This window comes from Anas platyrhynchos, chromosome 3 (assembly GCF_047663525.1).
Source record: "Anas platyrhynchos isolate ZD024472 breed Pekin duck chromosome 3, IASCAAS_PekinDuck_T2T, whole genome shotgun sequence".
In the NCBI taxonomy this organism is placed as follows: Eukaryota; Metazoa; Chordata; class Aves; order Anseriformes; family Anatidae; genus Anas; species Anas platyrhynchos.
In genome coordinates this window covers 50,122,859-50,387,825 of record NC_092589.1, presented here as the reverse complement: position 1 = coordinate 50,387,825, position 264,967 = coordinate 50,122,859, and the positions used below count along the sequence as shown (strand labels likewise).

Below are 264,967 nucleotides of genomic sequence, written 5' to 3'. Positions count from 1 at the left end.
AAAATAGCAAGCCTATCCATGACCTTTTTGCACCTACTTTAAGTCTAAACCACATTGTAGTGAGAGTCTGGGATAAGGTTAGGGATGAAGGAGTAAATGTATATGAGAGCAGAACTGTAGTGTGGGTACCAGATTAGCTGCTATTTTACAAATGGGTACCAGATTAGCCTCTATTTTACACATTCTATGAAAAATCCAGAGCTGGTCCTGCTTGTAGTTTTGTGTATCGTGCTGTAATACTGTGTTATCTATTTTTCTATGTTTGATGTTATTTTAATGTGACTTGTGAAATACAGCAAAGCATAGGCCATCTGTAGAATCTTGGGAGACCAGCAGGGAACCAAAGCAGATGGGCCCAAGAGAGTAGCTGATGGGAGCTGGACTAGCTGAGGAAAACCCTTGGAGAGTGATAGAGAGGAATTATATGCTTTGCAATTATGTGGGATTGGGGTTACCAGTTTTAGGAACAATTAATCATTGGGAAAGAAGGATGAAATGAAGGAGCATATCACAAAGTAAGCTTTGTGGCAAACAGGCTTTGGAGAGCTACTGAAGGCTCATTTAGTCCCACATGATATTCATAATCTTAACCCCATTTTCTGTTTTCACTCCAGATCCTGGTTTCCTCTCACCCATTCCATACCTCTGGTGCCCCTTCTACCATCTTGGCCCAGCCCAGCCAGTGTGTGCTCACCTATCCTCATGTCTTGTTAGCTTGCCTATGACCTTCCTGAATTTGCACTGCCACACACAGAGGGGGCAGCTGACACTTTTGGTGGACACAGTGCTGCCCCACAGCCTTAGTGCAGTCTGGTTTGGCCACTTGGAGCTGCTGCATGGGCCCAATGCCTTGGTGGGATATGGCTGCTCTCTGGCTGCACTTTTCTCCTTCCTCCTCAGAACAGCCCTGCCCTCTCCAGTGCCTCTGCCTTCTTCCCCACTCCTCTGCATTCTGCATTTCCAGAGGTATTCTCTGGGTTGCCACATTACGGCACCCATCTGGTGGTTAAAGTGTAAGAACAGAGCTATATATTTGGCTTAGATGCGGCTGTTTCTCCTATGCACACTGGAGTTGATCCCCTCCTTTCCGGCCCTCCCAGCAGGGCCTTGGGACCATCCTCAGTCCCCATTTTCCTGCCAGGGGCCGATTCAGTGTCAGGTTGTTCAGCTGCCTCTGTGCGCAGGCAGAGTTTGGGAGGCTGGGGTAGGGAGTTGCAAGTGCCTGTGGGATGAGTGCTGTACCTGACACACCATGTTATATATCGTCTGAGCCTGACGTGAGGCTGCAGGTGGAGGACAACCCCTCCAAGTATCCAAGTCTGCCCTTTGCTGGTGGTGACACTGGTGGTTCTTATGAGCAAGCTGTTTATACTGTCCATGGCTCAGTTTGCTTGAGTTACAAACAAAAAAACAACAACAACAATTTATTTGGGAGAAGGGGGAGGATTTGAAAATCTTTTAAACTGAGTTTGTAGAACATTGATAAACATGATGTTTTAGGAATTGTAGTCAGAAAAGCTTTTTCTAAAAGTTTTCAAAAACGAAAGAACTACTCCATGTAGCCAAAGATGTGTTGCTCCATCCATCACTCCATCCAGGAGTCCATATGTTTGGGAACGTTTGCAGGCACCACGCAAGCAAGCACTCTTTTTTAAGCCTTCTTCATGTTAAAGGCCCACATATTGTCCTACGGGTTTGTAGCAGTTTCCTCTTTTAGGCTTGGTTCTTGTCTCAGTTAGGCTTAGTTCTTGTCTCAATTTCATTGCATTAAACCTGGTTAAAATGTGTCTACTTCGGTGCATCTGAGAAAAGAAAATCTGGATTTGATAATCCAGATTTGGAGAAAAATAATCTCTCTGTGTGTTAATGAATCTGGTACTAGAAAACTGGATATGGGAGTATAGTCAGAAATCTATTTTGGTATAAGAATGCTTATTCTGTAAGTTCTCAATGTGAAAATGTCAAAATCCAAGAAGTGTTTCATCAGCCAGGCTGATGATCCTCACTACTGTCTTGTGACAAGGAAGTGACCTCTCATGGCATCATGTTTAAAATGAGCTGCTTAAAACTGTTGAGTTATCTGTCTACTTCTGTCTTTCCTCCTTTCCTCTTTTTTGTCATAAGATCCATATATTGTCTTAATCTTTCCCCAGTGTTGATCCTTTAGTGTTTGTTCTCGTTTATTTGACCACTGTGAGGCCTACCATAGGTGGAAGTTTATCAGATCTTGTTTCAGAGTCAGGGTACTTTAGTTAGCACAGTGGTTAAAATATAAACAACAGTAGAAGGCTTTTTAAATAGAAGTTGACCCTTGAAATTGGGTTTACTGTAAGCTCAGAAAAATCCCCTGCAAAGGAAATTGCAAACAGTGTCAGAACATGGGTCATACCTTATTAAATAAATTCATATAGGCATAATTTGCTTATATTTCAGAATCAGAAAAAGACAAAATCAACAAGAATCACTTGCCCTGAGTCACAGAGCCAAAGCGTACTTCGGGCAGCAAACTCAGAAGATACCAAGTAAGAGGGCAAAACCATTCTCCATTTCTGAGACAGAGCACTTCAGAGAATCTATAGCTAGGTTAAAGAGTGGCGTACAGCACAGAGACCTAGTGGGCAGCTTTGAGTCCTGCCCGAGTGTCCCAGCATGTGATGCCCAGCAGTAGCACTGCTTTGGTGATCTGCTGTAGCCTACTGCACATTTCTGTGACTGGGAGCATGTCTGCCTGCAACCTTTTTTTTTTTTTTTTTTAGTTTGTAATTTTATAAGAATACTGTGCTACCTGCAAGTGCTAGACACTCCATAAGGTAGGGATGCACAACAGAAACAGAGAAGCATCATATAATAGGGCCTGAAATTCTACTCACATGCCTATATTTATTTTTAATTCTGTTTTCTTCTTGGAAAAGTCTATGAAGAAGAGAGAAACTGTTTGCACTTGGGCTCCTCAAAGACCAGTGCCCAGAGGGTCATGGCTACACTGTTTGGGGTTTAGCTGGAAAGTATTTCCTGTCTCTGCTGCCCCAAATCACAGGACCCAGCTGTGACTGCTGTTCTGGAGCTTGTGTGGAGGTAGGGTTGTTGAACTCTTATCAGTCCTTCCGTAGGGGTAGGGCTGTTTGAAAGTGGAATGTGGAAGAGAAAATGAAGGGGGGAGGGAAGAAAAAAAGCATAACCACTCTTCCAATTCTGGAAAGAAAAGCAGAAGAGAGAAAGTGTGGGAAAAAATTGGTAATGTGGTCAAGAAAGAGATTTTGCATTTTCCCCAACAATTGCAAAATGCTTTCCAAGACCCAAGCAAATGTCTGTGATTTGTAAAGTGTGGTTTTGGTATTTTTCTACTCACACAACAATACTGAGTTGCTACATTACACAATTATCCCTGTAGCAGTGTATAATTTAACAATGATTTCAGCATCTGAGTACTAATTATGAAATCAGCTGTCTAGAAATGGCACTGAAATAGGATGAATGTAGAAATTATAGAAAAATGAACAGATTTTATGTGTGTGTCTGTGCACATATGAGTATGAGCATGTGTGTTTATGTATGTGTGAATGTTTAAGAAAGAAATTGATTTTTGTCTGAGGTATTTGCACTGACACTTCTACGTTCCTAGTCCAAGGTTGTGTTCCATGTGGATTTCACAGAGTCACAGAATTATTCAGATTAGCGGGGACCCTGGGTGCTCTCTAATCCAACCTACTTTTCAAAGGAAGGTCGACAATGGAATTAGATTAGATTTATCCCAATAGCTAATTATTTGGTCCTTGTTATTTAAGAAAATGAACAAAGTCATTCATTAGAGTCCTGTACTCTGTGTACCTGTGATAGTCTGAAGTTATTTACAGAAGTCTGGAGGTTTAGGTTGGCAATGAGGAGACATTTCTTCTCAGAAAGAGCAGTCAGGCATTGGGACGGGTTGCCCAGTGTGGTGCTGGCATCACTGTCACTGGGAGTGTTCAAGGAAACGTTGGACATGATGCTTAGGGACAAGGTTTAGTGGGTGACATTGGTGGTAGGGGGATGGTTGGACCAGATAATCTTGGAGGTCTTGTCCAACCTTAACGATTCTATGATTCTATGATGCACCAATTAATGCCTCAAATTTACCTGGTGTTTGCTAAACCATCAATGCAGAGGTACCTCCCAGTGCTAACACAAGCAGTAACATCTGTGTTTTTAAGCAGTTTAAAAAAAAATTTATGATGGCTCCAGCTTAATACATGTTATATAAAAATCTTTTAGCCTTTGAGCACTACAAAAAGAATGCCAAAATAATTAAAAATAATAATAATTAAAAAAAAATCCATAATATATATTTGCAGGAGGCAGCACAGGAAATGTTTTTTTTTTTTTTTTTTTTTTAATTCCCTCACCCCTACCCCCCCAAACTTTCATGTGTAAAATTCTCAGCTAAGCTCAAGGAGCTTTGCTTTAGAAATCATAGAAAAATTGCTGATCAGCTTCATCATTTCCTTCTATTATATTGTAATGTAAATTAAATTTCAGAAATATATGCCATTAACATATGCCATGTGTCCAAACGACTGTAACATATTATATTCTATTTTTGCCAGAGAAAGGGCAAAATTATAAGATTCATCACAAACAATGAGATGGGAGGATGAAAATGGGGTGAAAACTTTAGTAGGTGATACTCTGGGCAACTGAATTATCTTCATAATTTTTTTTTCAAAACTTGCTTTCAAAGTCTGCAACACCTTCCCTAGTTAGCAACTGTCCATTAGTCATAACATTTTGTATACAATAACTTCTTCAAGAAAATATACTCCTAGCAGTCAGGAAGGTTCGAAGTGCTGCTGTTGTCTACAAGCTTAGGATACAGGAGAAAACAAGACCCAGTGGTACGTTTACAGGTATGACATAGTAAACATACAGAGCAACAAAGCAGTCACAAGAAGCATGAATTAAATAAAAAAACGGTGTTACTTGTGTGCCACGGATGTACTGTGCCATCTCATGACAGTGCTGGTGTTATTATCAGTTCTAGGGTCCGTGTTCCTAACTTCTGTGACAATGTGTTGATCCTGTCTTAGTACTAATGTGTTGCACTGTAAATATAAAGTCATTTTCTTATCTGGAGAAAATAAGGCAGGATTTCCAAATTGTATCCTCATAAAAGCTAAACAACAACAAAAACAACCCCAACCAACCAACCAACCAACCATACAAACAACAGCAAAAAAGCAACCAGCACCTCAGAAAATTTGATGTATGCAGTTGTCAAGAATAAAAGACATCCAGAAAGGACTCAGCTGCAGAATGAAGATAAAGCATATTCAGAGAATATTGTAAAGTGAAGGCTAGGCAGAGGTTTCTGTCCCTGAAAGCATAGTGTAGAGGTAGGATGGATTGCTAATGAATCTCATGGATTTCTGGGAAAGAAACCCAATTTCCAAATGTGATGAATAGTCACATGAAAACCATCATATTTATTAGGGTGTTTAGGGAGAGCTACATCAACCCAAGTCACCCCAAATCTAACTAATTACTATTGGGAGGTACTCCAATATGAGCTTCCACGCAGAATGGCCTTTCTTAAATGTTGAAATCAAAGGTAGCCTTTGGTTTATATGAAACAGCAGCAACATTTCAGTAACAAATAGACAGTGTTGTTGGGTTCCAAGTGGAGTATGCACAGGTCTGTGCTGTGTGATCTGCAAATTACCATCAGACTGTACAAAGCCTCTGCAAGCAATGCTATTGCTTAGGCAGGCAGACTACCAGCAGGTAGAGCTCAGCATAGGCCAGCAAAAGATAACAAATACTCAAAAATTCCATTAGGCAATACCTACAGGCACTGAGGAATAGCTTACAGGCACCAGGAGAAACAGGAACAATTTCTAGGTCTGGCCAGTTATTGTAGAGAATTTGTGCCAATGTTTTTTGAAGGAATAGCACTACTGGCAGAACTTACCAAAACACCAGTACATGGGGAATAGACAGCAAGTGCCAGATGGCAGGAAGCCTTTCACGTGCTCAGGGAAGGACTGCACTCAACAGATTCTGAAAGCATCCAAGTTTACTGAGCATATTTTGAACATATACCTCAAGAAATGCCTTGGCTATATTCTCCTCTGGCTATATTACTAGAGGAGAACTATGTAGGGAAACACTGAGAATTATACTTAAGAAGAAAACTTTTACCACTGGAGAGTGTGCTATATTGGTGACAGAGCAAAACATACTGTTCCTGTGGGACACACTTCAAGTGCTGGTCCAACCACGTCTCGCAGGTTGTTACGTGAGGTGAATGGTAATGACAGGCTGCAGAAGTGGTCGTAGCCTGAAGTATGTTATCCTGTAACAGCTTGTCACATGCTCAGTTGATCACACAGAAGAAAAGTGAAAGAGGCCCACGACCATCTCCAGCTCCTCTTGGTCAGAGCACAGAGATCTGTGGCAGTGTGAGAAACTGAGTGCTAGGGCCATGTCCTTTAAAAAAGATGGCCAGTTCCTTTGGCCATGGTGGGAATACATAAACACGGGCAGACTGGATGAAGGGAGAGCAGGAACTGGGAGATGGAGACAATATTAAGAATCTGGAAGGAACCCAAGAAGATACTGTCAAGAAAGACTGGGTTAGAGAACAGTTACTCAAACAGTATCACAATGACCAATGGAAATTGCTGAGTTGGTCTTAATAGAAACCATGAGGAATTGTTAGAAAACACCAAGGCATGAGTAGAGAATCTGCAAATGTTTTCTTTTTTTTAAACTTTTTTTTTAATCCTAAAATGAGTTTATAAAGCCTCATCTCCAAAGAGTTCCTTAGAGCAATAATAAAGTACCTCAGTACTGAATATAGACTTGTAGTATACTTCAAATCAGACACAAAATGGGAAGACTAAAACATACAGAAATACATGTTCAGACTACAGATCCACCAACAGGCGTACACTTCTGCTATTAGGACAATACATATTCTGCTTGGAAGTGGTGTGTTTTAAACTGATACACAGAAAAATGGAACAACATATGCAAATGCTGGAACTAGCTTCAGTAACTGACTTGGAGTCAATGGGACAGGTGGGTTTCTGTTGCTCCTGGAACACATCTCTGTGGTTTCCTTTGGTCACTGCTTGAAGAGACATTTTCCAACTCACCCTTTCTTGGCAGCTTCGTTAGCAGCCTTTTCCCATAACTCTGAGTGGCAACCAGGCCACATCTCTTGGCTCTGGGAGGCTTGACTAATCTGGTGGTTCCCTTGCTTTCTTTACCTCCCTGCTGTGGAGCACACAAGAGCACAGGCTGCCAAGCCTAATGAGTCAAGCAGCAGTGCCCTGGTGCAAAGCTTCCCTTGCCCAGCTTCCCTGCCCTCTTAGACATCCTTGCCTCTTCTGGAAATAAACTGAGAAAGAACAGTTAATTTTAATTCCCAAAGTCAATGTCAGGGATGAACTGTTGGTGTTGCAAGTGAAAACAGGGTTTCTGTGCAAGCACCACACAAACATGTTATATGCCATCCAGCTCACCACTCTGCCCACTGGAATAGACAGTCATTTTTTCCATACGAATGTAAACCCAGGACATTGAGGTGATTGTACTGCACAATTCAAAGCTTGTCTAGGGTGGTGAGACTGGGGGTATTAGCCCCAGGGAGAAGCAAAGCCACCAGCTCCTGGCAGCATGGTCACAGTGTCCTGTCTTTACCCAAGGTGGTGTCTGGGTTTGGTTGTTACCTTCCCAGTCCTGGAGAAGCAGCAGAAGGGGGGACAGATGGCAGTGGTGGGTACAGGAACATGCTTGTTTGGGAGAAAGTTTCTTGCACAGGTTTTTAGGAAGACCTAGTGCCTAGAAATAGGCCAGTTGCTTGCATGTACAAAGGAGAACGGTGGGTGTCTGAACAGAAAGGAAGTCATTTTCATGAGCTGGAGCATTTCTCAGAGGAGAGGTTTGAAGCAGGAACCTGACAGCCACTACCACATGCAGCATGGCTGACTTACCTGTGCACAACACCAACATACTGACAGACGGTAATAATTGGTCAACATAGCTATTGCTTTCTGATGACTACTTATTCTCAGCCAGTAACAATTTTTTATTTAAGATTCTTATGAATTATTTTGATTTTTAAATTATACTAGGAATGTCATTTCTGACACAGAAAAGCTAGCCTGCATCCAGATTCAGTGGGCAGCCATTACATTCTTGATCCAAGAAAGAAAGCTAGGAATTTGGACAAAACCAGTAGGCTTTGATGGCTGGCTACAGTCTAGTCCCCAAGAGGTGACTCCATATTGGACAAATCTGTCTTTATTTTGGCAGACCAGAGGTCCTCCAACTTCAGCCTAGGGACAAGAAGAGAGAATAAGGTAAGTCCCCTAGTGATGACAGTAGACATGCAAACAACAAAACATTGGCAGGAATAACATTGTGGTAACTCTGAAGGCCTTAGAATATAGTTAAGGTGAGGGCTGTAGAGAGAGGGAGAGTGTTTTCTTCTACTGATTGTAACAAAAATTGGGGGGATTTTTTTTTTTTTCCCAAGGACACAGGCCATGCCTTTGGTCTGAAGAAGAAAGACCCAAATACCAGTCATGGGTATAGGAGCATCCCCAGATCTCTGTGAGGCCAATTACACAGCAAAAAGAAGTCTCTTAATTTTCCACATCCTCTGACCTAATTGGTTCCAGACAAAATTAATATAAACCTTATAATGCTATTTCTTAAAATCCAGGCATGGTAGGATATGAATACCTTGTGCAGTAATTTATGTGCCTATCAGTGAATGTACCATCCATACTCTCAAAGATGGCATTTGTACTAGCACTGAATACCTGCTCAGACAGACTAGCATTTACTTTCTGACTGTCACCAAGTAGTCAACAGCTTTTTATTGAAAAAGTATCCAACATGATATCCTCTATTAAGAAAATCACATTTTAAGTCTTTTCATATGCTTGTGAAAATTAGAAAACTGGAAGCACTTTGAGCATTAGCAATCAGGGGACTAAATAAAAATGTGGTACAATACCAGGTGGACACCTGAAGCATTCACCAGTTGTCTCTGTCTAGGAACAAAGGAAAGTGCAGGTTTATCACAGGCTTTATTTGTGCTGGGATGGGATATTCACAGTCCTGGGCTACTACCAGTAGGATATGTCAGGATGCCTTTTGGGGAAGGAGAAATTACCCTACGCAATTTCCCAGCTACTCTGGTTGACAGTGTGAAGGAAGAAAAAACGCTCTGTATACCTCAGGACTTATGCCTCATGCAGAGGCCTTGAAACACTGAAGCTATTTCTGAGCCTTGAAAACAAAAACTGATGTTTGATGTGCTCACACTCAAAGCTAGATTATTCTTACCTCGCAGTAATGTACGCTTCGAAAAGTAAATCCACCGCAAAATTCATGATTATTGATACTCCCATGTAAAAAGCCAGGGCGATGGCACATTCTGTTTTCAAGCACAGGGAATTCAATGTCTTTTAATGTCTTGCCTGCATTAGTACCTTTGTGAAGAACAAGAAAATGCACCTGTAAATGGTAGCCGAGGCACTGTGATGTAGGGAGGCCTGAGTAACGAAAGGACTGGGATCTGTCACCAGCTCTACTATAGATGCTGGAGTACTGAAGTACCTTGATAAATCTTTTAAATTTTCTGTAATTGGATCATGCCTGCTCTCAATAAGCAGTGATTATTATTCTTTGCACAGAGTTTCAAAATACATAAAAACAGATGCTTAGTATGCAGAAACATTGTGCCTATTTTAGGCTTTCATTATTTCATGCTCATTTCAAAAGGGAAAGGCCTGGATTTACTTTGCATTATTTTGAATTCTTTCAAGCCTAAAGATAGTGTTTTACAGATAAGCAAATTTTTTTGAAACTAAGGTTGAATTTTCCCAAAGCAGAGTGTATTTAGATGTGGGTCTCTAGCTCTGCTCCCCCTTTCAGAAAGTAGTTGCATGACATGGCAGGACCCTCTCCTACTGCTTAAGAGCAACAACGGTCTGTTGATATTCCCACCCTAATGCACTACCAGAAAAAATCTAGCCTGCACCATTTTCTTGTGGCTGTGATCACAAGAACATGGCAAGCAGCTGCCACCGTGTGGCAAGCTAAACAAAAGCAACAACAACAAAAAGCACACCAGAGAAAAGTGTTTCTTGATAATGCTGATGATAATGCTGCTTGATAATGCTGCAGCAAAAGCGAGTGGAAAATGGCTGGGTATTCTCAACCCTTGAGCACAGGTAGAGTGAGAGATGGGCAGCAGGAGTCCACATAAGTCATTTTTTAACTCTAGACTCTGAAACAAATTCAGCTGGAGATTTTACTGACATTAAAAACCTTCAGCTTGAGTTCCTTTGCCTGTGTCCCAAAGGTAGCTGGGTCTGAGTAAGCTCTAACTGAATGGAGCCACAGTTCCAGGGACGCTCTCTTGTTTCAGGAATAAGGCCTTAAGGCTTGTGCTTGCTTGTATATCCTACCTGTCTGGAGTGAACATACAGAAGACTCTGCAGACAGTAGTGTTTAAACCAAAAGAAGGCAAGCACAAACTTCATTCATATGTTTAAAAAACTTATATCTGAATATCAAAGTTAAAGTCAAGGATATTACTTGACTATTGTCCTTATTTGTGCAAATACAGCATATGTGTAAGCTGAAGAAAGACCAAAAAAAAAAAAAAAAAAAGAGAGAGAAAAAGTAGTAAAGTCTTATGTCTCATTTACCTCTGTTTTCTCTTGTTTAATGAATACAGTTAATGAGTTAATATGAGTGATTGGGGGGAGAAGGGGGATGAGGTGAATCCGAGGTCTGAGAGAAAGAAATAGGACAAATAATGTTGCCCAGTGACTTCTGACTTAGTTAAATCTTAAATAAAATTCATTTTTCCAGGCCCCCAAAGTACATATATTTTGGAATTTGGATTTGAAAACCCTCCTAAGTTCTCAGCCTCACTGAATATGCTTTACCTCTTGTTTTTCCAAAGGCAGTTAGAAAACATACTGAGTTTCTTTCCACCATAAGACTTGTTTCAGGCAAACAAACTGGTTTTACATGGTCACCAATTCTTACAGGACTGGAAAACAAACAAAGAAAAAAGAAAGATACTTATAAAAATGATTATCTACTTGTTCAGTCTTCTCATTCAGTATAGCGTTGGAATAACAGCACAGATTTGAGCAGACTGTTCAGATACCTAAGCGAGACACAAAAGAGGGCTTCAGGAAATTACAATTATGCACAGGGATTTTCACTGTATCACAAGTTGGGTCTGGTTTTACAGAGTTTTTGGCCACATCTGGTGCTCATGAAACATGCGTATGACCTGGCCTGCAGCACTGTCAAGGAAACTGGACCTTTCCACTTGCTCCATGAAGAAGCTGTGGTGCTTCTTAGCCAAAACTTCAGCTGGTGCTCACAGTCCTCATGGCTGAGCAGAAAAAGCCTCCAAGCAGAAGATCCTCCAGCCACAACTTCGCTTTGGTTTACCTCCACACTCCCTGTTTCAGTGGAGACACCACTTAGCAGGTGGTGAGTGGAATTCCCCATGGCAATCCCTCCCATCCTAACTGGGGTTGTCTTTCCTAAACTGTGTGTGTAGCTCACACAGGGTCTGACAGGGGGGTCTTTCAGGAGGACAGATGCTCAGTATTTGTCCTTGAACAGGTGTGTAAGCTAATGCTCAAAGGGACTCTCAAACTCACACAAATCTAGGCTAATGTAACTCATGACTTCAGAATAAAGATGTAGAAAAGAGAGGAAAACTTGGATTGAAATGGCACCTGTGCAGCTTTAGCAGGGCAATGTCAGCTCCGCCTGGTTCCTTTAATAATTTCTGAACACTTCGTATTTGAAGGGATGGTGCTGCTGCATTTAGATTCTGTATCCCAAGAAAGACCATATAGGAAGAGGGATCTGTTGACCTGGAAGAAATGACAGTAGCAATGTTATAGACCCATGCATAGAATCAGGAATGTCACTCATAAAATTTGCTCATTTCCCAAGAGAACTGCAATAAACAAGATGGCTAGGCTGCTGTTTGTAACCATGGATGTCCACATTTACTCTCGGGGAGGAGAAAAATGAGATTTTTTTGACAGTTTGATTATTATAGTAATGAAAAATCCCATGAGCTGTAAACAATGTGGCACCTTCTTGCAGTGTTCTTAACTGCTGAAGCCCTGAGGGTCAGCTGCTAGCCACAATTTTTCTAAGTGCAATTAGCACCATCACAGCTGCCGTTCAGTATGCTTTGGGGTGAGGGATATAGCAGATGGAGGAGGTAACCACTGTTGTGCTCTGCATCTATTTGACTGAGACAGAAGCAGCAGACAAATCTACCTGCTGGCAAGAAAAGACAGGAAGTAAGGCATAGGTTGGGAGGTTGTAGCAAGCAGCTGGAAATTTCTTGACACAAGCCCCGGTTCTGCTCTAACCAGCCTCAAAGGGAAACACTTATTTCTTTTTGCATCACCAAAAGAATGATGGGAGCAGTTAAACTACAGCTTTTAAAAGTAGTGAAAAGAAAAAGAAACAAAACAAGGACCCTGCATATTGTAGGGCGAAAACCAAAATGACCATACTACAGTGCTTGCAATGACATTAACTGTGCTATCAGGTAACTTACTACTTTGCATATGGCTTTGCTATTCTGTAAACTTCTCATGAATCAGTAGAGTGTATTGCCTTTATCAGTCATCAGTGTTATTAAGGCTTTAACTTATTAAGTGATTCCCCAAGACACACAGTTGCTCACTTCAGACATTAGAGATGCTCCTTGCTTGCTTTAACATGCAGAGACTGTGCAGATGTTGCACAGGCCAAGGAACCGCCCTCCAAGGTCAGTAAATTGCCTTTGTAGGTACATCTTGCACCTCTGTTGATTTTCTCATCCAGCTGTAAGGAATGCTTGTCACTCATTCTAGTGGATACTCACTCTTGCAAGCACTGAGCTGCAGTAAGGACCCACTGCGGATGTATCAGAGTGCCAGAACAATGGTGTGTGTTGGTGCTAGAAAAGAGAAGATAATAATCACATTAATCTAAGACTGCACGGTCAATTCTCTACCACCTGTGCTGTGCCCAATGGGAAACACTAGCTACTAGCAAACAAGCAATAATCCTCATACTGGAATCTTTTAACACTCAGACATTGTCACCTGCCAATCGCAAGAGAAATCAAATGCAGATTTTCAAAGGACAAACTTTATCTGCTTCAAAACATGAGAGATATGAACAGAAATTTGATACCCAAGTGACATTTTTGCTACAATGTTCCAGTTTAAAGGTGTACTATTGCTTTCAGGAATTTAATAAAAGTTTCCTAAGAATTTCACTTGTGATATAATGGGTTTGTCCTGATAAGCAATTAAAAAAAGGCTACATCCTGCTTATCTGTGGGGATGTCTTGGACTAGTTATTTACGTAAGTCTTACTATGGACTTTCAACTTTTCTTGGGCTATTATTTTTTTATGGTGATTGTCAACAATTCTATCAATTCTATACAAATTTTCATTAGCCTTCTTCATATCCTGTTCAGCCACTCTGCAGCTATGGAAATGCTATGTATAAATGCACAAATCTTTTTTTTTTTTTTTTCTTTTTTAATACAGAGAGACAGTGATCTTCGCATGACTTCTAGCACAACTAGCGTAGTCACAACAGCAATTTACATTTGAACATTCGTGGGCCCATTGCAGAATGCAAATAACTGTCATTATCCTCTGTGGGAATTATTACTTCCCCATTTCAGTAAATCAAACCATATTCAAGGTCTGCGGTTCAAATTTGCTCTCTAGAGAAAGTGGAGAGTTTTGGACTAATGACTTAATAGTAACTACCTGTCAACATTATGACACACACACACACACACACAAAGTTAATTTTAAATGTAAAGTTATTTTATGTAGAAACCAAGTCCAGTCTCCAGAAACATATGCATTTTTTCATACCAGTCCCTTCCTGATACCTGTTTCTTGTGAAACCCTGGTGCTTACTAATGGTGATACAGTCTGTAATATCAATACCTTGACCTGAGACTGACATGCCAAGGCCAAGACCCTGGAGATGCATCACACATGTCATATTGCTCACAGATTCGCCCACTTCTCATTGGAAATTTTCCACAGTCATGATCAGAAGAAGCTACAGCATTGAGGAAAAAAAAAAAAAAAAAAGCTACAATGAAAGGTTTTAATGCACATATGTAATGCAATTCACAGTGCAATCTGATGAAAGAGAAAGAGATAAAGCATTTTTATATCTTCTTTAGGCTTTCACTGTTTATGTTCTTTAACAGGAACTAAGAATAAAGAAACAACCAGACCCTTGGACGACATTATATTATCATTACCTGGAGCATTTTAACCTGGAGCTAATATATCACCATTGACATAAGACATTAATTTACCTGGCAAAAATTGTCAGCTAAGTACTTGGATGTCATCAGATAACATAGGTAAAACTACAATGAGCCCTCCCCCAAAATGAAAATTTGGGGTGGAAATTGAAGGGAAAGGGAGTTAAAGAAAGTAAGTTTATTGCCCAGATCAATTCAATATAATAAGAATTTCTAAAATATTCAAAGCATTACAGGCTACACCTTGATCAAAGAGCAAAGCAAGTGAGATGCCTCTAGCAGGTGCACCACATAGCACTCCCAGTACATTACAGTTGTTATTGGCATCCATTGCCAGGACACCAGAGAAGTTAAAACATCTTTTTCTGCTGAATTTTCAACAAGCAGTACATCCACTCAGTATAATAATTACTATCCCAGAAGAGAATGAATGAAGGAAACCTGCATAAATATCCAGGACCAAATTCACTAACTTCCCAAAAGAAAGGTGACATGTCAAGGGACAAATAATTTAACATCCAGATCAGAATAATAATGATGCCAGTAAATGATAAAAAATTAATCTCTGGTACTCCCAGCTAACAGATAATTAATTCGTTTTAGCAGGTTCTCAAGGCATTAGTCCTGCCACAAAGTGCTTGGAAAGACTAACATGCATGTCAAGAAAATCCTCTCCTGTGTTTGATCACTCCAGGGAAGGAGTGCCTCTTTCCACAGCTCCACTGGATATCTCAAATTCATCTAGCAACTCTGAGTGCTTAGCCTCACTGATAATAAAGGGCATATGAATTGTTATCTATGAAATCTTATTGATGATTTTTAGCACCATGCTATCTAAACTGGCTTAATATTACAGGCATCTGGTTTTGTCAAAATGCCATACAGATCTAAATTCAAATCTAAAGCTACTGCCTACTAGAGTTGTTTGTTGCTGTACTGAAAACTTTTTGTAACTATCATGATAGGTTGTAGAAAGGGAAAACAGAGAAGTCTTTAAGGATAATTACAGCAGCGCGGGATTTCACAGTACTCCCATTTTTTTTCTGGGTCTGTTGTGAAGCACCAAAGACCATTTACATCTCCATCAGGATTCCTGCAATACTGTAATGATCACAAAAACAAAGAATGAAGACTCCAAATATTAGCCACAGAATAAAGAAGTTTATGGATGCATGCTTTCTAAAAAGTGTTAATCAAAATTTTTAAATTATTTCCCCCAACCATTTCTTCATTAGGTGTTATGTGCTTTCTGTTGCCACTAAACACAAAATTCTAACTTTCTTTATCTCAAAACCAATAGTAAAATTATATAAATATGACAAAGCTACTATAATTTTCTTCATCCACCAAGAGTTCAGCCTAGCTTTTTAAGGTCTTCTGAGAAGTAAAGTTCGACATGGGATGATTAAGCACTTTGCACTAAAACACCTATTGTTGGCTTAATCCTTCTACTGAAGTCGGTGACAGCAAATTAGGTCAGCCCTGAGAGTATGCCAGAAACCTGCCCAGCTGGTGACAAACAACAAAATGCATTGCTCTAGTGCTTGCAGAAATAAGAAAAGCCCTGCATGATTTTTTTTCTGCATTGCTTGCATGTCATCATCAACCTTATGCTGTGCTTGAAATAACAACATCCTAGGTAATGTTAAATGCATCATTCCCTCTCCAGCACTGCTGTAGGTCCAGGATATCAACATGATGACTTCCAGGTACACTTAGCTTGGTCTATAGAGACTCAATATGAAGTGTTTACTGAGGGGTCATGGAGAAAGGAGACAACGTTCAATGACATCAGGTGAATTAGCAACTGTTTACATTTTTATCCAGGCCTGCTCTTGGATGAGTCAGAGGAGTGAAGTATTTGTGGCTATGAGGGCTCTGAGAACTCCACTCTTGACAAGTCCTGCCATTTCCAGTTTTTGCGACTGTGCCGCGATAGTCTTTACCATTGCCATTAATGCAGTCTGTGGAAAAAAAATAAAAATAAAAATAAATGATTGTTACCTGTTGAATCTGTATTTGGTGGTGGTAAGCAGAACTAAGTCAGATTAAGTACTTTCAGGATTTACACGCTCTTTACTGTCTATAGTGGAAAGACAAAAATGTACCCTGGGATGTGATCTCTTAGTTTGTCAAGATGGATGTCTTCCTGGACATACAGAGTAATTGAACTGCAAAAAAAAAATCAAGGAACTTCAGGCTAAATATTTTCTGTAACATACTGCAAATATCTGAAAAGACTCCAAAATCCTTGCTAACCTAGGATCAGTAAACACCTTTCAAGAGAAAAGCGTGTTAAAGGGTCATCAGCCCATTATACTGAGACAGCAGTTGTTGTTTCCAAGGGCATCACTTCAACTGCTTTCTCCTGTTGCATGTGAGTAAGAGTACATTGCCATTTAGGAGTGAATTTTTTATCTAACCCCGCCAAATTCCCTTGCAAAATAAATATTTAATGGAAAGCTCTACCGAACATTCTGAAAAGTCACACTGCTTTGACCAAGAGGGGCTATTAATTAAGGAAGTATTAATGAAAGACAGGGCAAAAGCCTTCCTCTGTTGGTGTACACATTTTCAATAACATGGTTGCCTATGAACAATATAGCAAGATAAGGACAACATCCTAAAAACATAAAGCACAGCACAAGTAAAATTCTCTTAACATTTACTGTTATTTTATTTCAATAGCACACAACAACAGAAATTGTTGTCTATTTTCTTCTCAGTCCCCTAAATGAAAAAGATATCCCACAGAAAGTACTGTAAAATGATACAGGATATAATCTGACAGAAGTATGGTTCTGAAATCTGAAGGAGGGATATAACTCCTATGTTCTAGTACTACTCAAGAATAACTCTGAAAAATATTGCTATTTGTGGTGACAGGAGATGACAGCTATAGCCATCTGTTACCAGACGTGGTAGGTGTAGTCAGGACAACACTTTGTTCCTTCTGGTCATTTGGTGTGGCCTCTTCTGTATGATCATCACATCTCCTGAGATTGCAGTACTCCCAGATCCTGTTGGGGTCTGTGGTGAAACACCACGGGCGGTCATCACCGTCTGGGTTCCTACAATAGTTCTCCCTCAAATCCCTGTGAATATAGGTACAAATATTCATTCTGCATAAGACAGAAAGTAATCATGGGAATCTCTTGCCAAAAAGAATATGTACTATGCAGAGATATATACACATACATTTATTAATTCTTTTACTATTGCCAGGTACCGTATTACCATCAAAAACATTAATGGCTGTGATACAGCCGGAGAATTATATGTACATCAGAGTCATGAATATATTTATACATAAAGAAATGTAATTCAACCACAAGTTTAAATTCTGGCTGCAATATGTCAATGTGCTTAGTAGTTAAATAAATGCTTGATATGACAATAAATTTATTTCAAAGCAATATGTATGAGCATACACAATTGTGTGAATGTGCAAATTAGCAATAAATATGCTGGAAGGTTATATATATATGTATTTTAATGCCAGAGGGTTCTTTATTATATGAAGAAGAATAGAAATTAAATACTCATGCAAATTATTATTAACTTTTTTATTTCTTTCAAAACAAACAAACAAACTAAAAACCAAAAAACCAAACCCCACAACACTTAATTCAGCGAGAACACTTCCATGACTGAACTTGCTGGGGCAGGGGGAATTAGAGTATTTTTCTCCAACAATTTGCAGAGTTGTGGTATTTCCCCATCTTGAAAAAAGCTGAAATACTTTTTTTGTTTGTTTTCAGATATGCCAGAATACACAAGTTCCACATTTTCACAGATAAATTTCATTTTTTAAAAATGTCTGTGAAAAAATGTGCCTCCTCTGAGTATATTTCAATATGTTGTTATTTTTATGACAAAAAAGACTGAAAATTTCCAAATAAAACTATTTAGGGTGACATTATTTAAAAAAAAAAAAAAAAGGAAAAAAAAATTAAAAGTACTAAAAGATCCTGCCCATACTTGTAATCCACCAAGCAGTGATGGATGTCGTAGCAATTGTCTTGTTGCTTTTGTATGCTTATTAACAACTGGCACATTAGTAATTATGGTTAGATCTCTAAGTTGTTACTTAATCCAGTATTTTTACTTTGAGTAAGAAAGTAAATAAATCAAGGGCAAAAATTCTCTAAATGAAATTCTGGATGCCCAGTTACAACCACAAAGAACATCTAAAATGATGGTTCTAATCATAATGCACTTGTCTGTGTAGTTTGCAACACAAATGTTGTGTTTTCCCCAGATGAAACAAGTAGAAAGGTCCCCATGAACATCTCAAATTCTTAACAAAATGCATTCAGTAGATGCCAAACTCTGATTACAGGCCTCCCAGATTTGGTTACACCAGCTCAGGTTTATGAATAAAGTGTTACAGTGGTATTTTACTAAGAATTTAAATTACAGGTAAACACAGCTTTTAAAAATGAGACTAACAGAAAATGTTTCTGTATCTTGGTAAAATGATAGTGAAAGAAATTCTCTTTTATATGTACATTCCCTATTAGTTTTTTAAAACATAAATGTGCAAAGATAGCAAAATTTTCAGCAATGGTCACTGTCAGAGAAAAAAAAAAAAAAAGTTAAAAAAAGTGAGATACATACGCGTTTGGGAATTTTTTCAGGATCTTTTCAAGATTGTGTGGGGACTTGGAGTTCCAGGCTTGGCATTTCCTTCCTGATTCAGTGATGGAAGTTGTGCCACGATAACTTAGGCCTTTGTCTCGATAGCACTCCTCCACCTGGGGAATCTGTGCTGGCACATCTGCAGCAAACAGCAGAAACCGGTCCCTTGCATCATGGCTTTATCTTCATATTGAACAGGCACAAGAAAAATCAAACAGACAAGAAAACAGAAGGGATTGACTCATTCATACAGAGGGCTTCCAGTGAGAACATCTTGGCCAGTGTGAAAAACAGAAGGGCATTTCCAAAGTTATTTAGAGATTTCACAGATTAGCCTTATATGTCAGATGCTGGCTGGTGGAAAGTGCATTCCTCAGTTTCATTTTGGCATTTGTGGAAATGTTTGAGTTGAAAATGAAAAATCCTCAAAGGTTAGAGATATTAGCTATTTTGTCTCTGAAATAATTCAAAAATATAGATGATGTTAAACTCCTATTCTTCTATTACTCTTTTGATCGCACTAACACTTTCTTGTTATTTTCTGTGCTTGAATGGATGGATGTTTCAGATGAGATTTTTTAATATTTTTGGACTTTGGAAGCTACTGTCCTCTCTTCCATGGTTACTTTCCAAAGATAGGACTTCCCTTTATTTAGCACTTTTAAAAATCTCTTTAAAGCTCTTTTTCATTCTTCAGTGAACTTCCTAGAAATGTCCTGCCTTTGGGGGAAAAAATAAAAGGAATAAAAAAATATATTTATATTTTTCGATACTGTGATTCTTCTGCTGGGTCAGCTGATGTCTTACAGCCTTCTCTGCACTTCCTAACCATTGAAAGTCCAAAATCTGACAGGTTTTCCAACATGCCGAGCAAAGCAACTGCATAAACAACAGTGAAAAAGTGACTGAAAAAGATTTGCCAGGAGAAACAAGAACTGAAATTACAATGAGAAATAAGAAGTGTCTCACAGCTCTGAAGTCTTTATCTCAAGTACACTTCAGTTACTCATACCAGCACTCCCTTGCTCTGTCCTATCACAACGGGGAATTGAACAGTATTCCCACCGAACACTGCTGTTGCTAGTGTAGCACCAAGGCCTCTTCTCTCCATCAGGGTTTCTGCAGTAGTTTTCCTCTAAGCCCCTGAAACAGAAACACTGGCTTTAAATTACTGATGGAAATCAAGAAGGGTTATGTGCAAGACTTAACAATTACTGCATGCAGAACTCAACTCAGAGGTTATATTTATTCTTACAGATTTGTTGCCTCATATACCATTATTCTGGGCTAGCCAATAGCCTTTGAATTTCCTGTTTAAATGTTGATGTTATATGAAGAACTTTTACAATGGTTACACTTTCTGCTCTTGTTTTTTAGCCAATATAGGGCAGTAAAAGCTGACATTGAAGTCATTGGTGTACCTGACCCTTACTACAAAAACCAGGCAAGTCTGGATGTCAAATGGTGCGTGTTTCTGCTCTCAGCAGCTTTCTGCAGTGATGATGGACAGGATTTCACATGCCCAGGGAAACTTACAGAATCCATTTCACAACCCACCGGATCCAAATACAGAGCTAAAAGCTAAAAGCCTGGTCATTCCCAGCCACCCCTGCCTATTGACAATGCTCTATAGACCCAGCTCCTCTGACCTAGGAGCATTTTGGGCCTTGGTGCAATGTTCCTCAGAAGAGTAATACACTGAAAATGTGTTAAAGCACAAAGTCAATATAAAAGCACACTGTTAATATAAAAGCAGTAAATACCTATACCTGTGCAATGGGATGAGGAGAAGTGCAAGTACAGGTGAGACAAGTATATGAGATCAAAGCTGTTGGTTAAAAATAAGAAAGGAATATAGGACAAAAAAAAAAAAAAAAAAAAAAAAAAAAAAAAAAAGTAAGACCTGAAAAGCAATATGAAAGGTGACAAAAGGAGAGAAACTATCATCATAATTCAGAAAACCTGTACTCCTGATGCCTCTGCATCTGGTTCACTAAGGGCTAACTATGTTCTTGGGTATTCATTAAAATGAGGAGTCTCAGCATACTTGCAGGGGTATCTGTCAGGAATCCAGCCATGTTTGTGAGGAAACTGCATGTTCCAGTGCTGGCAAATGTTTCCCGATTCTGTGATAGCTATCCTGCCTCGATAGTCTTCTCCATGCCCTGAAATACACTGGGAACTCAGGCCAGAAACTCGTGGGCGTGTAGCTGTAACAGGATTAAAAAAAGAAAAGAAAAAAAAAAAAGAAAAAAAACATAGCTAATGAATGCCTTCAAATATATCAAAACACCTTTGATGTCTGTAATGGTGAATGTGTATTTTTTTATTTTAGCAGAGATGACATTGGTGAAAAGCCATGGCAAAGCCGAAGTGTATGTTATCAGAAGAACTCAGGCTGCCAAATGGGTGTCCTGTGTCTGCCCCTTCACATCAGCCAGTAAATAAGTTTGCTGAGACAAGCCAGATGCTGTGCCTGCAGTCCCTTGAGAGCAGATCTAGAAAGGCAATAAGCAGTCCTTTATGGTCTTGTAAAAACAAGTGGGATGAAGGGAGCACATTAGTATAATAGGTATAGGTAGGGTAGAAGGGCAGAAAGGGTAAAGATAAAGGCTAAGAAGAAATGCTGAGAGAAAGCACAACAGTCTTCAGAGGTAAGGCTCCAGTATCAGTGGATTGGGAAAGTGAGGCAGAAGAAAGTGTGAAAGAAAATGAATTTGTCTGGTATGTGGGGAACATTGAAGTAAGACTAATGATCAGAGCCACAGAACCTGCAGAAGCCAAAGAGAAAATGAATTTACAATGCATGCCTATTGCATATACATTGTATATGTAATTTCCAGAGCAGACAAATAGGCCTCTAATAGGTCCTATTTAAACTTTATGTTTTAGGCACAAAATGGAGATGCTATAGTATCTTTCACAATCTACTTCATCATGCAGAATTCTGTATACTTATTCTTCCATTTATAATTGTTTATGCTGAAGTAAACTAGATCTAGTAAACACATGCTGCTGCTTAGAGAACTGTCAAGAGCAGATGTTAAGAAAGCAAGCTCTAGAGATAGAAATGCAAATTTTTTTTTGTTCTTTTTTTTTCTTTTCTTTTCTTTTCTCAAAGTGCAGTACAGCTCTACTAATGGTAGTGCTAATCTCATTATTCAGTCCTTGGAAAAGTCCAGATCTAGTGTGCTCAACTTAATGCATTAAGCTAGCTCAGTGATAAATCAGATTTTCTCCTGAGGTCTGAACTTTTTTCTCAGGATTTATCTCTCACTAAGGAAAAGGCAGTGTTGGCTGTGCTGGCCAAATCCAGGTAAAATATCACAATATGGCCATGGTGGCTTATGTATTTTCCATGAGACAGCAATTCAACTGAAAACTACCACCTGAGATTTAAACTGAAAGCTCTGCCTTCTCAGATAAATTGAAAAGTAAGGTGATTGAAGACAAATTCTGTTTTCCATAACACCTCTGGCATTGTTGCACTTTGTGACACCTGCACTCTCAGTGACCTTACATGATTTTATGCAACAGAAACACAGTGAGTGGTTCTGCTCATTAATGCATAATTTGCCTGATTCACAGGGATTTCCTCAGGATACTCACAGCTGTCATTTCTTGTCTTTCCCCTCCCTGCATAATTTTAATTAGAAGAGCTACCCTGTGGAGTGATCTCAAGAAGTCAGACTCACTGCAACGAGGAATGTTACAATACTCCCAGCGTTTAGTGGGGCTGGTGGTGAAACACCAAGGCCGAAGTTCACCATCAGGATTACGGCAATAATTCATCTTCAGATCCTTCCCTGGAAAGCTGCACATCGAAAATGGAAGACAGGTTCGTGAGTCAGCCTAGCTGTAGCAACTAGCCTGTCTGCAGGCAGGGTTTCCCAGGCACTGTGGAAATGAGTGGGGGCAGCTCAGCACTGGGTATGACTCACTGTTTCAGTGTATATCCATGCATATGAGGTTCTTGGGCATCCCAGCGCTGGCACTCCAGCCCGGACTCTGTTCTGGAAACATTTCCATGGTAGTCTTCACCATTACACATCATGCAGTCCACTGTGGGACCTATGCAGAATGAAAACAAAGCAAGGTTTGCACTAGCTCTTGAACTCTGATCCTGATCCACTCATGAAAGAGTGCATTGAAAGGAAAGCAGAAATTATAAATATTTGCTGTTCTTTTAGAGGGTTTTGCTCCAGGTAATGATGAAAGGAATCCAAAAGACCATGAGTTACACCCTATCCAAGTGAATTAAACTTTAGGGACATGTATATCCCTAAAAGCTTTAGGGATATCTCTATATATCAGGGCGAAGCTTTGCCATGTATCTCTGTGTACTGGTAGCAGCAGGGGTTCAATATGTAACACAGCACTTGGGTCAATCTTTACAGTTGTTAAAATTAAAAAAAATATTAGGGTTAAGAGCAAAACAAAACCAGCAAATTATTATAATTGTTGATTTATTCTATATTTACAAATGTTGTTGAAACTGGAGACAGTTATGAAAACAACCTTTGTGTTGATAAATTTTTACATTCCAGCTTGATCTAAATTCACATTTGAAACCAATTGGCAAGAATAAAGTAGGAGTAAATTGCAGGAATAATATTACCTACTTGAAAGCCCCTTCCTAGAAAAATAAACATACCTTCTGTAGCTTCTGTAGTCTGCATGACCTGTCCCTCACACTCTGGGATGTTGCAGTAATCAAACCTGATTGCAGGGTTTGTTGTATAACACCAGGGTCCATTTACATCGTCATCAGGATTTCTACAGTAGTTTTCCTCCAACCCTGCACTGGGGTATTTTTCAGGTGTAATACTGCAACAGTATTAAAATTACATTTTAATTCAATCCAGTCAGAAGAACAGAAGGGAAATGCCCAGCTTTCTCAGCTATCTTTGGGCTCTATTGATTTGTAGCAAAAATGAGAGAAACAGATTCCCTGTTCTAACACATAAATAAGATCTGAATACCATGCTGTAATTATCGTTACTAGTAGCCTCTTCCTAGACCCCAGCTGCACCTAATGAATGATCTTGTAAGAACTATGTCAATCTCAAAGGTAAATTATTGTCTTTAATACTTGCATCCAGCTGATCAGTCAGCTAATTGCATCCTGAGGCTTTCTGATGTATTTTACCTAAGGCTACTGCTTTAAAAGTGGAATATTTCTAGAGTCTATTGACCAAATGCAAGTGGACTCAAACTTTCAGAGACTTTGAAGCAAGTGACCCTGTGGTTTTACCTATAGCAGTCCTCCAAGAGAAGACTAAAAGGTTTTAAACAACAGACCTAGGTAAGTGCTTCCAAGTTTCATTAGAATGAAGGCTAGCAGGGGAGTCATAAAGCTGGACAGACACCACTGCTCATTTTACCACTGCTCATTTTTTTTTTCACACCTCATACAAAAGAGAGAAATTCTAGCCCCACAATCACAAAATTTTCATCATGAATTGGTGGAAGCAGCATTTCACCTCCTTAGGAGCCCCAGCACATAGACACAACTCCTCTAGCTGACAATGCAGCCTTTCATTATCCAGACCATTGCAGTTCTCTGACAGTAGAATGAAAAGTAACAAGAGAGATGAAGACAAAATTGTGCCTTAAAAAATCACATGACATTTGGCTTTAGTAACATGCTATAAAGTCATTTATACACATGAAGAAACTTGGAAAAGATTCAGAACAACATGAAGACAAATATAAATAAGGCCATACTTTGGATTGTGGGGTGTTTTTTCCGCCCACTTCTGGCATGGAATACCTCTCCAAGTTTTGGCTTCTGTTCCTCTGTAGTCCTTCCCAATTCCTCTTTTACATTGTAGAAGGTAAACTGAAATGGAATTGGCTTTGTTAATTCAGTGGTGTTACAACATTGCATCTCTTGAATCTGAGAGTTTGCAGATTTAACTCTGAAGTTAATCAGATTAGATTTACCCATGTTTTGAACAGTTTAGATTTACCCATGTTTTGAATCTCTTGTTCATGCAAACACAGAGATGTGATTCCATAAGATATTTTAAAATTAATAGTTAGAAATGACTGAGCAACTAGAGAGGAAAATTCTTGAAGAATGTTATGAAGCTAATAAAATCACATTAGGAAAGCAGATATAACAAGTTACAATATATATATATATATATATATATACAATATATATATATATTGTATATATATATATATATACAATATATTGTATATATATATATATATATACAATATATATATATATATATATATATATATTGTGTATGAAATACATATTTATATTGTCATATTACTGAGATAAGAAAGAAGGTCTTTCACCATCACCTGGGATTAATAGAAATGTATTTTTCATAAGGCCATTCACAGTATGGGTATCATGCAACCATCCCTTCAGGACAGATCATTTTTTAGTTATCTGAATATGTTTGTCACATAAGTGACACCTTTGATTCCTCTTAGACTCAGACCCCAGATGCTTTCTGGTGGGATTCCTTGAAAGGGAGAATGCAAAGACCATTGGTGATGCTTTTATTAACAGATACTGAAATATCTCCAGTCATTGGGAGTGACCCTCATTTCCCCTTTCCTGTAATTTGTTTGCACATGGAGGATGCCATAAATCCCCAAATAAAAAATAAAGATGATAGAGCAATAATACAAGACCAACCTAATAGGATAAGCTGAGCCTTGCTCAGGCACCTTGCTATGGTTATTGCCATCACAGTGTGTGGTTGGGTGTGCAAATGATGGAATCATAGAAGATTCCAAGGTGGAAGGGACCCACAATAATCATTCAGTCCAGCTCCTGGTTCCACGCAGGACCACCTAAAAATCAAACTATGTCTGACAGTGTTGTCCAAATGCTTCTCAAACTCCAGCAGGCTTGGTTCTATGACTGCTCTGGGGTGCCTGACCATCCCCTCAGTGGAGAGCCTTTTCCTAATATTTAATATGAACTTCCCCTGATGCAACTTCACGACATTCCTGTGGGTCCATGAGAGATCTTTTCTTCTCCCTGGAAGGGAGAAGAGATCAGTGCCTTCCCCTTCACTCCCCTTCCTGAGGAATCTGTCAGCTGTAGTGAAATCATCCCTCAACCTTCTAAGTTGAACAAACCAAATGACCTCAGCTGCTCCTCACACATCTTGCATCATTTGTGCTGCATGTTTTATCAACAGTGCCTCTTGTGAGAACTGCTGCCTGGTTGTCTGGTTACCTCTGGATTGCCCAGGGGTCTTGTCACTGCCACTTCAACTCTGATATTCCAGTAGCAGGTCCCAGCATGACTATCTCCGGTCAATAGTCTTGCCCATGGGCTTTCTGATGTTGCCAGGTACCTCCTACATTATGTTAACCTATCTAAATAAAAAGCCTGGACACATCCAGATGACACCTGAAGAGAGGAAGTGGAGGTTCTGCATAGCTGTATCAGGAATGAAGAACAAGCAAGTAACTTCCTGGCTCATATGGCACATGGAGACTACCACACATTGAGGCTTTGGTATACGAACCCTCTGAAACAAAACGTTCAGAAATAAGTCTTCTTTCTGCTTAACCCGCAATATCTCTCCTACTTTCCTGTCCCATATAGGAGATTGCTCTGATGGTCTATAACTGCTGAAAGTCCACTTTCCTGAAAAGAATGATGGGACCAAGAGCCAAACTATATGTCGAGACAAAATTAAGGTTCCAGTGGGGAAGCTGCTCCATAAAGAGAGAGAAATCCCTAACCAGGTTGTTAAGGAATATTTCAGTGCCTAATTAATCTAATAAAAGAGTCATGTTCTAAATTGATAAAAAAGTCAGTTCTTAAACTCTGAGATGAAAATTAGGATCAAAGAAAAGACTCTCAGAGGCATGCATGGGAAGAAATCTGACAATATAATGTAGTAAGCGTAGTCCACAAAAGCCTATTTTGTGTATTGTGTATTATTGCTGCTCTTAACAAGGAGGTTGTAATCAGAAGAGGATTCCTCATACAGACAGAGTTTTGCTATTAACAACGAGAAGAAAAACTGGAACTATGAGACACATGTTCATGGAGTTTCTTTTGTGACTATGGACAATCCAGAATATGGTTTACATACAGAATGAAATTTTCTGTGGCGGAGTAAAATGTGACTGCATAATATTGTGTGGCCTAGCACAGCCAGACAAGCTGTTGGGCTCACAGAGGGATGAATCTTTTGGCTTTAAGGTAGCTGTTTTATGAAAATCTTTTGCATCCAATCTCAAGGAAAATAAACTCTGTCAAGAAGGACTCCAGAGCAGCTGTTACAAATTTTGAGGTCTGAATTAAGCACAGGTGTGATTGTAAAGTCAACATGAGCCTAAGGGAGTGGCAGTCACAAAAAGTGCTGGAGATTGCTTCCTTCAAGCAGAAGAAATTCCATCTTATTTTAGCTGAAAGGAGTTTTACAGAGGCAGTTACCCAGTGCTGAGGAGTCATGATGGATACAGAAAATATTTCTGAGACTTCAGAACAGACTTACTGTCTTTATTTGCGAATTCAAGTTCAGCCTGGGTGATGTCAGCTATGATAATTAGGTTGCTTCTGAAAGCTGAATCTCACTTTTACAATACTCATAATCAGTCTTACGAGAAATATCACTATTTTGAGGTGGATCAGGACCATTACAGGTAGAATATCATGCCATTTGGATTATCCAGATACTTCACAAAGATGGTGGCAGTGATTTTCAGAAGACTACAGAAGTCAGCATATGAAGATAAGCGTATGAATCAGAGCTACTTGGGTTTATCTTCAAAGATAAGGAGGCAGAAAAGATAAATATATCAGGCTATTCTATGGTGACATCACCTGATAAGGTGTTTTTTAATTTTTATTCCGTTATGACGATATCAGATGTGCACAGACACACTGGACTCATAAGGAAATTCAAGAGATATGCACACAAGCCAAGAGCGACATCTCAAATCTTTCACTGCCTTCTGTGTCTCCTTTGTGGTTCTTCATGACTGAGACCAGGATGTTTGAAGGGAACTGCAGCTGAGACAGAGCTGCCTACAGTATCTGCTGCACTGGGTGCCAACAGAAAATAGGATCTACCTGATAGATAAAGTATTTCAGTCAAACAATTCTCAACTGAATTATTATACAAAAATTAGGCAGGTGGGTACACAGATAATCCCATAGCCTTGAAATTTTGTATTACTAAAGACTCAGTTAGCTTAATAAAGCAGAGGACTTTAAATACTTAGTGGGAAGAAAAAGGCATTATTTTTGCTTTGGGATGTTTATTCTGCAGGGTCTCAGTAACATATGATTAAAGGAGATTGGACTGAGTCCAGTCCAAGTCAAATGCAAGAATCCTTGATGCTGTATGGGAAATTTTCTGGCAGATTCAACCCAGTTCATAAGGGGTGCAAGGTGAGTGCAAGCCCACCTCACTGAAACTATCACTGCCTGCAACTGCTTGCTCCAGCACTGAATCAGAGAATGCAAGGATGCAGTTAAAACAGGCTTAATATGTAAATGTACAGTGTTATATAACATACTTACTTCTCTTCTCATAGAGAACTGAATCTGTGCTGCTGAATATCAGTGTTGTTTTGCTATTTTCAGCCAGTGTTAAACACTGTAGCTTTTTCCTGGTGTATAGGAAGGCCCTGTTGAAATTGAGAACACAGAACATAGGAAGCAATATTTTTAATTTGTTTCCAATTGTGCAATTGCTAATTCATTTTCTAGAAATTATTATTTTAACAGCACGTTATTATATCCACTTATGTCTTTCAGAGACTGTATTCAGTACTTGAGACACTAAGGGACAGTGACATTTTCTGCTGCTCTGAAGGTCTGACTTTTTCGGGATGCAAGGCTATGTGAATAAGTTACTGTGTGGGAAGCTAGCTACTGGGTTGGCAAAACATTACCAATGGCATTCTAGCTGCGCAGGTTAGTTAGTGCCTTTCCCTGCAACAAACTGAAAACATCTCACTGATCTTTTGTGAAACAAGGCAGCATTCAGCTACAGAGGCATAAACAGCTCTCCAGTTAGCATTGAATAGGAGAGGGAAATTGGGCATTTACTACAGAAAGACTGATGCAATGTAAATGCACCCTTTATTTGATCTTGTAATTTATGGGTGGAGAAAAGCCACAAGCCAAAGGCACAGGCATGGGCAATGCTGCTGTAGGCAGAGCTGCAGCACCTGGCTCCTAACTTTGTCCTGGGTCACCAAGGGGTGCAGATGGTGCCATCGGCTCTTCAGGCAGCTCCTGTTGCCTGGACAGTCACCTGCCCTGACCTATGGAGGAAAAAATGTGGCTTTCCTGGAGCGGCTTCCCATGACCTGACACCCGTGTGACAGCACCGTGTGTTCCCCAGGCACTCTGGACTTGTTTTACACAAATGTGTTCATGTGAATCCCATGCTGAAGTTCTCATCCTGGTTTCTGAGTAGCGTGTTATTGAGTTGGATGTGTAGAGCAAAAAGGCTGAAGAAGACTCAGTATTATTGTATTACAATGTTTCTTGGCAAAAATATGCCCCACTTCACTATAAGTGTTGAAATTAAAAACGAAATGAAATGAAATAAAATAAAATAAATACTCATTTGCCTCTTCCAAATCATCTCTTTCCAACTGCATGTCCCAGTAATTCACCTTCTTAGCTTTTGTGTGTGTGTGTTTGTTGTTGTTGGCTTTTTTTTTTTTTTTGGTTTTGTTTTGTTTTGTATTGCTTTCCATCCAAATTTGAGTGTGAATGCTTACTTCTGAACAACAGGAGGAACATATCATTGATCAATTAGTCATCCACAAAGACATAGCTTTAAGATTCAACAGAAATTACCTGCAAGTAAAATTTCTTTCAGCTTCACATTTCTCTGCACATTCTATTTCATTATTTGTCTCGTAAAACTGCTTATTTCTTGTAAGGATCCAAACACCATCCATTCTTAAATAGTCATCCAGTACATCTCCTTTCACTACAAGGGATGAAAAGGAACCAGGCATTAAAAATGAGAATGCTGCAGTTAAGATCTGTGACTTCAAGTCTCCTCTTCCACGTAGCATTGACAGGTGAGGTCCTTATTTATTTTGCATGATTCTGGGTGAAAGGCCATAAACTCTGAGGAAATTTCTGTTCCTGTTCTATTCTGTTCCTGTGTTCCAGTCACAAACACAGCTGCATGGAACACATCATAGGAAAACAAACAAAAAAAACATACCAAAACAAAACAAACAAACAAACAAACAAAAAAAAAAACACAGCAGAAGGAAGACACAGAAATGAAGCTCTGAATGGAGTTACGTATGGGTTTGAAACTAAGAAAAAGAAATGTGAAAAACCAGAGTAACGAGGAGCAGAGAGAGGGACCACTCAGAGAACGTTGGGAAGAGGTAGCAATATTAAAGTTTTGGAGAAGCATGAATTGGGATGATGTGAGCTTATGTCCTCCTATATGGAACCCACAATCACTACAGTTGAACTGATCACCAAGTAGATGCTTGTCCTCAGCTGTCTTGCCCTGGAGCAAGAAATCTCAATCATAAGATGACTGCATGGCCTTTTACAATGGCTACCAAGTTTTTTGTTGCAATGGCTCAACTAGTCTTAATAATGAATCTGTAAGGATGCATCTGTGTTGCAACAAAGTAATCCAAGGCTGTAAATTAGTAAATCAATTAGTATGATTATATTGGAAAGCCACATATGCATAAGATGTGTAGAAATACATGCTTATAGATTTAATAATTAAGTCTAAAAGGTTTATGCTCATAAAGAAGTTTGCCACGTAATTTTTTTTTATTTTTTTTTAAATATCTGTAAAGATTCTATGTTTCTGTTCCTAATCTTAACAGCAGTTTATTTCCATATCCAGCATTAGGCTACAGAGTTATATCAGAGATGTGATTTAATTATTTCATTTTTCAAGATCAGTTATAGACACGGGAAATTCATAAGTGTTTCCTATAGGGAACCCGAGCCCCTGCATCAGCAAAGGGGCTTTTCCCTGCTTACATACATTTTCTCCTTACATTGATACTTAGTACAGCATTTTCACAGGCCATTTGTTCCCATGCACACACCAAGGCTGTTGCTCTTCTCATGTCTCTAACAAACACACCAGAGCAACCGCAGCTCTTGCTTTGTTCAACAACAATTCTTGCTGGCCAGCAAGCCCCAAACCCACCCTCATCCAGGTAAGTGGTGATACATGGGTTTTGGGACCCATCTTCACAACATGGAGCTTGAAAGCATTTGGCCCCCATCTCTCCCTTGCAAGTGGAAGGCAAAGGACTCTTACCTGAGCTGAGCACAAGAAGAAAGAGCAAGGCAGCTTTGCTAATTCCCATTTTGGCCCAGCTGGAAGGTGCTGGAAGTTGTGTGTGTCAGTGCACAAAGTTTTATTGACTTGCACTGGAGTGAGGCGGCATCAAACAAACAGGGCAGGCAGATTAAGTTAATCATTCTCCCATACTGTGACCCCCTTTGCTGTGGAGTGGATGTTCAAACAACCTTGAATTGGATATGTTACCAAATCAGGCTCAGACATTTGTATTATTGGATGCTGGGAAATGTGAAGGCACTTTCTTGTTTTGTGAGACATGTTTTTGTTCTCAAATTGTTTGGTCTCACTTTGCTAAAACAGAGATGGAGGTGATGGTGGTGGAAAGTATGGAAACTATCTCCAGGCACACTTCAATTCTGCACAGTCCTGTGTATTCTGCCCCAGGTTGCAACGCCATTTTCAGTCATAAACTTGCACAGTTCAGGTTGGAACTGCTTCTGATTTACACTGCTTCATAAGCCACATCCTAAAACCAGACACAGATAACGTTTACTCTGTCTCAGAATTTATTTCAACAACCTTCATTTTCCTTCCTGAAGGGAAGAAGTTTCTTTCCCTCAGTTGTATCATAGGTATGGGTTGTTTTTGTTGTGGATTGCTCTTGACTTCGGAGGCAGGGTTTGCTTTGGTGCGGTGTATCATGTACCTTTGTTCCCCAGGTAAAGCTCCTGAAATCTTAAGACTTCTTAGACCTCAAGGTGCATGCAGGATTTCCCACGCAATTCAGCAACACATCCACCCCACGGGGCTCAGCCAAGTCAAGCCAGACAATCCCATCCTGAGTGCCCTTGGGAGTTTCAACTGGTTTGCCAGGTGGATAAAGCCTGCAGCTGAGGCTGGCAGGGCAGGGGCAGAACAAAGCAAAATTAGGAGCAAGGCAGGAATCCTACATAATTCCCCTCTGTGCTGGAAGAATGACATTTTTGGAAATGGCACATGCAGCAGCCACATCCCTGTGAGCACTGCTGACTAGACTGGCCACCTGGGGTAAAAGCAGTGAGCACAGGTAGGAAGGGCGTGGGAAGGTGGCATTTTTTTCTCAGTTCTGAGACAGTGGAAGGGGCTCTCAGTAGTGAGCCTCTGTGTAGCCTTCAGCCAGGATGGGCAGAAAAGACATCAGTAGGAAAACAGTTGTTGGTTAGCTGTTTTATGGACAGTTGTGTCCATGTACCAGCATGCCTATGGTTCACCCACATCAGAAGAAGGATTAAGGGACCATTTGTAGGTGAGGAAGGCATGGAGGACCTAAAGGTTTTTCAGGTTTGGTATAGGAGAGATCTGGGCTTACCAAGAGATAGGGGGGAGACAAAGAGCAGGGATATGAACGATGCAGAGCCAAACGTCATTTATTCTTCCACCAACAGCATTATTTGCTGTTCTCTCAAATAACAATTGCTACAGACTGTAAATGAGGGAGTCTGAAGCCACTCTAGATCTACTAGCAAATATAATGGAAAAGCCTTTTCTCTTGGATTTAATTTAAACCTTGGGTCAATCAGAAACAGAGAGAGATTTTGCCCAGAGAGGTTGTGGGACACCCTTGGAAGCATTCAAGGCCAGGTTGGATGGGGCTTTGAGCAACCTGGTCTGGTGGGAGGTGTCCCTGCCCATGGCAAGGGGGGGCTGGAAATAGATGGTCTTTAAGGTGCCTTCCCATCCAAGCCATTCTGTGATTTTGTGCATATTTTCTGTTAGAAGCAATGGAAGCCACATAACCGCTCATGAAAGCTATGATGTAATCTTACCTGATTTTGTTTGGGATTTTTTGAGGAATGTGCTGTCCTGGTAATGTCCAGAAGGGTGCAGCAGATGATATTGTTTTGGAAAAGAGGGTGACACTAAATGCCCAGCATAGGCAAAGGTGTCAGATGTTTGTCCACACAACTGAAAAAATCCCAAGGGATTTATTATTTCCTTTTTTATCTCACAGCACTCATAAGGAAATCTGTCCTATACAAATATGCTCTTATTTGCTTTTTCAGCTCTTTCCCCCTCCCTTGCCACCACAATATCAGTAGAAGACCAAGACAATGAAAAGGAATGATAAGGAAAAGAGGAAAAGATGATTCAAGACTGAAAGTTCAGTTGCTGCTAGAAGGAGAGCATGGAAGTTTGTCAGAAGATTTAACTGTGCACCCAGGAAGCAACTTGCAAACATGTCTGCCTTCAACCCCACCATATCACAGAAACTCTGCAGGCAAATTTGTCCTTTTCCACCACCTCCACAGCTGTGTCCCTCCAAGGAGACTGAGGGTCTCATGCTGGCTTTTACAAACCTTCAGCACTAGTCTGGATGCCAACAAAAGGAAGATAACAGTATTGATAAGATGTTTGCTTTTTCCTGCAGACTACAAAACACGCAATAATTTCATTATTGCATTTTCTGTGTTTCTGAAAAAGATATTGATTGTTGAAATAAAAGAGACTTAAAGCTGGTTGGTTTGAATATTTCATATTAGTAGGCTCAAAAGCTTCATTTTCTCAAAACTGTATTCCCTCTATCAAAGACGGCATACAGGCGTGAAAAACAGAAAAAAAATGAGTGAGAAAGAACAGTAGAGAAAAAAAAAACACACACACAAAACAAACAACAAATGAAACATTATCATTCTAAGATACTGAAAAACATAAAGACGTGGTGAAAAATAAAGGCACCTATTTGGAACAAGAACAACAAAAAATGAGACAGTGTAGCAGATTTCACCTGAATTTGAAAAATTAGAAGGTGAAGGAAGATTCCCTTGAAAAGGAAAATAAATATGGATAAAATGAACAAGTGGCTTGTGAGCTGAGACTAATGTTTTTAGATTCATTTGGAAAAACAGCACAATAAAGCTAAGTACTAAAAACAGAAAATAAAAACAGAAAAATAATAAAAACAGAAAAAAATAATAAAAACAGAAAAAAAATAAAAGCAAAAAAAATTGCCTAATGTCAAATTGTAAAATATTTTTATCAGGCTTTCAGCTTGAAGAAGAAGAGAGATTTGCACATGCTTGTTCATTTTATACCTTCACATGAAACATCATGCAGCTCTGCTGCACTGGCTTCCAGTTTACATTTTCTTAAGTGATGCACAGCAGACTTGTCCATTAACCAAAGACATAATTCCAGGCACTGATTCAGTAAACTCTGTCAGTGGCATAAAAATATTTCTGTTAACTTCAGAGGGCTTTTAGACAGGCCCTGTGGGATTTGTAAATGTTAAAATTGAATTAAAGACTCTCAGGAAAACAAATCCAGGAACAGAAAAGAGAAAGAATGCATCTCCCAACAAGTGAGTAAGAAATCAAGCATCCATCTTCAAGGACAGTTCCTTCTACAAGGACATAATAACAGAATAATTTCTCTGAAACCCATCTCTTTATACTTTCCTGAACCAAATGATGTGTGTCACGACCTCCACAAAATATGGATAAGTTACAGTTTTCCCATCAGATGCAAATATGTTCTGAAGAACCGGTTTCTAAACTACTTCGTACTTTCTCTAATCTCTAGTTGTTCTTTCCTGGTGAAAAATGCATTAATTGGAGTAGCAAGTGAAAAAACAGCTACAAGAAGTCATTGAGTGGATATTGAGTGGTGGGTACAGCTTTTGTATTTATTGGCCGTTTTTTGTTGTTGTTGTTTTTCAGTTTTACATGTATATTCAGCTGTCTAGTCATAGCATCAGCATTCTCGACCTGGTTTCCAAGGGGAGTGAATGCAGCGTCCTCTAACTTTCGTTAGTGTTTTCCTGCTTGACAGCAGTGTTTTCCATTGACACAAAACTGAATCAAGAGGACTATTAGGGCACTGTTCAGATACACTAAACACAAAGCAGGACCTTGCTCCATTCATCAGCTACACATGAAAGACATTTTTATAATTTTGGTATCTTATTGGAGAGGTCTATTACTAATCATTTGTTTGTTCTAGTAGATACCTAACATTTTTGCTAGAGGATACTAGGAATGATGGTGATTTTTGTTAATATCAGAGCCTCCACCTGAAATCAGAGCTAAAACACTAAGTACTACAGATAGATATGAGAGTGTCTCAAGCCTGGAGAGTTTATTCCATAAGCAGGCAAGGGGTGAATAAATGTAATGTCATGGACAAGGCCAGAAAATGGCCTTGTCCATGGTCAGAAATCCACATGGACACTGCCTGCCCCAGTAACTGGTGAGTGTGAGCTCTTAGCTCCACTCACAACAGCCTGTTGCTTGCCTTTCTAACCAAAGGAGGGAGTGGCTGTGAGAAAGGAGATGAGAAGAAGGCAAGAAGCTAGTTTTCCCCGCCAGGGGAAATGGTTCTGCTTAATGTGTACCAGGAGCTCAAGAATGTTTCTGAGGCACCTGCATGTTAATGCCTGTCCCATCGATGATGTCTCCTGGACAACGCACTGCAGCAAGTTTCCTATTTATAAAACAGAGACATGCTTCACTGCCTCTCTGTTGTGAGGACAGGTAAATCCAGGCTTATTTTGGAGACAAAAGGAAAAAATTGTATTACTGTTAAGCATAATCCTTTTACCAGGCTAGAAGGTAGGTAAGGTTCAAAATCTGCAGATTGTATAAATATTTAGATTGTGTAAATAATGCTGACATGAGGCCTGATCTATACACCTGAAAAATCAAACGAGTCTGTCTGTCACAGCAACACCTTCCTCCTCCCAACTTAAACAACTCTTCAAATTAAACAGAACTTGCTGGGAAGCTGTGTGGGGTAGATTGGAGAAAGGGAGAAATGATAAAAAAGAATCAGTTGTTTTGGCCAGAGATTATATTACAAGAGGAATACAGAATAACCTTCAAATACAGATGTATAAATATATAAATATGTATATATATATGTAAATATGTATATATATATGTTATATATATAATGAATACTGCAAAGAAGTGTAGTTAGTCAGTTCATCATAAATGTGGAGAATAAGTCCAGCAGTATGGATTTAAATATACAAAAGAAATTTAAGATCAAGATTAGAAAAAAAAAAAAAAAGTCTCTTTGAAGATTATTGAGAGTAAAGCACTAACATTTTGCCTGGGGAGGTTGTGATATATTTGTCACTGGAAGTTTCAAGAACAGGTCTGATGAACAGTTGACAGACATTTCAAATCTCCCTATGTTCCTACCCCGCTACGGTTGAACTAGGTAATCCTTTTTGTTGTCCTTTTCCTCTAATTCCTCTAATTCTGTGAACCCAATTTAGCCCCCGCAAAAATCCTCAAAACAGCAATGATACCACTCTCCACAAGCCACTGGAAGTAATCCTTCTCTTTTTTTCTGCAGGATGTCTTTGCATTTGCTCACTGCCTTTCTTCTCCACTGGTCTCCTGTTACAGCTTGAAGACATGAAAAGAAGAAATTAAATTCCAGGACTCCACAAAAAATTCCTAGATCTACATACTCGAGTTCCTGCTGCCACTGTGCCTGTTATCCCCCCCTGTTATTTCCACATGCCTTGCTCCGTTCATGGGCTGCAGTTCAGTGCTGCAGCTCACCTGTTAGAGCATTTTAGTTTCCTTCAGAAAGTACAACACACAGAATCCCTGCTTGAGGAAGACTTCCTGAGCAGAATAACTCTCTTTAATGAAAGATCTCTTCTTTTCCAAACTGCCCAGGGAACGTCCAGAAATCTCATTTCTCAAACTGTCTTCATCATAAAACTTTGAGCATCTTTCCATACAAGCTCCCCCTGCCCCAGGGCACACAGAGCACAGTCGGTTTGCCCCTGCTTTTCACAACATAATTTTGACTGCTGGTTTTGCCTCACCTTGATAGTTCAATTGTTTTTAGCAGGAGTGCCCCACAGCTATGATGAGAAACACATGCAAATCAGACTTGTTGAGGCCTGATCTCCTGGCCTCTGCCAGTTCTCCTGCAGCTGGTGAGGGAGAGTTTCTTTCCTCCCAGCACCCACCAAACTGGGGCTCTGGCTCCCACCCAGCCACTGCTGTCCTGCCTCAGGCTCCCGTGCAGCCAGCCTCTCTCAGCATCAGCACCACAGGTGTTACTTGCACGCTCACAGTGCCGCTCAGAGTGCTCAGAGCTCTTCACCTGGAATAGCCAGATAATGAACTAGCAGATAATAAAAGACTTCAGAAAAATATCTTGACAAAAATGGCCTCGCTAAATAAGAGACTGACACTCACTTTAGCCTGCATGAGCTGCAATCATTTTAGGAGACGATTGAGACCCAACTGAAAGACAGAGCACTCTGATGGAGCATAGTCAGCAGGATGATGGCCCTGTTAATAGTCAGAAACAATTGGTTATCTAGGTCTAACTCCTTCCAAAATAGAATGTCTTTGTAGCTTGCTGCCTTTGAGGCACAGATCTAGAGTTCATTTCCTCCTGCAGTTGTTTGGTACCATCTTCCCTTCTACTGTATGTGGATATAAACAACCGAACGTCTAATTTGAAATGCACTGCATACACCCAAAATGTGAATTCGTGCTCTTTACTGTAATAATACAAGGGCTGGAAATGGGTCCCCAGGAGCCACCTAGTCCATCCACCCTCCTTCAAATGGGATCAACTGTACCATGTCCTTCCTGGCTGATGGCTGAACTTAAAAACCTCCCAGGTTTTTAACCACTTAAAAAGCTCCCAGGATGGCAACTCCATACCCTTCTCAGGAAAGCTCCTGCGGGGGCTCTCCATGGGCCGCAGCCTCCTCCAGGCCACATCCACCTGCTCCACCAGGGTCTCCTCCATGGGCTGCAGCGTGGAGATCTGCTCCGTGTGGGACCCATGGGCTGCAGGGGGACAGCCTGCTCCACCAGGGGCCTCTCCACAGGCTGCAGGGGAACTGCTGCTGCGTGTCTGGAGCACCTCCTGCCCTCCTGTTACACTGACCTTGGGAGCTGCAGGACTGGTTTTCACTCCTCTCTCCCAGTTGCTGTTGTGCAGCTTTTTTTTTTTTTTTGCTTTTTTTTTTTTTTTTTTTTCCCTTTCTTAAATCTGCTCTCCCAGAGGCTCAACCATTGTTGCTGATGGGCTCAGCTCTGGCCAGCAGTTTTGGAGCTGGCTGGAGCTGGCTCTGATCTGCCATGGGGCAGCTGCTGAGCTCTGCTCACAGGCCACCCTTGCAGCTCCGCATTACCAAAACCTTGCCATATAAACCCGATACACAAATACAATGGTGGGCTTTTTGAAATGGAATTAAACAACTTGATGCAATGTTAGATTTGAACTACATACAAAATACCTCAAGCAGAAACACATATAACTATGCATACTACATATTACATATTCATAAGATGTTCATGACAAATTTCAGCATTGCTAAAGCAAGTAGGCCTATAACAATTACGTCTTAAACTGCTGTTTGAGAGCAAATATCTGAGCTGACCTTTTTGAGATTACCATGTCTCATAGCGCTCTGCCGAGTCACAGCCTTATTGCCACCCTTATGCCATGTGTCCCCATACTCCACTCATTTGTGGTCCAGTTGAGCCAGTCAGGCTGCTCGTTGTCTGAGCAAAGCTTGCACACAGGCAATGCCAGAAGGGCTACATCTCTGTTGTTTCCCATGTTGTTCATGTTTCATGTTTATTCTTCTGTAAGCAGTCCTAGGGGGGCTCGATCGTAACTGCAGCCAAAGCTATACCTGCTGGTACTCTGCACCTGCTCTAACACCTCAGGTGATAAATACCCTCCTGACAGACGGGAAGCCTTGGGCTAAGGGCAGACTTCCAGATCTTTGTTTCAGATAAAAACTTGGCTCAGGACAACTTCACATGAGGGGTTCTAACCTGCTCCTGCTGTGAAACAAGCTCAGACAGGGCTGGAGACAGCATAAATACTACTGGGGTGAATGTGGAGAGATGGCTCTTGAAGTCTGTGAGGCAGCTCTGTGCAGCCAGCTTGGAGGGTGCTTTGCAGAAGACCTGAGCCGACCGTGCTATCTGTCCTTGCACAGACAACCACTTCTTGTACATCCTCTCCTGTATTGGCTTGGACTCAAACCTTACCCATGGAGGGAATCACTGTATGGAGACAGGCACAAACACTTTCCTTATGGCAAAGACGATGGAGAAAACCATTCTGCTCCCTGAGAAACTGGGGCTGGGATCAGCAGTGGCTGCCCATGTGTCTGTAAGGGCAGGGCCTGGCAGCCTACCCTGTCCCCCACCGCACCAGGAGCAGGGCACTGGGGGTACCAGGGCAATCCCAGCCCCAGCTCCAGGCAGACCCTCGGGGCTGGGATTTGGGCCTGTGGTGGATCAGGGCTGTGGGGAACTGGAGCCTGGCGTTGCTGTGGCCTCACTGGGGCTGGGGCAGGGCTGGCAGTGTCCCCAGGGTGCTGACAACCACAGTCTAAGGAAATGAATAATAGCTTTTTTCTCTGTCTTGCACCTGTGTCACACCTAAAAGTCCCACTTCTCCACACATTAGTTTCTTTTGTTATAAATGCCTTCTGTGTAGAAGAAGCCCATCTAATTTCACATCTTTTAAATGCCTTTCTGTTCTTCCCAGACCAAGCTAGCTTTCAGCATTGACAGCAGAGAATGATCCAAGAATTGAGGCATTTCTGGAGAGAAAAAGTCTGTGAAAACAGTTTCTTTCAATGGAGAAGTTGAATGTTTAGGACACTTGACTGCCTGCTATCTCTGTACCTGCAGATATACGAATGTAGCATAAGTAAGGACCTTTCCCATGATTTTTTCCATGTTTCTGTCCACCGTGTTCTTTCCTATATGTCTCTGGCCTGGGAACTGGGCTAGCACAGGGCAGCTTGTCACAATCACCTCGTGAAACTTTTGGACAAACTTGCTTATTCCTCTTGGACATTTCATTAACCGTGGAGATAATAATCTGCTATGACATTTATTAGTACGTTTTATTGGGTTTAAAGTAAATGTCAAAACTATGCATTAGACCACAGCAAGCTACAGTGCTGACCAATATCTTACATCTACAATGGCCAGACTATTTAGCCCTACATTTGTTTTGTTTCCCCCTACCTGCTTTTTCATGTATTGCATTGAAATTCAGTTTTCTGTCCTAAGAAGGGCATCCCTTTAAAAAGAATCTCGTTCCTTCTCATCTGAGAGAAACGTTTCCTACCAATACCTCTCCTTTTTCTCTGTTAGAAGTGACAGTGATCAGCTGCATATCTAGTCAGAGGCCATTCATCCATCACTGAAATTCACTAGCATAAAATAAATGCCAAACAACTGTGATGACTACATACATTAAATTTAAATGTTTAAATGAATTTTCAACAGTCAGCTCAGAACACAGGTAGGAGCTAACTTTGTTCATTAAAATGAAAGCAATATATTGTTTTTTTTTTTGTTTTTTTTTTTTTTTTTTTTTTTTTTCAGTTGTAACATAAAGCCTGAAATGATCTCAGACAACCTCAGCTCCTTCTCTCCAGAAATTCAAAACTTAGTGTTATTGGCAACTGGGTTATCTAGAGAAAAGAAAAAAAAAAAGAGAGAGAGAGTAGGAGAAAGAGAGAAGAGAAGAGAAGAGAAGAGAAGAGAAGAGAAGAGAAGAGAAGAGAAGAGAAGAGAAGAGAAGAGAAGAGAAGAGAAGAGAAGAGAAGAGAAGAGAAGAGAAGAGAAGAGAAGAGAAGAGAAGAGAAGAGAAGAGAAGAGAAGAGAAGAGAAGAGAAGAGAAGAGAAGAGAAGAGAAGAGAAGAGAAGAGAAGAGAAGAGAAGAAAAAAACTAATTACTCTTCTTTTCTGTAAAGGACCTGCTTTTAGGAGATCAAAAGAGCTGTAACTCTTCCATCTCTAAAACCACTTTAGACTATGTGCTTTTGGATGAAGTCCTTTTAATCACAGTTTTATTTTCCTTGGAAAGAACTTGACACTAAATTCCTACAGGCAGAAGCTACTTGCGTTTGTATTAGGACATGCTGGCCAACATACGCTGTAATGAGCTATTTTTATTTTCCTTTCTTTTCTGATGTGAGGTCATGCCACGTTTTTCCCTGGTGAGTTAGCAAGCAGCTTCCCAGCATCATGATTTTCTACCCTCTGTGCAGTCATCATTCAGGTTCTCCTCTGGCCTATCCCATGGTTATAGAGTCTCAGACTGTCAAATTCTGCAGATTTCCATGGAGAGATTATGTTTTGTTTTGTTTTGCTTTGCTTTGCTTTTCCTGGAGGAGACTGAAACAATAGAATCACTGGCTTTGCTGCTTCTTGACAGAGGCATTAGATGTACTTGTGTAAAGAAGGATCTAATTTGTCTGCTTGAAGTGAAAGGGAGGTGGCTCTCTAAAGGTAGGATAGTTGCAGAAAATGTCCCTCTGCTCATATCCTGCACTCTCACCTCCAGGTGTGAGAGCAAAGCTGGAGACAAGAGCACTCAGGCAGAAGTGCAGAAGAATGCAGAAGCTTTACAATGTCATCCCTTAATCACCTGCAAATGGGCAGATATTTGACCATGATTGAACTTGCAGATTTGTGGGCCTGAAAATGCTTTTTTTTTTTTTTTAACGTTTAGCCCTACATTTGCAAATTAATGCAGACTTAGGTACCCTGGGAAAGAGGCCTTGATGTTCAGAGATGTTGCACAAGTGCAATTCCTACTCTGAACCTGGCCCACACATTAACAATGCAAAACAAGCCCACTTGATGTATTAGGATAGCAATGGTTTTAGCTGTCCATCTCATGAATTCTTCCAGAAAGCATATTAGGTTTTATCACCCTTCACACAGAGAGATGAACTATTATTTATGTTCAAAAAATGACTTTTCTTTCAATCAACTTAACTACTACTAAAAAGAGAAGGAAGGAAGGAAGGAAGGAAGGAAGGAAGGAAGGAAGGAAGGAAGGAAGGAAGGAAGGAAGGAAGGAAGGAAGGAAGGAAGGAAGGAAGGAAGGAAGGAAGGAAGGAAGGAAGGAAGGAAGGATTACGACTAAAGCAGCAACCAGGCTTTTGTTCACAGTATTGGGTATTGCTGTCATAATATTCTTGGCAAATAGAGCATACAGCTGGATTGAAAAACTATTCAAAATTCAACAACTCACCTGTGTGACTTCTTCAACAAATTGTTCCTCGTACTGGGCAAAGACTTGGAGTTTTCATCCACTTTTAATGGATCTATTTTTAGTGGTCAGAATAGTGATTTACCTATGTACATCTTAAGCTAAAAGTCACAGGTGAGCTATGACTAGGTCTCGTTTAGAAAGCTTATGTATACATACATATATATATATATATATATGAGTTAATGGAGTTAATGGAATTAACATGACCAAACCACAGGCAGCAAAATTCACGTCTCAGACAGCCTGAAGTCCTTAAAAACTGATTCCTTTCTATTCTCTGCTCTCCAAGGAGAAGAGCAGGATGATGAAAGTCTTGTGCAATTTGAATATTTGAATCTAGTCCAGGATGCTTGTTATTTAAGAACAGGGTGAAAATTATTCCTCAGGCTATGAATGGCAGATGATTTTTTGAGTGTATTGACATTTCTAGATAGCTTGACAGTCTTTTTCTTAAAGATTGCACTTCATTATATTGTCAGAAAGAAAACTAATGCTATGACACACACAGGAAGAAATAGTATTGTCTGGATGTAGGGATGACCATGATAGAATGAGCTACTGAATAATGAACTACTACCAGTGCAAAATGAAACATTAAAATAGCCATGCTGAGATCTGATAGTTCACCACTTTAATATTATAAAGCATGGCAAAGAGAAGGTTGTTCTACAATACATTACATATTATTTGTTTTCTTCTGTTGTACAGCTTAAATTATGAGCAAGCAGTAAACATATTTATGTATCTTAACAGGTAATGGGGAAAAAAATAAAACAACAACTCATTAGCCTCTTTATTATATAAATCCTACCCAAGTAAGACAGAAGATTTACAGCTCAATTGAGACTCATTTAAGCAAACCATCTAATGCAAATTTAGACTTCTTAAGGAATCCTGCCTGGACTATAGTTGCCGCTTCAGAAAGGTCTGGTTCCCCCTGTAATTTTTCTGACAGCCCATCCATAAATCTCAATAGGTTTTTGAATGTCCATAGGCATCTATTTTTAGGCAGTTAAATCCCACCTCTGATATTTACGCAGTAAAGGAAGGTGGGTACTAAGGATCTGAAGTCGTTTTTGCTTTTTACTGTAATGGGTTGTCAGCAACAGTGCTGAAGTGCTCTGAAGACTAGCATCAACCTGCCCTATGGAAAAGTTTTTGAGCCAAGTATTTTATTGTATCATGTGTACTTTAGTGTTGAGACTCATTAACAGTTCTGAACACACACAGACACACACACACATGCATGCACACACAAAGTCTCTTTCCTTTGCACCAAACCATACCCTGAGAAAATCCTGCCTACTGCCAACCATCAGGAATGAGGAACTTCTCAAACAGGAGGGTTCTTTGCTGACTCTTTTCCTCTGCCTGCACAGCATCTGGAGGAGACAATAATCCTCATACTGATAGGCAGCTGCCTAGCAATCCCCGTGATGGCTGTTAGGTAAATTCCAAGGCATGTAGACTACCAGAGCCACGTACTGCTGCCTGAAAGAGGCATTCAAAAGTCCCAAGCCCACCTATGAAGAAACTCTGCCTCCCACAATTCAGCCTGATGCCTTCATGACCTATGGAGGCCCTGAGAGAAAATGTGAAAATGCAGGAGGTCAGTGAAAACATTGAGAATGCAAAGACCCAGAACAATGCAACCTTTCTATAGGTTTCCATGAGAACAAGTAATGTGCGAGGTTCAGCTATACACAGAACAGCATGTTCTGAATGTGTGCTTCACATGCATTTATTGTAAAATACACTGAAATAGAACATACAGAGAAAAGGTAACAAGCCATGAGATTGATTACTACTCATCAGAGTGTTCATTTACAGTAATTTTTAATGGATGGCATTTGTTTGTGACTCTTAAATTTTATTATAATTGTGATGTAGTACTTGGAGTCTCATATTACTAATATGCATATGGCTTTCCAGGAGAGGGCAGTCCATTCCCAGGATCAGTTGGCTCCCATTATGTTCTTAATCCAGGAAGAGTAACTAGAAAATCTGTCAAAAACAGAAATTTTCTTAGGCAGGGCACAACCAAGACCCTAAAACGTGATTCCATATTGGACAAAACTGTTGTGGAGAAGAAAAACTAACAGTCCTCCACTGTCTCTTTGAAGAAGAAAGAATGTAAATATGTTAGTGACAGCATATTGGTAATCAGTAATGTGCAAGAAGGAGGCACAGAAGTGAAGTGAATATGTCACCGCAGCTGCACAAGGGCAAGTAAATAGCATAACCTGAACTTTGGCTAGGGAAGACTTCTTCCTATCTATTACGTAACTATCATAAATATGTATGCTATGGAGAGCTCTAGAGGCAGCAAAGAGCAAAGATTGAACTTTCATTTTATGCTATTTCATTTTTCTATTTATTTAATATCATTACATTTCAATTGTTTTGCTTTATCTTTTTATGGAACAACATGAGGGGCTGTTTCTGCAAAATGCAATGAGCCAGTCTGCTTTTCTTTACTTATGATCATCCCTGTCCTCTCCCTACCTGTCTCTGCCAGGTATGTGACTCACCTAAGGGAGCCTTGAACTCTGCTCTGGAATAAAAGCAGAGAAGCCACATCAACAAGATACAGCAGCTGATGTACTTTACCTTAACAGCACCTGGCACAGACACTCCTGAACTCGTCTAAGATACTATGCTCATGCTAAACTTCCATCCCATCACTGGAAGCTCTCTGTACTTCATGCCTTGGTAAATCACACTTCACAGTTTCTAAGATGGAATACTCTAAGAATATACCATTATCAGCAGCCAGTTTTCAAGCTTTCTGAGATCAGAATAAAGGAATTAATGAAGAATGCTGGCAGGGAAATGTTACCTGCTCAGCTTCTGGGACATCACCTGCTCCATAGGTTCCCTGGAATATAGTCAAACCCTGGGATTTGCACAGATGGCTCTAAAGCCTTTCCCACGCGTAGTCTAAACAAGACCTGGAGGAAGAAGGCTTTCATGGCCTATAAGATATAATCACACACAAATGGTGGCACACTTAACTATGCAAATCTTGTTGTTATACATGCCCAAAGCTTTGTGTCTGTTAAATGTGAAGATTTCTCTGAAGAAGGATGCTGAACAGGTATAAGGGTACTGGTAACGTCACTTCTGATGCAAAAGTTTGTGGCTAAGATATTACTTTCCACATAGCAATATCCCACAAATTACTTCAAATTAAGTTGGTATCATTTGGATATCAGTGATCAGGAAGTAAAAGTATGAGTGACAATGAATAGCTCCTTCAGAAAGCACAGCAGCAGCAGAATAGGATTTGTGATTCCACTTCATACTTCCTCCTGTGGATTTGGTTAGGGCTCTTAAAATGACAATGTATTGCACACTGACTGCACAAACAAACTAGAAGGGCAGAGAAAAAAATGTTGTATTGATTCTCTGAGACAGATAATGCTTCTTTAGTGGGCTCTTGACATTAGTATAAGTAGCCAGGTATTTATCATAGGCAAATACTTTTGCCAGCTGCATATGGACATAATTCAAATCTACAGCTGTCCTTAGACTGCTTTTGTGTTTGGATTGAAAAGTGAAGCTACCTTTCACAACTGTAATAAAAGACTGCCAAAACAAAAGCAAAATCTCAGCCTCAGGAGCTGTGTTCTGGACTGTTAGGTGAGTTTATAACTACGTGTGGTTCAAAGCACAGGGATCCGTGACTCAGTGTCTGCCTGAGCAACAATGAGCAGCGATCTTCAGGGGACAAAACTGGGATCCATATGGTCCATATCTTCATTAGTGGCTGAAATGATGGCACTGACTGTTATATCATCAACTTTGAGGATTACATTAATGTAGGAGGGTGGCTGAGACAGACCCCTAGGTCTGCACCAGGGGTACAAAAAGCCCTTGTGCTGGGAAGCAGCTGGTTGAGGAGGATGTCACAAAATTTGCACGGGTTGCAAAGAGTGCAGGAAGAATATGAGTGAGCAGTGCACTCTTGATAGGAATAAGGCACTTTGTGTATTTCAGTGCCTTAAAAAGAACATGGGAAGCAGAACAAGGGAGGTTTTGTCTCTCTTTATCCAGTGCCGATGATGCTGCATCTGAAATCCTGTTGTCTGGTTGTGAGTCATCAGTTCAGGAAGGAGTTTGATATTCTGAGGAGAATCCAGATGAGCCTATCAAGAGGGTCAGAAGCATACAGCACATGGCCTTAGAGGAGAGACTGAGAGAGCTGGGCTTGTTTAGCCTGGCAAAGAGGAGGGTAATAGAAGATCCTACAGCTACCTACAACTACCTGAAGGGGAGCAGCAAAGACAACAGAGACAAACTCTTCTTGGTAGTGCCAGATAAGATAACAAGGGGCAACGGTTACACACTGGCTTTGAGAGTTTGTTTTTCAGACCAGGAATAAAATTAATGAGAATGATGCTGCAGCACCGCAGCGAGGTCCCAGGGGAGCTGTGGAATACACATGCTTGGAGGTTTTCAAGCCTTGGTGAAGCAAAGCCACACCTGATCTGACCTGTTTTTAGTGATCTTCCTATCAAGATTTATAAGAATCTATGAAATAATCATTACCATACTTGAGGATTTCGTAGTATTCCCAAGTTTTCTGGGGGTCTGTTGGATAGCACCAAGGTCTTTTGGGTAGCACCACCTCCATCAGAATTTCTGCAATAGTCTAACAAGGAATGAAATAAAGAACATAAAGCCTCAACTTCAAGATATAAATACTTCCTGATTTCCTAATTTATATCTATCACTAATACAAAATCTAAATTTTGAACAGGGTTTTGATATTCTTTTTTGTTCTTGACAGATTTGTCTTTCCTATGCACATAATGTTTCATTTATTTTTCTCAAAGCCATTAGAAATAAAATGGCTTTGATATATAGGAGGAAGGTTGGTTAGCAGAGGAAGGCAGAAGATGCAGGTTTCTAAAAACTCTTGAGATGAAGAGATAGACAGAGAATGGGATTTTGCTCTGTGCACCAGTTGTTGGCTTAGCCTTAATGCCACTTAGTTCAACAGCAAACAGTTAGCTAAACACTTGAGAATCCTTAGACCCCTCTTCAGTTTTCATATTACTGGGCAAGCAGCAAAGGGCATTGCTCTGACAAGCACAATGTAACTCATATTTTGAAGGGCCAAGGACCATGTAATTTTCATTTGCATGGTTTGCCAACCCATGTCATATCCCACATCAGTGCTTTGAGTAGTAGGCGCTAGGCATTGTGCTTGTCTCCTCTGCTAGCTGTGAAAAGTGTAAGAAGATTTCTAGAATTCTGTTTTAAATTATTTTGTGGGCTTTTGTGGATAAACACAGTCAGTGGATTAGGATAAAGAATTTCATACTATGCTGTTGAAAGTCAGGTCCTTCGGGAGGAAAGTGTAGCAGTTGTTTATTAGGAAATATTAGGTTAGACCTATTTATGAAACTGAGTTTCATTTCACTTCACTATATCAGCTGGAAATTGGACCAAGATCTTTCTGAAATTGATGTTAGTTCACTGGCTGTCTTACTGTCTACCCATATTACAGTCAAATCCACATTTTCCAGTTCCTTTAGAGTCTGAGACAAGAGCCAAAGATAAATGCATTTGATAGGCAGGAAGATGCATCATCCAAAGGGCAAGAATGATCATAGAACAGTCTGTGTTCCCTGTGTTCCCTTCTGCTTGTCAATAGTCCAACGAGTTGTCCAAATGGACAGTCAGAAATAATTATGCACATAAATACATGTGCATAACATACAACAAGTGTGAGAACTTTTTTTTTTTTTTTTTTTTTCTGGCAACAATCAAAGGGAATGTTTTTTTAGCAACATTGCCCCTTTTCAGAGAAGTCTACTTTCTTTTTTTCTGTTTATTTTCCACCTTCATTGGGAGTTTTGCTCCTGTGAACTTGTGGAAGGCCAAGAATATCTGTTTCTGAATTTGCTTCCATTTTAGCAAGCTGTGGTTGTGCCTTGTGATATCTCCCTTGCCCTGATGCACTCCCCAGTCCTAAATCATCTGCCACTCTTGCCAGGCTTTTACTGCCAGCTGACATGGTGCCAGGATCACATCTTCTCTTGCTGACTCAGCAGTACACACAAAATACTGTCTTCACTTCAGCATCTACATCTATGACCCATCTCAGAAGCTGATCTCTGTCTATGTCCAGAGGCAGAGGTGCTGCTAACTCCCTGAGTAAATACATGCAGTCTTTTCATTGTTCCAAACTCATCCCAAAGCTGGAATGCTCTTATAGTGATCCTACTCCTTTCTGTCTGACTGGCAGTGATTTTTGTACCAGGATGTCCTTTGTCTGGTGAAGAAAGGACAAAGACTATGTCTATACTAGAAAATAAATTATGGCCAAAGCTTGGGCTTGCACCCTATGTTGTGATCATGCAAGCTGTTCAACTGTTAAACACGTTCCCTGACTTTGGCCCATGATGATTAGCATCGTCTCAGACAGTGCCAAAACATAATTTTGGGGCTGACACAGCCTAGGGACTTTCCCAGCAAGCAGTGTAGATGAGACATGGTTGCTCTGTAGGCACAAGGTAAGATATAGCTCTTGGTCTGGTCTTGTTTAATTTACTGGCACTGTCAAAGCCACGAGGAGACTGCCAGTGCTTTCAGATCTGCTCTCTGAGAACATCCCTTTGTCATCACACTTCTCCTCAGAGATCAGTTAGCTTCAATGATGATGCCCAGTCCCAAATTATGAGATTTAAAATCAATATTAGGATGCATATCTGTCCTGTGTGTATGTACACACTGTACATACATGCACATCAATTACATTATTGTTAGCTCTCAGAAATGTAGAAGACAGAATTTGTCTCTTCTACTGACTGGTTCCTGGTACAGAGCTTCCAGTTTCTTCTCTGTCATTGGCATTCTCATTTGCTCTCTGCCAACCCAGCACTAAGTTCTCTGTGCTCCTTCAACCTCATAATTTTTTTCACTGTCTCTCCTTCTCAGGGCAGGGTGGTCTAAGGACAAATAAAAAGCAGGGGAAGGACTGAAGAGCAGGTTGAGCTGCTTTCATGTGAAAGAAGGGACAAATGAGAGAATAACATGTGAATCATTTTTCAAAGTTGATAGACTTTCTGTTCTTTCCTCTGTCCATCCCCTTTCTCTCTAGTAAGAATGACACTTGCTGTTCCTTCTGCTCTTCCCTTGTCTAAGATATCTTCATAATTATCAGGAGGGAGAAAGAAAGCAATGACTGGATGTCTGCTTTTGTTTAGGAAACAGTAGCATAAGAGGACATCCTCCCAGACTACACTGAAATTTGATGAAGAGCCAAGAATCTCACATCACAAGGAGAATGGTCAGCAAGCTGCAAAATTGTGTGGTTGTAGAGGAAATGATTCATACCACAGCACAAGACAAGCAGTAAATAGAGTATGAAACACCAGAACAAGTGAAGACACTGCCTGGAATGAGGCATGTTAAAGTGAGTTGGAAGAAGAGAAAAGATTGCTGGGGAGCTAGAATGGGATTTTTGTGTCTCTGTGTCCTAGTGCAGCGAACTATGTTTGCTAAATTGGAGAAGTATTTGGTACTGAACATCGTAGTAAAAAGGTAGCTAAACAAGCCTGAAATAGATTTTCACTCCCTATCTCTTTCGCTGCTGTAGGGCAGTTCTTCCAACCTGTTCCTCCTAGTGGGGTGACAGGGGCTTTGGCTGGAGAGCAGGCTTTGTGGTCCCCAGGTGGCCAGGAAGCCTTGTCATTTGACAGGTCCTCTCTAAAAGTGATACCCATCATTTTTGGCAGAGCCAGAGAGAAAATATACCACTGGGCTGAATGTGACAGGACTCCTGCACCCACCTCATTAAAAGAACACTGACCACTTATACCAGTAAAATTTAATGAGATTAGATGCTTAGTTCAAGTCCAAGAACATGGGGTTAATTTCCCAGGCAATTGGTGTTGACTGGGAATGTCTGAGTGGAGGGAGGCAACACCAGATGAAGATACTGCATTAACAGCTGCTTACATTTTTATCCAGGCTGGATCTTGGATCAGTGTCTGGAGTGAGCAAGCTGGCAGTGAGGCTTTTCAGAACACCAATCTTGACAAGTCCTGCCACTTCTAGTTTTTGTGACTGCGTCATGATAATCTTTACTATTTCCAGTAATACATAATGTAAAGGGAGGGGAAAAATAATTATATTTTTACTGTGAATCATTGGGATAAATTCCAAGTTAAATGGAAATAAACAGATGGGAGAATTTTCTTCCCTCCTGCTTACATAACGAAGATTTTTTGATGGCTGATACTCTGAGAAAAATTGCACTGAAGCATTTGTCTGTTAAAAATACCAGTTCAAAGAATATGTTGATTTGTAGACACTGCTATCAGCTATCACAAACACTACAAAAACATTGAGAAGCCTCCATCATACTGTTTTTGATATAGTAGAGTTAGACCCATTTCAGAGTTAAAATGTTGCCACAGATATTGTTTCAGGTTCTTTGCCATCTCCTGCAGATACCAATATGTTGTTTATAATCTCTTCATTTCCAGCTTTTCATTTGCAAGCTTTTTGCTTCAGCCAGAAGAATTAGACAACATTTTTAAAAGCAAAGTTGAGCTTAAGTGGTTCTCAGTATTGTCAGAGGCAAGGATCTGGATGTGTGTGTATTTGCAAGTATGTTAAAAAATTGCTCCTTGCAAGGCATTGCACAGAGTACTCAGTACCTTGCAGCACCATGTATTTAATGTTTTCCTACTTTTTTTTTTTTTTTCTTCTTTTCCCAAAACTGCCAATTATGATGCTTTACTGCATGGAAAATACAGTTTCAGTCAGCAAGGATTTTAATTAGAGAAATAAGCAAAATAAAAAGCATATAAAATATTAGCAGAGATACTAATAATTTGATATAGGTAAAAGTAGAATGTTAGTTGCACTTGGACAAAGAACAGAAGCTATAGAAGACCACATACAGGAATGGCTCAGATGAGGTCAGGAGCTTAAAAGTACACACGCTCCTGGGGTGCAGCTGCTGGTACTGTGCCTGCCCCATGCAGCCCTTGACTTCTGCACACCCGTGCACACTCACCCCAAGTTGGTTACTTGTTTAGTTTATACCTGTCATATCACTGTCTGCTTCTCCTGGTGCATGAGGTGGTTCAGGTGAAACAAGGTGTCCTTCATTGCCACACTTGTGTGGGTTACAGTACTCCCATCTCACAATAGGAGCAGTAGTGTAACACCATGGGACCCATGGGGCTATATCATTATCCAGGTTTCAGAAATAAATCTTTCCTAGATCCCCAGAAATACGTATATTGCACCTTGGCTCATGTACAGAGCCCTGCAAAAATGTGTGGGAACATTTCACAGAACAGATGACATGTAAAGTACAGATATGGTACAAATTTGTTGTTTTACTCAATATCACAGAAATCATATCTTTACCAAGTACAAACAAAGAAAAAGTTATCAATATGACATAAATAGCAGGATATATTTTGTCCATAAAACTGTCCATTTCATTCTTGATAAACTTAACTATGCATGTGGAGTCTTAACCATTGGCTGTACAAATATACTGACTAGCTGAGTAATGCCTGACGATGTAGTTTTCCTCTTTATTGACATTCATTAGAATACATATGCAAATATGCAACTTCAGAAAATATCCGTTTATTTTTTTTTTAATTCACTTTTGACCTCAGCGATATCTTTCATGAACAGTAGCTCACCATAAAATTAAAAAGATCTTTTTTTTCACTGTCAGAAATTGAATAACAATTCATCAGTCCCTTCTAATTTTTAGGCTTAAGGACTCATGAATGCATATGCATATGAGTTTGAGTAGGGATTCCTATCCAGGAATAGTTCTGCTGGATACACAGAGCATTTCCTACCATAAGTGTTTGTACAGGGGAAGTTGGATGGGACAGTGAGGGGAATAGTCATCCTCTCCCCAAGAACTTTAAAGAACTCAATTAATTTTTCATTCTTGAATCAGAATAGTGACAAACTATCCAACAGTTTAACAGACAAAAACCTTTTACTACAGAAAGATAAATAAAATAAAATAAAATAAAATAAAATAAAATAAAATAAAATAAAATAAAATAAAATAAAATAAAATAAAATAAAATAAAATAAAATAAAAAACCAGTTCAGTTCATTATAGAATTGTGATTTGAGACAGAACAGAAGATAGGATATGAGCTGTTGCCAGGTTTGAACAGAGATTTATGTGGGAAGCAGTGATGATACACTCAAAGGATTTGGAGAAAAAATGAGAGATGAGAGGACTGAAGAGGGAAGGAGTCACATTAGTTGTATTGCTCTTATCATTTCAATTGCAGTTTAAAACTAAGGGTGAGCCATTATGATTGCTTTGCCATATAAAACACATTCCTGGCCACTAGTAAATATTTCAGCTGTTTAATTCTTCCATGTATTATTCTCTGAAGCACTTTAAGGGTTATTAGAACTCTCAAATATTTATAAAGAGACAGTTCTGGAAAGCAGACAGCTATTTTGCCGTATGCCTGAATGACTGTCCTTGAGTACGTTCTTGAAGAGTAATGACAGCTCTTAATATTTTAAGGGCAATTTAAAGGGACCCTCTTAATTTATATTTAAATTTTGTGGGAAAAAAAAAAAAAAGACTTAATGGGTGATTTTTTTAATTTGGACATTATTATTTTTTTATTAAGCATGTTCCCTTCTACTTTCAAGTGCTGTAAGGCAACTATGTGGAAAGGGAGAACAACTGGCTAGCATAACACAAAAATGCAAAATACATAATTCGGGAAATTACGTATTTGGGAAATCTCATGTTGTTCCATAGTGATGGTAAGGCATCAGAGATCTCCACATTTGTCATGTCTTTTCCATAGCAATAAAAGGAGATGTTCCACGGTAATCCAAGCATCTCAATCACACTTGAAGACTACATTGGCATATGCACATCTGTAATGAACAAGAGAAATCTAATTTTATTTACAAGTTTAAATTTAAAAAATATATATATAATAAAAAACACCTTCAGGAAACAGGTAAAGTTGAGCTAGAAAATTCAGACAGACTAGTAAGCAATTGCAGGAATGTTTGAGAATAAAGACCAGAAGGCATTTGTAAGTGTCTGGAAAGATTTCATGCACCAGATGGTATTTGGTAGGAGCACTTGCATTTAAATTTCACTTCTGCACACTGCATATGTTTTTATTAGTAAAGTAAACTTTCACATACAGATCTAAAATTTAATCAAATGCAATTTTTATGAGTTAGATTTAGGAGATTAATGCTCAAGATTAAAAAAAAAAAAGAAGAAGAATTGAAAAAAAAAAGTTTTTCTTTTGTTTTCTTTTCCTTCTTTCATCCTAATTTTTACTTTCCCCCCAGCAAATGCAATAAGACATGTGGTGCCAAGTATTCTGTTTTTTACCAGAGATCTTTAGTTGTGTGTTTTTTTGTTGTTGTTGTTTGTTTGTTTTTGTTTTCTGACATGTTCTTGATTTTACTTACATTATAAATAGAAAACTAGAACTAATTTGTCAATAAGCAGACTTAAATGCTTCACTGTCTGTCCCCCTATGATCAAAAGGCCCTGCTTTCTACCCATGACTGGAAAAGTTTTGCAGTATAACCAAAACATCAATGAACAATGAATGCCACTTAGCAGAGCTTTAGTAGAAATTTTTGCAACTCAAATGATCACATTTCATTGTATTTTCTGCTTTTCCAGCACAGCTGTATCCCAGCCTTCTTACCAGGGGTATTTGATGCTGTCTGTGGATACTGAAGAATGCTGCAGTATTGCCATCGTGTCAAGTTGTTGATGGTATAGCACCAGGTCCTCTCCTTGCCATTAGGGTTCCTGCAACAAGTTGTGTCTAAGCCCCTGCAATAGAAATATGGACTGAAAATATGCTACTGAGTAAAGGTGTGAAGTGTTATCCTGAGCAGTTTAATGATTTAATTTATTTTTTTTTTTTTTTTTAATGCAGAGACACTGCTACAGATAAAGTATCATCCCATGTTGCTGTTCACTCATGCTAGAGACACATTACTTCAATAAACTGCAGTTTTGGAAGTGGTCAACAAACCCAGTAATAAACATTCTTTTGCTATCCATTATATTATGAGCTATTCATGGTTCAGGTTGTCTCCTTCATGCTTTCAGACCAGGGTAGTGCAGTAAAATATGCCTGCTATAAAGTGTGTGTACTGGCAGCTGACCAGTCCTCTAAGGCTGACTCATATTCAAAATGCTGGCCAACCTCAGGTGGCTTTTACACTGGACCAGGTATGAGGGGACATACTCTGATTTGAGTTCTCAGCACACAGCAAGAAAAGACACAGAGCTTTCCTGTTCCATGAATTAAAGAGAAATTTTTCCTCCCCTACCACCTCTTATGCCTCAATATCATCCTAGTATTGTCTGAAGGAAGTAGACAGTACTGCAAGAAGAGGGAAATGGTGATATGGAAGACAGAGAAACACCAGTTCGTCAAAGAAGGCTGGAACAACAGTTGGTGTATGCTCTGTTCTGGTACCAAAATAGGATACTAGGCTAGATGGACATTAGGTGGTGTGCCATGTATGGTGTGGTATTCTTCTGCTGATAGCTCATTTTAGAAACAACACTTTACTTCCAGGTTCATATGTCAAAAAATCATGAATGGATTTTCACAGAAATATTTTTCACTGTCCAATATGATTTATCAAAACATAATGTTGATATTAAAAACAGGTTTTATTATCTGCTCTTCTGTATATTCTCTCCTAATCTGCAACTCTCATATAGTCACTTGTGGTGTCCAGTGCATTCCTTAGAAAATTTTAAGAAGCTGCATCAAATATTAAAACAGAATATCCAGGCACAACACATCTAAGTTAGCTGCAAGTAAAACTTTTTTTCAACTTCACTTTGTTCTGCACATTCTTCTTCAGTATTTGCCATACAAAATTGTTAACGTACATTTCTCCAAGCTCCGTTATATATATATATATATATATATATATATATATATATACACACAGAGGAGTCACAAACATAAATATATGGAAATTTTTGAATTAGTCAAATGTGGTAGCAAGGAGGACCTTGGAAGGCAGAATTAAAGCATTAAAACAATAACACACACACATATATATAATGTGGCTTAAGCTGTCTGACAAGGACTTCAAAACAAAAATTGTAAACAGATTTCAAAACTTATGTAACACGCATCATCCTGGTTTGAAGCCCATTCTATTACAAGCCCAGGAATAGTGTTGGAAAACTGAACAGGACAGTCATACAAATTAACTAGTCTAATTGTCTTATTCCTTTTAGAAATGAACTTGGATTTATGCAAAAATATTTGAGATGCAGCTTCTCTGAGGCACCGTATCACATTACCTGGAAGTAATAAGGGTGATCAGATAAACCAACTTTTTTTAATAACCCAATGTACACAAGGCACATTCCTGCTATATTTGTATCATTTTTCTATATATTTATGTTACATGGTATTTCTGAATTACTATGAAATTGTACAAAATATATTGACATGCTTGTTACTTTATATTAAAAATGTAGCTACAGATGTAAAATTGATATATCTAATGTCTAAATGAAAACACATCTTCTTTTATGTTGCACAAACTCTGATCATGTACTGTGTTCACTGAAATGTTTATTCCAAGTGCCCAAAGCTTTTACAGATCTTCTAAAAAGTAACATATGTTAAAAAAAAAATCACCATATTGCTTCACTTTTTTTAAATCCACTTGTATTTCATAGAATCATAGAATATCCTGAGTTGGAAGGGACCCTTAAGGATCATCAAGTCCAACTCTTGACATCGCACAGTTCTAAATTCTCCAACACTTAGGCAATTGAAAAATTATATTTTAATCTATTAAGCCTATTTTTCTCCCAACTTTAAAAGCAATAAGAAAGCAACTATAAAGCTATCCAAGCATAGGAGTTTCCTTAGCACTGTCCCAGCCAGCAATAATTTTCACATCAGCTCAGTTGTAACCTAATTTCTCAAGCTTGGTATACGCTGTGTTCATCTTTCACAAAAACAGTGTCTTAGTGATACAGAACCAGCGAACAAAAAATATTTAGCAGGTAAGAATATATATTACATTGTACTATTTTATATTTAAATGCAATGTACAGTATATAAATCTTATACCAGTCATCTAGACATAACTGCTTCAAAGTTGATTTTGGGAACCCTGAACTCCGAAGGAATGGTTGTCTTAAGCAAGACTCTGTATAATTGCTGTAGTTGGAACTGATGTGTTTCACATGAAAGCCAGCTCAGGAACTTACGTGTCTCTGAAACTCTGGAATATCTGATACTCAGCTGCAACTTGACTTCTATATCTTAAGCCCATCCCTAAATCAAACAGAATCTTGCAGAAACTTGTTAGCAGCACAGCAACCATTTGCAGACCTGCACCAGCTCCTACAAAAGATATTTCTCAATTATGAGATGAGAGCTACAGATTCTTATGATTTTGTACAGATCCTTAGTGTGGAATAAATTTACTAACATTTGTGGTTTGAATGTACGTCACCATTTTCAGATGATACTCAGGCACCTTAATAAACAACCTTCATTTGTGGCAATCCTGAGCTACCGTGAGTCTGATGTTCTTACAGCACCGGTGGCAGCTGATCAGCAAATCAGAAAATTACAACTTACCTTCACAAAGTTGATTTTGAAAATATTTGGTTTTAATCTTGTTAATTTGAATGTAAGGCAAAGAAATCTTACCAGAACGCAGAAATACGAGAGAAAGAAAGACGGCTTTGGTAATCCCCATTTTGGCCCAGCTGGCAGAGGGTGGAAGCTGTGTGTGTCAGTGCAAAATATTTTATTGATTCCCACTGGAGTTATGCATCAACAAACAAATGTGATATAGGAAGTTAATCATTTTCTCATTTTCAATCTCCATTTTTAACCTCCAAACATTACCTGGAAGGTCGGTCCTTACAAAAAATATTTACTTGGTTGTAGCGGGCACGGGGAAAGGTGAAGGCACTCTCTTCTTACTAAACATGCTGTTATTCTGAAATTGCTATACTTCATTTCATCTAATTAAAGATGTAGATAACATTGCTGAAAATCATGGCCATTATCTCTGCATAGAATCCCAGACTCTGAGTGTTCAACCCCTGCTGTCTATGCTATAAAAGGGTTACACACAGGGTAAGGAATGCAGGACTGAAAAGGACCTTCCATTTACTTCCCTGCAATTGGAGTTGCACCTTACCATCACACATGCAAAATTATCAAAGTCCATTGTAAAACTGTGTATATTGAAAGCTTATCTCCTACACACTATTCCACCAGGAAGGTTGTTGTTAACCCTTACAACTCTGCAAACCCATGAAAGCAAGAACCAACATACTGGGAAGGAGTTGGATGAGCTGTCATTTGCAAGACTCTGAAATCTCACAGGATTTAGAGTGAATTCTCTCTAATTGGCATTTCTCTAACGTCTAACAGTGGTTTGTTTTGCACTGAAAACTATTTGAAAGGACCTGACAAGGCCTAGAAGTGCACAGTCTCCCTAAAGTAGACTCTGCCTGGAGTCACAGCAGCTTGTTAGAACCAGAATTTCTCTTGTGGAAGATCTTAGCTCCACAGACAGAAAAGAAAGACTTCAGTCCAGGAAGGTAGCTGGCACGTGGAAGGCTTTTATCACAGTTATAGTCATCAGAGATGGGAAAAACAGCTTAGCAGAGGGAGAAAAAGCAGTACTTAAGGTTTCAGGTGACCTTTTGCTTGACAATGTATGGTTATGCAACTGTGTTTTATGCACTGCCATTTTCAAGAAAGAAGGACTGAAAACCCTCCAGAATGTACAATGGTCTTGGCATTTGACCTCAGAGGTCACATTTCTTTACCAACCAGGCTCTTTATCACTTAGAGCATCTGTAGTCCCACTGTATGATGGAATAATTAACACTGACAGTGTTCAGGTATACCTGAGGACAGGAAGAGCCCTCCACATTATCTGTGCAAACTGGAGGATTAGTCAAGAAAAAAGCAATATGCAAGACCTTTTGTTTCATCCAAACAAAATAGTTATGAAAATATGGGGTGGAAATTAGCTAGATGTATAGCAGTTTTTCAAAAAGAGAGACCGAGTATTCCTGTTGTTCACAAGATGGAGAAGACTTAATATCAAAACTGTCCAGTTTTGACATAGTACTTCCAGTTTGACAGTGGCCACCAAGAATGGTCAATTATTTTGAAGTATTACCTGTGAGGCAGGCTTGCAAGATATAGAGTTCTTGTAGTGAAGAGAAACCTTGCAGTTTTGTGGTAGTAGGTAGACTCGATAGAAACCTTCAGCTGCACAAGAGGCTCTGTACTCATCATGGATAAAATTAAATTTGAGTTTGAAAGAGTTGGAGTAGACATGAAGAGCAACCTGCCATGTCATAACAAGTAATGACCACCTGAAAAGATGTCTTAAGAACAGGTTAGACAAAACTCTGATAGGGCTGATGTAGAAAAAGTTGCTCTATTGCAGGAGAGAAAGCTAGAGCAGATAATCCTATTTTTCTCTGCAACTTTCTTCTATCTTGGACCTCAGCGCTTTGTACTCCCAACAGTGTGAAATTCTGTCATGTGGTGCTTGGAACAAGAGTGGGACAGATTCCATCACTAGATCCAATACAGATGTCTCCGTGTCTTGGGTCACTTTTCCATGTCTGGTTTTCCTGTTCCAGTTTGAAGTTTAAACTCCAAATTTTGAACCTTTGAAGAAGGTTCAAATCTTATTGAACAGGTTTCAAGAAGCTAAGTTGTATATTTTCAAGATCTCTCATAATACAAATATCATTTTTTACAAGCTGATTTTGCCATTTTGCTGTTTTACCTCCTCTGCACTTAGAATATACCAAGTATTCTCAAATATTTCAGGTATTCAGGCATTTATGGCATTACTGGATGACAGAAAAATTAAATTAGCAGAAATAAATAAGGTATGCCTCTGGATTTGAGCTTTGTAAGGGACAGCCAAAATGAGATTATATTTTTTACTGTAATCACCAAGTTCAAATAGTAAAGCCTTGGTTTTCATCAGGGGATAAACAATGCAAAATGAAGAGGAGGATGCTGGCTTGCTGTCTGTAGAATTCTGGGTGGAACAGAATGCAGAGAATTTGAAAGCTTTTAAAGGATGGGGATGGGAAATGTATTTCCTGTAAATGTAAACTACTGAACAACTTTTGAGTTAAAATAATAAACTAGCATGTATGCAGATAACTTATCAAAAGCATAGGAAAGGGATCCAGTGGCAAGTATTCTAATTGTATTATTGAACTGATAGAGAACAGGATGGAAATTGGAATTAAAAAGGGCTATTTAACAAGATGTAGAAATGTAGGGTGGCTGAAAGTACCTAAAGGCTTTCAACAGCCTAAATTTTGAGTTTTGCCTCAGAAAGACGTAGATACTTTTGGCTGAGTAGGAGCTGTTGCCTGCAGTAGGAAGAAGAATCCTTTAATATATGGATTCTCTGAAACTCAGAACCTCTTCCCCAGAGCATACAGTCAGGTCAAACAGCAGACCATTTGTGGGAAATATACAGGAACACCTTATCTTGTCCTGTTCCTACTAGAAAAGAAATGCAGAACAGAATTCAACTTACCTAAGTTAAGATAAAGTTAAGATATTAGGTAAATATTGATTTCTAACTAGTCTGTGACTAGTTATTCACCCTTCAGATTCCCTTTCCAACCAATTGAGAGATAGGTATTTGGAAACATTTTGTCTGACTAAACATATAGGACTGCTTCGGGATGAACTGCATCATAGGAATTCTTATTTCTCTCACTGACTACAGCATGAATTTAGTGTGATGAACTTAGCAGGAGACATCTACACAGGAGATCTCTGCATTTGATCAGATAAATCCACCTACAGAGTACATAGTCCCATGGAAAGAGAGCTTTCTTCACTTCCATCTGTTCTCAAGAATGTGCTGAGCAAATGCTCCTTCCATGTCGACATGCTTCCCACTAATAGGATGGGAAAAAGAGGGAACCTCTGGGAAATTTACATAATTTTCCATGCATGTGGCATTCATACACACTTTGAGAAAATTTAGCCATTTTTGCATATTAGTAATGTCTTCATATCAATAAAACAGGTTCTATTTTGTCTCCTACTTTTTTAAGTTTATCACTGATCACTTTATTCTTTACATTATTTAGCTTTTATTGTCTTTTTTTTTTTTTTTTAACTGGCTAGAATTTCTTTCCTTTGCACAAATGCAAATAAAAATATTAAATGGACAAATAACTAAGTAACTACGTTTCATTCAATATGTACATAGAATCATAGAATCATCTCTAGGTTTGAAAAGACCTTCAAGATCACCGAGTCCAACCATCAGCTTGACCTATTGATTCCCATCACAAATGAGATCACCAAAATGCCACTCTAATCAAGGGGAGTTTTCACAGGCATCAGTGAAGCTAAAATATCATCCACAGCAATATGGCACAGACAGCTTAGCAGATTTCAAATTGTACCTACGTCAAGAAAAGAAACTGAATAATACTTGGTGCATTTGCAATACTATCTCAATATTCTCAAATCATAGCAACGTAACTTTTTTTTTATACTTCTCAGAAATCATTATTATGTGTCAGTTAACAAAAAGACTCTATTTTCTCAAGAAAATATCTGCTACTAGAAGTATGGCATCCAAGTCTAAACTAATGCACACTTGTAAAACTTGAGTTAGTTTACTGAAATCTCTTGGCTGTTATCATCCATCACTTGTTCTCTTAGAACAGTGTACACTGCTGCTATTGAGAATATATGTCCTGATATTAAAACAGCTACCGAATTACTTATATTCCTTTTCTGTGATAAAAATCAGTTTATCTATGTTTCAAGATGTTTTGAGCCAGACCTGAATCCACAAATAAAACATATCTTAATTGTCCTTTTTATCTATTCTGTTACTGTAGGTACAGGGCACACACTGTATTCAGAAATTACATATATTTTTATGAAATCCTCACAATACCTATTTCAATAAACAAGTCTGAGGAGAAAAAGAAAATACCCAAAGTACATTTTTTCCAGTGGAAACACACACACAAACACACATTCATCTCTTTTCTTCAGCAGGCAGCTTGTGAAGGATGTAAGGAAGAAGACTCTTTCAAGAAATCAGATTTCTTAATTTAAGGCTGCACAGGTATGACATTTACACAAATACTGCTAAATTCCACTGAATTGCTTTTATTTCAACAGTGTCCCCCCACCCTTTTTTTTTTTTTTTTTTTTTTTTTTTCTCTTATTTTTACCTCTGTCACTTTGTCATTGTGCTCAATCTGTTTGTTGTTTAACATTGAGGACTGTAAGACTGGAGACCACAGCTCAAGAATGTACAACTAATGAAAATTTCTTCCTTCTCCACAAATTGTTTTCATTTCCTGAGGGGAAAGAGCAAAAATAGGAATAAAACACATGTACCTTCTATGTACCTTCTAATTGGTCCACCTACAATTTACAAAATATTATACTGTGGTTGCAATTAACTGAGCATTATACAACACATGTGGGAGCCAGTTTTTAGTCCTTAGGCAGCAAGTCGTATAGCATAACTATGGACATGTGATCCGAAATCATACTTCAATTTGGGCAAAAGATATTACAGAAACCATTTTTGGCACTGAATCTCTTTTGGTCTTCAGACCAGCCAGAAGGATGGAATCAAAGTAGGCTTTGCATTTAAAAGTATGGCTACTGCATTTTTGCTCGACCAATCCAGTCTTGGATCTTAATACATTTCTGTAAATTTTTTCCTAAAAAATATGCTACTCTGTGGGTGTCTGGAAGAGTGCTGCTTGTGACATTTTATCTGAAGAAAGGTACAACAGCACAAGATCCGGAATGATAACAATACTAGTAACCACACTGTTGCACATACGGAGGAAGTATCTGGTTATTAACTGAGCTTGTTCACAACTCTTTCACTATTTCCTCACCCATTCCACTGAGCTAAATTTATATGGAAACTTGATTTCTGTCCCTTCCCTTTTCCCGCTGCTTCTTTCTCCCTTGTTGAGATGATTAAAGGGCCCAGAAAGGAAAAGGAGAAGCGATTCAAGACTGAAATGTCAGTGCTGATGGAAAGAGGGGACAGATGTGCAATGGAGAATTTAAACATGATACTCAGAGAGAGCCTTTCACCTGTTTTCATTTGCAAAGTCACAAAAATACTGCAGAGAATTGTAGCCATCGTTTCCAGAGCTGAATCACTCCTGCAACACTAATGGTGCCTTGCTAACTTGAACCAGCCTGCAAAAATAAATGGAGTAAAATGACAGAAAAGTGTGACCAAAGGTAAGAAAATTCAAGGACTAAATTTTCCTTGCAGCAAAATTCCTTGCAGCTTGGGAGCCATAAGACCAAATCACAGGCACGTGCTTTCTCCCCCTAGTAAAGATTATTGAATTAAATATTGAAATGAAAAATGCTCAGAATGGCTCTGCAGACCTGAAATAAAAAGTGGAGGAATGAGTAATTAGGAAAGAAATGATACAGACATTGGCAATAAAAGGGCAAGGAGAGACAAAACTATGAAAATGCTATGAAAAGCTATGAAAATAACAGGCCAAAGGTAAAGCTTTCATGCCAATTTGAACTAGAAGACCTCAGTACTGAGGCCAACTACCCATTAACTATACAATGTGCATTAGCAATTTATTTAATATGCAAACACAAAGTCTAATTCTATAAAGATCCCGGTAACAGTAGCAAATTGAAAATGTGAAGCTTGTGATGAGTCACATAGTAGAGAAAGATAAAGATTCGGAATAATTTATTAATATAAAATCATAGAATGGGTTAGAAGAGACCTTAAATATCATCAAAACTCCAAAATATTACTTGGCCTTGCTTTACTGACTTCAAACGCATAAGAATAAGCTTTTTGTTTGGTGTTGCCAAACTCATTAGCTTGACAGAGCTGCTGCAGCTCAGCATTCCCAGATCCAGCCAGTGGCAATGGGCAGCATGTTCAGCATGTTTTCCCATCACATGCACAACCAAATGCACATTTGCACACTTGCACACAGCTGGCCACACGCCTGTGGGTGGCCTTTGTCCTCCCGGAAGACGCCTCTCAGCCTCTCTTATCTCTCCAGGAACTGGGCCAGGTTTATGGCTGCTTTGATAATGAGCTCCCAAGCCTCTTATCCTACTTACTGGCTAGTCCGGCTTGATATGTGGTGATCACAGGCTGACATACACACCCACACACAAGGTACATGTGCTGCTGCCTCTAGCTGCTAGCACCCCAGGCTGATGGGACACTCCAGCCCCTGGTCTGACTCCAGCTGCTGTAGCACCCACTGATCACCCACCTGTTGACACACTATCAGACCCTTTCCTCCCCTATTTCGTCTGTTTTCCCACTCTTGTTCCTCCACAGATGACCTTAAAGCCTCCCATTCTCTGCCCTTGGCTCCTGCCCTAAACACCCCAAAATAATTGTACAGTCCCAAGATGTTCTCCCCCTGCATCCCATCATGAGTCCCACACCCCTGGGCAGTAGCCCCTTTCAATATGAAAATGCTCTGAGGAGAGCCCACCACTCAGCTTATCTTGACAGGTTTCCCACCTGGCCCATGAGGCTCATAGCTCTCCTGGACAGCCCTGGGAGGAGCAGGGGTAGAAGCACCCTTGCTATTACTGAGTTATCTGGGATTTCTCTGCCTGACATTGTGCTTCTGTGCTTCATTTTATTTGGGGGGCGAGATTTTACCACATGACCCAACACTTTCAAGTGCTGCTAAGAAGAGCAGTTAAGAAACTAACCAGAGTATTTTGGCTATAGGCAGCTTCTGCACACAGGCCTTATCCAAACACTAAACACCTGAAGACAGTGGCAATGAACTGCCTCCACCAGCCTCCACTGACTTTCTGTAAATCTTTTGTCATTTGGTGTGTATGTCTTAGAAGTGAGTTATAGGACCTTGGAGGAAAACAAGTATAGAGAATGAATAAAAGGAAATGACAGTATTTTTAGACAAGAAAATGGAAAATAAGACAGCCAACTCCCATTTTAAATTAGTTTTATTAGGGTAGGAAAGATCATTTCAATACCCAACCCATCAGACATTCTGGAGCTTACTCGTTATATGCAGCCAGCAGTAAGTCATGGTCTCATGAAATGTGAGTACCTGCACATCTCTTTTCCACTGAGGAAATAGTGTGCACACACTATTTCCTTTGCTACTCTGCATTTTTTTCTCTGATATCTGATGTTTCACAGTTCTCTTCCGAGAAAAATATTGTAAGGACAGTGAAAAGGGTGTAGCGTAACAGTCATGGGGCGTGATGTAATAACAGTAGGCACAGTATTGCTCACAGTATCACAGTGTTTGGTTGTTTTCCAAAGTGACTGAGCTTGGTGACCTTTAAATTTGTTCCTGCTACTTCTGCAGTGTGTTTCTTACCCACTGACACTCCACCCAAGCCACTGGACCCTGGTATACGTTCAGCACAGCACAATTCTGGAAGAGACCACCATATTTGCAGTAAGTAGAGAAGATTTCTTTAAACTTCTGTGTTTTGATTTCTTTGGGTTTCAGTCTTGCCTGTTTTTTAATTTGTTTATTTGGTTGTTTTGTTTTGTTTTGTTTCCTTGTATGTCTGTTTTGTTTTGTTTTTATTATTACTGTGATAGCTCTTTTTTGTTGTTGTTGTTTTATTATACAAGATGCCACCTTTAAAAGAATCATCACTTATTAATCATTGCTATCATCATGCTTAGTATTGCATGAGTTCTCACATCAGTGACTGGGATCCAGGGCTCAGTGCCATACGGCCGAGTAGGCCAGGAGAAAGCACCTTAGAAGTGAAATGGAGGTACAAACAATAAAAGAAGCTTGACCAAAGTTAGGGAACAAATGAGTTGCAGGGCCAGAAACCATGGTCAGTTCTGCTCATTGCCTCTGGCTCTGTCCATTTTTCTCAGATAGCATCTCTGGTATCTTGGTGCCACCTCCGTTTTCCACCTTGGGTGGGAGACAGCTGGGGAGGATGAGGTGAGCTGCCACCCTCTGCAGATCCCCTGGCCTGGGTGCCCATGCAAGGTGTTGACCATGGGCTACTGGGTGGCATCCTGGATCCTGCAATATATTCAAAATATATTTTGCTTTTATAAAACTATTTTGATTAAATATTAAAATATTCCTTTTACATAGGACATAGAAAGTTCAAAATAATCTGGAATATAATGTGACAGACAGAATGGATTAATGTTCATCGTACAAGCAGCTTTGATGTTGTAAGATACTGAAGCCTATGCTTGACCACTTGTTGACTTGAGCTGTCTACTCTGAGCAATCGCATTGCATTCAGTCAGGCAACCTATTAGGAAGGCTCAGTTAGCCATATAGGAGTCTTCAGCAGAAAAATGCTACACTGTAAGGGACAGCTAGAAAATTGTAATGTTTTAAGCCATTACAGCTGTTTCCAAATAAATTTGTCTATGACTTGACTTAGATCACAGCCCTAAGACCTTATTATCCCCCCATTGGCAGGGTGGTTTGCTTTGTTGCTTGTATCATTTCACAGAACAAAGCAGCTGAACAGTAAAAGCACTGGAGTGGTGAAGCCATAGCAAACAGCAGTGATGATAACCTTTTAACCTAGCTCATCATTACAGTTCACCTGACTTACCTTTACAGAGCAGATTGAAATGACACAGGCAGCAGAAGACACTGAGTGATGTGCCCTGCTGTGGTGACAGGGGTGACTAAAGCTGCAGTCCATGGCCGCGGTATCTGGCTGAGTGACTCAGAGGCTGATAGGGATGAAGCCATCCACAGACACCTCGAGGTGTGACTCCTTCCCACACCTCTGCTGCATGTGTTCATTCCCTCGCACCCTTGTGCTCATTCCCATACCTCTTGTCACACACCAGCCATATCACGACTATCTGAGCACTCTGCATCTTTGAACATAAAGTCTGAGGGTTTGCCTCAGACCACACGTATGGATTAACCATGAAGACCTGATGCTGGAGGTGGTCTTTAGCAGACAGCAGGTGGCTTGTGCCAAAGGGCAAAGGAGGTGAAGTCTCCCCAGTGCCAAAGACAGCCCCACAGCTCCCATGAATGCTGAGTAATACCCCACACTGGCTGCTCTGCTCAGCTGGTCACCCGTAATAACTCTGGTCAGGAGAGAAATACTGTCAGAGGCGACCTCTATCTCTGAAGGAGTCACGGGTCACCCCCAAGCAACCTGTGAGTCACCCTGTGCAGCTTGCCTCTGGCTACAGAGACCATGGGTACAGACCAGTGCGGGAAGGAGCAATCTCCTTGCTTTGGATGCCTGCTGCTGGTGGCCCCTGAGTGCCTGTGCCAGCATGTCTCATGAGGGCCCAGCCCAGCCACACAGGAGGCACCCATCTTGTTGGGGTGCCTTCCACTCGGGGAACCCCGTCTGCTGCCCATAGAGGAGTCAAGCCATAAATCAACTTGTAAGGAGCAAACATACAGCAAGCCTGGCTTTTATTTGGCTTGAAGTAGGGTCTGAAGAAGTTCCTTGGCCTTGTCATGCAATGGGTTTAGACAGCAATGGAAGAAAGTGCAACTTTTCTGGGCATGAACACAGTGCTGCAGGCCTCAGAGCCTGCCAGCCTGTCCTTGCCAACCAGTTCAGGGGAAGTTCAGAGGAATAAATGAGCCCATAAGCCCTTCTGTTCGCCTATCGGCAAGAAAAAGCCTTTCTCCAGTGCATGCTGCTTGCGCAGATTCTGCCTCAGAACATCCCTCCCAAGGGCCGAGCAGAAAAGAGCAGAGGGGCAGGGAAGGAAGAGGTTGAACGGGGTCCATAAAAGCAGCAGTGTAAACACTTCCCTAATACCAAGAACTGCACTTTCAGCCAATCTGAAAGTGACTCTCTGAGTCATATGGTCTCGGTGCAGGGAAAAAAAAAAAAAAAAAAGCCAAGTCATATAATTTTTATGAGGGCTTCTTGCCATTCTAATAGCAATTTCATTTCACAGGTAGAAGTTACCTAGGACACAAGAAGGGCATTATGAGCAAAGGAAATTTTTTGACAGAAATAAAATTATCTTGTGTGCATACTGTAAAGAAGCAAGAGGTTCAGCCTCCCTACAAAGTGCAAACTTTCTTTTATTATAATTGCCCATCTATCCAGAAGTCCTTTTAGTTTCATGACCTTTTAAATCCCTTCCTTTTCTTTCCAGAACAAGCTGGCATTCAGCACCGTAGGAAAGAATCCAAGCTAAGAGGCGTCTTTGTAGAGAAAATACCGTGAACACAGTTTCTCTCAATGGAGAAATTGAGTGCTCAGGGCACTTGGCTAGCTGTCATCCTTGTCCCTACAGATGCACAAATGTAATACTAGCAAGGACCTTTTACATATTTTTTTCCATGCTTACGTTCACTGTGACTTTTCCTGCTGGGTACGGGGTTGGGAGTTGGATTGGCAAACAGACTGTGTGTTATTATAATCACATTTTTAAAATCCTCTGGAAGAGTATATGGGTTTTGCATTTCACTCTAAAGCACCTCATTAGGCAACTGAGTAGCATAATAGCAGTTACAATTAATGAAAGATTTTTGTCTGTTTTATAAAGTGGCAGAGCTACAGGAAATGCAATATTAAAAAAAAAGTATTTTGGGAAAAAGATAGATAGATAGATAGATAGATAGATAGATAGATTGATATGCAGATAGATAGATAGAACTGGGGCATTACATCGGCTTCTACAAAACTGGACCTGTCTTGTATCTCTCCTTTACGTGATATCATTTAGCTGTCTGCCCTATACTTGGTGGCCATTTTGGAGAACCCTGCTCAGCCTTCATTCTGAGAAATTAGCCCCCTTCTCCACTGATCTTAACCTCTGGAGAAGATAATTTGGAACAGTATTAGATCGGGCTAAGAGATAATATTATTTCTACAAAAGGCTGAAAGAGCTCAACTGAAAAAAATATTACTATTATTTTTATTGGTAGTCTTGAAAGGATTGTTCCTCGGGATGATGGTGTGAATGTTGGCTGAAGAGCAAGATTTCACCACTGCAGGGCTAGAATTTGCAGAAGGGCTGGATAACACTTTTTTTTCTTGTGGGACTTAAGCCTGTTTGCTTTTCAGTATCTTGTTGCTGTGACAGCTTGCTGTCCCTGTGGGAAGGTAGAAGAAGGTGGGAAGAAAGTGCTGCTACTCAGGTGACAGAAGGAACTGATATAGAACAAATGCTGGAGCAGATCATACTGCATTCGCACTTGCAGAGTTCACCCTGCATGTTTTTTATATCTTACACCGAATTGGCATTTCTGATGCTAACTGGAAAAATCACTTGGCAATTTGCCCTAACCTTCTCTCACTGATATGCCAACTGTGTAATATGGAGTGATCTGAAGGTTAAATCTGTATAATGCAGAACAAAGGAGGCTGGACAGCTGGACACTAAGGAAATAAAAATCAGTCACTTCAAAGTCTTTCTTATTTAATGAAAAGTGAAGCTAATCTCTAATAAATAATGTGCAAGAATCTGCCTTACAGTAGCTATCAAAACATCGTTACATGACTAGCTACACTTGGCAAAGTGTACAGTCATCCAAAACACCTTTGCATAGTTTTAAAGCTGTCAGTCTTTAGATTCATTACCAGAGTTGCATATGCCAGGATATTTTGTAAATATGCCCCATTAAAATATATGTAACATCTTCACAAAAGTATGTACACATAAGAAAATTACAGATAACAGTAAATAACTCAAATAACAGAACACGATAGTTTGCACCACAGAGACAGGACTTCTTTTTATTACTTTTTTTTTTTTTTTTTTTTGTACTGATCAACAATAATCAATACAATGACAGACAAACCCATGCTCCATCCTGTTCTCTTAGGACAGCACATAGGGAACAGCTGGTACACTAAGGAGGTACAGCTGTGGCTGACTGGCACTTGCACAAGCCACATGAGGGTAAGAAAAGTCTGGCTACTTCTCTGTGTAAGGGTTGGCCATGTTCTGATTCTGGACATTAGGTAAAGTGCCCACATCAGGAAGTTGGATTGGAGGTATTTTAAGAAGTTTGTATAACACTGAGACTGCCAACAAAGAACACATACAACACTTGTTTAGTATAATAGTCTTAATTTGCATCTAAAATGCATATGTAGGTAAGAAAACATGTGGTAGGGAAGTAAACTTATCTGCATAACTCCAGATGTAAGCTTTTACATCCTGTATTCTGGAATGAGGAAATGTCCCAGATAGAGGCCTGAACAAATAGATTTTCAATACTTTGTGTACTCCCTGTCATGGCTTTGGACACAACGTTGCGACTACAATAAATTGTTATTTATTTAACATTTAAAATACAGCAAGTGAAAAAAGTTCTGTCACATTACTCACTGTTATCTTAAAAAAATATGGAAAGTGACGGTCTCTGTTCCAAAGAACCAACCGTCTAAAAGTTAGGACATATGAGAGTGAATACGATCAACAAATAACTCAGATTGGGGCAGACAAGAGTAGGAAATGCAAGTAATTCATTACAGCTTGTCTGTGTTCAATCAGGAACACTTTGCACAGTTTTCCAAATACGTAGGTTATGAGATCACAGGGTTTTTTCACTTAAAAAAAGGAAATAAATGTTTTGCCTGGTGAACATGCCCTTTTGGAAGTTCAACCAACCTGTATTCTGCTGCTTAAAGTGTTGGAGTTAAAGGAAGAGTGGTAGAATTGAAGGAGTTCTTCAGCGCAGCCCTTGCCAGTCCTCTGGCTGCAGAGTGGCAGTAGCAGAGAACTTCAGATTCAGGAGGCAATGTTGCATATTGATCTTTGTGAACACGCTCTGCTAACTGCCAAGGTTTGGGTTTCTTTTTTTAACAGCTTAGCACGGCTTTTAGCAAGCATAAATATAGCTGTACAAATAGTGAGAAGCTATTTTTGAACGTTTTGGTCAGTACTAAATACAGAATTGCTAACCCAAGCATTCAGAAGTCATGATTCAGGTCCCCAGAATGAGGAGGCTGGCCTAAGTATGTAGATCCATTTTTATTTGCTGTCTCTTTGTTTTGCTTACTGAAAATTTAGAATATCTCTGGATCATGTCTTAAAGCTCTTTACTTCAAAATTGAAGACAGAAATTTAATCTGAGTTTATATTTGCCTTTAATTCATGCAGCTCTTGGAATCAGGACTTAAAGAATTCTTCCTAATGCTCTGAGACAAATGGAAATCTTGGAAACAGCATAAAATAAAATTCTTGCATCGTGTTCTCACCTCCTCCTAGCTCGTTAAGAACAGTCAAAAGACTTTCTTTGCTTATCCATCAAAGTGTACGTCATAAGTAGCTGAAATTTATTTAACCAAAAATGGGAATGTCACCCCGGACCAGACAGACCAGGACAGGACTGAGGCACCATTCATCTCCCACCTTCCCTTGTTTTCGGAGCTTTGACATAAAGAGAGCACAGTGCCTCCCTGTACAGGGGTGACATTAGCCAACTCAGTGCAGAACAGCAGCAATCTTCTGAGGGAGGCACTTGCTCATGCAGCATAAATATATCATGAATGTCACACAGAACACAAATATCATAGCACAAATGTCAACTACTCCAAGGAATACTTGCAACAGGCATTAGCTTAAACTGGTTTGATGAATGTTTTGTAGAAGTAATTCCAATTTGTGACGCATTTGGGAGGGTTTTTTTTTGTTTTGCAATTCAAAAAGCTGTTAAGAGGCAGCTTGTAAACAGGACAAGGACCTAACTTTGTGTAGCGAAATGAAAATAGCACATTGCTTGTCCATTTGTAACCTTAAGCCCAATATGATTTTGGACATCCTCAGCTTTTGTTCTCCAGAAAATTTTAAACTTGGCCAACAATGTTGTTAGCAACTGAGATTTCCTGCAAGAATGGTTTATTGTCCTCATTCCCTTGAAAGGATCCATTTTTAAGCAATCACTGTCATAAGAGCTGGTGACTGTTTCATTTCTAAGAGCACTTGAAAATATATTTTTGTGGATGAGGCACACTTTATTCACTATTATATTTTTCCTGGAAATACCTCAAAAACAAATTCTGCACACAGCGAATATATTGGCCTTTTCAATAGTAAGGATTAGCAAGCTTGCCTTCTATAAAATACTTTTAGCATCCTTTTTTGCTGCAAGGCTCACAACTGGTCTTTGCTGGAAACTAACTAACTTGTTCTAACACCATAATATTTGATTATTGGCTCAGCAGTCATTTACCGAAGACCTGTTCAATCTTCTGCTTGCTCTCTTGAATTCCACATTTTGCATTATATAGGTACTCTTTTGCCTAAATAAACCACCTAACTGTATTTCTGTTGAAATGCTGTAATCGTGCCAGGTTATTTTTGTCTGCAGCTCTCAAAGAAGATTGTGTATCTCTTTTACCCCCACACTTAAAAGTGGCAGAGGCTGCTTGATACCTGTGAGGGAACAAATAGTCTGACAGGGAAGGGCATGGGCAGGGCTTGCATCACCCTGACCCGTTCCTGCTTGTTGAGCCAGCTAGGCAGCCCAAGTCAGAGGTTACACCTTCCCTAAACAGGTGTAACTTGAATACTCCTCCAACTGTACGAGAGAACTGGGGGGAAAGAACCACAGCCACTGAGCAATTTCTTCTGGGGTTTTCTTCCTGTGGCCGAGTGTTGAAGTTCAACCAAGAGGCCCTCCAAAACCACCTCCCTGGTCAAGCTGCCCATTCCTCTACCTTTGCAGATGTCATGCAGCAAGATTATGACTCACATCACAATAACCTGAAAGTCAAGTCAGTATGGGCCATGCATTCTGCTGCTACATGTGGAGGTGAGGAGATGGAGCACTCGAGCAAGGAAAGGACCAGCAGAAGCTCTGCAGTGCAATTCACCTTCTCCATGGCAGGTCAGGACTCTGCACTCTGGGAGCAAACAGGCCTGCAGCAAAAATGAGCTGGCCTAGGACATGTCTGGCCATCTGCAGGGACCTCACCCTCCTGCAAAGCCACAGGGATTTCTTGCCAGGTCACTGCTGAATTTGCAGGTCTTTTGATTTTGCAAATGTTTTCTTTAAGGCTTAGCCCTACCAAATGCAAATTAAATGCATACCTACATACCCTTCCAAAGATGTTCAGAGATACAGTAGATATTGCAAATCCCTCTGTACCTTTGCTTTTCGCATGGAAAATGCAAAACAGGCCAGCATAGTTCAATGAACTTGAACTAAACTGAAAAATGTTAATATTAATTAACTTGCTTGAATGAGGCTGGGCGTTTGCAAAGATTTCTTTCCCTATCCAGCACTTTAAGGAAATATGAGCCTTGAATATTAGGGTTGATGGTGGTGTTAAGGAGAACATGAAGGCTTTTGTTTATAGCCAAGGAGTCCAGGTATTGCTTTGATTATATACTTGGCAGCTGGATGAGCATTCAGGAATAAAACCAGGCAGTGCATTCAATTGAGGATTCCTTGTTATTGGCAATAAATAAATAAATAAATGTGCAGCTTTCTGGCACTGAAACTGTATCTTTTTTTTTTTTTTCCTCTTTGTATGTACAATAAATGCAAATTTCACAGTAAGCTAATGATGGGTGTCTATAACGTATGCCAGTAGCAGCTCAATGATTTAGCTATTCTGGTGGAAAATGCACACCTTGTCACACTTTCATGCTGCAATGGGAAGAGATTCAATTACACACATAAGCACTGCTGGAGCTGTGTTTATGGTTCTGCCAGTTTATTCCCAATATAAATACACCAAGAAACCCTTTTTCAGCATGGCAGATCGTACAGAAATGAAGAGCACTCTGAGTGAGACTGCTTTGGAACAAAGTGCCATGTAATCCGAGTGTGTGGAAGCAGAAAAATCAGGCCATATACAGAGGTGAGAGGCATGGTTCACATACACATTATAATAAATGACAAATTAATTTACAATTAGTTATTTTTAAGGCAGACAAAAGCTGCCAAATTCAGTTCAGTCAACCATGGTTAAATGGTCCTTCAGCCAGAACTGTACAAGGCTCAATTTAGAAAACGAGCACCTACACCAACCTCTTGTTTCTACTGTTCTATGCTTTCTATCTCTGCTGTATCTAACTACAATTGCTAACAGGACCTATCATTTAATATCACATCTGGATAGGCCCTGCTGTGGCTGTAATCATATTTATCTAAGGATATTTCTTTGTTTTCCCCCATCCATATTATACAAAGCTAGTGTTACATTTCTAAATTAAAAAAAAAAAAAAAGCAGAGGATGAAGTACATTAAAAAGAGACAGGTAGAAAACCTAGCAGACCTGCTTTGTAACATCATGTAGGTAAGCTGGCTGATTCTTTATGTGGTCCTCAATACAGACACTGTACATTTTTAAAGGGTATCTTTCAGATTTTTTCTCTATGCAAAAAGCCACATTTCCATAAATCAGCTTTTAGAACCCTGACCGCCAATATGAGTGCAACTGTTTCATGCTGAATCCTCATATTTATGCATGAATATAAGGCTCTGTGTATGTCAAACTAGTAATCAGATTAACTTCTGGTTTGCATTAAAAATTGCAAGTAGTATTCCATGCAGAAAACTTGTCAGTGCACTTTAGTTACAGAGCTGTGGACATTCGATGTCATATTTAAAAGGCTGGTTGCTTGTTACTACTTTCTCAGACAGAAATCTTCAAAATTAAAATAAAGGTCATTTGACCTTACAGTTTAGAGGAAACGGTACTCTGTCATGACAACCCTGTGACAAGCTGTGACTGTGACACCTCCAGCTCGCAGCTTTTCAGGAGATTCATACTCACTGCATTGCATCAGAGAGTAATTTTGATAGCTCTGCCCTTACCCAAATGATTAGACAGGCAAAATTTCCCTTTCTGAGCTAGTGACTCCAGGAGAGGGATCCATTCACAGATAAATCCTCTTACTCAACACTCAGTTTGGCAGGCTGTTGTGGGTACAACATGGAGATTTGGAATAGCTATAATAAGTGTAGCATGAAAGATAACTGAGAAGTATTGGTAATATAAATAGATTTTAGGTACTTTCCACACTAAACATGCTCTCAGACTATTTTCAAATACAGACAGTGCAATAATTAAAACACATCAGAAAGCTCAGTTGAGGTGCACTGCCATGAACAACATAATGAACAGCCAATTTGTTCCTTGGTTTGGCAAAACTCACACAGGGAATAGAAATGTTGAAATCAAGGAAGTTTAATACTTTCAGAACCTGATTTTGTACCGATGAATATGGGTGTCACATCCAGTTATTGCCAAGCTGAGGATGTCCAAATAATCACAGGCTTGATTTATTTGACTTGCAAAATGCAGTGGTTTATAATTTATAGAATTTGAATATTGGGACTTTGTATCAACTGAATTATGAAAGCAAAATACATTGTTAATTATTGTTAATAATAATGTTAATTATTGCTTAAGAGTTTCTTAAAAAACATCATTAAAAATGACACTTTAGGAGGAGAAAAAGGATTTTCACACAAAGCTGTCCTTATATCCTTATATAAGCAGTCTTTGTGCACCTTCTTCTGACATTAAGTTACAATTTAATAAGAAAAAGAAGTGGCTATTTAACACCAGTGAATGATATTTTAAAAAATTTATTCTTACCTACAGTTACCTTTTTAAAATCCATACTTGAAAAAATAACAAAACCAACAAAACAAACATACAATTTATGACAAAATTGCAAATAATAACAAAAGGTTATTATACTGTGTGCTTTTAAATAGTTGTATTTCCTAGCAATCTTTCTGGATTAGAGTTTGCTTGTAATTGATAATTAGATAATGATAATTGATAATTGGTCATGAGATCAGTGATGGAATCACAGAACGGTTGAGGCAGAAAGGTATCTCTCAAGATCTTCTTATGCCAACCCCCTGCTTAAAGCAGGGTCAGATGGAACAGGTTGCTCAGGGCCACAACTAGTTGAGTTTTGAATATTTCTGAGGATGGAAACTCTACAACCTTTTTGAGCAACCTGTGCTCTTGCTCAACCACCCTCATGGTAAGATTTTATGTTTTTTTCTCACATTTAAACAGAATTCCCTGTGTTTCAGTTTGTTCCCATTGCCTCCTGTCTTCCACTGGACACCATTAAGAATAGTGTTGTCTTCTTTACTCCTGGCTATTTATACACATTGGTAAGGTCCTTCCTGAGCCTTCTCTTCTCCAGGCTGAGCGTCTCAGCTCTCCCAGCCTCTCCTCAGATGTCAGATACTCCACACCCTAAATCATCTCTGTAAGCCTTTGATGGACCCACTCCAGTATATCCATGGCTCTTTCATGCTGGGGAGCCCAGAACTCAGCTGTCACTTGGTGATTTCATCAATGTATATAGTTAACATTTTAATGCAAATTAACTGAAGTGTTATTCTTGAAATTTTGAACACAGAGAAGAAAGATTAATAGTCCTATTGGTACACTAACCTTAATTGTTCTTTTGGAAATACAGTGTGTATTAGAGTCATCTTCCATGGCTTACAGGATGCTTGTCTTCTAATTTTGTGAATGGTCATCTATGCGTAGAGATGATTGTGAGTGACAGCTTCAGGCAGATCAGGTATAGCTCATAGGTCCATCTAAAGTGTTGGTGTCCATCTGAAGAGCTAGTTAGAAGATAAATAACTCTGTGATCTCATGCAGGCACATTGCAGTTTTGCAACAAACACATGATAAAGTTTTGTAACTGATCCACACCAAATGCTTCCGACAGGTGAACAAGCAAGTTCATCTGCTGCCCTTCTCCAGTACTACCAAAAGAATTATGTGTGCTCATCCAGTTCAAAACTGTTTGCTGAATCTGTAGAAAACCTTTTTTTTTCTCTTTTTTTTTTTTTTTTTTCCCTAGCTCTTTATACTGTAACACCCATGCATCTTTAGAAAGCTGAGGGTCTTTTAACTGAGTTCAGGATGTTTTCTGTTAGTGATTTAATATCTAGGCTGAGTAGCAGGTCTAATTGTGTCTCATCTGGGAGTAAGGAGGAAGAAAATTTATCTCCCAGACTTCAGAATACTGATATACACCAGAAACAGGGTTCAAAACATGCCACAGCATTCAGCCTGTAAGACAGGATGAATTGGGCAATGACATGTCCTCAGCTTCATTTCAAGGTCATCCCATTCTCCACCAGTTCCATTTCATTCTCATTTTCATTCTATTTTCCTTGGTTAGAAACAAGAACTAACACAATCTTGTCACCTTTGTTTCTATCTCTGATTATCACTACAGCTGAGAGCAATATCTGTGGAACTGAAAGACTTCAGAGTGCAGTTTGGAGTCAAAACAGCTACTCTTAGAAAACAAAGCTCATTTTATGTCACAGTGAAATCTACCAAAGGTGCTGATATCAACCACCTTTAAATAAATAAATAAATTTCAAAAGCATTCATAGTGCTAAGAAAAACAATAAGGTTACACGTAATGTCTGGGTTACATAATATCTACATAATATTACAACATAAATCAGTGACAACACTTAAAATTTTTATTATTATTATTTTTATTTTTTACCTCAAACAAAACACAGCTGTAATGTTAGTGAAACCATTGTCATACACAGATGACACTAACAGTATTCCTATGAAAGTAATAGGAACTTTGTCTTCATGTTTGTTAACTAACACTGATGTCTCAGATTATGCTACTGAACTTTCCTTTCTCAGATGCACTAGAAATAATTATTTCCCTGATAGTCTGCTCTTCCCTTAGCATCAGTATGTCACTAGTAGTTAGCATTTATTTTGCACTGGCTTGAGACTGAGTTGAGTTTTTCACCCAAACTATTTCAATGTCATTTCACATGCTTTTTTCCACATTTTTCTGTGTAGGAAAAAAGAACCTTTTTTTTTTTTTTTTTTTTCCCCTCCTTAGGAATGAAAGGACATGAATGGGATTCCACACTGTTAAATGCATTTTGTCCAAATTTTGACAAAAGCCTTTCTTGGATGGGGCCTGAATCTGGAAAGTATTGGTTTCTTGTGAAGATTTGTGGAAAATTATGAGCCTAGGAAAAAAGCAAAATGATGCACCCTCTCATAATTATAATCAGAACACTTTCACTAAGGTTGTTGCTATGGTTATAAAAAATAGTTACATTAAAATAAAACCTAACGATAATTTTCAAATGTTGCCAGAATTGCTTTTTCTTTTTCAAAAACATCATGGTTACATCCGTAAATCTGTCACATGTTAGTCAATGTAGTGGAAGTAGGTTGTATTGCATTTATCTGTAACATATTTTCCAGTCAACGTATTTTCCAGTCAGAAGTAATGCCACTTTTAGGGAAAGAAGGTCATTCCCCTGAAAACATAGCAAACAGGTTTTTATTTGAAACAAGTAAGGCTTCTCAAAGCTGTTCTGAGTTTCAGGATTCAGGAATCTGTCCTGGAGAAGACGTGACATGGAACAGAGTAGGTGTCAGTCAAGCAGACAGGCCTAATGCATTGCCTTACAATTTATCACCTAATGCATTGCCTTACAATTTATCACCAGTATACACGTATAGTTATATAATACATGGAGATCTTGGGGTTGTCTCATCTCAGTGAAAGATACTCTGTAGGCCAACCAAATGCTGTGTGATGCCTGCAGATCTGTAGTGCTCTGTTGCTGTTTGGAGAAGGGTGTGTGAATTCCATTATACAAAGTGGATAGGGAAAAGGGACTCTTTAAAATCTTATAGGATATGAATTTCATTTACTTGAAAGTCTCAGGGGAGGGAAGAGAAAAGAAAAATGGATGAAAGTGCTGTTAAACTTTGATGACCAGCTTTTCACAGCTCTTCCAGAGCTTCTAGTGCTGTCCATTATGGTTTTCTGTTACTTTTGTCTAGGAATGTTTCAGAAGTAGCCATTCATAACTAACATCCACGACTCCTTCAGAACTGGCTCACAGAGGAGGTAAATGCATGGAAGCTATACCTTCTGTAGCTGCTCAACAGAGAATGCCACAGAGACCTCAGCTTCCTAGTACAAGGGTCATAAACTGGATTCCTCAGCTGGCTGTAGCTGGAGAGATTACTGCTGCCAGGAAAGCAGATTAGCTCACATCATTCAACAGTTATGTCAAGTGCTATGCGCTGTTTCCTAGCAAGCATGGGTCTTAAAATAATCATCAGTACATGTGAAGAAGAGGAGATGCGAAACAATTATATAAAAACAACGATAGGGACCAATAAGTCTCAAATGGGAACAGCTCTGAATGCACTGACATAGCATAAAATGGCAGGCAATGATCTCTTTAGTGTTTTGCGCTGTAGGAATTACAGTACAATCATATGTGCAAGTATTTACAAAGATGAAAAAAATGTATGTTCATAAGAAAGTAACAGCTTTTTTAACTAATGAATTGCTTAGAGATGTGGGAGTAAGATAAGACCTGAAACACAGCAGAATGTGAGACAACTGGGAGTTGTGGAATGAGCTACTAACTTGTTATCCTTTAGTTAGGGGTGCTTTGTGACAAGTTAAATACGTTAGTTCCTATTGCTTGCTGTTCAGCAGGACTGAACCATCAATGGGATTAAATCATGAAAGATTAATTCACCTTGTGAAACTGTAGGTGCTAAATTATTCCAGATGATTCAGAGCAGAAGCAGGAAATAAATCCTATAAACATTTATGTATATATGAGTAACTGCTCTCTCAGGGTTGTCCCATTGATTTCAATATGCCTATTATACAAATGAATTGATACGTGTGTAAGTGTTTGCAGGGTTTAACATTAAATGAAGATTAAAATCTTCTCCTGGCTGCTTATAACTTCCTACAGCTGATGCAACAACCAGGAACTACTGAGGTAAAGGAACATACCAGCTACACTGCTTTTCTATGACTACTCTCACTTTACACTAAGAGCTGTTGGAGGAAGAGAGATGGACAGGAGCTGTAGAAAAAAAACCTAGGCAGGGAATCTCTATATAGATCTCACAGCTGTTTTGCAGCTGCTGTAAGGCAGATATAGAAAGAATTTCAGATGCACAACCAGACATTTTAAAAGACAGTCTGGAACTTTTTTTTTTTTTTTCTGCTTTTCTGGGTTGATGAAAATAAATAGCATCACTTTAAAACTTTTAATATAAGAAAGTGTTCAGACTTGCAAGATCCATGAAAACACAGGGTGTTACATGCAATGATGCACTAAATTTCACTGTCAGAAAACAGCTGGATATGCCCTGGGTCTACAACACCTCCAGAGGATAGGCCCCAATTTTTTGGTGGAGCTCCTTTGTTTATGATATTACTATATCGAACACAGACACAGACGAAGCACTGCCATGATCTTGGTCATGTATGTAAACGTCCCATGGCTGGTCACTGCTTATGTCTATGATACAGCTGGGGAAAGAATTACAGTGTGATTTACAGGAGTGAAGCAAGCTTTAAACAAACTTTGGTGGTGGTAGTCAAGTTCAAGTAGCATTAAATTCAGCATAACTCATTTTCACAAGTCCAAAGTTCGTTCTTGGGGAGATATGAGCTACTGTAGCCAGACTGTTGCAATATATGTGCTGACTCAGAAAAAAATTGAGTCTCTTTATATCTGAACACAGTCATGCCCATGCCCTGTCTCTATGTACCTTTGAATATCTGTCAGTGATTTTAGCTGTGCCCAGCTTGGCAGGCACTAAGCACAAAGGCGAGCTTTACACACTAAAATCATATTGCTTTAATCACAACTGAGGGTCACCCTTCTCTCATGTGGGTCATGCCATTTTAATAATGGCAGTAGCAGTGCTACACACAGTTGCTTTTTAGGACAGGAAGTACAAAAAAAAATACTGAGTTGAAGTGATAAGACAGTAATTCTCGGAATGTTTCTGACCTCATGCTACTGTTACTTACAAATTCTCCTTTAATAGTGATGAGTCAGATATCAAGCCCTGTGTGATCTTACATGCAGCATGTGAGATGACAGTGTTTAGACAGAAATACTCTACCTCTGTCAAGCTAGCTGGCTCCTATTATAGCATGGCTATTAAACCATGCTGCTGAACAAGCTTTGGCAGCTATCATGCGAGCTTCTGAAGTGAATGAATCACTGTGGTAACAGATGATTGAACAGAGCTATATAGTGTGATTCCTTAATTTCTTTCAGAGGTTCACACTTCAAAGCAGTTGCAGCAATGCTCAAGTTATAGGACACTGTAAACAGAGTCCTGTTTCTTTCAAACAAACAAACAAACACCTTCCTGATCTTCTATGAGAGCAGAAGAACTGCAGATGGAAGCATCTACATATTTCCAGGTGGAAATACATCTTGGTATTTTATTTTGACTCTGGAGTAGCTAGCTTCAAAATCTGCAAAAGAAACAAATGCTGTCAGATGGTCTTCTAGATATTAAATGCAGGTATGGTTCATGTTTTACTCTTCATGGGTCTGCAGAAGAGCATTTCTAATCTATGAACAAGAAAAAAATGAAAATTCTGTCTTCAGCACATTTAACTACTAACTGTGCTGGACTAATTGTGTTTAACAGGCTGCTTTCCGGTGTCTGCTGCTGTAAGTGAGACTATGTTTAATTAACTGCTTTTACTTTTGAACAGTTCTCAGTGGAAATGAAATCAATAATTTATTGGAAGGAAAATCCAAATCTACAAAACCATTCTTGTCCAGGGTTTTATTTTTGTATGTAGTTCACAGTGAAGAACCATCTGACTATTATGTTTCAACAACTCTGTTTAAAAAACAAATCAAACACTTTATTCTGCATAACATTCATAAAATGAAAGTTTGGCCTTGTGACGGTTTCTGGGAGAAACAAATTTTTAAAGATATTCTTATAACTTATTTATTTACCTACATTGACCCAATCTTTCTTTTCCTTATTACCTTTTGTATATAGAAAAAAGCTGTAGAACTCAGAAATTGCAAAAGCACACTTGCGTGTACAGTCCAGTTTGGTACTTGTGGTGAAATAAGGAGAAAGGAACGACAAAATCTATGGCTGAGGAATAGACAGAGATTTAAAGGACAGTTGGAGTACAATTAAAAAAAAGCTATTTAAGAGATTTTTTTGAGCTATTTCTGCTTCTAGGATGCTACTGCCATCGCTTACATTTTTATTGCAAGTTCTAGGACTGTTGGTGTAATAAAAGACATACTGCTGGAATAAAAAGCAATTCCTAAGCAATCGTAGTATCTGCTAAGAATATGAACCCACGTGGTTGCTGAAAAAAGAAGTAAAATCAACCTAAAAGTTCAGAAAACAGAAGTTAATCTAAAAGAACTCGGATTGTTTTGACAGTCTTTTTTTTTCAGCCTACAATTTTGGGGTCATGATTAATTGCCACCTCAGGAGTTAAAATCTGTTATTACTAATATTTTCTGACAGATTAAGACATCATTTATTGTGATGTCTGTTTTCTTTTTGTGCCTTCCTCTGTTCCAGTAGTAGAATCAGAGCGAACAACTTCCTTTATCAATTTCCATGCAACTCTGCATTTTGATATGCTTAGATGCATAAGCAGGAAGTCAAGGAGCCTTTGAAATATAATGATATTCTTTAAATGAAGACAAAATCATTAAAAGAATGTTAACTATATCAGTTTTTGTAAGGCCTCTGTAACTTGTTTAAATTTTGCTTTTGCTAAATAATATCACTACATAGGCTCTGACAACCTTGATGTCGTCTGCTGTTTCATACCATCAGCCACACATATTCCTGCAGCTTTTTCCCTACTCTTCCATGTTCTCTGTAGGCCACTCATAAATTTCTCCTGTTGAGAAGATGAGGCAAGACTATAAATCTCTCTCTTCATCTTCTTCCTTATCTATGTTGCTCACTATGGCCTACTGCACCCAGAGAAGTGGTATTGTATCAAACTCACCCCCTTGGCTTGCTTGGCCAGTTATCTCTAGTTTTAGCATATTCTCCATGGTACACCACAGGAATGTGATGTAATCCAATATACTGGGTTTTCCTCATGGAAAAGGGGAAGAGGCATGCAAGGAGGTTTATTATGAACCTCCTCATTTCAGAGGCTGCAGTGAACTCCAATCTGCTTCAGTAAATTATCTTCATATTTACTGCAGTGGGCATTTCCACCCTTGCCATGGGCCCCTAGAATGTCTGTACATCCACACCATCACATCCATGGCACAAGACATTATATATATATATAATATATATAAAAATAATATATATGATATATATAATATATATATAAATAATATATATGATATATATAATATAATATGTATATTATATATAATATATATATTTTATATATACATTTGCTAGCTAATAGAAACTTCGTGCTTCTAACATATCATTACAGTGAGTACTGTCAGATAATGACCTGTAACAGCCAAAAACAACAATAAAAGTCATTGCTATGCAATTATTTGATCAGCGGCATTGAACCTTTATTATTTGCAAATATACTAAAAAAGTGCATACTGTGCAGCTTTGCTTTAGGTTTGGAGAATTTATGTTTTTATTATGTCATTACTACAGAATTTCTCATGTTGTTTTCCCTGATCTATGTTCTCTAGGTTTTGTTCATGATAACAGACTTGTGGGAACTTATTGTCTATATCTGCCTTTATAACTGCTCTTTGGTTTTGGGCTAACATATTTCACCAACAAATGGTGAAAACATATATTAGAAGTATCTTCTGCATTTCAGCTTTAAAAATATTCTCATAGTTCAAAGGGCCTATTAAAATTAACTAGTAGTAACTGTTTTTCTTGGATAGATATATGAATAATATTATGTCATGAACAACTGAGTGTTATCACCAGGCTAGAAGTCTGTGAATTTATGGTACAACTCTTGTAAGTTAACTTAATGAAGGAACTGAGCATAAAGCAGAACCTGTTATTGATTCCACTCCTCTCTTAGTTTAAATTTAACTCTTCAGAAATAATATATACCACTTGTACACACATTACTGATACCAGGGTTTTCTGCTTTTCTTTCAGTCCTGTCAAATGTAAAAGATGAGGCTCTCACCAACGAGAACAATTAAATAACCCATGGAATTTCTCTACATTTAAAGGGCGTTACCTTTGGTATTCCAGCCAATTTATAGTTCAGGAAATTACATTTTTCCTCCCTGTATTTCCAAATGGATAACGTGGCTTCAGTTCTTTGTTCTAAGCTGATAAACAGCGCTGCTGTAGGCTTTAGAGTGACTAGGATTCTAAAATGAAGCAAGCTGTTCCAGAAGCAGCAGAATAAATGAAGACTACTTTTATTTATTTATTTGTTTATTTATTCATTCCTGCAAAGCTATGCTTATAACTGTTCACCTGAGCTCATTTTTCCATGTGCCTACACATGGGGCCTCTAGCCTTTCGTGTCTTTGAACTATTAGGGATGTTGTGGGTAGCTCCAGCCCCTGTATGTGTTGATCATCACCCAAGCAGGCCACACAGAGATGCTAAGTGTTCAGATAAATCACACAGTCTTCCTCACAGTAACCACTAACTTAGGTTTGCCTTCTGTCCCTGAATGCTAACGTTTGTGCTCTTGGAACTGGGGGTGTTTGGTCTGGAGAAGAGGAGGCTCAGGGCAGACCTTATTGCTCTCTACAGCTACCTGAAATGGAAGTGTGGGGAGCTGGGGGTCGGCCTCTTCTTACAGTAACCAGTGACAGGAGTAGAGGGAATGGCCTCATGCTGCGCCAGGGGAGGTTCAGGCTGGCAATGAGGAGCCATTTCTGCTCAGAAAGAGCAGCCAGGCACTGGGACGGGTTGCCCAGGGAGGTGGTGGAGTCACCGGCCCTGGGGGTGCTCAAGGAGAGGCTGGACGTGGTGCTTGGGGACATGGTTTGGTGGTGACACTGGTGGTGGGGGGTGGTCGGACCAGGTGATCTCGGAGCTGTCTTCCAGCCTCGGTGACTGTGATGCCGGGTGCGGACACTGAGGCACCCAGCGTGCAGCAGGTGCACCCGGCTCTGCTCCCCGCCGCTTCCCGGCCAGCCCGGCACCACGGAGCGGAGCGAGGCTCGCCACCGGCTGCCAGCGCTTCCACCGCACTTTCCGCCCTCCCCACGGCTCCCGGGGACCTCCACCGCCTCTCGCACAGCCCCGGGGGCGGCGCCTGGGCGCCGAGGGCCGGCGGGGGGCGACTCCCGGGAGCCAGCCGCTGCGGCCGGGGCCCCGCAGAGCGACGAGGCGGCGAGCGCGTCCTGCGGGGCTGGTCCCTCCTCGCGCGCCGTAGCGATGCTCCCGGCTCCGCTGCCCTGCGAGGCTGCTCCCAAGATGGCGGCCGCGCGGGCGGCGCTGGGCGGCCGGGTCCCGGCGGCCGGGTAGAGCCGAGCCCCCCGCCCGCTCCCCTCGGGCCTCCCCCCGCCCCGCCGCGCCCCCGCCCCGCCGCCATGCCGGGCCCGCTGCGAGCGTGAGAGGCGTCGCCGCGCTGCTCCCTGCCGCCGACATGGAGGAGCCGCCGCCGCCGCCACCGCCGCCGCCGGGGGGGAGGTGAGCGGGGGGCGGCGGGGGGCAGCGGGGGAGCTGCCCCGGGGGGCGCCGTGCCCCGGGGGCCCGCAGGAGCAGGCAGGGTGCGGGCAGCGGCAGGGGAGGGAGGCGGGGAGCGGGGCGGCGAGGTCCTGGCTGCAACTTCAAGGGGTCGCAGCGCAGCTGGAGCGCAGAGCGAGTAAAAAGTGAGGCTTAAAGAAACGAGAGGTGCCCCCCAGCCCTGCGGAGCCCGGGCGGGACACGGATAACGCAGCCCGGCATTTCCTGCCCGCCCCGAGCTCCGCCGGGCGCTGCGGGAGGGCTGGTGTCAGTCGGATGTGGGTGTGGGTGCTGCGGTGGCAGCTCCAGCCGGCAAGGGAAAATTGAATTAGTTAACTTCGGAGCTGAGCTGTGGTGGGTGGGAGGGAGGGAGGGAGGTGGCTCCAAGCAATTAGGTAGCCTTAATTTGTGTCGGGGAAGTGCGTGCGCTTCGCCGTGATTCACGTCGGTGGGTACGCTGTGTGCCAGCTGCACAGCTGCTGCAGAAGAGGGTTGTTTCTCCGGCTTGTTGCAATACTGTGTTTCTGCATTGCTTTTAAGAAAAAAAAGCATCAGAGGCTTCTTCAAGGCAATTAAAGTTCATTTAAGTTTTGGAGTTACCATTAGGTACTGCAGTGGTGAGGTCAGAGTCTCGCTGAGATCTGCAGGACCTTGTACCAGGCGTGAGAGTTTGAAATGCATTTGGTGCCGTGAAATGTGCTCATTGCTTTCAGTCCTCTTCATGGAGTACAAATGTGTTTCTATGACGAGGCGCCCCGGCAGCACGTTGGTATAATGCATCCTTCTTCAGTTAAATTGAACTCTGTTGGGCAAGTACCTGGCCATTCTCATTTGCAGTGCGCCCACCTTTGTTACCTTTGTTTAAAAAAGAAAGTTGATTGCTTTTGTTGTTGTGACACGGCCTTTTGTGTTGGAACTCTTTTGATCTTTGTGTAAGGATTCGGTCTTTTTGGATCAGAAATGCAATGGTACCTTTTGTAAATCTAAGGTAAGCATGCAACATATTCTTGGCTTTGCTTGGATTATACAGTCCTTAGTCCTGGATGTTCCAAAGCGTCTGAGAATTCCACTCCAAAAGTACGTGTATTTTTTTCCTAAGTCTTCTTTTCCTGCTTTAACTTATGCTCTGGGGTGGGGAGAAAGGGCAGGTGGCTTCAAACCAAAAAGCACTCAGGGAGCCTAAGAGTAAATGTTGAATTTGAGATAGGATTGCCCTTGAGCATTGGGTCGGCTGTAGTCATTATGGATAAACGAAATGATGCTGCTAAAAGGTTCTGGGAAGAATTCACATTTAGATATACTTGTTACAAAGCAAGCAAAAAGTTTTCAAGCTGTTTCCACTTCTATGAAGTACAACACTGACTGAAATGGGTACGTCTTTGATGCTTCTCTATCATGTCTTACAGGCACTAAATCTTCTGACACCAATCTTAGGTATTCACAAGAATTTCATGGCAGAAAATTCACTACAGCAAATATGAAGCCTTAAAAGCATTTCCTTTGTTGGGCTGCCAATTTTGGTGGCACCGTGAAGGTGCGAAGAGCTGGAGGGTTACTCGTCCTTGATTGCTTGTAGCTCTCTTTTCTCTTGGCATAAATCCATCACAAGCGGTGAATGAAGGAACAAGGCTGAATAGAGCGGGACAGAACTGTGAATAATGTGGAGGCTTCCTCTGCGCTGGGGGATTTTTTGGTGGTCTGTCTATCAGATTTGTTGGCTGTATGATGACAATGAATTGGGCTGTCAGTCGGCAGCAGCTGTTGTTTGGGGGAAGCTTGAGGTCATGTCATGAATTGTGCTTAGCGTATTTTTCTGCTTGCCAGACTGTATCTGTATGACTGATGGTGAGTGAAAAAGTTTCAAGTTATTCTATTAACTTAGGATCGTAGCTTCAACTGGAAATTAGATTCGAGTGTGTAGATTTACCACCCTCTCCTGTTTTGTTTTTTTTTTCTTTAATTTTTATTTTCATGCATTTAAATAAGGTAAGATATAATCTCTGTTTTTTATGTATCACATTTGCTTGTTTACATGTGCAAGATTGGGCTGAATGACTGATTGCTCCACCTACGCGCAAACACATGAAGCGCTTGTTGAGATGTCTCTGGCATTTATAGCAGCGAGGATTAGTCTGCGTTGTGCGGCTGCTCGAGTTGTTTTTATGTCTGTTAATTAGCGCTGTCTGTGTCAAGGTTGGTTTTACTATTATGTAAGCAAGTGATATTGGCCCTTGTGGAATGCAAACTGTGCTGTGATGAAAAACAGATCTGCTGGGTTTAAAGGAAGGGATGAAAGATATGCGGTAATTCTTATTTTAGGGAGTTGAGAGTTTTACAGCCTTTTAAAGATTTGGCTTCCGTGACAGCCACATTTCTTAGATTATGTACAAACCATTCTGTTAAAAAAAAAAAAATCCTCTGTTTGAGGTGCAGTTTAGCTTCTCACTGCTAGTCAAATAGCGTGTTGGCCTCTGTCAGCACAAGATGATATGTGTGTATCAGCTTTGGTTCTTCAGATGTGTGGCTGGGTTTGCTGTTGAGTGTGTGTGTTTACGCTCTTGATGTTTGCAGGGCTGTTACTTTCCTTAAGTTTTCTCCTGCTCTGAAGTGTTACCTACATTGATGCTATGTTTTGCCTGTAACCTATTAACAAATTTTTGAATTTTAAAAAAGATCTTATTCCTTTAAGTAGATCAAAATTGTTCCGTGTGCATCCTTGACCAACTGCAAAAGTAAAGCCAAACTGAAATGTTTGCTCTTAACACCCGAGCTAGAGTGTTACTGAGCTGTCAGATGTTCAGCAACACGTCCAGTCCGAGAGCCCGGCATGTAAGATCTCATCGGCTTGCCCTGAACCTTCACCTGGTTTATTCTGGATCCAGACAAGTGGGATATAACTTCAGTGCCACTGGTGTCACGAGTAGGAGGAGGAGATTCATTCTGTTCCTCCTGCATCCCGCTACCACCTAGTAGTGTTGACTGACTGTCACATAGTGCTTTCTAACGTCGTATTTGTGTGTTATGCCCTTGGCTCACGTGAGCTGCTAGTTTATGTGCTGATGGCTTCTCTTAGACCAGTGTATTTAAAGGCTTTTACTGTTTTAGCTGTGAAACAACCGTCAATGGTCCCGAAGTGGGAGCAGGCCCACAGTTACACACATCCCTGTTACTTCTCAGCCCGTGGTGGAGCTGTCCATGGACACGAAGCCTTCAGTGCCCGGGATGCTCCAAGCAGTACGGTGTGCTGCAGCTCCGTGACATTGCCTGCGTTTCCCAAAGGTTGTGGACTGGTCATCTACATGTAGCTCCCAGAAGCACAAAGTGCTTGGGTACCAGCTTCCACTAAAATTGTGTTTAACTTGCAGTACTTCACCTGAAGTTCCTTGTAGACTTTGACTGTGTCTAAAAGATGCACTGAAATTTTGGGATCAAAACCGATAGCTTTTCTCATCTACAAGTGGAACTGCCTGCCAGAAGAGTAAAGTTTGTGCACGGGAGATTGTGGAGGGAGAGGAGAAAGCCATTTTCATTTCACAGCCTGTTACAGATCTTACTATCTTTTGGTGTAGATCCATGTTCCTGCTACATATGTTGTGTTTATAGTTGAGTCTGGCAGTGAAACGCTTTTTGCCATGGTATCTCTGTTCGTACGTAACTTTGACTGTGGTAGCTTAAATATTCCTGAAAATCCATCTTTTTTTTTTGGGGGGTGGAGGAAGAGGTTGAGTAGCTTAAAACCTTGGTATCTGATTTGTGCAGATGCCAAGGACTTAACTGCAGCATTTATCCCTTGGATTTATACTGTGCTCAACCATCTTTACTGTGGTGATGAAAACGTATTTCAGAACTTCTCATTTAAAGAAATAGTGAAAGACAAAGATAAAGTGATGTTCTTGGACAAATCAGTTTAAGAAAAAATTCCTAAGTGTTTGTTAGGATATAGTAGGGATTGGAAATGTAGTACAAACCTAATAGCCAAAGGATGAAGCATGGTGACTGAAACCAACTAATACTTGACTTCAGTTGTTCTGGGGCATGGAAGAGAAGGGAGCTGGGCACTGGATAGGCTGGGTGGGTGCAACTCCCTCAGCTCCTGTTTCTGTGCTTCTACACTTTTGTAGTCTCACCTCATTGGCTTTATAGTGGATGCGGAAACCTAACAACACCAGCAACATTTTAATTGTTTTCATAAGTTTTGTTTTTTTTTATATACCTTACAGAGCAATATCAGAATGAAACGGATCTGTTACTCCTTTGTATTGAAATGACCTTTGACATAATTGTAAGCAAATAATACGTTTGTGTATGGGGGTCTGGGGAGGGAGAGGCTCAGATCTGAATGGCCATGCATGTTTTGTAAATACCTCTACATCATAATCCAAATTTGCATAAAAACTTAAAATAATCCAAGATGGAAAATTTAGTTAACCTTTTTCTGTTTCCAAATATACTAGTAAAAAAGAACAGAAAGTTCTGATTTTTTTCTGAGATGAGAACATGAAGAACTGCCAAGAGTGTTATGAGAGCTTTATTTTATTTTTATACTTACCTCGAGTTGGTGTAAATTGCAGAAGACAAATCTCTTCCTTAGATTATTTAAATAGGTCTCAATAACTCTTATTTCTGCTTGGAATTAAAACCTATGATGAATAGTAATTTGCATCTTCCTTTATCTATTTTTAACTCGTCGTTTGACAGTTTCTATATTTTTGAAGTCTATTAGATTTGATTGTCAGTAGATGGTCCTTCAAGACCTCTCCACCGTTTCAGTAACCCTTGTTGCATTTCCCTGCAACTATACATCTTTCTGCCATAAATGCAGTAATTGAACACTTGGAAGCTTCTGCCCAAGAATTTGGGGGAAAGTGTCAAAGGATTTACAGAACTGATCACAGCATCTGGAGAAGCAGAAGGTTTAGTTTGAGTTTCTCTCTTAAAACAAATGTAGCTGGTCTCTGTAGAGATTTCTGGTGGCTCAGGGAGTTTTCATTCAAGTACAGTGCTCTAAAGGTCTCTGTAACGGGGTGTTGGCTGCAGTCAGATGTGCTTGAGGTCTGCCGTAGAAATGAAATGTGTTCTTGCTTGCTGTGCCCTTCTGTTCTTATTAAATGGCTCCAGCTGAGTGTTACCAAGGGGGAAAAGATGTCAGTGGGATTCAATTAAAGATGAACTGTTTGACTCTAACCTTTAAATTAGTTTTTCCCCAATAATGACTCTTTTTCCTTGCAGTTTTCTGCCGAAATACTGGTTGTTCCATCGCAATGAAGTCTTGTTATTATACACCACTGTTGATCTTGCAGCAGAAGCACTTGCTTTGTGCTTCTGACAGGCTGATCTGGGATTTATTGTCCTTGGAGCTTAACTGTTAGCCTGGCTCTTGTGGCGTAAACCCATACAGCACACGAGCAGGTGGATGTAGGTCAAGCCTTCCTAGCGGCTTTGGGTGTTTGTGTTTGTAAATAGCAAGGAGAAGATGTTATTACTGTGCTGCTAATTCCCTCTATTTACTGGACAGGTGTTAGAGTGTTTCTGTAATTTTTGTATGTGTCAAGGAGCCCTTGTTTGTGGGTTAATTTATAATAAGCTATTGGAATTGCATAATTCTGTCAGCTCTTGGTAGTGATGCAGGTGTTACTGTGTCTTCCTGCCTAAGTATTCTGCTTTTATCATTGCTGCAGAATAAAAAATAAAAAAAAGGCATTAGTTTTACAGCTGACCCAGACTAGAAGTTACTCTTCCCATCTCCTGACCTCCATCTCCTCTCCCCCACCCCCAAACGAGGGATTTCTGCCATGTGAAATTTGCTAGCCTGGCATGATGTGCATTTGGTTGCCTAATCAAATTCAAAGTGGATGAAGTTGGAAAAATCCTGCTCACAAAGACGTTCCAGCTCAGCTGGGCTGTTTGGGCAGAACCAGGCCTGGTTCGGTCACTTCTATCAGCGCACCCTGGGGGCTGGGGACTTCTGGTAAATCATCACTGGAAAGCAGGAAGAAGTCACCTAAGTTGCTTCAGCTGCAGCCAGAAGAGCGTGACTGAGGGTGTTATTTCACATCACACCCGAGGTGTTTGAACAGCAGGTTGCCTTTTCTTGCCTTTGGCCTCTCCCAGAGAAGAAGGCGAGCTCCTCCACTGCATTCCTTCTGGATCTAGCAATCATATGGCGGTGGAGTTCTTACTTCAGCTTCTTGATCTGATGCACCAAGACATTCATGTGTTTCTTCATCAGATCTGTGGCTAAGCTCACATGATTCTGTGCAGAAAGGGCAGGAGCGTGCAACCTGAAAGACAAAAAGTGCATCGAAACAGTGTCATCTTACCGTGTCATCTTACCGTGACTACAGTCTTAGCAATTTATGAGACTCTTTGCTTCATCCCTGTAGAGAATTGTGTGGTTAAGCTTCATTACATTTCATACTTGTTTTTAAAGTTTCTGAATGTTACTTTCATGTGCTTTTACAAGCATCTCTGCTGTAAAACTTAATTGCTCTAATATTTACATCTGCAGACTTACTTGCTGAAAGGTGTAAGTGCTTTTTTTTCAGTTACTGTCAACAGTAGATGGTAAAATTGCTATTTCTGTTATAAGTAAATTCTCCTCTGCTCTGCCCAAGTGCTACTTTATTTTTTTTTTCCTTTGCATGCTTTTGTTCTTCATTCCTAGGCTATAGAGACAACTCTGATCTGCCTTCCCTCCTTCCTCTGTAAGGAGAAAATGTGGACATGTACAGCTTGATTTGAATTAACACTGAAATTCCTGTGCTGGTACTGTTTCTTCTTTAAAATGTTTTTTGGAAATACTTAGTGAATTTGAAAAGAATACGGAAATGCCCTGGACTTCTGCAATAGGGTGATGTTTTAAGATGACTGCACAACAAAATGTTTTTTTTCCTTTCCTCAAGTTGCTTCTTGGCATTATGGGTATCATCACTGTCTCTACTTCAGACTTTCTTCAGAGATAAGTTTCACGTTTGTTTCTTTTCCCCGTTCTTATTAGCCTTGACAGGGTGTATGTTACATAGCTGCTTTTATGGGTAGAGAAATTGATGAAAGCTTGCATGTGGCCCTCATAAATATCTGTCTCATCTTTCAGAAGAGATGAGAAATGGATGCATTTAACTAGACAGGATTAGCCACCTCCTCTAGTAAGAAAGGATGGTGCAGATGTAAAGGTGATCATAGGGACATGCGAATGGGGTTTGAGAAACGTGCTTGAAAAACAGGTCCTGAGAAATTAAAAGACTTAGCAATTTATTTTTTTTAACTGTCTCTAGAAGTATAGTCACAGTAGAAACATGTGACAGAGACCATTCAGATCTGTGCCAGTTGCAGAATTTTCATATCCTGCTAACCAGGCCATTTGTTTTCCCATAAGCACTTTGCCAGATTTGCACAGGATGTATTTAGCAAAAAGTACAGTTTTATTTGTACAAACTGAGCAAATTCCTGCTGTCCTGTTTAAAAAAAAAAAAAAAAACAAAAAAAAAAACAAAAGTTTTCTTGCTTCTTACTGAAGGCTTCAGTGTTTCTTTCACAGCCGTTAACTGGTTTGTAATAGATACTTTAACTGTACTGGTTGCAATCACTTCTAATACTGAAAAATGTAGATCTTTAGGAAAAGATTGTATGCAAAATTGTTTTTTATAGTCTGCTTTCAGTTCAGAAAATTTTCAGAACCTAGGAATTAGAGCAGCCGATTACAGAGCTGTGTTGTGCTCAGCAGCTCTAACTGGATACTCTTTTGTTTTTCAGCCTTAACAGATGGTTACCTACAATCGGGTTCGCTTTTTGCATTGCTGGCAGCTGCAGCACAGTAATGATTTGCAGCTCTGTTCTTGTTGGGATATTGGTTAGTTTTGCAATATAATGTTTGTAACTGTAATGGGGGATAGCTACATTAGTTTAAAAAAGATTTGCTTGGCAATGTGTAGTGATTGTTTTCTGTTGTCTTAGTGAATTGAAAATGTGCATTACTAAGAACAGGCCAACGAAGCCTTTTCTTCCTTTTTTTTTTTTTTAATTAACAGACAAAAGTTTAAAAAAATGGAAATGTATAGCTGCTCCAGTTGAAGAGCATATACGTGAAAAATTAACATTTTACCTTTAAAACAAAGGTATTGAACGTCAAGAACAAATACTTGGCAACTTGGTGGTGAACCTTGTACAGATCTTGCAGTGCTCTGTATGGGAATGGCAGTGTGCCATCAGATTTACTGAGAAAGCCTCTCCCTGATGTGGGAAAGGTGCAGGACCTTCAGGAAGCTGCTTGCAGCAGCTGCTGGTGAACGGCACGGTGTGGTAGCTTGTGTGCTGGGTGGCTGTCCTGGCTACTGCCTTGTATGCTACTGACTCGGATTTACTGTTGTGTGCTTGTGGATGAATCAGTTGACATCTACTGCTCTGATTCCCAGCAAGTTTTTAAGCTGGGTATGGGATAATAAGAAGTGGCTGAACCTGAATTAATGTATGCAAGGGCCTAATGTACATGAACTGCTGCTTGTGAGGATCAAGGGTAGAAGAAGGCAAGTTTACAAAAGTGTCAGGGAAGTGCAAAAAAATTATACTGGTTAAAAATCACACAGTTCAGTGTGACTTTATCCTACTTAATTTTAACATGTCCCCATGTGGTCTTCAGTGGTCTTTTCATCTGTTAGTTTATTTTTAATTATTATATTTTTCTAATGGCTTGTGGCCTTCAAGTATTTGTAAACCCTGAAATGAGCGACATCTCCTCTGGGCTTAACTTTTTTTTTTTTATTGTTTTTAAAATGAAGAGTATATGGAGAGTCTTCTTGTGCCCATAAAGCAATGGAAATGAGGTTTGACTGGTGGTTTCCTACTAAACCAACAGCAACAGCTCCCAGACATCTTGCTGCCTGTCCTGCTCCCTCAAACCTCAGTTCTCCCCTCTCCTGTTTTTGTTTACAGACCTTTGAAAACCCGGAAGATGTATTTCAGTTTTCATGATTGAGCTGAAATATTAGATATAATGCCACCTCCTTGATGTACTCGTAAAAAATAAAATGCCTGTTGTGAGCTACACATACAAGCCAAAGAAATTCTCAGTTCTGATTTTTCAGATTCTGGTTGAAATGCAACATGTAGTAACATACCGTAGTTACTTGTTTGCAAATGTCTTGGTTATTTATTTCTTGTTATATTCTAAAGCTGTAGGGTTGTTTTGTCTCTTTACCACACAGCTCTTGCAACTTTCCTAGTATTCCTGATTTAGGCATCCTGGCTACTGTCTCTTCTTTTTTGCAAGGACAGAACTGAGAAGCATTTTGCTTGTTAAAATGGGGAAGATTGGAGCAACCTGTAAGTAGTGTCATGTGAAGGCTATACATTTCCATTTTTTTCCATAAGCTTTGGATTTAAACTGTCCTTGGTACATTTGATAAATAGTAACTTCAGTTGTCATCTGTCTAGGTTTTGCTTTTTGTGTATACACGTAATTAAGACTAAGGTGGTTTCCACTGGCTGTGGGAAAGAAAACCTGCAGTTCTTGGTAGCAAACAAGAAATTTGCTTTCATTAGTATTTGCCAAACTTTTCCAGTTAAAACAGTATTTAGGAACCAACAATTCTGTATATTAACCAATACAATCATTTGATTTAGGTTTGCCAGCAGTGCGCTTTGTAGTTTCGTGGATTTAATTAGTCTTTGGTTAGTTCATAAAAGTAACTAGCACGCTAATGTTATGAATGCTTTGTCAGGAATCTGTCAAAATGATAACTTTATGATACCAGTGGGTTGCAGCTGCTGCTCCTGTATGTCTGCAACCTATTTGGTTTTATGTGGATAAGAAGAATTTATATAGGTGTGACTAAATTGATGTTGTTCCTTTGGTTCAGACCATAAGCAGCTGGCACACTTGTACAGTAAGGCTTTTGCTGGCAAAACCAAGTCTTTCTGTTCACTGGCATTGATCAGAGCTCCGACTTGAGATGCAGGCTTTATTTACGTACTTTCCATGCACCGAAGTCCTAAACTGAGCATGCTGAATTTTTACACTTGAGTTGCAGCCGCTGTCCTCCTCCCTCTGCAAGGATCAGAAAGCTCAAGTTAGCACATGCTGTCAGCTGCTAACACAGGGCTCCAGTTGAGCACGGCTGTTGTTGTGTGATGTGGCTTTCACAGGAAGGTAAGCTGTCCTCATTTCAAGCTGTCCTGGAACAGGGACCTCACACAAGCGCCTCTGGATCCGTTCTGCCAGGCCCCACGGGAGCATCAGCGCCCCACCCGTGGCCTTACCAGGCCAGTGAGATCACTGAAAAAATAAATAGTTCCATAAGCATCGGAACTAATGACTTCTTGTTTCATGTGGTCAGGCTCTTGTGGTTGATTTGTCTTTGGCAAACTCGGAGGGGTGTGCTCTGCCTGAAGTTGTTCCTGCAGTAGCGCTGTTTGCTGGAGTTCTCAGGAACAAAATTCTGCTGGCGCCCAAAAAGATGTAAACTTTTGTTCTGCTTCGCCAGTTCAGTACTTACAGGACGTGTAGGAGCAAATTACATCGAAAAAGGCTCCTTTGTTGTATTTGGCCACTAGCAGTTACTTGAATCGGGTTGTTAAAAGACACACAAACAGCGTGATTTCCCAGGGCTGAGAAACTAGGCTAAAAGTATTGCTGATTTCATGTCGTCGTCACGACCAAATCCACTGTAAGGCTGTCCTCAAACTACAGGTGGTGCTACGGTACCACCTGAGTCATTTTTCTTAGGTAACCTCTAGAGTTTATCTGTAATAGTAACGTTGCCTGCCCTCTTCCCAAAGCTGTAACGTGAGAAGGGTGATTTCACACACTAAATCTATCTGTGGCTTTGCAGAGAGCACTGCTGTTCTGCATGTTAGGCTATTTATTTCTGGTTGTAGCTAAAGGCAAAGAAACAGCACAGTATGTGATTTTTGGTCATCTCGCTGCTATTTGACTGGCTGGCAATATTCTGACATATTTCTTCCTGCAGACGCTCAGACTCGCTCCACCAGAACATGAGTAACATTCCTCGTCTGGCTCAAAAATAGTAGCGAGTAAAATGCCGCTTGTGTTCCAGGTGGAATTGCAGGGGAAGTTATCGGGTGCTGATGCTGGCCTTGCTCTGTCTGATTCAGGTCAAATGTGTCTGTCTCTCTGCCTTCCCCAGCTGTCAGGAGGGTGTTCCTTGCAGAACATAAAACGTGAAATAAAATGTGTGAGGCAGCCTGCTTATTTTCTCCATACAAGCTGGAAAGGTGTGTGCTCCTCTCCCTGGTGAGAGGGTGGTGCTGAGGCTGTGGGCCCTGCTGCCCTTGTGTCCAGGCAGAGGAGCGGTCGTGGTGCCACTTGTCACCAGGAGCTGCAGCCAAGCCATGGCCTGCGCTCAGCTGGGGGCTTGCTGGGGCCTCGGGCTCCTCTTCTCCTCCTTCCTCTTCTCTCCCTTCTTTGTATTTACCCCAGGTAGATAAACATCAGATGGGTAGAAAAGAGGAGCAAAAAGATTAAAACCCTGTCTTACTGCCGTTTACGTTCCCCTGAAGCCTCGGTTGTCCAAAGGATTTTATTTGTTGTGGACCTTTTGTAAGACTGAAGAATTCACGTCATCTGTCGCTGATGGGGCAGTAAGGTAGTTCACAGACTGCCTTTAAATTGTTTCCATGTATACATTTGCTCTTGAATTTTCCTAATACCTTAGCAAGCAGCATAAAACCTACTGAATTTCGGTGTTCCTGCTGTTGACCTCAGAGGGTAATTTTGTGGTGGTGAGTCACTGGGGCTGCTCAGCGGAGATCTAGCCATGAGTGGTATCCTGCCCGACTGCCCCTCTGCCCAGGTAATCCTATCTGAGGGGACAGAGCAAGCCCTCCCTGTTGGTATCTGACACGACTAGTCATTTACTGTATTTGTTGTAACTTATTTTTAAAGCAAACCCTCACAGGAGGGTGCGTGCGTGCCCCATCATGCTTGTTCTTCGTTTGACCTCCTCTCATGAGAGGAAGCTGGCACTGGAAGCTGTGCTTTGAGCTTGCCCGGAGTTTACATATGAAAGATGTGTGGGGGTTTGTTTGCTTGTTTTGGTTTTGGTTTGTTGTGTTTTGTTTTGTTTTTTTTTGCCCTGTTAGCCTACAGATAGACCAGCTCCTGGCATTGGCTTAGTGCCAGCATTGACTCAAAGGAGAGGCTGCAAGCTCTTGGTAGCGGAGAAGGGAGACCAAAATCACAGCAGTCTGGGCTTTGATTGTCTCATTCTGATGTGCAATTGTGATACCTGGCAGGTTCTTCTTTTTTCTCTTTTTTAAAATTTATTTTTATTTTTTTGGAACATACCTGTTTCTTACTGAAGGAGAGAATGTTACACTATGCTTTTTATCTTTGAACAATTTAAATCAAAGTAATTTAGAATTTTGATAACTTACAAAGTCACTATTTTTAAAATACTGAATTGTCTTGCGATAATGTATGTAATACTGCTCTACAGTGTTTGCTTAAACGTGGTAAGTCCCACTCAGGGTTGGTCTTTTGTGCTACACTCTGTATTGATACAGACTCTCATCCTGCAAAGATGCACGCTTTCTGTTGAGATCAGTGATACAACATCCAGTCGTTAAGCTGACCATTTAGACTTCAAGTTTGAAGAACATATATACATTAGCTTAATTTCACGTTTGCATAACCTCAGTTCTTTCAAAGTATTATCTGCATTTTTCCTGAGGGCCAAAGTAGTTAGGGGTAATTAAAAAGTTACTGTGGGGACCCTGTCATTTTCTTGCTACAGGAAAAAAACAAAAAACAAAACAAAACCAAAAGAAAACAACTCTGATACTAAACCTACTTAATATTAAAAATCAGTGCAAAATACATAAAATAAGTTCAGGTCTCCTGTGCTAGATTAAAGTTCTGTGAAGGGTAGAGACCCTTTTCAGTGATCTTAGAAGTTGCCTGCATGGTATGTACAAGTTGGGGAGGTGAAGGATGGAAGGGAAGACCCTTTGCCTACATGGGCAACTTGCTCTAGGGATCCTGCTTTGGCAGGGGGGCTGGACCCGATGATCTCTTGAGGTCCCTTCCAACCCCTGTTCTATGATTCTGTGATTATTTTTGTATTTTTTTTTGGACTTTGGTTTGTTTCATGTACCTCTTGTTTTGGATTTACCACAAGTTTTCTGAGACACAAATAAATGACATGCAAGATTTTCTTTACTCTGTTCTCCTAGAGACACTCTCTGGATGTACATCTTCTTTGTTTCCTGTTGCCTGTCCTTTCCTTGATTGGAATGTTGCCCTTATGGTTGTGAAAACTCTTGGACATGTGCCACATGGCTGTGGCATGAAAATATGGAAGATTCACTGTGCCTCACAGAATGCTTGGGTTGTTTTGGTGGATTAGCTTTCTAAACAGACACTTTTTTTTTTTCAGTATTTTTAACATCATGGTTTAACTTATTCTCTTCAGGAAAGAGTGCAAATCAGAAGATGCTACTTGCAAGATCTCTGAATCTGAACCTGAGGAATTATCAGATGAAGCAAGTGCTGACACCTTCTATGGAACTTCTCCTCCTAGTACACCCCGCCAGATGAAGCGTATGTCAACAAAACATCAGAAAAATAACGTTGGGAGACCTGCTAGCCGGGCCACTTTGAAAGGTAGGTGTGCTTTTTTTCCTCTTTTTTCCCCCCTTTTTGGGGAAAAAAAAGAAGTCATGGTCATAGCCTTTGTTACCTACAAAAAATAAAATAAAAAAAAAAATATATATATATAGAAGATGGAGCCAGTCTCTGAGATGCACAGTGAAAGGACAGTGAAAATAAGTGAAAGCAGACCTCACATACTGCAACAAAGAAAGATTAATTTGGGTGTAAGAAGAAAAATCATCATGGGAGTGGTTAAACTGATTATTTTTCACTTTAATGTTACTGAGGCAATTAACTTTGCGCTCTTTACTTTCACCCAAGTATTAGCAAAATAATAAAAAAGTTGTATCTAGGAAAAAAACCAAAATCTAGGGAAAAAAAAAAACAAACAAAAGATACTTCAGAAATGTTCTTTCCTAATGTTACTAGGTAATGATACCTACTTCTAAATAAAACAGTTTTAGGTTGAAATGTGGATTTTAAGATTTTAAATATTCTTTTCCTCAAATACAAAATGTGGTAATTGCTTGTTTTTTAAATAATAATAATAATAATAAAAAAAAAAAACCATGCGGTAGCTAAATCTTTTCAAACTACTCTTCCAAGGGGGAAAAAAAAAAGGGAAAAAATCTGGCAGTTTTAATAGTTTTGCTGGGCTTATAATGGATACCAAATACCACTTTTTTATCAAATTATATGTTCAGTATTTTCATACAGAATACGCTTAAGGTACTTTCTTTGTTTGCTTGTTTTTATCTATGTTAAACAAGGTTATATTATGGCAGAAAGGCTATTGCCAATTAATATTTTGGAAGCAATTTTTAAAAATTGCTTCATATAAAACAGAGAACATTATCAGAGAGTATTTACTTGGAAGGATTACATTTTCAAAGTGAAGAAAATCAATGGTTTAGCATAAGTAAGGGAATACAGTCTATTCTTAAAAGAGTAAAGTTGTTGAGTGCAAGTTGATAGTAAAAGGGCCCATGCAAACATCTTCCAAAGGTTTTCATTCCCTTCCACTTCAGACAACCTCTGAGTAATGTCACCATTAAGTGAAAATTCACCAAAAGATTTTTTCTATAGACTAAATTGAAGAGAAATCTAATATTTGACAGTTAACTGTGTAGTCATTGGAATTATTAAGCTCCTTTTATTGGCTTTTAATCGTGCTTTTTGGCTAAATTAAACTCTTCTAATGCAACATTGACCTTATTTTTGGTATATGATTTAATAATTTTTCTTTCTGTGATTTTCTTGTAATTCTGTGCTTTTTTTTTTTGGAAAAAGAAAGGTTAATTTCTAATCAGAGAAAACTTCATTACTAGAAAGAACTATAAATTATACTATTTGTTTAGTCTTCAATGCTGAGTGTGTATTGGAGATTGATACCTTTAAGAGAAATAGGGAGCTGTTGATTATCCTTGCTAATAGATTTGAAGGTTTTGGAGCAAGTTCTTTAACTTTCTGCTTGCGAGTGAATGGTTCATGTTTCCTGAATAATAAAATTCTGATCTTGGTTGCCGTGAACATCTTAAAATATGTGGAAACGTTTTTATTCTTGGATAAATTGGTTAGTGCTGTATGCTGTAGAACATGTTTTTTCTGGAAAGTTCGTGGTTCATTTAGCTTAACTTTGCCTATATGTGTGATCTCAGAAAATGTATTTTGTATTTAAAAAAATAAAAATAAATAAAAACTTCAGAATGGACAATTTAATTGACTTTGAATGTGTATGCAGATGCTTTTACTCAGATTGAAGTGTTTTTAATTCAGTAAGGGAATTAATTTAGGGGTTAAGTCAATTTAACAAATCCATTTCAAAGGTAAATTTGAGGTAACTTTCCAGACACGGGCATGTAACACATTTAATGTAGTGTTTTTTCTTTATTTAGACAACTGAAAGGATTTGGGGCACTAGGGACTTGCTTTCCTGTGTCTCCGGAGTTTGTTTCTTTGTTTAATTTTGGGCGTACCAACTTGCATTTAATACTAAAAACAAATAAACAACAACAACAACAAAAGCCCCTGATACTATAAAATCTGTTTAAACTAGTTTCTGAATGATTTATCCTCTACCCCAAGACTCATGGGGTTTACATTTTTAAGCTAATAAATTAATTTCAGAGTTGCTCATAAGACACAAGTGTCTCTTGCCTGTTTTTGTTTTTTCTTTTTTTTTTTTTTGACTGGGATGTTTTGAAATGTTAGTTCAGTGATGCTTTCTTACTGAAGTTTTTAGACTACGTAAAGAACATTGTCCCTGTCTCCTTTTTTGTGAATAAGGAGTGCATGAAACTTGAAGCAAAACCTCTGTCTACCCCACTCTTACCCTCATCAATTTCCTCAAGTTTTCTTTTCCTCTAAAATTAAGGCATATCCAAAGCACTGAAGACTAGAGATGTATTGGAGGCTACAAAGGGAAGCACTTTCATAGTTGATCGCAAGCTATTAAGTACTTGCTTAGTCAAGACAAGACTTATATTTCAGTTTATTTATTTCTGATCTCAATGCATTTTGATCAATAATTTTATTTAGCATAAATTCTTTTTTACAGAGCTGGTACCCTAAAGTTTTATGGTTAACTGAATTACTTGGTAAGGGGTCCAGCAGTCTTTACGTGTGTCCCCTGTAAAAGAAGACCTGATCATATGCATGGTGGATACTAGAGGACTCTGTGGCTCATTTAATATCAGGAACAGCAATTTAAAGTAGAAGACCAGGTGAAAGACATTTGCCTTTTGGTACTACCCTCTTAACCAAGCATAAACACAAGATGCTGTTTTTACACCTCCACCCTGTGCTTTGAGGAGACCTTAATGCTTCTTTTTCTCTTAGCCTTCTTTCTCACCCTAAGTGAGAGTTGAAGTTCTGAATAAGGATAACTCAAACATCATAGGAGCAGGAGATAGCAGGTTTAACTTGAACACTCATAAACAAAAAGTGGTAAACACCACTTGGATAATACCATATGTATTGTCCTTTTGTCACTAGTCATAATTACTCTCCTGGCAAAGCCCTTTGGAAATGTCTAATAAACGTGAACCTTAAAATTCCTCGAGCTTGTAATGATTTTCTTCATGTTCCCTGAACGCAACAAAAAAGCAGCAATTCTGGCAGAAAGCATGAGGGTGTGTACTGAGAATTCTTGAAACAATACCTGCAGGTGAACTTTCAATCTGAAATTATGAATTCTTAGTCCTTTTATTGGATACATTGTTCTCCTCTACAACTGCAGCATGCTCATGCAGATTATAGGATCTTGGCCAGTCCTAGAAAATGTCCGTATTAGTTTGTTTTCTATATAACGGTCTCTTGATCCTATGAAGGTTTTTATAAAACCCCTTTGTTTCACTTAGGGGCAGATGTCATATATTAAATTCAATGTTGTTTTAATCTAATTATTTATTGTAAATGATCTCATGCCTACTATACATATTTGTTAAACTCTTGTTTCCAAGGTCACGGGAGGTGAACCAAAAGGGTTCTCTTTCTGGATGGAGCCGAGAAGGACCCATGGGTTGGGGCACAAAACCCTGAATGGGCAGTAGTGATTGAAATAGAAGGAAACTTAAATCAGTTGCTGCTTCTTAAGGAGGAAGCTTGAAAACTGAGAAGCTGGTCATAAAAACTGACAAATAAGCATGAAATCTTACGAATCTATTCTTCCCCAAGACCCATTTGTCTAGGTAATTGGACTGCCAAATTGCAGGCAGTGAAGATATTTTAAATCATGCATTTTCAGCCTTCTGTTTTTGAAGTGCTTCACAAGCTGCGATATTTTTCTGTAAATCTAAGTTGAGCATTTTCAAAGAGTCATATACGAAAATAATCTGCAACATTATTAGCCAAACTTAGCCTTTAGGAAACTGCATGTCTGGGCAAATGTCATAACCTTAAAGAATGAAAATCCAGCAAGTGGGCATTGAAGCTTCAATTTGGACATTTGAATGCCAACACTTTAAATCATGGGTTTTCAATCCCTCTCTTGCCTCTTCCCTGTTACTGTAGGAAATAAAAATAAAATAAATAAAGAAAGAGTCAATTTGACTCCTAACCTCACGAGATTCTTGTACTTAAATAAAAGAATGGGTTATGCTGTTCTTTTTCTGCTTCTATTTGTGTTTGCATCTTGTAAATTCTTTTCTGTGTTCCAGTTAGTTGAAGGTGACTTACTCTATATCAGAAGCAGCAAAACACTTTAGATATATACACACTATGAAGTACTAAGGTCTATAAAAGTTAAACATTAAAAAAGGAAAGTTCTTTGGCAAATGAACACTGAGAACATCTCTCTCGGTCTATTTCAGAATTCTATGCACTTGTTGAAGGAAAAAAAGTTCATAACATACAATTATCATTGCCAAATGCTAATATTATTTTTGAGTTTTATTAAATTTAAATATTTAAATAAATTATATTAATAAAAACAATAGAACCTGTTATATCTTCCTTTTCTTTCTCAAGAGCAGGTTAGCTTACTTGCAGAAAGACTCATTGCAAACAGACCTCATCCTTCCTCTTCCCTGCTTGTTTAAAAAAAAAAAAAAAAAAAAAAGAGAGAGAGAGAAAGAATCAGAAAATTTATGAAATAGTAATCACATCCTTTCCAGAGACATTAATTTTTTTTCTGGCAAAATCTATGAAATGAAGGTTTCTGTTGATTACATAAGCAAGAGTTACCTTGATTGGAAGATACTTTGGTTTATCTTCCAGGGAGAGTGGAAGCAGCTGTAAGGCAGCTGAACAAACCGCCATCCTCCAGTATTTCAGAGCAAGAAAGCAAATTGCTTACTGAATAGTCACAGAAATTCCGTCATAATCAAGGATCAGGAATAAGAAAAATGTTCTATTTTGAAACAAACTGGAGAATTTATGAAATTGAGATATATAAGAAAGGGCTGTTTCTTGTACTTTAGCCACAACAACCCCATGCAGCGCTACAGTCTTGGGGCAGAGTGGCTAGAAAGCTGTGCAGAGGAAAAGGAGCTGGGGATGCTGACTGATGCTCACCTGAACGTGAGCCAGCAGTGTGCCCAGGTGGCCAAGAAGGCCAGCAGCATCCTGGCTGGTATCAGGAATAGTGCAGCAAGCAGGAGCAGGGAGGTGATTGTCGCCCTGTGCTCTGCTCTGGTGAGGCTGCACCTCGAGCACTGGGTTCAGCTTTGGGCCTCTCAGTACAAGAAGGACATAAAGGCCCTGGAGCATGTCCAGAGAAGGGCTACGAAGCTGGTGCAGGGCCTGGAGCACAAGTCCCATGAGGAGCAACTGAGGGAGCTGGGGGTGTTCAGTCTGGAGAGGAGGAGGCTCAGGGCAGACCTTATCACTCTCTACAGCTACCTGAAGGGAAGGTGTGGGGAGCTGGGGGTCAGTCTCTTCTCACAGGTAACTAGCGATAGGACAGGAGGGAATGGCCTCAAGTTGTGCCAGGGGAGGTTCAGGTTGGCAATGAGGAGACATTTCTGCTCAGAAAGAGCAGTCAGGCACTGGGACGGGTTGCCCAGGGAGGTGGTGGAGTCACCGTCCCTGGGGGTGCTCAAGGAGAGGCTGGACGTGGTGCTTAGGGACATGGTTTGGTGGGTGACATTGGTGGTAGGGGGACGGTTGGACCAGGTGATCTTAAATGTCTTTTACAACTCTTATGATTCTGTGTCCTAAGTGGCACAAAGTGTGATTGGGAATGATATGAAAATTGTGGTGGTACAGAACTACAGAGCAAAAGTTGTTGATGAAAAAAAAAAAAAAAAGCATTATTAAAATAATGCTATGAGAATTTTAAATAAAGGGAGTATTTTAAGTTGAGATTATTTAAATGATTAACATTTTGAGGGAGCGATGCCGTTGCACATCTTTGAATGGCCTCATTTTGTGCTTGATAGCACATGAAAAACTGCAGCCATAATGTAGTATACACATTCACATGAAGTGAATGCTGTAATCAGAAGCTAAATAGAAAAACAAGGATCTGTCGTTTTGGATGGGCAGTGATTGCAGTTGGGTGCTGTTTACTCTTTTGTTTCTTTCATTCTTTCTGACTCAGATCCTGTCCCTGTGCACAAATAACAGTAACTTTTAGTCATCAGCTCTTTTAGCTGATGGGATCCTAAACACACTTTTCTTGCCTTTTTGTTTTTACAACTACATCTCAGTCTGCATCGATTCAGATAAACTGGTGAGTTTCTTTTGAAGGGAAGTTGTTGGTTCCTATATCCTTCTTTGTTCTGTACATGTTCCATATGTCGTAATCTATTCTTTGTCACAGCCATATTAATTTCCTTTCACTCTTCCAAGTGCAAACTTGCTCACATGCTTTGTTTCTTTGTCTTTACATGCGCATGTGTGATGAAAAATAGGAAGCAGAAAAGAGAATTTGTGTAAGAAATTGAAGACCACAAATTTCTTACTTTAAGAAGAGAGGCAACTATGGCCACCTATGTGGTGATTTCTGTTGTGACTGTGATTGAAAAAATGGGAATGGACTCAGTACTCTGAAAGTAGTTGTTTTGTAGTAGGTGTAATTTTAGTTGTTTGTCTTTTATTAATATCTTAAAAATTGCTGCTTCTCACATGCTGCCATGTGTTTGTGGATGCAGCTAGTGTTGGGTCCCTTAATAAAGGTATAAAAATTAAGTTCTATATTTGAAATGACATTCCATAGGATACTAGCAGGAGATGAGTATGTGCATCATTATACTGTCTATTGCATCTCTCTACTTCATTGTATTTCAGACTGATTTAAAAAGGGATAGGTTTCTATTTTCTCCTTTTGATTAGTTGCCTTTCTTTTTTTTTTTATTTTAGTGAGCTCTTTAAGATCACAAGGAGCCTGTGGTGTGCTCCCTCTCACCAGTCAATTGTTGCTTAGTCATAAAGCCTACCTACCTCATGCGGTGTTAATGGTACTTGTAACCCAATGTCCCTTAGTACAGCTGAACTTGCTTTACTAATTAAGTTAAGCCTATATTATAAAACTGCAAGAAAATTGCTAGTAGGAACTCATACAGTTATACCATTGATTTTAATATTTATTGCAGAATTCTCAGATGCATTTGAGTCAGTGGCATCTCTTTATTTAATAACATAAACGTATTTTGAAGCAATTGGTAGATGATTGTGCCTGGGCTTTGTTAGGATCGATGAATATACAAGTATTAGGGCACTTTGGATGTCTAATAATGAATTACAATGTTTTTAACTTACTTTTTTTTTAGTCTCTTTTGATGGGGAGGGAAAGTGAAGATGAATACTGAAGGAGAATAATAAGTTTAAAAATATAAACTTAAGTGGTTTAGAAGACCTGGCAACTAGATTGTAAGTTCAGAATGGAATGGGGTTTTCATTTATTTTACATGGTCTTCAAAATTTTTTTGCCATCAAAGTACTAAGTCGATCCTTTTCTAATCTACCTCAGTGTTGGTGAGGTTTGGGGTATGTCTGTGTTTTTCATCTCTGCTAACCACTTTCATCTTTCTCCTTTCTTGCAGATGCAGAGCATGCATTCTTGCTGCTTGTCTTTCTTAGCTTTTAGGGCCATTGTCTCCTCACAGCAGTGCCAGCTGTGGTGTGGAATGCAATTTAATACGCTCGGCAGTACTCTTAGTCTTAGATGGGTGCTGGCTTAGGCTGGTGCTAGCTAATAGCTGTAGTTAGTAACCAGTGAGGGTTTGGTACTGCTGTCTGACACAGCAGCATTTGAGTAGATGTAAATGTAATATGTAAAATCAGTTTCAATGAATTCTATAGCAGATCTCTTAGTAGCTTTCTGTTTCCAGGAGCAAAGCTGTTTCTGAGTTACTTTTTTATGTTGGCTGCTGTTGTACTTGATAGCTATTCAAAGAAAGATGCATAAATAGCTGAAATAAAATCAGTGTAAGGGGGATTAATAAACTCCGTATTTGTAAGAAGCAGTTCCTATGCTAAAAATGTTGAATTATGGTTTGATCCTGGATATATGGATATGACACTATAAAGTTTCTCCGTGCTACCTTGTATTGTAAGACAAATGGAGAACTTGCAACATTTTAAAACGAAAATATTTGAAGATGTATGTATGCAAAATGCTTAAAAAATAACTTAACTGATCACATCTTCTGCAGGTGCCCTTGTTGTCCTATCATAGCATTGAAAATTCTAAGATTATAAGCAAATCAGATGGTTTCTGAATGAAATACTAATAAACAAATAGACTGTTAAGTTGCTCATGAGTAGCTTGCATATAGAAACAAATTATCCCCAGAATTAGGGTTGGTTCTGGTTTTGGCTGGTTGATCTGAGATGCAGCCAGCTCTACTCCCTCATGCCTGACTATTGGGTTATTTAATAGCATCTTGTATATTGAAAGCAGAGCTCCAGATTACTTCAGCTGCAAATACTCGGTGTATTCGTAACTGAGACCTGAAGCTGAGCAGCTCTTTTTAGTGGGTGCCTTTTTGAAAAGCTTGAGTTAAGCTGCATTCTTCACAGAATTTAGCTAGAGTCAGGAATAGAATTTAGTTTTCTAGAATGGCAGTCATTTGCCTTAACCATGAAGTTCTCTTCCCCTTCTGCAAGTCTCTGCTTTTTCTGTGCCAGGCTTTTAGTTTTTATAGCAATGCAAGTGGTGATTTTAAAGTACAAGTAACAGCCCTGTTTACTATGCACCACTCCAATTACTTCTCTTATTTAGGCTTTCAGTGAGAACCAGGATCTTGATGCTTTCCTATTCCATAGCTTGGTGTTTTTTCTTTCTTCCTTATATCCTTCAGAAGAGATTTTCTTCTTCAGAGTTAAGTGCTATTATGCATCTTGTGGCCTACCCCAATCCTGGGGGTGTATGGTACAGCTCTGGTGAGGATTAAATTGTATTTTTTTAGATATGGAGAGTGGAAGGGGACAATATGGCAGGTCACACCAATATTAATTTGCTCATTAACAGCTGAAAACAGGGTTTGTAATGGCTTTTTAAGATTGTAAGGTTAAGGTTGGACAGTTTTCTTTACCCAGCTACTTTTCTGAGCTAATCCTTGTGAGGAAAACATCTACTGGATTCTATTTCCAAGCAACAGGTTAGTTGAATATATATTAACTCTTAGGGATATGTGATTAAAATGTGAATAAAAAATATCCATTCACATGTGCCATAGGAGATTGCCAGACTTAGGCAAGCTCTGGTCTTCAAGCAGAAACTTTCCAGGAACTTAAATAGTGTCTCTGCAGCATTCTGGGCTTTGTTCATGCCCTGGACTAGAAAGCTGAGACACATTTTTGTGCTCTTAACTGTTGGGTGTAGGCAATGTAGAGAAAGAAACTATCAAAATAACTTGTAGAGGGCATCTGAGCTGGAACTGTGAAGAATGAGAGCACGTATAAGGAATGTGGAGAACAGGATGGAGGGCTGCTCATTGCCAGCGGGAGGAGTTTGAATGGGGTGAGGTGTGGCAGAAGTAGCTGGGTAGACAGGGCAGGAGTCGGTGGGGATTGGAAAGATGGGTGCAGAGTAGAAAGTGGAGGGGAAGATGACTGAAGAAAAGCAGATCAGATTAGGAGTAGTGTAGTGTGTATTTAAATTTCTGGTTTTGGTGGTCCCTTGTTTTTGTCCATAATGATGCCATACTGGTGGGGTAGTAAACCCCACCAGTTATGCTATTATAATGGCTTAAGGATAAGGAAAGAAGGGTAAAATAGATGGTATCTCAGAAGAAGTCTGTAATGATATTGTGTTCAACTTTATTTAGCTTTGATGTCTCCTGCTTTTATTTTAGACCTTAAGAAGTGGTAGCATGCCAAAGACTTGTCTGGATTTCCCAGTTACCCGTTGGGCTAATAAAAGTTACTGTCTTTACCAGCAAACCTTATCTTGAGTTTGATCCTTTGGCAGAACGCCTGATTTATTTAGGGTTTTTCCCTTAAACTAGGAACGTGTTCTTAAATGTGGAATTAGCTGGTGGATCTCTGTAAACCTCTGAACAGAGATGTTAGAAAATGTCAGAATTTGTTTTGCCTGGATGTGTATTGCATGAGGTTTCCTGCTCTTAGCTGAAGGATCATTCTCTGCTAACTGGTGAGAACCCCTTCTCCAACCCCAGCCCCTGGCAGCATGAGCTTCCAGGTGTGCCATGCTTGGAAATGGAGAGGGTGTGCTTTTCTGAGACTCGTTTGCCCTACCTGGCCTAGCCTCTAATGTTAGCCAGAGAGGAACCTAAAAGCTTTTTCAGCAGGGACTGCTTTCTAATTTTCTAAATTTGAATTGCAGGCTAAATTAGAAAGATTAAATAATCACAGAATCACAGAATCACAGAATCTCTAGGTTGGAAGAGACCTCAAGATCATCGAGTCCAACCTCTGACCTAACACTAACAGTCCCCACTAAACCATATCCCTAAGTTCTACATCTAAACGTCTTTTGAAGACTTCCAGGGATGGTGACTCAACCACCTCCCTGGGCAGCCTGTTCCAATGTCTAACAACCCTTTCAGTAAAGAAATTCTTCCTAACATCTAACCTAAAACTCCCCTGGCGCAACTTTAGCCCATTCCCCCTCGTCCTGTCACCAGGCACATGGGAGAACAGGCCAACCCCCATCTCGCTAGAGCCTCCTTTAATATACTTATACAGAGTGATAAGGTCACCCCTGAGCCTCCTTTTCTCTAGGCTGAACAAGCCCAGCTCCTTCAGCCGCTCCTCATAGGACTTGCTCTCCAGGCCCCTCACCAGCTTCGTCGCCCTTCTCTGGACCCGCTCAAGCACCTCGATGTCCTTCTTGTAGCGAGGGGCCCAGAACTGAACACAGTACTCGAGGTGCGGCCTCACCAGAGCCGAGTACAGGGGGACGATCACCTCCCTAGCCCTGCTGGTCACAGTGTTTCTGATACAAGCCAGGATGCCGTTGGCCTTCTTGGCCACCTGAGCACACTGCTGGCTCATATTCAGCCGACTGTCCACCATCACTCCCAGGTCCTTCTCTGCCTGGCAGCTCTCCAGCCATTCCTCTCCCAGCCTGTAGCTCTTCTTGGGGTTATTGCGCCCCAGGTGCAGGACCCGGCACTTGGCCTTGTTAAACTTCATACAGTTGACCTCAGCCCATCGGTGCAGCCTATCCAGATCCTCCTGCAGAGCCTTCCTACCCTCAAGCAGATCGACACACGCACCTAGCTTGGTGTCATCTGCAAACTTACTGAGGGTGCACTCAATGCCCTCATCCAGATCATTGATGACGATGTTAAAGAGGACCGGCCCCAGCACCGAGCCCTGGGGGACGCCACTAGTGACTGGCCTCCAACTGGACTTGGCTCCATTTACCACAACTCTCTGGGCCCGGCTATCCAGCCAGTTTCTAACCCAACGAAGCGTGCGCCAGTCCAAGCCAAGAGCAGCCAGTTTCTTGAGGAGAATGCTGTGGGAAACGGTGTCAAAAGCCTTGCTGAAGTCAAGGTAGACCACATCCACAGCCTTTCCCTCGTCCACCCAGCGCGTCACTTTGTCGTAGAAGGAGATCAGGTTCGTCAAGCAGGACCTGCCTTCCATAAACCCATGCTGACTGGGCCTGATCGCCTGCTTGCCCTTCAAGTGCCGCATGATGACTCCCAAGAGGATCTGCTCCATGAGCTTCCCTGGTACTGAGGTCAAACTGACCGGCCTGTAGTTCCCCGGGTCTGCCCTCCGGCCCTTCTTGTAGATGGGCGTCACATTTGCTAGCCGCCAGTCAGCTGGGACCTCCCCCGATAGCCAGGACTGCTGATAAATGATGGATAGGGGCTTGGCCAGCTCCTCTGCCAGTTCTCTCAGTACTCTTGGGTGGATCCCATCCGGCCCCATCGACTTGTGCACATCCAAGTGCCGTAGCAGGTCACCAACCAGTTCTTCGTGGATGGTGAGGGCCACATCCTGCTCCCCGTCCCCTTCCACCAGTTCTGGGTACTGGGTATCCAGAGAGCAACCGGTTTTACCACTAAAGACTGAGGCAAAGAAGGCATTGAGCACCTCCGCCTTTTCCTCATCTCTTGTAACTAAGTTTCCCCCCGCATCCAGTAAAGGATGGAGATTCTCCTTAGTCCTCCTTTTTGTGTTGATGTATTTATAAAAGCGTTTTTTGTTATCTTTAACGGCAGTAGCCAGCTTGAGCTCCAGATGAGCTTTGGCCTTCCTAATTTTGTCCCTGCACAGCCTCGCTACATCCTTATAGTCCTCCCTAGTGGCCTGCCCAATTTTCCAAAGATTATAAACCCTCTTTTTCCTCCTAAGCTCAAGCCACAATTCTCTGTTGAGCCAGGCTGGTCGTCTTCCCCGGTGGCTCATCTTTGGGCACATGGGGATAGACCGCTCCTGTGCCATTAGGATTTGCCTCTTGAATAGCACCCAGCCTTCCTGAACCCCTCTGCCCTTCAGAACCGCCTCCCATGGGACTCCACCAACCAGTGTCCTGAGCAGCCTAAAGTCAGCCCTCCGAAAGTCCAATACAGTGGTTTTACTGGTTCCCTTCCTGGCCCCGCCAAGAATAGAGAACTCCACCATTTCGTGGTCACTCTGCCCAAGACTGTTCCCGACAATCACATCCTCCACCAGTCCTTCTCTGTTTGTGAAGAGAAGGTCTAGCAGGGCACCACCCCTGGTAGGTTCACTAATCAGCTGCGTCAGGAAGCTATCTTCCACGCTCTCCAGAAACCTCCTAGACTGCTTCCTCTGGGCTGTGTTGTGCTTCCAGGATATGTCTGGGAAGTTGAAGTCCCCCACGAGTACAAGCGCTGACGATTTCGCAACTTCTGTCAGCTGCCTGTAGAACTCCTCATCCGTCTCCTCATCCTGGTTCGGCGGTCTATAGCAGACCCCGACCAGGACACTAGCCTTGTTGTCCCTGCCGATCCTAACCCAAAGGGACTCGATCTTGTCATTCCTAGCCTCGAGTTCTACAACATCGAAAGACTCTCTAATATAGAGAGCCACACCGCCACCCCTTCCATGCTGCCTGTCCCTTCTGAAGAGCCTATAGCCAGGCATCGCAGCACTCCAGTCATGAGACTGGTCCCACCACGTTTCCGTGATGGCAACCAAGTCGTAGCCTGCCCGCTGCACGATGGCTTCCAGCTCCTCCTGTTTGTTACCCATGCTGCGTGCATTGGTGTAGATGCACTTCAGCTGGGCCTTTACCTTATCCTCCGGCCTTGCCACTGCTCCCCCTGGTACAGCCCCAACAGTCCTAGCTCCAGCCCCATCCCCCTTCTTACCTAGTTTAAAGCCCTATCAATGAGCCCCGCCAGCTCCTGGCCCAGGATCCTTTTTCCCCTAAAGGATAGGGACCCGTCTACGGCCACCAGACCAGGTGCTGAGTTAATAATGCATAAAATGGAATTCTAAATTGCACATAGGTAGAGACATTTTTTTTCTTATTATTTTCACCACTTGTCTTTTCTGCCCTTAAGTCTAGCTGCAGAATCTGGGGACCCATGCTCTTAGTCATCAGTTGTGTGGGATGCTTTTCTTTCAGTATATCTGCTTTGGAGGACTGATGGTCCAGATCTGTGTTTTCACTGTTTAATAGTAAGCAGGTGTTCTCCTCCTTTTCTAATGAAGCCGTGCAAACTTAGATTTCTTTGCATATGTGTACTTCTCCTCCTTCTGAACAGATCTAGAGTTTGAACAAGCTCAAATGATTGACATCTATTGCTGCTGTTACCAAAAGGAGGTCTGATCACTATCACTGTGGTATGACTTAAATCCTTGAGGTGTTTTCTCTTTTCAGGTCCCCGTCAGAGGCTGAATATTTCTGTCTCTGCACTCTTCAGTTAGCATGTTCTGTGTAAATGGCTGTACCATTCATTCGTATTTCCTGAGTTGTTACCGTACTTTGAAGACTTTTGTAACATTCTAGAAATTATTCATCATAAGAGTACCTAAGCTACTGAAGGGTTTGTTATTAGCTTTTTCTGAAGATCACAGGTGTACAGTATTGTCTGGTGTACATGATATATTTGGGAGGAAAGTGCTTTGTCCACATACCTCTACATTTGCTTTTGTTTCAGACAGCTCTGCAACTTTAATACAATTCCTTTGTCTGCATACATTTTGATAGTCTTTGAGCTGCATTATCACATCAATTCTTTTCCAGAGAACTGCTGTCTTAACTGAATAGAGATTGAGTGGAATTTTGAAATGAAGAAAACTGGACTGTACCTTCTTGTGTGGCAGATACTGGAACATATGTAGCAAATGAAACAAGAATGGAGGGTGATCTGATAATTAAAGCAGTGAAGTGCATCATAGGATAACAGCACTCTGCCATGAGAAGTTTTATGATGCTAGACCAGTAACACAAATGAAAACCTTAATGTGTGATTATTATTATTTTTTTCCCAGAAGCAGCTAGAGTTTCAGTGATGTTGCTTGCAAAAGTGTTGGGAATTTGAGGTGCAGTGGAAGTCAAGAAGCTTTGAACACAAAAGTGCTCGATGTTCTGTAATGTTGAGCAATAGCTTTTTCCATTTTTGGTACCCAGAAATGTGGTGGCTCCACTGATTTTCCTCTGCCATGCTTTTCCATCCATAGAAAGGGAATTATATTATTCTTCCACTGAATAGGACTGTTTTGCAAACAATCTTATTGCTATTACTGATATTAATTGATATGATAGTTAGGAGCACAGTAGTGAAGATCGTAAGGAAGTTCTTATTTCTAGAGTGGGGAATGAGTCGTGCAACACGTAATCCTTAGAATCACACAGTGAACAGTGAAAAGAAGACAGAGTATTCAGCCATCATTCTGTAGGTCTTTTCTGTCCCTGAATAAGTAGGGGCCCTGGGGGAGTGAGGGGAGTGTGGAGTGTGACCAGCTTGTTTTGTTCCAGCTGCTGATCCCTAGACTGCAGCTAGTCTGCATATAGATGCTTCCCTCGTCGTCTTTAAGAGAAAGAGAACAACTCTTTAATACTTCCAATACTTACCAAGTAGTTCTTTCTGGCAAAGCTCAGATTGAAATACTTTTGTTAGTGTTGCAGAAAAGTAGTAAGGGCTGCTGCTGCTGCGGAGAGACAAGGAAGAGAAGAGAAGGTACTTGCACAATTAGACAGAAAAGGGCTGCTGTTTTGTGGTAAGGGAGAAGGCAAATTATTATGTCTGGGGAGAATTGGGAAGTAGGCTTCTGGAGGTAGTGTATTAGGACTACAGAGGGGTTCCCAGAACTCAGAAAATTCCCCAAGACCTGGGATCAGATCATTCAAGCCAGATTTCAAAATCCATGCGTGCTTCAGTTTTTATGAGATTGCATGTACAATTGAGTATTTTTAATTCAGGTTGACTTAGAAATCTTAATAATTTTCTATTGCATTTTGAGGTTTTATCTAGGAGCTTGTTTGACAACTGTATAGAAAATGAACTTGGAAAACATTCTCTTCCTTTTAATCATACTCAGTTCTCTGCAGATGACATATTCAGTATAATGAAAATTCTCTGAGGTCCTTTCTGTATCAGAGTTAAAGCAAGAGGAGAAAAAAAAAATCCTTTGGTATTAGTATTGATTCTACTATACTAGTGGTAATTGCTAAGACTTTATTGTACTTCAACCCTTGCCTATTTTGTTTTATTGATACTAAGAAATTTAATATGCACACCCTGAAAATGTGATTGGGAACTGATTGAATTATGATTTTTCTTGTTGGTGCAGTCAGATTCTTTCTCTTTTTTTTTTTTCTTTTACAGAAAAGATGAGTGTACCAGCTCAGGCTGTGCATAAAGACAATGGGAAACCCATTGAGAATGTGGAGGAGCACAGCTATAAGCAAGGGAAAAAAATCCGAGACACCCTGAGGACAACAGAACGAGATCACAAGAAAAATGTGCAGTGCTCATTTATGTTAGACTCAGTTGGTGGGTCTCTGCCAAAAAAAACAATTCCAGATGTTGATCTCAATAAGCCTTACCTCAGCCTTGGCTGTAGCAATGCTAAGCTTCCAGTCTCTGTGCCCATGCCAATAGCCAGAACTGCACGCCAGACTTCTAGGACTGATTGCCCAGCAGACCGCTTAAAATTCTTTGAAACCCTGCGGCTTTTGTTAAAACTTACCTCAGTCTCAAAGAAAAAGGACAGGGAGCAAAGAGGACAGGAAAGCACCTCTTCTGTCTGGCTGAACCGATCCAATGAACTGATCTGGCTGGAGCTGCAAGCTTGGCATGCTGGCCGGAGCATTAATGACCAAGACCTCTATCTCTATGCAGCCCGTCAAGCTATCCCCGACATAATCAATGAAATCCTCACGTTCAAAGTGAACTATGGAAGCTTCTCCTGTGTAAAAAACGGAGCCAGTCTCAATGGTACTTCAGGAGAAGGAGTTTGCAAAACAACGCATGGAACTAGTGCTTTGGGTTACTCAAGTTACCACGAACACCTCCATCGCCAGCGGGTCTCGTTTGAGCAAGTGAAGCGGATAATGGAGCTGCTAGAGTATATAGAAGCACTTTATCCATCTCTGCAGGCTCTTCAAAAGGACTACGAAAAATATGCTGCAAAGGACTTCCAAGACAGAGTGCAGGCACTCTGTCTATGGTTAAACATTACAAAAGACTTAAATCAAAAACTAAGGATTATGGGGACAGTTCTGGGCATCAAAAATCTTTCTGACATTGGCTGGCCAGTGTTTGAAATTCCTTCTCCTCGACCATCTAAGGACAATGATCCAGAGGATGAAGAAGTTGATAGGGAAACAGAAGTAAAGGAATCCTCAGGAACATGCACAGAGGAGAGTGATGGTGAAGAACAAATTTCTGAGGAGAACGTTGAGGAGCTTAGACAAGCCATCAAGAACAATTTTACTAATAAGCCAAATTTTGACTTTCAGGACCATTTTTCAAGGAAGCTCGATAGGCTTGAATCTGAGGATGACTCTGCCTCTTGGGTTATTCCAGAATGCAGTGCTGAGGCAGGCTGCAGCAAACACTGTTTGACCTCTATTTACAGGCCATTTGTAGATAAAGCACTGAAGCAAATGGGGTTGAGGAAGCTAATTTTAAGACTGCACAAGCTAATGCATGGTTCATTGCAAAGGGCTCGTATGGCGTTGGTAAGGAGTGATTGCCAGCTGGAGGTAGGTTGGTACTGGTGTGAATGGGTAACAGGAGCACCCTCACCTGCAGTATTGTTTCTAACTGAAGCTGGAGGAATTGGGATCTTATGAAAGTATTGATTGCTTTGCTGTTTTTGGAAGATAAATGTATATTATGGTTAAGACCCCTGTTCTACTTCAACAGAAGTGAATCTGTCATTTGATCTGAATTAGAATGTCTGCAGCACAACCTAGTTCTGTATTTGTAATTTAAATTACATTTTATGATAACATCTTGGCTCATTAAATGTTCTAACATCTAAAGCCTCAAGTCAGAAAAATTGCAATGGAAAATAAGGCACAAACGATTAATTAAAAGAGAAAAATAACTATGGAAGTGTGGAAGTGACACTTTTTCCTTTTCTTGTCTTCAAGACTGGAAGTCTCTCTGCAAGACATCCTTTATCAAAACATCATAATTGTTTTGGTTCTTTTTCCTCTCTTATATGCATGAAATTCTGTGGTGCTATGTTATGCTTGAGTCCAGATTGGATAAGTAAATGGACTCTTAACCTTGAAATCTACGAAAGAAAGTCATGTTAGCATGCTGCTTTCTTCAACTACTTCTTAATTAATTTTTTTCGTTGGGTGATTCTATAATCTTAATAAAGAATAATTGTTAATTAATAAAATTATGAAATAAGCAGTAAATGCTGACATTTCATATGGTAATTTGTATTCACTAGCTCTTTCAAGGCAGAATATTGTTTCTTAACTTAAACTGTTATCTAACTTCTGGGAAATTTTATGTTAGGAGGAGCTAGTAGTTAGGATTATTTGTCCTCCCTGATGAACTGTGTGGGGCCTAACTGTGGATTCTGGATAAAGGATTTCTTAGCTAATGTGCCCGTTGTAATATGGATACTGTATGTGGTCTGAGGCACATTGCTGTGTGACTGTCACATTTGCAAAGAAACAAGAATGCCTTTCTCCCCTGGAAGTTAAGTAAGGATAACTAAGTTTATCTTTATAAAGTAATTTGATTTTTGAAATTTGTTTTTATGTGTACTGTTGCTAATGTAGAGATTACTGTAAAAAAAAAAAAAAAGCTATTCAATTTTTATTCTCCAATTGGTTTCAACTCTGGAAATGTTTTAAGCAGTTTTGTATTTAAAAATTTTGTGTATTACTAAGTCACTAAGAAGTCCATAAGCAAAACCTGCAGGTATCTTTTGCAGTAACCAAAACAGAGCCCATATATACTTAGGTGGGATGTTTATCTTAATATACAGGCAGAAATACCTTTAAAAAAAGAAAGGCAATAATGTATAATATGGGGAGATTAAAAATGCCTTTGAATGTATTTTCAAAATTACTAAATACCTGAAATGTCGACTTGGTGAGGGTTCTTACTAAGTTAATGAAACTAGGGTTTTTACTGAAGATTCACAGAAACCATATGGTAATTTAGCAGTGGTTGTCTTGTGAAAGATGTATGGATAACCTTTTCTCTCTCCTCTATTCTTGTAAATTCTTCAAGTGTTCATTTTCAGTAATTATTCCATTTTCTTTGGAGTATTGTCCTCCTTTAAGGAAGGGTATATGACTGAAGGTGAATGTTACACAATCATAAACTTCTTTCCTGTGCCAAAATTAAATGAAGGCTGTCAAAGAGAAAATACTGCTTGTCAGAAGTGTGGTACCTACTGTAACAGAAGATGTTACCACACTAGAATAGAAGAGAGTTTTGACAGTTTTGAATTGGCTGGTCTTTGTAACTGGCAGTACTTTGAAAGAAATTAGCAATGTAATGCTAATTTCACCATAAATGTATGTAAATGCTTATACAGATGAGTGTTTGTAGAGTTCTTTTTTAAAGTACAAGTTTCATTCATCATAGTTGCACTCTGAGATTTTAACAAGGCTTAGGCACTATAGTGTTTTATGTAAAAGTCATATGATTTGATTCTCAGAGAAAATAGCTATTGTTTTCTATTGTTTACAAAATTAAATAAGTTATTTGATTAGAATATTACTTAAACCCATTGCATCCTGTTTGTTGTTTATTCAAATGGCTGCACTTTAACATTTTATTCAGGATCTTAATAAATGTGGTGGTTTTTTGTGTTTTTTTTTTTTTTTTTAAAGTGTTTTGTAGACACTGGAGAGTATTTCACATTGGGCCTGCAGAAGATTACGATTAGTCAAGTTGAACAATAGATGATTAAGTATCTAAAACTAAGCCCTAAAGTAACGTGCTGATGTCTGAATGTTAGAAAATGAAATAACACGTTCAATTTTGTTGCGTTATGTTTATTCATAGACTAGTTCTTTAATATTTTTATGACTAGATTTTCCAACACCATGCTTGCATCACAGTGAGGGTTGTATGTCTCAGATATTTTGTTGTACTGTAGAACATTTTCATGACCTATTATTAATGAAAGTCTTTTGTGTAAAAGCTTTTAGCACGGACAGTATTCTTCAGAAAATAAAGTTTTTTAAAAGAGATTTAGTAAAAAGAAGACCTGAATGTGCATCTTAAGAATTTCTTACACTTTAGATCAACTAGTGATTAAACTTCAGCTAAACCAGGTGTAGAGGAAATCCCCACTGATGCATGTTCACCATCTCTGTGTAATGAGATAGCGATTTTATAAACCACTTGCAAATCTGCAGCTCGTAGCATTTTGTGCTAACATTAGACAGTAGTGGATGTGCTATCCCATCCCACATGCCAGTTGACAAACTTCAAAATATTAAAAAATAAAAACACTAAAAAACAGACTTCTCAATAGCCGTAATTTTGTGTGGCTCTTCTGAGGAAGCAGGGATTGTAAAACACTTTAGGCATAAATGTCAAAAATGTTTGTGTAGGTGTAAAGAAATAAATGTGTGTTGATTTTTTTTTAATTATTATTATTATTTTCTATTAGAAAAGGAGCTTAAAAGTGGCTAAAAAATTTAACTTAAAGGTTTCACTGTACCATTTGATCTGATTTCTTATCCTATCTCCTGTGTAGTGCTGTTATTTAAATTTGACTGAAGAAAACCTAGAAAATACTAGTTACGTCTAATATATGAATGAAAGATATTCAAGTCTCATAGTTAGCAGCTATGAAATAAAACAATCTTAAACAAATCTTATATTATCTATGGTTTGTTAAGAACTGTACACATACTGAGGTACAAATTTTCTTGCTAGTTTAAACTCCACAAAGCCTCCATGTACATCTTTTCTTAGAACATTGTGACAAGACTTACAGTTCAGATATCTAGGATGTACAGTTCAGATATTTTCAATTACTTTCTCTAATTAGAAAAGTCATTTCATTTAAATGTAGATTTCATTTAAATGAAAGTAAGTTTAGTAATTGAAAAAAGCAACCTAATCTTCTTAATCTTCCTTTTGTAATTTCAGTTTCTTACATCTACCAAAGTTCAGAAGAAAATATTTCAAAAGTTTTGTTCAGTTTAGCTAGTGATGCTTTCATGAACATTGCATTATTTTACAATGTGGAGCTTTATATAAAGTTAGAAAGCTTAAAGCTTTTGATGTGCTGTGTATTCGAAAAAGAACAAGATTACTCATCTGACATAGCCAAGTGCAAACTTCTTTCTTCAGTCATAGTCATAGGTGTAAGGCCATAATTATTATTGTGAAAATTTCAAGCATGGTATCTTAAAATAACATGAATATATATATATATTCCTATATTATGTTAGAGATAACTTAATTATAACCTCAAATAGCAGTTTCTTCATGTGTAATGAAGGAATCTTTGAGCTTTAATAGATGATTTAATTATTTTAAAGCAGAACCATAAAGTAAGAAAATGTGTTCACTCCTAAGGGTCCATAATTGTTTTCCTCAGCCTGGTGATCCTCAAATCAAAAAAAATAAAATAAAAATAATAAAAATAAATAGCTTTAAAACAATAAAACTAATCAAAAACCCACCACCAAAAAAAATTAAATGAATTGAAACTTCTATGGTTGACTTACCAGTTAATTAATAGGTAGCTGTAATAAAATCTTAACTTTTAAAAATAGGCTTTTGTATATGCTACTTTAAACAGACTTTAAATCTTAAAGAATTTGGGGATCCTTTTCATGACACCTATTTCTTGTTACAGTTTTCAGAATTTCCAGATCCCATGTTGTGTTCAGATTATGTGCAGTTATTAAATTCCCCACCTTGCTGTGAGCAAAAATGCAGCACTGTATCATGGGAAGAGCTGAAATCCATGGATTTACCATCTTTTGAACCTGCATTCTTGGTCCTTTGCCGAGTCCTGCTTAATGTTATCCACGAGTGTCTGAAGCTCAGGTTGGAACAAAGACCTGCTGGGGAACCATCTCTTTTGAGTATTAAACAGGTTTGCTTCAAATGTTTTGTTTTTTCTTATTATTTTTTCTATTTGAAATTACTTTGTCTCTTTCATTACAGTAAGGTCATCTGTTTAAAGAGGATTTGCTTAAGAACTGTCAATGCATAAATACAGATTTTTTTTTTAATAAATTGTCTGTATTTCCTATAGAGTTGTGGTTTTTGCATAGTAAACAACTGGTTATGTATACCTCTCTGATTTAGACTTCCAGGTATCAAAACTGGTGATTAAAGAATTATCAGCCAGAAAAGGTAAATAGTGTTTGTCCCATTTGCATTATAAGCTATGTAACCTTGTCCAGCACATTTACCTCTATATGGCTTTCCTAGGCAGAGTAACGAGTTTTAAGACAGAATTAAAGGTCTGAATATTTGTTTTACATTTGAGTTGAGCTTTTTCCTTTGTGAATATGAGACCTCTGCCAGTACGCAATGCGCACATAGTGTAAGTTGACTAAGGAGAAAAACAAAATGAAAAACGATCTTGTTTCCCAGCATATTTTTGTATACAAACATCGGATCTTATAAGGGTAGTTACCAAGATTGTCAGTCCTGTCACAGGTTGAGAATTTTCTGTGAGGACTTTTTTTCTGATAGTTACCTGTTACAAGGAGGGCTGTTCGGCCAGTATTAGTATATCTTGGACTAGACTTTGAAAAATGGTATTGATCTAAAGTCATCTCCCGGGCAAGTATAATTAGATCATGGCTTCATCAGGTGGTCGTTCAGGGTAAACTTTTAAAATAAGCTATCTGGCTGAGTATGATATCACATTCTAGTTATCCAGTCCGCCAAAATCAATTGTTACAGTACCTTATGGTCCTAACCAAATAAGTTTCTGGTAACTCTTTTAGTGAGGAACTTAAAATTTCAGTCTTAAGGGTCAAGTTTATTGTTTTGTATACTGTGTTGTAAGGTGCAATATCCTTTTTTTTCTTTTTTTCTTTTTTTTTTTTCTAGAGACGGAGAATGTTCTTTTGCCCATATTTCTTGTATTACATTTACGGACTTTGAATTGTCCCAAAACGATGATTTCTTCCTGGAAAACAATGTATTTTTTACAAACTGTTGTGATGGTTTATAGTGTCTCACTAATTATATTGAAAAAATGAATTGAACTCAGCAAATGTTTCCTCTCCCATGCAGTATTTCTGAACGGGCAAAGGAGCTTTAGAGCATATTTCACAAATAGATCTATTTGTTTCCTGAAGAATATAGTCTTGAGCAGGCTCAAAACGGTGTCTAGGGGGCTGTTTTTTTCTGCAGGTTCACGGAATATTACAGAGTTATAGAAGCCAGGCTTGGAGATACTCTGGTCTATTCCGGTGGAAGCTGGGTCCCACTTTAGGTTATGCAGCTAATACAGAACAAGGAAAACATCACAGATTATATGCTTCCAGCAGTATACTTTTTCTCTTGTCCTTTATCACTAACATCCCTTTTCTGAACCATCTTGTCTTTCACTTTCAGCAATAGCTGTTGTGATCCTGCTTGGTCTGTGTTTTTGAGAGAGCTGTCCTCTTTGGCAGTTTGCCATTACATGATGGCAACATAGTTCTTCATCAGTTCAAGTCGGTTCTCACCAGTTCTGAATTTGTGCTGGCAAGTGGAGGGGTGTGTGCGTGTGCATGTGCATATGCTTTATTTCTGTTAGGTGGTTAAATTAGACACTTTCTGTCACTTAAAACCTGCATCAAGTTCCTTACAGCACCATGATCTTCTGTAAAATATCTATCAGATCTCTCTTTTTTTAACACCGGTTTGCATATTCTGAAGGTTTGCATCATCCCATAGGTGATGATGCCATGTCACAAAAGATCCTTCCTTATAAAAGTCAGTGGAGAAATTGGGTCAATGCACAGAAGCTTTTCAGTTCCAGATTGTAGGATACTGTGCTAGAAAAATGCAAGTTACATAATTTCTTCTTCTTCAAGACCCATTAAGTTTGTAAGTAGAAGCACTATAGCGTACTGTAAGTATGACAGATAACTAATTTATAGGTCAGGTAAATATTTAAAAAAAAAATGTATTATAAACTTGCTCACTTTAAACTACAGTACTCTGGAGGCTCTGTGACCTACCCCCATCTGCTCTGCAGAAAAGAAATTATTCTACAAACTCCCTAAAGAAAAGTGACTCATCAAAGAAACCAATAACAGCTCTAATATTTTCAGCTTAAGTGAGGTGCACATTCTGTAGTGTGCTCCTTACAGATCATATTTTTGACTTGTGAGTTGTATTGTGAGTTTCTGTTCCGAAAGATGACACTTAAAAGTAGCTTTATAGGGTTTTATTTGTTTGCTTGTAAATCCCATGTTCTCTTGTTCAATAACACTACACCTTAGTGTATGACAATGTTATTTAAACAAAAAAACCTCTTTTTCCTGATGTTTTAACAATACTTTATTTCTGAATAGACAAATTACACTCTTTGCAGGGTTTAGAAGACTTTGCCAGTATCTGTAAAGTATACAATACTAAAGTGTTGTGGACAAATAATACTACTAAGTCCTGTCTCTATGAATAACGAGTAGTTAGATACCAATTTTAAATTCTTTAAAAAAATTATGTTTTCCTTAGTGGATCCAAGCGCAAAATGAAACAGTAAATGAGCATTGTGTACACTGTACGTGATTGAGTGGAGAGCAAAGAATACATTTTTATTTTTATGTATATGACACATTAGGGATATAAATGTCTAATTTTTAGATTTCCACATTACAATAAATTATTTTTCTCCTTTTTTTCCCATTAACTATTGACAAATCTTAGACCAGAGCTTAAAGAGTTTAGAGTAACAACCTTTGCTTCACCTGCCTGCTGGGGATGCAGTGTAATTTATTTTGGCCTATAAAAGATCCCAAAGAACTCTAGGCATATTAATAATGCTGTCATGATGTTTTGCTTTTTCATACATTGAGATACTGATATTTTCTTTTGCCAGGACAGCCATTACAAAAGTTTAAAAATCAGGTTAACCAACCAACAACTAACTCCATTCCCCCTGACCCCCCAGATGAAACTCTCTCTTCCCTCTCTTGATCTCAGACTCTTGATTTACTGAAGTCGGTGCTGAGAATATGCCAGGGGGTGTCAGACTGATGATAATTTCAGAAGAATACACACTTAGCACTGGAAGGGTTTCTGAAAAAGGCATTTGTTATTGTGGGTTTGAAATTGGTTGTGTTGTGTTTTCCTCTGTTTGTGGTTGTGCCTGTTGCTTGAAAAAGCTGTAAGCTTTCAGGTAGGGTTGACAGCTGTTTGGCCAAAAGCAAACACTTCTATTGATGAAAAGATCTGTTGCCTGACTTTAGCCTTTTCCATCGAAACAGCAAAAGAAATGCCAAATGTTTTTCAGATACAGGTTTTAGAGTTGTGGACACCGTGCCAATGGATTGAAAATGAAATTCCTGTAGTAAAATATTTCTCATAAGCCTCGAAGTGTCTGTCAAATACACACTGCATGTTATTCCTGACTTGCTTCTGTTTTAAGTTGGATTTTGTAGTTGTGAGGCCACTTGCCCCACTTCTAAACTGTTAAAATGTCCAACAAGTTGCCTGTTGTGGCCCCATGTGTTGAACAAAATCTGAAATGTCTGCCCCCATCCTGGAAAACTAATACAGATCTCTCCTGGAGACGTACAGAGTGACTGTATTGATTTCTAAAATCTTTTAGAAATTACTTAGTGATAAACTAAGACAAAAGTGTCTGACAGATTAAACTTTCACATCCCAGGGACAATTTAAGAGTAGTGTCCTGACTGATGGCAGTTTTTGGATTTTTCTCTTGCAGCTAGTGAGAGAGTGTAAAGAGGTTCTGAAGGGTGGCCTGCTAATGAAGCAATATTACCAGTTTATGTTACGTGAGGTGTTAGATGACTTGCAAACGATTGATTGCAACATTGATGCTTTCGAAGAGGACCTGCATAAAATGTTAATGGTAAGCTTCAAAAAGGAGAAGGCATTTGGAGTTCTGTAAGTGTGTTGGTCAAAATATTGCTTGTAGAAACCTATTGTTCCTGGTGGATATAGGGCTTGCTATTTTTTTGTTGCTGTTTTGCTACATTAACATACTGTTATTCTTTTAATGGACTTGGAATATAATAGCCATTGTCATTTTAAACAAGTTACCATTACAAAGACAATACTAATTTTTTGTTTACTGGCCTGTGGAACAGTAGATCTGTAAACAGCACGTTTTTACAATAAAATGCTTCATACATAGACCTGTAAACTGCATATTAAATATTTAAGTGTTTAATAACCTTTTTGTAGTGAATAAAAAAATGCAATTTAGTAGCGAATAAAAAAGTGATGTTTGAATAACATTGTGTTTTAATACTTTGGTATTGCATTCATCCATGAAAAGTGCTGTATTTTTAATGAGTATTCATTATTGCAATAAGCTAAACACAAAGACGTATTTTCTAGATAAATGCTTGGCCTCTGAATAATAACAAATGAAAGCTTCCTCCCAAGTAAATTTAATTTATTGTTCCCTTGTATGTGACTGATTTTTATTTTTTTATGAGTTGTCTGAGTTTAGTCCTCACTGTTCTGTGGAAAACAAAACCAAAGAACAAGAAGATTTACCTCAGTACTTTATTATTAGTGTTTTATAGGCAGAGCTTTTGGTACCATCTTTGTTGAGGATGCATAGATTTTCCTGTTACGCGGTTTTTGTTGCCTATAATGGTAAAAATACACTACTTTACCTAAAGGTTCTTATGCAGTATGTCTGCCTTTATCTCCATCTGAAATTTGTAGAAGCTTCCAGCAGAAATGACCTGGCAAGGTAAAAGGAAAATGATTCACCTTGTCTATTCTGAAGTTCCTCACCTATTTTGTGAGGCATCTGTAGTGTTTTTGTGCTGTGAGGCAAGAGCTTGAACTTTGATGTCAGTTATAATTGTATAAGGATCTCACTTTTCGTAAGTTCTGAACGGGATGGTGGCAGGACTATGTAAGTTAGAATGACTTTATCAGACCTCTAAGAACCAGTTTGTGCCTACTCAGAGTTGCAGTTTATTGTAGTGGCAGCCCCACTGGAGAACAAAGGGTTGCCAGTGGTCAAGATTTTCAGAAGACGGGGACAACTGGGCAGAGAGGGCGGCAAAGATCTGAACTGAACATAGGGATAGGGAAAACTTGAAGGAGATCAGAAGGCTAAGATTGGATTAATGAGGTCTAGGAGGGGGCACACAGAACTTAGTCTTTGTATTTCTTTGCGGGCTCCTGGTATAGGCAGGCACAGTATCTAAGGAAGACAAAGCTGGGCTAGGAGTGAAAGAAGAATTAAATAAAATCAGGAATGGAGCTACAGACTGAGAAAAACACAGTCCCTACCTAACCCAGAGTAAAGTTTTAAGGTTTTCTTTATCTTGGCGTTATAACACTGTGATCTGAAAATAACTGAAATAAATAGGAAGTTTTATCAGCTTCTAATGAGGAACATTTGTTGATATTATGGATTATCCAACTAAAATATACGATTAAATAGCTGCTAATGTTATTATTTTTTTTTTGCATTCATTGCTATGCCTGAGGGCAAATGTTTGAAGAAGAATTGTACTTAATGGGATTTTTATGTTGGTTTAAAATAATAATGAAATAAAGGCGAGAGGTAAGACTTGATATAAATGGATACAAGGTATAATGCAGAATCTTACAGGCCTGTTCGCTGCACTTACTCATACCCAGGAGGGTATGTTCAAATAAAATTTTTAGGAGTTTTTCAGTTAATAAAAGATTTAGAAAATGTTTTACAGCAGTTCTGCTTTAAATAACTCTAGCCACAGTGTGTATTCACCAATATGATGGTGAATTGCAGCACAGCAAGCAAGGTATTTCAGAAAAGTATTGTGGAGAGTACACGTTACTAAATATTTCAGTAGCATCTTTTATTTCCTGAGTCATAAATTGCACCCTCTATGTGGAAACAAGTAGCCCATTTTAAGTCACAGCAAACCAAAAATCTAGAGATGTTCTCTACTAATTGTATGATAGTAAGATTGCTTCTTGATTTGAGGAGTTGTCATTCTTAGTTACATGTTGAGTAACAATTTCTGTCTAAATTGTCCCTTTCCGTATGCAGGTTTACTTTGATTATATGCGAAGCTGGATCCAAATGCTACAGCAGTTACCTCAAGCGTCTCATAGTTTAAAAAATCTCCTAGAGGAAGAATGGAATTTCACCAAAGAAATAACTCCTTATATAAGAGGAGGAGAAGCTCAAGCTGGAAAACTATTCTGGTAGGTTTTAATTACTCTGCTTATGATGCTGATTTATACCAGATATTTATTGAAGTCAGTAATTGTTCAGGGTTCCCAGACTGGGCTTCTTGAGGCCCTAGTGAGCAGTTGATAGTCTTTCTGTGAACTATTGGAATATTACAATGACTGTAACTGTAGGATCCAATACGTGCAGATTGCTCTTACTCTGTCTATGACCGGAATGACTACTTCTGTGGAAAGTGCCTGTTCCTGCTAGCCCTGTGCACATAGATTAACTGAGGGGCCCCCAAGATGCTGCTTGTTTCTGCAGGCGGACTTGGCAACATGGTTCTCTTGCCTTGGACAGAGTAGGAAGAAATTTAAGGTGCTGTGCTACCTGAATAAGACTGAAGTTCCACCATTTCTGTTGCTACAGTGATATTGCAGGAATGCTGCTGAAATCTACAGGAATATTTTTAGATTCTGGACTACAAGACAGTTGTGATGAATTTTGGGCCAGTGCCGATGACAGTACTGCATCAGATGAAATAAGGTATTAAGCCCTTTGGCTTAATAATAATAAGCACACTTACTCGTGTTTCTTTACCCCTGACAGGTACTTACTGCATTTTAATTCTTAGAATGAAAATTTAGTAAACGCAAGACTCCGTGGACTTTTTTGCTGATATTTCTGTATGTAGTAATAACGAATCATTATTTTGTGCACTTGAAACCTAATAACCTTCTTTTAATTCAGGGTATCAGAAATTGTTTATCTAATGTCCTTTAAATTCTATGTTTATATCCATATCAAAAATGTGCCTGCAAAAGCTCAATTGATTTCAGCCAGCTGCTTATTTTTCCTATGCTCTTTCTATTGATATATGTATAAAAACTTCTTATCTTCTAATAGTTATGTAAATGTAACATGAATTATTAATGCATCGTCACATCGTTTCTATCAATATTGCAGGAGGTCTGTTATAGAGACCAGCCGAGCACTCAAAGAACTGTTTCATGAGGCTAGAGAGAGGGCCTCCAAAGCTCTTGGATTTGCTAAAATGCTGAGGAAGGTACGTAAATGTCAGGGTTTCATGTACCTTGCTGATATTCACTTTTATTTATATGCTTAAAATAAATGCAGTTTAAAGGATATTCTTTTGTTTTGTTGTTGCTTTTAGGACCTTGAAATAGCAGCAGAGTTTGCATTGTCAGCCCCTGTCCGAGATCTACTCAACGCTCTGAAAACAAAAGAGTATGTGAAGGTAAATTCAGTTGAGAGCCATGAAATTCGAGTGGGGATGCTAAGCAAAAATCAAAGGATATTTATATACATACTTTCAACTTTTTCATGTGGCATCTATGTCTCAACATTTTGAATGTCATGCATTTAGTACTGAATCGTGTCAGTAGAATTACTTTCTTTGCATGTGATCGTGTGTGTAAGAATGTTAGTCTGTAGTTTTTATAAAGCAACAGTATTATAATGGAGCTCTGCTCTAGCTAGCTTGCACGAGAGTGCTAAGAATGTGAGAAATGCAGGGTCTGTGCTGTGTCCCAGATGAACGGAGTAGAATAGTTCAGTTGGAAGGGACCTTCAAAGATTGTTGAGTCCAACTGCCTATCCACTTCAGGGCTAACCAGAAACTAAAGCACATTATTGAAGGTATTATCCAAATGCCTCCGAATGCAAGTAACTGTTGCTAGAAAACTGTTGCATAGCAAAGTTAAGTTAAATCTGTTGTGCATTGCTGCCTGATATTTACAGCACCATAAATTCATACACATACAGTTTCACGCTTTATTGAAACTGGTCTATACTATAATAAAGACTGATCTAAACAATAATAAAGACAGGTCAACTGGTCCTTATAGTTTGAATTTAAATAAATCAACTGCTTCAATGGGTTAAATTTATTTGGATCTGTTGCACTTTTATGTTCTTACATACATTTAAAATACGTAATTCTCAACTGGGTAATGATCTACTAACTTTTGCACAGTAAAATTTCTGTTGGATAAGCGACAGCTAAAAGTGGATATTGCTTTGATGGAAGATAGACAAGCTCATGGGAGAGACGCACATCAAGGGCAGTTAAATACATGGATAAAAGTGTTTTGGACCAGGTGACCTCCAGAGGTCCCTTCCAACATAAATTTTTTTTTTTAAAAAAGTCTGGCTTAGCAGGACCCTAGTCTGTAAATTAAGAGGGGGAGAATAGTCAGGGAAATTTCCAGTTTATGTTTACTTTTAAAAAATACTTTTTCCTAGCACTCTTGTCTGCTTTAATAAATGATAATGGATTTTGTTAAAGGCAGTATCATACTTCATCTGTACATTTTTGCAGAAAAAGTTGAATCTTGAGTTTGAAAAAACTGTGTGAGTAAATAGGTTAAATAATCTCTTGTAAGGTTGATCTGTTTTTATGTATTACCTCTCCCCTTTTTTTCATGTCTCGAAAAGAATTTTTGAGATCATCACTTTGATGATCAGCATTTCATATATTGGCCCTCTAACATGTATGGAGTTGAATTTTTTAACAAGCTTTTCAATCAAATGCTTGTTAGTTTTGGGAAACGATTTTAGATTTTATTAACGACTTTACAGTTTTTATTTTGACCTATGGATAATACTGGTCTTAATTATTAAATATGTCTCCTTATTCGTAGAAATGTTGACGCATTGTTCTGTTTTAACTTGATGGCATCCAACTCTGAAAAGAGGGAAATAAACTTCACTCTAAGTCAGTTACCTAATGACAGATCACAGGGTCAGAGATCACAGATCAACTGTTTTGCTGTTTTCACAGTCCAATTCTGATTCCTGACTTGGTTAAAAATGTTGTTTAAATATGTATATGGTACAGCTACTTAAGATGAAAACTCTTTCTGTTGTTTAACTGAGATAACACATAGATATTTTATGCATCTCAGGAGAAAGTGAAATGAGCTCTCAGTATCATTTTATTTTCTTCTACAGGTACAAATCCCTGGACTTGAGAATTTACAAGTATTCATCCCAAACAATATTGCAGGGGAAAAATCTGTGATTTTGCAGCTCCTAAATGCAGCTGCTGGAAAGGATTGCTCAAAGGATTCTGATGAGGTTGCATATGAGGCCTATTTACTAATGACCAAGCACAGTGACAAAGACCATGAGTTAGATGACAGCTGGAGTGCATGGGAGGGCCAGCCAGTCAAAGTAGTGCCACAAGTGGAAACTGTTGATACACTGCGAAGCATACAGGTGGTTTTTCTCTCTCTCTTTTTTTTTTTTTTTTTTTTTTCCCTGCTTATGTGATTTTTCCACACTGTGAATGCTTCTCCTTTCAGATTACCACAGTAATTTAAGTGAGGCATGTTTCCCTTTGTAGGTAATAAATTAAATTAAAGCATAGGAATGATTCTTAGCTGTGTTAGTCCAAGTAGTAAATTCATTGGATTTTAACATTTCTTCACAGGGTTAATCTCTGCAATGTTTCAGGGGTGGATTTTTATAATAAAGAACTATTTAATATATGTAGTTCAGTATCACAAAGATGGGTTAGACTTAATCACTTCATTTTTTATTAAGAACTCACCAATCTTCAACAGTGTATGGCTGTTGTGTGCCTTCCACACAGTGAGGCATGAAATAGATTACTTTCAATCTTGGATAAATAGTGGCATTTAAAGTAAAGTTTCTGTGGTGCTTCTGGATGTTCAGCAGTTCTTCAGGAAGGAATATTTCAGTCATACTTTCCTTCATCGCAAGCCAACAGGAGTTCCTGCCAGTAGTTCTGCTGTGCTCAAGTATCTGAGCCAGCTGCAACTCCCTGCCCATCCTGTTCTCATGCCCTTATGTTAAGCCAAGTGAATTTTCCTTTTGGTATGTCATGCAGTTCCTTAGATCCCTACCATAAATGGGCTCTACTGTCCACCAACAGAGTGACTTTCCATATCACTGTGCCTGGCCTCTGATGTTCTGAGGGCTCCTACAACTATAGGCAGTTGAAAAAATCACTCCTGTATATACATACACCACTGATTGTTACATGCAAACATGTTGTTTCTTGTTTATCTGTTGTCCAGACTGAACAAGTTAAAAAACAAAGAAACAAAACAACAAAAAAAAACAATCACAACAATACTCACCACCACAAAAAAGCTTTTGATTAAGTTTTAGAATTTCATTGGACTTCTAATAAAGTTAGCATTTCATGCAGAAAACAAAACCAGCAAAAGATGGAATGTGGTTTGCAAATGGTATCCCATCTGATACATATAAATGCAGATAATATATTGTGGATGTGTTATGTGTGTGTATATATAACATTGATTATTATTATTTTTTTTAAATTCTATACTGCAAAGTCAGGAGGTAAAAATTTCTTCACAAAGGTTATGTTCGGTATTTTAAATAGCATGCTCTGATTGCAAACTAGAGAAAATGCAATTTGTTATTTAAAAAACATGAATAAAATAGAAGTATCCCATCAACATTTAATAAATTTTGAGTATGAAAATACTGTTTGGTGGGGAGACACTAAAAATCAGGATGAAATGGGCCTTATTTTGTGAGTAACATGTTTCAGCTGCCTTTTCTGTAATTTGAAATTGTCAGCGTAGGGTACAAACCATACTGCCACAGCAAAAGAAGCACCATCTGTTATTCTGGATACTTTTACAAACTTCTGCAATATCACAGCTCTGGTTTTCAAAACATGCTCTTACATTTACATTTTAATAATTTTCAACATTTTAGCAAAGACCATGTGGTAAATCTATGGTTTTCAGTTTTCCATAATAGCTTTTTGTTCTGAAAACAAAACCTTAGTTGGGTAAACCCTCTTTATTTATGATGATTATTACCTCCACCTGCTTGGAGAAAGTGTAATTATTTTTCTTAGATACTGGCTGTGCATAACTATTTTGAAGATAATTTATAATACGGTGTTTCCAAAATTTCAAAAATGTAATCACCTTTCCAGAAATCAATAGTAGTATATCCCCCTTGAAAACTTGCTGTGGCATTTGCCTTTATGGATCTCACTGCTTAGTAAGATGAGTATTTATCAAGTTCTGTTGCCAGCATCAAGCTTTTCTGTGTGAATTGAGGTTTACATGAATGGCAAAGAGAGAGGCCATTGATACATTAGAATTACCAAAATAACAAATTGGAATTTGCCAATACGGGACACGTTTTTATGGAGAAAGTTGTGTATGTAAGAACTAGTGGTATCTTGTATTACTAGGTTGACAACCTCCTCCTCGTAGTCATTCAGTCTGCCCACCTTGTGAGTCAGCGAAAAGCTTTCCAGCAGTCTATTGAAGGGCTCGTATCACTGCACCAGGAACAGACATCCAGCCAACCAGTCATTGCCAAAGCTCTGCAACAGCTAAAGGTAAGCAGTTTTCCAGATTTTCTCAGTAAAAATTGATTTTATTTCAGTCACTGATGAATAGAAACGTACAGAGACTAGATTGCAATGCAGATAACATTCTGCAACTGTAATTTCTGCAACCTCATTGGAATTTATTATCAGTACAATTTTCATTGTTATTGGAAAGGATTTAGGATTGTATTTTTGAGGAATGTTGGTATAATAATTTTTGTGCTATTTAAGTGGGAAACAAGTCTGTAATGTGATAGAAATGTTAATAGCAACAGAATAAATACATCTTCATATGGTAGGATTATTGAATTGAAAGAAAGTGATTGGTGGGGTAAGAAATAAATTCAAAATATGTGATCTGTAAGGAATAACTTTTTTCCGTATTTGGAGAGGATGACTGCATGTGATGTGCAAGTGAACAGGTCTCTGTCTGTCTTTTTTTATTAGATTGATTGTTTGTTTGTTTGTTTGAAGGATCCAGAAAAGAAAAAAGTTAATCTGTCGAAGTTAGGGCCTTACGTTTTCTCCTAAGTTCGATAGAGGCTCTGCCCACGTAGCAGGGTGAAAATGCTGCCAAAGGCTCGGTCATGTTGCAGATAGAAAAACACATTTTCTCATTTCTTTCTTCTTCTTTTTTTTTTTTTTCATTTGCTTTCTTTGTTTTTAAAATTCATCTCACACAAACAAACTGAATTGCAGTGCTTCCATTAATGATAGGACTTCCTTAGTGCAAGTGCTGGAAAGTATTTGTTTTTTCTGGGACTGAAGGAATTGTGATGACATTAAAATGTGTTTACATTTAATACAATGTAATTATCAGATTAATGTTTGCCTCAATCCTATTCAGATATAGAATATAAATAATAAATTGATGTCCCCCCATCCCTTTTTGTTGTTCAGAATGATGCATTGCAGCTATGCAATAAGATAAGCAGTGCCATTGACAGAGTTGATCATATGTTCACATCTGAGTTCGATGCCGAAGTTGATGAATCTGAATCTGCCACTTTGCAGCAGTACTACCGGGAAGCCATGATTCAGGGTTATAATTTTGGATTTGAGGTAAGGAAACAAAAAGTTAATTATTTGTTTTGTGGATTTGTAAAGGAACCAGTTGAAGTTTCTGTCTTTGCAGTGGTGCAAATAAGGTGGAAATAGGAAGAATTCTAGCAGAACGTTTTAAAAATACGAGTTGTGAGAGAAATGTTGTGGGAAAAAGATTGTAAAGGAAGAGATCTATTATGTTCAGACTCCAATTAGCAGTCTGAAACTGTAAAAAAAGCTTTAATAACTTGCTAAATTCAAGTGTAGTCTTGCAGGCTCTGCTACCTGTCTCCATTTTAGATGAAATTAGGTATATAATTAGGTATTGAATGTCACTGTGTAACTCATCTTCTTGCTGTTTTTCAATCTAGAGAAGTATAAAACTTTAATTAGAGCCTTTCTTTCAAAGTTTATGGTGGTTCTTTGGTGCAGTGAATATAGGTTTTGAGTGTCTTCCCTACAGTGCTGATGAGAAAATGTCATATTCAGCTGCATTTAGTATGTTTCATTATTTGACTCCTGTGACCTTTGTAAGGTTTTGTTTGTTTGTGGTATAGTACACTAACATACTAATAGAGATAGTCTTCTTAAAAACAGCTGTTTTTTTAATGAACACATACAAATCCCTTTTCCCCTAGCTTACTTGAAATATAATGAAAAATAAACACTACTATGAGTTCAATCTCTGACTATGGAACAAAATATTCATGTGGGATGTTTCTTAAATGCTGTGTAACCTGTTTTACATAAGCATATGCCCATATGCGCACAACAATTACAATATGGCTCAAGTGCTACTTCTCACTATAACACATTTTGTGTCATATACTTTTGCATTTCTTTCTATACATATGCTACTGTTTGCATAAAATTACTTTGTTTAAGAAGAGGATGTGATTGTTATCATACTGCAGTTTTGTTAGCCTGAAAATATTCCAGTGGGTATAGTGATACTTTTAATCTTGCCATTATTATGTGAAAAGTAATCTTTAATTTCATACAGTACCATAAAGAAGTTGTTCGTCTAATGTCTGGAGAATTCAGGCAGAAAATTGGAGACAAGTACATCAGCTTTGCCAGAAAATGGATGAATTATGTGCTAACAAAATGTGAGAGCGGCCGAGGCACTCGACCCAGGTAACAGCAAACTTGATAATGCCATAGTTGTTTGTGTTACTTCTAAATGCTGTACAGGACTTCTCCTGCTGTGAACAGTGCTTATTTGTTTAGAAGTAGTTCTTAGGAACTATTGCTGCTTCTGTCTCTTGAGTTTTGAAAGTGATTTGAACTGTAAATTCATAAAGCCAAATGAACCCCGCAGCTGCTTTGCAGTTTTCTGCTGAACATCTTGCCTCATGTTAGCTGACAAAAGATGGGAAGAAAAAGTGGAGGTCATTGGACTCAAACAATTCAGAGACTAGATAAGGGTCATTAGCTCAGGACAAAAGTAGTATGTGACCAGGAGTCAATAAAAATTGATGAATATGCAACAGTCATTCTCTGAGTATTGCAGAGAGAAAGAAGTGTTGTGCTGGTTGCAGAAATTATGTCCATATAGAAACCTTAGCCTCCTGTACGCGTCCTTTCTGTTAGTCTCTTCTGAAAGTATGGCACACAGATGAGGAAGAAGTTTCCACTCTGGTGAAAATTCTCCGGATTTATGATTGTGTGTAAATAATAGAATTCAGCTCTTGTATTTATGGATGGTTATTGTTGCAGTCTGAAGTACTCACGCTTGCAAATAACTCCTTTTCCCGGGTTTATTTCAAAGCCTCTTTTTTAATTTATATGTAACCTCACTTCAGGAAATGAAGCAGTTGAAAAGCAGTATTTTCTGCTTTGAATGGTATGAAACTGTAGTTAGTTTTGTAACTAAAACTACATTATAAATATCAGAACGTGTGTTTCCTCAGTCTGTTGAGACAGTTGTTGGAACCAGTGGTCTCTCAAATTGTGCTTACAGTCAGTGCTAGGATACTAATGGGAAACTATTGCTGGACGCTAATGGGGAGGGAAAAAAAAGAGAGTTTACATTATTTTGAGGATGGAAACAGAGAGACTGGGACAATTGCCGAAGAAAAATGGTACCATAGCTTGATTTATTTTGGTGGTTTTGCAGTATTTTGCAGCTGGTATGTCAGAACTTTTATAGAATTCCATTGTATTATAAAATAGACGCCTTATATTGACCTGTGTTAGCAGATCACAACACGACATTGATGTGTTTTTTTTTTCCCCTTAAAGAGTAGGGCTGATCAATCTTTCTTGGAGGTTATTTGTTTTGCTTGCGGAAAGAAGAGGAGGAAAGAGTGGGTAGTCTGAAGCATGTGTGGCTAGACTAGTTAGCCTGGTGTGATGATTTACTTGCATTTTGTAGGTTGCAGCTGCTAATTTTAGTAGGTCTAAAAGGAAACAGTATTGGCGGATAAGGGGAGGTGGCTAAAGACACATCTCATTCTAGCCAAGTTACTGATTTGTTCTGTTTTACCAGTCTAGGCTCTGAAAACACAGATGCCCAGTTCTTGCTGATCAGATGCTTATGAAATCATCAGTACTCTTTTCATCTTGTTTCACAAATGAGAATTTAGGCAGGGAACATTGTGGTTTGGCTTTTTACTCTAAACTTATTATGAGTGAATTGATGATACTGTTCCTGAAGATAGTACATACATCAATATTTAGGGTCTGAGATATAAAGCATGGTCTACTTGCTTTATTTGACAGTGTCCTTGCTAAAATCTTGTTTTATCTGCATATAACTCTGCAAGTTAAATACATTACCTTTTATATATTAATCCATTTTCTTACAAAGATTTTTTTTCACACTTGCAAAAGGAAAATAAGTAACTGTCATTCAATATTCTTTGATGTTGAAATTCTTACTGTGGCTTTAGTCAAAGAGTACCTAATTTTCTTTCTTTTTCTTTTCTTTTCCTTTTTTTTTCTTTTTTTTTTTTTCCTTTCTTTGAGATAGGTGGGCAACTCAAGGTTTTGATTTTCTTCAAGCCATTGAACCGGCATTTATTTCAGCTCTTCCAGAAGATGACTTCTTGGTATGGAATAACTTATTCTCGTTGTTTATTCCTAAATATATGTGAAGCTATCAATATCTGTTGTCAGGGTTGTCTTTTATAAAGTGGTGTCTGACTACAGATGGTGTTCTGAACCAATTGCTGTTGCATACAGCTGATGATGAGATTTATTCAATTTATAAAAAATATGAATAGAGTATGCTTATGACCACTAATGCTAGTGTTTGCAAATTGCTGACAGTTTGCTTGTACTGTCTTGGGAGGTAATTCCAAATTTCTTATGGGAAACTTGCTAGCAGCATTACTGCATAGTTAAAATCTGCTGTTGTCATAATAAATTTCTGAATATGAGCTCCTGAGTCTGTAAGTATCCAAAGTTCACTTGTAGTATGAATCTAAAAAAAAACATAAATACAAAAAGCATATTTTCAAATTGTACCAACATGAAACAGACTTTAAAGCATCTCTCTCTCTTTTTTTTTTTTTTTTACTATAAAAAAGTAGTAGAATACAGCTGTCTTTCTCTGTGCTCTGCCTTACCCTTTTTCCTGTGGAAATAAAATCCTGAGAATTTATTTCTCTGATCTTGATAGAGAGATCAGATCTTGTACTACAGCGAAGTGAGAATACATTTGCCACAAATAGCAGAATACATGTGCCAGTGCCTCTAATTTTTATTAATTTCAAGACATGTTACAAAATATCTATCACATTAGTCTTGGTTAATACAGAAACTCAATAGTTTTGTTTCTTTCTACATATAGTTTTGTCAAAAACTGTCAAGTAAGTTACATTTTTGTTCTGCGTTTAAGTTGCTGTGACAGGGTCGTCTTCTTAAATGACAGGGTTAAGCTTGTGTTTTTAAGACACTAACATTGTAGTTTCAGGAAGTAGCCCCATAGCTTTACTTATCTGATTTGACAGCTTCTAAAATACCTGGTATTTTGAAGAGTGGTATGTGTAAATTTTAGTGATGCTGTCTTGCTAGATGTCTCTTCAGTATTTATGGTGAAGCTTCAGAGGAGGACAGAAGCTCAAAAAATTTGATGTGGCATTTGACATTAACTGTTAATTTTGTCCATAAATGGAATTGATCCTTTCTTGTGACCATGAAGGAGTGTTAACAGTCAATCACATGAGTTAGTTTGTTGACTGATAACTATCTAAAATATCTTAACGCTTCCTCAAATAGTATGTTTTTATGACAGAATTTTCACATGCACAAAGAAGACAATTCAGAGCTGCCATTACCTGAGATAGATTAAAGTTAGACTTTGAACAAGTGAGAGAGAAAAGGAGGAAATACTGCGTTTCTGAACTTTTGCTTTCTTAAAGAGGATTTCAGTTTTGGAGAGCATCACTTAAAGCTCCTCTGGTAATATAATCTGACTCCAGTATAACACCAAGCCACAGCATTTCACCTAGAAATGCCTATGTCAGTCCTAATCTCTTTTTTAAATGACATTAGGTATTATTTAAATAAATGACAGTCTGTATTTAAAGCTCTACATTCAAAGCTGAGATTGATTTGAGCTCAGTCTAGGTTGATAAGATATGTCAATCACAGTTTAAACACCTTTTTTGTTTTGTTTTTCCCAATTTAATCATTGTTTTTCAGTTGGTCTAGCTTCTAGTTCTATGTCTTCATTAAGTTTTTGATTTTTTTTTCTGGCAGAAATTTTGACTAGTCTGAATGACTGGTATATATAAGTGGTTTTCATAGCAGCCGTACATAACAACATAATTGTATTTCATTGTTGTGAAGACATATTTTATCCCCGGTGTGCTGACAACTAAATTGAACCAGAACAAGATTTAATAACTTCTCTGAGATTACAAGCACAGTAGATAGTACACCTCATAATTAATCCCAGATTGCCTGAGCCTAAGTTCAGTGATCTATTAAGCATCTTTTCCTGAAAGTTTTACTATGCAGTGCTTCATATTATGCTTACAGATTTTCATCCTGTGGTTCAGGCTGTCATACTCTCACCCATGTTTTTGGTCTGTTTCTTCTTGGGAAGCGCAATTAGGAAAAGGAGGGAGGAGGGCAGCAGAGGTTGTTGCAACTTTTTTTTTTTTCCCAGCAAGTTAGATTTTTAATTTTATTAACAATGGATAATTTTAAATTCCACTGGCTTTATATTATGATTTTCTTTAATGACATGTCATTGTTCACTTCTCATGGTTACTTAATTTTTACAAGGTCAACAGGCATGGCAAAAATAAGACTTTCTAGCTTAAAAAAAAAAAAGTCGTCAAAACCCTAGCATGGATTAAAAAACTTAAATTGGTAGATTGGGAGACACGGTGTGCATTTTTTGCAATATTACATATTTAACCAGTGTTATTTTATTTCTGTGAGCTTCACCATATAATTATGAACTCTCTTGTAATGTAAAATATCACAACCTTTTCTGTTTGTCTTTTCTAGAGCTTGCAAGCTCTGATGAATGAGTGCATTGGGCATGTTATTGGAAAACCTCACAGTCCAGTTACAGGTTTGTACCTTGGTAAGGCAGTAGTTACTGGCATTGGCTCTGAAGTTTTGCTGCTATTTTTGTATAATTTGGATTGTAAGTTCATTTTAAAAAGCATAACAAATATTTTTAAGGTTTTCATGATTGTTAATGGGAAACCATGATTGCCTGAGTAAAGTTTAAATAGATGTTAGTTTTACTAAAGAAATTGAAAAGCTTTACAGATGCTCTTGGGGCATTTTGTTCTTGAATCCCTTTTTTACCACTTCATTGCATACTGTCATGGGTGGGACATTAGTATGGGTACAACTGTCATATGTGTTTTTTACCCAAATCGTTTTGATCTCTATTGCTGTCTGAGAAACCTAACTGATGCAAAAGGAACATAATACTGCTGTTTGCTTGTTAATATTTATTTTGCAATAAGATAATAAATCATCCTTAAGCTGTGAAGTTGTAATAACAAAGATGTAGTTTTAGCGAAGTAAGTATACATCTTCTAATTGCTGTTTTTTTATTTTCTTTAGAATCTTAACTACTTTATAGTTGAGAGTTACATGATACAATAGAATGATTAATATAATAGCTTTATTTAATATTTAAATAATTAGAGGTATTTCTTAAAGGATAATAAAATTTGTTCAGGTTTACACTTAATTGGGTGAAATAGCAGTTTGTTTTAATTTTGCGTCTTGAAATGCCCTTAGCTGAGTTTTTTCTGACATCTGAGTAAAAGTTTTGCCTTTTTTTTTAATGCTTGTAGCTATTCATCGAAACAGCCCACGTCCTGTAAAAGTACCTCGATGCCATAGTGATCCACCAAACCCTCATCTTATCATCCCCACTCCTGAAGGCTTCAGGTATTAGTCCAGATTTTTAAACTATTTCCTGGGTATGCTCACTCTTAGTGAGTGGAACACCTTTTTTTTTTTTTTTTTCCTCTTGACAGCAAAAAAGCTAGAAAAAAAGAACATCTGAATTTTATAAATGTGCTTTTAAAGACAATACTTCTCTCCCTCACCCTCTTCTCTCTTCTCCTTTATTTTACAGTTTTATTGGTGCATAATTCCCAGCTTTTAAGTCACTTGTATGCCCTTTGTCTTTAGTGAAAACTATGCTAAAGTGTAACAAGTTTTAATTTAGTGAAAACTGCTCATTAGCAAGACTTATTTTTTCCTTCTTCGCTTTGAATCTTTGTGCACATGGCTGGGACAGTGGTTTCTGAAGTCTAGGTTTAGGTAAGATTTAAAAATAACAGCATTCCAGAATATGGTGGCATTTCTGCATCACTAACAATATGCTGTGATGAAATTAAAAGGCAAGGGATGTTTTTGTTTCCCTTTGGATGAGTTGACACAGTAATTAATGCAAATAATTAAAAATAGTTATAAAATTTCAAAACATACCTTGCCGTACATCTTTTTACACAGAGGGTTTTATTTTTCAAGAAGAGCAATACAGTCAGAATATACACTGGAATTCAATTTTTTTTTGAAAGTTGCTTAGCTGTTGGCAGAAATTAGCACTAATCTAAAGATATGGAGGTTTTTATTTTAAGGATGATTATTCTTATAAATATTGACAGTTCCTGAAGCTTCTGAGACATAAAATTATTTCTCAGAAAAGTCTTTATGTATTTGAAAGACTTTTAAAATTGCACCTCAGTGTGCAATCTTCAAAATTTTATTTTTAAACAGAACTTCCGTCTCCATTCATTATTATTTTTTGAACTGTTTCCTGAGGTTTTTCTTCTTGCCACAGCACACGGAGTGTCCCTTGTGATGCACGGAACCATTGCAGCGTTACTGTCAGTCGCCCCGCTCCCGTCGGTAGCGACTCAGCTCAACCCAAATCTGTCAGCATTGCAAATGATACCAGGTAGCCTCACTCCATGACGTAGCAGTCTCATTCTCCTTACATCATCCATACAAATGTTTCCACCTACTTGCATTCCAGTAGATCACTTGCACCATGCTTTTCCTTCCCATCATGTATTCCACTGGCTCCTTCATTCATGTTTGACTTGAGCAAAATCTTACATCTTAGAAATAGATGGTTAGACCACTCTCAGAATTAAAATGTACAAACAACATGGTAGATTAAGCATGTGGTTCTGATGTTTTGAATGAGTAGGTAAGATATCTGCTCAATAAAAATGTCCATGAAACTAACATAAGACAGTCAGTTCCTTGGTATAACCTGACTAAATAATTAGTTTTGATAACTAACACTTGGCATCGAGTTGACTCATATACAGATAAGCCTAAGATGTGGGGTGGGATTTTTTTGTGGGTTTTGTCATTGGCTGGTTGGTTGTTAGATAACAGTTTTGGTATTGTTATTGTCTGCCATAAATATTTTGAAGCATATGGTGGAAACACACAGGATTAGATAAATAAGATTTCAGGAGTAAATTTCATTTGACGAATAACATTTTCAAGTGCTGCCCTTGCCAGATGGACAGCAGAAGCACATGTTAAGGTGTTCGAGAGGGAAGTGAATTTCATCTTTGTATATAATATCCTTCATGCAAGTCTTCTCCTTTTTTTTTTTTTTTTTTCTTTTTTTTATGGTAAGATGCAACTTCCATCGTACAGTAGATGCTAGAGGTACAGCTTGTGAGTCCAGGCCTTTTTTATTGAAAATATATCCTGAATGTTTGTCATTCAAACTATGTGTTTTTATACTTCATGCTTCCATTTTAAGCCTCTTGTTAAAAAAGACAAAAGTAGGCAGTAATCTGCAGCGCTGTGTACTTGAAAAGCCCTTTTCAGGAAAGTTAAATTCTAGAGAACTTTCATTGGGAGATTCTGGCAGCTTTATATGCTGACAGGGTAATGATTAATGTTTTTATGATTTTGAAAAACCAAATGCAGAACTTGTTTATTTGATTATGTTTTTACTTTACACAAGTGCAGGGGATTTTTGAGTATGTACAGCACTTAGAGCCAAAGTGTTTCCTTGCTTGAAGTTAATTTAAAGGAGAGAAAGGAGGCAATTTCTTTTATATTCGTAGTCTTTGTAGTGATTTTATACCAAATGCAACTGTCAGGCTTATAATTTGACACACCTGAATACAAAGGTATACTCTTTTAATGGTTTCTGTTATGTACATCCTATGCAAATTTTGCTTGAGTGTAAAGGTTAGCATTTTGACAGCTTCTTCCAGTTCTAGAAAATAGTCATTCCGAATAAAAGAAATGAGAATTCTAATTCTTAATTGCAGTTCAATACACAGTACTTCTGTGGATTGTAATAGGAAAGTTGATGTGAATGCAGGGTTTTAGTCTAACAGGCCTAGGCCTGTTTATCAGACATGTATTTTTCTTAGACCTCTTAGTTTTCTCTTTGTTTGATGGCTATTAGGAAAATGTCCAATGACTTTTTTTTCCACACATTGCCTGGATTTTTAAGTACTGTTGCTTAACCACCTGCATTACGTAGTTGTTTGGTTTGGTTTGGTTGGTTGGATTCCTTTTTTTTTTTTTTTTTTTTTTAAGAGGATGGTGAATGTAATATGTCTATAGCAAGTTTCTTCTGTTGACTATAGTCAAAAGAAAGTAGCAAACTTTAACACATTGCAGTCCTATGCAGTCCTAATTACAGATTTCATTTATTTGTGTTCCAAAGGAAAAGTGGAATTTGTTGGGTCAAGAAAGTGTTATTTGGCTCTGAATGTAAGAGGTGTGGGGTCCAGAAACTCATTAGACGTTTAGGAAATGGTTATAAGCATTAAATATCTATAAAAGGTTGAATGTAGGAACTTGGTAAATCAGTTGCACTAGGCAGTGCATAGTGCACAAATGCCACCATAGTTCTATTGAAGTTTTTTTCTGAAAAAATAAAAGTTTAATAAAACTGGAAAATAAAATCCAAAGCAGCAATATTTAGTTATTTACATTGAGCTTTCTGATGGTTATAAATTTATGCTATGTTCATACTAGCTACCTATATAAATATTTCATTTTTTATCTAGCTGAGGTTATTATTCATTGTTTTATATTTATCCAGGGTCAGAGCAGAAATTTAGCAAGTCTCCTTCTCTTTTACTCTATCTCTTTGCATGCAGACAATCTTTATGGACGCAGGCAATAAAAAAAAAGATTTGGGTGGCTAAGATGGGTTTGAAATGGATTTTAGGCAACTAGATTCAAAGTTACAATACTTAGGCTTTTCTGTTCAGTTACTAACTCGTTCTAAAGGCATCTGTTTTCACTAGGTGCTTTTGAGCTCTTTGTGCATCTAGAATTTTTGTTCTGTATCTCCTTAGTGTAACTTCAGCCTTCTTGCTGATTAAAAACTCTGCTTTTCCTGAGGAGCATCACAATTTTTCACTAGTTCAGTTCCTACTCAAACATAAAAGGTCTAGCTGACAGTTGCAGGGAGTGAAAAGCAGTCATCATATGGAGAATATTCACATGGGAATAGGATGTCCTGGGCTTAGGCTTCTGTTTTCAAGGTATTCTTCTTCTTATTGTTGTTGTTGTTATTGTTATTATTATTATTTAAACAATCATGAAAACATCTTTAGGTGTAGGGAAGTGTTCTGTGTGCACTGTTTGTGATCCCAAATATCTGTCATCTTTTTATATTTTTTAAATGCCAGTGAAGGGTTTAGTGATGTTCCCCATTTTCCAGTAACGTTTAGCTCATACATCTAAAACATTTGGAGGTGTTAGTCACAGCTCTTCCCCACCATGCTTTAAGAAATGAAAGGGAGCCAAAAGGCACTTAGTGCAGAAAGACATTTGTGAGGGATTTATGGCTGTAAAATCTGGTTGGCTTGATCAGTGTCTTGGTAGCTGGAAAAAGGTGCCTGAAGACTTAAAGCTTTAAGACTCATTTCTCTCACTACTGTTTGCCTTTCTGTTCAGCATGCACGTTCATCTGGGTCTTATTCTGGGTCTTCTAATTGTACTCTGCTTTCTGGAGAAGGTGGGGCCTGGGCTACTACTAGGAGCACAAGCAGTCAAGCTGCTATCACTTAACACTGTACTTCTTCCTGTCTGCTGAGCTGTGGCTCTTCCTAGTATTTTTGACATAGTGACTATGGGCTGTGACTTTGTACTCGTTATTCACTAGAAGCATATGAATTCAGTTAGCGTCCTTCGTCTGATTGTGTGCCTCAAGTTATCACCGAGCTGAATCACTTCGGATTTTGTATCCAACCCTGGCACCAGCCACGTCCTGCAGCAGCTAGCTTATCTGTGTGTTACAGATCAGTAGTATGGATTCTGTTGGGATGGACAACAGCAGTTTCAAGTTGTTAATGCTTTAAAAGCTTATTTTTTCATATATAGGGTGACATAGCTAAAATTATGTAAGGAGTCTTCATTTGGGGAAAAAATTGCTTATGAGGGGTTTTCAGTTTGCCTCTAAGCACCCGTTTTTCTTTCATGTTTTTTTCATGGTTCATGTCCTAGGCTTCATAGTTTTTCAAACTGCAGTTAAATTGTCATTGGTAATAATTTAGTGCAATGCTAATTTAATTGGTACAATGGCTCTATTTAACAGGGGTTCCAGTGTCCCTGAAAATGATCGACTGGCTTCAATAGCAGCTGAGTTGCAGTTCAGATCCCTTAGTCGTCACTCCAGTCCCACTGAAGAGCGAGAAGGTGATTGTCACAATGTTAGATTGTGATCTGGATATGCTGGTGATTTTTGTCATTAACATATTTATCTGTTACCAGTTCTTATCCTTTCCATTTTTTTCACCTCTTCCATTTAAACATATTAGACTTCTAACTTTCAGACTTACTTTTTTTCATAGCAAGTTCTTCTGTTTTCAGACATACCCACTACTCTCTTGCCTTCCATGTTGTTTCTGAATTGTAACTGAAGGAATTTCCTGGTGTCTTACTAAGTTACACTATTCAAAGCTAAATAAGTTCCATGATTGCTGATTTATATATCCCATTAGATAGTAAATTTCTAATTGTTGTTATTGAGGTATTAATTGGACCCATCAGGACAGTGAAAAGGTTCCTGTCCAATTCTTTCACTACCACTGCAGTATTCATGTTACAGATGCTTGCTGCTATTTGAATCCAGGAAGAAAGGTCAGGGTGGGTGACTTTGTCCCGACCAAGTCTCCTCCTTCAAGTTTACTCAATCCTTGTACGTGTGGTATTTATTACAATAAATACTTTGAAACTTTTATCTTGGAAAGTCACATACCTTGATTACAGAATCACAGACTGGCTGAGGTTGACAGGAACCTCTGGAGGTCATCTGGTCCAACCCCCCTGCTCAAGCAGGGCCACCTAGAACAGGTTACCCAGGGACATGTCCATGTGGCTTTTGATCAGACCCCAAAACCTCTTTGGGAAACCTGTGCCACCTGCCCAGTACAGAAATGCTTCCCATTGTTCAGAGGGGGGCTCCTGTGTTCCAGGTTGTGCCCATTGCCTCTTATCTTGTTACTGGGCTCCACTGAAAAGAGCCTGGCTCCATCTATTTTGCAGCCTCCCTTCAGTTATTTCTACATATGGTAAGATCCCCATGACCCTCCTCTCCTAAGACGCTGTGTTCTTTGCAAATTAGAGTGAACTAGGGAATCGCAAACAAAACAGAGTGATACTGTGGTCATTCTGCAAAATGAAGCAGGTTTCTACAAACATATGTCTTAGAAACGTACACTAGGAAGTGTGTTTTGTTTCATTTTGTTTAGTTTTAAGATGTTGAAAATATTGTTTGTCACATACTTAGTCCTTTTTTAACGTATACATATGAACAAGAAACTGGCTTAGATTGGAACGATACAGGTCTTTCTCTCAGGCAACTTAGAAGTTTGCTTTCCTACTGACCTGTATCCTGCATTTGATTCTGAGTGCCCTGACTTGAAGTGCTTCCACAGGTGTGGAAGGAGATATCTCTTGGCATATAAATTAAATCCTATTTTAGAATAGCATTCATAATCTGTTTTCTAAGGAGAAGTCATTTTTAAATTCAAGACCGTATATTGCTGTGGTTGCATTACATACTTGTAGGGTGTATTAGTCCTGGTATGTAAGATCTCAGCTTCTGCTGAATATAATTGCATAATCTTTAATATGAGATAAAGCAACTTTTATGCTAAAAGTATTATTTCTACAGAACCATCATATCCAAAAGGAGATACTATTGGCTCATCCCGGCGGAGTTGGGAGCTCAGAACTTTAATCAACCAGACCAAAGGTAGGCTTCCAGGAGCCACTATAATTTGACATTTCTTAAAGTAGCGCTGTATTAAAAGACTGAATCTTAATGCTGATTGGAAAAGGTTTTCACAGCTTTGTTTTTAGAAAGGGGGAAAAAAATCTGCTTGCAGATAGGAGATACTGCTAGCAAAATTGCAATGTGCACCATCTGATGTGGGAGTAATTAAACTTCATAATTTTTTTTTCTGTTCAAGTCACCTAACGATGTGAGTAGTGTTGTCCTACCATTGCAAAATGCATGCGATTGGTATAGGTATAGGTATTGGTATAGGACTTGCAGAAGTTTCCTATTCTGGTTGTGTGACTGTAGGAAGCACTTCCTAAGATTTCTCCTCAATATGGGGTTTTCTTGTTTTGGGTGATCCTACACCGTTTCCCAAATTCAAGGCTCTTATGGGCCTCTCACATCTGTCCTGCTGCTTATTTTCATGAAACTTAAAGTAACTTGATTACTTCTGAGACTCCTATATTGTATTGTATGTGCAGATATATACACAACTTACGTGCATATCTTATGGCAAGCTAGAACCTCACGAAACATTATAAAAAAGTTGTCTTTCACATAAAAAGTTGATCCATCGGTGATGTGACTCAGGATGTGAACTCACTCACTCAATGATGTTACTCACAATGATGAGAACACAGGAAAAACTTCTGAAATCTAGAAGGGTTATTGTTTGTTTGGAGCATAAATACTGAAGAAATTGAGTTTGTTTAATCTGGAAGGAAAAGATGAATTAGGGACAAACAGAAAATTTCTAGAAGTCTGCTGCAAAGGGAACTGCTCTTACTATCCACTGTGAATAAGACAAGGACTAAAAACTGCTGGGAGTCAGATTTAGTATAGATGAATTATAGGCAGTAGAATGTATCATTTGGGGGTATTTCACTGTCTCCATCTTTTGAAGGCCATTAGAAGAAGGTTAAACTACTGTCTCTCAAGAGTGACAGATGTGTAATTTTTCTTCTTTACAATTTCTTCTAGCCTCACTGACAAGGATTCAGTTCCATGATAACACTTTAAAGCTGGAGTTATGTAAATACCTGGAATCTTTGAAATAAGAGAAATTTCTTATAAAGAGAGTAAAAACTTAACTGCCCTTGGCAACTCCTAATGGCTCTGACATATTTCCACTATCTATCTGTGGTTAATTACAGGTCAAATATGAAAAAAAAAAATCAATGTTTTTCATACTTTTTATTACCTTGGATCAATTAAGAGATGAGTAGAAAAGTACCAGGATTCTCATTTTCCTTTAGTTTCCTTTAGTTTCATATGTGATTGCTAAAATATTTTATTCTTTTGCTGTGTCTTAAATTTGACTCACAAAATAGTTGTCGTCTCAGTCAAGTCACTTGATGTGATATCAAAAGGTAATGAAATAAAGTATACAAACAATATTTCTCAATCAAGGAAATTGTTCATTGCTCTTCTTTTAGATACTGTTTCAAAGCAAGCACCAATTGAAGCTGTTCAAAAGTCTGTTCAGTTGTTTGAAGAAAGGAGATACAGGGAGATGAGGAGGAAGAACATCATTGGCCAAGTTTGTGACACACCAAAATCGTATGATAATGTCATGCATGTAGGTTTGAGAAAAGTGACTTTCAAGTGGCAGAGAGGAAACAAAATCGGTAAGTTTGTTACACATTCATTTATAAGGCTAAAATACCAAGATTATTTTTGAAGGAAATCTAAGAGTATATTTTGAAATCTTGCATCCTTGTATAGGTAATACCAGCTTTACTGAAATCAGGATGTTGAAATTACAAAATACAATGGCAGCTAGGGTGTCCTTCATGTAGAACTTTAGTGAAGTTTTCATTGGTCAAATAATAAGAAACAAAGGAGTAAAAGGATTTGGTTAGGATGATTGCTTGTGTATGATCCTGCAATTCCTCTGCATGTTCAACCCTATAAAAGGTTCGAGTTCTGCTCTTGAAAGAACCACAAATGTGAATGGAAACGAGCACAAACTTTGGGGTTTGTTTTATTCACCAATGATGTTGTTGCTTCCCACATACGACTGTTATTTCCTCTCTGCTTCAGGATTTGTGGAAAAATCCTCATATTGCTCATAATCATCCTCATACTCATGAGGATTTTTCTTTCAGGTTAACCTGTTAAGTTTGCTAGAGTGAAAACATGACACTAAATTCAGGGCTGTAAATGTTTTATTAGGTGTTACAGGTCAAAAGGTACTTGACGTTATTAAATGAAAATACACACAAATAAAGTTGGCAAGGGGAGCTTTCAGTGATGTGTCTACTTACTATGGTTGATGTATATGTCACTTACTGAATGTAGGGTAATTATTTTTTCTTATTTTAACTCTGCAGGTGAAGGCCAATATGGGAAGGTCTATACCTGTATCAGTGTTGACACTGGAGAGCTGATGGCTATGAAAGAAGTGAGTGTTTACTATATGAGAATCACTGCTGCCCTTGCTTTTTTTCCAAACCACATACACAAGTTGTTGGGCATTAAGGTTTTCTGAACATAGTTGTTAGCTAGCTCAAAAAGGATGGGAAGACAAATCGTTTCTTCATGTAGCCACAACTGCTAATTATCACTTGTTCTTCCTCAAATTGTTTAAGCTTTTTCTTTCAGTTTAAAAGTTTCAATGTAAAAGTATGTAAAATGGATACTGGGTAATCTCACAAGGATATTGAATGGGTACTTGCTTAGCATGTGTGAATGCCTGTGAAGAAATCTTAAACTATTCTGGAGTTTTCTGATTAGAAAAACGGTACACAAATTGTCTAACTTTACAGTATTTCATCTCACATTTAATTCTCTTTTTCCTCATTTCGTAGAGAAAAAGATAGGAAGTGCCACATCTGATGTTTTTCAGCCTCTGTAGTTTAGGTGAGCTTGGTTGAGTCACGAAACTGTTGACTAACCTGGTGGGTACAGAAAACCTAATTTTCTGTATAGAAATGAGTAAAGCTGTGTAGGTGTAGAGATCCTTTTTTCCTTACAACACATTGGTTTTAAAATATTTGTACTGTTTAATTTTACTGCATTTCCACATCTTACTACCAGGATCATCAAGCGTTCACAACAGTCACTGTGCCAGCCATTTGATGCTAGAGCAGTTATATTTTGATGAGGTAGTTCCTCCACATACGTAATACGTATATGAGCTCACAGAAGCATGGAAAAGCAAGGCTGGGATTGTGCTTAACTTCTTGTACAATAGTCATTCACTGACTAAGTAATACCAACATTCAAAAGTTTTTTTCCAGCTGCTGCCAAAGTATCATTTTTCCCACTATTTGTAGCTCTCCGTGTCTGGAATTCAAAGTTGCCTTCTAGATGCAGGTGCTTTTTGCAGATTAGCATGTGTGAGCTCTCATTAGGGGGATTTTATAAATAGATGTAAGTTAAATGGACCCTGTTTGACAGATACTTCCTTAGTAGGCTAAATACACAATACGCTGTAATACTTTTCAACTTGCTGTAAGTATTCCACCAAGAAACACTTTTTTGTCCCCATTGTGGGCTTAAATGCAAACTGCAACTTTCAAGAAAAAGCTCTTCAGGGTTTCCTAAGGGGTATCTTAAGAGAAGGTTTCTTCATTTGTTTTTAAACTGGTTGAAAATATTGAAAACATTTCCCCATCTTCTGGGATTTCTTCAAGACTTTGCTGTCTTAACCACAGTGTCACCAATATCTCTACAAATGATAGTGGAAAAGGTTTCCTACAAATGTACAGTAGTGCAACTGTGGAGTGTTAGGAGGTATGTAAAATAATGTCATTGATTGCCTTTTTTGTTTTTTATAATCTTCATGTATTTAATTTTATCACTGTTTGAGTACAACTGCTACACTGGAATTACACAGAACAAAACAATCATAACATCGTAGCAAAAAAAAAGGTGAAATATATGCATTTATTTCTCTAGCAGTTGTCCTGTACTCAATTAATGAAATTTCTGCTTTCTACCAGAATAGTAAAAATAACATCCCCCATAATTAACTGAGCGTTTTGCTTATCTTTGTCTGAATGGAAACCTTAAATCAGTTTTCCAGAAGACTGATTTTTTTTTTCCTCCAAGAAAAACCCATCACAGCATGTTGTAGGAGAACTAATGAAAGCCTCTTCCTTTAATCAAAACCTCCGTGATCATATGTTTGTAAAGAAAACCCTCAAAGAAAATCCCTTAGTCTCACTTGATGAAATACCTGTCAATTAGTCTTTCTTGAATGACAGCTCTCATTCATGTTATTTTCAGATCCTCTTGTATTGCATCTACCTACCAGGTATAAGCTAGAAGGCAGGCTCCAAAAGGATACGTGTATATGTGTCCACATCTGTGACGTTTAAGTAACAGTATTTTCACCTTATCAAGTTTATAAATCATCGTGTGTGTGTGATTTTCCAAAAACAATTTGGGGTTCTTTTTTGGTTAGGCTGGGGGCGAAGGCATAGAATTCTGTAACTTTTTGTGTGATGATACTGTTTCAAAAAGAAAAAAAAAAAAAAAAAAAGGTTTTACCTGCTTTTTTTTTTGTTTTTGTTGTTGTTCCTAAGCAATTTGAAACTTAATAGCAGCAAAATAATGAAAAATTTTCTTGTAGATAAGATTTCAACCTAATGATCACAAAACCATCAAGGAAACAGCTGATGAACTGAAGATTTTTGAAGGCATCAAACACCCTAATCTGGTTCGGTATTTTGGCGTGGAGCTCCATAGGGTAAGCAAACATCACTTCCTGGGAGGTTGTGTGTAGGGTTGGGAGAGAATTCTGAGAAGCTTTGGATCATTGGAGGTTTCACTTCAGAATGCTCTCATGTAACTTAATTGTCTGGATATTTCTGTGAATTACAAGTCTTTTTCCTACGAGTGTTGAGACCTCTCTAAAACACAGTTTGCAGAAATGTGTTGAAACTGGTACATAAACAGAGAAGGCTCACAGTAAGTGAATTGAGTAATGCTGGAGCTATCGTGCACTGCAACTCTGTTTGACTGCTCCAAATGCAAAGATGTTGTACTTACTGATAATTTTTGTATGCAGATACAGACTAGACAGCCTGTCTAAAACTCTTCAGTGTTAGCAGCAGAGTTTTCTTGCTTGAGCAGCAGAACTAACGAAGCCTGGTTGTCTTACAGAGTGGGATCCCACAGCTGTGTGCTGAGATACCTGACTTTCTCTTACTCTCACTTCCATATGCCCTTCCTCCCCAGCTCCCTCAAGTCTCAGGTCCTTCCTGTATCTCTTTACCTGTTCCCTGGGAGGAAACAGGATGCTGGGTACCTAGCTGGAAAGTGGTGTGTGCTCTTGACTGACTTGATCAGTATGAATGTGTTGATTCGCTTACCCTCTGCTATTTTGGAAGGGGACAAAGGCTGCTTTCTGCCTGCATTTCTTTACTCGGGGACACGACTTTGGGTGTCTGTGCCACTGGGTCATTGGTTTCTCAGGCTAGTTCTAAAAGTTCAGTGTCTGCCATCTTTTGTATTAAATCTGGCTGCAATTGGCTGAAACTTCCAAAATGGGCTTGGAGAGAGAGAAAGAAAGAGAACAAGAACCAAAGTTTTCCTTGAAATGAGTTAGAGTTGGCATGCTTGTTTGAAGCACAGACAACAACAACAAAAAACTTGCCTTCCCCAAGCAATCAGCATGTGATAGTGCAGGAACTGGGAAAAGGGGGGGGGGGGGAATCTCTTTTTAAATTGCTAAATATGCAAAGCCTCTTTTAGTATTTCTGCTTTATGTACATAGATTTCCCAAGTGCTGTTTGGTAGATTCCAAAGTAACATATATTACACCACCAAATACTGTCATTTGCATATAAAGGATACTGTCATTTGCATAAAGGATACGGATAGACATGTGAAAGAGATTTTCCATTGCTGTGCAATACAATATTAGGATGAAACATGCCTAAGAGAATAGAGGTCTGAAGAGATGATTAATTAGATATTCCGTGGTAAAAGGTACCTCCTCTAGAACTTGCTCTTTCACAAACAGTGAAAGATGGAAGGAAAACTTTGTCCTAATTCAGTGTTAAAAATTTTTTTAACACCAATGAAATCCGGTTTGGTTCCCACAACAGGAAGAAATGTACATCTTCATGGAGTACTGTGATGAGGGCACTCTGGAGGAAGTGTCAAAACTGGGCCTTCAGGAGCATGTCATTAGGCTCTACTCAAAGCAAATCACGATTGCTATCAATGTACTACATGAACATGGTATTGTTCATCGAGACATTAAAGGTAACGTTAACCAAAAAGGTAATGTTGTTGTTTCAGTGTTGTAGATGAGGGTGTGGGGCAGGGATGGGGGATGTTTTTCAGATTAAGCACACATTATCTATACAACAGTTGAGTATAAAATCTTTCACACCTTTTTCAATTTTCAATTTACAAGTTGTCAGCTAGTTAAACGCTCCTTTTTAACTGCAGAACATAAAAATGTTCACAGATGGCATTGCAAACTCGTAAGTTGTGCCCGTGATTTATATAGCTCTTGTAGAGGTTGTTAGGATTGTTGGGGGTTCATCCAAACTCAAATTTTGGTCCTTGTATTTCTAGCACTAACACTGAGTTATGTAATACTGTTTTTCTCATCTGTGCAAGAAGCAATGGCGTTTCCTGGGAGCTGACAGGCAGTGTACTGTGCTAGAGTGCTGCAGCAGAACTTTTCCTTGTGATTCCCATTTTGCGGAAGAGTTTTAGGCTTTCAGACAAATGTTTGCGAACGCATAGTAATAAAAGTCTTGGTAAAAGGAGTTAAATAGATACGGTAAAACTACTTACCAGTGTTCTGTTTTTTTTTTGCCATACATTTATCTACTCATGCCTGGCTCTCAGCTTTTGCTTACAAAATGAGCAAACTGGAACTGCAGTAACTGAAGGGTGGTTGCTTTTGGCATTTGCTTAAGGCACACGGTGTCAGTCTGCATTTCACATTCATTTTTCTTTTCCTGCGCCTACCAAGAACATCCTCCATGTCTAGTTGTCTTGTTTGTGTTTTGTTTTTTTTTTTAATCTGACATATTTTGCTCACCTATGGCAGAAACTTAACAGATGGTAGGGAAACAATGCACACTATGCCCCACTCATTTTATGCTCATTTTATGACAAGGCAGTGCAACCCAACGATGCTGGGTTTCTATGTCCCTCTTGCTCACAGGATTTTGAATCATCGCAGCAGTGTAGGAGGTTCCCAGTTGCTCTTGGTCCTTTGGCCTCGTGCTTCTCATTTGGGAAAAGAACTATCTACGATCCAGAGGCCTCCCACCCAGGTAGGCCACTCTTGAGTCAGTTTTGGCTTTTTTTTTTTCCTAGAAAACACTTTCCCTCACTCCCGTTGCCCAGCAGTCTTGCCTTCTCTGGTTCTCCTTCCTGACCAAAGGTTTCTTTCCAGTTGTGGATTTCCCTCCGTGCTTTTCACAGTGCCTTCCTTGCCCTTTACGCGATCATTCCATATCCAGGTTCTGCTTAGCTGGATTGCACTCTCCTGGAAGCTCGCGATCAAAATCCAAGGCTGACTGATAGGGATTTCTTTTGTGCTGCTCCATGTCATTGCTGATTTCTGGATATGTTTCTGAATAGGTCTTCCTCTCATCAGAGAAGTGCACAGAAGAGCTGTTTAACAGGACTGTAATGCTGCGTTATCTGAGGGCATTTCTGTCACAACAGGTTCCTCATACCAAATGCTGGGGTAGTCCTTGGGAGTAATAACAGCTACAGACAGGGTAGCTGCAGACACATCTGTGTACAGACCTTCCCTAAACTTAATGACAGAACTTAGACAGACTGCGGAGAGGGTGTTTTTGTAAAGGATGCCTGATGTTACATTGCATGTCTCTTGCTCTCTGTCTCTTTTTGTGCTCAGGTTGAATCCGCAAGTTCTCAGGCTAACAGCAGTAAAGAAAACTCTGTTTTTACTTTTAGCATAATGCTGGATTTTCTCTTACATACTCAAGTGCTCTTATTTTTCTGATAGGGGAGAATGACGAAATGTCATTCAGACTGTGTTAAAACTGCTTTTCTAGGAGAATCTCACTGACAGATCATACCAGATCTCTCATAGCCAGTTTACCAAAAATCAGTATGGATCTGTTTCGTTCAGCATCAGATAACCAACCAATTCGTAAGGGTAATTGTTTATAGCTGTATCCTGCAGCTGGCATTTGCAAGCACCTTGCACTCAAAACTTAGGTCAGTTGGTTAGTAGTGTCCACAGGTGCCACCGTTGTCCTCCTGGCGCTGTTGTGGCATCCAGTTTTGCAGGTGTAAAAACTGTAACAAGACACAGCTGCTGGGAATCCTTCTTCAACCTGTGGTTGCAAGAGAAAGCTAGGAGTAGCATTGGTCGAAGTTGCAGTTGACTGCACTGCTTTTAGTTGGCCTGCATCCATGCATTAAGTAGCTGGTGGAGTATGTAGCAGGCGATCAAGTCTTTTTTGGATACTTTTTTAAAAAAATATCTCTATCTTGCCTATTATATTTTAACTCCTCTGGCTAAAACCAGATCTCTCAGTTATGACAACTCTTTTTGCAAGAAAGCTGTCTGCTGAATAATGGAGAAAGATGAAATATTTAATGTTGAAGAGAACCTCAGGACATCTCTGGTTGAGTACTCTGCTCAAAGCAGGGCCAAGCTCAATGTCAGATCCAATGTCAAATTAGATCAGACTGCTCAGGACTTTGTCTATTTGAGTTATGCTTATCTCCAGGGATGGAACATTCCCTCTTCCCTGCGCCCCTCTGCTGTTCCCATTGTGAAAATCTTTTCCTGATACTTCCCTGGAATTTGCAAGCATTGCTATTTGTGTCCATTGCCCCGGATCCTTTCAGTGTGTGTCTTTGAAGAAAATTCTGTTTCCATCTTCATGATATGGTTACGTGGTTGAAAACAGCAATAAATTCCACCCCGGCCTCCTCTTCAAGCTAAACAACCCCACCTCTCAGCTCCGCTTTGCGCATCCCATGTAGCAGCCCTCTGACCATCTTGATGCCCCGGGGCTGGGCTTGCTGCATCAACATCCGTCTTGTACCGGGGAGCCCCAAAGCAATACACATCGCTCCAAGTGTCGTCTCAAAAGTGCTGAATTGAGAAGAATTAATCGCTAAGGTCACGCCTGGTGCTTTCTCTTTGGGAGAGCAGCGCATATTATTGAAGAGTGCATTGGGCCTGAACCAAGTTGGTTCTTGAATGAATTTGGCTGTTGCAGTGCTTAAGTACTGAGGAGTGGCTACGAGCTGCCCCCGTTTGCCACAGTCATCGTGGGGATTTTGGTTCTGCTCCGAGGACTCCCAGTACTGAGAGCAGCATCTCTGGAATGTCCCTCTAGTGTCAGTTTGCACTGGGGTTAGCATGGGGCTGTCTTGGCACAGAGGTACTGTGCCCTAAACTCGAGTTTAAACACTTTGGGTCATAGCAGTTGTTCTCTCTAGCAAGAGTACCATTTCTGGTATTTGCTGTCTGTTTGCAGTCTGCCCAAAAGGTCTTGTGGTGTAAATGGCAGCAGTATTTGGCTACCTCTTGCCCTCCACCAAGTACATCCTGTAGGGCTGCTTTCAATACCGAACGTGGAGGAAAGAAGGCACCGACTGGGGGTGCTGTGCCTTTTTGTTGTTTTAGCCATGGTCTCTGGTTCTATTTCTCTTATTAACCATGCAGATATGGTAGGAATTTGGTTACGTTTCCAATCACGCTAACTGTCAAGGCTAAAAAGGATCATGCATCCTCAAAGTACCGTTCTTCTCTTTCCCTTTTCTCTTACTCAGGTCCTGCTAGATTATGTGGAATTTCCTTCCATTAAGGAGACCTTTTCTAAAAACTCCTGCTAGAGCTTGGTCTTGTTCTCTAAAACACAGGCGAAGGCTTACCAAACAGAGGCGCCAGCAGACAATGCATCAGTGGAAGCCTCATTCAGCTGACAGAAAATGTTAGCAACACGTCTTCAAGTTCTGGCTCTTTCTTTTTGGTCAAAGTTTGAAATTTAGGTTCATTACTTCACTGTATTTGACAGTTCTGGGTGTTCTTTGCAGAAGAATTCATGGGAGCTTTCACAGTAAACTTTATGCTAAGAATTGTCATTACCTTTTTTTTTTTTTTGTAGGAGGACAGATTTGGACTGAAAGGCCTTACAAGTTGGTTCTAAACTGCATTAAACCAAGTTATCACAATAACTTTAGATTCAGTTAGAACAAAAGATCTTGGATATTAGCTCAGTCCCTTTTCATGTGCTTCAGTAGCTTCAGAAGCTACTCTGTAGCCTTTCGTGAAATTTTCAAGCAACTTGCTTTCTTGGGGAACCAGAACCTAAGTTTCCAAAACCATCCTTGTAAAATATTTGCTAGTGATGCCTCTTTTTCCTATGCTCTTTGGGGCTAAGTGTACCCACTTGCTATATGTTAAGTAATTGCTTGAAAATCATCCAAAAAAGACAAGTTATTGGCAGTTGTTAGAAGGAAAAAGCTGCTAGCACCTATAAATGTCGGTCATCTACTGCAGTGCTTATATATTTAGTGTCCCATTGAGCTGCCTTCTTGTACTGCTTTGGTGTGATGATGGATCAAGGAGCTGATGGATCGTCTACGTGTGTGTTACATGCACCTGTGATTGCAGGGTCCAGGTTGTCCCTGGCTGGGTTCCGTGGTTTGCCAGCAGAACGAATGCTGATCTTGAGAATGCCAGGACTGGAAAATGTGCAGACACAATGTCTAGAAGAGTTGTATTTACTGAAAGTTAATTCTCCTTCCAGAACTTCTAAAAGGCTTATGGTTACCAAAGGTTGGAGTTTATTGCTGTTAGTGATTTCTCTCCTCCCTGTAGTGCAGTTATGTGTAACACCTCTCGGACTACATACACTTCGCTTCTGTTATCAACCATTCTCATAGCTGAAAGGGAAGTCCTTTGAGAACTGCGTAGTTTTGGCATCATTGACCTGCACTGCCTTTTTTGACTTGAGCTTTTTGAGGACTCTGTTTTCTGTAAATATCTTGGAGGTGCCCAGCCAAGCTAACTGGAAAAAGTCATTAATTAAGAGAACATAATAGAAAGGAGGAACAGCCAACAATTCCTGCACTGACCCATGTTGAAGGTGGAACAAAAGTGAGAAACTTCTTTTGAAAGGTTATATTCAAAGGAGCCATTTTTTAAAGAATCTTTTATGTGACATGGGAAAATGCTGTGTGTAACGAAGTCCTTGCATTTGCCTACTCGCAGAGTAAGCAGGCAGTTTTGTTCTGTGCATAGCATTCATCCTGCTGTAAGAGAAATCACAGCACAAGCTGCATCTCTGCCAGGTGACTTGCAACCTATTTGTGGTCTCATTGTGGCACTTGCAGGACCCAGGATTTGGCCTGACCTGCACAGTGAGCTCCTTCTGCTCTGTTTTCTGTTGCCTGTGTTTTGGCAGAATGTTGAACGAAAGGAGACCACTGGCTGTCAAAACCGCTTGGCTTATTTTGCAGTGTTGTGTAGAGCAAGTAACTTGAAGCCTGCCGCAGGTTTCCCTCGGAGAATTTCAGCTGTGCTAGAGGAATTTTTTCTGGTGCAAGCTGGCAGTGGAGCCAGATACTGTAATGGTAGCCTTCCTCCAGAAATTATTCTGGAAGTAGAGCTAAATAGGAGTGAGTATTTGGTGGGATATGTAATAAACAAATGCTGTAAGCTCAGCTTTTACGTCTGCCGTGATGACCTAGCTGTATTGTATCACCTGTCTTGACCCAGCAGAACAGAAAAGTTGGATACTGGGAGGTACGCATCAATGGCCTCTGCCACACAGCTCCTTAAGGACATGTTTTTTTTTGCAGTGCAACACTCACAGGGATAAGCACTGGAATTCATATATTTCTGGAGGAGTTTTCTCATAATGAGCACATGCGAAAAGCTGATGAGTTTGCCTGCCGTAGTGCTTTGTGCTTTGAACATTTCTTGTTGTCATGTTCCAGTATGCTTAGTGTTAACTGAAACCCATCAAAATCCAGTTGGCTAATGGTAACATACCCTATGGGGTACATCTTTAATGGTGTCATATTCCACACTTAATCCACAGGTAAAGATACAAGTGTGAACTCAGCTGTTACCTACTGTGTAACTTCCGGTAGTGCATCATGTTGAGAAGCCCTCATGCCTTAGTTCAGCATTGGTTTAACAAGCAGTACTGTTTTTCTTTGTGTTTCCTAGGAGCCAACATCTTTCTTACCTCATCTGGACTGATTAAACTAGGAGACTTTGGCTGCTCAGTGAAACTGAAGAACAACACCCAGACGATGCCTGGAGAAGTGAACAGCACTTTGGGTACTGCAGGTGAGGAAGCACGTGCTAGGCAGAAACTTGTCAAGTTGCCATAAGAGAAAATGCCTCTGTCAAAAGTCTGGACTGGTAAAACAGTGTGGTTCAGGGAAACGTCATTTTACTTTGGCTGGTTAGCTGTGCTTTACATCCAGAAGGCAAAAATAATCAGTGAATGTTGCAACTGGAAAATGTTACTTGTTTGGTTAATTATAAAGCTTCTGGAGCTTTTGTTTTCTGTGATTTTACCTTTCTCTGTAGCCTCCTGAAACAGGACTGTTCTTACTGAACACCTGATTAATCTATTGTTTTAAAAAAGGAAAATAAGTGAGAGCACATACTGTACCAGAACTTCACCATTTTTCAAACTGAAAGACAGCTACACTGAAAATGTGTCAAAGAACAAGAAGCCAAAGCCAGACAAAACTTTGCAAGAAAACCTAAGTGGTAATTCACAACAGATGTATTAAATACAGTTGTATTAGAAGCATTAGGTTTGCCCAGTTTATCACCAAAGTATATACTGTTCCTTCTGCTGTATGAACTAATGACGTTGTATGTGTTGTTTCAAAGCATACATGGCTCCAGAAGTAATCACTAGAGCTAAAGGAGAAGGGCACGGACGAGCAGCAGACATCTGGAGCCTGGGCTGTGTTGTTATAGAGATGGTCACTGGCAAGGTAGGTGTTTCACCTGCTGAATGTCCTCATCAGTTTCTCCAAAAGCTATGGTTTCATTCCTTGTAGTAAGTCCACAAGTATAAGGGAGTCTTTTAAATTCCTGGGGTACAGACATATATGCTCTGTTGCACAGTGAGTTACTCACGAAACCTTGCACTTAGCAATTCTGTTTCCTGTTGCAGAGGCCTTGGCACGAATATGAGCACAACTTCCAGATCATGTACAGAGTGGGGATGGGTCATAAACCTCCAATTCCTGACAAAGTGAGTCCAGAAGGGAAAGACTTCCTTTGCCACTGCCTGGAAAGTGACCCAAAGATGAGGTGGACAGCCAGCCAGCTCCTCGACCATCCTTTTGTCAAGGTTTGTCTCACGGCTTTGGCTGCAAAGACTGGAGGTGGGAATCAAACAGCCGTCGCTGGCTTTGCCGTTTGCTGCTGTGCCCCAGGGCTTTCTATCGTGGGGGGAGGCTGATGCACGGTGATGCTGTACAGAGAGTAAGGAAGGCTTGGAAATTTTGAAAAGGTACACACATTGCTGCTTGCAAACATTTGGCTAAAAGAACCTGGTGTGCACCGTGCAATGTGTTGCAAGATGCATTATCTGTATTAAAGATTTGTCAAACTCCATCTCAATGGTAGCTAATTGCATCTGAGGGGCCAGGTATGCGCCTAAAACTTATACTTTGTAATGCAGAGATTGTGGTCCGCTCCATAGGAAAAAAATGAAACAAGCACATCCTTTATCATCCTTCTATACAAGGATTTACTTTTCTTCCTTTTTTTTTTTTTTTTTCCAGTAAAGCTCACACTGTTGTTGACTGTGGCATTACTGTAACAAGTTGTAGTTCTTGCATGAATTTTGGTTTAATTCTTAGTTGTGAATATTTGCTTATTCTTAAGCAACAAATTTAGGCGTAGCAGTAACTGTAGCTAAATCCGATCCACCACAGAGGCAGAACACTTCTTCAGGGACGTAAGAGGTGCATGCTGTCAGATATGAACAGTTGTCATTCATTATCATAATAATAAAGGAAAAAGAAAACTTAAACGATGTCAAGAGATGTCCTGTTAACCTTATGTTCAATGAAGGTGCTTAAGAAATTGATGGTCATCTTTTTGCTGCAATAGAAAGACAATTCATTGCCTTTTGTTCCCTTCACAGGTTTGCACAGATGAAGAATGAAGTTATTCAATCTCTGGCCTTTTTTATTCTGGCAAAAATACCTTTTAATCACTACTGTATGTAATATTTACATAAAGACTATGCTGAGAACAGTATAGAAGTTGAACTTATGAAGACTGCACAAGTGACATGCGTCACTTCCTCTGCTGCTCCTGTATGTTTTACTTGGCACATGTTGCTCAAGTTGTGACAGTGTCTGCAAGTTGAAAGAAGCTGCATGTTTCAGTGAAAGTGCCATTACTACTGTATATGGACCATACCTTTTTTGTTCTTTCTCCTGTTTCTCATTTTATTGAGAACTGTAATGTTAATATGTAGTATTTTTGAACTCTTTAGGTTCAGAAAAATGCTGTAGTGTTATCAGGCGTTATGGACCTTGTTTTTTAATCTGTTTGTTGAGTGCACTGACTGTGAACTTTTACTGGTTTTTTGTTTATTTGTTTTTGGCAAGCTTCAGATTTGTTATGCACAAGGCTGATTAATGAAATTTTAAAAAAAGGTTTTTTCTCAATAAATGGTTTATTTTAGGAGTTGTTGGTGAAGGGTTTTTCTTCTGAAAGTAACTAGGGGTTGTGGGTCACTTTTTAAACTTTTTTCTTTCTTAAACTGCTAAGACTGCAGTACTAACCTAACAGGACTAAGGGTCTCGTATATTGCTATAGTCAATGCTTTGTAAAGTACAAGAAGTGTAAGAAGCATTTTGCGTTGCACAAGGGTAACAGAATGAAGGTGCCCCCTTCGCTCACTACTGAGGAAGTAAGGTGATGTTCAATTCCCCACGCTACCTATTATATAAGGGATAGTGGTAAGGGCTGAGCTAACTTTCTTCTTGGACACAAGAACTCTACAGACAGAGAATGGCCACAGAAGTGCCATGCTGACCGAAAAGAGAATCAATTAAGATTATTTGTTGTGTACAGTTTAGTGAAAACAAAAAGTCATTTTTAAGATTTTTTAAAACGAGTTTCTGATCTTGGGCATTGATTTTCCTTTTTTTTTTTTTTTTTTAATTTAACGGTTAATGGTCAAAGATCTCAAAAAATAGAAATGGTTAGCAAATAGCAGCATTCTCTAACAATTGATCTACTTAGGTAGTTTTATTTTGTTTAGCTTGCTAATACAAATGTTTGCAGTTAAAAGTTACCTATTAGTGCAAGCTTATATATCTTTGTTACAGCCATAGACCTTAAAATGGGTAAGTTACAAAACAGAGAGCTTGCTTTTAATATTTGGCTTCATTGCAAAGTTTTGCGTCCCCTCTTAATACTGAAATCCTTGGTTTACTACAGGTGAGGCACAGCTGAATAAGCTGTTGAAAAGGTATCAAAATCTGACATTTAAATCTAGATGTGCACCAGCCTCATTCTGCATATCTAGTGAGGTGTACCTAGGCTTTCAAAACATACAATACTGAATTTAACAAACTTTCATTGTCTTTCATTCTTTCAGTAATGATAGGAAGGTAAGTACGTATTGTCATCATAAGTAGCTAACTAGAAAAGTACCTGAGGCTGAGGTCCCCCCGTGGCCTGCCGCATTCTTCGCTTTTTGGCGCATCACAAGTTTCCAAGCAGTTTGTCTCCTCATTTGTCGTGTGTTAGGTATCCTTGTACACACACACACACAAGATTCCAGGAGTCAGGAGAAAGGTGAAAACTGTTACAGGTTTGTTGTTGCAGACCAAAAGAAAACTCATTCACCGCACTTCAGCTTTTTATACTTTTATTTTTGTATAAACAAATGTAAGACTACTTTTGTTAAGGCAGTTGTAGACCATACAGTTGTTGGTGGGGAAGAGGGGCAAACACTGATTCCTACTGACATACGTCATTCTTTTAATACAGTGGACTGGACTAGTTTACCTTTGGCAAGTACCATTGCGCTTTCTCTGTTGGCCAGGGAACACTGGAAGGGCCCAGTGTTGCAGCTCTTGTGCACCGGGACTTCTAGAAGGATCCAGGACTGGCGTCTTTGGCCCTATGCCTTTTACAGTGGTTGCTCCCAGGGAAATTGGTAGGAAATAGCTAAATGCTCATTCAGAAGTATTTACGGGTTTGGTATTTTCCTCTTGGAGAAGTGGTACTGCATGCAATTAGAGAAGGACTACGACTCATAAGGAATGTTAAATGTCTCCCTACTGGCATGTTCAGTCTTCAAAAAAAAAAAAAAGTCAGTCTTCATCACATGAGTATGTATTTGCTGCTCAAAACTACTCACACCTGCGTATAGCGTTCATTCTACCACCCCGACAAAAGCTCACTTCATCTGCCAGGTAAGGTTTACAGTAAAATGCTAGCTTGAAGAGATCTCTCTGCCATCCCCTCCCATTTCCAAGAACTGTGTAGGCTGGTTCATTTACATGCCTGACGCATTACTGTAGATGTTACGCTACTACATGTTATAAATCTGTTTTCCACAGTTAAGATGGTTTTAGCCAATACAGGTGAGGGGAAGCACTTCAGCACAGAAGGGCATGTGCTTTATTCAGGGAATAGCTTTATAAGCATGACAGTATCCTGTGGGCTCTGGCTGTATTTCATGTCTTAAAAAAAATAAACCAAAGCCTGTGGTTATTTTTATGACACATCACACAACTTATTCCAGAACACTTCATTGCACAGGGAATTCAGGTACACACAAGACAACCCCCCCCCCCCTAAAACTAGATCATCACAAGCCCCCATGCCTATTCCTTCCTTTATATTGTACTTTTTACTAACTGCTTCCACCCTCAGAAGACATGCTAAAAGCACTACTCCACCTGCTCTTTAGATACTGCATATTAAAAGGATTAGTTTCTAGATGAGCTACAGAACAGCAAATGCATATTTCATGCAATGATTCACACTGTTGTACTGGCCTCTGTTACCTCTGGCTTCAGTTTTATTACAGCATAAGAGAAATGTCTTTTTTTTTTTTTCTTTACCAGCTGCTAGAACTGCTACTGTAAGACTGCTGACTGTCTTTTCTAGAAACACATAGGGTGTTCATGCCTAGACTTAGCATGGTTTAGTTCTATGTGCAATGAAAACCTAACATCACTGAAAGTGCCAAAAATATTCCTAACTGCTCAATATCAGTATCTTTTGGTTTTAATTTTTTTCCCCTGAACTGCTGATAGAAGTCACCTCTTTTTCTTTTCTTTAAAAATAAAACAGAACAAAACAAACACCTCTTTTCAGTAATTTACTTACATATTCTTAATTCTTGAAGTCTGTGAACAAGAGGGGGATGCCCAGGAATCAGTACTAGGGATGTGAGAGCAACACAGTTTTCCCAAGGGATTTGATCGTATTTTAATTCAGAAGGGTGACAAAGCAAGTCCAGACAGGCATAAAAAATTCCCAGCCATAGCGCTGTCCTAGGTCTCTCTCCTGCTTGCCTCTTTTCCCCAAAAGAAAAGCAAAAGATAATTTAAGTATTACCTCAGACAATGTTACGAGGTACCACCATGTGAAGTAGTTTTTCAGAAAAGACAGACAGGCAGAGTAATTAGGTTCACAACAGTATGGGTGTGGGGTGGTAACTTTTAATGCACGCTTTGCATTACTGTGTTACAGCATACCGGTTGTTTTCTGTTTCCGCCACTGTTAGGAATGCCTAGAACTGTAATCTGTGTTTAAAGCTGAAAGTAATCTGTTACCTATTCTTTTCTGAGCTATAAATGGCATTTATTCTCAAAAGAATTACAGGTTTCAGCTATCCCACTAACGTTTTGCCTGGGGAAAGATGTGGCAGTGCGTAACTTAGCTCTACTCATGGCCAAATTCCACACCAGGTTATGCCGCTGCAAGGCTCTGGGCTAACAAAACGGGCCCCTTGCCAGAGCCCGACTGAAGTTTCAAATGTGGTGCTTACTGTGGGAATAAATTCTAGATGTCAAAAAACTCTACTGCACTCCTGCCAGTTCAGTAGAGTTGCAAGATTGGTATCACCAAGCAGCGCATCTTACTCTATTTGAACACTGAGAGATTACTGTTTTTAAACTGTTAACACGTGAGCTAGACACCTATCAGTTTCAATTGTCTTAAACCAATCTTCTGACATTTACCCATTCCTTAGATCAAGTTAAGATAAAGCCTGCACCTCAGCAACCACTGATTAGTTTCCAGGTAGAGTCTTACCAGACCAGCACGCTGCAAATTTTTTTCTTCAAAACTTAAGACACTTTATATGAAAGCAAACCAACCAAACAAATGCAAACCTGTTGAGAGTACACACAAAGGAGTGCATCTTTCAAGCATGTAATCCAGCCCAAACCCCAAGAGAAAAATAACAGGAGCACAAATTCAGATATGCATGGCAATTGCTCATCCTACCCTTCCTCTGACCTCACTTGAAGGACCGTGATATGCACTGAAGAGTTCTCAGAAGTTGCATTTGTTCCCTTTGGATTGAAGCAGTCTCTGAAGTTACTACTTTCGTTTCTGCTTGATGTCATTGTTGCCATAGGTGGAGCCCTTGTTAATTTCTGTAACACCTATCATCCATCTGACACCAACAGAAGCTGCAAAATAAAAATAAAATGAGTTAATAGACTGCTTGCAGACAGGGATTCGAGGTCTGTACATGCACAGTGTTCTGCAGGAGACAAACAGCATTCTCTGCTTTACACTATTAGAGCGTTAAAGTACTTTTTACCTTTGGTAAGAGGTGCACTTGCACTCCCCCTTGTCAATAACTGCCCACAGTCACTTCACTACAGCAGGTCGCTGGCCCAAGTCTTGACCTATCCTCACCCTGCTCTCAGTTGGGCTGGACAAGACCATCTCCAGAGGTCACCTCCCCCCCAACTATTCTGTCTTCTGCCATTTGCTTGGGTGTAAGGCACCCGGCGTTGTTCTTTCAAAGCAGGAGCACTCAACTACAGACTTGTGCTCTGCCCGGACACCAGAGAAACACGGCCTCTCGCAGGCAACTGTCTGCGCAGGGTACAGCACAGAGAAAGCTGCCAGCAAGTTCACTGAAACTTACAATCCACTGCTAGTCCGTGAATGGAAACGCAAACAGCTGGGACCAGTGAAGGGTTTTGCTCACAAACAGAAAGAAGAAAAATATCTTTGACGTTTAAAAGGCCATGAGCTAGGGAAGACAAAAGGGGGACCCAACACACAGCCTGCAGCCTGGGATCCCAGCGGAGCAGTAAGCATGAACGCACTAAGACTTGAACCAGAGGGATATAAACTGCATCTGGAGAGGGACGCGGAGCATAAATAAGAGCAACTGTTATAGCAACCACACAGTGCTGCGGGGATTTCGTACGGTGCCAGGAATGCCGCTGCCTGGACACCAAAAAATACTTCAGTCAGCAGCTCAGGTTTTGTTCCTCCTCCCCTGCTCCCTGACAGAAGCTGCCCCTGGGGGCCAAGCCTGTGGACACAGCGGGGGAGAAGGGCTGGGGTGGCCCAGGGGCCTCTCCTCACCTCTCCTGGAGCTGACCTCCCCCGGGCACACCCTGCTGACCTCCCCTCAGCTGCTGGCTCTCCCCCAGGAACACACCCCCACCAGGGATCTGGCTAATTACGGGGAAGGTAAGAAGGGCTGGGTTCAAAGCTGGGTCATGCTTCAGAAAGAGGGTGAAATCAGAGCTGTGGCTGAGGAACAGCCAACACCACACAGCAGGTGTTGGAGGTGGGCGCCACGGAGCTGCCCGGCCTCAGAAACAGCAGCACCAGAACTGCTCTTCAGACATGGGATGGTAGCACACTGTGAGGAGGCCTCTTCAATCCCCAAAGAGCACAATACCAGCCTCCTCTCCCTGGATATAGCAGCTAAACCCAGTAAAAGGTTTTGTGCAAAGACTGCTCTGTCAGCACCATGCCTCTGCTCAGCTCAAAGGCAGCGTCAAGGCTTGAAACACCCATTTAAGTAGACACGACAAGAGGGGCTCTCAACAGGCAAAGTCACCTTTCTGGACATGAATACCATCTCTAAAGGCAAGGTTTGGCTCAAGGAGTTATGAGGGGTGCTAGATACACATACAGAACATGGCAAGTGCCACGAGTGCATCATTCAAGTGGATTTGGGCAACAAACACAACAGGTCCATTACTAATTTCACTGTCACTGTCAAGGTTATGCTGAGACCTACATGTTTCTAGGGTTAGGTAAACAGGATGAAGAATTTCTATGGAAAATTAGAGTCTATACCTTGTAAGTTGAGAAGCAGGCTGGCTAACTTCTATTTAATTAAACAGCTGTGGATTTCCAGCCCAAGGCATAAAACTGACTGACTTTTCAACTAATTTCTTAGTCTGATCTGTCACCATCTGGAATAAATGGATGGTAAGAGACCAGTGATTTTGCCACTTTTATCTGAAAAGGCCACTTCTTTGTTCCCTCTAAAACTTACAAACTTTTCCCCAAATATAATATGAAAGCAAGATTTTCGAAGCGCACAGAAAGCCTTGGCACTCCACAGTATGAATATGGCTGTAGAGGTCCAAACTTGGAAACAAAAGCTTTTCTACATTTTTTTAAACACCTCATCAAACATCACAGGGTGAGCTCTTCCCATTTGTTTTAAATTACTGCTTGCAGACGGAATGCTCTCATCAATGTCTGCCAAACCTTGGCAGATCCTATAGTTCCAAACTGGTTTTGTGACTACAGTGAGCACCACATATGAGGACTGAAAAACAAAAAACACTCCAGCAATTTGGGCAAAACCTCTTCTGCAGCACTGTAACTATCAGAGCACTGTATTCCCCACACAGAGTTTGATGTTGCAGCATACATGAGGACAATTTCTCATAGCACACGGGCCCCGTTCAGCCCAATCAGAACTGCAAATGAAGGGAAGGACTATAAGGGAGGCAGAAGTGGCAGAGCTACAGATTTCTTTATTCTACTGTGCTGTGTTAAAGGGAAGCTGGCAAATAGCATTAGCATGGGCCACCCGCCTCCAAACTATTCTTACCTTAGTGTACACTCCAGCAGTACCATCATGTTTAAAGACTTATTCTGCTGTTATTTTAACTACAACTATGGTAAGAGAATTTTTTTTTTTTTTACTTTATTACTATAATTATTTTTTACTACAAGGAAGTAGTTAACATCTAACCATCAGCTGTGAGAGTTTAAGCCCTGTCCTGAACAGCAGGAGAGAGAAGCTATCAGCCAGGGCTTCCTCACAGTGCTCCATGGCAAGCTACGGCAGGTAACTGAGCTCCTGCCACCTTTCTGCCCATCATTATCCACCAGCCAACTTACACAGGATACCACTACAGACCTGCTCTCCCTGCCAGAGCACTGGGGGCTGAAGGAGGGTTGAATTAACACAAACCAAGAGAGCCAGCAATGGAATCTGTTTCTTGAACACATTTTAGCTCCAAGAAAACCACCACCCACACATGAAGAAGTACCACATCCCCCAGCATAAACATCAGCTGAGAGCAGAGGATTTCCCCCTTTTCTCTTACACCTCAGGATTTGCTCTCATCTCTTTCCTGGTATTTGCACCACACAGCAAATGCTGTAAGCGACCCACAAGGTAAGGGTATAGAAATTTCCCATCTATATTCTGCTATACACTTGAGTTTTGTAGGTTATACACTGAAATGAAAATTTGTACAAATAAGACTTTTACTAATGGTAGAAATTTCCATTTGAGGTCTATCTTATGTAGCATAAAGGAAATGAAACAAGTAACAACAACGCAATAAAAAGATCAGTTTTAGACACCAGGCTCAAAGGCCAGATTGTCTGGCAGCTCCACCAACAAGTAGGACCAAGGCAGGCAGAATCCCACACATGGTCTGTATCCTCCTGCTGTTGTAACACTTCCTGTAATGCTGTGGGCTCATCCTCTCCTCACTGTCCACTCATCTCATCCTACGGGCATCAACAGCTTTGCTGCCCACACCATATCATGCTCTGACCCTTTGGTCCACATTCTGCACTCGGACACTGTCAGGTCACCTGTTTGTGATCCGTGGAAGCAGGATTTCTATAGCACTGTCCACACACTGTCTAGCAGATACATGACAGCTCCTGCAGAATCAAAGCTGGCTCACTGCTACTTGTGCTTGTTTCAAATGAAATACTTCTCCTGTCTATAAATGCTAATTAACTGCTGGACCCGTGCCATAAGTGGAGATGCCATTATGCTTTTAGCATTAGACACGTAAGAGCTACTTCTCCATTTACAAGCCAAGAGAAACTCTCTCATCTTCAGCACGTGGAACTGATGAAGGCTCTGTAATAAAATACTTCTGGAGCATAAAGGTTGTTCTCCTCAGCACAAGTTACCAAAACATGAAAGGTGACCTAATGCGGGGTGCTTTGGAGCCAAATGAGATTAGAGAAGCAGGAAGAGGAAGGAAGAAAAGGAAGCTGCTGTCAAATACACCTTACAGATATTTGACAGACTCTCTGCTTTAACACTGAAATATCGGCCCCAAGTTTTGAACAAAAGTTGTGAATTAAGTACATAAACATCTTGCCTTGTGTCCTATGAAACTAAAGCTAGTTTTCAAAAGGGTCTTTTGTCCTTCAAACTGCTTGAGCATTCACCCTCTGGAGCAGGGACTGCCTTGTGTCAGTTCAAATAGCATAACAAAGGACTCCTGGTCCCAGACCAGCAGTTAGATATTAGCACAATACAATGATTATTATGAGTATAAATAGCCAAACTGCTGCACAGCAAGGCAAAAGGGGATGGCTCAGCATTCTCAGTATAAAGAGGAGACATTGTTTATTTAGGGCTGGAAGTGTTTGAGCTGAAGCAGCAGAACTATATATATGTTGGTTATTCATTCCTTGGACCTGAGAGTTAGGTCCTGAGGTATTACCATGCTTTCACTCCAGCTTGACCTATACGGGGCATTTCTCTTACGGATCGTTCCACCTCAACAGCCACTTACCATCTAGTAAGCATTTTACTGGAGAGCAACATTAAATGAGACTGTCCAAAAGACAAATAACACTCTGGAAACAAAGCAGAGGATATCAGGTAATAGGGCCTCCTAGTCCCTCCTTTCTTCCCTATCACAGAATATTTAGTACAGGTGCAAAAAGCACAATATATGCATAACGAAGGTAATGCTATCAGGTACTGAAGCCTGCCCTTTGAAGCAGTGAAGCCTACCTATAATGGGCTATGAGGGACCACAGTTAAGCTTCCTGGTTCAGGTGAGCTGTCAGACTAGCACATGTACAACTAATCACTCCAAATGCTACTGGAGCTTCTCCAGTTAATCAACAGACGGAAAGGGTGTCCTAGGAGCGATGCGAAAAGGTGGTTTTATCATCTGATCACAACGGGTAATACACCGCCCTGATTCACAGGAAGAAGTTTACTTTGTGCTGTTAAACCAGCAGGTACCAGCTCACCGCTCACACTGGAGAAGACAGCAAATAGAGCCCTCCCTGCAGCACTGCAAACTGCAGCCGGCACCAGGAGTCACTACCTCCGAGGTACGTTTGTGGTCCTCTACTGCTACCTCCTAGCCACTGCAGAAGTCATTCCTGAGACCTTGCCTAAAGCTGGAGAACTGCAAAATGAAATTCTGGTTGCTCCTCTGTCAGAAAATCGTTGCATCACATCCAGGACACTCATGACAGAGAGACCCTCGGGATAAAAAGCAGGGTTTGGGGAGAATGGCCCTACTACAGAAACAGTTACTGGCTACAAAAGTCAATGTAACTGCCTGGGCTGAAGCTAGATGCTTCCACAGAGTGAGACCAAAAACTCCCAACTAGCAATAACCATGCTTTCAAAGGGGTATAGTAAGGAAACTGTTGTCCTTTTAGTGAGTAATGATGCATCCACCTTCAAGTGACCAGGGTAACCCAGATCTGCTGTTTTTTTTTTCGGAGCCTGAGCTTCCCTTCCCCTCCCACACATTCTCTCACAGCTCCACGGAGGCTCTCTGCTAATAAGTGACATCACCTTTCTTTTTTTGCCAGCTCACCAGCAAGAGGTGGCTGGCTGCGTCTAATCAGATGATACCCTCTGCTACAGGCGATACAGTGTCTTCTGCCACGCTGCAAATCCTGGCCAATTACAAGCACTTTGAGTATGATCACACCACATATTCAAAGAGAAACCAGAGCTGTTGCTAAGCACAGGGGTCTTTCAAATCCCTGCAGAGGACTGCAACCTGCAGCATGCCACAAACGTGGCTGATATGTATGGGGTATCAATGCACATCACATAGTAGACTGTTAATCTCACTGTTCTTAATGTGTTCCTCAGCTGTGCTTTTGCTGTCTGGGAGCTCAGGCAATCGTTCTGGCAGCACACTGCTGCTGTAGTTTGCTGTTAGCTCCAGCATCATGAATAACCTGAGAACAAGTCCTTTGGATTATCACTGCATTCAAACCAGGACTCACAGCAGCTTGCTTGCTAATCTTGCCTTGTGGCCAGAAGCAGAGGAAAGCCAAGTGGGGAGTAAAACAGAAAAAAAGCCAACCAAACAAAAAAGGTTTAGCTGTCCATTCTTAGTAGCTTTTTTTTTTTTTTGTTACAGGTTCTTTCCTTCCTGATAAAGAAGCAGACATGACTTACTTGTAAAGACCACTAATGTTAAGACGATACTAGATGACTTCGGGGAGTGGGGTGGTCACTCGACTGTGCTGGACTATAAGGACTAAATCTAGAAACATCACATGTGACAATACCAAACATTAAAGCATCTAGCCTTGAAATTAAAATCCAAAACCCTGAATTATGCACTGAGGCTCCCTGTAGAGAGTATGCAAGGCATAAGGCACCTTGGAAGGGCATATGAACAACCAGTACACTGAGTGGAGAAGCTAAATTAAGAAGAAAATGCCAAAAGATTTGGATGAATGATGATGAATTAAAAAATGTTGCAACAGCTGAGCTTCAGTGTCTCATTAGACCACGGCTCCACAGCCCTGTACCAAAACAGACTACACCAATATTTCTTCCAAAGGTAGACAATAAGGTCTTAAGTGCTATTGCCAGTTGCATTTGCAGACGTGTCATAACTCAGTCCGTCCACTTTTATGAAGTTTTATTTCTTTCTTTAAGGATACTTGTAATATACTCAGATATTAAAGTGATGAAGCCACACATGAGATGGTGCAGCCACATGAGATACTTGCTTTATAAATGTGTGGATTATTCTGGATGGACACCTGTTCAACCGACCTGCAGTCAATATGCCAAAAAGTACAGAAAACAGATTTGATCTAGTCTGTAAAACTAGCCTGGTTCTTCCTTCCATGAACGATACCATCCAAGATCTCCTTTGGGCCAACTCCTTGTTTTGTTTCCCTTCCTCCTTTTAAATAACTTAACCACTTTAACCACAAACCAAGACAGCTCACAACTACTCACAACTACCACTGCCTCACCTGTTCCAGGCTCAAGTGGGTATCAGGTGGCCAGCTGAGTTCATATGTCATATATTCCCATCATAGAAGTTGTATTTAGTAAGGCTCAGTAAGTCAAGTCAAACAGTTATGCTTCAAGTGAACTTTCTGTTGGAGAAAACTTACCCATTACAATGACAAATCCAAAGCTAGCCAGTGTCAGTGATGATCCACTGTTGAACATGTTGATGAGCAGCTTGAATAAAGGATATAGCAGCAATAAGGCCCAGAAAAGCCAGTTCAAAAGCGTCCATGGTCGTCGGGGTGGCACTATAGGGACTGCCGGGTAGGTTCCTGTTCGGTAGTACTCTTCCTGGAATGCGTCCTGGTAGAACAAAGGAGGGCAACAATTAAATTCCCATCTGCCAATGAAACTAGCCATTCCTGACTTTGATGTTTCTCTTCCTACATGCTTGTAACCCTGAGGGAAGATCAAAGACCGAGTCATGGCTGGAAAGCTTGTTCTTTGAAGTCAATGAGCACATACTCAAAAAAAGAGAGCTTACATTGATGTGTGCATCCTTTCTTTCTCCTGCACATAGACGCCTGAAAAATGGCATGCCTAGAGTGTTTAACAAACCCATAACAACCTCACCCAATGGGTGAGGGTATGCACACTCTTGCAGTAATGTAAATATCACTGTTGCACCTCCTGCAAGAGCCACAGCCTTCACACAAATAGTGCTGGCAAGCCAGGGAAGTGTTTGGGCTACTACTGCAGTAACAGATCCTCTGCTCCCTAATGTCTTCTCCAAGCACTGCTCTAAAACAGCATCCACAGCCCTATCAGAAAAGGTGAACAGACACCATCTTGTGCTATATACTCCAAAGAACACCTCCACCCTCCTGTCCACTTTGTCCTGCAGATGTAGTCTTGCTTACCTTGTTCCCTCCCATGCAGCCTGTGGAGGAAAGGGCGGCTAACCCCTCTACAGACAGCTGAGCACACAAATAGTTTAAAGAGTCTCCCACTATTTTTGTTCAAAGGGCTCTCTCGTTCAGTAGAATAAGAGGATGACGGTGGGGTGGTTTTTTGTTTGCTTTGTGGGTTTGTGGGGAGAGGGGGGGAGAAGAAGTTTGGTTTTTCTTTCGTTTCGGTTTTTAAAGCACAGAAGGATTAGAGTTCAGTACCTTGCTCTGAAGTTTACATGGGTGAACAGTATTGCCTTTAACAATGTGATCAACCCAAGGTGTCAGGCTGGTGGGGAAAAACGCCTTCCTTCTGGTTCCAAAGCAAAGACTATTAACCTGATTAGCACATAAAACTGGTTAATTAACAGAGTCAGAATTAAACTGACATAAAAAGGAACCTCAGTTGAGTCAGAACTAAGGGCTGAATTTCTTCAAAGAAAGGAATGCTTCATGACGGCTTCCAAAATTCCGGCAAAGCCAAGATTGTCCTCATCAACCACAAGGAGATTAGTTCTACTATGCTATGATTTTACATTTACTTACACTCCAGCTAACACGGACAATTCTTTAATTATTTAATGGCAATTTGAGCAATTACAGGCTGCTACCATTTTATCTAATTCAAAGGGAGCATTTAACTTTTAAGAGATTACACAGTAATTAAAGAATTGCTCTCTCCTTAGTGAGATTAGAAAAATTATGACTGTTTTGCTCATGTGAACTAGATTGTCCCGGGATCATTATGGCCAATTAATTTGCTATCTTCAGCAAATTACACAATGTATGAAGTTTTCTTTACAGTGCCTTGAGAATTTTGGTTTATGACTGGTTTAACACAGAGCTAACTAACTAACCATCAGTAAATTGAATTCTCCTATATACAGTTAGGTTCCTAAATACCAGCATCTCCCAGAAAAATACTAAGAATTTCTGTCTGTTACTGGTACCACCATTAGGGGGCCTATTGCTACAGAAGCTAGACAGACAGACTTAAAACAAGCAGTTATTTTTCCCCTTGCTGGCTCTGCACAGCAAAAGGGTCAGAAAAACCGCTGACCACATCTCACCAAGAGGTTTGAGACAGATGGAAGAAATAAATAATGGGCAAAAGGATGTCACTGTCTTCACCTCTGCTACACATTTTACACCATTATGGGGAACAGCTCCTCAATTCAATTACCATTCCTTGCCCTTAGAAGCATACATATTCCTCACAGAAGAGATTTGTGGGTTGATCTGTCTTCTAAGCTTTTAGAGGGTGCCTACAGTACCCATAGACAGCTCAAGTCAGTATTTAAACCTATGATGCACATCAACATTCCCCCCAACCACCTCCCCCTAAAGAAGCTCTTTTCATTCTCTGCATGCAGAGCTTGTTTTCTGTTTGTAGTAAGTTTCACCCACTCAAGTATCATTTTTAGATGTGGAAGCATGCTGCCCCTAACAACCCCACCAAATCTGAGTTACTTCAGGCACAGGCGTGAGTAATGCAGTGACAGGAAACCAGGGAACATCCATCCTCTTGTGAGAATCTAACTGGAGTCTTCCCTCCTGCTCCCACCAGGAAGATCTGACTGCAGAGGGATGCCACTGCTCTTTCATGAAGAAACTCACAAAGAATGAGTATCCAAAAATATATTCTTTGTTCCCAAACACTGGAGTTCTGCACACTTTCCCTCTTCAGTTATCCTTTGCTAAGTCCCTGGGGCATTCTGGCATATATTTTCATGCCCTGTTTTCCATCCTTCTCTTACAAGCGAGAAGAATCAGAAACTCACTTTCTTTTTAATGGAAATTAAGATGCTCAAGCAGAACTTCTATTTCAGGAGCTGAGGCTGTGAAGAGGTGGAAAGAAAAAAACACAAAACAACAAGCAAGGACTAACAGAGTTGTGACTGTTGTACAGTATTTTTTCAGACTGGGCAATAACGTGCCCCATCTGCTGCACGTCATCTTTCTAGCAGTGGCAGTTTAAAAGGAAAAGGCAATTAGCAGCCCAAGTTGTACTTCTGTCAGGACTTGGCATTAACTGATCCAGTGCTGATCACCTCTGAAAGGAAAAAAATCACCCCAGGTAAGGAAGAAGAGAAATGCAAGGACATGGTGCCCACATAAGCCTGGAACAGGAAGAAGAACAGCCCTTGGTTTATAATAGCAGGGTGCCACTGCTCATCTGGAAAGGCCCTCTTCATTGCATCCGCAGCAGGGGCTAAACCAGGAAACGGGGTGATAAGTAGCAAGAACATGAACAAGCCAGATTTCCAGACAGCAGCATCTCATTGAGGAACACGTAACTGAGACCAGGCAATGGAGTAAAAATAGACAACACAAGCTTTTCGCAAAGACTCTGACTCCTCTACTAAAGATAATTTAGAAAGGTCACGTCCCTTGATGTCCACTAACAGCAGATCTCATTACTCATTCAAACAACTCTGTGTTCCTGATGATCATGAGTGCCCAGCACTCCAGCCTTGACCTCAGCACCTATGGCATGTCCCATACACTAAATTATGCTCCTAGAAACTAATGCAGCCCTGCTAAGTAAGAAGGGGAAGGATGGAGGAGCTTACCATTAACTCGACCCCACACTCAGATGCTAAAAGCAAATATACACTGTCATGCTTTGGGGAGAGCAGGACCCTTCAGGACTGCATTTTTCACATTTAGCTAGAGCTGTTTGATTCACAGCTTGCAGAAAAACCCTGCATCTGCCCACCCTTTTTATTACCATGGCCTTGCAAAAAAGACAGGGCAGCAATTACTGGTAGCTCTTGGAGCCTCACAGCTGATGAATGCCTCTGAGCACACCTGCATAAGGCGAGGCAGTTCACGGGGCCAATGTCTGCCACACAACTCTGCAGAGAGCGCACGATTCATCTGTGAAGGTGTCCCAGAGCTGGCAGCCAGTGCACAGTACAGAAAAAGCTCAGGCTGCCCTGAATCAACCCAGAGATGCTGCATGCTCTCTCCCTGCCTTTTAAGGCTAGAGAGGGTATTGCGAAAATTATGAATATCGCTGAGAACAAGCAACAGCACATGCAACCATGATGCAAGATAAAACAGGGAACCTGTTTTTCAGTAGCATGCATACCTTGTCTTATTTTGAAACAGAAAGTGGAGTGCTACAACCAAAATAGACAAAGCAGCTGATGAATGCATATCCTGCAATGAATTACTGTCCTTTTAATATAACTTTGTTACTTTTCATCATAAATATTTACTGACTCTGGAGACATAAGCCTGAAACAAAATTCACTTTTGGAAGAGAAACAGGATTCACTTTTAGAAGCAACACTCAGACAGCAATGTTGCTTGTCATCCCACCTAAGAGGTAATTATCTAAAAGAAATATGGCAGAAAGGTGAAACAGAAATTGAATTTTTACTCTGCACGTGAACTTTCATTATCTCAGAACTCTTTATCAACTTATCCCTGCTCTGTATTCTCCTAAACAGTCTGATTTTACAGAGATATGGGCTTGTGTAAACCAGGAATGACTGCAATGAAATAACATAAAACAGCTCAAGAAAGAGCAACATATCATCTTCCAAACAAAAAACAAACCAAAAAAAAAAAAAGAAAGAAGAAAAAAGAAGAAAGAAAAGTAGAAAAGAGGAAAAGAAGAAAAGGAGAAAAAAGAAGAAAGGGAAAGGGAAAAAAAGAGGAAAGAAAAGAAAGGAAAAAAAAAATCCCACAATACCAAAAAGCTTTTAATGGAAATGAAAACTGAACAAACTTGCCTTCCTCCTGTACTTAAATGGGAAACTAACAGCAAGCTAAGCTGTTAAAAGAAAGCAGGATAGATGCTCACACTGTTTGCAAGAGAAATAACTGAGTGTTTGCCAAAGAGAGAATAACAGAAAACTAAGTGAATTACGGCAAAGGATGTAATAAAGGATTCAGGAAAACAATCACCACATACTCATTTAATTTATGTACTTGTCCTGCAAATGTCTAAACATTATCTTAGCAACACGGAACAGGGTTAGAAATAAAGGCATAGTACCAGGAAATGGACTTTTGCAACATTCACCAAAAGGACCGTGTGCATTTATCTTCCTGTGGAGAGAGCACGGGCACATAGCTACCACAATGCCGCTCTGCAGAAGTGCGCCGGGGTAGTGCCTGCATTAGATGTCAGCAGCACAACTTACAAGGAGGGAGGATCGGAGGTGCTGAATTAAACCAGAAGCAGTCATGGTTTGAAGCTGAGAAAGACTAGAGCGTAGACTGTAGAGACATGCTAATGTGGTGTTCTGGGTTGAGTACAACAAACCACATAACAGATTTCGCTGCACTAGTGAGAGGAAAACAGAACTTAGCTATGGGCTAATTTAGAAATGATAGCTATAGGCCATTATTTCTAAATCTTAAACATTGCTGTATTCCAATCTAAATAACCTAATTTAGATCACCATGCCTTTGTACACCTATGACTCCCACTGACTGAAATGGGATTTGTGTATGCAAAGAGCACATCCCCAACCATTATCTCTCCATAAAAACAAAAACCACAAGAAACAGATTCTGAAAATCTGAAGGATGCATATGCAAGTAGTTGGAAAAAAAAATCATCACCTTTCTACAAGCACACTCCGTCTACAAGTTGTCCTTATTCTGCCCCTGTGCTCTGTAGTTAGGAATCTTGAACGCACACCCTTTGTGCACACAATGTGAAAGTAATTTATCAGCTTGTCCTGTTAATGTTGGATATTTGCCTTGGTAAAAGAGACAGGCTAAAACAAGGGACACAAGTTTTAATGCACTAAATCAAAATATACCTCATTTAGCCCAAGAATTAATTCTTGATTTAGGAGGTGACTCTAACGGGAAGAAGGTTCTACTACCAAACAGGCAGTTGCATATTTTGTAAATTTACACAACTTTCTGAAGAACACTTTAAAACTGCTCTCTCACTGAGGTTTGCCTATTTTTTTACCTGTTGCTCTTTAAGTACAAATAAAGGTAACCATGACTGACAATGCAAGACCACTTTGCATCTGGAGAAACAGAGCACTTGTTCCGAAAAACAAAAACCACAAAACCCCAAAGCGCAACCACTTCACACGCACACTGTAAAGGTCTACAAGGAGTATAAATAACCGAGCACCAGTGGCTCATGAGCTTTGTCTGGACAAAAAACTAACCTTTTCTTGGTAGAGTTTGTGGAGCCAATTAGAACACTCCTGTTCATCTTCTGGGACTTCCTCTAATGGAATCCGTCTGCCAATGGTAAACAAAGAGAAATTGAAGAATATTAAATAGTTCTGCTCTGATGAACAGCATTTGCATTACAGAGACAGATCATCCATCTGACAGGAGATTCACTGTACTCCCCCCACCGCTCTTTTGTTTATTTATTTAATAATCTGTGGTAACAGTTCCCAGATCAGCAAAGTACAGTTTGCTTCTAGATCTACCTTCAGCTTTCATATGCAGCTGAGACTCAAGATTTAGATTTCTGAAACAGTAACACATTCTATTTAGAGCCCACTAGAACCACTTTCTAGCCAAAGGTTTGAAATTTTCTATTTCTAAAGAAAGATTTTGAAAGAACTGATTTCCTACCTCACATACGGAGCTCGAGGCTGTGTTTAATCAGCTAGGCATCAGAGAAAAAAACAACAAAGTATTCTCATAACTAGGACACAGCACATCTAGAATTTCTCAGGTAGTATTTCTGATTTAAGCTCTCAATAAAATACTTTGAAAACAGACAGAAAAGGGGAGGTAAAAAGAAAGTCCTGAGCCTGGCTTCCACCTCGGTAAAAATCACTGTGCCAGAGCCAGGAGTCAAGGAACCCCGTCTGAACACTTCACAGATGTTTGGTCACTGAGGCCAGGTGAATTAAAAACGAGGCTCCACTGTTGTGATTGAGCTGACACGCACAGATCAATAAAAAACTACAACAAAATCTGTAGAGCTCCACAAGATCTTCAAGTATTTATAGTTACAGAATTTTATGAAACCTTGCTCAACTCGTATGAGTTTCTCATCGAGAGTACTGTAAAGGCAGGTTGGTAGAGACTTGCTACATCCATTGCCTCCTTGAAAATATTTCCTTATTTGTGCAAGTGTGACTGCAAGTACACGCTGCTGTATGCCAGAAAGGAATTAAAATATGGGTTACTTGCCTTACATATAAATCTGCATGATACTTCTTTCCATTTAGAACGCCCAGCAATGTCGGATTCTCATTATTTCTGAAATTGAGGGTAGAATCATAGACAGCTGAAACTACAAGCAGAAAAACAGGTTATGTGACTGAAGTAGTAATAGAATGGAAGATCAATCATTCTCTCTCAAACAAGGAGCATATTTACATATGGAGTCATCAGCAATAGCACCACAGTCTGAGCTATCAACAAGGTAAAGATGACAAGGTATATTCAACATACAGGTTATTAGAAGGCAAACATCCAGTGACCCTTTCAGGACTTACACCAGTAGAATGGATGAGTTTACTCTCCACCCAGGTCTCCTTCCACAACAGATGCTGAATGTTGGGAATGTATCGACAGTTTATATACCCTTGGAAATCCCAGAAGCCCAAAACTGTTAGCTTTTACAACTCACTGAATGAGACAACTGAGTGGGGACTCAGTCCCCCTGCAGAAGATTGCCTAAATAAGGAGTCAAATAACCACCTACACAAGCAACAAACAATACATAGTTTAACTGAGAATGGGTAAACTTTGTCTGAGACCTATCCTACAGCCAGAAGGCTTAACCCAACCATGAATCAGGGTTTGAAACAACCTCCCCTTCGTGCCCATTCCTGGATAGCTGAGGCATTTGCTATAGTGCAAAGGCAGAGACAGAGTAACAGACCATCACCTGTGTGAGCTGGGCTACCGTTACGAAGACATGCAGCTGTGATGAACACAGCATCTAAGTTCCACACAACTAAACTGCAACCAAGCTTTCAGCCCGGAGAGAACACTGTCAGTTCAGGACTGCACAGTAAGAGTAAAAGCATTTGCAAGCAAAGGTTGTTCCTAGTTAGACAGCGTCAACAAACAGTTTCTACAGAAAAAAGTGCTCATTGTTTTAAAGCAGAAAAAGGGTTTCAGAAGTAACAGATTCTTTGAACAAGGAGCTAAATAAGCATTTTTGATTGCTTCATAGTCCCAACATGTCTATGGCAGAGGCGCTGGAACTAGATGATGTTTAAGGTCCCTTATAACTGAAACCAATCTGTTATTCGAACGTATCTGTAAAGAAACTGTTTCTGATATGGTAGGAAATTACCAGAGAGCAATTAATTTTCATGGCACTGAAACTGATTGTGCCTCATGGTATGAATTCTAAAATCAATAGCAGCAACTGTAACAAAATTGACTAAAGCGCCTCACCCGCAGCTTGCTGTACTTCAGATTTTCTGCTCCAGAGTTTTGCAATAACGAACACTTCAGTGGATTGTTATTGTGAGAGGTTTTGGCCCCCCAAAGGAAGCATTCTATTACACAGAACAGATTTGGGTTTATTTTTCAAGTTTATCAGTGTGAGATTGTTATGGCTTGGTCACAACATTCAGCCCAGCAGAAATTCCCCCACAGAGTTTGTTACTGCAAAGCAGAATTCATAGCCTAGAACAGAACAGCCCAGATTTGGTGCTGCAAAGAAATCCTGAAAATAGAGGACAGAACTGTGTCACTGCACACAGACTGTATTCCTCACTAATAAGTCTATTTTTTTCTACTACAGTTTGGATTTTAGCTCAAGCTCAAAACTACAAATCGTAAGTCAAAATCTGCTTCCAGCACATTACCTTCATTGTGCAATAAAAATGAGAATTTATTTTTTTGAATAAATTACCTACCTCCATTTTAAAGCTTCTTAGTGAATAAGGATTTTACTAATCCACTCTAATTTACTGATCCAATGTAATTGAGGGAAGACAAGAGCTTAATTTGGTCTGTACAAGGTAAATTTGTTAGCTTAGAATAATCCCAAACTATTAAAGAATAATAACAACATGAAAACCATAAAGGAAAGTATGATGTGGCCAGCACTTGTTATTTTTGTCTTTTAGGAGACACCTACATTTGAATTTTGAGATGACTTCGGTCCTTGTTCAGGCACATTAGAAAATTATTCTCTTGTTCTGAAAACACTTGTGCAGTGTTGATCAGGAACATCTTCTCTGCTGACAGGCCATACACAGAGATTTCCTTCACTCCAGCTAAACAAATCCCTTTCCAGTTTGTAACTGGTCTGTAGTTTGAATGTTCAGTCTAGTTCTTTTTTGTATCACACTGAAATCTTTTGCTGGCAAAGCAGTGCCAAATCCAAGATAACAATGTATGCAGGAGTAAATAGTCCCCTATTATATTTGGGTATAAAGTAACTGAAGACCTAAGCTTTTCTATTCTGAAAATACAGTAAATGAACAATGGAGGATGTGTCAAAGAAAAAGGCTGCACAGGATGAAAATTTACCAGAAAGCTTCCACAGCCAAAGCAGCACTAGTACACTGCATGACATACTGACATTGGTTTTCATTAAACACGTATTTTGTATATATTATATATTTTAGGTATTTTTATGCATATACATGTACATACAATTATATACGTATTTGTGCTTAATTAGAACTTGACAGCTCATGATTTTCTCATCCAAAAGCTTAAGAGTCCAGAAACTTTACATTTTAAATCAAGACAAAAAAACCTTCATGGTATCTTCAAAACCTTCCAACTGTTCTCAGGCTAGTTTAGGCAATTCTTCGGAAGTTTTGCTTTAATTATGAAATAATAAATTTCTCAGAGAAAATATCTTAAAACATCTTTTTTTTAATTAAAAAACAAGGATAATTCATTATTCTGAAGTCTTTGCAGAGTCTTAGAACAGATCACAAGTGAAAGAAGCATTTTTCCATTGAAATCACTATTTTCTGACAAAAACAAAACAAACAAACAAACAACTTACACACATAAATAAACTCTACCCTTTGCTTTTGGTTCCCTGTATAGAATTCTGACAAAGAACTACATACTTAAGAAATCAGGATTTGTCTTCTTAATCTCTAATTAATGCTTAAGAAGTCTCTGAATTACACATTTAGAGAGGGTTTTTTTGTTTGTTTGTTTGTTTTACTGTTATTTTTTAACTGGCCTCTTGAATTGAATTTCATCCATTATTTTGTGGGCACAGTGGACTATGCCTGCACAAACTTCCGACAAATCAACCTGCAAGCACCGAGTATGCCTCCATACAGCTTCCTATTAGCACACCATGATCTGAAGTGAAGACTCAGGAGATGCATGGGGAAGAGAAGTTGGAATTCACCGTACTGCCAGTATGACAGCCGTTCTGGCACAATCTTTTAACATTTCCTTGGCCAAAGATCATTTATCTGCTCAAAATTGCTAGCTTGCTCAGGTAGGATTAGGACCTCCACTAAACACTGAAGAAATCCAGGACTTAAGTTCAGCTCTTGAGAAAAAGAAAAGAAAAGAAAGCAAAACAAAAACCACCAACAAAAACAATCAAACCCCCATACACAGACATATTAACCTCCACAAAAACATCACTCTGGAATTTGTTCTTCTGTGTTCCCTCTAGGACAGCAATTTCCATGCATGCACAATTGGAAGAAGCTGACAACTTGGAATTATCTGCAATCCTTCAAGAGTTATATTTTTTAATATACGCCTTAACTAAATAAAAACAGCTGAAAGGCACTGTCTGATATACAAGCAGTCAACAGTAATAACAGTTAAATACAACTTTTACAATATTTATGACATTTGTTTGCACTGAGAGTAATGGATAGGTATTTTAGAAACAGATCTATGTTTTCATTTGCTTCCACGAGAAGCACAAGTAGCAAATTCTACACTACAACCTAACAGCACTTTATTAAGACAGCACACAACCTCTAGAAATGAAGTTCCTGGGTACTGTGTCTGTTACTACAGAACTGGTAGAGATGATCACCAATAAAAATATCAGAACAATTTTTAAAAATATTAGATGTATTCCTTTAAGAATCAGCATACCCACAGAACTCGCAATTCTCATCTGGGATCATCAGCTGCTTCCCTCAGAGGTCTCTTGACTGGGTTTAAGTTACACAGTTTCAGCAGCAACTACCTATGAAAAATTATGACTGTGCTTCTTGAACCCTCACAGTGAAATACTACCTTGTTATTAGCCTTACCCCATTTGGTTTAACAAGTGACTGACTCTGGTTTGAGGTAGTAACAAACACTTCTCCTAAGTAGGTAATTTAGGGATCTAAGACTTTTTAGTTTCCTGAAAGTACACAAAATATTTAGGATCCTAAGAAGTGCTACTGTAGTTTATCGCATGAATGCCCACACCTTTTTTATAAATGGCACTTGAGATCCCTGGAATTGTTTCCTTTTGAAATACTTCCCCATAAATCAGCTCCTTGTCTGCAGTCACACCATGTTTTGTTTGTTTTACATTGAGTAGTGACAAGGAAAAAAACACCACTAAGATCACTTGTCCCTGGCTCCCAGCTCAGGGCATTGGAGGTCAGAGAGTTCTGACTCAGATCTTCTCCGTGCCTCAGGTCCATCTCCCCTCCTCCTCAGCAAAACATTCGCCCTCACTCAAAAGGGAAGGTTAAACTGTGCCCTTCAGGGAGCTGCTCTGGATGCTACACATAACTGCCGTCTTCTGCACATGTCAGAAGAGGTCCAAGCTATGCTGTCCATTTTGGGGGGTGGGAAATCATTGATGCCTGACAAGCTACAACACTGATATCATCTATCTGACTTGTGAGAAGATACAAAGAGGAGACATGACAGACAGCAAGACAGCTGACTGCAAAGCTTTTTTTTACAGCAGCTACCCCAGATAAGCCAGATGAAAACATGTCTTCAAAGACAAAAAGGAGTTTTGACATTAACTTCAGTCATGCTAGAACATTTTCTTCTAAACCACTAACTACTTTGTCGTTCTTATGTATCAGCCTTCTAACAGCACATAAAGCCACCAAACCCCAAGTGTAACGCTACAGCTACTTAGCACTGTCTTTCCTTTGTTCATGAAGTACAGAGCAGAAGACTTAGCTGGATTTTATTAGGCAAAGAAGATCACTTTAAAGGAACGGCCTAGAGTGCCATGCTCTTACTGATGGCACTCTAGAGTTGGTAAATCTATTTCAGGTAACCAGAAGGAGAGTGAGGGGTACAGAACAACATTAACAAGGAAAAATTACTCATTCTGTAATTAATTTATAAACTTCTCCTACATATATCTTCAGAAATGGTTGACTGCCCTCTACTCTGCAAAGGCTACTAAGAAACTCTAGAGTGCATCTACAGAGAAATTTAAAGCAGAGTATTTTTTGATAAAAACATGTTATTTATATTTACCACAACTAAACATTTAAGACACTTTCTTAGATTCTCTGAAGTAATAAAGTGATGTATTGGCTTCACTGGGAACAGGATTTCTTAGTAGAACAGTAAATACTAAGAAAAAATATCCTTTGGGAAGAGGTAGGAAACCTACAACTCGGGATCCCCCAATACAGTAACAGAAAAGGACGCAAACATAAGAAATTAATCAAGCTGCCCATTAATTTGCTAGTCAAACCTAACCTTTAATTTTGACAGACCAGTAGAAGGAAGCTCAGAAAAAATTCCAGGGCTTTTCTGCTAGGACACACACTATGGGGAAAAGAAGAGCAAGGCAAAGTGACAGATAGCAGTTACATGAAATAACCATTTAGCATTGCTCCTTGTGACTTTCCTTACCTACATTTCTCAAACACTGCACGGTGACAGCAAATCCTTTCGTTCGTGGCAGTAGGTGATATTTGAGCTTGGGCAGGCCTTTGGCTTCAGCCACTTGCATGCTAATTTGGTGCTTCTGTTCTGTGAACCTTGTACCCTCACAATGAATCAGGAACTAAAACAAGAGAGAATTTTGGTTAGAAAGCAGCTCAGGTTTTCTACATATGCCTGACCACAGTCCTCTCTAATTCCCATTAGTATGGCCCAAATGAACACTGCTAGCAAGGACAGATATAGCCACATACACATGCTGGTAATTTAATTACCCTTGAACTATTAAAAAATAAAAAATATCAAACAAAAAACTCTCAATCGCCGCCAACCATGCAACTTGCCCTCCTGTGGTTTGAAGTCTAGGCTTTGGGCTTTAACATCTGCTCTTCTACTGAAGTCTGAATGACTTGATTTCTCTGAATAAGTCACTCTATCTCTGAAGAAAAGATAGAAAACTCAAAAAACATTCTCCTTATTGCAAACCTCTTACTGATGCCGAGGTGCTCCAGTATCTAAAAGTGTCTGAACTGAACACATTTCTAGGAAATGCGTGGTTGGCTCACCTGCTTTCACTATAACTTGAGAACCACAAGCAACAGCAGACTGTAACGTTGATGCCAAAGACTGAGCTGGTAACAAATGTAGGGCAGTAGATGCAGGACAAGAGTAGGTCTCAGTCCCTTATGAGCTACACAGCACAACTGCTCTGACATGAACAATTACAATTTTGCCAGTGGCAGGCAGCGGAGAGCACAGATCTTTGGAGATTTATCACTTGCTCAGCTGCTTTCTGCCAGACCTGAATGCAAACTATCACATCAGAGAGCAGTACCAAATAACATCAGCTAAGTCTCAATAACCCTCAACAAGAATTTAGCCCACAAAGACAGAGAACCTAAAGAAAACTGTCCAAGTAGCCAGCTTCAGATCCAGCCCATCTCAGAGCATTTTTACTCATAGACCAGGAGCATAGTGTTAAACAGTCAGATGAAACATACAGAAACTGGTAAGAAAATCCTCCTAAACCAGCTACCGTGCTCTGACTTTATAACTACTGCTGTACCTTTTGAAATTATGTCAACAAATGAGTGCAGATTAAAACACCACACTGGAATAAATCCAGCTGTACACCTGCAACTGGATCTCTCAATATATGTATAGCTCCTCTGCAGTAATACTCCACAGCAGTAAATAAAGAATGGTGGTAATTTGTGGTTACCAATTGGCACTGAACTGCCTATGTTCACAAAAAGGAATTCAACGTTTTGTAAGAGTCACAGAGCACAGGCAAATCCCTGTGAGAAAGTGGGATTAGAAACTAAGAATACTCATCTGCTGACAGCCTCCTGCCTCGAAATCATTTAAACAGTAACCAAAGAGAGCTTAGTTTTAATTGCTTAGGCCTCACTGAAATCAACAATAACCAAGTTCTGTTTCAGAGAAGGAGAGATACAGCATGTACACCTACACTAGGAAACCACCTCTTAAGCAAACAGTTCTGTAGGCCCTTGTGAGGCTGCTTAAAGTAGCATTTCCCTCTCACCATCAGAACTAGGATTCTTCTGATTACTGAGGAAGGAAAAGATTCAAAGGCTTTCCATTTTCAGACTAGGACAGACTCAACACTTTAAAAAAAATAGTGGTGCAAAAAATAACACGTTCTTGTTACTGAAAGGTGACACCACTCCTCTCTGACATAGCCAATGACCCACATGGGCCACTTCTATGACCAGACACTGCTCTGCAGCTTTCACTCCTACTGGGCCATGTCTGACCGAGCACTTTCACAGGAATGGCAAAATCACAGGGAAATGCAAGGAGAAGAAAACAGCTGATGTGTTTCAAAACAATATTGTCACATGGATCTGTTACACCATCGTGAACACCTGCATCTACCCCTCTACAGCTCCTACATTCAGAGGACTGCAACGATTACTGAGTTAATTGCAGTGTAGGAATTTCTGAGGTAACATCCACAGAGCTCCATACTATAGAGTTAGGAAACAGACAATGCAGACAATTACATAGGAAATTCCAGAGAGAATTCAGCTCTCAGATAATATTCCCCTGATGCTGCCAGGAGGTTCATGAATCAAAGTGCTCAGGAGCAACCTGGTGACTATCACGTCTTGCGTACGCCTTCATCCCCCCAAGCACTACAACACCTCCCACAACACTCATTAGTCATCACTTACCCAAAAGTTTTCAGGGTAGTCCCGGAGGTTCAGCAACTTCTGCATGACTGTTTTCCGATCCTCCTCCCACTTACGCTTGCAGAAGACTATCTCTAGGAAATACCACATCCAGCCAATGATAGGCATGTAGGAGAGCTCCTTCTTCGCCAGCACTTTGGAACTCTGCAAGACAGAGTGAAAGGAAGTAAGACAGAATCGCACCACTTACTGGGTTTTGTGCAGACATGACACATGCCAAGTTAGACATTTACATCTTGATTCATTTACTGACCTGTCCCAGTTTTAAAACCAGTACAAAAGCAAAACAAAGAAGTTATCCTTGCATGACACAACAGTCAAATCTGATCCCGGTATCTGCATGACAGAAGACTTTTGGTATGAAATATATTTGTGTATGTATGTATGTATGCCAATCCTGCCCAAACCCTGAAACCCAAAACACTAGCCAAATTCCTTCAAATGCAGAGGAATCCATGCAAAAGACTCAATCCACATAAAATTAAACTCTTAACCAGACCCTGTGCAGTGCAGTCTGCCTGTTCCCAAAGCCAGGACACCTCATCATGACAAGAAAACCATTCAGAATGAGAAACAGATTCACAGAGCCTTTGCTACATAACAGCATATTGATGCATGCACCTGTTTCACACACACTTTACCAATGGAGGAAATCTTAAACAACACTAGAAATAACAGCAGCAATAAAAATACTTTGTTTCTGTTCAGACTTGTTTATGGAAGGGCAAAAATACACTAGTGAGCTTCTCTTCAGAGCATCCTTCTGGAATAAACTAAGTACTGAATCTGTCTCACAGGTGTGAAAGATGCTGAATTGATTTGTCCAGACTCTCCATAAGAAGTCTATGGCTTTTCAAGCATTTAACTTGTTTCAAATCTCAAATCTAACTCCAGAAGGCCACCGTGCCTTGGTAAGCTGTCTTTCACTTTGCTATTTAGTGAATAAAATGGTACGCCTGCATGTGCATACACAAAAATCATTTCAGCATTCCTGAAAGATGGCGACATTTTCCTAGAGGATAGATGGAGCAATTACAGTCCAGTTCCCATCCCTGGTATCATTATAAGCTGTTCCATGCCAGTGCTCCACAGATGGGTTCCAGGACACTGCATCTGACCAGAAGAAATTATTTACTGATAGAAATTATCAGCAGCAGATATTATTTCCTTTTATTTTTTGGTTGCTGTTGTTCATTTGGTTACTAGGAGAAGAGGTTGACCTAGTTCTTTATCTCAGCTCGATTCTCTCATCTGCTTTCTTTCCTTGAGAAGGAAAATACCTTAAATAATTAAACTATCTAAAAGCTCATAAGAGTGGAAGGCAAGTGCACATAAATAGCTTCACAAGTGGCTGTTATACAGAAGCAGAGCAGAAAAAGACACAAGACAGTTCCATTTCTAAGAATGCAGGAATTACCACTGTCAAACAACTTACCACTTTGCAATGAAGTGCACTCTCTCAACAATTTGGAGAACTTCAGCGATGGCCCTAAGCTGGGATCCCAGGCCCTGCTCTCCCTCAGGGAGCAGCTGAGGCACTCTTTTTGCCATTTCAGTTTCTCCTGGATGTGAATCCCTACTGCATGGCAGCAGCACCAAGCCCAGCCTCCTCTTCCAGCTCCCCAGATTTTCCCTTTTCTCTGTTCCTCTTGATACAAGTTATTTTTGTATTTTCCAAATAAATCTAAGCTCTAAATTCTGGCATATACTTTTAAAAGAAGTTTCCAGGGAGCACTTTTTGTTATAGGCCATGTACAACTTCATTCAAAATACACACACCAGTCCAGAAGCTCTTTCATTCCTCTCTCCTGTGCAAGGCTGAGGGAGACACCCGGGCCTATGATTTGCCCCTCCCCCCCCCCAAAAAAAAAACAACAGCAGATGTAGCATCTCCAGCTGGTGGAGGAAGGCCAGAACCTTAGGGAACTGCAACCCTCACCTCAGTCCCAAGCAGGCCGGCCTTTCACCTGCAGCCCCAGCTGGAAGGAATCATAGTGGAAGCCACCAATTCTTCAGGAAAACAGTAGCATTGTCACAGCTCAGTCCCAACATCCCACCCCAAAATAAAACAAAACCACCATGCTCTTAAAGTTTCTTTACAGTAGGTGTTCAGTATCACAAGGCATGCCCTAAACGAGCAGCAGCACGCTCTGCATAGGACGCACAAGGCCTCCAGAACAGTGTCAGAGAAGACAAGCTCATCTAACAGTCCTACCTCTAGACTTTAAAACATGCGAATCCTAGCCCAAAAACAAGCTGAAGTAAATACTTCACCATCACCTTTGCATATTTTAAAAAGTGTATAAGTTAAATATGAGGCAGGAGAAATGTAACCAACACTGTTTTCTTTCCCTGGTGAAGGACAGCCAGGCCTGACTTGAGCTACGGTGTCGCTGGGCGCAGGTATGACCACAAAAGCAGAGCTGATGTTTGTGTTCTCCCCCAGGGCACACGCCTATTCATTTTGAAGTTTAAAATGCTTGTCAGACACGTGAGTGCACGTCTCCTTAGATGAACATAAAAAGAAACCAAATTACCTTAGGCTGTATTTCGCGCACCCCACCTACTGTCGCAGAAGAAGGCAGGCTGATGACACAGAGCTAATGGGAGGAAGGAAACTCTCCCGTCACTGCACGGGTACGACTCCTCATGTGGGAGGAATACATCAGGCCCCTCAGAAGCTACCGCCTCGCTACAATAACTAGAGCTGCAAGCTGTTCGGCTTCAGCTGTCTACACGTGCACAGCTCCTGCCTGAGAAGGCAGGAAGGGAAGAACACAGCTGTAGTTCGCTTCTGCCACTGATTTTTCCTTTACCGGAGAGCTTTGGAAAATACATGACAGTCACCTCTAGTCCTTAAATTCAGCTTGCTCAACAGAATGAATTGAGTACATCATTGCTTTTTTACGAAATGTACACTGCCTTCCTGAAGGAAGTTAAACATTTTCAATGCTCAGAATTGTGTAATTCCAACAGACATCTTACGAAATCATTGCTGGATGGGAATGGCTTATCTACACTAAGAGCATTTTAATCCAGGTTAATTTATTTTGACTACATTTGTTCAGATGGGAATACCCATGAAATTTTCCTTGTGTGAATGATTGTACTAACATTGCATAAAAAATAAATGTAAAAAACTCACTTCAGACGTGTTCCCATAGCTTTGCTGTCACAGAAAGAAAATCCTGATTTTTATCTTCAGCCTCAATTATTCAGCGCCTCTTAATCACAGAATGAACAAATTGCACAAAATCAACCTGTAAGCTGAGGATGTCTACCAAAATTTGTTCCTGTTTCAAAACAAATTTATTGCAGCTGCAAACCATTAGCAGCAGCAATTTATCTCAGAAATTACTAGCTCTACGGGCTGCCCTCGACACTGACATACTTTTGGTAATCCTGTTTGCTCTCTTTCACACCCTTTCATATTGTAGTCTCAGGGACATCGAGATGAAAAGACACATTTCTTTAGTGCCTCAAAGCCATGATTCCATAAATGTAACTAGGCTCCTAATTTTTAATGCTTCAATTTGAGGAAAAAAATAAAAAAAAAAAACACGTTTCCATGTTGGAAAAGTAACACAGCAATATTTTAGTGGATGTAACACCCAAGCATATGTTAAGATGCTGTATTAAATACAAGTAATAACGTGTTTTTATCTGCCTACACGAACAATCATATAACTCCTATTAATATACTGAAATATACAAATGAATGAGCACTGGGAAGTAATCAGGATTCACATACCTATCAGTCCCAAGCAGTAATCTAGCAGAAGACTCTTCTCACACCTTTTTTTTTTTTTTAAGGCAATGTTCAGTTCTTCCAACAGAAAGCTTCAATATAAATAACTTTTTATTTATTTATTTATTTTCTGGCATATGGAACAGATAATTAGGGTTTAAAATGATTACATATGCTTAGCATTGTAATACATACACCATAGATGTTTGTTCATTGTCCTTTGTATTATAAAACAAAGAGTTTTATTTGAGGAGCAGGTGTTGCGAAGGTTTCCTGCTGAAGTAAGGAGCTGTATAATGCTTAGCTAGACACTATGAAAATTCCATTGCTTAATGTAACAAAAAAAGAATCCTCTCCCCTTCCCTCCTTCTGCATCTCAGTAGCCTCTTTTGTTCAGAAAACACAGCTGCAAAGTTCATGTAACCATTTTCTGATAAGTTGTTAAACTAGTGTATCAACACCCTGCCTTCCTGTCTCACGCTGGGCCAACATGACCAAATAAAGAAATAAGTTGAACCACAACGCCGAGGAAGACTACGGCCTTCATCTTCACGACCACCAGAGGGACAGAGACGACCCCCTAGCAACAGTGCGCGCAGTCGCAGAACATACCCGGACGTGCTGCGTAATCCTGAGATCACCAAGATATAAAAAGGGACCCTGGGGGGGGTGAGGCGCGCGCCGTTGGCGGAGCCGAGACTCCCCGGCCGCCCAGCGCTGTTTTGCTTGCTGTTGCTTACTCAATAAATTCCTTTCTATTATTAAAGCAATGCTCTCTGAAAAATTAATTAAGAGGGAGCTTATAACAAATTTGGTGCCGTGACTCGGATGAAGGCAATCTGATTGAAAGACCTTCGGAGGGGGCGCCCCGCTGATTTCAGCGGCCTTCGCTAGGACTACTTTCATTCAAATCCTTCACCGACGAACCCTAAATTCGGCAGCAAGCAAATAAAGCCGGCAACCCCTAGTAATCTTTGTGCACGAAGACCGAACGAAGACTCAGGAGTGAGTAAGTATAGGCCGGTGATCCGTTCGGTTGGGGTTGGGTATCCTGGAGCGTAGCGTTGTGAGACGTCCAATTGCGGACGAAGCGAGTGCGGACCCCTCGGTAGTGCGGTTCCCACATCCCGCGAGGGACTGGGCCACGAAAAGGGGGAAGCGATTTGTGCGTGTGTGTGTGAAGGCGCTCCAGAAGATGGGACAGAAGAAGAGTAAGCCTTCTGGTCCCATGGGCAGGGTAACGTCTGATGTTAGGTTACCCTGGGATTAATGATTAAAAATTGGCAGGATTCCCCTTTTAGGCGGGGAAGCAATAAAGTAAAAATGATACATTATTGTGTTGAAGTTTGGGGTGGTAAACAGATTCGAGGAGACCACCTTTACTGGCCTGTATTTGGGTCCTTTGAAGATTGAGTTTGCCAGGCCCTAAATATTTATGTAAACTCAAAGGAACCTTTTAGTTTGGAAGAAAGTGAATATGGACATTTGTGGATCAGCTTGGAAACTCAAGCCGATTTATATCCTCTAAAAGAAAAAGGAGGGGATGGGAGGCAGAAGAAAAACCGAGAATTAGAGATCCCAGCCCCACTGTCTCCCTATATTTCACCACCACCACCTGCAGCCCCTCCGACTCCCAGGCTTCCTAATCCGCAACCCCAGGGAGATTCTGATAGCGACTCTGACTCTAGCGTTCAGGGACCAGTGACTAGGAATATGTGGCCATCCCCATTAACTCCGGGGACGTCCGAGATTTTAAGAAAGAGACAGGAGGAGGGTAAGCGAGCTTTAATGGCAACTGACACAATGTTTCCAGCTGCTGAGGAATGATTGTAACTGGAATAATAACTGTACATTGTATATTGTATATATAAAAGCCCGGGCATTTTTGTTAAAGTGTTCTTTTATACATATGTTAATATGTAAATATGAAAATATAAGAACTGCCATTGAGGTGTATGTTTAAGGGAACAAAATTTTCCCAGGCATATTATCGGTTCATCAGGTTTAAATGTTCCCAGTGTAATTGTCTACAGGCAGTTAATTTCCAGTGGTCTGATTTTACTTGTGTATCTATATATTGTGGATTTTGGAGGGATTGGGATTGACTAGTAAAGAGCTTCTAGGAAAACAGTGGAATATTAACCACTGCAGATTACAATAGGAAAAGTTCAAAGCAAAGAAATCCCGAGGAAAAGCCCCCTAGGATGTATACTAACACATTGAAGGGATATAGTGGGGTAAGAGGGTACAGAGAGTAAAAGAACCCTTATTAAATATTGTAATCAGTGGTGGCCGCTTTATAAACTAGAGGATGGAGCGGAGTGGCTCCTAAATGGAAGTATTAATTATAACACCATATTACAGTCAATGTTGTTTTTGTGGAAAGAAGGAAAACAGGATGAAATGTTGTATATTGATGTTGTTTCAGCATCTTGGAGGGAAAAGGTACGGAATTAAGTTGGCCCCTGACTGAGCCTTTGATGTCGGCATTAGAAAAGTAAAGGCTAGAGAAAGATAAAGTACGTGTTAAAAGGTTTGTTGAAAGTGTTAAAGGTATTCGAAGTTGAATGAGCAGGGAAAGGTGATGTAGGCATTATCTAAGTAACAGTCTAGAAGTTTTGGTATATTTGCATATTTGCTGTGGTGTTTGTTCAGTTTCCCAAGCATCGGGGAGGGGGGAACAGCCTGCTCCACCAGGGGCCTCTCCAGCGGCAGCAGGGGGGCTTCGGCTCCAGCGCCTGGAGTGCCTCCTCCCCCTCCTTCTGCACTGACTTTGGTGTCTGCGGGGGGGGGTTCTTGCTCTCCCAACTGCTGTTACTTGTAAAGTATCAGGGATTAAATTAACTAATGAAACCCTAAATGTGATGGGGGTAGAAGGGACTGGGATAACAGTGCCACTTTTGGGGGATACCAAGCTGAGACTAGGGGATAAAATGATCACTGGGCAATTATTGTATGTATCCAAGGCAGAGACTAACTTGTTGGGAAGGGATTTGATGATTAAATTGGGCATTCAACTAGTAAATTGTTAGACTAGAATAACAGTGTTATTAATGGAGTGCTCTCTGGCCCTGAGAGCAAACATACATGTATATTCACCTCTGACTGGAAAGACCCTGAAATGGGTGCGGAAGCAACAATATAGGTGGACAATTTTACCTCAGGGCTATACAGGGCCACCTATCTATTTGGGTAAATTCTAAAAAAAGATTTTGGAGCAATTACAACCTCCCAAGGAGGTATTAATGTTACAAATATGTGGATCATTTTAAGGAAAATCGATACTCCCTGATGGGAGAGAAATGCTGAATAAAGTGATAATGAGGCAAATATTAACTGTTTTACATCAGAAGAGTCATTGGGAGGTGCAAGCAATGTGTGATGTTGTTCTAAGAAAGCATGTCTGTGAAGGAATATATACTTTAGGGAAGCACACATGTAGAGGATGTACTACTATATGTCAAAAGGTAAATAAAAAGGCCTTCTGTAACCTATCTAGAGGGGGACGGGAGCCAGGGCTTTGACCTTTCCAAAGTATACAGGTAGACTTTACTGAGTTACTTGTTTGTCCTAATTGACCACGTGACTGAATGGGTGAAAAGCTTTACTGCAAGGATCAAAGCAGGCCTTAGAGATTGAGTGGGATTTTCACAGCCCCTGGCACCCCTCCTCTTCTGGAAAGGAAGAGTGAATGAATGGTGAAATTAAGAAACAACTAACAAAACTTGTGCTGGAAACTAAGGCTTCTTGGGTAAAATGCTTACCCCTTGCACTGTTAAACATATGGACACAGCCCAGAACTGATGTAGGAATTTCTCCTTTTGAAATGCTATATGGTATGCCCTATGACTTGGAACTGCCACTTGATCACCCTCAATTCTAATTAAGACTTGGAAAGAGACTGCTTTAACACCACGATGGGGAAGGCCCCTATGTTGTTTTGCTTACCACAGAAACGGCTATTCGAACTGCGGAGAAAGGATGGACGCATGCCAGCCGTGTGAAAGGACCAATCCGGGAAGGTAAATGGGAGGCAGCTCCAGGCCCTGACGACTTGAAGCTGACACTGAAACGGACTCGATAAGTATTGTGTGCTGGCTGTGTATTGTGGGAGTGGGTGGAAACCCTATTTATCATCTCTTTGAAACAGGTGCGGGCAATTCCTCAGATTCCCCTGAAGAATACTGCTGCTGCCGAGAAGAATCGATACCTCGTAGTTCGCTGCAACCGAACTGACGAGCGAGGCAGAGGAGTAAAATGGTGGGGAAGCACTAAAGAGGCTGGGCAAGGCCTGGTCAAAGCACCTTGAGAGATGGGTTTTAATCACCTCCTACAATACATTGGGGTCATTATTACCAGCCTGATAAACCATGGATCTGCTCACCCCCATCAGCCTTACAAGTGGAGTTTAATAAGGTGGGAAGATCAAACCATCCTCGGAACTGTCACTATAGCCGGTGCACCGAGTTTCCAAACTACTCTATGTGAAATAATAACTACTGATGGTTCGTGCAGGAATGTATCAAGTTACTATTTTTGCCCAAGTTCTAACCCAGGAAGGAGCTACTGCAATTTTCCAAATGCTTACTTCTGTGCTTATTGGGGATGTGAGACCATTGCTTCAGATTGGATTCCCGGGGCTGGTCGAGACAAATTTTTGCAAGTGGAATATGGGCCCTATGGGTGTAAAAGGCTTAGGAATTGTAACTTTTTGTATCTTAATGTAACTAATCCAAACGACCAGGCCTGGCTACTGGGAAAAACATGGGGTGTAAGATATTACGAAAACGGGTTTGACAGGGGAGGGCTCATACTAATAAAGAAGGAGGTTGCTGATAAGCCCCAGGCGGTAGGACCAAATGAGGTATTATCAAGAAATGTTCAGAGAATCCAGCCTGCAGAAAATGCTACAGTGCCAACCTTCAGCAGCCTTTTGAGCTCAGACGTAGCTGAAAATGATAACATAGCTGAGAGTAACATATGGAAGGTCATGAATGCCAGCTACCAACTATTAAACAAAACAAACCCAAATATGACAGAGCATTGCTGGTTATGTTTTAGTATAAGGCCCCCATATTATGATGCTATAGGGGACCTTGGGGAGCTCACCCGCACAAACGAGAGCAACCCCCTACAATGCAACTGGGGTAAAGAGATAGGGGTAACACTAACACAAGTCACTGGGAGTGGTAGATGTGTGGGCACGGTTCCTGGGGGGAAGCGCCACCTATGTAATATCACGGAGAATGGAAAACAATCAGCTGAATGGTTAATCCCGGCTAGCAACGCCAGGTGGGTTTGCTCATCAGTAGGTGTGACTCCTTGTCTATCGCTAAGAGTCTTTAATGCGTCTCATGATCTCTGTGTACAGGTAATAATTATACCAAGGATTTTATACCATTCTGAGGATTATATGTATGCTCAGCACACGGCAGCAAATTATCATTTGGAAAAAAAGGGAACCGATCACAGCTTTAACTCTGGCCACTTTAATAATCTTGGGAGGGGCAGGGGTCAGTACTGGAGTTGCTTCATTGGTCAAGCAAAATCAAGAGTTCACCTCTTTACGCATTGCTGTGGATGAGGACCTGACCCGGATTGAACAATCTATCTCAGCCCTGGAAAAATCTGTCAGGTCACTCTCAGAGGTAGTGCTACAAAATCGTAGAGGATTAGATTTGGTATTTCTACAACAGGGCGGGTTGTGTGTAACCCTGAAAGAAGAATGTTGCATGTATGCTGACCATACTGGAGTGGTAAGGGATACCATGGCCAAGCTCAGGGAAGGATTGGAGAAGAGAAAACGAGAATATGAAGACCGGCAGAACTGGTATGAATCTTGGTTTAATTATTCACCTTGGCTTACTACCTTACTGTCAACTATAGCAGGACCTTTATTGTTATTAATAGCAGCGCTAACTTTCGGGCCATGTATTTTTAATAAACTGATTGCAATTGTAAAAGGTCGTTTAGAAGCGGCACATCTAATGCTTATACGTGCCAAATATGAGCCAGTAAGTACTAACGAAGAAATCGAGGAAACATTAGTTCTTAGTAGTCAAGCATTGCAGAGATTCAATGAACAAAATGAGTAACTAAAAGAAAAAGGAGGGATTGTAATACATACACCATAGATGTTTGTTCATTGTCCTTTGTATTATAAAACAAAGAGTTTTATTTGAGGAGCAGGTGTTGCGAAGGTTTCCTGCTGAAGTAAGGAGCTGTATAATGCTTAGCTAGACACTATGAAAATTCCATTGCTTAATGTAACAAAAAAAGAATCCTCTCCCCTTCCCTCCTTCTGCATCTCAGTAGCCTCTTTTGTTCAGAAAACACAGCTGCAAAGTTCATGTAACCATTTTCTGATAAGTTGTTAAACTAGTGTATCAACACCCTGCCTTCCTGTCTCACGCTGGGCCAACATGACCAAATAAAGAAATAAGTTGAACCACAACGCCGAGGAAGACTACGGCCTTCATCTTCACGACCACCAGAGGGACAGAGACGACCCCCTAGCAACAGTGCGCGCAGTCGCAGAACATACCCGGACGTGCTGCGTAATCCTGAGATCACCAAGATATAAAAAGGGACCCTGGGGGGGGTGAGGCGCGCGCCGTTGGCGGAGCCGAGACTCCCCGGCCGCCCAGCGCTGTTTTGCTTGCTGTTGCTTACTCAATAAATTCCTTTCTATTATTAAAGCAATGCTCTCTGAAAAATTAATTAAGAGGGAGCTTATAACAAGCATTACCTGTGTTCACTGGAAAATGAACAGATGAACCAGTAGATTTAGCTTTAAAGAGGAGGCAATTTTTGCTCATATAAATATCTTCATCTCAGGAAAAGGGTTACTAAACTGATTAAAAAGCTATTTTAGCACTGCTTCGTTATATCAAGCACTGAACCAGAAGGGTAACAGTGAGTCCCGGCAGGGAGTGTACTAGCGTGCTTTTGATTCAAGTCCTGAACAACATCTCGTTCCTCAGAAAATGCCTGTTTCTTGACTGAAAGTTCCTGTTTCCTGTAGGCCTGTTTTCAAAGGGCTGCTTGGCACACACCTTGAAAAACTTACTGTTACTGATGCGTTTAAATGCCAATACAGGGCCTAGGTCAAATATCACAGGCAAGAAAACTGAAGGGTGCAGCACAGCACAGGGACCTGTCAACACAAGGAAGCAAAGCCCAGGCTCACCAGAGTTGGCCCCAGCTATTTCGCCAGCACAGCATGGAAAAGCAGAGCACCCTCAACATCTAATTTCCAGCAACCACCAAAAATCTTCTATGGTTTGGTGCCACAAACATGCACCAGCAGCTTCAGCTACATGGAGCCCAACTGCAACTGGCAAGACAATCTATGCCTAGAATAGCTCACAAGAGAGAAAGAGAGCACAGAATTGCTTCTTGATGGGCTTTTCTCCTTTTCCTCTGTAAATGAATAGATCTCTGGCTCTCACTCAGCACTGTCGAGCTGGTACCTTTTAGCATTTTGAATGGCTGCTCCACAAGTATCATAAAAAATCATATCCAAAAGTATGATAAAAATGTAAAATAAATGTCAGAAATGGCAGATTTTTTTTTACCTACTCCTTCAAAACTCAAAACAAACAAACAAACAAACAACAAAACAACCAAGCACAGCACCACCAAACTCTAGAATTAGTGGCTTCGTTTAACAGAAGTTCAAGGTGTAAAACAGTTTGGGCACACACTTACAGTGTCTTTAACAGCATGGCCATCATCTGCCATGGCTGTAGGGTACTGCTGGATATCACAACAAAGCCATTCTGTCCACCTTCTGCTGCTAAACGCAATCAGTTCCACTCCTTCAGCCATGAATTGTCTTCATCTTCTCTCTCTTCACCCTCCCCAGTCATCTTTCCTTTCGTTCATAGAAGCAGGTACGGCACGACAGAGAGAAGTGCCTGAAACACGCTAATACCGATGAGACAAGCACCAGAACAGATGCAGAAGATAGGATGGCATGGGCAAAATTTCCCTTTCAAGAGCAGTGAGTACATGATTAGCGTAGTGAGATGTTGATAAATGCCTAAAAAGTTTGCATAGACACTTTGCAGCGTAAAACTAAACCCCATTAAATATAAAACGCCATTAGCTCACAAATTCCCCGAGCCACAAATTGCTGGGGGCTTGGACAGCCCTTCAAAATTTCTTTGTATGCTTGCCTTGTTCTTGCAACTCTCTCTCAAACATTTGCTTCTGGCCTCTGTTCAAGACAGGGCAAGATGAGCCTTCAGCATAATGGCTTTTACATTCGTAATTGTGCTGCCACACCAAATCCTGCAGTATTGCACAGTACAATTGCACAAGAAGCTGGTGTAAGACAGCACAAAGTCACACCAAGCTATACCCTGCACCGCCAGGCATCCATCCACTCCTGTGCTGCACCAAACCTAGCATCAGTATGCCAATACAGTAAATCCTGTAAGGAAACAAATCTAGGATGACAGCTGGTGAAGGGGGTGTGGTTTTTTTTTGGTTGTTTATTTTGATGGCTTATGATGAACCTTGACTGGTTACCCCAACAGGGGAATAAACTGCTTTCCTGTGTTAAGACATCTACGCAAGTAAGAGCACATGGGAACCATTTCCTCCTGGAACAGTTTCTGGAAAGTAAAACCACAGTACATTAATCAAGACCGAAATAGTTTTAAGAAGTAATTACAAAAAGATATATCAGTTCCTAAACGATCCCTAAGATTAGCAAAGATACAAACTGAGTAATAACTCAGCATCCAAAGACAGCAGTGTTTTCAGTTAGCGCGGCAGAGTAATTGTGCAATAGTTAATGTTTTATGCAGTGGCCTTCTTATGTGTAGGGAACAATACACAAAATTAAAACATAATCTCGATTAACTTGGAAAAACTATTAAAAAATAATTAAAGCTAATGAAATTCAATCCAACCGCACAACACCAACGTAAAACAAGAGATTTCTGACCCTGTGGGTCCCTATTAGTTCGTACAGAAACAGCCCTTTAATTTTCCACAATGCTGCTTTCTGAAGAAGCTCCTGACCTTCTACAGTACAGCTTTATCTCGAGAACTGTCATCGTTAGGCCTACAAAATTAGACAGACTATACTAAAGAACCACTGTATAATGAGAATACAGAAAGAAGAATGCTTTTGGCACATATATCTGTCTGCCACAAACACATTTCCCTACATCTATTGCTGTCTTTGATGATATTTTCCAGCTCTGTACTTGAGGCCTAGACATGACAGTAAACTTGTTCCACAGTAATGAGGAGCCAACAGCCATTTCATTGATATGCAGGACCTGCAGTCCTTTGGTTTATTTCCCTCCAGTTTTCAGGTTGTTTTGTTTTTGTTGTAATTGTTCATTTTTGTTGGTGGTGGTGCTTTTTTTTTTTCATCTTTGTGGAATTTGTTTGTTTTAAAGCAGATGTTCATGACTCGAATTTGAAAGGCGTTCAAGTAGTGCCTGAATATCCAGCAAATGCAAAGAGCCAAAAGGAAAGGCCACAAGGAGTCATAGGTTCACACAAACTCAATTCAGGACTTTTGACAGCATTCAGTAGCAAGGTTAGAAGAGGATACTATAGAAGACTGCCAAAATGAGGTATTAGTCTGTTTTCTTTGGAGGGTGAAACTGTTTCCTTAGTCTCTTGTCAGCAGAAAATATCATCAGAATCACAGAACTAAACCAAACCAGCTTAGGAGAGGTGCTAGAATCATCTCTATGAACTAACAGGGGACACAAGAAAAATTAAAAACAAATGCACACATACTCCTAGCTTAACGCAATAGTACATTCAATTGTGGATAACCCATTCTCCCACCCTTTACTAGTTAACACTTGGTTAGTGCTTTCACTTCAGATGGCAGCCCTTTTGTTCTGAGAGACAACATTAACTACATCATTCAAGCTCTAGCTATGGTTTTGGTGGATTTGTAAGACAGCTCTAGAGAAGGCAAACAAATTCTGCAATTTATTGGCAAAGTATCATGGAGTAGCTCATCCTTCTGCAGCACAATCAACCAAATAGTTACGCAGCAAGCACGCTGAAAGAAACAACTGTAAAACCTCTACAGGCTAAAAATACCTCTTTCATCAGCTGTAACTGCAATACTTTTAACATTTCTATGAATGCCCAAACAACCCTAACCCAGTATTCCATGTAATTCCACTGCACTGACTTAGGTTCATGTCTCTAAGTCCTGACGACAATTGCATGAAATTTGAACAGAGATCTGTTAACTTAATGTCCCAGTTTTGGCTGGGATAGAGTTAATTTTCTTCACTGTAGCTGGTATGTTGCTCTGTTTTGGATTTAGGACTTGCTGCAGAGCCCTGCTCACACAGAGCTCAGGACTCTTCTGCTCCTGGCACTGCCCTGCCAGTGAGGGAGCTGGGGGTGCACCAGGAACTGGGGGGGGGACACGGCCAGGACAGCTGTCCAGAGGGATGTCCCACACCATGGGGCACTGTGCTCAGCAGTAACAGCTTGAGGAAAGGAGGAGGGTGGAGGCATGTTCAGAGCCATGGTGTTTGTCTTCCCAAGTAACTGTTACCCATGATGAGCCCTGCTTTGCTGGCAACAGCTGAACGTCTGCCTGCTGATGGGAAGTAGTGAATGAATTCCTTCTTTTGCTTTACCTTTGGCACTGAGTAAAGTGCCTTTTCTCAACCTACGTGCTCTTGCACTTGTACTTTACTTTCACCTTTCTTTGTTCTTACATTGTGTGAGGAGCAAACAAACAGCTGTGTGGTGCTTAGCTGCCTGCTGGGGTTAAACCACAACACTCTCAAAAACACAAAGAATTTATCTGTGTGTGTTTTTTTCCCCACACCCAAGGAGAGGAAGCTTTTTTTAATGCTAATCAAAACTCACCCCAAGGACTCCAAATCTTTCACAGAAGTTCCAACCACAGAGAAAGTCAATTTCGAAGTTGTGATTAAGAATTACAATGGCATTCTCCTTCCCATACTTGTGGTAACTCTCTGGATCAGTGTAGAGGGTGCAGTCTGTGCCCGACCACCATTCCAATAACATCACCATCTCTAAAATAAAGAACAAGACATAAATGAATGCACAGCGCATATGCAAAGCCACAAATTATTAATGCGTTGAAAAGTATCAGTTGCCTCAACACTACAGGGCAAAAAAAAGGGTAAGGCAGGGGAGGCAGAGGGGAGAAAGGGAGATAAGGAGATGGCATGGGAGGAGGGAGTAGAAATGTTTTATAGCAATACTGAGGGGTTTTACTTATTTGAGAATTACAAATTTAATGTTAAAAATGTATTATCAAGATACACGTAAAATTAGCATTTGTGGTTTACAATACAACATTACATGAAGAATGAAACAAACTTATAGGAAAAACAAAGAGGCCTATTTGCACTATGCACTGCTCCTCACACTCCTTCCTAGGAGTTCTGCCAGCTGGAAACCCCTGGAAGCACTGACAACACATCGGGCCTCACTCCACATCAGCACCACTTGGCTCCTGGCTGGCTAGGCTCCAACTGCTGTGCTCTCAGGACGTCCTATATGCAATATGGGCGACAGCACAGCCAGTGACTGCATTTTGTACTCAGTCCGACCACTCGGGCCAGTAACTTCTAACAGATGGGACTGTCCAGTACAAGAATCTCTCACGTACACATTTCTCTTGATTTTATGCTATGCTGTCATTGCCCCACAATGGAATGGAGACTGAAGTACATCAGATAGTAAAATTCTTGATTTTTCTGTTGAGAGTTACATTACTATTCACTACAGTGCTTTACCAAGCAAATAATCAAACAAACAAAAAAGAAGTGCCATCTAAAAACACGAGTTAAGTGGCAGACAGTTACAAAAGCACAATTGTGAGTCAATTAAATGAAAGGCATAAAGAGAGGAACCTCTAAAAACTGCACAATTACAGACCAGAAAGCAGCTTGGACAAGACATCTGGAAGCAGGTCTGCTGCACGTACACCTTATGCATCATCCTTTTAACTTGTCAGGAGTAGCAGTTGCGTGTCCTGCTACAACAGATGCATTTTACATTTGCCAGGAGTGTATCAATCATTCAGAGCAGAGCCAACAGCTCGGACTGGATGAGGAACTGCCGTCCCCAGGCTAAAGATAAGGGGGGTGGCTGGCAAAGTGTGCAGAGCCAAGAGGAGCTATTAATAGCAAGTACATCTGCACATCCTTTAGTTGATGAAATGATTAAGCAAGGGAGGGATGGGGGCCGGAAGAGGGGGCAACAGGGAAATCCCTGTTAAGTACTCCTAAAACGTTCTGGATTGGCATTCAGATCTGTTTCCAGATTTTAATTCTAATAAACAAACACCAGGAGTTGTAGGGCTGTGAGGGCTCTTCAAAACAGAGCTGTACTTACAAGATGGAGAGCGGTTCCTCAGCAGCCTCCTGGTGACCATCATACAGTTTTTACCTTCCCATTGGCTTATCCCATTATCAAGCACAGGCAAGAATTAAGTCCCGTATTTATTTTGCTCGTAACTATAAGCCTGACCACAAGACTTGTGAAATCAACCTTTACGCAGTAATGTTCCTCTGGTTTGGGGCAAGGAAAGTTGGAGTGACACAGTAAAACCAACAAGCTTGGAGAGCTTTATCTCCAAGGAAATGGGAAAAAAACATCTAAAGGCAATGCCTCTCCTTGAGGAACCCCCTGGGAAGACCTAAGGTGATCACAGGACAAATGAGAGGAGTCTGTCACGATGAAGAGGAGAAGGTGGCAAGGGACACGTTTCCTGACAAAGCTTCCTGACAAAGCTACCACGAAACTTCTGCACTGAAGCAAAGCTCCACTGCAAGGGGCTGTTCTCTGCTCAGAGAAAAGCACCCCCTTCTCAGGGCACACGTCTCTGCAGGAAGGATGAGCCACCTGAGATGCTTTCCTGACCTCAGGTAAACCCCAGAGCTCCACACATCCTCATGCACCTCAGGGAAGATCACAACCAAGCTGGCCCTTGAAACACATCTGAAACCCTTTCAGTTTAGGTCCTCCACTGGCCTCAACTAGGAGATGAAAACAGAGAACAGGCAGGAACAAGTCTTCTACTTTTTCAGTCATCATTAGCTCAGTTAATTGCCTGAAGCTTTTGATGACATCGTGCTGTACGCTGGAGAACACACGTTAGTGGCATGAATGAATTTCTTCTAACAGTGTTACAGCCAGGCTAATAAACAATCTCTATTCAAATAACATTACTTTAATATGATAAAAACACATTTAAGGTGCAGATAAATGACTGACTTGTCAGTCCTTCTGTTTACTCCTAATCAAAGCAGATAACTACTACGGTGGCAGGCGCACCCATTACTCAATGCCTGCTATTACGCATCAAAGCAACGCTCAGAGACCCAAGCTGCCACGTGTTAGAAGGATATCGCTGGTTGGAAACGGATTTCCCAATGACAGCCAAAGATGCTCACATCCCAGCGAGGGAGAGATGTAGAGATAGGGAAGTGAGGAAGCAGATACATGGCTAAGCTCCAAGACTTGCTCTACGAAGAACTGCCTTGTGACAAACATACACAACATCTTTCCAAGAGTGCAGCTTTCATTCCCCAAAGCACAGCAAAATTGAACAATAACAACCCACCAATTCGCAAACCTTTACAGAACCTACAATCACATCCCAGGGCAGAACACAAGCACAGAAAAAGAAGTTTGTGACAGGTTTCTGCTTGTCTTTTGCTTAGCTAGGAGCCCTAGCTGTGACAGAAAGAATGACTGTCAGACAGGAGCTTCTCTCTTTTGATCTCGACTGCCATTAAGCCTCTTGCCTGAAATAAACATGTACCGATGATGACTGTGAGGTCCTCGTGAAAAAAAAGCCAACTCTACCTGAGAACAAAAAAAAAAAAAAAAAAAAAAAAAAAAACCAAAAAACCAACAACTTCAAAGTCATCTCCCTTGAAGTGCTTTGTCTTTTCCTAAAAATTCGAACAAAATGAATAATACATCAGGAATTTCACTACACGGGTATGCCACATACACAGAGCTCTTCGTATTTTCAGTCTCCAGTATATTCCAAAGAAGCACAGACAAAAAGATTTCTGCACATACTTGGATCCTGCACGAGCAGGATTTCTGTCTGAATAAACCCTGCAGAAGCCTGTCCCTGCTCCTCACCCCACATGCCCATTTGTTGCTGGCGTGCTCCTGCAGTCACTGCAGGAACACAAAGCGGGCACTGAATGCTTCTGTATTAAATACAGTGAACACCACCCACCAGCCTTTCAGTTTTAAATGCTTTGCTTTCCCTTATCTTTCCCCTCTTTATTTTCCCTTCTTCCCAGCCTCCCTTCTCTCTGCAGCTCTCAAGCAATGGCCAGCAATGGCAGTTTGCACTGCTCTTGCATCACGCCACCAGCTTAAGCTTACTTCCACAACCCGCCACAGAAATTTATTACCAAAACCTTCCTGCGCTGGCCCAACAGCACAAGGACACTCATACAGGTTCTCATTGCCTCCTCCACAGTGCAGATAACCACTGTGAGCCCCCTCTTTGTACACCAGTCAGGCTGTATAGGGGGGAAAAATATAAAGAACAAAAAATATGTCTTGCTCCCAACCAGGGCTGGACCAAGATTTCTAGTGTAAGGAAGATTTCTAATCTTCCCCACCCCCTTTCATGAGGTTTTGGAGTTAGAATATCATGACTAAGCTGGTAAATTCGCATTCACCCACGTCACGGGGGGCTCCTATCTTACAAACCAACTCCTCCACTAACACTTCCCCACAATTAATGCAAAGGAAGGGAGAATAAAAACAAACAAACATGAAATATCTCACCCCAGGCTGGAAGGGAATTCCCTTTCAGTAAATTACAGCTAGCTCCAGGAGAGGCTGACTGCAGGGAAAAAGCGTGCCTTCAAATGCCTAACACCGATTCTTTGTCTACCTGAGAAATTCTAGTTTTTCTACCCTGAAAGAAAAAAAAAAACAACCCTCACCCCGCTGCATGTAATGGCACCTACCCTTTGTGGGAGCAGATGTCTTCCTGTACCCCTTCGGTGCTCGAATCTGAACTGCCTCAGCGCCTGCACTTCAAGAGCAAGTACCTAAATGGAGAACATCTCCAAGGCTAACTAGTTATGTGAAAAACATTTACCAGGGGAAGGGAAACACACAGTTTTCTGAGACTTGTCACTTTCCAACTGGATGTTTTGTGAGGGTGAGTCACTGAAACAGCTGAGGCTGTTCTTCTGTCCTTGCATGGATTTTGTTGGTAAATTTCTTTAGCTCGCCCAACTGCTCTTGATACTACACCTAAACATCTGCTTACTAGGTTACCCATAAAACACCTGTTTCAGAACGCGACTGAAAGCATAGTTATGTATTGACTCGAAAAGTACGATAAGTACAAAATAAAAGTACAAAAAGCAGGCAATGCAAGTACCTAACCTACTGTAAAGGGCAACAGAACTGTTCCTCTTTAAGGCATTAGTCATTTTCTTAACCTATGCCTCATGGCAACACAAACCGAGAAAATCGACAAGCTCCACATTCCTTTATTCTTGTAGGAAGATGTGATAAATGTGTAGTAAACTCCAATACAAATCAAAAGCAAGGCAAGCAGGGCGAGCCACAACCACCATTCTGAGGACCAGACCAGATAAATGGCTGTGATGAATCAGTGCACTGCACAAAAGACGGGAAAAAGCATTTCTAAAAAAAGTCATGGCAAAATAAGGCTAAATACTGCCTAAATACTGTCCATGAATGAATGACTTACAAGAATGACTTTCTTCCTTCTCAGATTATCAGACTACACCTACTAGGTGCATCTCAAACATTTTCCAAATCAAGTACTGACAATTGCAGAGCTCCTGAGACAGGCTACCCCAGTGCTTCAGCATGCATCTAGCCTCACTAGGCAACTGGTTTGGTTGTCTGCTCCATCCCCTGCTGCAGCTACAAGTGATTGTGAGGAAAAACTCGAGGAGAGGAGCTCTGCTGTAAACTTGCGCTGCTTAGGAACGTGAAACAATTGGGGGTCAGAGCTGGATCGTTACTAAACATCCACAGGAAGAACTCTTAGTATAGCTTATCATTACAAAAAGCACATACAGATTTTCTGCCCAGCACTGCCTTCCCTCACCCCCCAAATGAGGGGGAGGACTTTCATGGAGCCCAGCAGGCAAGGAATCAGCTCGACAGCTTCAAGCAGGTTCCCATTCTTTACATACAGGTGCTCATGGGAGCAGCAACGAGGTACAGCGGAGAAATCTGGTCTGCTCCAAGACAGAGCTCCTGGTCTTCAACCAGCTGGAAAATGTTTAAGTTGAGTGTTTTAAACAGAAGAAGAAACCAAAATCCACATTCTGCTTGCCTTGGCCCCTTACTTACCCACGCTAAGCTGGTGATGCTACAACTGTACCTTTGCACTTCTTTTTTTCTCCCCTTGAAGTTGTTTTTCAGCAAGATGGCAGAGAGCACTGGTGGGGAATCATGCACACAAATTTAAAACAATCACAGCAACAAAACCAACCAGCCAACCAACCAGCAACAACATCAAAACTTTCTCTGTTGGCTGCAGGTCTGCTTTTGGAGATTTTTGCCTCAGTCCCCATGGGAGATCCTGTCAGCAACTCCCTTGAATAACACTTCAAGGACGTGCATGGCTGTGCTTTTAGGGCCAGAAATCACCAACAGAGAGAAATCCAGGAATGATGACTTAATTCCCCACCCATCACAATAAATTACTGGATGTGCTTTCAAGGCAAGAGATAAACACAGTCCAGCCCTTTCGTATGTTCAGGCTGAGACCCATTTATTTCAGCATTTGCTTGCAGGAGGTTCTTTTAACACAGTTCTCTTCACCAATCTAATACTCCAACAAAGACCATGTGCTTTTTTTTTTTTTTTGGCCACAAATGGCTGTGCTCAGTATAATACATACAGATCAAAGGAGTTTGTACCAACAAATGGTGAAAGACAACACACTGCCTGGCAAGTTTCCACGGCACCACCACTTGCTCTGTACGGGCATGAAACCAGGCAGTCGCATCTCTGGCGGATGTGGCTTCTTGTTGCCCATAACACCACCGGCTTTCTTCTATTGTGCACAGGAACTGCTCAGCAAATTAAAAGTGGTCACAGGGCACTCACTGCAAGGCACTGTGCAGAGGGAGCACCAACAGTCTGATTTCAACATCTCACTTTAAGCAATTTCCTGTTCGCTTAAACACGCAGAAAATAATTCTTTTTTTCATGCTGGGTTTTATTATTTTTAAGCCCGTGTATCTTTAATTGAAGAACTACTGCCCCACACAGCTGCTTTCAGTAAAGCTTCTCACTGTTACGAATGGCACACCGTGACCACCAGGTCTGCGCTTGCCATCAGTGCTCCAGCTTTCCAGTGATCCCCAACGAGTTATTTGGGAAGAATTCACTGTTCTTACAGAACAAGGTTGATTGAGAAGAGGAAACAACTCTGTCCCGAGTGCACACGCTTTTTTCCCATGTTGGGGGATTTGTTTGAGCGACTTACTGATAACTGTGCCCAAGGTTATGAGAGGTACAAAAACGGCCGTGGAGCATGAACCGAGAGCCTGACTCCACGTGTTGATCTTGGCCCACAGATCTCAATGGAATCTAGAAAGAAGTAAAAAAGCCAGGCAACTCCTTCGTGCTGTTTTTATACCAGTCTCCTGCTTGGGCTCCACAAGAGCCTGCCTGTCTGAGAGCTAACAGGGCAGCCACCCTCAGTGCTCCCCAGAAAGCCGCAGCTCCACACCTCACCTCTAAATCTATCAGAGTAATGTCTACACGCTCCGGTCAGCATTAACTCTTCATTGTTTGAGAGTTGTACAGAGGATCGCTGCTTCCTCTCAAAGAAAAGCTAGTCTGTGATATGCCAAAATCATTCAGAAGATAGCTGGAAAGGCTGCTTATGAAGTTATGACTTCTGTCACCTCCATAATTCCTGCGTACTCCCAACTAACATCACAGATCCACTGATGATTCCCCTCCCTCCTCTGTCCTGCACCCCCAGCTCTCCCCACGTCCACAGGAACCAGCCCTCTCTCCTCCTCACTCTCAGGCTAGTGGGTGAATAGAGAAATTACCCTTCAATTAACTGTTCTCAATTTGAACCTAACCTAAAGATTGTGATTTCTCTTTTAGACTTGAAGAAGGGTTCCTGCATACAAATCCTTTCCAGTTTTCCAGGCATGCCAACTGGTCTAACAAGAAGAATTACTGCTGACTGCAGATGTTGGATCATTTACGTTATCCACTTTGCTTAATCCCAGCTATGCCAATCAGACAACATAGAGTCAAACAGAAAAAAAACAGACACACTGCAGCCTCCTGCTATCCATGATACGATGAGATAAAGTGTTAAAGCATCTCCAGTCCTGCAGATTGTTCCCCTGGCATCTCTGCAACACAAGCTAATGGTTCCCTTGGAAGGGGGCAAGGCTTCACAACTCAATTGTTAAACCCCCCAGGACCTGCTTTGACCACCAGGCCATCTGATAAGCTCAGCACGCTTTACCAGAGCTCTTATTTGTAGCCTCACTAAAGCCAGACTTCTCATGCAGGTTTTACTGTAATGTGCTCCTGAAAGAAACAATTATTCTCCAAGCAATGCTATCAGGAGAACTGATGCCTCGTAACTAGTGCCCAGTTGCAAAATCTGACCTGCTCCATCTCTGCTTCAGGTCCCGTACAGCTCTGGTGCTCCCTCAGCCCTGTGAGGGAATGGCACACGTGATCCAAAACAAGGAAGGTACATAAGGTGTATCGGGAAAAGTTTTGCCCTGTCTTTACTAGAAGGAAACAGCTTATCAGTGAGCAGCACTTGAGGTCAGATTTCACTGACTATTGGGTTATGATTTTTCTTATCAGTGTTTGACGTATTCAAAGCAAGAAATACAGCTCGTTCACCTGTGCAAGCACTGACACACACAGGCTTGAGTGCTGAGAGAGGAAACATGAGAAGGGAAGGTCAGAAACAATCCAAAGGATGTTAAATGTTTTGCAATGATCAGTAATATAGCGCTTGATAGCCCTTATCAGTTAGGCTTACACCACAGCGACCACTTGATAAAAAAGATAAGCTGACAACACTTAGACTTTCACACACCCTGGGACATAGCAAAACAGCACCTGACCCCTCAGTACCCCCCTCCGGGCATGCTGTGACTGTGTATGGCCCTGCCTTGTGCCTTATCCAGGGGGCTGCGTGCAAGGACTAACCTCTGGATCCTGCTGAAAGCTCTTGCAACAACGACGGCTTGGATAAGCAGTACTTACGAGGTTACTCCCATTCTGATCTTGCTGGTTTGGGTGGCATAATACTGTCTAAGTCACAAAACAGAAGTTTAAAGGAGAGCGGTGTGACTTATAATTTATAAGACTAAGGAAGTGCCATCTTAATTTGATACACTCAAAAATTAAATCCAAGAATTGGATTTACAATTATGGTTACAAACTTGCTCCCAAACTTTTATAAAACACCAAATGCATGGACAAGTACTTGCCATCAGGCATTTGAATCTTTAATGTTTCTGTTTGAGCTTTTTCTTGAGACCAGAGGGCTAGGAGCTACTTGATTTGAATAAAAGTCAAGAATCTGGCATAATTTAATCTTTCAGAAAAAAACTTCAGCTATTTACAAGGCTTACAACATGTACAAACAGGGGAAAGGAAAGAATGAACTATTAACAAAAATGAAATAAAAAACACACACACACACACAAAAAAAAAAAACCACCACTAAAAACTGAAGATTAGTAAACAGCTCTAAAAGGAGACCTGCCCTAAAAAGTGCAACTATACGTTGTCTTTTGGTCAATCTGGAAAAGAAAGATCTCCTTTTTTTTCTTCTGCAGACTAAGGTATTCGATGCAAATTAATAAATGTTGTGGGTGATGCGAAGTCAGAACACATTTTACGGATCAGATGACCTTGAGAGGTAAGGTAACAGAAATGAGATTAATTTTGATAGGACAAGCCCTGCAGAACTAATAAAAGAGAGCCTCATAATTTAGAAATGACAGAGGAGAGAAGTATCTGGGAACATTAGCTTGCCAGTTAATGTTTCTGGTCTACTTGTATTATTCAGGTCTACAAAGGAAAAGGCTATTAGGATGCCCCCCCCCCCCCCCACATTCCCCCAAATATTGGGGGTGGAAAAATACACAAATATAAAGCTGTGGCAGGTTAGGAGAGACACAAGAACAACTGTGTAAAATAACCAAAACGTCAAGTATCTGTATATTTTCAAACTTCTTCTAATTCCTTTCATAGATGACAGATTTAGAAACTGGACAAGATTCATATTAAACTGAGTGCATTATACTGCTGCTAGAAAAAGCATGAATTTATTTCAAAACTCTCTTCTAGTCCTATTTCCTGCCACTAGGAAAAAGAAAATAAAAATAAAGTAGCCCGGCCCAAAGGAGTTCTCAGCCAAAAATCAACTTTCAGAGGCCAGGATCTCAAAATCTGAGCACGCACAAAAGCAAACATGAACCGAGTTAATAGATGCCTTAGTCTTCTCTTGTATTTATTCAATCAGAGTTGAATTCTTTGACATAATGAATCATTAGCACTTCCCTAATTACAGGGCTATTGGCAGTATCCATACTTAGGACTCAGAACAGCTCCCACGCTCGTGACTTTTTGCTACATGCATTGCTTGCATGTACTAACTAGATCATCTGAAGATGAGAAAAGTTATTTGACTCAAGTGAATCAAGTTCAATGCAAATCCTAAGGAAGGAAAGCTATTCTCACCCAATGCCTCTCCTTCTTACATATTATCCTTACAGAAGTCTTCATTTCTATGTGGACCAGGTTTATCCTCTCTAAGTTTCAAATCAAACAAAAATTTAGACTTTGGAAAGAAAGCAGTTCAGAACAAAGTGGCACATCAAGAGAGAAAATATCATTGTTTTCTTTGCTCTGGATCCACATTTTCCACATGTTCAACCTCCACTTTCAGTTACTGATGAAAAGGAACCAACCTCAGAGAGCACTCTGACTGATCATTTAAAAGAGAATACCAGTTGCCATAGGAAGTAGCAGGAATTGGGGAAAAAAGTGAATTTGATTAAGAAACTGAGCAAAAGGGAATTTAAAACCTAGAAAAAAATCTGTAGTGCTTTTAAGTAAACCCTCCTTTTACTAAGAGCTACATTTCATAGAGGTATAAAGACAAAAAGAAGGAATTAGAGTCACAACAGAACAAGAAAACTGCAGTAATGGCAGCAAAGGTTTCTGTATGTTTCCAATAATATTTCCATTTACCTTTTACTTCAGATAACCAGTGCACTCTTAAGAAATATCCATATATTGCCAGAAATAATATGCTATGGACAACTGATTTTCAGGAGCTAAGGCAGATAACTTCTACTTGGCCTTTCCTAAGCACAACATACTCGCTCTGAATTTCAGGACTGGAAACAAGAAGCTGACTTGGTACCTTTCTTACACCACAGTTAATTTAGTGTCTAGTTAATGGTGAATGGCCACCGAACCTCTCTCACTTTGAGAACACAGCTCAGAACAAAGCCATTACTCATTTTTCACTTGCATTCCCTGAATTCCTTGTCTCTGCCTGCAATCTTACAGCATCTCATCACGTGAGGTCTTGAGAGACAAGAACAGTGTCCTGGTGCTTATTTTAGCTTCTGAATCCCTAACAGTGACTTTCACCAAGCATTCTTTAACGGGACAATAAGGTCAGAAGCTACAAGTCAAACAAATGGCTTTCATGAATTAAAAATGAAGTACGACAGATCAAATATACCCATCAAGTACTCATGAAGCTGTGATACTTGTACTGGGTGTAGTGCAAAACTCCTCAAACTGAAGTCATCCAAATAGGTAAATATACAAAAAAGCACTTTAAAAAATAAACAAAGAATGCAACACAAATAAGAAATACTATATTTAGTTCAGTCAGACATACACCTGAAGAACACAGTAACATCACATCACAGGTAAGGAACAAAAGATCTGTGCCTCTCAAGTCACATTCAGCTTCATTGTGCTTGCATTAACATTTCCTCAACATTTAAGTGCAGTAAGAAAGTCAGAAAAAGAATCCCCAAGCATCCTGACCTGCTCAGGAAACTGACAGCTCGTTTGCTCCAGCAGGAAGGGATGTGAAGTTTTGACCAGCTTGTCTCACCTCTTACTGATCTAACTAAAAGGGTGCCTGCAAAAGCACTACTGGCTTTCTGCTCTGTAGTCCCACTAGTAAAAGAAAACACTTGCAGAAACGGTGCACACAGAGGTAACCATCTCCTTGCTTGTACATGGCTACTGTCTTATTCTGAGAATTATTTGCATGGAATGATTTTCCTTGCAAACACAGGTTTAGCTTATGTGGTGCACAGCAGCCCAGCATAACCAACAGACTCAGAGTTTACGCTCTTCTATCCTGTTCCTAAAAAGACAGCCTTTGCCAGTTACAAAAGGCAGGCTGTCCCTCTCTGGTAACCAAGGCATTTTCCTATTCAGTGCTTTGCAAATTAGGAGGAGCAGCAGCCAGACATACTGTTTCAAGGAGGTACAGGAGGAATCTGACGTGTCACAGAAATACTAAAATTAAGACCCATCTTGCAAACATGTTGTGTGCGTGCTGGGAACAGAGGGGTATCACAAAATCAGATGCATATGTCCTTTTGGTGTTCTGCTCCTGAACTTTATCTCAAGTATTTCTAGCACAACAGAACCAAAGAAACAAAAGAAAACACTTCAAAGTTTAAGCAGGGTATACAATATTACACAAAGTGTATTAGGTACCAGAATAAAATTAGAAAATAAAATAAAAATAATAAATTTATCCCATGCCAAACCGATCAAAGCAGTAAAGAAATCCCAGAATGAGGCTGCCTGTGGCAAGAGTCAGTGACTTCCTCAAACTTCTCCAATGAGTTCTTGTTCTGAACAATTACCACCACCTTCGTTGCCCCAATTTTCTCAAAATTAAAGATATTCACAGGACCCACATGACTCTCTGACCTCAACGATTAATGCAATGCTTATCAACTTGGAAGGTAATGAGACAATGTTGTTCCCTCTGTCTAAGCCATACATGCTACTGCATTACAAGTGATTGAAACGCCCTCCTTTAACTCATGCAAGCTGACATTTCTCTTTGCATTATGAAGATTCACAGCTTTTCAAGACAAAATGTTCTTGGTGGTCATCTGGGCTTCTCACAGCCGCTTGAAACTGAGAAGCAGCAATAGCCCAGCTCTGGTTGCTGCATCGCAGGCTGCGGAGTTGTTAGGGTGCCAGCTGGCGCCCTGCCTGAGGTCTCTGGGGTTCCATGCAGCCCATTTAGATCTTCTCTCAAGTCTTGCCTGCAAAGCTGGAAAGCCAACAGCTTCTCCAACCAGAGTTACCATGTAGGCTGATAGCAGTGGAAGAAACGTCAGCAAGTTCATTTGAAGGACAGAAATCGCTCATGACTTGGGTTGCTGTGAGCACCATTTCTTACAATTTATTTCTGACTGCTAAGGGTGTAACTGTGAAGCTTGTGAAAAAACAGCACAGCAGCAGATGACAACACTCCAGTCAGATGGCATGCAAAGGCTCCTCCAGTAGCCTGGCTCTGTGGAATGAGTCTTGCTTGCAGGTTTCCACAAATCAGAACTCATCCCAGAATCCTCCGAATCCAGATGTTGCAGCACATCAAATCACTCCTTGATATAGCACATAAATAGGACAAACAAACAGATCAAAGTTCTTAAAGAAAGACTCTGCTTTTATGAACTTTGTGCAAGAGGCACATCGTCTTGCAGAAGAAGATGCACAGGAGAGAGTGGAGCTACTTCTGTGGAGAGCCCAAGCCAAAGGGCTAGCCCCAGACCTGAACAGGAAGTCTCTCTATGCTCTTATCCAAACAAATAGCCAAATAAAGTTCTGAATCTTGATTTAGATTATTTTTTCTTTGCTGTTTTAGCACACACTTGAACTTTCAAACCAGAGCAGGCTATTTATAAAAACAGCCCAAACAACTCGACCAGGAACACGGAGAGGAAGCAGGGCTTCATCACCTAACATCCCTAGGGGTGGGCAGCGAGGGGCCCTAGGCTGGCCGCAGAGCCCACAGACCAGGGCTCACCTTTAGACCCTGAGAGCAAAGGCAGGGCACACAGCGTACAGAAACACCCTCCAGGGAGGTGTGCGAGGCACGGCGCTCTTCTGTGGAGCTCGGGGCACACACGGGCTGCTGAAAGCAGAGCTCACCGATAGCTGCCCAAAGGCACGCTCTACCCAGAGGGAGCCTGTGACTGGTGAAGAGTAATACGCTTCAAGGAACGCTTCAGTTTGCAATATTAAAGTACAGACCAAACCACCGCTTTAAAATTATAACAACCCCCTCCCTCCTTCCAACACGTGTATCATTTACCAATCTAACTTCAAGATAAAAATCAGAGTAGGAGACAGATGATGTATTTTCTAGTTAAAAAAACAATCCAACCCTACCCCCCAGCTGGTTCTGTAAATTATAAATAATGAATGCAACTGTAACCTGAAATGTGATTTTGCATTGGTCTTAATTAAACAGAAGTTCCTGAAGACTGATGGTACATAATTTTTCCCCACTTTTTTTTTTTTTTTTTTTTTTTTATAAATATACACTGACATTTACATAAGTTGGCCAGATCCTCAACTGGTATAAAAATAATCTTCGGCTCCAGTGTAGTCACTGTTACAGCACACTGAGTAACACAAAATGAGGAACAGACTCTTCACACCCATTACAAAGCTTTATCTGTGGTTTGATCTTCCTGGCAATTTAACTTCAATGCTTGGCTAGTCACAGAATTAAAACATGCACATACACATGCTTGAATTGGCTAGCATAATAAGTGAAAAATATGCTGCATTATTGAAACATCACGGCTGCAATTTTGGCGGCAGGCACCACACAGCTACGGTTTTGGTGCTTTCTGTGCCTCGGCTCCCTGAACGTGATCCATTTTCATGCTCTTACAGAATGAAGACAAGTGCTGTAATGATAAAAAGTGTGAAACACTTTCTGATGGAGTGTCATCAGTGTTTTCTCAGATGAAACGCACCGAACTAGATAAACTGCTGCCAATTTAGTATGGCCAAGCCTGCATTCCTGTAACATAGCCAAGCTATAATTGCTTTGGGAACCCAAATCAGTATCAGATTTAATGCAAAATCTTAAATGCTCAAGTTTTCAAAGTATCCTGAAAGTTGTAGAGTGCTTCGGATCCTCACAGGGTACTACTACCTATGAGAGGAACTGCGAACTTGTGATTAGAACAGGACTGAACCTCTGTACCTCAAGGCGTGCCTCTGGTATTTGAGCCAGCAGCTCGGATCCGGCCAGAAGCCAGGCCTGGCACCGCACGCCTGAGTTCCTCCGTGCCAACAAACCACCTCCCTGCCAGCTTCCCCTGGCTCCCCCTCCCACACAGCCCTCCCCCTCAAAACAGACACTGATCGTTCGGGTCTGACCAAATGGACTCTCCCTCTTTCTAACCTAAGGCCCACAGAATGTAGAGTAAAATTTCTTCTTCACGTAAGGAAGTAATTTTAAGTCCGCCTATGTATTCACTCAACAGGGGGTTTCGACTGATGCTGCCTTCTCTAGCACAACCCTGCGCTCGAGCGGTGCAGGCACACAGAAGCAGGTTTTGTTCGCTTCTTTGGCCACTGCTCCTTTTAAACCATGTCGAAAGCTAGACGCAACCCTCCCGTAAGAAAAAAAACAGCTGCACACTTCAAACATTTCATGTCACAGCTTTTTTCTGTCTTTTATCCCTACACAAGCTGCCTGCAAAACAGCTTCTCCTCTCCAAGTTACAGCGCGTGTGGAACACCGCCAGCCTCGCGAGCACAAGGGCTTTAACACTTACACGGATCTGCTGCAGCCACTGCTCTGAAACGCTCTTTTCCAAACCTTGGGGGAAATTAATTATTTAACAGCCACATGTCAGAGAGATTTATCTGCCGTCTGAGGGCTCCTCTTACCCTTCTTCCCCAAGGAATTGAGCAGTGCTCCCACGCTGCAACAAGGCAGCGGCTCCTGGTGGCAGCAGGGCTGGGCGCTGCAGACACCGACCCTGACTCCTGCTGCCCGACTGAGCGCCAGAGGCCAGCACACGGCTCCCTGCTGCAGGCCCAAGGAGGTGATGAAGTGAGAGGCAGGGCTGGCCTTCCAGCTGCAGAGCCGTAATTCAGCAGAAGTGCCTGAGTTGGTCCAGTGTTTTCTCCTACTTTTGTTTTTCAGCTCCCAGGACAACCATGCTACAACAAAAGCACCGCCACGCAACAGACACGGCCCACGTGTGAGAGCAAGCAACCCTCCTACCTCTTTTTTGGTGTTCTCTCCTTAAAAATGAGATCATGACTTCAGGACTTTCCTGCATCAGCAAGTCAATGACATAAGCTGGAAATAGAGCACAGGCCCCAGCATCCTGGCTCACTCTTTGTATGAAGTCCAGCAACATCATGATCATTCCCCCCATCTGGGCCAAGAGTATTTCAACCTTCTCATATTGCTCACAGGAACAACCTTTGAACAAGAGTCCTGACGATTATTATGGCACTCTAATATCCTACATAACATAAGAAAAACCTAGCACACCACTGCTCTTAATGGAGGCCCAATTCCTACCTTTCCAACAAAGAACTTTTCAAGGACTTCTTTACGTGGCCCATACATTAAGTAGCACCAAGCATCAGGCCCTGTCCTCCCCACCAACCCTACGTCACCAAGCCCTACAGTGTTACTCACATGGCTTTGTGCTGCTCCCAGGACATCGCCTGCTCTTCTGCCCACCTGCCCTTGCATAATGTGCTGTTTTCCACATGAAGAAATCTACCATTTGCTTTCAGAATAAGGTCCAGACCTCAAAGACTCGGGGATCTGTCCTTGCAGCCTTTCTGAGTTCTCACCTAAGGACTGCATGCACCCACAGGAAAAACTACTGCCATACAACTAAGGAAATTTAAATCACCTTCCCGGAAACCCTGAATTTTAGGCATGAATTAATGCAGATTCCAGCACAGAGTCAGAACCTATGACAACACAAGAAGGACAAACTCCATGCAAAGCTTGAATTCAACCAGAAATTTTCTTAACTTTTAGCATTTAGTAAAATACTGAAAACATAGTCTCATACTAAAAGGAAAATATACTGTGCTCTCAATTTTAAACTTTAGACAAGCCAGGAACATCTGAAAACTGAAGAGATATGTCAACTATTTTGACTGGGTATCTCCCTTCTTCTTTTTGAGCACAAGAAGCAATACATGTGCAAATCACAGAATCACAGAATGGTTGAGGTTGGCAGGACCTCTGAAGATTACCTAGTCCAACCCCTCTCAGTCCAAGCAGGATCACCCACAGCACATTGCACAGGATGGCATCCAGGTGGGTTTTGAGTATCTCCAGAGAAGGAGACTCCACAGCCTTTCTGGGCAGCCTTTCCCAGTGCTCTGCCACCCTCACAGTAAAGAAGTGTCCCCTTGTATTCAGCTGGCACCCCCTGTGCTTCAGTTTGTGCCCATTGCCTCTCGTCCTCTCGCTGGGCACAACTGAAAAGACACCTGCTCCATCCTCTCGACACCCTCCGCTCAGATATTTATGCACATTGGTGAGGTCTCCCCTCAGTCTTTTCTTTTCCAAGCTCAGCAGGCCCAGCTCTCTCAGCCTGTCCTCACACGACAGATAAAATAATAATAAACTTTAATTGACATTTTGGTGGGTAGGAAAAGTTTTTGATAAAAATTCAACTCAGAAATTCAGTTGGCATTCAATGTCTGAAAAGATAACCCAATCCAAGAAGTAAAAAGAGCTTTTCTGAATACTGCATTGTTAATATCTCCTTCTCTGTATTTTGCTTTTGCATAATGAATAAAAGGCAAGGTCAGACAGAACCCACAGAAAAATGGCTGGAGTTTGAAGGAAGGAAGAAATTCTTTCTCTATAGCTAGCTTGCCAATAGCTTTCTCTATAGCTAGCTTGTCTTCAGGAAGCTACGGAGTATTATCACATTGCACATCTTTGGATAAGACCTCATGTGAGCTAGGGAAAAGGCCTGGGAAATGTCAGAGAATGCTACAAGCTTGTTTGCTTTAAGAAAAAAAAAATCCAATAAAAGACTCTCCACAGCATTTGAGGGTGGTACACGCAAGGAGCTACATCACAGCAGCAAAAGCTATAATAACAAGAGCCACTGTCAAAAGCTTCACTGCTGCAGATCTCCCACGCTTTCCCAAAAACAAGGACAAGCTTCTTAGAAGTGACAGCCAGAAATTAAGTCTGCACAATCACTCTGTTTCCTTGACTAACACAGGCAGCAGATACATTCATTCATCAAAATCTTTCATTAGCAGTACATACTAATTCCTGGATTTTTGCTTTTAACTACAGAGCTACATAATTTCCAACAAGCAGTGATAAATATATGTACAATGAAAAAAAAAACACACCCTCATGTATTAGGAAGTTCACTTATGTTTTAACCTTCAATGCAAACTCCATATTCATAGATGCAATATACTGGAGATTCAATTTAGAAACACAGCCAAGTGAACTGAAGAATAATCAGACTGAAGAGCACTTCCCCCTACAACACCATGAGATAAAAGAAATGTTAATTACTGACGCCCTAATGCAATTTGTTTGAGAATAGAAAGAGCACACAAATGAAAAAATACTAATAGAAGTGGGCTAACAGAAGAGTAAAAACATCTACCCACAAACAATTGCACCGTAGTCTCTTAAATCTCTGTCTGTGTGGTTCTTCATTTCGTTTTGAAATTTATTTCAGCAAGGATCAAAACGGGTCTGCCCAAAGGGTAACGGCCTCACCAAACCCAAGCAGACTGCAGAACTGTTTGGCACTCATTTCCATCTGGTTTCGAGTACAGCGTTAAAGGATCCCTAATTTTAAATACTGTGTTGGATATTCAGCAACATACATTCAGTTTTCCCAACAAGACCTTGCCCAATAGACCCTGCAAAGAGAGAAAACAACATAATCCTCACAACACTTGCATACAAGTCACAAGAAACAACCACCTAGCCATAGAGGAGGACCACGTGCACTCAGAAGCTCTTTCAACTCAAGGGTCACACTGGAAGACCTCAAGTAACAGCTGAAAGGAAACACTGCTTCCTTTGAGATTCCTGCAGAAATTAAGACATCAGATGCTTTCACTGGACCAGCTGCTGAAATCCTTGCTGTAGGAAGAGCCCGACAACTTATTCCACAACAGCACATAGCTATGGGACTCTCCTGCTTCCAGCAGCGCACACTGGAAAGGGAGCAGGGCAGCAGGAGATGCAGCCAACCAACAGCAAACCCTGTAATGAGACAAGACATGTTGCACCTCACCTGGATGTTACACCAGAAGTTGTATTCCCTGACCCGACCAAATACAAAATTCCTCCAGTAGTTCTGCCCACGGGAACAGTGCTCTTTCCCAGACAGGGCTGCATCATTGCTAGCTTGGTATCTGCTGATGGTGATTCGTGAGCTATTCTCCACATCTTTGTGGGAAGGTTACATAGGATCAAGAGGCTCTCTCTCCTTCAGATTTAGTACCACTCTATCCATCAAAATCAGCCCTACCGCTAAGATGAGGTTTCTACAAATATGCTAGGTCTCCTAAGAAGGATTTGGTCCCCTAGCAATAATATCCCCCCTTACTAAGGCAATAACTATAGCAAACTTGTAAATATTAATGTCTCATATTCTGTGTTGTGATTTGGCACAGAAAATTCATGTTGCTGAATTTTATCGTGACAAACTTTAATACAAAAACTCCAGATTTCCTCCAGTCCAGGAATCTAGGAAGCTCGCTGCCCAGACCTAATGATCAGCAAGAGGTGCTAGGAACTTTGTCATGTGAGATGTCAGCCAGCAAACTGCCTGTGCTTCGCTGCCTGCTAGATAGCTTCCCTGCTATCCCCCTCTCCATTCAGCTGAATACCACCATCACCCTTCTGCAGATCAGGAATCTGAGGCAAAAAGAAAAAATATATAAAAATAGAGGGCAAATGAAGACAAGCCAGCTCTACAAAGGCTCCAGCAACAGCAAAATAGTATCAGCAACAGCAAAATAGTATCAGCGACAGGAAGGTGCTCTTTTCATTAAAGAAGATCAGACTAAGTGCCTCCCCCAGCTCTTTACCAGCCCTTGATGGACAGCATCAAAAGTTCTTTTATATCCATTTTCCTAGAAAATAGTTCCTTTCTCCTAAACCAGCAGCTGATCATCCCTTCCAGGCTGAATTAGGGACTCTGCTAAAGGCCACATGCCAGTGACACTTCATGAACAGAACAGCCCTATGCCCATACAGAGCACCTGCAATCCGTGCGCAGCCTCGGGTTCCACCAAACTTCACTGTCGGTACTGGAACCAGTAGGAAAACTTGGTAACAATGCATGCAAGTGGTGTAAAATGAGAGGGACTGAAATATTCTTGCTTGATACTGCAAACTAATATTAGTACAGACAACAAGGAGGCATTTGTCAGGCACTGCAGAGGGCTTATTCATAGTAATGAATGTAATTCTGTTAACACAAACTGGATAAAAGGGAGTTTAAGCTGTCATAGATGTAGAAAACAATTGTGTTATCTTACTGTACCAACAAGATACTGGAGAACCTGTTACATTGACTGGCTCCTTCAGTCTTTCCAAATTAGGGTAAAGAAATACAAGGTTTGGTCTCAGTGGCAAGCTGTACACATAACCAGCAGCATCACCACAAATACATAACAGGTACAAAAGAGCATTAGGAAGCAGACTGGAAAAAGGTGTTGAGGAATTACTTTAATGTAGACAACACCTTAGAGTAGGTGATTTCTACTATAGCAAGACATTAACATTGTCAAAGCAAAGGAAACATATTTTTTCAGGGCAAAACTTATTTCAGCATGGAAGAGATCTACCTGGGCCTTTTGGAAAGCTTCAAAAGAGAAATGAACCATAAAACCAAATACAATCTACCAGAAGGAAACTGTGTACACTCACATCTGGTCATGCACACGTAACATTGAGGGACAATAACTCAGACAACTCTCTAGAAGACAGCAGAATGGTCACATGCCGTAATACGTTGAGAAAATATTCAGCAACAAGAAAACATTTCAAAATCACATCCACTAACAAAAACGGTGTGATCTCCCCACCAACCCTAAAATAGGTTCTTACTGAGTTAATAGCATAATACTGCTTATCATTTGAAGAAACAAGTTTATTTCAGTGTTATGGTTTACATGCTTAAGTCTATTTTTTTTTTCTTTTTCCTTCCCCTCTTAGAAAGGCTCAGACCTCAGAATGAAGCATGAGCAGGAAAGCACACTGATACAGGCTGCAGTGTACTTCACAGCTTGCAACATTTAGTCTCCAGCATTATTTTGCGAACAAATACTGATAGTTTTTGAGAGGTACGATCCCAAGAACTCTTTGACAGACTGCAAACTAATAGCATGTTTTGGACCAAAAAAGGAAAAAAAATGAAAAAAAAAAAAGCATGTGAAGTTATAAAGTTTAAACATACTGCCTGTTTAAAAGTGGAGCACAGCTTTGCCTCACATTAACTTGTTTTGTACTTATTATTTCTTATTATTGTACGTATTATTTCTCTCCTTTCTCCATTCTATTGAATTGTTTTTATCTCAACCCACAAGCTTTTAACTTTTTTTCCCCCGATTCTCTCCCCCATCCCACTGCTGGAGGGGGGTGAGTGAAGCGCTGTGTGGTGCTGAGCTGCCTGCCAGGTTAAACCACAACATGTGGGCATCTCCTGAAGTTTCCTGTAGTCATCCCCACGGCAGGGCCTGAGTGAAAGCAGGAAAGGCTAAGGTGATGGTCCAGCTATCAGAAGCTTCCCCGCAACATTTTCTCTTTCTGTGACTATCAAATCTGGCCTCTAAGATTTTTTCTAGACTTTGCATAGTGTTCACATGTGGCTTCATATGGATGTGTTGTGTGGAACCAAACTAAGAAAGGCTTATATGGGCAAGTAACAGCACTTGAGAAAAAGTCATTTCGCACACATTACTGGAAACAGCCCTGCAAACAGGCTAAGAAGGCAGCCCTGAGTGCCCTACGAAAGCTTTTTGTTACATCTGTGTTGACAAGCACAATTCAGTCTGTATTATAAATAAAACACTACAGGATTATATGCAGGACACTGTGGCATACTTTGAACACCACCAGACTGTTCCTTCTGCTGCAAGATGACAGTAGAGGGAACTGCAGAAAGAAGAAAGCTGTGCCTTTCAAGGGCCCTCGTTTCCCATCCCTTTCTGCTTACTCAACTGCCCCAGCGAATTTTTCCTCTCTGCCTCAGCATCTACTTGGTACAAACAACAAGCAACATGGTCCAGGGCTCCTGTAAACTCCAAGTGGGCACTGGGACTACATGCAACCAAACAAAATGTTGAGGATTAAACATAACACTATCACTCATCCTTATTTGGACACCTTATCGTTGTACATGGAAGGAATTAGCTTTACTGTCTCATAACAGTCAGCTACAATGAATGGAAAGCAGTTCTCAATTTCATCTGATGTTGTTTCTAGAAAGCTCAGTCATAGGAAGAATCAGTTTCCATTTTGTTTTCTCTGCAATCAGTGAGCGGGCATCAGGGGTGCCTGTTTCCATGCAGGGCCTTCCCCTCGGAGGGATTTACAAACTGCAGCCTACAAAGTGTAACTTTACCCAAAGGTATAATAATACCCCTTTCACAGCACAAGAATAGCTATTAGTACTGCGATAATTAATTTATAAAGGCAAATGAGACGCTAAGACAATTGCTTTTAAAGCCCTTTTGCATCCTTCCAGACAATCATCCTCTTGTTGGCAGCACCAAGTTCGCCCTGTGCTGAAAGGCAGCGGCAGGCCAGCCTGCCAGGCGTCCTGGGAGCACCAGCTGGTTCAAGCAGCAGGGAAAGCTGAGTTTCCATCAGCACAGGGGCAGCAAGAGGACAAGCTATCAACCACTGCTCTGCTCACAAACATCTTCCTGAGTAAATATACCCAGCACCATTAAAGAAGACATTTGTCCAGCAGGCGTAGTCCCGTTCCCAGTCTCAGCACAGGGCAGGTTATGTCCCAAGCAGCCAGCAGGTGCCCAGCACACCCTGCTCATCCCTGGGGATGCACCAGCCCGCCAAGCACAAAACAGTTCAGGATGTACAAGGCACTCTCCCACAGCCCCAGCAAGCTCCACAGCCATGTGCATGCATGGCACTACAGCCAAGAGAGCCTGTTCTCCCCACAGCCTTGGCCAACTTCACACACTAGCGCAGACGAGCTGTGCGCATCCTTTGTGATGGTTTGCTGCCCCCAGATAACAAGGAGAATGCATTCCCACCTCTTCCAATTCAGGTACAAGCAGCATCAAGGACTGCGATGTATTCCACACTAGGTGTTTTCTTCCTTCCTTAGATACTCCACGGTTCTCAGTCTTTTGGAAGAAGAGACTGAGGACAAAGTGCCCCTCAATTATTTAAACTATAAGATTAATGGATTGCCCAGCCTATGTTCCAATGCCATCTTCCAAGCACACTTGTTTTTAAAACTTGTTATGGTTATCAGCTTGCATGGCTTTGCCATGTTCGGTTTTCCTAATACCGCTGCACTCTATGGAGTTCGGTATCAGGAAGAACTTATAAACACTGGCTCAAAGTTCTAAGCCCAAAGGCTTTATTTTTTTTTTTCCTTACATTTAAAACACAACAGAGAACATGCAATCCTTACTAGTCTCCTAGCTCATTTGAGAGCAACAAAGACAAAAGAACAAAGATGGTTTCCTCTGTTGTTCCTTTCACGTTGAATATAGTTAAGTCTCTGCAACTAACACTCTCCAGTAAAGGTTAAGACATACAGAGTAAGGATGACTACAACTAACCATTGCCCTATAGATACTTGGCAAAGGGGTTAATGGGATCAAACAGGGAAAGCTTATTCACAATTAAACTCAGAAATTACTTTGGAGATATAGAAGCAATCCAAATTACAATCTGATGACAGGCCAACACACCCTATGGAAGGCAGAAGGCTCAGGCTGAACAAGGTTTCCAATCAACAATGAAGAACGTTTCTCCAGCTCAAATTTCATAAAAAGCCATGCCAAAAACATGCCAATTTATTAGAATGAGTATTTTTTCTCTTGCAACACTACATCAGTTCTCCCTAACTCTAAAGTATAATGGAGCAAGTCAGTACAGAAGCTAAACTCACCCTATCTGCCCAACCCATGATCCACAATTGGTTTGAAGACAACAACGTCTCAACACCAATTACTGAAGGCAGCTGTGTGCATTTCTGCTCCTTTCCCTTGAAACCAAGTTGTTGCTCTAGTCAATCCCTTCCACTATAAATTCAAACTGGAAACCAAGCTTTCACTTCTTCTCTAGCTTGAATCAATGAGCAGCATATTGAAGTATATGGCATTAGCCCGCTGGGTTGTCAGTAGGTATGGTGAGAAGCTACGGAGCTATTGCCATGCTCCCAGTGAAGTAGCAGCTCACACAGTTACGTGTCCTCAGCTACTAAAACACAGTTATTCCATATGACCTTTTTATGGTATGAAAGCATTTACCTGAGCTAGTCTGACTTAAGTCAAGTGAGCAGACGAACATCCCCAGCTCTGGCATAAGCAGTGCAGTGAGGACAAGTCATGAGCCACCACAGCAGTTTAGCTTCCTATATGCGGCATGACAGCAGATGTTGCGCCTGGGCAAGTGAGAATAACACATTCCTATACTAGAAAGGAGACGGGAAGAAAATGGGTAGAAGGAAATTTTACCATTATTTGAAATATAAAAGCACTTCCCCAAGAGCATTGTGTCAAGGATGAAACTCTCTCCTTCAATTTTGTGGAATTATTCATCTCCAACACTGACATCAAATGGAAACTGGCTGAACTTAGAAAGATCTAAAGGCAGCTGCTGCTTTCATATTACTTTTAAGTTAAACCATGCCTGCTCTGTTTCACTACTGGGTTGACTTCGTGATTCAGACTTTATCAGCCGCTCAAAGCAACGTGATGCTTATCGCCTGCAAACCACAGGCTTCTTCTGTGTTCTCCAAGGCTAAGCTTCGTCATCTCAAAGAGCAGGCTGAGTTTCCGTGACTTTCATTGGGCCCATACAGGCCCAACTTAAGTTACGTATTCGTCAGCACACCAATGCCCCCAAAAGCCATTATCTTACACATACACTAATACAAAAACACATCAGTTTTGACTAATCTCCCGCAGTTCTTCCAAATACCTTTTTTAATTAACTATCATTTTCCCCTTTTCAAATATCACTCACATAAGGGTGACTCACATTAAACGACAGATTGCAAACCAGTGTTGTAAAGCTCAAATAACTGTCTTTAACCTAGGGCTAGATTGTTCTGAGTATAACTGGGCAAAAATCTCACAGAACAACCTTTCTAGTGGAGTCAACACTAAAGACTAGATCAACAATCCTGAATGAAAAGCCAGCTACCTGATTGTCCTCGTTTGGGCTAGCATAGAGTTAATTTTCCTCCTACTAGCTGGTGTGGTGCTGTGTTTTGGAGCGATGAAGGACAAGCATGCAGTATTATTACAGGCTCTTATTCAAACAGTGACCAGCCCTTGGTACAGATGAGGCTAAAGGATTCAGTCTGGAGACTGATGTAGCTGGTGTCTCTGCACTAAATAGCCAAAAGGCTGAACACAGCAGAAGGAATTGCATTAAAAATAATATACATATATAAACGTGTTCCTCTACCCTAAAAGAAAATTTACCCATGTACTATCTTCTACAGCCCATGGCTTCAAACTTACAGCGTGCTCCCAGATATAAAGTAAAAACTTGGCCACATTCACACCACCATTCACACATGGAAATGTATACTACTTGCAAACTCTTCGCTTCAGGGATATACACATGGACAGCAAAAAATGAGATTTCTCACAAGGAACATCCTCCTCCCTTTATTACAGATATAGTAAAAGAGTACCCCCAACTCATTTGGGCCCATATATCCTGATGCAGCTTTGCAATATGAGTCAAAAGTGTTTAAACAAAAATGTTTTTAACATTTGCACATCAGACTCACTGATGAGATTAATCCCCAGTTTGAGATGAGTGGCAGATTTCTGAATCAAGCAGTTAATTATGAACAGTAACAATGCTTCCCCCTTCTCAGATCCCTAGTAGTGAGCAAGGTAAACTGGAATAAACCACTGGGCGGTATTTCTGCAACACAATTCATCATCCCTGTGTTGAAGGGTTATTTTCCTCTGTATGAAACCACTCACCACGGACAGTGACATCACACTTGGATCATCTTTAGGGAGCCTCAGTAGGCATGCACTTTGTAACATTTTCATTTTTAGAAACCACTTCTGAGATTCAGAAAGGCCCAGGGCAATTCCCCTGGAACATGGACACATTTAACAGTGCACACACAGCTACTGGACATGGGTACACTACTGTGCTTTTAACAGCTTCGGAGGGATTGCACTCTGCTGTATGTTGATAGCAATTATGTGGAAGTGAGAAGTTGCACCACAATAAATCAGTGCTGAAGCTGCACTTATAGCTCTTCAGAAACAAATATATAAACAGACTGATATTATCAGGGTGCTCTGATAATCTACTGTTGATAAGTGGAGACTCCACCAGCCTATTAACAAAGAAGAAACATAAGCATATAGGTCTCGGTCATTCCACTGGAATTACCCGTTTAGTCAACAGTCAGTGAATTGTCACATCTCCAACAGTTGTAAAGGTTTGGCCTTTCGACAAGTAATAAATACCCTGAGCTCACACTCCCCTCTCCCCCCCGAGACTACCACTTCTTTCAGTGCTTACAGGCTACCAGCTGGGTTCTCCATTATACACTTTATGCTTATACCAAATACGTACGAATGCAGCTTTAAGTCTGAAATGCTTATTCAAGCAAACAACAATTTGCAACTGGCTTAAGAAAGCAGTATATTGAATCAATGTTTTTCCTTTTTTTTTTTTTTGTTACTGTTACTTCCTATTTCTGAGCAGTATTGGCACATGAAAACTGAACAATGATTAAAAACAAAATCACGCATAACAAAGAGATTGAAAGTGCTACCGGAAATGACTTGTTAACACTGTAAGCCTCCAGATAATGCATCTCAGCAACTTATGCTATTATTTGGTCAATATTTCGCATTTGGCTTAATGGAACATGATGGATAGCCAAATGAGAGGCAGTCTTTCTTCGTTATCCTGAGTCAAGCAAGTATCCCAATAAAAGAGCACAGCATTTCAGCAGAACAGCACATTCGAACAAAGCATACACCTCTTCACACAAATGCAAGGGCTGTAGGAAGCAGTCATGATCTTTATATAGGTTACTTTGAAATCTATTCCAGATTATTTTTTTTAATGATTCCCTCAAGACAAAATATGAAAGTAGCTTAAAAAAAAATAAAACAAAAAACAAAATAAAATCTTACGGCTTGAAATGCAGTAAGCCAGCCTGCAGTTGATCCTCCTGAACAGTTGCTTGTTGATTGGCCAAAGTATAAGTGTAAAGAGTTGAATGAAGTTAATGATCAGTCCTGACACTATAAATATGTAGCAGATCAGCAGGTGGCAAATGAACTGAGACTTCAGAAAGCCAACGATGTCCATGATTTGCTGAGAAAGCAAGAGGGTACCTTCAGACCCAAAATGCAGAAGACAACCTGCAAAACCAAATAGTACCAGCGGTTACAGAGTGCATTTGTTTCTGTGAACAGATTATTACAGATGTCCCACTTTCCATTAAACATCTGAGTGAATTTAATTCCTTTATTTAGAAAAAGGACCGATTACAGTATTTGCAAAGGTAAGCATGGAAAGAGAATACCATATTTCTGAATCGATTTACATTGACTTTGGAAACAGGTTTTCACATTTCAGTTCTAATTCTACAAAACACATGAGCATATAGACTCCATTTCGTGCACTGCAATACTCCTCTATTAGGCCTTCATTGTTAAAATATGAGCAAAACGATTCACTTATATTTTGAACTGAGTTGTTGGCACTTCATAAGACACATGCAGTGATCTTCGCTATATTCATGAGCAGATCCAAATTTTGCAAGTCTTAAAAACACACAGTTTTAACAAAGGTTTGCTGGTAGTGTTGATGATGCTTCATCCAAAAAACCTTAATCACACCAGGAACTTGTACCACACCCAAAGTAGGATATATCTTTAATTACAGTCCCATCACCTCTCTTTAAAACTTTTAAAATCTGAAACTTATTTCCCATTCAAAACTATACCATACAATTCCCCACAAACCAAGGTGCGCACACCCCCAGTACCTTCCACACCGCTGAGAAAACTTGGGTTTTGCTTGAGAGTCTGGTTACCTTCACAAGGGTACATTATGAAACACCCCAAAACAGTTGTTTCCAACTTTATTCAAGACTCATTTATTCAGTTTCAAATACCTTCAGAAAAAGGTTTGTTGTACTTGCATACACATACAAAAGTCCAGAACACTGCTGACTGCTATGTATTTTGTTAAGATGCATTTACCTAACGATTGTCCTGTGCGATTTCAGTACAACCTTATTTAGAATAGACCAGCAAGCTAAAGAGCTCAGCTACAGATGCAGAGGAATAGCAGAGGTAAGAACAGTCTTTTCTTCCTTTATTTGACTGGGGAAGAAAAAACACTATACTGTGTGTCCCACTGTCTTCAGTGAAGCCCAGAACAATTTTTTTAACACATCTATGGTTTTAAATTAAAACAAACAACCACCACCAACAAAACAACAGGTACATTTCCTGGTATCACCTTCCTCAGCATACCCCATGTCTACTCCAGAAAATGTCTTTAAATACACATACATGTACATACATAGCCATGTATATCCACTCAAGTAAACAGGGCAGTACACTGATTTTAGTCATGTGAGCAGCTCTATTCAGTTTAAATATTATTCCTTGTACGCTTGAAGTTCAAGGATACGCACACAATCTAACTACAATGTTATCAGAGCAAGATAAGAATTCACGTTTTCTGCCCCTTTGCAAAAGAGAGCATCAAGTCATTTCATTTTCAATAGGTTATTACAAAAAAAAAGAAAAAAAAAAGAAAAAAAATAGGTTCTGTATACACTCACTCCACTCCTCTCTATTAAAAATAAATGCAAGGTTTAGAGATTAACATTAAAATTTGTGCCTTCCTCTGCAGGCTGCTCCAGCCATGCTCCCAAACCAAAAGGTAGCAGCAGCTTCTAGCTTTATTTGCTTGTTCCCTTGTTGCATTTAAATACGAGTCAATTTTGGCAATAGAATAAAAGCTTGACTATGCACAATATACACAATTTGTTCGATTACTCCTTGACACTGTAATTCTGTCAGTTTTACTCCATAAACCCAGAAAGGAAACATCAATAACAGCGCTAGCCCATGACCCAGCAGTGTTTCCAGAAAACCAACTCTTAGATTACTTAAAAAAGGTCTGCACAATTTTGAAAGGACAGATCCAACCCTAGCAGCTGCCAGTCCAGAGAAAGTCCCCTCTGCCAAGTACTCTGGCCCACCAAAAACCTTGTTGGGCTCCCTATAGCTGTCACTACCACCAACCCTAGGCTTGTCAGGAGAAAAAATATTACGACACAATCTCTCAGCAATCAACACCCCAGTATTTTGAATATGGTTAAGGAGGAGGTACTGCCATCCTGCTCCATTCCTGAACTGTTTCTCCTTGTAAGGCATGAGAGTTTGCCCAGGGAGGAAGTCCTGAGACTATTTCTGAATGTGCTGGTCATAGGCCATCACAAAACAGCAGCTGTCAGCATCCTGGGGAATTAACCGATGAACAAATCTTTATGCCTATCCTTTTAGTTTATATGAGACCCCATTATGCGAGGCACTGAGTCTAGATCAGTGTCCTGAAACGTTTGTTTTATTGCCCTTGCTGACTGTGCATACCACAGCAAAGAGCACACACAAGAACTGCTACAAAGCGATGGGAAGATATTCAGCCAGGTCTTCAATCACAAGGAACACTAAAAAAAAAAAGTCAGAAAGAGAATCTGTGTTGCTGAATGATTTATATCAAGTGTTTATGGCAGTCCCAAGCCTATTATTAGCAGTTAAAATGTGCCCTTTGTGTATTACAGACTTTGTTCCCTTTATCTCGCTGCACTATTCAGTACCAAAGCAGACACCATCTGTACCTCGGAAACGCAGAGCAGGCCTGTGTTCATTGTAGTAGCCACTGTCATTGTACTTGTAAAAAGCTTTTCCAGCTTTAACCAACCATTCCACTACAGATATGTTTCTTAGGATGGCATACAATTTATCAGCATGGGCTTTGCCCAAAGACTTTGTTTTTGTTGAAAGCTAAGGAGAATGAGAAATGTTGTCTTGTAGGAATCATCGTAATGATTCATGCTGCAGCCCTCTGTCTCACTCCGAAGAAAAAAATAAACACTGGAGAGAAAAAAAAATAATAATAAAAGGTAAAATCAAGTTTTGGATAAGTTTACGGTGAAGAATAAAGGATTTCACTTCCCTAACTCAGACTCTTTTACTTGTCAAGTAGCAGGATTAGATCATTTAAAACTCTCTGATTGGAAGTGATCAATGGCCTACGAGTGGATGGTTTAAAAGACTGTACAGTGCCTGAAACCCAGTAAGTGGGGTTATCCTACTGTCCTTAGTTAAAACTGATCAAAAGCTTTTTGTGCCAGCTAGCCTGTTTAATTCCATGTCACAGAATCACTCTAATCTAATGTAATTCCCAGAGATCAGGAAGGGAACCGATCAAAAAAAAACAACACACGTGAAATAAAATTAAAGCACTGTTTTCTTACAGTGGAGACATAGAAACTCACTATTTGATACGGTCAACAAAAATTTCCTGTAGTAAGCTGCTGATTGACAGTTGTTATGAAGAGGAAAAGCAGTTGAATGACAGAGTCTGGAAGGAGGAAGGACTCACCCAAATGTTAGTACATCAATTTGGTTCTCCCACTGTAAGAGTGGTTAAACTACATTAAAATGTTTTATTTATGTGCATCATTTACTTCATGAGTAATGAGTATTTACTTCATGTTGGGTCTTTAAAGTACAACTTCACAGAATTAAAAGAGACATTGATGAGATGACTGTGATAAAACATAATTACTGTCTTACAATTTGATAAAGTCACAATGCAATGTTTGAAACTAGTTTCTTCCTGCATTCAGACCTGTCATGAAGTTTCAATTCTGTAAAGCTTCCATAAAACATTTTCAAGGCAAACCAAAACTACGTAAGCAGTACCATTGAAATGTATCTTATCTAAAAAGGAACAAGGAATTGGAACCACTGCTCATATTTTTTCTTTTCCATAATGTAGGGAGACTAGAGATTCATTTTCTCTTTGATTAAATTCAAGTTATTTTCTCTACAACTTTTGCTACCCATTATACCCATAATGCCAGCTAAGTGTTTTGTTTCTTAGACATAAGCTTATTCTTTCAAAGATTTTTTTGAATATGACACTGATAGGACTATTTCCATTACCCAAACTCCAAGAAAAGTAGTTTATTCTCGGTAAAGGCTACAAAGCAGAAATTTAATTTTCAAGAAGCAGTTCTGATCTCATGAAAGAGGTCTAGAAGCCTGCTTTCTAAGAATTCATAGGAACTTTTCACACTTGCTCTGTCTTGCTGAAATTCCTCATGGGTAACATCAATATAACGCTGGTTTAAATGATGAAAGGATCAAGTCTTTAATTCTTAATCCACAATGCTAGTTTAATAAATTACACTGATTTCCTTATAGATAATGGCTGAAAATTACAGCAATCTTTTGAAAACAAAAGAGTCAATCAATGCATTTTCTCAGAAGCTATTAAGATCGGAGAGCTGCCAAGCAGCTCTCTTCTATCAAACACCCCTTAAAATGAATTAGGAGAAAACGGCCAGCCAGAGCATCAAAAACAGATAGGAATGTTCTTTAATAACAGTTTTCAGTTGGATATGAAACAAAAGACTCAAACCTCAAATGTCTGTCTAGGGAACAAGTCAACAAGCATCTATTCATGTGACTAAGAGGTCACAGGATCAGGTTAAAAAGCAGACTGCAAGACCATTCACTCCACCTCTCTCTTCTCCTTGTTCCATTCTTCAGCACGATCCACTTTTTTCTACTTAAACTACTCTCAGTGTTTCCTTCTGCTTGGAAAAAAATCAGCAGGAGGACATAGCAAAGACAATACAACATTAGACTAGCGATACCCAAGGTGAACACCACTCTTCTGGCAGAGGCTGCTGACAATAACACTGCGTAGCACGTCGAAGTCTGTAAGACATTTGAGACTACTGCCAGGGATATCTTAAAGACCAGAACTGTATTCTACAGAAAGTATGAGAATGAAGCTAAGAACTATTGCCCACCTTAGCAAAGTTTATGCAGTAAACAGAGTCACTGGAGTACAGAAAGCCACAGGGCATCTATCTGACAGCATCTGGACAAATCTAATACTGTCTATATTTACAACCTGAGGCAGGACAGCAAAGCAAATGGTTATTTTCAGAAAAGCATGTCTCAAGCCTACACAAATTTCTTTGCTCATATCTACTCTATGATAAAGTGCTAATGCTGAAGTTTTAAATGCTCTGCTGCAAATTAAAAAGAAACAAGCATGTGACGATGATGCCCATTCTTGTATTTTCTTCTCTAAACCAAATTCCTGGACAGATGAGCTGTGGTGACCAAGACAATGAGAACAAGCGCAGGTCAGATTACAGCAGTTCCCGTACTGCCTCTAAGTAACTTTCAGCTGCCATCAGAGCAGCACAGCTAGCAGCACTAGCTCATACCAGAGTTCAACTCAACAATGCTTCTGTATTCAGAAAATATTGACAAGGCAGTCAGAGGAAGCCCTTGAGCTCTTCTTTTCCTGCCAGTGGGTGTCAGAAGCCAGCATAAGATAGGCCGCATCCACATGTATATAGGCCTTCAAGGGGTATTTATCTGTACATGTCACCACAAAATAAAGTCCGAAGGAAGAATTATCTATTTGTCTCATGCTTAATCAGGGTTTGAATCACTTCTCCCTTTCCTCCAAAGGTAAGTCCAGAGCATTACCTCCTCAGCAAAGTCACACATTGGGGATGCATTTGATCATACCTTAAGAGTTTCCCTATAGTTAAGGGAACTCCAGGACACTTTTCAGTTTTTCTGCGAAGTCAGGCATTCCTGACTGCATATTTTGCAATACACAGCTACATCTGAGGTGTGTCCATTTGGCTGTTTCAAAGGCTGAAGAATTAATACTATCTACCAGCAAGCCTCAGGATACCCAATTTAGAGACTCGTGATGTATATTGGGCTTATGTGGCAAGGTTTTGGTAGCAGGGGTGGCCTCTGTGAGCAGAGCCCAGCAGCTGCTCCATGTCAGATCAGAGCCAGCTCCAGCCAGCTCCAAAAGGGACCTGCTGCTGGCCAGAGCTGAGCCCATCACCAACGCTGGTTTAGGAGAGCAGATAAAAGAAAGGGAAAAAACCTGCTGCACAACAGCAGCTGGGAGAGAAGAGTGAGAAGCAGCCCTGCAGTCCCCAAGGCCAGCACAGGAGGAGGGCAGGAGGTGCTCCAGGCAGGCAGCAGCAGTTCCCCTGCAGTCTGTGGAGAGGCCCCTGGAGAAGCTGTCCCCCTGCAGCCCATGGGTCCCACATGGAGCAGATCTCCACGCTGCGGCCCATGGCAAGCCCCCGCAGGAGCAGGCCCCGGGCCAGAGCTGCAGCCCGTGGAGAGGAGCCCCCGCAGGAGCAGGGGGTCTGGGGGGAGCTGCTGCTCAGCCGTGGGGGACCCGTGCTGGAGCAGTTTGCTCCTGGGGGATGGATGGACCCTGTGGGACAGAACCATGTGGGAGCAGTGCTTGGAGAGCTGCTGCCTGTGGGCAGCCCCCACAGGCTGTTCGGGAAGGATGGCATCCCGTGGGAGGGACCCCACGGGGAGCAGGGGCAGAGAGGGTCTGTGAGGGAGCCGCAGAGATTAAGCCTCAGGGACTGACCGCAGCCCCCATTCTGCTGTGTGACTTGGAACAGGGTAAAGATTTTTTTTTTAGTTTGCTTTTAGTTTCTCACTGCTCAAGTCTGCTAGTGATAGGCAATAAATTATATTAATCTCTCTCCTCTGAGTCTGGTTTGACTGTGACAGTAGATGCTGAGTGATCTCCGTGTCCTCAACTCAACCCTTGAGCTCTTTCACATCGTATTTTCTCCCCACTGTTCCTTTGAGTAGGGGGAGTGAGTGAGTAGTATAGCAGAGTTTAACCATCAGTGTAAAAACCACCACACCATAAAACTGAATTTTTATTTATTTTCTATTGAGCACAAAGATAATTAGCATAACAGAGTCCAAACAAAAGGAAGAAAAGTAATACAAGAGTTTTTGAAGTGGTTAGAGTACAATAACGCTTTCCCTTCCCCTTTTATATTTTCTTCCTGCTGTGACCTAATGTCAGAGCAAGCCAGCTATGTGAGCCCTTCATGCCTGCCAGGACATGAGTTCCTTAGCCATGCATGCAAACTGCTGGTAAAACACAACATGTTACTGCTGTTTGCCCTGACAGTCTCAGTGCTGGCTGGTCCCTTACCACATGGAAAGGAATTATACAGGGGGTACAGGCAACCAGGGAGAAGCATGCGTACTCTAAAAACAAAAGGAGTGCAAGATGAGGAGCCACTGCCCAAGTTAATTCGAGGAGCAGTTCAATCTTGCTCCTTTTTCCAGGAGCATGAAATATTCAGGGAGGAGGGAGCTGAACAAGGTCACCATAGGGAACTGGGCTTAAACACAAGGCAATACAGAACTCCTGGGGGTGCTGTGTTTAGGGACCACAGGGCCAGCAGAGCTTCATCTTGAAGGAAGCACTTACTTGATGAGGATAAACTCCTTGAAGTTAAGCATTTCTTTTCCTGGCCCCTGCAGAGTTACTCAAAGAACGGGCCTGTGTGAAGCCCAGAAGATCAAACTCACAAAAACTGCAGGAGAAGGCAAGTTGCTTCTTTCCAGCATGTCGGGTGTTGCTCTGCAGTTCTTCCCCACCCAAGTTCCTGCATCTTAATACATTAAAACATACATATTTCTCCAAAGCACAATTATCTGTAATTTGTTTGGGAAAAAATAAAAGGAAGAGCTGCATTAAGATTCTTCAGACCAGAAGGAATCTAACAGAATTGAGCCCCAGGGTTCAGTTCTGGATACCACAGTCCCCACTTCCTCTGTCTCTGGGTCCCTCAATACAAGTCACTTGTGTTGCCAATAAGGGCAATATAAGCACAATTTAGAGATTGAGCAAGAGAGCAGGACTAAACAGCAAACATGGACTTACAAAAAAATATATATATATTGAGAATCTAAGCAGGATGTGAGCTAGACTGTCACACAAATATAGGTGACCTGGACAGTTCCTCAGAAGTAACTGAGGTAAATAACAAACAGACCAGGACAACCAGCTTTATCATGCACTTGTAGCCAATTTAGTATTTGCTCTCAGGTCACTATAGGCAACATTAAGTGCTTACTCAAAGGTAACCAGGCACAGATATTACTGTCATCTGGCACCCTCCACCTCCAAAAGGAAATAAATAAAATAATCAAAACCCTCAAAACACATTTCTAGCAAGATTCTTCAGTGGGTTATCTCGCTTGCTGCTGAAGTACAGGTGGCTTGTCACACAACAGGATATGAATGTCTGTAACAAACCAAATCTTCGTGCATATATATGCTTATACATATGCTTTTGTGTTGCTGATGTAAGAATTTCTGTACTGAACACTCAAAGTACTGTATAAGGTATTCGCACATGTGAGAGAGATCCACGTCTATCTCACTAAGCCACTCAGTGTAGAGTCTATGGGAAATATCTCAATGGTGAGATCTACAACACTGCTCACACGCATGAAAAAAATAAAAATTAAGGAGGCAGGAGGTGCAGTAGAGCAGGGTGTCTGCCACCCATGTCATGGTACTTAGAAAGTCTCAAGGACACACACCACTAAGGCTGATCACCTCTGTGTTGGGTATTTCAGGAATAGATGCAACACAGGAGTAGCTACTGTTCCCCGGTGCTTAGTACAAGAACGTTTCTTTTAGAAGAGCCAGAAGAATAGGGCTGGGAAGGGACGGGGGCAACAGACAAAAGCTCATTCAAGGGCTGGCAAAAAAAACAGGGATGCCTTAAAAAAAAAAAAAGATTTAAAAAAAATGTGCTGGGAGCCCAAACATTCTTTTGATGAGAGATAAGCTTTAAAAAGGAGGCCTCTCCAAGAAGACTCATGTTTTTTCTTGCCAAACACTGATCACTGTCATCTTGTCTTAAAGAGCTGTAAATTACATTGAAAACGAAACAAGGGGTCAACACAAGGTCCGGGAACAGCCTATATGCTCAGCAGACAAAATACTTTCCCCAAATTCATAACAGCTTTAGGCGTGAGGCACTAAGGAAATACTGGTAAAAGGATTAATTTAAACTTCACATATTTAATACTCAAATTCTTACCCACAGTTAGATAAGAACAAAAGTAGAGTACAAAATTATCACTCCCCTAACTTCAGGTCAGCCACAGACAGTTTTCTACACCGCTAACACCCAGTTTTGTGCAGGCAGGGAAGTTTCACATCCACTCAACAAACTTGCTAGTATAAGTAACTCCATTTATATATATGGAAATGGGACCTTTTAGGGATAGGTTTAGAAAACAGTATGGATTTTTGTTAACTCTTCTGGATGAAAGGGGTTGATAAATCCGGGAAAAGCTCCAACCATTCAATGAGCCTGACAAGAGCTGTCTTCCTACCTCCATCTAACACACCAGGAACTAACAAGGCTGTTGCAAAGCTGGACAGTCACGTGGCAAACCCGTGGCAAAGCCAATTCCAGAACTATGACCAGCCCAGTCATTAGGCTCCAGCCTTCAGCACAAAATAGTACTTCTCATACTCCTGTAATTGCCTTCTTGCCAGTGCTCAGGTTTCCCTTCCAGTTTCTGAAAGGCCAGGTATGAACAGAGAGGGAAGTGGCAGCAGGCAGTGTAAGAGGTACAAATGTAGACCAGGGTGTATGTGCTGATCTAATGAACGCTTTCCTTTTATTTCTCTGTTCCTTAAGAAACAGGGGACAAGTATTCAGCAATTTAAGTGGGACTGTATCATAAACTAGGAGGTGTAACTTCAGTACCAAACTGACAGCATTGTGCACACAAGCATACACGTCCACCACTGTTCCTGTTCAAGGAGGAATTAAAGACATTTGCTGACGTTTCAGCTATAACAATCGTAAAATAAAAGCCACCAGCACCGGAAAAAGGATAATTTTATTTCCTTAGTACATTCCCATAAAATGACCTTGTTATATTTTCTGGAATTGCGATCTACATTTAGTAGACCTACATTTTGGGTAGCCTCTTTAAGCCTGTTTCCAGAAGTCTAATTCTTAACCTCTGTGGCTTTGTTGTTTTGTTTACATAAAAAGGCCAGAAAGTACAGCTAATGAACAATAAAGGATTTGTGACAGAAAACTGAATCTTGAAATAAAAATAAAAATGTTGGAGATCACAGATGTAGCAGAACTCACTGAGTGCCACCATCACAGTGGCAGTGCCCCCTGGCCTACAAGGGCCACTTCCACCATCAGCCCATGGGCTCATTGCGGATTTACTGCTGTTCCAAAAACTGGTGTAAGGTCAGTGACAGTGCCTCTCTGGGAGCAGCTGTGGGGCCTGCTGGAGACCCCCCCCCCAATTCCCCTACCTCCCCATGGAGCTGAGCTCGGCTGCAGGCCTGTCGGGTGCCCAGGCCAGGCCACAAACACCCTGCTCATGGCAAGGGTAGGAGGGAACAGCACCAACATCTTGTGTGAGGGATTCAAAAGCCCCCAGTAGGAGTCATGAGGCGCAATTAGCCATGCTGGAAATGAGAAGTGCCATCCACCTGATTACAACTCCAAACGAACTTTTTTTTTTTTTTTTTTAAATCTTCTATGACAGTAGTTTTTGAAGGACTGTCTCCTTCAGCTAAGCCATTTGCATATTTTTAATTAATATGAAACAACATTCATTAATGTCCTCCTTGAATACTGAGAGGATGTTAAACAATATATTCTTTTTTTGTTTAAAAAGACTTATTTTTTTTCCCACCTGCAAGTATTAAATTAATTTGGCTGTATGGCATATGACACTGAAGAGTAAGAAGTACCTGAATTTCTCCATTATGAAAACCACATACCAAGATTAGAAATGGCAATGTATACACAAGATGTAGCCCACACCGAGACGGGAATTCGCAAGAAAATGAACACTTATTCATTACACTTCAAATGCTTCTTTCTGTGGAAAATAATTTAACTGGAGGATGCATGTGGCACGGAAGCTTCCAGATGCCTATTCAAAGAAAACCAACTTCTGCCTCAGGGAAGTAACACTCAATACTTAGAAAAGGATTCATCTTATAGCTGAGGTCTTTTGGGCACGGTCCCAAAAAAAACAAGATCCTGGCTTCAGCAAAAGGCTCAGCTGCTCCCACACACAAAGCAATCACATATTCAGATGCCAGGTAAAAATCCAAACAGTGGTAACTGCTTTACCCGTGCTTCAGCGATCATCTTCCACACCAGTTTTCACTCACCTCTGCTTCAAAGACACCTGCTTCTGAACTGATTTGCTACACTTCGAACCCAGAACACTTTCAGCCTCCTTGTTCCCACCCCCCCCAATCATTCCCCTAACAGACTGATTTAATTTGGGAACTTCAAAGAATAAAAGCCTTTATCACAGACACTGGTTTTATCAAGTCCAATAATAAAAGGAGAAGTTTCATTTTGGACCTGATTCAAATCCCGCTGAAGCCAAAAGAAATCTCTCAACAAGCTTCACTGGCTCTTGTTATTTCGAAAACATTATCCCTCAAAAACAGCTAAATGTGATACAATTAATCAATGTACTTGTATTCTCAGTACCTAAAGCTGCAGCTAGTCAAACCCATCTTAGACTTCCAGCAATATCATTTAAGAGCGCTTCATCCAACAGCATTTACTCCACTGGATGACAAGCATGCAGAGTTCCTAAACACCCTGGTAAGAATCCAGTAGCATTTTTACAACCTTTGTAAGGAAGAAATTAAGTATCTGGTACATCAACATCTACCTAGATTTTCTCTGCACAATTTCAGTTGTCTGAATCCTTTCAAAAGCCTGGCTTTCAGCATTTATCCCAGTAACTTCAAATAAATCTGGGATAGTTTTACAAAGCTTAATTTCAGAATGAAGCTTTTCTCTGTCTCCCTCTCAGGTGAAATGCAGTACTTGCATTTCACACACTCGCAGAGGTCCATGCATAGGCATGTAAAAACTAGACAGCAACACACCAAAGGCTGAATGAATTTGGGAAAAACACTTTCTTTCTTGGTTATCTTACTGCTTGATTATAACCATGTTGCATCCCGGCCACCGTTGGGCAACATGAAAGGACTGTTTCTCTCAATTACTATGGCGCTCTAGATGCTTGTTTTACATTTCTAGGTTGAGAGAAGATAGCGGTATCTCTGCTGCCTACTGTTTGCTGAATTGAAGACTGATATTACTGCATTGTTTGTAACGTAATTTTCACTAGTATCAGATCAAGGGGAAAAAAATGTGTCTATGCAAGCTTCAACACTGTCTAAACATATCCTCAGAACCATAAAATTAACTAAAGCATTGTTAACCCTTGACAGACAACCTGTGACAAAGGGGGAAAACCTCATGAATGATTCAAGTTCAAGAGTAGGCTGCTACACCCAGAGGGCCTCAAACCTTCCAGAAGCGCAAAACAGCATCTGTAGTAATGGTATTTCCCAAAGTACAGAAAAACATGGCAATAAGAGACAAACAACAATGTGTGAAGGAAGATGTAATAAGGGAAAAAGGGGGAGAACCAGGACATTATTTAACTTTCATACAGTAGATCTCATGTGAAATCATATGTAATTTCTACACAGATTTCCCCTAATATTTTCTTTTCCTGTCTTAACGACAGGTCTTTAGTTAGCCATTTTCCTGTTCTCTGACAGGTGAAAGAAGCTTGCATAATCTGCCAACTGAAACTGTGCAGGCAAAGCTTTCTATTCACCTGGATCCTGATGGAGAAACGTGACTGCAATTTGACTTTATGATCACGTAAAAAGCAAATCAGCAGTAATGAAATCCAGAAACAACACTGTATTCTGACAAAGATGTCAGAAATTTTGCAGACATAACACACAATCAGTATACTAGTCTCTGCTTGCAACTCCAAAGCTTCTGGCAAGCAAGCCCTGTCTCAGCAACCTCTACCTCTGATTCCCTTCCAGCCTAGAACTGGTTAATCATCCTTCCCTGTTCCTATTATTTATGCTACAACAGAAACCTCAAGCCAGGTCAGCTCATTTGCAACAAGCAGAAAATGACTTCTGTGTTAAGCTCTTCAAGGCAGACTATAACGAGACAGACAGAAGGGCTGAAGGTGAAAGCAGAGGCGCAGAACTAGGAAGATGAAGTTCAAAACAAAGAGCAGACTGCTATCAGGTGGACAGCTCTGCTCAGTTTCTAATGCTCAGTTCATGTTCCTTTTCAGGAAATCCACTACAGACATTGTCTTTCCCTCACATAATCAAAGAGGGGTCTTTATAGCATCTTTGTCCTTGCCACTGTACACAGTTATTCTTATTTGTTTCCATTTCCTCTTTTTCTGACCTTACCTTGACACTACCACATCTCTACTCTGAGGAACCGGAGGAGGAAAGGGGAAAAAAGGCAAGAAAACGAAATGAGTCAGCAGTTTCTGAGAAGCACAGGAGCATTAGTCAGAGGCGAGCAGGGTAAGCTCATTCACGTCTCGCTGTGACAATTAAGACCACCGAAGAACAGACTGCTGGATGCACTTTCCCAACCCCCTGAAACTGCACAGCTGCGGAAATCCAGCCCCCAGCAGAAGCAAAACACATTTTCAGCTGCCCAGTACCACTGCTGAAATGAAATGAGTGTACAGGTACCGCTCTCCAGTCACCTTCCCAGTCTTCTTACAGACAATCCCATTGCATCCCACTAAGCCAATCAAGCACACCTGAGGAAATAGCTGCCCTGCATAAAGTTCTCTCTAATTAGGGAGGTCCACAGCTTCAAAAGCATTTGCTGACTAGAGCACAAGTAGAGCACACTAAAATGCATTGTTGCTTTCTTGTTCCTCTTCTCCCTTATCAAGAGGTACCAGCAGCAGCAGCAATGCAATTGGTTAGGGAAGCGTTCTTCTACATCAAGCAGCAGATGTCTGACTTATTAAAATTTAAGACCAAATTATTAACACAAGTTCTAAGGGCCGCAGGCACACATGTGCAGCGCAAGAATGCCATTTGCTAACCTCAGCCCAGACATAACGGTGCCTTCCTGGGTTGAAGAGATTTCCATGAGCACTCTTCACAGCCTTCATCCTCCAGCAATAAAATCAGGGTTTAGAAAAGGGAACAAGAAACCACCTCTTTTCAGCAGGGCAGCACACAGCCATAGGGTTCTCACCCACCACCTGCACAAGAACCCTTCTCCTTTATGGTACAGTAAGTACATGCAACTGCAACTGATACACAACCATCGCTCCAGGAAAGCACACTTCCCTCCAGAGAGATGCTGAACACAGCTCCACCGCCTCATGATTTTGTCTGGACAGAGTAAAACAACTGCCCACCAAACTGACATCCACTGGGGCTCAGGATCCACAGGCCATTACTGTACTCTAGGCACAGTGCTGTTTGCTTTTCTGTGACTCTAGGCAAGGACTGACCTCTATGCAGTTTCTTCACTCCGAAATACAACACTTGAAGCTTCTTGTGAAGCACTAACTAAAGCCTCATACCTAAATGCCTACCACCGATACAACCAAACTTTGCTTAAGAGCAATCTTTATCCACCAGCAGCTCACAATGCCTCCTCTGTTCATTGCAGGCATATATTCTGATATCTTCTTCCACGTGAATCCTGGCCCTCTGTCTTCCATAACATGCTGTTAAAGTTTCATTTTTAGATACAGCTTTTTCAGGCACTGTTACGCAGAACATTAATAGGAAAAAGCAAAGCTATGCATTATATTTATACGAATTTCTAAAATGAACCGAACTGTATTTTCATCTATAAGACAGCAGAAAGTAGTTGGAAAAACACAGCGTTAGACCAGGCTCAAACACCTAGAGAAAGTTGCTGGGCAGTAAATGACAGCAAACATTTCCAGCACACCAGCTACCCTAGTGACCGACGTGGTCAGTATTTATACAAAGGCAGTCCTGGCACATTGTACACAAATCCCTGCATGTTTAAAGTAATGCTGTCATTCACGTGAGAAGTGAGCTGAGAGGAAGAAAGCTGCAAACTCCTGCTTACATTGCTCCGCACCCCTACTGCTTCCCTGCTCCAGTAGCTTCAAGTCTGTTGCAACTTGCTCGCAGTGCAAAGTGATTTAAGCACGAGCCAAGGCTATGATCGCCTGGTACAACTTCCTGGGCTGGACGCATCGCTGGTTTTCAAGAAACGCTCTGGGGCTTTTTTAAGACAGAGAGGGCCGGGGAGAGGGAGTTTCTCACCTCCTCCCACCTCTTACCATGGATTTGGGGTTTTCAGGTAGCAGTAAGGTTACTGCCTAACACATATAGCTGCATAAGGAACATCATCCCTATGGCAATACCCGTAACTCTTAGCAATACATGTCAGAGACCAAAACCTGCCTATGACATTGCTCACACAGACTGTCTTTTTTTGGGGGGCTGCCTTTTCAGCAATCAGCCAGCATGCACTTGTTGCAAAAAAAAATAACACACAAAGGGTTATTTCTTAGCTAAACAATGCCCCCTTGGAGTTTTCCCCGCACCGACCGCTGTCAGCCCAAGCACGGCTCACGGCTGCCGGGCTCTCAGCCTCCCTCGGGAGAGGCCGGCACGGAGGCGAGCAGCGGCGGGGCCGCCCCGCTCCGCCACCCTGCCCACGGCCCGGCTCCTGGCTACCTGTGACCGCCACCGGCCACGCTCTCCTCCTCCTCTTCCACCTCCTCGTCCTCCTCCCCCGGCTGCTCGCAGCGCGGAGCCCCGGGGCGGGGGGGCGCGGGGCGACCCCCGGCGGAGCAAATGGCGGCCGGGGGGGGGGGGGATGAAGCGGGTGGGTCTTGGCCGCCGCCCGGCGCGCCCCGCACGCCCGCTGGTTTGGAGGAGGGGGCGACTCGGTTGGCTGTTTATTATTATTATTATCAATTTTTGGTTTTTCTCCAAACCGGCTCGACCGCACCTGAGGAGCCCTCCGGCCAGCCAGGGGAAGAGCACGTACCTGGCGCTGCTGAGCCTTGGCATGTGTGCCGCGCTGGGGGGCCGGGGCGGGAGCCGCTCCGAGCCGCTCCGAGCCGTGCCGAGCCTCCCCGCCCCGAGTGCCACTACTTTGCCCGCGCCGGGAGGCGGCCGGCTCGGGCGGGGCCGCCAGGCTCCACCCGCCGGGCGGCTCCGGGTGCCCCTCGCCTTCCCTCCCTGCCTCCCTCCCCTCCCCTCCCCTCCCCGCCGCCATGTCACTTCCTCCCGGGGCGACCCGCCGGGGGGACCGCTCCCCGCGCCCCGCTCCCCGCTCCCCCTGTGCGTGCCCCGCTGCGGGGAGGCACCGTGAGGGGGAGGCGGGCGGCAGCCATCCCGGCCCCGCTGCTCGCGGCTCGTTGCCAGGCGGCTCTCCCGAGGGGAGGACTGCCAGAGGCCGGGCTGTTCGGCACCCGGGGCATCGAGAGGGGAGCCTGCCGCGGATGGCATCTGGTGGAAGGCAGCGTTGCCGGCGCTGCGGGTCGGGCACTCACATCAGGGCTGGAGAGCTCTGGGGGAAACTGGGCTGAGCTGTCATGTCCCTGCTCCGTAACAGCCATGTGGCATCGCTGCTCACCCTTAACGTAGATTTATGTATTTTAAGTGCATAAAGCAAACACCGAACCACAGAAGTTATGCTATGGAAGAAGAAATAGGATATAAGCAAGGCTTCCTAGGCTAGTCACAGGAGCACATTCACTGTGGTATAATAGAGAAGCATCCTGACTGAAACGCCCCACGTGGGAAGCACAGGACGTGAGGAGTCACAGGCAGCAGCGAGAGCAAGGCTGCTGCACAAGGGAGGACAGGCCTGGAGCTGGGACTGACCACGGCACAGGCACTAACCTCACCAGCCTGAGCACAGCACAGGGAGCAGGGCCCAGTGATGAGCACAGCAACATAAAGCAGTAAGCCCGGTGTGGAGCTTGCTCATGCAGTCTGCTTAGGAGATAGGCTGCACCGAGGATCCATCCAGAAAACAAGGCCAGAGACAGAGCTGACAGCACAGCCACCTGCTGCAATAGCTCAAGCAGGGGCTGAACATCCAGACCTGAGCTTAAACACAGTCCTGATCCATGGGCAGTGTGCAGGTCCCTGGTGAAGCTGGTCAGGGCATTAAGACCTGGTGGTGCCCTCAGGGCCCTGCCAGATTCGTGCTGTTGGGGTGGGTGAACATGTACTCTTCAAAGAGACTGAGATTTAGCACCCTCTGTCCCATCTAGTCATGAAGGATTGAATCCAGCTCACTGATGTCCTCAGGCTGGTGGTCTGAAGGGAGGTTGGTGAGGAGTGTTTCTGCAGCCATACTTTAAAAGACTGATCCTGTGGGTACATTTTTAAAAGGGACACTTCCAGGCAGGGGGAGCAAACTGTAATCCCTCAGTGAGGTACTCAGTAACACCTGCTACTAGCTAGTTTAAGCAGCTTTGTGGGCTACACCTACAGATTTTTTGGATCTTAGCCAAAGGTCCATAGGCATCTCACTAAGGGTCTCTGAGAGACACGTATTCAACAGTCAGGCACCCAGTGCTGAGTGTGGTAGTACGTGAACATCTTTTCTGATCTGGCCTTGAGACCAAACTCTCCGTAGCTGATTATTTGTATGTTCCTCATTTTCTGGAAAATAATAACAAAAATCTGTCTTCTTGTTTTCATTAGTATTAAGCTACAGCTGGATGTAGCGGGATTTGTGGACGCTTTACACCTGAGAAAAATCTCCAGTGGGTACATAAATCCTAGTTTTGATGCACTGCATCTGTTTATCAAAAGTCTGTCCAGGAAAATGGAAATAATAAAAACCTTTTATTTAAATTAGGGTTTTAAAAGTAAATACATAAGTCTTATCAAGCCGTTAGATTCCATGGTAATTACTGAGGCTGAAAAGCCCATCGCAAAAAAATGTCTCTGTAATTAAAAGCAAGTTTTGTCATGTCCTCTCTGTGTATTTTTAAGGGCTATGAACATGGACAGTAGAAAGGAATCAGTTGAACTTTCTCTTTCCTTAAGCTGTACCTCCAGAGCACTGAATAATGTATATTAAGATTTGTACAGTTAATTAAAAATCCCACCATATGGCCAAGGGCAGATAAATTAAGTTTCATCAAGTCTCAGTTTTGGCATTTCGTTCTTCTTAGTGCTTGAGTTTGCACCCTCACTGAAGCTCTTTCTTTGTTGCTCATGGGCTTATTTACATTGGGCACGTCTCAAGAGTAGCATCAGGAATTTACACCAGTCACAACTCTCTGCTGCAACCCCATGTCTCACTGTGCATGAAATGGGCAACTTTCAACTAGTTTCTGTGGATGAAATAAAAAAAAAAAAAAAAAAAAAAAGCAAACAAGCCCTCCTGCTGGGCTAGGTGTGCACTCAAATCAGTAAGGTACCAGGTATGTCTTATGTGGTTCAAGCTATGGCAGCCTGGTGGAAAAAGTATCACTCACAGAGTTGAAGCTGCTAGACTGCTGGGGTGTGTGCTGTATTGGGATGTGTGGTGATACACTACCATGTGCAGCTGGACACAAGAAGACCGGTTTGCTACTGCTGCACGTCTTATTATTAGATTCTCTGATGTCTTATACGGTGCGTGTTATAAATGACACATTTCCTGAATTTAAAACATTTGTAATGTTCCTCTTCTATGCAGGCTGAGTGTAATAAAGGCTTTACTGCCAGCTATCCCTGCGTGCAGGCAATAACAGGAAGTCTTTCCTGTACTTGGCTTATCTGTCTTTATGAAATCTGTGGGAAAGTAGTTGTTTCTGAGATCTCTGCTTCTTTTTGGGGCTTGATTAAAATCAGCTAACACGTTCCAGAATTTGTAAGGATTGATGCATACAGCCCTGCTGATTTTCTTTTTTCCTTTAAGAAACCAGACAAAAATACATGCGCATAGGTTAATATATGCTAACAGTTTATTTAAGTATTGAAAACAAAAATAAAAAGTACTGATATAATGCACAGTTGTAATGTAAAAGTCCTAACACAGATGCAGGTGTATCAATATAAATATGCCAATGTGGGATGGCAGTGAAAATCGCACAGTTCCAGCCCAAGTAACTAGATTTACTGGGCAAGATTTTCTACCTCAGCTATACAGTAGATCCTCTGCCTTCACAGGAAAACAAAACAAAAACAAACACAAAAACTCACTTCCTTACACAGAAGCTGCACAGTACCCGTAAATGGAAATCCTGATAAAACTAAATCCTGAGCCACAATTAAGTTTAGAATAGATTCATTCCTTAATTGAATATGCATTAGCAAGAGAGCCGTGTTAGATGCATTACAAAAATTTTAGCTCCATACTGTCAAACTTGACCCTGTGCAAAGGCTAGTACATGGAGAAAGACTACTGGCAGAGCTGTGAAAAAAAGGAGTCAATCATTTTAAATCAATACCATTCCGCTAACAAATACCAAGGATCATATCATATGAAAAGTTTTCAGAATTATCCTTTACAAAATTAGATTTGATATTTTCCCAGCTACTGACATCCACAAAATAAGCACTCCTCACACACACGCAAGTAGACTTTCCATGACTGTTTTAAGCACCCATTATGACGCTACCTATAAGGAGAGGAAGGACCTTTGTTTCTTTCTCCACACACATCTAATATGAAATACTATAGATTTTTTTACACTCTTTCTTAAAGATGACTTCTGTGTGGACCACTTCAGGCCCAAAACTGTTGGCTCAGATGACTGGCTTTAGAGTATCTTTAGAGTATCTGTGTACGCAAATGAAAGAGCAGAATTTTTTCAGACAGTCTGCAAAACTACATGCACAGGAGGTGAACTTAAATCTTAGGCAGAAAAGTACAAATATCCCAAATCCATTAGTGTAAGAACTGAAGTCAAACATACACAGCAGGGTGGTGTTGCCAACTAAATGGCAAGCTCTGCCTGGAGAGCAAGGCTGCCATTTTCTCTGCCAAGGCACGGTACAGACTGTTTTACTAACATTGATCTTGATTGATTTTATTTGTATTACAATATAAACTTATAATGATGGTTCACGCTGTACACACACACACACATAAACACCACTGTGGCAAGAGGAAATCTTGCAGGCCTGTTCAAACATGGTTCAGAGAGTAACAAAAGTGTGAGGGCTTCAATGGCACCTTGGACATGCAGAGATGCCAACATCTCCTACTGTCATGGTCACGGGTATGGGGCGTGTGTGTGAAATTTGTCTAAGATCTTGAAGGAAAGATCACTTTGGAGCTGCAAAGTAAATGATGTTTAGTGGGTACTCAGGAAACCACCACTCTTCCAGAAGCAGACAGAAGAAACAGTGTAGAATAAAATCCTAGTCTGTATGGCTTGGAAGCTGGAGTCGCTCCGACTGTAATAACAAATGCTGCTTATGTACAACACTGTTTACATCAAGTTTACCAGGGAAGAGGCAGGCTGGCTGCTCTCCAGGTCTTCAAGGGCAGTACCTAATCTGCATACATAGCTACACAGGCTTTAACAATCAGAAACAAATCCACACGGCCATTTTTTTTTTTTTTTTTTGCTTGTACATTTCCGTACCTAAAAGAGGAAATTATTTCAGTGAAATAATTCCATAATAATTTTAATTGAAATAATAGCTGAAGACAAGGCTACTTTATATTTCAATAGTGTGTAGAGATGGGCTGTGTGAGACTGCCACTTGAAACTTTTGCACACTTACAGAAAAGGACAATCCCTGCAATCAGTAGATGCTGCTTGATCTAGTTTGTAGTGAACTCTGTAGCAGTGTCCTCTATCTGTGGATGGCTGCATGCTCACCCTGCCCATAAAAACAGAAGCTGTAAGCCACTTAAAGAATTCGTCTTCGTTCTGCCAAGGAGCAATGCTAGCTCTATTGCCAAATTTAAACTGAAGCTAGCATTTGATTATCTCTTTGTCATCCAAGTACACAGAAGTGGAAAGGTCGTTAAAAAAAAAAAAAAATCTTTTAACAAGTGGCAGGCAGAATACTAATCCTTACGTGATGCTCACTGACTAACATGCCCACAGCAGTGCCTCTCACCGACCCTGCACCATGTTTGCCATAGTGGAAGTACAGGGCACGACACAACTCTTGTCTTGATCAGCTGTTGCAGTCTCTATCCAATGTTTTCTTATCGTGCTACCTTTCTAAAGATTGCCCTATCTGAAGGGAACATCAAGGAGCTCTATAGTTCCCAAAGAAAATTGTGGGTTAAACCCTAGTTAGGTGGCAGGAAATATCCACTGTGCAGCAGTCTTTACCTGAGTGGTGTGTATATATATATACACACATGTGTATATATATATACACACCACTCAGGTATGTATATATACATATATATATATATTATTTCTGTGCAGTTGGATGTATTTGAAGAACTGATTTCTGCCAAATTTTATTCTGCATAACTTAATGGAACTCAGTAATTATTCATAAAACCCCCACACTTTAGAGACAGTCTGAGAAGAATGGTTATTGAAGATTTGAGGACTAAATTTAGTGGTGCACCTTATAAACTAAGGTACTGAGTGAGAGCAAAGCTGACCCCTGAAAAATGGAGATAACTGACATTCAGTGCTGTTGATTTTTTTTTTTTAAATGAGCCAGTGGTTGAGGAAATAGACTTTTATATAAAAAGACATTAGCTAAAAGCTAAATGGGTAAAAGCTGAATGCTTACAGTTCTTGTAAATGTCTGTTATGCACATTAAGGAATGAAAAAAGTGGGGACAAGATCTTTGATACCAAACTGCAGAAACAGATTGCAAAAGAAATGCAGAGACAAACAGCATTAGAAGCCCAGGGTTAGAGAAAAGGGGGTAAAAGACTCTGAAAAGGTTTTGTATTGATTTTGCTTCAGACTGCCAAATACCTGTGATACCTTTGAAAAAATATAGCATGCTATACACTTAGACTGCCTTATCCTGCTAAATGCAGCAAATCTGTGTGTCTTGTGTGACATGTATATGGGGCACTACTTTCCCTCTATTTTCCTCCAGTTAATCTTTCTACCCCTCTGAAGCTGTGGTTTTTGGAACTTACACATTTCCAGTGTCACATCAGGAGACAAGTCTCCTACCTCGACACTTTAGTCCTTTGTTTTTTATGATTTGGCCTGATTTTGCTCTCAGCAGCATTTCATTGATTTCAGCAGACACGCACACTGTGACACACTCCTGAGCTGAATCTTGCATAAGGATGCTGTAAGAAAAATACTAAGTTATAGAGAAAAGGTACATAGTTCTTGAATACAAAATGCTTAAAGGAGCATGGAAAACATTAAAAAAAAAAATAATTGTTTTTACATAATATAACTGGAAATCTCAGTAAGGCATCTGATTACCCCTTGGCAAGAATCACTCCAAACAAAACAGAGCCAGGAAATGGAAAGCAGGCTGGACACCTGTGAGAAAAATGAAAGAGTAGTTCTCAGGAGCCCTGGCCTAATAGTGCTAGGGCTATTTAAGACACCACGGTGCTCTTCAGACAGGCTGTAAGGACAAGAAAACACTATTGAAAGAGTGATGCTATACTTTCTGAAGCTGAATTGGCTCAATGTGGAAGTTTTCTGGGTGCCTTGCTGGCATCTACTAATCATGTACCTTTGAATCCTTAGCTGTAAAACTTTACGGGTTTGGTTCCTATTCCATACCATGCCGTGCTGGCCTGCAGCCTGTGCACAGGGCAAAGCTTAAAACTACTTGCCAGGGATGTAAGAAAGGCATGTAATGTAGGGATAGGATACTTTTGTACAGGGGCAAACTGATAGCACAACTTGTCCCCTTCCAAGACACTGCCAGCCAGTGGCAGAGCCTCTCCACGACCACTGCAAGAGCAAAAAGATCATGCTATTTGTATGAGTTTGCTTTGGCCTTCAACTGCCCCTGTGTGCTGTCTGAATTTTTGTCTGTCTCGGTGTTAAGTGTGGCCTCCAGCACAAACCACAGAGATGCCCCAGCACTGCTGCAGAATAAGGCCCCTGATTCTCCATGTGCACTAAAATCAGCCCTTCTGCTGTTGTTTCATAGCACAAAATGCTCCCCCACGGATCTTCCTCCCCTCAGTTCTTTGACTGTGAAAAGCTCAGGGTCTGTGGATAGCTCGGGACGTGCCAACAGGGTGTGGAGCTAGTCAGCAGGCCGAATCCAGCATGGGGTGGTGGTGAATTAAAGGCTGTTTATTCAGATGATTCCTTTGTGGTCTACATGAAATTGCACTTGTGAATTTGCAATCGCAATCCACTTCCTCTGGAAAAATCACTGCAATTGATAGTAATTAGCAACCTCTTACAAAGCTCTGGCAGGCTGTCCTGAAACCAATCCTCAAGTTCTCTGGGCATGGCACTGCCTGAGGCAGCTGGTCCCTTGTCACCATTTAATACATTCCTCAGGCCTGAGACAAAGGCCCCACTCCAAATACCTGTCCAGTGGGAAACTGTGCTAAGTGACCTGATGGCTAAATGCCCAAATGGCTCAGCCAGAAATCGGGCAATTCTCCCACTCGGCCTGGAGGCACAAACCTCTGGGAGATGGCCATCTAAGCCCAGCCTTCCTGCTGGCTGGTAGCAGTACTAAGGCAGTACCTTTGAATAGTTGCTGAGCCAGACCTCACGAGAGGTTTGCCTGCTTCACAGATGGGACTCAAACACCCATGACCTTATGTCAGACGGGTCTCACAACCGCAAGTTTAGATAATCCCTCCTGGAAATCATTACATGTGGTCCGCAGAGTGGACTGTTTTCTGGGAAATACTGACTCTAACCCAGTATTGGAATTTGACTAAGTACAAGCTTTTGTTAGAAGAAGGAATAAAAAGGTCTTTAAAAACATCAACAAAGTGGTTTTATAGAAAGTACAGAAGGAAATACAAAGTGCCAAAGCTGAATGCAGCATGTCAGATACTTTTCCTATGCCATATTCAGAACTGATTGGGCCAAAGGACATGGGTTGCTGCTAAAACACACCTCTTACGCTGTAGGCTATCCTCAATGTAATCCTACTACCAGTGTCATTTACCACATGAGTTCAGGTACCTACAGCCTCAAGTCACCGAACGTTAGCAAAAGGCTTTTTGTGCACACATGGCCTGGTGAGCCTATTTCCTGGAAATGCCAGCTCAGACCCAGCCCTTTGGTGCAGCAACAGGTTTAACACAACTGTTTTCAAAGCGATTTCACACTGACTTATTCATATTCTCCATTCCACTAGCAACGTTATTAACCCTATAACCTGCCCTTTCCCCCTCAGTCTGAATAACACAGCCAATGTCATTTCCTACCCACCAACCACCAGCAGATGACTAAGAGTCACCAATCCAGGAAACTGAGAGCTCTGGGATCTGTTACCTGGCAATTGAAGCACAAAACAGTCTACATAAACACCCCGAGTGTATGGCTTTTCACACTTTCTTTGAACCACTGGTGTCCTAAGTCTTATCATTACCATCAACACAGCCTGCTGCCTTCAAGGCACAGTAGCCATAACGGTAGCATGAATCAGAATTAGCTACGCTAACTGCAGTAAATCGACAGCACTGAGCAATCCCATTTCATTAATATCAGCATCTCATCACCAGTTGCTCCTTGGAGACAGATGGCTGCAGCTGACTCCCAAAGCTTTGCTTTCTCTTCCCACCCACAATGAGTTGAAGCATTTGAGACATCAGTGACCGAGTAGTCTGAGTTTGTTTGTACACTGAAAATGTCCTCTTCTGTCCTGTTGCCGTCTTTTCCCATCTACTTTTCTTAATAAGGGTAAAAATAAATAAATAAATAAATAAATAAATAAATAAATAGATAGATAGATAAATAAATAAATAAATAAATAAAGGTGTTTTCAACTTTCAGCACAAATAAAAGAATTCCTAAACCCATGGCTGAAAAATCTTCTTCTTAACAAGAGCACCATTAAATGATCTGCATTGGCCACTATGATACTGGCATGACAACTAAAAAAATAAATGGTGGAGGGAAATCTTTCTACCTGGTGAGTAGAAAATGTATTTTTTTTTCCCTGTCTTAATTCAAATACCATACTTAGGCAAAGAAATGCACATAGAAAATAAATCCTCTGCATTGTAAAACAACTGCAGCCCTAGTTGGACCCTGCATCCTGCACTGAGTTGTGCTACAGGAACCTCCCCAAAATCCATTTGAAATTAGTTAATCTCCTGTGAAGACAAGGGGATATGCCAGCACTCCGTTTTGTGCAGGGTAAGTGTCTTATAGCCAGTCACATACATACCAAGACATACGGAGTTTCAAACAGCAGAGCACTGCATATGCAGGGACCTCCATGGTGTGGAAACAAGTGAGTTTTGCACAACCCTTCTGTAAAGGCTTATGCCAAGAGCAGTATGCTTTATCCAACAGCCAAAAGAGGTTCCTGGGCTTCTGTGCTGAATCACTGTACATCACAGCTGGAGGGGTCCAACATCCTCCATAGGATTTTGTGGATTTTTCCATCAAGTTCCAGTTCTTCTCTTAGTGGAACAGGACCTTGTGAGAGTCTGATGCACCCCCAAGATGCATCCAGCTTGCTCCAGACTGCTGCTCTGTACACTACACTAGGGCTCACAACAGTGGATGGAGGGAGGAAATACCAGCCACTTGGGCTGCACCATGAACAGTCTTCTTTTGCTGTAACTCTGGGCAATACGAGGCACAATGCGGCTTTGTAGGAACGGCTAATATATTATTAATGCTCCACAGCTAAATGGTGGAAAGCAGTGACAGGCCTGGGCAACAGAAGTTGTTTAATTTTGTAAACTGTATTTTATTATAAATGTGTTCAGAAATCTAAAAAGCCATTTCTGAACTAAGAAATGAAGACAAACAGATAACATGCATTTTCCCACCAAAAAAAAAAAAAAAGTAGCTCTTGAGAACCTTCTTTAGAAAAAAAAATTTCACTTAAAGCAATTCTAGTTAATTCTTTTTTCTTCTTCTTCTTTCAGTTTCTCATATCCTAAAATTGTGCCTAGAAACTGGTTATTAAGACTGTATTTTTGGAAGCATGGCCATCCGTACTTTTAAAGTAATTTAGAGCAAATTACTTTATATTAGATGTTAGCAGCAAACGGGAGCCAGCACAGCACAGTAATGGCAGAGGGAGTGGGTTAGTAGAGAGCAAATGCTCATGAGGGAAAATACAGAAGGGAAAAACTTCCTTGACTTCAAACATTGGCACTAATGATCACCTCACACTACAGTGTCTAGCACTCAAGCTGATAAAAATAGAGTTATTAAGAAGATCCTTAAGTGTTTATGGACCAGTTGATTGCATCGTCTTAATTAGGCATGAGTTGAATTCCTTAACGTTGCATTCAGCCCACTACCTGAGTGACTGCAAATCACTTTGGGGAAGGTCGTGGCTGCTCTGCTTGAGGGTGATGTGAGGGCAGGCGTCGATGGGTCGGACCTGCAGCTCTACGGGGAAGAAGATGCACCCTGTCCTGACATGCACCTGGTCAGTACAGCGTACAGGAAACCTTGCCTTCTGCTAGCTAAACATTTACCAGGGCATGAACTATGAACTACGAACAATTTTGGGGTTAGCTGCTGTAAACCTGACAGCTCCATGGATTTCCAAAGCACCAGGTACTGATTTATACCAGAGGAGACTGTGGACCCTTGACTGTACTCTACCAACTTAATTAAGGGTCTTTTTATCAGACAGACTCAGGAAAACCTTGCAGGGACACTTTCAGATGTTATTGGTCTCCTGGCTATCTCTCCTGCCCTCTTGGGTTTGCAGATCCTCTAGGAGAGGCAGGAACAACATGTGTCTGTGTCTTAACTGCCCCAAAGCATAGCACAAGGTTTCAACAAAATCACCCCAGAGGCAAACTGTTCAGTGCTCACTGCTCTTGGGGATGAAGTGAGTAACAGAAGAAGGGCAGGGTGCATGGACAGGCATGGTAGTGTCTTCAGCCACCTCAGAAATATTCCTTAGAGCATGTTGGCCAGTGTCCTCACTGCAATCAGACCTGCACAGAGAGGTAAGGTAGACACAGTGACTGCTTCCCATCCACTCTCCTGAAGAGGGAAGGAGTAAAAAGAGGCAACAGAACTTGAAATGACTCTGAATAGCAAGTAGTGCTTACAGCACGAGATGACACAATTCCTAGGGCTAGTAAGTGCTTTGATACACTGCTTCAGTTGACATTCATATGCTACACACAAACAGTAAAAGGTACAGTATAAGGTCAAATAAAGATGCAAATGCCAGAATGAAAGCAGCCTGTGCAAACTTAATGCCTTCTTATATGGTTACTTCTCTTAGGTTACTTACATGTTTCCAAGGTTTCAGTTTCTATGGCCAGCCCCTTCCCTTTTTCAGAGTACAGCACAAGCAGGCCTCATTTACTGAGAAATTATTCAAAATTGGCTTTTCTTCAGTGTGTGGCAACAACACAATCTGCATGGTGTTTAAACCCTCGTGGGCACTTTAATGGTACTGGCTCTTTCAGTATCCACATTTATTTTCACAGCTCATCTGCAAAGTGAAGCCAAGAGCATGAATCAGATTCTACCACCCTTACTCTAGTCAGTGAGTAGCTTCCTTCATGATTGCTGGTGCTGCTCTTCAGAAAAAGGGAAGAAAATTCGGGGCCCTTTTAGAGCTGGTGTGTTTGTGCACCTCCTCCAAATGGCCTCCGTGCACCAGAAAGGTATGTGGGCAGGTGATACTCATCATCTGTGATGAGTTGTGTTCTCATCAGAGAAATATAAATTAACTTAACTACAAGTTCATACAAAGAATCTGAATTGTCAGCTAGAGAAGGATGTGTCATTAAATCCAGATTTTGCACATGGAGTTTTCCCATTACCTTATGTACAGTTTCTAGTCACATAAGTCCTCATACACAGCCTCTTTCAGTAATGATGCAAGGCACTCTCGGCCAGCAGAGATTGAAGTGTGCAGACATAGCCTGAAAACAGAGACAGAGGAAAGAGGATGAAATTGTCATTATCATCCTACTTAACAACTTCCTCTGTACTACAAAACAGGACATCTGATAACCCAGCCATTTACGTGTACAGGGTGAAAACACTGTCATTTAGATATAGTAGCTATTATTGTTAACAATGAAAGCTGTGGAGTCAGGATGTAAGAGACAGTAACACCGAAAGGAAAGAGCATGCCTAACGCTCACCTTCAGAGCAAAACTCTTCCAATTATAAATAACCCAAGAAAATTTATTTTTCAAATTGAAATTTCCTATCAGTGCTTGCACTTTGAGAAAAAAAATCTTGGAAGAATTATAAGGTGCTTGCTTTGTTTGTTTGCTTAAGATAATAAGAAGTAAAAACTGAAACAAAACCACCCATTAGGGTTGTTTTCTTTTTCTCCTACTAAATGAGTAATGTTGAATAATATTTGGAGCAACTGTTGCTCCGCAGAAGCTTACTACAGAAGGAGATATTTGTCACAGAGGAATTCTGCCAGAGTTCTGCAAGAACATGCTAATGGGTTTTGCTCTGGGCCAGACATGTAGCCAGAGGCCAGGGATGATGTATATCACAGTGGTTCTGACTTCCCATGTTGGCTAACGTATTCATAGCAAACTGAATTTATCGATGCAAAGACTACTTTTGAATGAGTCCTGTTCAAAGTGTTGGTGGTAGGCTTATGGTATCACTGTTTCTGAAGTCTGCAATGCAAAAGTTCATGGTGTCTGTAATTGGGAAGTAATGATGGCATAAGGTTGTGTATTAAAAGCTTGTTTTTCCTTTCTTAGTGGGAAATGAATGAACATGAATGAACTGCACAGGCTTTATAGCTACATGAGAACATTTATTAAGTTTTCTCTCAGAGTATGAAATTCTCAGGGTCTCCAGAAACATTAAGGCTTATTTTGGAGAAATGGTGTCTGATGAGGCATGGCTCTCTGCAGAGCGGAAGCCCTAAGGCCACTTACCCAGTGGTGCTGACATCTGCTGCTGGGTTTTCCACTAAGCAGTTTCCTAAATTGTTATGTGTGTATTTGAAACCCACATTAAATATGCCTGTATTTTCTGTCCATGAAGTATTCATTTTTGTTCTCTTATGAAAAAAAATCCTGTAAGAAGCTTGAGATTTTTTTTTTTAATTTTATTTATTACAGAAAGAAATGACAGCTCTCTAGATGCTGTAGAGTAGTACATGTTCCAAGACATATATATAGGAGATAAAACCAAAAGTGCTGTGTGGGATAGCTTCTTAATATTCTACTGAATGTCCCTAGAATGCAATTTATTTAGTTGCTATTAGGTAGTAGTTCTAGGGAAAATATTCAAAATATGCTTTAGTGGCAGAGAGACAAAATCACATTTAAGCTTCAGGTTTCTTAGATTCTGCAATAAAGAGTGAAATTAGCTCTTTAAAAATGTGTGTCCCATTTGTATTTAAAAAAGTTATTATCTAGGAATATAGTTTATATTCTGCCAATCACCATAGTACATTACTTCAATAAAAAAAGAAGCAAAAAGTGTTTTTAAAAATCCCCATGAACGAAGTGGGAGAATATAAGGATGTGATTATCTAGCATTATCTTAAACACTGGCACTTACTAATAAACAGATATTATAATCCCCTCTGGAAAATTCTTGCAATTCCTTCCTTGCCAACAAATACGGTCCAGCATGGAACGTGGCAGACTGAAGACCAAGATCGCTGAAAACCATCTCCATGTCTTCCTCCTCTCACCTTTTCTCTGGGTGCTACATGCTTGGAAGCTGTATGAAGCGAGGACGTTGGTCCCATGATCTGTACAGCATCAGGCTACTGCAACAGAAACAAATTGGGCTGCAATCGGCTGTGATAAATGCCCTCTATTAGCGACATGGGAGTTGTGCTGCCTGTGTCCTAGTGATCTTTAAATAGTAGCCGAAAGCAGGCTGCCTGCAGCTGATGCCATCCCACCAGTGTGAGATATTTAACTGAGATACCCGAGCTGGGAGTGCGGTTGCTCCAAACTTCATTAGCAGTCAGGGGAGACACAGGGAGACATGTGGTGAAACTGAATCAGATCATTTTGGCAATTTTCATCACTGATGTATTTTAATTAAGTATTTTAATTAACACCAACCTCATTCTCCCCATTAGTTGGTAAAAACAACACCCCCATGACAACACAGAGTAATGCCCAGCTTTTGAGTTGGAATCCTACAAACTTCATGCTGCCTGTAAAAGCCCCAAAAGAGAGAGCAGGGAGAAGCAAATCCATTTATCACAGCTACCTATCCAAATGTATCCAATTCTTCTTCCCTTAAGTTAATAGGGAACTTCTGGTCTCAATTTAAAGTGGGAATTAAGACTGAAGACTGGATGCTTAATGTTTTGTGTAGCCATCATTTAACGACAAAACAAGGCTGTTTAGCCTCCTTTGCTTCATCTCTCTGACTTTTCTCTGAATCTCTGTATTCCCCAATAGTTTGGATGAGAATTTAATGTAGCTACCTAGTTTTTCGTTTGTTTGTTTGCTTTTTTTTTTTTTTTTTTTTTTTTTTTTCCTAGCTTCCTTGTCTGAATCTGTTTGTGCAGCTGTCAGTCCTCCTGCAGAAGCTCTTCAATGTTAGCCAATTTCAACCAGGTTTGACCACGACAAAAAGATCCTGAAGATGCTACATTTATAAAAAACAGACTGCCAGTCAGGCAGAAACCCTGTTCATAGCCCTACTGAGGAAAAACCTTCATCGTTAGATCAATCCTTGTTAGGCACTGGAGCACCTGGGGAGGCCAAGGGAGGAGGTAATTTATGCTGCTGTCAGCACATGTTCAGCAGTAACCTTGTTGTACTGTGTCTGGCTAGGATGGAGTTAATTTTCTTCATAGCAGCCTGAATGATGCTGTGTTTTGCATTCATGCCTAAAACAGTGTTGATAGCACAGCAGTGCCTTGGCTGTCACTGAACAGTGCTTGCAGAGTGCTGGGGCTTTCTCTGCTTTTCTGCAGCCCAGCAAATAGGCTGGGTGTGAGCAAGGGGCTGGGAGGGAACACCGTGGGGACAGCTGACCTGAACTGACCAAAGGGATACTCCATGCCATATCACGTCATGCTCAGCATCGAAAACTGGGAGGTTTTCTTTCTAAAGTAGCTGTTGCTTGGAGACTGACTGGGCATTGGTCTGATTGTGGGAGGTGGTGAGTGATTGCTTTTAGATCACTGTTTTTTTTTTTCTTTCTCTTTCCTTACAGTTATTAAACTATCTTTATCTCAACACTTTTTTTTTTTTTTTTTTTTTTAATTCACTGGTCAGGATCAACCCACCACATTCATCTACATCTACATGAGATCTACTGATAGAAATACAGATAAACCTGCAGGATAAGGAACTGAAACATTTCACAAACAAATAAGTTACCAAACTGGAATTATTCAAACCCAACAAGCTATCAGATTCTTTGAGTATAGCAGTTTTACAGTACTGTAAAGTAGTTTAAAAAAAAAAAAAAAAAAAAAAACACAAAGATTTGTAGCCTTTGGAAAAAAAATATTACAAAATATACAAACATGTTCAAGGGTGATTACCAAAGGATGTTCCTATAGTTTCTCAATGTGCATGCATTCTATGATACACAGCAGTGGACAGCTAGCATTGTATAAATGCAGAAAATGAGCAAGATAATCAGAAAAAAGTGTAGAGACCTGGTAAATTGGAAGTACATCTCTTAGAAACAAGGCAAGGAAGGCTTTGGGAGATGTACACCATCACAGGATGATTTTGAAGTGCCAGTGTGATGTGTCTGTGAAGAGCATGCTGTGATCCTGGCCCTTGTCAGAAATGTCTCCAGCAGAGCCATAGTGGCGTGAAGGCCATGGTGAGACCATGCATGGCCATATGCAGAATTCTGTCACTCATACTTGAAAAAAATAACTTGATTATAGGATGGTTAGAGAAATGGTGAACCAAGCTTTTGAGCTCGGCCTACTTAGCCTAAGAAAACAAATGGATACTCCACAGAGAAGGGAGGGAGTAGGAAACACAAATGGGGAAAAGAAAACTTCAAACTTACAAATCATATTGTTAAAAAAAATAATTAAACTAGCCATTAATTTATTGGAATGAAGGCATTTCTCACCATTTGTGGCTGGAATCAGGTTCCAGAATTGCCTTGCAATGAAAGTAAATGAGACTGGAAAAAAAAAAAATTGTTTGCAAGAGCACTCTGCAAGGCCTCTTGCATCGCAAGGGGCCTGTGGTAGCAGGCTGGACACAGCAAACTAACAAGACCTTTCTGCTCCTGATACTTTAATATCATGAGAGGGTAAAAAATTATGTGGCATAAGTATCAGGAAAGCCTCCTGGCAGGGAGGTTTCTCTGTTAATGCCATTGACTAGCAAAGGAAGCTGTTGGATCTGAGACAATGACTGCATTAATAAGAAGAGCTTCTGGATCTCTCTCCCTTTCTGCAAGCAGATAAATAATTGATCAAACAGTCCTCAAAGTTCAAAATTTCATTTGGGAGTAGGCCAAGTAAAGCCCATGGGAGAATAAGGCTGTAGGAACATGTATGGAGGGACCTCGTAAGATCCCCTTAAAAACATCAAGACCCATGTACCTCATGTGCTCTCTTCCACAGTGGAGTGAAGGCAATAAGAAAACACGTTTTTCTTCAGATGACACAGTGTTGCATAATAATAAACATACATCATTTATCTGAGACTTGCTAAAGCTCTGCTAAGGCCTTTTACAATCTAATAGAAATGTGTAAGTAAATAGTATTTACAAATAGTAAAACTGTACAAAGTATATGCTGCTTACTGTAAATGTAACAGAAAAGAGCTATTGGATATACTCATTACAAAAGGCTCTAGATCATGGGCTTCTGAAGAAGCAAACTGATTTAAAGTTTCTCAGGGGCAGATTTCTTCATAATGCTCAACATCCAGAATCAAAGAAAAAGTCTCATTCTGCCACATATCTACATTTACTTTGATTAGGCATGAAATTAAAATACTTTTTTTAAAAATACATCTGTTGGTGATCATGGACAGTCTTGTCCTTTTTGGGTTCCTGAGCGAAGCTGAGCTCTTATAAACATCAAACTTGAGGTAGCAGGGCACCAGCAGTCTGTGTCGCAGCTCACCCAGATGATGATACAGATTAATTGTGAGCTTTGGGACTGCCCCAGCCATCACTCATCTCAGGGATTTATTGGAGTGGACCCTCTCTGGAGATGGAAGGGGATTATGACTTTTTCTAGACTGGGAAAGATCTTAAAAACAGTGCAATATAAAGGCATAAGTAAATTTTCTTGTCTATGGCTTATTTTGTATACCAGACTGGTCTACCAAGCTAATATATTGTATCAGGTAGGTCTGTATAGTTATACTGGGATAGCAAGAAAAGAAGCCTTTTTGTTGGAGAGACTTGGTTTTATATTTTTATTTATTCAACTGCCTGAAGCTACACAGAAAGGAGGCCTAAAACTGAAATGCCACTGATTGTTTTTAACTTGTGCACAGTAAATGTCAGAAGAAAAGAGGTTATTAGTTCAGGAAAAGATATCCTACCATGCAGGAGCTTTCTGTTAGCACTGTTCTGTAAAATCCAACATGCTGAGTCAATAGGAATAGCCTTCCTCATCGTAGTTCTGAAATAAACCAAGGACCTGAGTGGTTGCAGCTCAGGTAACAGGCACCTTAATATTCGCTCAGCACAGACTGACTAACTTTTTGGTGTTGTCTTAGATTCAGTTACATCACTGCTAAAATTTCTGAGCTTGAATCAGAATTGATTTAAGCTTCATTAACTGACTAATTTTAATGTAAATGTCACAGCATTTTTGCCTTTAAGAAAAAGATTTAAAAAAAAAAAAAAAAAAGCAAACCTGGCATTTGTTGCAGCACTGAGCATGTAAAAATGTCAGTGTGGCTTACTGAGGTGGTTTGTCTTTTCTGCTTTAACTCTATCACTTCTGGAACACACAGACTTAGGCCACTCATTAAAAAAAAAAAAAAAAAAAAAAAAAAAAAAGAAAAACCTTCTACTGTATTGTGACCTCTTTACTTTGGAAAAGAGGCATGCAGAGTTTTCCAGAATGAACTTCCAGGCATAAACAACCTCAGTCGACTGAACCTCTTCAGGAGCATATAGCATTCATTCCAAGAAAAAAATATTATTATACTGGCCCCAACAGAAACGGTGTCTAAATACTGTTTCATTTAATTGATTGCTGCTTTTTATTTTAGCACTGCCTTTTGATCATTGATTGAGGTCCTCGTCCAACCAGTTTTTGGGCTGGTAAACAGCAAATGAACTTGGCAGGCTGCAGAGATTACTGTTTATGAGGCAGACAAAGCAAGTAAGAATGAGTATAGAGGGTTCTTCAGCTGTACTTAACCAAAGCTTTTTAAAACAACCCTAGCATCAGATTGATGGATTTAAGCTTTCACTAAAGCGAGGTGGAGAGAGTTGGCACAAATGCGTTTTACAGATGCAATTTTCAAATAACAAAGAAACAAGGAGAAATCTGGGACATCAAGCTCACCCAGAGATCTCCTAGGTACTGCTAAAAAATCAAAAGTTTTCAAAGTCCCTAAATTAGCCTTCTCCCAGTGAAGCCAGCTGTTAAATTCCCAGTGGTTGGAAAGGATGTCAGGTTAGGTCACAGTTATTTAGACCACTGAAAAGCCCACCTTAAAAAAAATATTTTATTTTCCCAGACTGTATAATACCATACTGGTGTCTTCTGGACCTTAAACTTCAAACTTGCTTCCTGCTTCTGTGAGCCCTTGCTTCCTGCTTCTGGTGGGGAAAGGGTTGGTAGGCGCCTCTGTCTACACGTGGCCTGGTTGTGCTCTCTGGACTGAATTCCGTGAGTGTAAAGTACAGATAGTGGCACTTTCCTGCTGACGTGGATTATGTGGATTCCTCAAGCTTTCAAGGGATAAAAGCCAAACAAATAACATAACAGGTGATGTCTTCTGCATGTTTTATCCACTGGCATAGAACCATGGCTCCATTATTCAGAAAACGACAATACAGACAAGGAAAAACTTAAATTAAAAGCAAAGAAAAAACACTATAAACACTATTAATAATAATGAAGAAAAATGAAATGGCATATGACCTGATTTCTAAAAAACAATCCCTGCAGACCCACAGGCCACTATGTTGAATATGATTCTCTGTATGATTAAAGGAGCTTCTCTCAGCTTGCCTACCTTACTGTTTACTTAAAGGCATTTTAAGTTTTTTGGCCTGCCTGCTCTTACCCAGAATATTAGAAGAGGCTACTCTGTGTTTATTCTAGAAGCTCCTAGAGCATTAGCTAATTTACCTGAGGACGATCCACAGCTGGAAATCAGCAAATGAGCTACAAGGGAAGTCAAACATACACAAATAAATATAAGGAGAGTCAATAGATGAACATGTTTATTTTATTTTTTTAAAAGGGGAGATGTGTTTTTCTAAATTTGCTAATTAGAGAGATAAATATTTCCATGCAAACTGTAATAAAATTGGATAAAATGTGAAGTATTACATTTGTGTCTTTGCCAAATCACTGTCAATGCAGTGCTGTCATAGACATCTAAGTAAAGTTGCTGAACAAACTCTCTTCAGAGCTGACAGCGTGCTCTATCTTGATACAAGTGTTGCTTATTAAGCTTACTCTATCCAGTGATTTACTAGTATAGCACTTAGAGTGGTACAATGAACAGGAGGGACATAGCAGCTGCTGTTGTTGCCTCAAAGTGTGACATTTGGCACAGAGGGCTAAATCTTCCCAGCCTTCCAGGGCAGCAGCAGCTCTTGGGACTGGGCCTATCACCTCTACATGCCTCAGGTTTTCCTCTACAAATGCAACTTTACTTCAGTCCACATGAAGGATCTGTAAGCAAAAAGCATTGTTATCATTACTGCTTTGCACTACAGACGGTAGTTCAGTATTCATCTGCAAAAGGCAAAACCCACTACTTAATTGTCCTTTGAGAGTGTGACTTTTCTTTCCCAATAGTGGTGTAATGCTTTTTCTGAGGTGCCATTTACTGATTTATTTTTAAAGTTTACATTTTTAAATGAAATTAGTTGGACTGCAGTTTGTGGAAAATAAGGGCAGACATACAAATCATATTTTAGTCAAAGTCACGGCTCCAAAAATATTATTTATGCTAAGCTTTGAGATATGCTTTGTCCTTAGGGAGCCAAGCTGTTACATATTTTCTTCTTAATCTACTCGGTCTTCAGATTTCACTGCCAGCTGGAATTAAATATTAGAGATTTTCTTTGTTGTTATAGAGCTGAATTATTATAGAGATAATTATTATTGAATATTTCAGCATACATCCTGTACTTAATTCATTTAACACACACTAAATGGAGCATGGATTGCAGCACCAAGAACAAGTCTTTAATTGTTTTAATCCAAAAGATGAAGAAGGTTTGAGGTAGAGACCTCAATCAACAAAGGCAAACCTAGATGTGAAAAGATATGGACTTCTTTTTTCCTTTACATCACTGTAGTAAATCATCTTCTTTCCACATGAAATTTTAGTGTTTCCAGAGTGAATTGCTAGTGGGGAGCAACAACCCACAAGCTCTTGAAACCTCTGCATCTGCTTAAGCCCTCAGATTGCCTCTTGTTTTGTGCTCAAGTCCTGCTTCTCTTCATCACCCCGTGCTGCCAGGAGTACTTCCAGAGACATGAGTGCCCCACCAAAGAGGGTATTTGCCAAGGCTGACTTCATGGATGCTGGCAAACAATGCCAGTTTATAAGTTTTAAGAAAAGGCCCCCTCACCTCCCCACTCCTCCGTGCCAATGGCAGAGCCAGGAGCATGGGGGAGTGCCACAGTCCTGCTCCTATGTCGGGAGCTGCAGGCCCCAGCAGGAACTTTACCATCGCACCTCAGGCCACGACCAAAAAATCACCAGGCCCCCCTATCCACATGTCAGCAGATCCCCTATCCACATGACAGATCCACAAGCCTTGGAGGCTGCTGCACCAACTAGATGGCTAAGGCTGATGAGATGAATCCCACCCTGATAGCTCAGAGCTGAAACAAGAGTAACAGTCTGCACAGATACTGAAGACTTCATTTGGTACGTTTTACTTTGTTTCAAAGTACAGTTTTAATGAGCTTTAAAAACAAAACAAACAAACAAAAATATTTTAGGTTTTTAAAGGCATTTTGTTCATTAAAAAAAATTCAGGAAATTTTAGATCTACTTCACACATTTCTGTAAGGATTCTAGCATTCTTACAGTGTCAGCAGAGCATTAATCCCAATTTTTCATACCCCGTACACTGTGAAAGCTATTAGAATTAATCTTACTGCAAACAGAAATCAGGTTTACAGGCTGCACCATTAAGCTGTGTGTGTATATACAGACACAGATGTATATGTATTAATACAGAGAAAATCAGGATGTGTTCTGATGTGTTCTGTTAAAATCTGCAGGAGCCACTCTTTTTTGGCAGGGAGATGTGGAATTGCAGGGTGAAAGTCTGGGGTGTGCGAAGAAGCTCTATGTGGCAAAGGGCTATAAAGTTAGCCTCTAAAAGTGAATAAACTTGAGTCTGTGCTGGAATCCCTTTCTTTATTCCCCTTTCTTGCCCTTGTTTATGTTTTAGATAAATGTCCATAACCCCGTGCTCTGACAAATTCTTCCCAAGAAAGAGATGTTTCTGTTCTGGCCTTATGACTCATGCCCAGCCATGCCCTGACTGGGCCAGAAAGAAATACAGGAGCTGATCTATAGTCCATTGACTTCAATGGACCTTGATCCAGGGGCATAAATTATGTTTCTACGTGACAATTGAAATATTAACTTGTTAGGGCTAGGTCTAACTCAGTGAAACTGCCTTACAGAGAACAAGTTTTTCTTCCTCTTTTAGGAAGCCTCTGAACAAAAAGGGGAAGAGATCCAGGCTTCTTTTATTTCAAATATTTGGAGATAGGAAACTTAGTGAGGAGCTCCCATGTAACATAGCATAAAAGTAATATTATGCATGGTGATTCTTCCCTAGCCTGTTGGCAGCAAGCCCTATAAATTATGAAATAGACCCAGGTGCAGGAAATCAAATCATGAAATAATCAGAGCTCACAGTAAAATATCTCCATTAAGATAATGTACTTAAATGAGCTGCAGTGCAGCTCATTCTATCACACCCCTATGCTTTAATGTAGCTACTTCTGCATACATTTTAGTTCACTGATGCCAAAAAGGAAAGTGGCCTTTAGGAACTGGCCATTGTGCTCTCATTGTCACTCTTTTTCTCTTCCCCAGTGCATTTTCTAAATTCTGTGAGTTCGCTCTCTAATTTTTTCTACCTCGTCCCCTCATCCTTTTGTTTCTTCAGATTTTTAATGTGACTTCTGGCTGACACAGATTAATACTCCACTGCTTTTAACAACTGGGCTTTTTTGCAGAGCCTGGGATTTCTTTGTACATCAAGATTCTTGCTCTGCACTGACTGATACAAAGCATACTCATATT

General features: G+C 40.4%; 3 protein-coding genes and 2 long non-coding RNA genes across 14 annotated transcripts; 3 read left to right on the top strand and 2 right to left on the bottom strand.

Moving 5' to 3' along the window:
- Window positions 1-8,044: 8,044 nt before the first annotated feature.
- On the bottom strand, window positions 8,045-31,391 carry LOC101794192 (plasminogen). Its single transcript, XM_005015905.6, has 19 exons — window positions 31,253-31,391; window positions 29,794-29,929; window positions 28,501-28,607; window positions 24,708-24,822; window positions 23,635-23,807; window positions 22,922-23,051; window positions 22,676-22,794; window positions 21,028-21,190; window positions 19,993-20,123; window positions 18,960-19,119; window positions 17,253-17,434; window positions 16,155-16,303; window positions 15,347-15,440; window positions 14,008-14,125; window positions 12,917-12,991; window positions 11,763-11,903; window positions 10,950-11,056; window positions 9,337-9,482; window positions 8,045-8,318 (listed from the first exon to the last, which is right to left on the bottom strand). Exons 1-19 carry the CDS (start codon window positions 31,299-31,301, stop codon window positions 8,157-8,159), a joined length of 2,457 nt encoding a protein of 818 aa, XP_005015962.4. The 5' UTR covers window positions 31,302-31,391; the 3' UTR covers window positions 8,045-8,156.
- A 49,103-nt stretch (window positions 31,392-80,494) lies between these two features.
- On the top strand, window positions 80,495-159,766 carry MAP3K4 (mitogen-activated protein kinase kinase kinase 4). 8 transcript variants are annotated; one of them, XM_072035884.1, is made up of 27 exons: window positions 80,495-80,655; window positions 98,196-98,386; window positions 114,040-115,421; window positions 119,516-119,758; window positions 123,563-123,709; window positions 125,864-126,021; window positions 126,419-126,535; window positions 126,956-127,055; window positions 127,164-127,247; window positions 128,963-129,229; window positions 131,217-131,366; window positions 132,258-132,419; window positions 133,405-133,538; window positions 135,376-135,454; window positions 137,868-137,946; window positions 138,677-138,773; window positions 139,675-139,791; window positions 143,428-143,528; window positions 145,009-145,089; window positions 146,553-146,744; window positions 147,450-147,520; window positions 149,696-149,812; window positions 151,176-151,335; window positions 157,265-157,387; window positions 157,946-158,052; window positions 158,235-158,414; window positions 159,216-159,766. In XM_072035884.1, the coding sequence occupies exons 1-27, from the start codon at window positions 80,621-80,623 to the stop codon at window positions 159,234-159,236; spliced, it is 4,695 nt and encodes a 1,564-aa protein (XP_071891985.1). In that variant the 5' UTR covers window positions 80,495-80,620; the 3' UTR covers window positions 159,237-159,766. The 8 variants fall into 8 exon arrangements, 6 of the variants coding, with proteins under 6 accessions (XP_071891985.1, XP_027310074.3, XP_027310071.3 ...); XM_027454270.3 differs by lacking the exon at window positions 80,495-80,655 and adding an exon at window positions 84,409-84,732; XM_027454271.3 differs by lacking the exon at window positions 80,495-80,655 and adding an exon at window positions 84,410-84,732 and having other exon boundaries at window positions 137,868-137,934.
- A 1,175-nt stretch (window positions 159,767-160,941) lies between these two features.
- Window positions 160,942-242,699, bottom strand: AGPAT4 (1-acylglycerol-3-phosphate O-acyltransferase 4). 3 transcript variants are annotated; one of them, XM_027454275.3, is made up of 9 exons: window positions 242,542-242,699; window positions 226,679-226,909; window positions 200,093-200,262; window positions 185,455-185,616; window positions 183,227-183,380; window positions 177,626-177,728; window positions 176,638-176,713; window positions 170,705-170,903; window positions 160,942-163,743 (listed from the first exon to the last, which is right to left on the bottom strand). In XM_027454275.3, exons 2-9 carry the CDS (start codon window positions 226,854-226,856, stop codon window positions 163,652-163,654), a joined length of 1,134 nt encoding a protein of 377 aa, XP_027310076.1. In that variant the 5' UTR covers window positions 226,857-226,909; window positions 242,542-242,699; the 3' UTR covers window positions 160,942-163,651. The 3 variants fall into 3 exon arrangements, with proteins under 3 accessions (XP_027310076.1, XP_071891986.1, XP_027310077.1); XM_072035885.1 differs by lacking the exon at window positions 242,542-242,699 and adding an exon at window positions 241,609-241,630; XM_027454276.3 differs by lacking the exon at window positions 226,679-226,909 and having other exon boundaries at window positions 242,542-242,698.
- Window positions 164,605-170,012, top strand: LOC119716559 (uncharacterized). Its single transcript, XR_005264766.2, has 3 exons — window positions 164,605-164,767; window positions 168,554-168,652; window positions 169,708-170,012. It is a non-coding gene; the product is annotated as an uncharacterized lncRNA (long non-coding RNA).
- On the top strand, window positions 189,407-195,940 carry LOC113845265 (uncharacterized). Its single transcript, XR_011808310.1, has 2 exons — window positions 189,407-190,229; window positions 193,174-195,940. It is a non-coding gene; the product is annotated as an uncharacterized lncRNA (long non-coding RNA).
- Window positions 242,700-264,967: the final 22,268 nt, after the last annotated feature.

Excerpts from the sequence above, each read along its gene's own strand:
- LOC101794192 (XM_005015905.6), bottom strand. The coding sequence starts at position 31,301 with ATGGGAATTAGCAAAGCTGCCTTGCTCTTTCTTCTTGTGCTCAGCTCA. Across the intron at positions 28,608-29,793 it reads GAAAGAAATTTTACTTGCAG|GGCCTTCCTATACACCAGGA; the intron begins GTAATTTCTGTT and ends CAATTTCAACAG. Across the intron at positions 24,823-28,500 it reads AGTTCTCTATGAGAAGAGAA|TTTACCTTCTACAATGTAAA; the intron begins GTAAGTATGTTA and ends ATTCCATTTCAG.
- MAP3K4 (XM_027454270.3), top strand. The coding sequence starts at position 84,689 with ATGGAGGAGCCGCCGCCGCCGCCACCGCCGCCGCCGGGGGGGAG. Across the intron at positions 84,733-98,195 it reads CCGCCGCCGCCGGGGGGGAG|GAAAGAGTGCAAATCAGAAG; the intron begins GTGAGCGGGGGG and ends TATTCTCTTCAG. Across the intron at positions 135,455-137,867 it reads TTCCAGAAGATGACTTCTTG|AGCTTGCAAGCTCTGATGAA; the intron begins GTATGGAATAAC and ends TGTCTTTTCTAG.
- AGPAT4 (XM_027454275.3), bottom strand. The coding sequence starts at position 226,856 with ATGGACATCGTTGGCTTTCTGAAGTCTCAGTTCATTTGCCACCTGCTG. Across the intron at positions 185,617-200,092 it reads AAAGATTTGGAGTCCTTGGG|AGTTCCAAAGTGCTGGCGAA; the intron begins GTGAGTTTTGAT and ends TCTGTCTTGCAG. Across the intron at positions 176,714-177,625 it reads CATGCAGATTTATATGTAAG|ACGGATTCCATTAGAGGAAG; the intron begins GCAAGTAACCCA and ends TACCATTGGCAG.